Source organism: Triturus cristatus, chromosome 2_1 (genome assembly GCF_964204655.1).
Source record: "Triturus cristatus chromosome 2_1, aTriCri1.1, whole genome shotgun sequence".
NCBI classification, from domain to species: Eukaryota; Metazoa; Chordata; class Amphibia; order Caudata; family Salamandridae; genus Triturus; species Triturus cristatus.
In genome coordinates, this window is record NC_140581.1 from 1,074,419,918 (window position 1) to 1,074,671,801 (window position 251,884).

The following is a 251,884-nucleotide window of genomic DNA, read 5'->3' on the forward strand; positions in this document are numbered from 1 at the left end:
AGAAGGGTTGCATGGCTGTGATGTGGAGTCCTGCGTCGGGGATGTGTTGTGCAGCTGTTTCCAAGTTTATGAGGCGATGCTTTATGCTGCATTGGTTCTGCTATGATGACAGCTGGGTTTGTAGCGCACCGTCAGGCCTACTTCTACAGGTCTGGGTTGGCACCATGTGAGAGGGCAGGGCTCAGATGCTGGCTTCAAGATTGTTTGAGCCTGTTCTGTCCCTGAGGCTCTGATCAGAAGGCCAGCCAACTAGCCCTTCGACTCACCCTGGTGGTCCTAGGTTTAAGATGCAGGTCCAGTCCTCCTCACTTAGACAGGAGAGCAGCAGGGCAGGACAGCAAGATAGCAGACTGCCAGTCATTCTTGCAGCAAAGCAGTGCAGCAGTATTGCTTCAGATGTGTATTGATAAGATAGGTCTAAGGGTCCATTATTTATAAATGGTGCCCACTTTGAAGTAGGAGAAGGTTCTGGAGGTTTCCACCACCCTCAGGTGTCAGGCAGCCTCTTCCTCCCTGCCCTAGCCCCAGCTCATCTGGGAACACAAAAGACTAGTGACAAACCCTTTGTGATTGTGTTTAGGCAGGCCCTTTGTGATGTGCAAGTGTGGTAGGTGATAGTGCTGCCCCCTCATTCAGGGCCTGATTATGACTTTTGTGGTCCAAAGGACTGCAGTCACGTCGGAGTCAAAACTGACGACTCAGCGGTGTGCCCGCCGAATTACGATGTTGTTGGATTTCTAAATGAAAGACCGCCGGAGCACCGCTGCCACTGACAGCCATTCGCAGACCGCCCGAATGTTGGTTGGGGAAAAGCAGCTGTCATAGGGCGGTATGGAAAAGTTCAACGACATCCGTATTATGAGTTAGCTTTCCAACGAACCGGCTGTGGCAAGAAGACTACCTGCTTTGAGTCGGCAAAATTTAAGGATTAGCAGTGCATACTCACCCATTTCCTTTTCTTTCCTTTGCTCTCCCACATGGATACCGTCCTCCTGGTCCCCCCTTCGCAGCAGCCCAGTTGTCCCCAAAGAAAACAACTCTGCTGGTGCTGAAATCCAGGTAAGTACATTTTGTGCTATTTACCCATTGACTGGGCACATATGGACCCAGGACTTTCGAGAAACAGTGGAGATGAATTTACCAACTGTAGGTTAGAAGCAGTACAAATGACACAAAGGTAAAACAAATAGGTGATAGGTAAATGGTGTCTGTATCACTGTAGAAAACAGTGACACCGTGCTTCACGCCAGAAAAGGACTGTAGATCTGCTGAAAAATCCCAAAATGCCACTGTAGAAGTAAAAATGTATGAGTCATACCTGAAATGCAACTGCAAAATATGAATCTACATGTATATCTTCTTAGATAAAGATGAGAAACTGCTGGCGTGACAAACAAATGAAAACAGAGTGTACCTATCCCTGCAAGCATCAGTCCACACTGAATTCTCGTAAAGGTGTGCCTGTCACTGCAAGCACTGAAGCAATGTCAGAAACAAGAACCTTCCAATTATTGGTACTGATGGAGCAAGGACTCGTTGGAAAGAGACTTGTTTGGAAACAATCCTCTCATATAACTCATAACCTTGTATTAATCATGTCTTGTGAAAAATTAATACGCACCACACACAATATAAGAGAAAAGAAGAAGCTTGCCTATGTGTCTTACTAATAAGTAACCCGAATGAAAGCTAAAATGGCTGCTAACGCGGGAAGCTGTATTGTGCATGCGTCAACTGCATCTACATAGTATGACGAGCTAACGCTTGGAGGAAAATTTCCTGCACCTGCGCAGTTGCTCTTAAAATGGCCGCTTGAAAGCTCACATGCTAAGCATCTGCTTTGCCGAAACGAAAACAAGTTATTTACTAACTGCTAATGCAGGGAGAGCATTTATAAGTAACTGGGATAAGAATAGAGATAGGTGGTATACAGTGAAATAATTTTATTTTAAAATTAATATACTTCTTTTTGACTTTCCTATTAGTTCGTGTTCGGGCCTTTTGTAAGAAACTGAAGTCTATATTTCACGTGACCTCCACACATGCGCAGTCTAAGTGAGACAGAAGCCGCGATGTAATCTGTGAACGCCATCCAAGGACAAGAACAGCAACATACCATGGGAACCAGAATGATGTCCTGTAAAATAGAAGAAAATTATATGAAGTGTATACTTTGTGTTTGATAAAGATGTGAATGCGGTGGGTATAAAGATTTATGAATAAAAATTAAGAGGCGGGATCTATTAACAAAGAATTGAAAACATATATTTAAAATTTGGTATGGTGTGATGATCATCCCCCGTTGCCTGTCCAATCTGAGTTAGAAGCTTCATAATATTGAAACATTAATGGGTGGTACATGAGCATAGAAAGGTATAATTTAGGTAGCTTTAATTAGTTAGAAGAAAAAACCTGAGACCAAAATGCTGTCCGAGAGCACAAGAGACGGAGATGCTGCAGAGCTCGGAATGCTGTCGGAGTGATGAGCAAATGCTGAAGAAGAATCGAACTGCAGAATTATTAATCTAACCCAAATAATTAGAAGAAGATCGAGGAAGAATCTCAAGGAGGAAGAGAGTGTCAGAGAGGGGTGCAACGCCAGCGTCAGTGCTAGAGAGGTCATCTAACCTGTCCTGAATTCTGTCCTGAAGTCTTTGTCGCCTGATCCGGGGGACCCTTCCCAGCTCTTTGGCCAGGGGTTGGTTTTCACTCCATACCAGGTAAATATAATTTCATGAATCTTCTTTCCTTTGAATGACGGAGACTGTACTGTACTTTGAATTGTGTCACATGAATTTAATTTAGATAAAACCTTAAAAACTTTCCCGAGTCTGTGGTTATTCTCATTACAAAGAAAATTGATATATGTCATTTTACCATCAACTAGTTCATCTAATGGTCCATTGACCAGAGGAAAGAACTTTTTTTTTTTTTTTTTTTTTTTGTGTGAAACCGTTTATTACAGAATCCAAAAGATATACAAAGATGGGCCTACAACCTTCAGGCCGGCCGCTAGCAAACAGAAGGAGCACATAATACAGACAGTAGAACGCACGCTGCGGCAGAAGGGAAATCACAGGAGTTGAAAGAGGCGTTGGCAGCCACACCATCCGGACCCCACACAACGGTTTCATTTTTATATAAATAACAACAAAAAACAAGTCCACAAGGCAACCCACAATCGGAAACAACAGCATGTGCTCCCCTAGGGGGGGGACCCCACCGATCCATAGGAATATCGAGGGGGGGAATAGGTCAGGACGGGGACTAAGTAGATTCATTGCCCAGAACCGGGAAGACAAACAGGCTAAGGAGACGGGGCCGGTGACGGATCAGGCAGTAGCGGCGGGGTACAGATTCCCCCACGGTAGGCGTTCCAGGGGCCCCATACTTTCACCCATGTCCCAGGCTTACCTCTCGCAACATACACCACCTTTTCCCGAAACATACACCAATCCATGTTGTCCTTCCACGCCGAGACAGTCGGCGACCTCTGGGAACCCCACAGTTGCGCAATGTCACGTTTGGCCACCATATATCCCAGAGTCGCCCACCACGTCTGTGGCACTGAGTAGCGGGAAGAACTTTTTGATCAGTGAAAGATTGGTTATGTATGACAGGTAACTAATCTTGCAATAAGAAACATCATAAAAATTGACCCCCAGCGGTTTAACTAGCCAGTGTGAGTATGTGTGTTTATGGGCCCAGGTGAGTATATGGTGTTGGATTATCTGTGGCTGGATCACCGCTGGATCAGTTGTTATGAGTATAGGTACAGCTAACCATTGAGAGTGTGAAGTCTGACGAACACACACAACTGTAACTTCAATGGGTACACAGTCATGTCCGGACTGGGAACCAAAACCGGCCCTTGCAAAAGTTACTATCCACCATCCTAATCCGCAGGCCCTTGTGGTCTAGGACCACAATCAAGGTATAATGATTACCCCTGTTGTTGTGAGCTCTATGAAAGATTTTCACTTGAATTCGCTGGAAGCAATTATGGATTGCTTCCTCCATTGGGTGCATGAGTGCCACTTCATAATCTGTGCCTTCCAAATCTCCTAGGACCCACTTTTCTCTGAGTGTCCCCCAAACAGGCATATTACTAGTGATTGTGCTATAGATTAGAGATGTTGCCTTAACTGGTTCTTCACAAATGTACTCTTAACTCCAGTGGGGTTGATTTAGATGCTAATCTCTACAATGCAAGCCACAACAACTCGGACCTGCAGTTGAAGGTGGGCTTCCTTGTTCATTTAATATTTGCTCTGTAGTTGGGCAGACAATGTAATGGCATCCTCCCTGCAATGCCACTAAACCTAGAGATACTAATGAAGTCCTAATGACAGAAACTCTGGAGTTGTACTATTTCACCTAGCACTCTCCCAGCTATAGGTGTCTGGTCAGTCTGCCTTTCCACCTAACACTGCCATGGCATTGTTCCAAGCTTTAATGTGACCGTGGCCTGTATCATCCATGAAGTCATTGCACACAGTTGCACAAGCAGGATGGCTATTATAGACCCTCATACAGGTGTTGTGCTACAGTCGCGACAAGTTGCATTCACCTCCCACGGGTCTGCCTTTGGAGTTTTCAGTGACCAGCAACCCTTCTTCAACGCTCGACTGGTGGCCCCCAGAGGAGACATACAACTTCAGTTTCCCTAGTTAGTGAGTCTTCGTGAGAGAATAGACCCTTAGCCAATCACACATGAGGTATAGAAGAGAAGTCATCGAGTACTAGGAACAGTCTGACCAAAAAACAAGTATTAACAAAGCAGTTAGGTTCGGCTCGTGCATCACTGTGACAAACATCTTATAGGGATACATATCTGCAATATGCTGAACAAGAAGCTGTACACACAGAATAGCTTACAAACAGACACCCAGAGGCACAGACACCTAGATATACAAAAATGTATGGCCAATAAAGCAACACACGTACTTGTGCCTATATAAACAGACAACACATGAAGGCGCACATAAACACAGATGAACCCACATATTCTCTGACAGCACACATTCAGGCATACATACACATATAGGTCAGCAGAGTGTTGAATGTGGGTGGATACATTGATTAATAGCTGGATTTGTCTGTTTACATAGATTGATTAGATGGATGTATGGCAGGATGGATCAATGGATGTAACTTATAACACGTGGTTGGCATTTAATATTATGACAATTTGACTTGTTTTGGTTGTGTGTTTCTTGCTTTCAAGATATTTAAAACAGTTGCTATGCTGCCACATGTGCAGTACATGGGAAGCTTTGTTCTCTGAGAACTATTATAGAAGAAATGGAAGTGGTGAGAAACAACCAAGACAGTCTGGATTTAAATCACTTGAAAAGAGTGTGATTTGATAATGAAATGTGTGCTCTTGTCAAGGAACTGCAAGATTTTAAGGGGCAGATTTACAAGGAACTGTCGCATCTACATAGATGCGTCAGTTTCCTTGCGTCAGCGCCGAATGTCCTTGCGCCACTATGGATGCGCTGTGTTTACAATACAGTGCTCCATGGCGCAAGGATTAACAGATGCGTCAGAATTTCTGACGCATCTGTTGGCCCAAAAGTGACGCATTGCTGGAGTTGATCATGAAAGTGACGCAACTCCAGCAATGCACCACAATAGATGGGTGAGTCCCATTCAAAAAGCCCTGCGTCATTCCTTACGCCTGGTCTGAGCAGGTATAGCGATTTTGATGCAGTGAAGGCATAGAGTGACACAGTGAAATCATTAATTTTTGCGTGGGAATGCCCACCCTGCATACATTATACCTGACGCAGGTATAATGTGACGCATGGCTTTACAACGTGACACATCTTCATAGATGCGTCACATTGTAAATAGGCCCCGACATGTATGCCGTGGTTGCGTCAGGTGACGTAACGGCGGCACAAAAATCACGCAAGGAGCTTGTAAATCTGTCCCTAAATTTCTGCAAACCTTAAATTCCAGTGTCTCTTTATGGTTTGTTGAATCTTTAGAGATGGCGACAAAAATAGACTCATTGAATGCTCTAAGTACGTTATTTTACGACGCTTTTATCCTGTTTTCTAGAATTACCTTGAGACATCAAACCAGCCAATATATGTCTGTCACTGCCAAGGATGATAAATGCCACTGAAGTAACCCTAAACGTGAATGCTGAAGGGTGCAAGGACAATGCACAGGGGTTTACAGCCTGCTAAAAACATGGCGGCTCTCCATATTTGGCATCATCTACCTATCACATAGTAACTGTAGAGCTAATGCTAGAACCATTTTGGTGGGGTTTGGGAATCACTGTGAAGGCTCTAGTTTCTGTCTATGACTGGTGGAATCGGATCATCATTTCTGGCTAAATATATCAAAAGAGAGGTGGGGAATTAGTGTATTAGTTTCTTTGGTGTTCTGGTGTGCTTTGTCCCTTGCTGTGTTATCACACCAGCAACTATGTAATGCAGTGTAGCTATCTTTAGTGTAGCAGGTGCAGTGTCACAGGGTGTGATTAACCCACTGCATCACGATTATAAATGTATTTTATCTACTAAGGTAAACGAGAGGCTGTTTTCCTTGCTTGAAATCCGGCCTATAGCACGCCTGCTTCTCCAATGCTTCTTGGCATGGCTTGGCAGTTCGGGCTGGACTGTTCCCATGAGGCACAGGGTCAGACTGATTTGCATATGGCCATGTCCGAACTGGGGTGGCAGAGTGGGCTAAAGAACGGTGATGGATCAAACCCAGATCTGTTGACTGGGTGTGAGTGTTTGATTGGTTCTGATGCTCCGTCCATCACCAAACCCTTTTGTACCGCTTTGTTCGCCATAAATTGGCAGGATATGCTCAGACGTTGAGTCCCTTGCTCACTTTGCAACTGGATTCAAGCAAGCCTGGCTGAAGACAGCTGAAATGCCAGAAACCGGTCCTAGGAAGCTTGTTTCCGGTCCAGGGAAGGCATGGCTTGGCAGTTCGGGCTGGAATGTTCCCATGAGGCACAGGGTCAGACTGATTTGCATATGGCCATGTCTGAACTGGGGTGGCAGAGTGGGCTAAAGAACGGTGATGGATCAAACCCAGATCTGTTGACTGGGTGTGAGTGTTTGATTGGTTCTGATGCTCCGTCCATCACCACCCCCTTTTGTACCGCTTTGTTCGCCATAAGTTGGCAGGGTATGCTCAGACGTTGAGTCCCTTGCTCACTTTGCCACTGGATTTGAGCAAGCCTGGCTGAAGACGGCTGAAATGCCAGAAGCCGGTCCTAGGAAGCTTGTTTCCGGTCCAGGGAAGGCATGGCTTGGCAGTTCGGGCTGGACTGTTCCCATGAGGCACAGGGTCAGACTGATTTGCATATGGCCATGTCTGAACTCGGGTGGCAGAGTGGGCTAAAGAATGGTGATGGATCAAACCCAGATCTGTTGACTGGGTGTGAGTGTTTGATTGGTTCTGATGCTCCGTCCATCACCACCCCCTTTTGTACCGCTTTGTTCGCCATAAGTTGGCAGGGTATGCTCAGACGTTGAGTCCCTTGCTCACTTTGCCACTGGATTCAAGCAAGCCTGGCTGAAGACGGCTGAAGTACCAGAAACCGGTCCTAGGAAGCTTGTTTCCGGTCCAGGGAAGGCATGGCTTGGCAGTTCGGGCTGGACTGTTCCCATGAGGCACAGGGTCAGACTGATTTGCATATGGCCATGTCTGAACTGGGGTGGCAGAGTGGGCTAAAGAACGGTGATGGATCAAACCCAGATCTGTTGACTGGGTGTGAGTGTTTGATTGGTTCTGATGCTCCGTCCATCACCACCCCCTTTTGTACCGCTTTGTTCGCCATAAGTTGGCAGGGTATGCTCAGACGTTGCGTCCCTTGCTCACTTTGCCACTGGATTCAAGCAAGCCTGGCTGAAGACGGCTGAAATGCCAGAAACCGGTCCTAGGAAGCTTGTTTCCGGTCCAGGGAAGGCATGGCTTGGCAGTTCGGGCTGGACTGTTCCCATGAGGCACAGGGTCAGACTGATTTGCATATGGCCATGTCTGAACTGGGGTGGCAGAGTGGGCTAAAGAACGGTGATGGATCAAACCCAGATCTGTTGACTGGGTGTGAGTGTTTGATTGGTTCTGATGCTCTGTCCATCACCACCCCCTTTTGTACCGCTTTGCTCCCAGGGGGGCCGGCCGAGCAATTTGCCAGGGCAGGTTTCTGTTCCCAGTCCGGCCCTGCATATAACACACTTTGTTACCAAAGTCACTTCCCTAGACTCCTACATCCTCAGAAAGGCCTGCGGTGAACCTCTTCCTGAATCTACCAACACGACTATAAGATACTAGTTAATTCCAGACAAGCTCTCTAAGGAGCAGCAGCCGATAGACGTCCACCCCACACTCGGACAGGATCAGTTAGAGTATCTGGGAGCTATGGCAGAATAAGACTAGCCCATGGGATGGACCCCTAGAATAAAATAAGCATTGGTAAATGCAATACATTTCGCCTATGTGATTATTAATAATTATTTTGTTGTACGTTTTAGCTTGGTGAGCAGGTGTGAAACTGATATGGTAAACTAATATTTGAACGGGGGTACCTGAAAGCCAGGCACTATGTTACAAGGTGAGAGAAAGGGATAAATAAAGACAAAATCAATAAAGGGACGCACGACAGAAGGAGGGACTGAAGAACGAAGCAAGAAGATAAGTAAGGATATAAGACAAAAGAAAGAGAGGGTCAGTGAGCAAGTAATAAATCAAAGAGAAAAGAAATTAGTGAAATCTGATATTGAAAAAGAAAGAACAGAAATGTGCAGTTTTGCATGAATCCAATTAAGGGTTAGGATGTTCTGGCCAAAGCACCTACTCTCTGGGCAGGATAGCTGCAGCTAAGAAGAGTCACTTGTTAGCGCAGCTACAAACACGTAACAGCGAAACTGGGCCATGGGAGAAAGTTAACAATAAAAAGCGAAAAGCTGGGGTGGGGAGAAGGGAGAAACAAGCAACTTGTGAGGTAAGGCCAGACATCGAATGGGAAAGCAGCACATGCGGGAGAGAGGAAGTGGATTGTGGGGGAGTAACACAAAGGAGGCTAGGTTTCCTTTGTGCTGCACATCACACTAGAAGTTTTCTAGTTTTGTAACTAGTCATCTTATTAGTCTCAAACCTAACAACACCCTACACTGACAAGCCCTAAAATGGTGAAATACATTTGTGATTTTTAAAGCTAATTGAGCACCATCCCTCTTTGGATGACAACGTCATGTTTAACGTTGACTGACCTGCTGACAAATGCATTATTCTGAGTGTTTTTACATGTACATTTTTACTGGGGCGACTGCTCTGAGAAAGGATTGTGCGAGCTGCGTAACATGAAGGGAACAAACAGTTTTTACACTTTGTAAATGTTTCACCCACCTCTGAGTTTGTTAGTCTCTTAGTAATCGAAGGTGATTGATCATTTCTAATATTCTTTGATAACTATGTGGAGTGGTATGAATGTAAAACCGAAATACAGAAATGGTGCTGACATTCTCTTAGCTGCATTTTACAAATTTTTACATGCAGGAGAAGTTAAGGGTACGATTTGCTAAAGAGAAAAAACGTACACCCTGTCTTAACAACTGAAGATCACTGATGCATTAAATTGCGTTGTGTGCAAAGTTAGCCACACCCAGAATGGCGCATCCTCCGTAGAGAATACAAAGCGAGCCATCCTGGGTGAGCCAGGTTAACGCCCCTGCTCCAGTCTGCACATCATAAGGCTGGATAAAATGTGATCAAACCATCTTACCCAATTGTTGCCTGATTTCAAATTTTAGAGTCTACAAGTATTGGAAGCAATGCACTACAGCTCTGAATGTTAGCAATGCCCCAACAAACAGCTATATGTTTGCTTTTTCTATTTATGAGATGTTTTCTATTTCTAGAGGTGTCTTATGTTGAGTTAATTTACTGGATCAAACTTTTCTGTACCAGCAGTAAGAGACAGTTCAGTCCTGAACTCAGCGCCTGTGGGTTGATCTTTCCTGTCACAGAATTGGACATAGATAATGTGCCCAGCAGGTGACGATGCTGTGCCTTATTCCATCACCGGAGACTGCAGGTGCAGTAAAGCACTAAGGCACGGAGCGTACTGTCATCCTGGATGCTCCGTAAGACCACCTTCTTCATGTGTTGTCATAATGCACCTCACGCACACAGTGAATCCTTTGCTAACAATTCATACCAAATGCTTGTGCCTTAAACATTAATATGGTGGAGTTCTTGGAAGGAATAAGTCTAGCATGGGAGTCTGTGTTCCCATAAACTATCCGGCCAACCTTCTTTTATGGATGTAAGGGGGCAGGGAATTGAGCGTTATTTACGCCCTCCTGCATTGTGCATCAGAAAGCTCCTTGAAGGAGCAGCTCGATGGTGTAGCTCCTCAAAGGAGCTACATCATGCATGGTGATCAGAAAGGCTTCAGGTGGCATGCCATCAGCTGATTCTGTCATCGCAGGCAGTGGTAGAGGGGGGATTGACTTTGCTTTGTGAGGGCATCTGCCGAAGGAAAGAGATGAGGTGCGCATGATGCACACTGCGCCTCTCCGGCTGCACCAGGAGCTCTCCATGACATAAACAGTCACTGTGGACAGCATTCACTCAGTTATTTGCCTTTACAAAAAAAAAGCTCGCAACTTCATCTGATTTTATGTGAAGTGCTGATTAAGCATGCGTTAGGTGAGTCTCAACCAGCAATAGTGCACTCGTTGAAAGCCCTTAAAAAATTATGTCAGGAAAAGTACGTGAAGAAATGTGTGCAGCCAGGGAAAGTTAAATAAAGGCCCAATTAAATAATAAAAATGTCGGAAAAAAAAGAAATGTAGCCATGCTTGCTGCCACCAAAAGATTTATTCCTTCAAATGCACTGGAGAAAGTACTCACACATTGGTTAAAAGGAGTAGGATCCCAGCCTTAACCTAATAAAAGAAGTTACAGCCATAAAAGCGGATAAAACGGATGAGAATGAGTAATTGGGCCATGGGATACTGATAAGAGAAGCATGGCTATAAAAACAGGGAATACAGTGCTACAACCAATAAAACGAAGGAAAAGTAAAGTCATAAACACACGGACAAATAATAAGTGAAGGCGGGATGTAAGCCCCTTTTATGATATATTCAATACAATAGATTTCACAAGTACGGCGCAAGCTCTGTGCAGGTGAAACCTAAAAAGGATGCCTGTGAAGGCAACTTGGGGAGCACAGCAGGGCACATAGCTGAGACAACACAAAAGGTGGAAGATGTCAAATCCGGAACTTCAAGGCAAAATCCTCCAGGAATACCATTAACCTACGTTGGAAGCTAATCTATAGTTAATAGCTTTGTTAAATAAGGTTAGAATTTGCAGGACAGGAAATCAACAGTTGCAATTGACAAGAGAAAGTGCCAGAACAGAAAAATAGAGTTTCCTATTTATGGGTAGATGAAAAACAGGGCTGTTTTCAGTGTCCAACAGGACAACCAGTCAGTGCCCCAGCACAAGTCCTTCATTAGGCCCCGCACCAAGCCTCCTCGTGCATTATGGTACAAGTAAGCCTCATTATTCTCAGTGAAAAGGTTACTAACGCAACTGGGAGAGTATGTGGGGTCTTCATACCGGACAGTTATTTAGCTTCACCGTGTTATGAGTAATTTGTGCAGTCCCCATACTGCTCAGTTAATCAGTATTAATAATGGAAATTCGACTAAGTGCATTTTATGCTCATTAACAATCTTTTAACAACAATCAGCCTCATGCATCAACCCAAAATCCAGTCGGTAAAATACCGATTCGCTAATAGCTCCCGGTATTAAGTTAAAAATACCCAATCCCAATGCATCAACCCAAAAGCAAAAATCGCTATTTAAGGAATCCTTAAATAGCGATTCTTTAAATAGGGACTCCTTAAATACCGATTCCTTAAATAGCGATTGCATTTAAGGAATCCCAAAGTGAGATTCCTTAAATGCAATGCATCAAAGTTAAAAAAATAGCGATTTCGCTAATAGGGGGAGCAAATTACCATGAAGATGAACTGCATGGTAATTTGCAAAAACTTTGAAAAATGCACTTTTGTGCATTTTTCAAAGTTTCATGTTGCGCACACACATGCCCTTAGAGCATGTGTGTGTGCAACATATGTGCACATATCATTTTCAGGGGTGCTATAGGGTGTCATTTTGACACCCTTGCACTCTTGAAATTGCATGAGCAATTTGCGAGAACCTACTGGTACTCGCTATTTGCTCATGCAATCTACGATTCATTCCTATGGGCCTGGAGGCCCATAGGAATGATTGGGACGGCATTCCTTAATTGCTACTCGCTATTTGCTAGTAGCAATTAAGGAAAGTTAAGGAATCGCTATTTGAATAGCGATTCCTACATGCATAGCCTTTTGCTATTCCTTATTAGCGAATCCTTATTTTTCGCTAATAAGGAATCGCAAATGCTAATGTTGATGCATATGCCCCATTATTCAGAGTAAAGGTGCAAATGTGCCTTTCCTCAAATCAGTTTTGGTAAAATTCCATCTAGGAAATTTGATACACATTCAAAAAAGCTCAGAGAGTTCGGGCTTTGATTCTTTACAGTTTCCACAACACACTCCTTTTACAACCCTAATAATGCTAAGTCAGTGCTGTAACTGATTTTTTAATAATTAAAATTCTGTGACAAACATTTCATGGTTATTTACAATCTCGAGCTAGGAATATACCAAACCATTTTAGGGTAGGCTACTGAGATGGTGTTCCTAAAATCAATTTCAGTGAAATACCATCCAGTTAAAAACATAGAAGAGGTCTGTTAACACAGAGAGATGGTATTTCTCCAAAATAGACTAGAAGATCAGTCACTGGGAATACTCAGGACTGTGAGAGTGCCGGATTCTCTTGTGACTAGCTGAGGGAATAATGGAGCCCTTTGAACTTTGTGTGGGGTGCATTGCCAAGATGGTAGTTGACTTCTGTCAGGCTGCCCAGTGTCTATTTAGGACCCATGATCCTGCATGAAGACAATCTCTTGTTCCCCGCCCCAATGCCATTTGTATCTGTGGGTTAGCCCATCATCCCATTTAATCTAGCCACAGTTTTCCTTGCCAGGGAAAAACTACTCGCCCTTTTTCTGCCAAGATCTGCATTCCTAACATTTCTTTTGTTCTTTGTGAGCCCAATATTGATTTTATCTTCTAAATCCAGCACAGGAGCAGCTGCACTGCTTTATGCATTCAGCATAAAGTGATCATGGTGAACAATGCACCTGCAATGTTTGGGGAGTCCCCAGAATTTGAAAGCTGCGGCAGCCTTGATTAGCCAGGTGTTGCTTCCTAAGAAGGAAAAGGAATGGGCCATACGCCCACTGCTTTGTTCAACATTTTCCCTTCAACTGAGGTTGGTCTGCACCTACTAGTGCAAATGACAAGACATCAGATCCAGGAGTGGAACTACTTCTGGTTGCCATTCCTCCACTCTCGACTAGGGCTAACTACAGAAACCCTTGGAATGGTGCTATTGCCGAGCTGTGTTGAGGAAGAATTTTGTTTCTAGCCCAAGCCGTTCCAGAGAAATCATCCTTTGAACCACTGAACGGTACCCTTGTGCCAACATAGTCACCAGCCACCAGTGCCTGCTGTGGGTGTACCCCCTGACTGTAGATGGCCAAGATGATGCCATGCCCCACTCTGGACTAAGATTATATCCAGAAAGCCTTGGAATAGTCCTATTGCTATGCAAGGAAGAGGATAGATGTCCTGCCTGTGTGCGTCACTGGGCTGCATCTGCAAAGATGAGTATCGGACACTAATTGAGGAACGCTGCCCAGCTGCATAGAAAAACTTTAGCAGGATAGCCCACTTGAATGTATCTACTCAAGAGTCACAAGGTCAATAGAAGCTAGCTGACTAGGACCATTGAACAATCTGCTCAATGACATCTGGTACCACGGGAAGCTCATTGTCTTCAGCAGTAATTGCGTTTGTGTCAGTTTCTTCCCTGACCCTCACTGTGCTGTAAGTAGCCTGGATTGTTACTACTAGTGCGCTCTGAGGTCTTGAGGTATTTATGACTTACCTCATTGGCCAATAAATCTGTTGTGGTAGCAAGAATCGGATGCTGTGCCCCTGGAATGGTTGGAAATTTGTTTCTAGCCCAGGCAGTTCCAGAAAAATAATTGTTTGAACCCCTGGTCAGGACAAAGAGTCTTCAGCCACCGTTAGCTGTGGTGGATGCACCCCTTGTCTTGCGGATGCACCCTCACCATAAAATCTTGATCTCAATACTGGATTGCAAGAGACAGTTCGCTAGACTGAACTTCAACATAAAAGGTTATTCAGGTTTGACTGAACGCTGATCAGCTATTGCCCTACTGGGTAGTCCAGTGGATACTGGGCTATTGAACTCCATTTGAATGTGCCAACACACCCAGCACAGGACACCGGTCACAATTCCAGACTCCACTAAAGTCACCCAAAGAAGATCATTTTGTCTTCCGTACTTGAGGTACACAGTTTGTTAATTGTGAAGTGATGCGAATGGTTGTCTGGATGGTCTAATTCTTGTGGAAGTAAACAAAGAAACTGTTGCCTGTCTTTGAAATGTAGCATAGGGAACTGTTGCAGGACTGACATTTGGTTACTGCATTGTGGCATATGATCCTTATACAAGGATTGATACTTTGGCACCATTGCACCGCACAGTCTTGAAGTGGTCTTTGAAAATACCTTCTATTGAACAAGATTGTCCAAAGACCTCCAAGTTAGCTTATTTATATTTCTTAGTGGCAAGGAACTTGGCTAAGACTGAGGAAAATCGAAAGGTAAGGCTTATGATAACAAGTTCAAAAGAACAAGAAGGACCAGGTCAACCTCAAACAAGCCCAAGATGGTTGGTGAAACAGGTCCATCAGAACTAAGCCATGAGAAAGCAAAGTATCAAGACCAAGAAGATCATGATCAACAAACATATAATCTTGAGCAGGACAAGGGCAATGAAAGACAAGAATAGCATGACCATGGTCAGGCATGCCAGGGAGGTGAGTCGCAGAACACAGGCTATTAGAGACAGAAAGAACAGTGCTAAGATAGCCAGGAAACAAAGGACTAGGAGCACCAGGACGATCAGGGCAAAGAGGATCAGAAGCTTCAGTCTGAGGACCAGGAGGACTATGGTGAAGAGGAAAAGGAAGATCCGGACCAGGGAGATCAGGAACATGATGACCACAATTGGAGGTCCATGCAACAGGTATAGGAACCAGATGGCTAGGAAGATGAGGAGCAGGATGGCCAGTGCCAGGACAACCAGAGCAAGGAAGACTATGATCAGTTGGTGTAGAAGCATAAGGACAAAGAGTAGGAGGATCAGGAGAAGATGCTGGAAGACTAGAAAGATCAGGGGCATGAGCATTATGGCTAATAGGCCAGAATAATTAAGGATGATGAAGGGGTCAGTAACAATGATACCAAAAGGACCAGAACCACGAGGACCAGAGCAAAGAAGAGTAGATGGACCACCATGAAGAGGACCAGGAACAGGCCCAGGAGTTCCAGGTGGACCATGACCATAGCACCAGAGCCCCGAGTACCACGTAGAGCAGAAAGACCAGGGCCTGGGGGTAGTAGGACCAAAGGGAGGAACATCAGAACAGTCAGGAGGGCCATGGGTAATAGACATGCATGTCCATGAGGACCAGAACCAAAATGATGATACTCTGAAGGACACACACAAAGAGAACCAGGATCATTGGGCCCGGTGCCAGAAGTGCAATGAGGACAAGCAACAGATCGAGGAGGACCAGGAAGATCTAAACCAGGAACACTGCGTCTAAGAGTGCAAGGCCTAAGAGGACCAGGACACAAGAGGCCAGGTGGACAAAGGTGACCAGCAGGACCAGGTACTGATTACTAGGAATCAGATGAGCAGGGTGAGAAGGATCAGAATATCCAGGTCAAGGGGATGAGGGTCAAGAGGAACAGGAAGGAAGAGGAAGAGTAGGAGAAGTGAGCCTGAAAGGACAAGGATGATTCAGAAGCGCCAGAACCAAGATGATTAGGCATACACAAAACTCCAAACAGGGAGAACCAATAATAACAGGATCAAGCCTAGTGGGCACAGAACCAAGAAGAGAACACAAACTGTGTGGACCCAGAACAGAAAGATCAGTGCTAGGCAAGCCAGACTGAGAGTGAGGAAGACTAGGAGAACAGGACCTGTAGAATCAGAAGGAGATAGGAAGGCAGCTAGAGCCAGCAGGACAAGAGCTAAGAGGACCAGGGCAAGGAGGACCAGTGAAACCGCAACCAAGAGGAAAATGTAAGATGAAATCACAGAGTCTGAGGAGTCTCACGACCTGGCATACCAGGACAAGGAGAGCCATGATTACCAAGCCAGGTGCAAGAACAGGATGACCTGAACAAGAAGGAGAACCAGGGCCAAGAGTATCATGCCAAGTTTGAGGAGTACCAGGAGAACTAGTCAGGGCAGGAGCAGGTGGACTAAGGCCATAAAGTGGATGGGACCGATGGAAAGGACTAGGTGGACTAGAAGGATCAGAATAAGCAGGACCAGGAACAGAGTTAGAGTGGACCAGAGTGATCACAACCAGAGGGACCAGTACCTGAAGTACCAAGCGGAGCAGGAGTGCCATGAACTAGGGTATTAGGACTCGACTAGTGAGGATCGGGGGCAAGTACAACCAGAGACACAAGGATCAATAGGACTAGACTAGGACCAAAATGAACAGACCTAGCCAAAATAGGCCCTAATAAGGAGGACCAGGAGCCATGTATGCCATACCAGATGAACCACAAAGACAGGGACCAGGGAAAGGAGACTCAGGATGACCCAAACCAGGAAGACTAGGAGTGCCAGATCTAGTAGAACCAGTAAAACAGGGTTAGGTGGAGAAGGCCCCAGCAGACCAGTGGATCAAGATGAGGATCAGTGAGGATCAGTAGTGCCAGGATCAGGAGGCCCCAGAAGGGTTAATACAAGAAAGGGACAGGAGCAGGTGCTAGGAAGCCGAGAGTCAGGAAGAACTAAGACCAGGCGCACCAGATTTAGGAAACCAGCATTAGGGTGACAGAACTAGTTGGACCATGACCAGAATGAGGACCAGGAGGAACAAAACAACCCAGGAAAAGAGGACTTGGACCAGGGGCAGGACCAACACCAGAAGGCATAGAAGGACGTAAAGGAGAAGGAAGACCGGGAGCTTGAGGGCACCTATGTGATTCTACGCCACATGTTTTAGGATATCCCTTTTATAAATGGTTCTTATTTATTCTTATGCTGTCAAACCAACAAAAGCTCTACCTTTTTTAGTCCAAGTATAGAACTGGTAAGTATTTCCTAAACAAATCAGAGCCTGCAAATTAAAAAAAAAGTCTGGATTGTTACACTCTAAAGGTGGATGGTTAAAGGAATGTGGTATGTGAAGAAGGGTAGAAAGGGGTTGAGAAACTCAGATTGCTGAAGTCAGAATTATTTTTTTGTGGCTATCAACGGGGGTCAAAGGGCTATGGCAATCAGCAAAGGGGAGCTCAGGATAGGCTCAAAAGAAGGCTCAGATGAGCAGAAGAGGGGGTAAAGGAGGCTCCAGATAGATCATCACAGATGGCATAAAGAAGGATTCTTAGTAACAATGTGCTCCGATTGCCAGCTGTGATAGCATTGGAAACCAAGGCCAGCAGTAATAGCTTCAGCATCAGACTAGTGGTCTGTGAAACACTAAGGGCTAGAGGAAGAGTGGTGGAGATACATGTGTGATGGGAGTGTTTAGAAGGCAAGCCTAGCCGCAATGAATGTAAAGACTGGTAGAATAGTCTGTGGGCCTCCCAGACCTTTGAGTTGCCATTCCATGTGCGTGTATGTGCAGTGGATATGCAGCAAGTGAGTAGTAGTAAGACACAGTGTGTGGTGAAAGGCTATATACATAGACCAGTGAGATGCACTTTCCATGATGTGATGAAGAGTAGCTATAGCTTCCCTAGACAGTGGAAGTGTGGTGGAGGGTGGAGACCCAGACACTGAAGTGAGGAAGGCTTTACTAAAGGCTACCCAGGGAAATACAGTGAGATCCATTTAGCAAAGGGCTGCTGATTAGTTCTTTCTGAGTAATGACATAGGGTAGCTGAAAGGAGTGAGGGGCAGGTCAGAGGTTTCTCTTGTTGAAGGTGAAACTGTACTGAAGATAGCCACCTGCTGAGATCTCATACGGTCTGCTTTTTAGCAAGCCTCCAGGTGAATACAGAAGTTACTTTTCTATTTAGAAAGAAAATAGTAATGCCTCTTTGTTTGAATGCTGGACAAATAGTACATAACCTCCGCTAATTAGCCAGTGGGCAGGTAAATAATGAAGTGTCCTTGGTATTTGCATGGCTGCTGGCCAAACACTGCACAATCACTGCTATTTAGCCAGTGTCTGGGTAAATAGTGACATTTTTCTACAACTTGCATGTTCGATGGCTAAACAGTGCAGAATCTTTATTATTTAGCAAATGGCTGGGTAAATAGAAAATGTCCTTGCAATTTTCAAGGCCGTAGGCCAAACAGTTAACAATTTCTAGTACTCAGCGAGCAGACAAGTAAATAGCAGAGAAATTTCACTTTTTACCTGGCAAAATAGCTGCTTCCGAATGTTTCACATAAACGGTGACACTGCAAAGCTCAGTTGAACAATCTATGAAAAATGAAAGGTTAAAGCAGGTTTTTTGGCCATCAGTTGGCCTGCAGTGATAGTAATATCGATTGTCACTTACACATCTTCACCACAAAGACTGGGTGTGTATATTTATAAGAGCCCTGCATCATTTTTGCACCACGTAAATTGGTACATGCGTGGCGCAGGGCTCCCATAAAGATTTATGAAGTCATGCAAAGCCACCCTGTGTGGCTTTGCGTGGCCTCATGAATCATGAGTAAGGCAATGCAGTGCAAATTGCTGCTTCACCTTACCCTGCACATTGGAGGTGTTCCATGGGGGTTACAGTGGGTTTCCCTCGCAACACCCATGGAATTTGACCCTGCCTCAGATTTACAAAGTGATGTAAACTTGGAGAAGCACCAAATCTGCATGCCTCCCGATGTGAGATGTAACGAGGAGAAATATGTTCATTTCTCCTTGTTTTTTCCTCTTTCCAGGTGTGCTGCATTGTGCAGCACACATAGAAAGAGGAAACCACCTCGTAGGATTGTTTTTGTGCAGGAAGGTGCCCCTTGCTGCACAAAAACAATCCTGCCTACAATGGAGGCACCCTTGCACCATGGTGCAAGGGTGACTATGTTGGCAATAGGTTGCCAACACAGTGCCAGCGCAGACAGAAAGGACAGGAATGCACCGTATTGCTTAAATACAGTGCATTCCTGCCCTTTTACTTTGGCGTAGGCCAGTGGAGTAAGGTGCCTTGCTGCGCTGCCCTGCGCCAAAATTCCATGAATGAGGCCAGGGAGTCTATATTTGAGGTAGGGGAGGAGGTCCAGTCTGGAAAAATCACAAAACTGAAAGGGGTCAGAGTTTTCCTCTGCTTGCGAAAAAAAGGAATCATATGCAAAGACTGACAGGGACAACCTGAGATGTTAAGGAGCGAGAAGGAGTCCAAAACTACAGACACATTACAGTGAACAAACACTGAGAAAATCATTGGGCACAGACTGTATAGGAGTGCAGGTGAAACAGAAACAAAAGACTGTTATAGAAAGATTGAGACATCACAAAGATGTTCAGGGATGGCCAGAGGCAGGTGGGAGCAGAGGCGGACAAAAACCTGCAGAGGAAGAGCAGAGACTCAAACAGGACCAAAGGGCACAAGGCTGCCAGTTATGCGAGTCATGCCTGATAATGTTAATGTCTCTGCGTGACTTCCACAACATCTACTACCGCAGTCAACAAGTGCACCTAATCCACAGTGAAAGTTCAGTCGTTATCGAGCAACAGATTTACTAGATCTAAATGCCTGCTATTTTTTCTGTGCCTGCATAAATTGTAAGGTTTCTTCACCAAATGGTACTTGATCTGTGCTATTTTGTCGGTTGGTTATCAGGTAAATGGTGAAGCCTCTTTGCTATTTGAATGGCTGCAGGCCAAATAGTCCATGATCTTTGCCATTTAGTCAGTGGCCAGGAAAATAGTTAATTTTATTTGCCTATCGGCATGACTACAAGCTAAATAGTACAAAACTCCTGCTGTCTAGTTGGTGGCTGGCTAAATAGAGAAGTTTCTTTGCTGTTTGCATAGCTGTTGGCCAAATAGTACATGATGATCTCTGCTATTTAGTTGATGGTCAGGTAAACAGTGAATGAAACGTCTTTCTTGTTTGCACGGCTGCTGGCCAAATAGTACATAAGCCCTGCCTCTAGTTGGCGGCTGTGGGAAAATAGTGAATTTTCTTTGGTATTTGCACAGCCATTGGCAAAATTGTCCATTATCTCTGCTAATCAGTCAGCAAATGCGTAAACAAATTTCTTTGCTATTTGCACAGCTGTGGGCATATAGTACAAAATCTCTGATATTTGTTTGGAGGCCAGGAAAATTGTGAGGTTTCTTAGCTGTTTTTATTGTCCTTGGTGAATTAGTCCACGATCTCTACTATTTTCATCAGCAGCCAGACAAATAGTGAAGTTTCCTTGTTGTTTGCATGGTCGCTGTACATGTTCACTGCTATCTAGTTGGTGATTGGGTGAATAGTAAAGTGTCTTAGCTGTATGTATTGCCACTAGACAAATAGCACACTCTGCCTGCTATTTAGTCAGCGGCTGGGTAAATAATGAAATTTGCTACCTATTTACAAGGCGGAAAGTAAAATAGTGCATAGTCTCTGCTATTTAGCTAGCAGCCATATGAATACCAGCAGAAATTCACTATTTACCTGACTGGCCGGATAAATAGCCGCTACCTTATATTTATGCAAAATACACAAGATGATGGATGGAATGTTGCACATTGGCAAAACATTCACCCCCAGTCACAGATCTGGGTTTAATCCATCGTTATTTTGCTCACCACGCCACCCCAGTTCAGACATGGCCATATGCAAATCAGTCTTGACCCTGTGCCTCATGGGAACAGTCCAGCCCGAACTGCCAAGCCATGTCTTCCCTGGACCGGAATCAAACATCCTAGGACCGGTTTCCGGGTTTCCCCCCTCTTCAGCCAGGATAGCTTGACTCCAGTGGCGTAGTGAGCACGGGACCCACGCCTGGGCATACCCTTCCCACATAGGGCGAACAGCAAAACACACAAGATGATGGATGGAATGTTGCACATTGGCAAAACATTCACCCCCAGTCACAGATCTGGGTTTAATCCATCAATATTTTGCTCACCTCGCCACCCCAGTTCAGACATGGCCATATGCAAATCAGTCTTGACCCTGTGCCTCATGGGAACAGTCCAGCCCGAACTGCCAAGCCATGTCTTCCCTGGACCGGAAACAAGCATCCTAGGACCGGTCAAGACTGATTTGCATATGGCTGGGTCCAAACTGGAATGGCATGGTGAGCAAAAAAAACGATGGATTTAGGCCCAGATCTCTGTACTGGGGTGAATGTATGACATTGTGTTGCGTTCTGTCCATCAATAGTTTTCTTTGTTGCATTTGTCACCCCGAGTGGGACGGGTATGCTCAGACGTGAGTCCAGTGCTCTCCATGCCAATGGAATCAAGCTATCCTGGCTGAAGAGGGGTGAAACCCCGAAACCGTTCCTAGGATGCTTGTTTCCAGTCCAGGGAGAACCTGGCCTGGCAGTTCGGGCTGGACTGTTCCCGTGGGGCACAGGGTCAAGACTGATTTGCATATGGCTGGGTCCAAACTGGAATGGCATGGTGATCAAAAAACCGATGGATTTAGGCCCAGATCTCTGTACTGGGGTGAATGTATGACATTGTTCTGCATTCTGTCCATCAATAGTTTTTTTTGTTGCATTTGTCACACTAAGTGGGACGGGTATGCTCAGACGTGAGTCGCGTGCTCTCCATGCCACTGGAATCAAGCTATCCTGGCTGAAGAGGGGTGAAACCCCGAAACCGGTCCTAGGATGCTTGCTTCCAGTCCAGGGAGGAGCTGGCCTGGCAGTTCGGGCTGGACTGTTCCCGTGGGGCACAGGGTCAAGACTGATTTGCATATGGCTGGGTCCAAACTGAAATGGCACGGTGAGCAAAAAAACGATGGATTTATGCCCAGATCTCTGTACTGGGCTGAATGTATGACATTGTACTGCATTCTGTCCATCAATAGTATTTTTTTCTTGTTACCTTATATTTATGGTCACAGTTTCACTAAACCAATGGCGGTAGAGCACCCAGGTCCTCTAAGATTAATTCACTAGCTACCCATTTGTTGTTGTGCAAAATAAATATAAAGTATGTGAAGTAGGAATGCGAGTAGCCAAGCTGTAGCAATCGTGCACATCTTTATGCTAGACCCCTACCTGTATGCTCTTATTCCATGGATAGTATGGGGTGTAGCAGGGCTTTAAGTGGGATTAGAACATTGGAATGTTGGTAGCTCCATTGAAAACAATGGAGTGCTCCGGGCTTATAATGGCTGCTATAAGCCCGGAGCTCCAACATTCCAATGTGTCTTTGTTCACAGCTGTGGCTGTGAACAAAGACTTCAGGGAGCCTGAGGGGATTTCAATCCCCTCGCGCTCCCTGAGGCTTTGTTTTGTTAGAACATTCTGCCCTCTAGTGGCAGAATGTTCTAATAGCCATATAGCCTTTCGTAGCAGGGCTATACCGGCTTTTTAAGTCCCTCTGCTTTATTAAAGTCCCTCGCCTTCAGCTCGGGCCTTTTTTTTTTTAAGTTTGAAAAGCTTTATTCAAGAAGGAATAAATACATAGGCATCAGCCGCAATATAAGAGAAAGATAAATGGAATAAATTACATTGAACAAGCTAATGTCATTAAAAGATAGAACAAAGCATTTTATAAAGTTTTAAGGAAAAATGGGACGGGAAAAAGGGAAAGGAGGACCAGGAAAATAAAAGGGGGAAAAGGGGAACGGCAAGAACATATTATATAATAAAAGATCCTAAAACCTTGCTATAAGAAAGGAATGAAAGCTGTAGGCAATACAACAATCAAAATGTTACACAGCAAACCCAATAGTGTCATAAACCAATCTGATATTATTAAAGTAGGAGAAGGAGGAGTAACTCCCTCAAGGTGGTTTGAAGTTTTCCGAAGTGATGGCGGGAATCTTCCTCGGGACCATCCGATCTAAGTATGTGGTAAGAGGTAGCCAAAAAAGATCCCTATTATGTGTAGGATTACAGAGGGAAGCAAAGGCAGTGTCTAGTCTGTGAAAGTGACACAAGGAATTCCACCAGTGACGGATGGAAAGGTTAGATAGGGTTTTCCAGTTGGAGGAAATGTGTTGAAAGGCGAGAGCAAGCATGAGGTCAAAAAGACCATGAGAACATAGAGGGAGATTTAAAGAGTCAGATAAGCTGCCTAAAAAGAGAATAGAAGTTGAGTATGGAGAAGGGAGAGTGAAAATACGAGAGATATAGAGCCAGACAGAGTTCCAGAATTGAGAGACAGAGGGACATAAAAACAAGAGGTGAAAAAGATTAGCGTTGGGGGCAGAACAAGTCCAACAACTAGAATCAGAAGAGGAAGAAAAACGGGCTAGAGAGAGTGGAGAGAGATATAGTCTATGGTATAAGTAGAATAAAGATTGAGTAAGAGAGGCCGAACGAGAAATTTTCAAAGATCTAGACCAGAGTTTGTCCCACAAGGCGACGGACCAAGCACAACCCAGGTCTTCCTCCCAAGCAAGTTCTACCTTAGTTTTAAGGCGCTCTGAATTAGGGGATGAAAAGAATTTGTAGATAAGAGACGCCTTGGGTAAGGTTAAGAGAATTTTAAGAAGAGGTGCCTGGGAGAACGAAGAAGGGGAGGGGGGAAGAGAGTAAAAAACATCCAGGATAAGCGTCATTAGGGCAACAAACTTCTGGAAGAAGGAGCGCGGACAGCGAAAGGTCATCTGAAACTGGGGAAAAGAACAAGGGGATGCTCCGTCAAAAAACTGGTTCACCCAAATGATGCCCAGCGATCTCCAAGACTTCCAGAAGATGGGTCTATTTCTTATAAGAATAAGGGAGTTATGCCAGACAGTGGAGTTCAAGAAGGACTCTCGAGTAATAGGTGTAGGGTTGAAGAGTGGCTTTAGAAGAGAAGAAGTATGCTTAAATAAGGGAAGAGCCAAGTGTGGAACCCTAGCAGAGAAGCGAATAACCTCCCCAAAAGAAAAGGGTAGTAATAATATATGCTCGATGGAAAGCCAAAGAGGGGCAAAAGCAGAAGGGACAGAAGCAAGCCATCTAGATGCCTGGCGAAGGGAAAAAGATTTATGATACAGACGGAAATCTGGAAAGTTGACCCCACCATTGGCCTTTGATTTACGGAGTGACGCCAAAGAGATTCTAGATCTTTTCTTGTTCCAAAGGAAGCGAGACAAACAAGAATCTATACGTTTAAAGAAAATTGCGGGGATATGGACAGGTAGCATAGAAAGAACGTAAATTAAAATGGGAGCGATCATCATTTTGATGGAGTCTAATCTCCCCCACCAAGAAAGGAAAAGAGGATTCCAAGAAGAAAGTAAACGTTCAATGCGGGACAAAACCGCTGACATATTAAGAGCAATTGAAGAAGAAACAGAGTTAGAAAACCATACTCCTAAATATTTAATTTTAGAGCCATTCCAAGCAAAGCCCGTGGGGGCAAAGGCATGAGGAGTGCAAAATTTCGTAAGGGGAAGAATTTCAGTTTTATCGGAATTAATTTTATAACCAGAAACCTGTGAGAAAGACTCGAATTCGGACAGCAATGGGGGAATAGATGATTCTGGAGCGGAGATGAAAAGGAGAATATCGTCTGCGTATGCAGAGAGTTTCAGTTGCTTGTCACCATAAGGAAAACCAGCGATGGCATTATTGTTCCGGATAGACGACAGAAAGGGTTCAAGGGCAAGAACAAAAAGCAAGGGAGATAAAGGGCAACCTTGACGAACCCCACGCTGAAGAGGGAAATACGAAGAGACTTGACCATTGACCAGGACTGAAGCCTTAGGGGCAGAATATAACAGAGAAATAAGAGAGATGAAGCGAGGACCAAAGCCATGCCAGCGCAATGAAGCAAATAGGAAAGACCAGTCAACTCTATCAAAGGCTTTCTCTGCGTCAACCGAGATTGCCGCTAAGGGAATAGAAAGAGATGGAACTTTATTTAGTACATTAAGGAAGAGACGAGAATTATCAGATGTCAACCGACCCTTCACAAAGCCACACTGCTCCTTACCAATGAGGTGGGGCATTAAGGGATCTAGGCGTAGAGCCAATACTTTGGCAAACAACTTATAATCAACATTCACTAAAGAAATCGGGCGATAGTTCTTACAGTATTTAGGATCGCGACCGTCTTTAGGGATAAGGCAGATGGTAGCTTCTTGAAACGTACCTTCCGCTCTCCCCGATGAATGAAACGATTGAAAAAGAGACAGGAGTTTAGGAAGTAACAGGTCAGAAAAATGTAAATAAAATTCAACTGAAAAGCCATCAGGACCTGGAGTTTTGCCCTTGGTAAGAATAGCCAACGCCGTGGAGAGCTCATGTAAAGAAAGGTCAACTTCCAGATCCGGGAAATGAAGATGAGACGTCAAGGGCTTAGGAAGTTTATCTAGGTAGGCTTGGACAAGAGAGGGAGAGGGAGAAGACTCAGGTGTATAAAGGGTACGATAAAATAATTGAAATTGTTCAAGAATATCCTGAGGTTTATGCAATAAAGTATTATCAGAGGAGTAGATGGAGTCAATGAATGAACGTTCTTTGCGTGATTTGAGATAATTGGCTAAAAGCTTCCCAGATTTGTTGCGACCACCATAAAACCGGGCAGAACTCCGAAGAAGCATTGACGAGGCATTATCGGTAGTTGATTTGTTAAAATCTAGTTTGGCACGAATAAGTTCCGGAGGTACAGAATTCTTAGAGGAAGAATAGAACTGGCGCTCCAGAGACTTAATATGAGCTAATGTATCTTTCCGCTTCTGAAGAAAGCGTTTCTTTTTTTTGGAAACAAAATCAATGACAAATCCGCGCGCAGTGGCTTTAAAGGAGTCCCAGAGAAGATGAGGGGAAATATTAGAAACGTCATTTAATAGAAAGAAATCAGTAGCAAAAGAGCGGAAGGAAGAGGAGAAAAGGGGATCAGTAAGTAAAGAGTTGTTAAAGCGCCAACGAGAGGATCTGGGAGGAGGGGAGAGAAGGTCAAGATCTGTTACAATAGGAGCATGGTCAGAGATAAGTATAGGCTCAATAGAAGACGACAGCAAATTTTGCGACAAGGAAAGAGAAAGAAAGATATAATCAAGACGAGAGAAAGAGGAGTGAGGAGGAGAGAAAAAGGAATAATCAAGTGTGTCAGGGTGCGAAAGTCTCCAAGAATCAATGAGAGATGTTTGAGAAATGGTGTCGAGAAATTGTTTGTGGGGTTTGTGGGGTATGAAACGAACACTTGACTTACGATCAATAAAGGGGTCCACAATCTGGTTGCAGTCGCCACCTAGAATGAAGAGGTCATCTTTATATTGAAAACATTTGCTAGTAATTAAAGGCCAAAAAAGTAAATCAGGTTGCGTAGGGCCATAAACATTAAACACAGTTAAAGGGATAGAGTTAATTGACAATTTAGCTAGAATCCATCTACCATCAGAGTCCGACTCTTGTGTTAAGACTTTACATACTAATTTTTTATGACATAGAATAACCACTCCATTCTTCTTGTTGGTAGAAGGGGAAAATAGAACCGTACCCACCCACCCACGTTTTAATTTGAGAGACTCAGTCTCCGAAAGATGCGTCTCTTGTAAGAGAACTATGTCAGGATTGTAAGTAGCAAGGTGGGAGAGAATTCTCTGATGTTTGATAGGGTTAATAAAACCTTTCACATTCCAAGAAATTACTCTGAACTTAAACAGTGAATAACATTATCAGAAGCAATAACTACAGCAATGGGGAAAAAGTGAAACATTTGTAAAAGATAGGTATAGAAAAGAATAGATACAAGAAAAGGGAGCTCAAGCAAGGTAAGGGAAACGAAGAATAAAGAAAGTAAGAATAAAGAAGGGAAGAGAGGGGAAAGGTGAAGAGAAGAAGATACAAGAAGAGACAGTACAAATCCATAAAGGACGACTGAAAGTAACATACCTGAAGGGAACACGGAGAGGATATCGGGGCAGTGGATGACGCAACAAAACAAGCATGACCTCCCGAAACCAGGAGGACAATCCGACCGCACCAGGACGAAATGGAAAACACGACTCACATGAGGGAAGAAGGGAATACCTTAGTCGATCTGGGCAAGGAAAACAAACACAAGAATAAATGAATAAAAAGCGCTGATGAGGACAAGGGACACGTAAATAGAAGAATAAACAATGGACAATGGGATGTAGACAGCCCAAAATTGTGGGCAATAATAAAAATGGAAAAAACAAAGGTTGCGCAAAAGAGAGCATATCGGGGCAGTGGATGACGCAACAAAACAAGCATGACCTCCCGAAACCAGGAGGACAATCCGACCGCACCAGGACGAAATGGAAAACACGACTCACATGAGGGAAGAAGGGAATACCTTAGTCGATCTGGGCAAGGAAAACAAACACAAGAATAAATGAATAAAAAGCGCTGATGAGGACAAGGGACACGTAAATAGAAGAATAAACAATGGACAATGGGATGTAGACAGCCCAAAATTGTGGGCAATAATAAAAATGGAAAAAACAAAGGTTGCGCAAAAGAGAGCAACCAGCAGGATTAATCAAAGACAGTGAGAGAACATATCAAAAAGCTCTTAAGAGTAAAACAGAGTGAGAAAAACCAACATCATAACAAGGCATGGCAATGCAGAAACATTATCAGGAACACCCTGTAAGAAAAAAAGGAGAGGAGCGTTCAGCCACTAGTAGAGGCGGAAGTATCCATGCCAACGTTGGACTGTATGTGAATAAAGTTTTTAAGCTCCGCAGGATCTTGAAAAGTCCAAGTCTTATTCTGATGAGTGACTTTGAAGGTACAAGGATGGAAAAGACCAAATCTGGCACCAAGAGCACGTAAGGGTGTACGAAGGCTCAAAAATTCCTTCCTTCTTGCTGCGGTAGCATTGGAAACATCCTGAGCAAGGAAAACTCTCTGGCCCAACCAGGAAACTTGGCGCTTGGCTCTAGCCGCGGAGAGGACAAGGAGCAGGTCAGTGAACTTCAGAAAGAGAATGATAACACCTCGAGGTTTAGTTGCGGATGATAGGCGAGGACCAATCCTGTGCGCCCTCTGAATGGTGAGAGAGGTGGTAGGAGGCATGTCCAGAAGTTTCGGAAGGAAAGTAGAGAAGAACGAGACGGGGTCATCGCTCTCCAAGGATTCTGGCAAACCATAAATGCGTAGGTTGTTCCTCCTATTTCGGTTTTCTAAATCCTCGGTATGCTGCTGCAAAGCAAGAACAGATTTCTCCAATGAGGTGATACGTTGAGAGTGAGATTGAATCTCCGAAGTCTGAAGTTCCACCACCGACACTCTGCTCTCGATAGTTGACCATCTCTCCTCAAAAAGTTGCATCTTGTTGTTGGTTTCCTCAATGAACGGACGTAAAGCCCGTATTTCCTCAAGTATTAACTCCATGGAGATAGGGGGTGACGGTGGATCCGGAGGAGGAGAGTCTTGTTTTAGACGTTTGGTTGACGTAGCAGAAGAAGAGGCCTTACTGGAGGTTGATTGTGTCAAGGAAGGACGACTGGACGACGTTGCCGCCATTGGATCTGCAGGACTGGAAGAAGGATCAACTGATGAGGAGGAGGAAGGATGAGCCGCCGAAGAGCCCTTTGAAGGCACGAAAACAAACTTTGGATTGCGAAGCTTGCCCATAAGTGCGCTCCGAACAAATCCCCACAAGTATCGCACTTCAGGGGAGCGTGCAACGCCGTCAGCAGAGGTTGAAAAGGCACATTAACAGGTCACAACGTTCCACTCAAAGACCCCACAGCCACCTGCACCTGCCACGCAGAAGAACCAAGGCATCCGAAGGAGTTGGCGCAGAAAAAATAAAGTCACTGCGAACAGCGTCTGACCATGATCCTCAAACCGCAGCCAGACCAAGGAGAGAATAAAAACTGTGTATCCATGAAGATAGACCATGAAGGGTTACAAATAAAAATAAAAATAAGGTGTTATACAGTATCTACCTTGGTCATGATCCAAGATTCCATGTTTCGTGTGGAGAAATGTAGCTGCGTAGGAATCATCGCGCCGAAAAACAAAATGGCGGCCGTTATGAGGTGCTCACAAAACGGCTTGAAAACGAATCATTGAGGAGTCCCAGCGCGTTCATTTTAAGTTCACCATGAACAGGACATGTTCCGACTACAGGAACCGGCAGGCAGCGTGTGATAACATTGCGTAAATTAACGCGAGGCGGAAGAAGTCGTCCCGATGCGGCGGAGCCCCGGACTCAGGCGGCCATCTTGAACGGCGTCCAAGCCACGCCCCACAGCTCGGGCCTTTAACGCTGCAGCGGGCCTTTAACAGCCGGTATAGCCCGCTACGGCGGGCTATAAGGCTATATGAAAAAAATGGGGGGGGGGGGTCTCTCAAAGGGTAAATATCTGTGCTTAGCATAGTGTGCCGCCCGTCTTGTATTTTGCTGTTTCTGTCATTGCATCCAGATGTTGTAAGTAACATACCTACAACAAGCCAGGACTATTGGCTTTGTCAATGGTTGTTAGTTGCATAACATTAATAAGCAGCAACTTTGGCTTGTATATAATATTGAAAGAGCTGCCATTTAAAGCCCTGGGGAAACAATAACGATGTTGCTGCTCCTGAGTTTCAAAAAGAGAAGGGAAATCCAGATAGAAAATGACTCTCTTTAAAGGATTTCCCATCCCCTACAACGCTCACCTGGCATGACATCATGGAGTAACTTCTCCACTAGTGAGAAGTGAACAGTGTGAGCACCCGCACATGATGTGCCTGCAGTCACTGAAGTCTGGAAAAAAACAGACCGCCTGTGCCAGGGCACAAAACAGAGCCTGATAGAGACTCGGTTTGAGGCCCCCTTTAAAGAACTGCTGGCGCTCAGCACCGGTGAGACCCGGCTCACTTAAAGCTCTGGGGTGTAGTGAATTTTTGGAAGAGCGAAAGCTAGAACAAATGCAAATATTCTGACCACCATCTACAGGGGTGTAGCTTCAGGGGTGGGGGAGGTGTTTGGGGCGGTAAACCCCCTAATAAATGTATTTTATAGTAAATACTTGGGTACAGGTGCTTCAAGTCGTGAACTGTGAGGTGCTTATCACATTTCACTTGGAAATTTTACATGTACACATTGAGATAACACACACATGTCTCTGTTTTAAAGGTCTTAAAAATTGTTTCTTTTTACAAAATATCGAGTTGTATGTACCCCTAACATTCCTCTCTCCTCTCCCTTTCTAATGCTCCTCAAGCCCCCCCCCGCCCCCCCTTATACCATGCTTCTCATATAATGTATTTAACCATCGTAAATTGGTGGAAAATCTGAAGCTCCCCTTCCCCCACTCTTACTGCCCAAGCTTCGCAACAATGGAACAACCCTCTGACCTTTGTGCTTCCTTACGTCAAAATACTTATGCCAAACATATTTCATTTAGGCTGCATCAACCAATGACGAGCTACAAACCAGCAGTTAACAAAACAAACTGAGTCAGTCAGAAGGGCCAGGATGAGAAAGACGATTCTTAGACAAGATGTTGAATTCGAAAAATAAAGAGTTCCCTAATAGTTATTTGGTTTCTGTCCGCCATCTAGTGGTACATTTGAAAATTCACATCGAAAGGAGTGCATAGTAAAGGAGTACATGGTGTATAGGATCTTCTTTAGAGGTACATTTATTTATTTATTTAATGCGATTTTATATAGCTCGAACTTCACCCGAAGGTGTCAGAGCGCTTTACAAATGGACCGGTTACATTACATAAGGACTTTGGAGTACATGAGTTACATAAAAGTTACAAACAGAAAAACTCAAAATTCACATAAGAATGGTATTAAGTATATAAGTCTACTACAGATACTAGTGGTTAGAGTTACATATATACACAATGCAAATTCACTCAAGATTTCATTTTAAGAAGCGATCAGGGTTGGACCATTATATATCACATATTTACGGAGCATGAACTTCTTGCTGTGGTTCAGCTTTTAAAAGTAAATACCGCAATAATGGCCATCATGTGTCTGTTGGGTTCTTAAAACGTGAGTTGTTAGCTCATGCAGAGGGGAAGGAATGCCGGAATCCAATGCGCAAAACATATTTTGCCAGCAGCTTTCTCATAAGGCTATTTAGTAAATTGAGATACGTTTTCAATTGAATTCACACCACATAATTTTCAATTACAGGGAACAGTCAGAAATTGACAGATTTCTGTGTTACATCTCAGCATTGTAATTACTCACACATACAATACACACACACACACAATACACACACACACCCCCCACCCCCAGGGGCCGTGTTATGTCCAACTCTGGTTGTCGGTGCAGTGCAAAAGGGGCTAACCAGTGTAAATAAATTAAAAAAAAACAGTTCTCCTTTCCCAGTCTTAAATTTCTAACAATTACCAGCAATAGCCTTTCTAGATTGTTTGTATCTTTGAGATCAGCTGGTATTTCGAGATTACTGTGGCATCGTTCACCGAATGGCACTTTCAACTGTGTGCTCCAGGGGTAGGCCGACTGTAAAAGTTTGACCTAATACAGTGAATACTCAGGGGCAGATTTACCCTTGCGCCACCTTTGCGTCACTTTTCTCATGTTAAAAGTGACAGAAAAGTAGCGCAAGGGGCTTTTAAATCTGCCCCTCTGTTTAGAGTGCAGGTGCAAACTCTTGCCTGCACGGCATTTCTGAAATGCCACAGGCTGCCCTCCTTTAATGCAGGTACAGACCCGATCTCAGCTTGAAAGTGGGGCTTGGATCCCCTACAAACTAATGCAATAAGTGACTGCACCTGCCTGCAGAAGAATGTCTGAAAGAAGGGCCCCTGAGACTCACTTTCCCTTCTGCAGGGTGTCCCTTGGGTGGCGCACAATTAGTGTGCCTCTTGACAGCCTCTTTCTTTGCCATTGTGCCCGCCCGCATCTGTAATAGTTTAATGTTCTCAATTGCAAGACATTCCCTCTCCCAACCATGGTCTGTACATTATTTAAAACTAGTTAGTAATACAAAAATAAAAAGATAGGTTTGAGTGCAGGTTTGCATTGTGAAAGTTCAGTCCTATGAATATCAGCCCTCTTGTGCACTGATGTGAGTTATTATTTATTAAAAAATAACCTCCCAAGTTCTGGGCCTAAAATCCTTCTGAGTAGGGCACCGTCTGCCCACGGCACCAGCACCACAGACTTCACCTGGTAGAATCCCAAAATAAAACCAGCCATGCTTGAATTGTTCTCCCAAACATGACCTCCAACTAATGGAAGGCATTCAAGTGTCTCCATTTCTCTGCCACAATTTTGATATCTCTCTCTCTCTCCCCCCCCTACCCCCCCCCCCCGCCTCTGCACTGAAAAACAAGGCTCCCCTTTACAAAATGACTAAGTGCTGAGTCAGGGAATTACCTCAGGGCTACTAGAAAGGCAAATGCAAAGCGAGAACCACTGCCACTGCACTTAGTCACCCCCACACATTGATGACTCCCCCCCACTAGTAGAGCAACAATCAGGGACCTCCACATTACCTCCTTACCTGTCTTCCTCATCACAGTCCTTACTGGGTGAGATGGAATCTCAAGGGTAGAAATGGTTTCTATTAAGGCAATAACATTACAAAAAATACAAACATGGTGGACGTCCCCTTCCTGTTACTAGTATACACAGAGAAAGTTATCATCCAACGCATCCTATTTTTTTGTTTCTCAGGATGTGAATGGTTTCTTCTAGGAAAGTGTTACTTTCTTGAACACCCAGTAATCCATTGTCGACTTCCAGCATAGGTTCTTCTGAGGTGCAAAGTGCCTTGCAGGTTTCTCCCTTTGAGCCTTTAGGATCAGTAGATCTCACATTTCTCTCCTTTAGGGTTCTTTTTCTGGTTGTTATCTGTTCAGGTCAGAGCTCTGGAGAACTTGGAGAATTGCTTTGTTTTGACCCTTTTCTTCGTTTCTTTACAGACACGATTATCTTGCGACCGAAACCTTCTCTTGTGCCCAATGTTCCATCGGACTTCCATGCACCTCAAGATCTGGTTCTTTTAGTCTATTTCCACAATCCCTCCACTCCAGAGGAGGAGAAGTTACACGTGCTAGGTTTGCCCAGAGCATTATCTGTTTATGTTTTAACAACAGCATCTTTTAGAAAGTCGCAGTCTTTATTTATAAAATGTGGTTTGTCTGGCTAGAGGTTACAGCCTTTTTCTGCTACATTGATTAGATGGCTGCAGCAGGCTATAATTAAGGCATATGAGCAGTCATATATGTCTTTGCCCCTTCCAGTACAGGGAAGTTTGTCAAGAGGTATGTCTGCTCTTGGGCTATGTTAAAGGAAGCTTGCATGAAAAATATTTGCATGGCAGCCACTTGGCCTTCACCTCACAACTTTATGAACCGTTATCATCTACAAGTGGGAGGTGGGGTTTCATCTACTTTTGGTGAGAAAGTTTGGAATGCTGTCAATCACGATGCTTAACTATGTTTATTTTCAAGTTTGATTCATTGTAATATATGTTGCCTCTTAATTTTGCTTGGCTATTATTTAATTGATTAAGGACTGTAACAAGGAAGAAAGATGAGGGGTTAATGACAATGGGGCATATTATCAAGTAAATGCGATAATTATCGCAATTCGCGCTTAGCGCGATTATCATTATCGCCGTCTATCGCTGGATTGCTGCGCCGGGTTAGCGGCGTATTATCAACGCTTTTCACCTAGACAATGTGAAATCCAGTGATAGAGGGTGAGAATATGCTTTAACTGCATAAAAGCAGCGATAATTTACCAGCGATACAGAAAACCTCGGTAATAGGCAGGTTTAGACTCAGCCATGCAATCCACCTACCGTTTTACAGATGGCTAAGTCATATTTTTAGCAAGAGTTAAAATCCTGCGATAATGGGGCCTTAGCGCAACTTCTAATATCACTTCGTGGGTCTGGGGCAACCTTGTAAATACCGTTGAAGCTGTTGTAGCAAAGTTTCCCTATGATGTTATCTGAGGAACGCCTACTTTGCATGTCATTAGCGATATTGATCGCTGACATGCAAAGTAGGAAGGAAACATGCGCTAACGCTTGTTAGCATGTTCTTGTAAATCGCGCGATAAAAAAATTTGCCGCTTTTTCGGCGCTATGTGCCGAAAAAGCGGCAAAATATCCCTTGATAATATGCCCCTTGGTTACTTATAGGTAATCTTCATTACTCCAAGTTTAGGTCTTTCACGTTACAGTCCTGCATTGTCGGGTGAAGGGGAATGATCATTTTTTTGTTTTTACATTTGTTTTTTATAGCTTGGCAGAAATTATTTCTATCCTCAAGATTCCATCCACTCAGTAAAGACTACGACGAGGAAAACCTGAACTCGGGGTAATGAAGATTATTGGTAAGTAACTGAGGCAAGAGTGCTGATCCTTCTTGGCCTGGTAACCTTTATCACTGTTGGTTTGTCAGTCTGCAGACCAGCATGGCTGTGCTGGTGCCAACTGTTCTCTGTCTGTGTCGGATGCGGGGGTAAAATACAACTGGGCTATGCATGGTTTGAAAGTATTGGTGGTGGCAGTGTTTGCGGAGGGGAGGTTTTAATGCAGAGGCGATAATATTTATTATTTATTTATGTATTCAACTTATAAGGCGCAACAGCTACCCAACAAGGGTTTCCCGGCGCCTGGACACATAAACTGGAAAAGAGAAAATTATTGATTAAAGAGCCAAGTCTTCAGTGAACGACGAAACTGGGGATACAAAGTTTCCCAACGAATGGCAAGAGGAATTGAGTTCCAGAGAGAAGGACCCAGAACGGAAAAAGATCTACCTCCCACTCTGGAAAGTCTAAACATAGGAACATAAAATTTTTCAAGTGAAGCAGAGCGAAGATGACGGGTCGGAACATAGGGACAGACAAGAGTTTGTAAATAGTCCGGTGCTAGACCTCATTTGATTTTAAACATAAAGGTCAGAGCTTTGAACTCGATCCGCTTTTCAATTCGAAGCCAATGAAGCTCATGAAGATGTTCAGAGATAGACGAACATCTGGGAACCCCACAAAGGAGTCTGGCAGCTGAGTTTTGTACGAGTTGTAGCCTGCGGGATACAGCCTTATTTGCACCTAGGAACAAAACATTTCCGTAGTCCAGCCTTGATGTAATAAGAGCATGGACAACGGTTTTTTGCGTATCTCTCGGCAGCATCCAGAGAATTTTATGCAACCATTTCAAGATGGTAAAACAGGTACCCGCAACTTTGACTGCTTGATGATGCATAGTCAAGGAGTCATCAATATAAAAACCCAAGTTGCGGACATGATCAACAGGCCGAGGAAGAGTACCTAACTCATTCGGCCAATGACAGGAGCCCCAAAGATCTTTCTGCTTGCCCAAAATAAGTACCTCAGTCTTATGGAATGAAAACCAGAGCACCCACCCTTAGTCACTGCATAGAGTCAAATTGCTCCATGTAGCCAAAAATCTTTATTCATTGTCCTCCATTCTTAAAATAATCCATCCACCCACCCCTTACCCATCCTTCATTCCACATGTATTGTAGAACGCACCATATTTGCAATTTTTTCAAAAAATATCCTAACGCCTCTTGCAGTGGTCAGGCTTGCTCGCTATGTGCAGTATGAGGTCTGGTTTGACAAAAATATCCAGGGCCGCATTTGGTTCCCAATACGGCCCTGGAACAGCAGGGACAAGTTGCCTCGCAACTGCATAGTTCTACGGCTCCTGTGCCTTCAGAATTGTATGATTCCTGAACCTTTGCTTTGTTTTCCCTGCCTTTCTTGTGTTTTTCTCTACTCATCAGTGCTTACCTTAAGGTGGCTCTTGAGTCAGGGTCAGATAGTCTGCAGTATAATGCTACCCGAAGTCGCTCTTCCTACTCTTGCGGCACCTGGTGCTCCCAAGCTCGACAAAGGCTTACTTCCTGTCCTCGTTACCAGCATTTCCAAGTGGAGTATCAGGTGTGCTCCAAAGATTATTGTAAGCACTCTCAGGGAAAAGGATGTGGTCTCAAGGCTAGACTGCCGACTTTGGAGCTGAAAAACCAAGGTTCCAGCCCCGGGGTCAACTCCAAATCCTGTGATTCTGGGCAAATTACTTAGGGGCCGATTTACAAGCCACCTGCGCCACCGTTATGTCACTTTCCGTGACGTACTGGTGGCGCAGGGGGCTCCTCCATATTTACAAGAAGAGGAAAAGCCACACTGCGTGACTTTTCCTCTCCGTGTAAATTCGGCCCCTTCACACGCAGCACTTTGCGTTGAAGGGGCGTTCCACCGGTGCTGCTGTGGGTGTTCCCACGCATCACCCATGGAAGAAGACACATCTCTAGATTTACGAGAAATCGTAAATCTGGAGACAGAAGGAAAAGAGAAAAGAAATACTATTAATGGTCGAACAACCAAGTTTTTAATTCCTTGCGGAATTGATTATGATCTATAATGGAGAGTAGATGGGGTGAAAGTTTATTCCAAAATGTAGGTGCCAGATATGAGAAAGATCTCCTGCCATTTCTGGCGGTACAAACTCTGCATGGAGTGAGGAGAAATTTGGTACTTGACCTTAACGTCCTAATCGGCTAGTACCAGCAGATTTTTTTGCAAAATAGCCAGGCCTGCTTACGCGCATGCTCTTATGCACTAAACAAAGAACCTTGAACTAGATACGCTTCTTTATAGGTAACCAGTGAAGGTGCTTAAGACTGGGTCTTAATGGGGATCTAGAAGGAAGGTTCAGTACCAGTCTGGCGGCTGTATTCTGCAGAACCTGGAGCCTGGAAAAGAGTTCTTTATTGATCGAGGCCAGCAGGGCATTTCCGTAATCAATACGGCTGATGATCAATCCCTGAACAAGTCGCTTCCTCGATTAAATTGGGATCCATTGAAAGATTTGTTTTAGACTAAGCATAATTCCATAACAGGTGCCAATTACCTGGATGACCTGATTTTTCATTGATAGCTGGTTGTCGATCATTACTCCAAGGTTCCGCACCACTGGTTTTGGGGAAGGGCAAGGACCTAGATTTCGGGGCCACCAGTCGTTAGACCAAACTTCATGTGCCCTACCGAAAAGAATAACCTCCGTCTTGCTTCTATTTAGCTGGAGATGGTTCGCACTCATCCAGCAATCGATGTGAGTCATGCAGTTTTTAAAACAGGTCTTTGTGTCAAGGGGATCAGGTCCTAGGGTGATCACTAGCTGGGTGTCATCAGCATATGACACCACGTCAAAGCCGTAGGACCTGATCACTCTAGCCAGAGGTGACATATAAAGATTAAATAGCATAGGGCTCAAAATAGAGCCCTGGGAACACCCATCTTTACTGGCCGGCTACTGGAAACCAAGTTGTCAATATGTACCGTAGTGGTACGATTGGTTAAATAGCTTTTAAGCCAGTCCAGGGCCTTACCTCTGACACCCATCTCTCAGAGCCGTGTTCTAAAATGCTGTGGGAGATGGTGTCAAAGGCAGCCGACAGGTCCAACAGGACGAGCATAGCCAATCGTCTGTTGTCCTGGGCTAATCTGATGTTGTCAATAACTTCCACCAGCGCTGTTTTTGTGCTGTGGACCACCCTGAAACCGGACTGTGACAGGTCCAGTAGTCTGTGGCTCCCCAAATGAGCAGTAAGCTGCCCATTGATCAAAGACTCTAGGACCTTTCCAAAATAAGAAAGCAAGGAAATAGGACGGTAATTGCTTGTAGTTTTAGGATCGGCAGTAGATTTTTTTAGGATAGGTCTAACCATCGCAGCTTTCCATATAATTGGGACTTCTGATTGCAAAAGTGACATATTGAAAATATCAGTAAGATTTCTGAGAAGCAGAGGGGCGACGGTTGAAAAAGAGCGTGGAGGTATCGGGTCGGCCGGGGAACCAGATTTGATCTTGGCCAAGGCAGTTGCCACTTCATCTGGGTTAAACATGGTGAACTCCTCTAACAGAGGAAAAGTGCTCTCTGAGTCATTTACCACGTTTTTTGCTATTTTAATATCATGTTTTGGAAAGGAATTATGAATGGCAACAATCTTATCCTCAAAAAACAAGGAAAGGGTATCCATCCAGTCTTGAGAGGGAAGATTACCTGGCTTGGTAGGGGAAGCTGTAAATTCTTCCAAAATTTTAAAAAGCTCCTTATTGGAGTTAGCAGCCTTTTCGATCCTATTCACTAGGTATAATTTTTTTGCTGACCTAATGTTGACCAGGTAGCTTCGATGGATAAGTTTATACTTTTTCAATCAATCAATCAATCATAGCATTTGTAAAGCGCTCTACATACCCGTGAGGGTCTCAAGGCGCTAAGGGGGGAGAGCTGCTACTGTTGGAAGAGCCAGGTCTTGAGTAGTCTTGTAAAGGTCATTATAGCTTTGGGTTTGCCGTAGGTGGATGGGGAGGGTGTTCCATGTCTTGGCAGCAAGGTGGGAGAATGATCTGCTGCCGGCGGTCACTCTTCGGATGTGGGGGACAGCGGCGAGGGCGCGGTCTGCAGAGTGGAGCTGGCGGGTGGAGGAGTAGAAGCTGGTCGGCTGTTGAGGTATGCTGGTCCGGTGTTGTGGAGTGCCTTGTGTGCGTGGGTGAGGAGCTTGAAAGTTATCCTCTTGTTGACAGGGAGCCAGTGCAGGTCTCTCAGGTGGGGTGTGATGTGGTTGCGGCAATGGATGTCGAGGATCAGGCGAGCGGAGGTGCTCTAGATGCGTTGGAGTCGCTTCAGGAGTTTGGGCGAGGCTCCTGCGTAGAGGGCATTTCCGTAGTCCAGTCTGCTGTTGACGAGGGCCTGGGTGACTGTCCTTCTCGTTTCGGTGGGGATCCATTTGTAGATCCTGCGGAGCATGCGGAGGGTGTTGAAGCAAGAGGAGGAGAAGGCGTTGACTTGCTTCGTCACGGAGAGGGTTGAGTCGAGGATGACCCCTAGATTGCGTGCGTGGTCGGTGGGTATCGGAGCTGTTCCTAGAGCAGTTGGCCACCAGGAGTCGTCCCAGGCCGAGGGAGTGGATCCGAGGATGAGGATCTCCATCTTGTCCGAGTTCAGCTTCGGGCAGCTGTTCTTCATCCAATCGGCGACGGCCTTCATTCCTTCGTGGAGGTTGGTCTTGGCAGTGTGGGGGTCCTTGGTGAGTGAGAGAATCAGCTGAGTGTCATCGGCGTAGGAGATGATGTTGAGGTCATGCAGTCGGGCGACGTGGGCGAGCGGTGCCATGTAGATGTTGAACAGCGTTGGGCTGAGGGATGAGCCCTGGGGTACGCCGCAGATTATCTTGGTTGCTTCGAAGCGGAAGGGGGTGAGGCGGACGCTCTGTGTTTTGCCGGAGAGGAAGGAGGTGGTCCAGTCGAGAGCCTTCTCTTGGATTCCGGCGCCGTGGAGGTGTGTTCGTAGTGTACGGCGGCAGACCGTGTCAAAGGTGGCTTACAGGTCCAGGAGGATGAGGGCCGCGCTTTCTCCGTTGTCTAGCAGGGCCCTGATGTCAATGGTGGCGGCGATAAGGGCAGTTTCGGTGCTGTGGTTGCTGCGGACCTCGGACTGGGACGGGTCTAAGATGCTGTTCTCTTCGAGGAAGCTGGTCCGATCTTTGGTACTTTTACTCTTTCTCCATCTCTGTTTGGCTGTCCTACTAGAGTTTTTCAATTTTTAATTGTTCCGTAAACCAGGGTGATGTTCTAGTCCTAACTTTAACCCTTGAGAAGGGGGCCACGATATTCAGGGTAGATGTAATTTCTGACTCGAAAGAGGTAGCTATGTGGTCGATACTCACCGTATGAGATAGCAGAGGGGGACTAAAATGAGCTGAAAAGGCTGCAGTGGTAACTTTCCGCCAAGGCCTTCTCCATGTGAGTTCGCTGCTGCAATCCTTGTTTGTAGTGATTATTGGTATGGCAAATTTCAGTCAGATCATAGGAGAGGGAGTAGGGGCTCTACTCTGATAATAGTTATATTAGTGAATATAAGATCAAGAGTATGTCCCGCTGAATGGGTAGGTCCCTCCACCATTTGAACCAATCCCAATGTGTCTAGATTGGTGATTAGTTGATTTGTATCAGGATCTGATGATAGTTCCGCATGATAATTAAAATCCCCTATCAAAAGAAAATTATCAGCTGCTAATACATGGGGAGCAATGGCTTCTAGTAAATTATGAATAAAATTAGTTTTTGTACCCGGCGGCCTATACACTATTGCTCCTCTCCAGATTCCCTTAGATTGTCTTTCAATTCTGAATATATATAGTTCTAGTAGGTCTGATGTGATAGATTCTAATACAGAATGTAGGAAGGTGGATATCTGACTATGGTTACCCCCAACTTTTTGCCTAGTGTCTAGCTGGTTTTTCGACTTAGTTGGCCTGAGATCCTGCCATTCAGGGTCTCAGGCTGTCTGCTCTCTCTTTAAAATGGACTCCATGTACCCTAGGTACATAACCAATTGGTAAGGATCACCTTATTGGACCCTGTACAGTGTACCCTAGGTACCCAGGGCATAGGTGTACCCTAGGCCTCCCAGGGGCTGCAGCATGTATTATGCCACCCCTGGTCTGGCCTTCCAATCAGACACAACTGGCTGATCACTCAGCTGGGGCAAGGTCGTGTAATCACCCCTTGCTTAGATATAGTATGCCTATAACTACCCTTATATATAGACACATGTGTACCTGTCAGTCACTCCTATGGCAGGCCTTAACAATCCTGGAGGCAGAGTGCTTGGTAACATGTGAGATGGTGCTCTAGCATGAGCTGAGCCTGTCTGCAGCTTTCGGAACCATGTCCTTATAGCTGTTCTATGATATAGCCTACCATATACTCTTAAAGTTCCTTATAATCTTAAACGGTTATGGTAACAATGGTTTGGCTTTATCAAAACATGTCGTGTAAGGTGTCTAACACTTTGGAATAATACCCCCATACCATTTCTGGTGATGAGGATATTATTCCTCCCTTCTAGAGGGAGAGACATGTTAAAATCCTACTTTACTGTTTAACTCTAACCAAAGCCTCAGCATCACAAAATGGATGCTGCTGCCACAGACACAAGTCTGACCTCCTGCTGCTGGGAGTGATCCCGGCAAGGGAGGCTTGGACAATAGGTTTCCTGCTTGGGGAGGTGCTAGCACCTCCCCAGACAGACTTTAGTGTATTGGGGCAGGGAGGGCTGAAAGGAATGAGACATGCCTGGGGCACACAAGGTGTCCCACGCATAGTCCAGTTCAAACCGGTGCTGGGGCACTCCAGCCCCAGTCCTGGCGCGAAACTGGACAAAGGGAAGGGGGTGTAACCACCCCCCTCTCAGGTCACACCATAAGGCGTGACCTAGCAGGTAACCCAGCCCCCCAGATTAGTATAAGAGTGGTAGCTGGGCCCCAGGAGATTAGATTATCCTGAACCTGCAACTTGAACAGGACCTTCGACATTCGACGAAAGAAGAAGACTGAAGAATCTCCCTTGTGGCCAAGGAGTGGCTACCCTGTGCAAACAGGCACCATCAAGAGACTACCCTTTGCTTTGCAGAAGTTCTACGAGGGACCGACTGCAGAGCCCGACCAGAGCCTTGACTTCCAGACTTCTCCGACCCTGATCCACATCCACAGCCGAGCTGAGATCCGTGGAGGCGACGAGAGACGTGGGACCGGCTACCTGGGAAAAGTGGCAAGTATCGTCCAGCGCAGCTTCTGAGGCACCCTCGAAGTTGTGCACCGGGGATTGAGAAGCCCCAACCCCAAGCACCATCTGCACCGAAGATCAGCCCCCCACACTCCACGAGTCCTGCGTGGGGCCCTTCTGCATTTTCCTGCTTGCCGCGTCTGTCCGGTTGCTTGCCCGTTGGCGAGTGGCCTTTGTGACGACGCACCCTGAAATCTTCACTGCTGGTTTGGCTCCTCCAGACTGGCTCCCGCTTCCTTGCAAAAGAGAAGCACCCCAGACCTTCCTGGTCTGCACCAGAAGCAAGTCCTCCGTTCTTCGTGGGTTCCGCTTGCCAAGGCTTGGTGAGTCCTAGTTCGACTTCGACGCCGCCGACAGCAAGAGCCTTCGTGGGACAGCTCGCCTCCTGGTCCTGGTCGTCCTCGACGCCTCCTGGTACCCGTGGCTGCAGCGACAAGCTTCACCTTTCACCTGCAATCTTCACGACATCGCCTGGTTCCTTCCTGGTTCCACGTGGTCACTGGCTAGTGACCTTGACTTTGTCCCTTCTGCTTGCAGGTATCCTCTCTTCTTGATCCCAGCCTTGGGATCCACCGGACACTCTTCACTGACTGCCTGTCAGCAACTTTCCTTCAGGCATCCATAGAAGTCCACGACGAAACCCGACGCAAGTTCACACCTATGCACCCGCAGCCCGTGGGCTAGGTAACTTGGGTACTTCGGTGCTCACAAGGATAGTGACTATCCTAGGGTCTAGTTTCCGAGTCTCGACTCGCTAGCTGCTTCAGAAGTGTCCTTAAACTGTTAATTTCTACTTGCTAGTAATTCTATCGACTTTTACGCATTACGCGTGAGTGTTTCCACTCTGCACCTGAATCCCGTGGGCCTCCCACTTCCTAACTGTTGCTAGTGTAGTGTAGCCCCAGCGATTCCCTAGGCCTAGGCCTATCCTATTTCCGTGACAGTGGTCCTTATACCACTTCTTTAGTATATGGTTTGTGTGGCCCCTAGGGCCTAACTGTATTACTTACCTGTGTGACTTAATGTATGCATAAATAAGACTGTGTTGTACTTACCTCTAATCTCATAAAGGGTGCTGAGGGTTTGTCTAGAATAAATACACTTTATTTTATATATATATCTGTTGTGGTGTCCTTTCATTTGGTATTCAAGGGATTATATATGGTATCACAGCTGGCTTCACATGCCATTCAGAGTTTAGCCTAAGACTGCTCTTGTCCATGCTACCACTAGGATAGCTGGTCTATAAGGTTGACTTTACAACCAATCACCATAAGGGTTCTTTGGACTGATATAAGGTGTACACTAGAACTAGTGACATCATACATCAGGCCAACTTCTCACATTGGTGAGCAGCGGTTGGGATCTGAGCTTGCTGTTGTAATACCATTGTAATCTTGAGATACTAAATTGAAAGATCACACAGATATTGTTTAGGTACATATAACATAGATTATAATACTTAAGTCCTACTGGACTTAGTGGTTGTAGGTTGAAGGGAGTAACACACCCTGACTACAACTACCAGAGAGGTTTAGTAGAAACAACTAGTGTAGGTAGGTGCACACACCACACCCTCACTAGATCATGTCTCTGGGAGGAGATCAAGTAGATGCTCTCTCAGGAGGGGCAGATCTGAAGAAGACCCCCTCTAGATATGATACCCTAACTTTTCAGGAGATGAGACAATTGTGTACCTCCAGAAAGTTAAAACAGGGTGCAAACCCTACCCTCCTACAGCTAGTACAACTCCTAGAGGAGTATGATACTTTTAGGGCCTCACAGGCCAGTACCCTAGGTACAAAGGAGGGTCTACCCACCGCAGATGAGTCAGATGGGACTTCAGATGAAGAGGTAGACAGCCAGGGCCAAGTAGGAAGACTTAGCCAGGCTAACCTAAGCTTACATGGGAGTTTGCATGGGGTCCCCCCATACAGACCCCCAAGTGGGCTTAACCAGAGAAGCAGGAGAGACAGATCCCCTTCAAGGGAATCCATCCACTCCCATGTCTCTAGCATCTCTAATGCTTCCTCTCACAGGGGAATGACTTCCCCTGAGAGAAAGGAGCATGAAGCCAGAATGAGGGAAGCTAATCTGAGGATTCAGAGGGAAGAACTTGCCCTTGCCAAAGAGAAGCTTGCTCTGGCTAGAGAGCAAAAATTGTGTGGGTCAGAACCCACTGGTGGCAGCAACATTCCTAGAGATAGGGATAGGTCTTATGACCATAGAAACCTAAGCAAGATAGTCCCCCCATATCAGAATGGGGATGACATCCACAAGTGGATGACTGCTTTGGAGAGGGCCTGCAAAGTACAGCAGGTACCCCAGAGTCAGTGGGCAGCTATCTTGTGGCTCTCCTTTTCTGACAAAGGTAGAGACAAGCTCCTCACAGTCAGTGATGAGGATGCTAACAATTACAAAGTCCTGAAGAGTGCTCTGAGAGATGGGTTTGGCTTAACCACTGAGCAATATAGGTTGTTGTTCAGAGACACCCAGAAGACACAGACACAGGACTGGTCTGATTTTGTGGATTGTGCCACTAAGGCTTTGGAAGGTTGGTTAACTGGCAGCAAGGTGCAGGACTATACAGGATTGTACAACTTGATTATGAGGGAGCAGATCCTTAGTAATTGTCAGAACCAGCTTCTCCATCAACACCTGGTAGACTCAGATTTGACCTCTCCCCAAGAATTGGGAAAGAGGGCAGATAAATGGGTCAGGACCAGGATTAGGCCTACAAATCAGGGTGGTGACCAAAAGAAAGATACCACCAAGCCTCAAGAGAAGGGTGTGGACAAAACAAAAGAGAAATCTTCCTCGGGGCCCCAAAACTCCACACAGGGTGGTGGGTCCCAAGCTCCCTCCTCTACCACAGTTAAAAAGCCTTACTGCCATGAGTGTAAAACCCCTGGGCATTGGAAAACTGACAGCAGTTGCCCAAAGGCTAAAAACAAAACTGTTCCTCCAACTACTCCTGTCACACCACCTATTACTGTCAGCAGTAATCCCCCAGGTGGTGGGAGTGCCCCCAAAAATGTGGTTGGGTTTTCTTGGGGAACACAGGGGGACCCTGGCTTAGCCAATTCCCCTACAGCAGCTACTCTTGTCTGTGATGGTGGCATGGGGTTTGCCAACTTCACTGCCTGTCCCAACACTTTGGGTAGGTACAGACAGGAGCCCTACATCAATGGTAGAAAAGCTGAGGCCTACAAAGACACTGGAGCCAGCATCACTATGGTGGCCCATAGGCTAGTTCCCTCTGAGCAGCTTTTGCCTGGTTTCTCATACCAGGTAACTAACATTGATGGCAAACAGAACAGTCATCCCATGGCAGAGGTATGTCTCAGCTGGGGAGGTGTCACTGGCCCTAAAAGGGTGGCAGTGTCTCCAACCTTGCCTGTGGACTGCTTACTGGGGAATGACTTAGAACTCTCAGCTTGGGCTGGAGTTGAACAAGACACCCATTCTAAAATGGTAGGCCTTTCACAAAAGGGTAGTGGGGTTGTGCCAGCCACAACCCCTGTCCAAGTAGATTTCCTCCCTGAAAAGGTTGGAAGGGCAGTGGTAGCCACAGCCCAGGCAAAGACAGACTTCCCTGTAGAGATTGGCAGAGCTGTGACAGTCACAGCTCAAACCCAAACTGAGTGCCTCCCTGAAAAGGTTGGCAAGGCTGTAATGGTCTCAGCCCATACTCAGACTGACATAGGTGTAGTGGAGCCTGAAACTATGGATCACTCCACACAAACAGAGAGTAGTGGGGAAGAAGAAAAGTCTCCCTCTCCCCAGACATTAGGAAAAGGTCAGCCTCCTCAGGGATCTGACCTCACCCCTTGTGAAGGAACTGCCCCAGAGGTAGCCAGGCCTGGCCTGGCAGAGCCTCTGATGTCAGTGGCCCCTTCCAAGGTGGGACCCAGTCTGGTGCAGGTAGCCTGCCTCTCTGTACCCTGCCTCAGTCAGCCCAGGGCTGCAGAGGTCAGGGAGGTCAGTGGACCCCAAGAGGGCCCCTGTCCACAAGAACCCACCCATCAAAAGAATGAGGATTGCCTGGCTAGTAGCCCTAGCCAGGTGATGGTTAAAAACATTCCTGAGGGATCCCCTTTACAGGTAGTTAGGGACCTCCCCCAGAGGGATTCTGCTGGGCACAGGCAAACATGGGACCTTAGGGCCCCAAACCTGACCTGTCCCTCCAGTAAGCCCACAAAAGGGACCCAGCATCCAGCGTTAGGTAGCCAGAGGCTGACCCTGAGAGCACAGTGCAACTCAGTGAAAGAAAGAAAGGCATCCATGGTGGAGGATGATTGGAGGAAGCTGAGGCCTCACTTTGAGGACACTCACTTCAGTACTCCATCTCAACACCAGCCTTTTACTTTGCAAAGACACACCAAAGGTAGAGATTCCCTATGGTGGAGACCCTATGATACCTTTAGGGTGAGGGATTGCTTAGTGGACCATGAGACAGGGGGTAACCATGCCAGTGCTGGTTCTTCCTTATATGGCCACTTAGGCAATAGAGGCTTACCTTGTCAAGGACAGCCTTATCTCCTTTCGTTTGGGGGGGGGGGGGGTTGTGTAGGAAGGTGGATATCTGACTATGGTTACCCCCAACTTTTTGCCTAGTGTCTAGCTGGTTTTTCGACTTAGTTGGCCTGAGATTCTGCCATTCAGGGTCTCAGGCTGTCTGCTCTCTCTTTAAAATGGACTCTATGTACCCTAGGTACATAACCAATTGGTAAGGATCACCTTATTGGACCCTGTACAGTGTACCCTAGGTACCCAGGGCATAGGTGTACCCTAGGCCTCCCAGGGGCTGCAGCATGTATTATGCCACCCCTGGTCTGGCCTTCCAATCAGACACAACTGGCTGATCACTCAGCTGGGGCAAGGTCGTGTAATCACCCCTTGCTTAGATATAGTATGCCTATAACTACCCTTATATATAGACACATGTGTACCTGTCAGTCACTCCTATGGCAGGCCTTAACAATCCTGGAGGCAGAGTGCTTGGTAACATGTGAGATGGTGCTCTAGCATGAGCTGAGCCTATCTGCAGCTTTCGGAACCATGTCCTTATAGCTGTTCTATGATATAGCCTACCATATACTCTTAAAGTGCCTTATAATCTTAAACGGTTATGGTAACAATGGTTTGGCTTTATCAAATCATGTCGTGTAAGGTGTCTAACACTTTGGAATAATACCCCCATACCATTTCTGGTGATGAGGATATTATTCCTCCCTTCTAGAGGGAGAGACATGTTAAAATCCTACTTTACTGTTTAACTCTAACCAAAGCCTCAGCATCACAAAATGGATGCTGCTGCCACAGACACGAGTCTGACCTCCTGCTGCTGGGAGTGATCCCGGCAAGGGAGGCTTGGACAATAGGTTTCCTGCTTGGGGAGGTGCTAGCACCTCCCCAGACAGACTTTAGAGTATTGGGGCAGGGAGGGCTGAAAGGAATGAGACATGCCTGGGTCACACAGGGTGTCCCACGCATAGTCCAGTTCAAACCGGTGCTGGGGCACTCCAGCCCCAGTCCTGGCGCGAAACTGGACAAAGGGAAGGGGGTGTAACCACCCCCCTCCCAGGTCACACCCATAAGGCGTGACCTAGCAGGTAACCCAGCCCCCCAGATTAGTATAAGAGTGGTAGCTGGGCCCCAGGAGATTAGATTATCCTGAACCTGCAACTTGAACAGAAACTCTGGACCTTCGATATTCGACGAAAGAAGAAGACTGAAGAATCTCCCTTGTGGCTAAGGAGTGGCTACCCTGTGCAAACAGGCACCATCAAGAGACTACCCTTTGCTTTGCAGAAGTTCTACGAGGGACCGACTGCAGAGCCCGACCAGAGCCTTGACTTCCAGACTTTTCCGACCCTGATCCACATCCACAGCCGAGCTGAGATCCGTGGAGGCGACGAGAAACGTGGGACCGGCTACCTGGGAAAAGTGGCGAGTATCGTCCAGTGCAGCTTCTGAGGCACCCTCGAAGTTGTGCACCGGGGATTGAGAAGCCCCAACCCCAAGCACCATCTGCACCGAAGATCAGCCCCCCACACTCCACGAGTCCTGCGTGGGGCCCTTCTGCATTTTCCTGCTTGCCGCGTCTGTCCGGTTGCTTGCCCGTTGGCGAGTGGCCTTTGTGACGACGCACCCTGAAATCTTCACTGCTGGTTTGGCTCCTCCAGACTGGCTCCCGCTTCCTTGCAAAAGAGAAGCACCCCAGACCTTCCTGGTCTGCACCAGAAGCAAGTCCTCCGTTCTTCGTGGGTTCCGCTTGCCAAGGCTTGGTGAGTCCTAGTTCGACTTCGACGCCGCCAACAGCAAGAGCCTTCGTGGGACAGCTCGCCTCCTGGTCCTGGTCATCCTCGACGCCTCCTGGTACCCGTGGCTGCAGCGACAAGCTTCACCTTTCACCTGCAATCTTCACGACATCGCCTGGTTCCTTCCTGGTTCCACGTGGTCACTGGCTAGTGACCTTGACTCTGTCCCTTCTGCTTGCAGGTATCCTCTCTTCTTGATCCCAGCCTTGGGATCCACCGGACACTCTTCACTGACTGCCTGTCAGCAACTTTCCTTCAGGCATCCATAGAAGTCCACGACGAAACCCGACGCAAGTTCACACCTATGCACCCGCAGCCCGTGGGCTAGGTAACTTGGGTACTTCGGTGCTCACAAGGGTAGTGACTATCCTAGGGTCTAGTTTCCGAGTCTCGACTCTCTAGCTGCTTCAGAAGTGTCCTTAAACTGTTAATTTCTACTTGCTAGTAATTCTATCGACTTTTACGCATTACGCGTGAGTGTTTCCACTCTGCACCTGAATCCTGTGGGCCTCCCACTTCCTAACTGTTGCTAGTGTAGTGTAGCCCCAGCGATTCCCTAGGCCTAGGCCTATCCTATTTCCGTGACAGTGGTCCTTATACCACTTCTTTAGTATATGGTTTGCGTGGCCCCTAGGGCCTAACTGCATTACTTACCTGTGTGACTTAATGTATGCATAAATAAGACTGTGTTGTACTTACCTCTAATCTCATAAAGAGTGCTGAGGGTTTGTCTAGAATAAATACACTTTATTTTATATATATATCTGTTGTGGTGTCCTTTCATTTAGTATTCAAGGGATTATATATGGTATCACAGCTGGCTTCACATGCCATTCAGAGTTTAGCCTAAGACTGCTCTTGTCCATGCTACCACTAGGATAGCTGGTCTATAAGGTTGACTTTACAACCAATCACCATAAGGGTTGTTTGGACTGATATAAGGTGTACACTAGAACTAGTGACATCATACATCAGGCCAACTTCTCACATTGGTGAGCAGCGGTTGGGATCTGAGCTTGCTGTTGTAATACCATTGTAATCTTGAGATACTAAATTTAAAGATCACACAGATATTGTTTAGGTACATATAACATAGATTATAATACTTAAGTCCTACTGGACTTAGTGGTTGTAGGTTGAAGGGAGTAACACACCCTGACTACAACTACCGTAGAGGTTTAGTAGAAACATGCGATCAGGCCACTATCCAAATGAGGTTACACCCTTACCGGACACTGCTACATGGGCATCAGCACTATCAGTATTACAGAAGAGGGTGCCTAAGAGGCTGCAGCCCTTTTTGTAATACTACAGAGCCCTGGGGCTTAGAAACGGGCACACAAGCATGTTGCACAGCTGGGGTACTGAAAGTAATCCAGCCCCAGGACTACAAGTTGCAGAATGCAATGAATAAACCTGGACAATATGAGCTACTCGCACATGGACATGGGAAACTTGATAGCTCTGCTTTCCATAACACCCAGAGAAGGAGGTCTGTATGATTTTGTCTGAGCTGTGCCAGTTTCATGTCCACATTACAGAGACAGCCAACGTTTGAAGATCAGCTATGCCTGCTGGCAAAAGCAGGCTCACACATCTTACCTGCTGCATCCTTTTATTTTACAGTCATTTTTAAACCATCCACATGTGCCTCTAGTGGTGTGCACGCTGAATATCAAACCCACAGTATCAGTGAGACAGAACATCGAGGACAAAATACCCTCCAAACGTTTTTGACAGATAAGTGTCTAGATTTTCTATACCTAACTTCACATATATGTAGTACAGAAGGTACGTCTATGTGGAGTAATTCAATACTTCCCATATACCCCTACCTTTCGATATTTCATCCCGCGATATTATTATATATCAATATTGTTGGTGTTGATATTCAGTAGTACAACTGTCTCTAGTTGACTTCTTCTGCTGAACTCAGAAGAAGTAAAAACCGCATACCTCTGTAGCAGCTGATCAAACTTACCTTTGTGATGTCTGCTCCCAGGCTCTTCCTCACATGATTTCGCCCAGCCACCTGTTCATCTAAGACAGTGAACTCCTGGTACTGCTCTGCCAGCCTCTTTACAACCAGTGCTACTCTGCCTGTTATCCATCTTCCCATGCCATGAGCTGCTCCTCTGCCCTGCTTGAATCCAGAACATCCATTACAGTATGTTCACGATGCTCAATCTCCTGCCCATCTAAGGTCATGTAATGCGATTGGAAAGTGGTCTCATGTCACTTTTGTTTAGAAATAGCAATTGTGAATAGCAATTTGTTATAGCTTTATTTAGCCCTAGCACCATGTATCCATCCTGGCTTATAGTTATAAGTCCTTTTTGTTGAAGCAAAGCAAGTTAGGACTGAAACATGCAGAATGTCTTCTTTGTTTTAATGAAATCTTAGGACCTGACCCATATTAGTCAACAAACAAGAATCTATCTGGCATCTATGTTTGTGACTCCTCGAGCAAGCCACTGCATGTTAGCCCACAACACATAAGGTGCTGATCCTGGAAGGCCAAGTGTGGCAATAGAAAACAGATACTGCAAGATCTAGAGTGCAAGGTGGCGCTGGCTGACTCATGTTACGGAGGGCAAAAGGATCACTTGGCATACGCTTGCGGCATTCTGTGTCTGAGGCATGGTTTAGTCGATAATAGAGAATGACATACTGGCCTTAAAATCATTATAAAGGTGCTCATTATACAAATATTGGGGCATATGTAGAAAGAAATGTCGGAGCGCAGAGCTGCGTCAAAATTGGCAGCGCCACGCTCTGACATTTCCAGAACACAGGGATGCGCCGTATCTACAACAATACAGTGCACCCCTGTGTTTTCCTTAGCGCTGATGCTAAAATTAGCTGCTAGCGCCAACGCAGGCACCCTTGCACCATAGGTCACGGGTGCCTGCGTTGCAGGGAATGATTATGTGCAGAAAGGTGTCACCTTCCTGCACATAAACAATCATTCATGGCGTTTTGCTCTTTCTATTTATGCTGCAGAATGCAACACACACAGAAAAAGCAAAAACGAGGAGCAATTAAAGTATTTCTCCTAGTTTCACCATTCTAACTCCTGTTATTGCATGGCATTTGTTTTTGGCACTGCCTCAGATTTACAGATCCTTGTCGATCTGGGGCAGCATGAAAAAGCAATGGGTGTTGCAGTGGAATGCCCACAGCAACACTCATTGCACGCCCCTTTCATGCTAAGTGATGCGTGTAAAGGGGTTGTATTTACAAGACGGCGTTAAGCCACAAAAAGTAAATATGGAGACGGCACCACCAGAAAGTCACTAAAAGTGATATTCTGATGACACCATCCCCTTGTAAATATACCCCACTGTTTCTTTATTTTGCTCTATGTCTGGGGCGTGTTCTTTACATGCAAAGGTGTTGAGAGTCAGTGCTTTCACACCATGTGTATACTAAAGGGGACCACACTGCCTTTGTTTTTCTTCTGGGTAGTCTGTGTTTCTTTTACTCCATGGTGTTATCATGTGCAGTACATCCCACTCTCCCCCAGTGCTGGATGAATGCTGCATGTTGAATGGCGTAGACGGTCCTGCTTCATTTTCTTGATTTATTTTGTATAGAATGAGATTGTCTACATATGTAACAAGCGTATGCAATGCAATCGGTCTCGCCTTTGGGACCTTATATGTATTTAGCTATGCAGCACATTACCCTGGGTGCTGAAACATCTACTGTTCTTTAACATGGAGGGAAAGTAAGCACCAAACTGTGTGACATGCCTGGTATGGGAACACAAGGAGATAAATATTGCCTTTCAGCTGGAAATTGTATAGTCCAAAGCTCTGTTTTTCATATAAAATCAGGGCCTTCGGTGGTCATATCACTGAAAATACAAGATTTGAAAAAAATATTATTGTCTATGGGTGCTCGTGGAAGACTATTTCTATGGACTGGAATCTAGAGAATGCTAAAGTGATTCCGGTATTTTACTGACCTCTGCTGGTCGTTTTCTACCAAAAAAGTGAAACAGAGGCAGTTGCCAGGAAAACAAAAAAAAGAAAGTACCTCAGCAGAAAGCACTTCTGGTATTCTACTAACCTCTACTGGTCGTTTTCTATCAAGACAGTTAAATTGAGGCAGTTGAACCAGTAGAAAGCAATTCTAGTATTTTACTGACCTCTACTGGTTGTTTTCTATCAAGACAGAAAAATAGAGGCAGTTGGACAGAAAAAAAAGCCCCAAAAACAATTTGATCGAAAATGTATCACAATTTTTTTGCCTTTGTGTTAAGTGTTGTTGTGTTGTCTTCAGTGTATGTTTAACTCACATCTTATGTGTAAAGTTGATATCTCTAAAAATAAATGTCTTTTCAATATAAAAAATAATAAATAAGATATGGCTTAAAGATTTTAGATAAAGGAAAATAAAACATTCTAATTTTCTCCATCCAGAGTGTTTTGGTCGTCTGGTTGTTGGTTTAAATGTTAAATATGAGTGAGCATCAGTATTGGCAGCTTTTCTGTTGGTTAATTGTATAGTGGTCTGGCCTTACTGATTAGGGGCCAAACCCTTTCTTGTTGTTACATAAAATGCAAAACAAAGCATTTCAGTGCAGTGATGCGGAGCACCACACTCAAATGTGTTAGTCTAACGCCTGATGCATGGTACTTGGCAGGACTGGATATATGCCACAGGTACCAAAGGAAAAGCAAATGCAGCAGCTGCTACTCCTGGCTAGCACTGAATGACAATCGTGTATGAATCAATGCTTTACATATAATGCATTGGTTTCTTTTATAAATGTACATGAAACGTGGCCTTTCTCTGGATATTTACTTTTTTAATGCATTTTTACTCTAGCCCTTTCACGAAGACTAAACATACCTTCGAAGTATTGTTTTCTCTTTGAATGATGGAGTGTTTATTTCTTAAACATTTTACCATCTCGTAGAACACAGTCATTTATATTAAGATCTCATCATATACAAAAACATGTTACTGCATAAGGAGAACAATACATATTTCCAGTGTTTGAAGAAGTGCATCACAATACATCAGCAATCCACATGTTGTCTCCTTAATAGATCCAGCGAGTTGATTTCGTATCTGCATTTATAGTCAATGGCAGAACTCATGACTTCTTTGTTTTCCTAGCTCTATATGAATATTAATAATATTTAATATATTTCTACACATATACGTCATTGAGACGAAGGTTAAGGAAAAAAAATCACAATAGGCGAAATTCAGTGAGTTCTAATAGTGTGGAGGCATTTATCAGGAGTGCAATCTACTGAGTTTGCATAGAGCGGGAGACAACAGGAGATTTCGTAGCCGGAGCCTCGCTTGCACCCAATTCCTTGGCCTCCAGATCCTCCACGGAGGGTTTTCCGGTTGATGTTGATGAGTTGGCGAAGCGTAGATGGGACTTTCCGTTTACTGCTGCGATGGGTTTCCGCTTCTGCTCAATAATCTTTGGCCTGCTGGGAGTAGTCACGTTGTTGCTGCTATCTAGACCTGGGGCTGTGTGTTGCCACAATGGCACGTGCTGCTTTACATCTTTGCCGTTTTCTAAGGATAAATAACAGCTGGATTAAAGCCACTGTACTACTATTTTGCATCGGATTTTTATTCATTTGCTCTAGATCAGATGTCTTCAAATGGGGGCGGGCCTGCTGGGAGTGCTCAACTGATCTCAGGTTTTGGGAAAAAGGATTAGTTACTTACCTGTAATCCTAGTTCTCATCCAGGGGTATACTCATCAAAGTCATAATCTATGAATAATCCCCGCCCATGTGCGGCATCCCGGAGCATATAGAAAATATATATATATACATATATATACATATGTGAAAACATATAACTGCAGCCTAACGATGTTCAAAACCTGGCAATGCTGTAAATTACATATATTTGCATAGTAGTGCACCCCTATCCCATAAGGAAAAAAGGAAGCATAGACAAATCATAACACAGCACTGCTTTATTGCCATAAAGCAACATGTAATTGTAGGCATTCGCCAGTAGGCTGCAGCAGAGTATCAAGAAACCAAGAAAACTGACACCCTGCCTTTAAGGCATTAGAGTAGGGGGACCGTGCCTTTAAGGCCTGCCTGAGACCCCCTGCTCCCATGATGCATTACAGGTGGCAGTTGGGCTAGTTTTTTTTGGGCGGTGCCTCCGCACCTGAGTAGATCTGCCTTTCATACATCACTTATTTAAAGAGAAAACAATGCTCGTCCGGGGAGGTGGGTGGGTCGCTTATGACTTTGATGAGTATACCCCTGGATGAGAACTAGGATTACAGGTAAGTAACTAATCCTTCTCATCCAGGGGATACTCATCAATAGTCATAATCTATGAATAGAGTAGCAAGCCCATACCCAAAGTCTCGCGGACGAGCAACAAAGCAGTTAAAATATACATTAAAAGACACATCTTGCATTACAGTTATGCAAATAGGTTCCTCAAAGAGGCCTGCCCCACCTGGGCGTCGGCCTGCGCGTCTGAATCTAGGCAATAATGGCGCGTGAAAGTATGGACTGAGCGCCACGTAGCCGCTTTACAGATCTCAGACATGGGAACATTGCGAAGGAGTGCTACAGTAGAAGCTTTCCCTCGAGTAGAGTGTGCTCTAGGTTTACCCTGCAGAACTTTGTGGGACAGTTGGTAAGCCAAAGCTATACAAGAGACAATCCATCTAGAGATAGACCTCTTGGCCGCAGCCAGCCCGGTATTAGTGGGCCCATAGTTAACAAAGAGCCTGTCTGACTTTCTAAGAGTAAGGGTCTTAGCTAGATAGAATTTCAAAACCCTCCGGAGGTCAAGAGAGTGTAGATCTCTCTCCGGGGGAGTGGTCGGCTGAGGAAAGAAGGTGGACAACGTGATCACCTGATTAATATGGAAGTCCGAAACCACCTTGGGCAGGAAGCTCGGATGAGTACAGAGCACCACCCTATTAGCATGAAACACAGTGTAAGGTTCCTTGCAGCAGAGGGCCTGAATTTCACTAACCCTACGGGCCGAAGTGATGGCTACTAAGAAGGCAGCCTTCCAGGTCAGATGTTGCAAGGAGGCCTTATGAATCGGCTCAAAAGGAGCTCCCATCAGCTTAGAGAGAACGATGTTAAGTTCCCAGGAAGGGGAAGGAGACCTCACTGGTGGATAAACTTTCTTAAGCCCTTCCAAGAAATCCTTTACCACTGGCATCTGGAAGAAAGAGGTCTGGGTAGGAGACTTCCTATAGGCTGTAACAGCAGCTAAGTGTACTCTGATGGAAGAATATTTTAACCCAGACTTCGCCAAGTACAGTAAGTAGGGGAGAATAACCTGTTCTTGACCCCGGATCGGATCAAGGGCGTTATCTCTACACCAGAAGCAGAATCTTTTCCATTTAAAGCCGTACGACTTCCTCGTGGAGGGCCTCTTTGCCTCCCGAAGAATGTTCATACAGTCCGGAGGCAGATCCAGATGTCCGTATTGGATGAATTCAGGAGCCATGCCATCAAACGGAGGGAGGGAAGATTGGGATGGAACACCCTCCCCTTGTCCTTGGTCAGCAAGTTCGGTAGGCACGGCAACCTCCTGTGTGGTACTTCCGACAGCTGGAGTAGATCCGGGTACCACCACTGACGGGGCCACTCCGGGGCTATTAGGATCATCCGAGTTCTGGCTCTGTAGAACTTCTGTATCACAGCCGGGATGAGAGGGAGAGGAGGAAAAGCGTAAAGCAATGTCCTTGACCAGCTGAACAAAAGCGCGTTCCCCTGCGACCCCCGTTGAGGGAACCTGGAGGCGAAGACGGGGCATTTTTTGTTGTCCGCGTCTGCGAACAGATCGATGTCCGGTGTGCCCCACAAGCGGAAGATGTCTTGAGCGACGTCTTCGTTGAGCACCCAGTCGTGCGCTTCGACGAAGTCTCTGCTGAGGCCGTCTGCCTGCACGTTCAGGGTCCCTGGCAGGTGAACCGCGACGATCGTCAGGTTTCTCGCCAGAAGCCATCTCCAGATTGACGGGGCCTCCAGAGACAGGACCCGTGATTTGGTCCCTCCTTACTTGTTCAGATAGAACATAGTTGTGGTGTTGTCTGTCTGAACCAGAATATAATTGATTTGCAGGGATGGATACAGGGACTTGAGAGCCAGGTGGACTGCTCGTAGCTCCAAAAAGTTGATGTGATAGCTCTGCTCGGTAGCAGACCAGAGACCTTGTAATTGAAGCCGGCCCATATGAGCACCCCAGCCCTGCATGGAGGCATCGGTGACCACTGTCTGTGTCGGGGGCGCCTGATGGAATGGGACGCCGTGAAGCAGATGGGAGCGCTTCATCCACCACCGGATGGAATCTTTGGCGGCTTGATGAAGGGTAATGCGATCCTCCCAGCGGCCGGACCTCTGCGACCACTGATCCTCTAGATCTTGTTGCAGAGGACGCATGTGCAGACGTGCATTGGGCACAATGTAAATGCACGAAGCCATCGACCCCAGAAGAGACGACACTTGTCTGGCCGTGGGGCAGTCCGTGCTGAGAAGAGTGCGGCCTTTCTGAAGCATGGAGGATAACCTCTCCTCCGAAGGACACACGCTTGCGCTTGAGGAGTCTAGAGAGGCGCCCAGGAAGTGGATCCGCTGAGTGGGATTGAGGACAGACTTCCTGTAGTTGACCTGAAGGCCCAGCGAGTGTAGAAGGTTGAGGCAAAACGAGAGATGACTCTGGAGTCGAGCCGGAGTTGAGCTTTTCAAGAGCCAGTCGTCTAGATAGGGGTAGACGAATATCTTCCGTTTGCGGAGAAAAGCAGCCACCACCGCCATGCACTTTGAGAATGTTCGTGGCGCGGACTTGAGGCTGAATGGCAGGACCTTGTATTGATAATGCTGGCGAAATATCTGAAATCTGAGAAACTTTCGATGTTTCGCTGAGACAGGAATGTGGAAGTATGCATCCTGTAAGTCGATGGCACACATCCAGTCCCCCTGGTGAAGATGTGGGAAGATCTGGTGCAGTGCCAGCATCCTGAACTTTTCTCTTTTGACAAATCCGTTGAGTAGGCGGAGATCGAGGATGGGTCTGTACTCTCTGACCGCTCCTCTTTTCTGAACAAGAAAATACCGGGAGTACACTCCTTGATTTCTATGCCTGGTCGGAACTTCCTCTATGGCGTTTTTGGAGAGGAGAGTGGTAACTTCGTCCTTTAAAAGTTTGTTTTGGATGTGAGGGAGCGACTGTCTCCGTGGGGGTACCTGCGGAGGGGGAGATTTGAACCCCAGCAAGTAGCCACGCTCTACAATACTCAGCACCCATCTGTCGCTTGTAATGGCTTTCCACTCTTCCAGGTGAACAGTGATACTTCCTCCCACCGGAGTGGCGAACGAGAGCGGAGGAAGTAAGGTTTCACTGTTTGGAGGGCTGCTTGTTAGAGGACTGCTGCTGTTTTGTACTTCCTCTTCCTCTGCCCGACCCCTTTGCTGAAACTGGGACCTCTGTTGGTTCTGAGAGGACCACTGGGGTGTTTGAACACGCTGGTGAAAGGCACGTTTGTCGCCCTGGCGAAAGCGCTTCCGGAATTCTTTGCGCTTTTCCAGCCCCACAGCCTTCACGGTGTCCAACTCCGCCTTCATCTTGCTCATCTGGTCATCAGCATGAGCCCCAAACAGTGATGATCCATTAAAAGGCAGATTGAGAATTCTTTTCTGCGCGTCCGGCTTGAGGCCCGTTAGCCTGAGCCAGGCCGAACGCCGGGAGCAGACGCCATGGGAGTAGCCATGCGCGGCTAGGTCCGAGGCATCCGCCGCTGCGCTGATGATTTGGTTGGCCACCAGGCCGCCTTCTTGTAGGATCTCCGTGAAGTCCTGCCTGTCGTCTCTAGGCAGTCTGTCCACGAATCTGGTGAGGGAGTCCCAGAGGGAGCGATCATACCTCCCCAGCAGGGCTGAAGCGCTAGCCACCTTCATGTGCGAGGCTGAAGTGTTGCACATTTTCCTGCCGTAGGAGTCCATCAGTTTACTGTCCTTCTCAGGGGGGACAGAAGAAGATACTGAGGCCGAGTGGGATTTCATAGCCGCCGCCACGATTACTGAGTCTGCTGGCGGGTCCGCCCTCAAGAATAAAGGATCCTCGGTAGGAGCCTTATATTTCTTTGCTATCCTCGACGGCACAGAGCCCGCTGTAGCCGGAGTGAGGAACGTGGCCATTGCTGGTTCCAACAGTCCTGGCACCAAAGGAAGCAGAGGTCTGGGAGCCGACCGATGATGCAACGTGTCAAAGATCACAGAAGTGGGCGCCTGAGGAGTGTGCAGCGCGATGTTCAACTTCTGCGCCCCTCTACCCAGAACGTCCGAGAAAGTTGCGATGTCATCCACAGGGGACACTCGCGATGGAGGTGTTGAGGAAAAGGTAGGAGAGTAGTCCCAGACTGAGGACCTTGTCGATGAAGTCCCAGTGGACGACCTGGTGCGTCGCCTCTTGTGGGAACGTTCACTATGGTGAGCCCTTGACCTTGATTTGCGCTTGGACGGAGATCTTTGACGTCTTGGCGCGGAGCGACGGTCTCTGGAACGAGACCGGCGTGGTGAAATTGGCCTTGGCTCCCTCGGAGGAGACTTACTCCTGCGCGGTGGGGAATACATGCGGGAGTAGTCCGATCCCGGACTCCGACATGCGCCAGTGTTCCCATCTCGTAACCAGCGCGGTGACAGTCCGAATCGCTCTGGTGTCTTGGGTGATCCTTCAGGAGATACTTGCACGATGTGCAGTCCCAGCGATGATGACTGTTCTCCTGGGGACCTCTCCGTGGTCGCTCCAGTTTTCGCCCTCGACGCCGAACCCCTTGACGTCGACGACGTCTGCGTCACCATCGGCAAGTGTGGGGTGTGGCGTTCTGGTCTCGACGGCGGTCTCGATGCCGATCGCGGAGACCTCGACGTCGACCTCCTCTCCTCTGGCACCTGACGTCGGCCAGATGACCTCGACGTCGGCAGTGACTTCGACGGCGACCTCCCTCGACGTCGACTGGGCGACTTCGACCTCTCTCGGCGCCGACTGGGCCTCGACGTCGATGGGCAGCTTCGACGTCGACCTCTCTCGCCGTCGACTGGGTGACTTCGACGTCGACCTCTCACGGCGTCGAGGTGGCGATCTTGACGTCGATCTTCCTCTCGACGTCGACCTTCTATGTCACTGAGTGGGGGTAACCTTCGACGGCGACCGGTCCACTCGTGGCGGAATGTACGTCGCTGCATCTCTTGACGCCGACCCCCTCGAGGGTGGCGGAGAGTGTCTCGACGTCGACGGAAGCCTCAACGTCGACGGAGACAGTCCAGACGTCACTGTACCAGCAACCTGCGAGCCAGCAGGGCTGCGCCTCGACGCCGACTTACTTTTGCGCGGCGGAGAATCTTGATGGTGGGAGAAATCCCTCGACGGCGAACTTCTTGGACTGCTGTTCTTTCTGGAGCCAGGGAGCTGGTGTGTCGCCGTTTTTGTACTTGCGCAGCTGAAGAAGGAGGTCTTGATGAAGAATGCTCGCCTTCACGACGGCTTTGTTCCCTCTCCAGTCCTGCATGTAATTTAATGCGCTCTCTGTCCCTCAGAGTGCGCTTAGAGAACTTCTGGCAGTGGAGACACTGGTCAGGATCGTGTTTAGATGGTAAACACACGATACACACAGAGTGTGGATCCGCCAGTGCCATCTTGTTGCCACAAGAAGGACATTTCCTAAATAAAGGAGACATTCTGACTGGAAAAAAATCGAAAATTAACTGGACACCAGCAGAATTATCCCTTAGAAGTCAGAAAACGTCGAAAAAAGCTTGAAAAAGCTGTATTTCAAAATTTCAGTCAAAAACTGAAGAGCTCAAGCTCCAGGATCCTCACAGAAGGAGCCGGAAAAAAGAACTGGCCCAACTGCCACCTGTAATGCATCATGGGAGCAGGGGGTCTCAGGCAGGCCTTAAAGGCACGGTCCCCCTACTCTAATGCCTTAAAGGCAGGATGTCAGTTTTCTTGGTTTCTTGATACTCTGCTGCAGCCTACTTGCGAATGCTTACAATTACATGTTGCTTTATGGCAATAAAGCAGTGCTGTGTTATGATTTGTCTATGCTTCCTTTTTTCCTTATGGGATAGGGGTGCACTACTATGCAAATATATGTAATTTACAGCATTGCCAGGTTTTGAACATTGTTAGGCTGCAGTTATATGTTTTCACATATGTATATATATGTATATATATATATTTTCTATATGCTCCGGGATCCCGCACATGGGCGGGGATTATTCATAGATTATGACTATTGATGAGTATCCCCTGGATGAGAAGGAGTATTTACATTCAGGATGGGTGTGTGTGTGTGTGTGTGCGTGTGACTGTAGGGGTGTGAGTGAGAGTGTATGTGTGCGTGGGTGACACCCCGCCCCCTCCGCGGTAAATTTACCGGCCATCACTGGCTTTCGTTTTTTTTTGGAACCAACAACTAAATGTAAATACCTGTAAATTAAATTTATGCATTCAGCTGTTAGGAAAACAAAAGGGAACACATTTTTTAGTAATATTGAAGGATCTGGAAACAGATTTTTTAAAACAAATCAAGACACTTTACTTGGTGATGCACAAATGATAAACAGTCACAGAAACCTGATTTCCACACATTATCATTTGTGTGCTGTATAGTTTCATCAGTAAATGTTCATGGGCCCAATTACGACTACTGCGGTTCCTAGACTGCCGTACCTGCAGTGGCGGTACGACTGCCCAATTACGAGGTTGGCGGTCAAACTGCCATAAGCCTGATGCTAGACCGCCACCACCACCAGGATCCTAGATCCAGACGGGGCAGCGGTGGGGAAAGCGGTGATCAATGGCGGCGGTGCCAATACTGGCACTGCTGTGCTGACCACAACCTGCCTTTCCGTCGCCCTGTTCATGGTGGGTACCTTGCCACGAAAAGGTAGATGGAAAGGCAGGGAAGGGGACCCAAACAGGACACCTGGGCAAATTTGCCCATGGGGGTTGTGCCCCCCTATGCGTGCACTGTGTACCATGCACAACATGGTGCATGGTACACAGTGCACTGACATGCAAGCGGCGCTGCCAGAGTGCTGGCATATGCTTCAGGCTCTTTCTATGATCCAAAGCACGACACCGCCGTGGCACTGCCGACACAACACTGCCAGCCTGGCGATGTTATCATAATATGGTGGTTGGAATGCCGCTGGCTTAGGGGCGCTCTCCCCAACATCGCAACGACGGTCCAGCGGTCAAACCACTGATATTGTAAGAAGACCCCATGTCTGTGCAAAGTTAGTGGCCATTTCAACGGAAAATGCGCTGTCCGTAAATGGCAATGCGCTACCACATGCTGTTTTAGTAACACTGAAAAATCATCCCCCTCATGTCCATTAAACGTAGGTGTGTCGAGAATGTTTGTCATTCTGAAAAGTGAGTTGTGGGAACCACTGCTCTAAATAATGTTACTAAAACATGCTAATTGTTTTCTCTAACAGACGGTAGATGTTAATTGTTCTAGATGTTTTTTTTAACACCCGAAAAAACCTATTTAGGCACTGTCACCCCTATTGGCCGAACATGTGAGATATGGAAAAACAAAAACTGAAATTCTACAGCAAAATAGGTCATGATGGTGTTTTTCTTTGTGAGGTTTGGCTGAGAACAGCTTTATCTCTCATTGCTATCAAGAGGTAGGCACAACAATGGAGTCTCTGTGTGAATTCACTTACAAACACATGGCGGGGACTGTGGTTGTTTTCTGCCTCTGATTGCTATTCCTTTAAGTCTAGCTGTAGAGAGCTTGACTCTCATGCCAGCATTATTTATGGATAATAACCATACTAAGGGCAAAAACCGTCACCATAAACCCTTGTAACAGTGATCTGTTATACAACCTGTTCGGGAAATAACATATTACACTGACTTGTATTCTACAGGCATTAACCCACCACAATTCATTGTTTCCTCGGAACAGTAACTGAGCACACTACATTGAATTCAAGAAGCAGCAAGCGAGCACACTGCAACGCACTACAGCAAAGCTGACCAACTACATTAGAACATAGGAACATTAATCCTCCATGATGCAATGCACCAGGGGTACAGTAACCCAACCCAATGCACTGAAGCATAGCGTGACATTAACACCGCCCACCATACTACTAGAACAATAACAGACTACATCGAAGTGCATAATGCTGCGTTTAACACGCCAAACTGCACTACATTCTAGGTTCATTAACCCATCACACTACAATGCACCTTAGGGTCACTATATCACTAAACTGCACAAATAGACACAAACTCACCAACCTTCACAACATCCTATTGACATTGCATTACAACACTAAAGCCTTGGCATTCTAGGGAGAAATACCCTCCAGACTAGCCCTGTCACACAACAACATTGTATTGAACCCTAGCAAAAGTGATCCATCTTATTTAAGGATATCCTTGTTACATTCCTAGGCCCTGGACCCATTACAATGACCTGCCTCCTAGGGGCATTAACCCACTAAACTGCATTCTATTCTAGCCCTACTGAACTGCTACGCTGCTTTGTAGCACAGGTTCATTAGCATAGCATAATGAAGTGTATCCTAAAACCACTGACAAACTGTTGCCATATAGGGACACTAACCCGCTGTGTTGTAATGCACCCTAGGGACAGTAACCCACTCCTTTGCACTGTGGCCTTCGAGCACTGACCACACTTGACCACAAATACACCAACAGACCAAACAAAACTGCACTCTAATGCCACTTATCCACCATCCTGCATAGTTCCCTAGAGACAATAACACACCACGCTGCACGGAATTCCAAGGACAATAAACCATCACAATGCATTGTATCCTAGTGGCACTAATTCACCAACATAGATCTTATGGCAAGTTAAAGACATTGTCACAGCACTGCAATCTAGAGTTGCTACCATCCCAAACGGCACTGCGTCCTGTATACAGTAATCCATCTCAAAATATCGCATATCACAAGTGTTGCCAACAAATAATGGAACTGTGAAATATGTGCAGTGTTATCTTTTCATTTCCAAGCAACAGGTAAAAAGTATACTTGGGCAAATAGCTTACCAACAGGTAAAAAGTTTACCTGGGTAAATAGGTTACCAACAGGTAACAAGTATGCTTGGGAAAATAGCTTACCAGCAGGTAAAAAGTATACTTGGGCAAATAGCTTACTAATAGGTAAAACTTATGCTTGGGCAAATAGCTTACCAACAGGTAAAAAGTATGCTTGGGCAAATAGCTTACCAACAGGTAAAAAGTATGCTTGGGCAAATAGCTTACCAACATAAAAGAACGAAAAGCTGGTAAACAATTTCTAAACAAGGAAACTCATAAGAATTGGAAACATGGTCCTCTGGCGAACTGAGTAACAGAGTGAGGAAAACAACTGAAAGGCTATGTTTGTCACAAGGGCTACACCATCATAACCAATGATTATAATCCTTTTTTGTCGCATCTTTCCATGTTTTAGTATTCATAGCCAACACCAATTTAAAAAACAAAGGGGCATATCGACAAGGCGGCGATAAAAAATTATCGCTGCTTTTGCGGCCGTTTTCGGCCGAAAAGCGGCGATAATTTTATCGCTATATCAGCAAGGTCATGCTATCGCGTGAATCCTTGCCTTAGCGCCTGTTTTCTGAACGCCCAGCTTTGCATCTCTAATGAGATGCAAAGTGGGCATTCCTTCCTGAAATAACTGGAGAAATGTCGCTAACCGACATTTCTCCAATTATCAAGGGAATCGCTAACAAGCATAGCGATAAGAAAAGTAGCGCTAACCATGGTTATCGCTACTTTCCTTACGACTGCTTTTCAACTGACTTAGCCATGATATCCTATGGAAGGTGGATATCATGGCTAAGTCTGCCTTGCCCTATCAGCAAGCTATCGCCAAACGTTGTGCGATTATCGCTGGATTTCCAGCGATAATCGCGTTGAATTTTATCGCTATGAAGATAAGCGTTGCTGATAACACGCTATCTCCGCGATAAAATTCAGCGTTGGACAGCGATAATTATCCTCCCGCTAAGAGCGCTGAGCGATAATTATCGCCTGGCCTTGATGATATGCCCCAAAGGCTTGTTAGGAGCGAGTGCCGCCACTCTCTCCTGGCTTCCCTGAAATAGTGTTTCAATCTATCAGCAAATTTAAAAAGGTGAAATGCATAAAATTACAACAGATCATGGGTTGGGCGAATAGGTAATCCTTCCCAATTTTATTGAACTCAATCTTTCTGAACTTGATTAAGGAGTTCTCAGGGCTGATGTGTGGCCATAATGACATGAAGAAAATTATGACTGCGAGTCTCTTAAGTTTGGACATAATTGCTGTGAGAGCAGTGAAGGAATCACATGAGGAACATCTCAAACTCGAAACATAAGAGCACAGTGGAATTGCTCACTAGGACTTACACAACTGTTGGTAAAATGTTGTCTTACATTTAGGTACTGATTCAATATTTCTATATCTCCTTAAGATATTTCCATAGAGATACACTGCTTTATTCCCCATGTAAATTTGAAGGGATGCTGTTATTACTAGGTTCCAACTTTTGTATGTAAACGTAAACCATCCTTCATTTTCTTGCGCCCATCTCTTCATTGCTTTGATCATCTGTTGGCCTCATGTTAATGTTTATGAGATAATACTCCAAGGTAAACATAACAAGGACTCTTTGGGTGCTTATTTCCATTTACGAAAAAAAGTGATTTGTTTTCCCTTTCTGCCAGATACACATACACATTTCACTACATTAGTAACTAATAAATACTGAAGAGTTGTTAATGAGATTTTGAAGAACCCTAGAATTAAGTGCTTATTCCACTAATAGTCTGTAAAGAGAGGAGGTAAGCCTTTTTACAGAGGAATCTGTGACAACAAAACAAGCTTCTTCAGGACGACTTGTTTAAAAATGGAAAAAAACTCACTGGTGAACTCTGTAAGATATCATAAATGAGTCCATTACAGCCAGAAAGTTATACTAAAAGCTACTGAGTTACGATCACCTTTGCAGCTTTAGAATTAAGGCATGAGCGTAATAGAGGTTTCGACTGTTCTGATGACACTGTGAAAATCCATGAAGCTTAGGGCAAATACTGGACCAAGACACCATACCCCCTGAAACAATGCCAGTTTGAGCTCCCTCACAAACTCTGCGTTTATTCTCAAAACCTGCTACACTGCTGCAAGTGTTTTCCAAGGCTTTATAGACTCTGTTATCTCTTGGGACAAAGTTCTCACTGGTTCTTGAAGTTTTTAGTGCATGGTCCCTGAGCTTTAGTCAGTCAATGCCCTCAGCAATCCATCAAGGATCAAAACTTCAAATCTGTTCTCACAATGAGTTTCAATTTCTGTTTGTGACAGAGAGGCCCAGAGATTGGAAAAGAGACAGACATCTCTGAGTATGGGCGTTTGCGACTGTGAAAGAATTCGCCTTGATAAGGCAATCGTCTAAATAAGGAAAGATTTGAATTCCCTCCAGTCGAAGGTGAGCTGCCACCGGTGCTAAGACTTTGGTAAAGACACAGGGGCGCGGAACGTAGTCCGAAAGGAAGGACCTTGAACTGGAAGTCCCTGCCAGCCACTCTGAACCTCAAGAACTTTCTGTGTCTGGGGAGAATAGGTACATGAAAATAAGCGTCTTGGAAGTCGAGGGTGGTCATGTAATCCCCTGCTGTGAGGAGTTGAAGAATTTCTTGAAGAGTCAGCATCCGGAAGGATAACTTTTTTAGATATTTGTTGAGGGAGCGAAGATCTAAAATGGGACGCCATTCTCCCGATTTTTTTCTTATTAGAAAAAATCTGGAATAGAAACCAGTTCCTCTTTGCAACTGAGGAACTACCTCGATCACTCCCTTTCGTAACATCAAATTTATTTGGGAAAAAAGCTCTGAGGTGAGCTGGATGTGGTCCTTTGGGAGGAGTATTCGGAGGAAGTTTTGCAGATTCTAGAACATGACCTCTGGCCACAATGTCCAAGACCCATTTGTCTGTTGTCATAGATGACCAGTTTGAGTAAAAACGGGAGATTCTTCCTCCAACTTTTAAAGGGGTAAGTGGTAGAGCGGGTGGCAGGTGGCAGTTATCACTGCTTTTTAGACGTATCACGTCTACGGTAGGAAGACTTTCTTCTGTTTTGCGAATACGAGATAGTTGGTTGTTGCCTGAAGGATTGTTGATGCTGAGATGAGTAATGTTGGTTACTCTGTTAGGACTGATATTGTCTTTGCTGATTATAGCCTCCTCGACCAGAAAAGGATCCACGGCCTCTAGCACCACGAAAAGGCGGTTACCGAAACTGAAGAGTACAGAGAGATCTTGCTGTCTCGGTATCCTTTTTAATGGGCTGGAGGGCCTCGTCCACATGCTGACCAAAAAGAAACTTGCAGTCAAAAGGAATATCAAGTATTTTAGCCTGAACCTCCTGGCGAAATGATGTAGCTTTTAGCCAGCCCTGTCGCCGCAGGACTGTGGCACCTGCCAGTTGTCGAAAACCTGTAGACGCAACATCCACAGCCGAATCAATAATCTCAGCCGAGATTCGTTCACCCTCCTGATGGATTTTTGAGCGCCTCAGACTTAGATGGCTCAGGCAACATGTCGATGTAGGGAGAAATGTCCGACCACATCTGTCTATCATATCGACCTAAGATGGCCAGTGAATTAGCTGCACGGACGGTTGCTGCTGCCATGGTCAAAACTTTCTTTCCAATAGCGTCCAGACGCCTCCCATCCCGATCAGGAGGAGTTGACAGTGTAGAAGAGGGATTCCGCGCTCGACGTTGAGCTGCTTGGGCAATAACGGAATCTGCCTTTGGCTGACCTATCAGACATGCTGGCGAATTGTCTGGTGCCTTGTATTTCTTCTCGAGGTGGGGCAAGACCGCAGGAATAGAAGCAGGAGCTTTCATAACCTTTAGTCCTTCATGCCAAATAAAGTCAATAATAGGAATCGATAGTATCTGCTTCCTCGGCTGATCTTTAAAATCGTAAAGGAAACAATCATCCTTATTTGTTTCCCTAGGAAGGAGGAACCGTTGTGTTGCCTTCTCCATGAGAAGATGAAAACCTCCGATGTCAACTGGAGGAGAGTCAACCGGAGCAGGAGCAGATGGAGACGGAGTTTGAATTTGGTAGTCGCCCCACTCTTTCATGAGTGATCTGTCATTCAATTCACCTTCCTCCCTATCGTCATCCGTGGTGTGAGCGTCCTGAGAGTGATGCGAAAGTACCGGAGAATGTGGTATGGGCAACCTCAATGCTGATGAAGATTGAGGAACAGGTGTAGGTGGTATAGAAGAAGCTCATTCAGATGGAGGGAAACGGCGATAATAATCGTCCAACATGTATTGCAGATTATTTAGAAGAGCCAAAGGCATTTGGGCCGTAGGAATTGGATCTGAAGCTGAAGGAACAGTCTCCTGGCAGAAATTCTCTTCTTGATCCACATCCTGATATTTAATGAAGAGCTTGGAAAGGCTCCTGGCAGTACGAAACCGATCACCCTCATCCGATTCTTCATCATCCTCTTCATAATCCAGCAACTGTGCAGGTAACACAAGAGGAACCTTAGAGGGGGAGGTGGGAATTGGAGAGAGAACCTCCAAGGAAACCCCACGTCTTTGTAGTAAAGAAGGCGTTGCTGTCGACGGAGGCAACTGTGTAGACAGTGCCGTAGACGATGTTGTTGGCGTAGACGAAGACCAAACCTGAAGAGCCGTGCATGAAGACAGTTGTAGCATCGACGAGGTAGCCGTCGACAAGCCAATCGTCGACAACACGGACGACGATGAAGTGATCGTCGACGAGACAAACCTCGACGACGAGGCGGCTGTCTACGAGGCGGCCGTCGACGAGGCAGCCGTCGATGAGCAGCCGTCGACGAGATTCTTTTCATTTTCGTCGTCGGAGGAATGTCGACGGTAGATCTCACCTCCTTCGTCGACGAGACTGGCTTCACGGAGCCGGATACCAGCGTTGACGAAGATGATGCAGACGACATTATCATCTGCAGCTCCGGCGACAAGAAGGTAGCAGTCGACGTTGTCGTCGCACCGACGGTAGGCTTCGTCGACGAAGACATCGTCATCGAGCTCATCGACGAGGGACCCCGTTTCTGAGGTAAATCTCTGTCAGAAACTTGTTTTGAAGTCTGAGACTTCACACTTTTTCTCGGGGGCGTAGAAGGAAGAGTTTTACTCTTAGAAGGTGGAGGAGCCTTTTTTGAAGTAGAAGGCAGCTCAGCACTCTTAGAAGTTGGCTGTTTTTTCGACACCTTAGCCCCAGGAGAAGATAAATCCGTGTCAGCCGTCCTCTTCCTAGAGGAAGTAGTCTGGACAGAGGCAATACTCCCAACTTCAGATAAAGGATTGTCCTTATCTTTAATCTTCTGTAGCCACAGAAGTAGCCACCCTTCTCTGTCCCTCAGAGTCTTTTGTGGGAAAGTTCTGCAGATCTTGCAGTCTCTCACCTTGTGGTCAGGATACAAGCAGTAAATGCACTTCTTGTGGGGATCTTCTGAAAACAGTCTGAGCTTCCCACAAGATTCACAAGGTCGAAAGAGAGATTTATTTGAAGAAATCCTCAAATGAAGAATTCCTGAAGAAACCAGAGAAATACTGAGCAGAGCTCAGGGAGACTCCCTTCACACGACGTGCGGTAGAAAATCTGAGAGCCTGAGCCTCTGAGGAGAACATTCTGGGTGGTGCTGTCGCCTCCTTGACTGTAGTTTGGACTATATATAATGACTTGGACGAGTCATGAAAGTGGAGGAATTTTTCCTTTTGATTTCTGGCTACTTTACTTCCTGGTTCTAGGTTACCTATGATATGGTTTCTATATGCAAATATATTGCTATTTTTATGTACCGTGGGACTCCCACTCCGACGACGGGGAATGATTCAGGCATGTGAATCTATGAAAGATACCCCAATACTGGAGAAATTATTTTTGTAGTCGATGTTTTGGTACTTTACATTAGAAGTATGCAAAGTATGTGTTTTTGATGTAGATATGTTGACATGGATATTTTTGCACTGCACTGCTTTTATGCTGGATATTCTGTCATACAATTTAAAAGACGCTCCATGATTCATTAGAACAGTGTCCAGGTACCTTTATAATTGATTATTTTTAAAGACTCCTATTTCATGGCTGGCAATACAAGATCAGATTAAATGCCAGGCCCAAACTACGAATTCAAACACTCTACATTTTATCTGACATACTGAAAACAAAATGCAGTAATGATACAATGCCTTAACCTTCAATGTTACAGTTAAAGGCCCATACATCTCATTTTAATACATTATAGCTCCCAGTAGTCTTGAGAGATTGTGACCCTCTACTGTGCGTCAAGTGGCACCGACGGGTCACCCACACTCCACAGATGTAGCTTGGCATTGTTAATGGTTTGCTGCTATAGTCGTTAGTGACAATAGATGATTAATGTGTTATGGAAATTATTCAGTGTCTGATCCAATGGCAACAATTAGATCTCACCAAGATAGTGGTAACTGATGAAAACAAAGTGTTCAAAATGTCAGGAAACAGAACAGTCATACATAGCTCTATGCCTCAGTGAAGCACAGGAAAGCCAGGAGTGGGCGAAGGGGAAGCACTGGGCAATGAACAGCAGAGGAGCACAGGTGATGTGGAAAAAGTAAGAACAGAGTGATAAGCATAAGGGATGCACAGGGTTATGGGCCTCAGTGGTGCACAGAGAAATGTGCATCAGGTTAGCAGGATTTGATTTGCATAGAGGAATCACTGGACGATTTGCATTTAGGAAACAATGAGAGCTGCGCATCTATTTGGAGAGCACAAGTGCTGTGCATCACACAAACATGGAGTCATGGAAATCAGGAATTTGGGGAAGTACGATAGGGGCACAAGGTGATGTCAGAGAGGTTTTTATGTCCGAGAAGTCAGACTGGCTGAGAACCCTGATGTCCCTAAATCCCTATGCAGAGGTATTTGGAGGCTGATGTGCTTTTTACATAAATTGTAGGAAAACAGGAAAGAAGGGGATGAGATAAAAACAGGACTGGTCTCGCCCTCTAGGTGCATTTGTTTCACTTTGTGTCACAGCCTTCTAAGGCCATTTACAAGGCAATCTTGACGACATGGAGATATGGACCAGTTTAGTGACAGTAGAAAACAAGGTGTACGAGTATGGAATGAGATAGAAGGCCAAAATGATTAGACAGATGTATGGGATTACCTACCGTTACAGCAGAATGTGCTGTTAAGGAGCTCCCATCAGCTCCATATCAGGTGGGAGCCAAAAGATGGTAGGAAATAGTCAGTTTGCAAACTGAGGATCACAACAGTAAGCAGGAAAACACAAAAGGAGCCAAATTCATGGACTGATAGATCATGAAGTGCACTATAGGGAAACTGTAACAAAAGGGAGCTGCAAGGGAAGAAAACAACAGTGCACGGAGGCTAAAATGGGGGAATAATCATGCAAAGTGGAGAACCACCGCAACAACGCAACACGTTGCTAGGTATCTTCTTCATCACGAAGAGGCGGTAAATACTGACTCCCCACTAACACCCTATTATTGAACAAGCTAGGAAGTGAAGATGTCATGTGAAACAATGTTGTGTGTTGCAGTGTTTGTGTGAGCCCAACTTCAATCGCTGTGCCTTCCAAACTTTCTAGCACTCCGAGTGACTCTGTTATCTGTGACCTTTCTGAATCCTGGGTTGCCATGTACCAGGCAGGCGAAGATCATCTCGTTATGCTTTTTTTTTTGTTCTTTGCATTTTGTAACTTGGAGAAACCAAAAATTGAATGCTACCCAGAGAGATTACCAGTGTTAGCTTATTAACAGACATTCCTCCCATCACCTTTTATGTTTTTGATGTAATGACGACAAAACATATGGGAAATGCAAATGCCATGTCGTATTCGTGTCAAAATTTCATTAAAAGGTTTCTCATAACAATTCCATCCACTTACCCTGTCTGCCATTGATTTTCGCTTCAGCAATTCGACTTGCGGGCCTGAAAATGAGAACAGGAGACCTGTCAGAAACATTGTGCAATACAAAGAGCAATAGTACATTTATTATGAAGGGCACAAAGTTTAAGGCAAATTTCGGGTGCATTACATGCAACAAGCAAGAGATTACTCTCCTCAGTCACTCAACTCTTTTTAACTTTCCCAACAACTATCTATGTCATGGGATGATCTTCCATTTCAGTGCAATTCGTTTTAGAGAATGCTTCCATGGCACCTGACAGTAAGTTAGAATGTTCACAGAAGAGGGTCCCAACCAATAAGGCTTCTTCCAAACCACACAACGGGAAATGGCCACTACAACGTGGCCGTTTCCACGCATGACAATAACCACGCATGCATTACAATGCATGCGTAGTTACAATGAATAGCCTTTACCACGCATACCTTTACAACGAGATACGTAGTAAAGGCAAGTGTGATAAAGGTGTAAAAAAAAAAAAGGGGGTTCTCCCCCCACAAAAAATATAAAGCGTGGGTTTAAAAAAACGCACCTCTTTCCGTCGTTTTAAGTTAATGAAGAGAAACGACGTGGAGGCAATCGGCGTCGTTAGAGGAAACGGAAAGACACTTCCGCTTCCTCTTAATGACGTAAAATGCAAATCAGAAGTGATTGGAGTGGAGAGGTAAGGGGGAATGGGTGTCGCGCAGGGGTAAATTTTAAGGGTACATTAGGGTTAATTTCTAGGGATAGGAGATATACTTTAACATTAAAATGCCATTAACATGCATAGTTTAACAACGAAAAACGTTGTAAAAATATGCGTGTTAAAGGCATTTTCGTGATAAAAGATATGCGTGGTGATGGCATTCCCGTTGTAACGCATGCGTGGTAAAGGCATGCGTTGCAACGGAATGCGTTGTAACGTCATACAACCCCACACAACAGTACCTAGCTCCTAAAGCCTCATTCATGGCTTTGGGCATTGAATTAACTGTTGCCAACATGGTGAGGGTTTTTTATTTCTTCCTCAAAATGCAGAAAACTATTTTCCACTGTTTTCGTTTTAAAAACAATTAAGCTCATTTCTTTTACTTGTTTTGTGTGGCGCTGAAATGTCTCCTTGTGGCACTTTCCGGGGCTTTAACGCTGAGCTCAGTACAAGAATTTTAGTCAGTAGCTGCCTGTGTTTTGGATGAGTGGGTTTATGGGGGGCATATGGATCGCGAAGGAAGGGGGGAAAATAATAAATAATAATTAAAAAAAATAAAACTTACTTGCAACCGTCCAAGTCCCGCGTCGCGCTCCTCTGCTTCAGGCACAGGCTCCCAGAATGACTGGAGCCAATCCTGAAGCTGCTCTCACATTAGAGCAGCTTCAGGATTATTTTTGTTGTTGCATATTTATATAGCGTGTACTCGACCCGAAGGTATTGGAGCACTTTACACAAGCACCTTATTTACAATACACATTCAGGTATGGGGAGATTAAGTGATTTGCCCAGAATCACAGGATGTGGACACGACCCTGAGGCTCGACCCTGGTTTCTAGCACCAAAGTCGGCAGTCTAGCTGACGGACAACATCCCCTCCCCTTGGCCTGAGCGCCCTCAATCTGCACTCCCGGACAGACTGAGAGTCTGTGCCTGCTCTCTCCAACCCCAGCAATGCACATGATGGTTTAGACGGCCAGCCAAACCATCATGCACATTGAAGGGAGTGCATTACCACTCCTCTCAGTGCCGTCATCCCCCAGGCCCGCCCCCAAGAATTGTCAGGAAAAGGAGAAATAAAATGAGTGCTGTTTTTCCTCTTGTTTCCTGCCATTTTTTGGGGGGGGGGTGACACTTCTCCGCCATAGGAGCCGCTACTCCCTTTAATCAAAGGAAACAGATGCTCAGTTATGTCTAGGAGATCTGCCATGTGGGACGAGTGGACAAACGTTTATAGTGTCCTTGTTAGTGGAGTCTGGTATCTTCTTGCTGGAGAGGTGGATCCTGGACCTTACAGTGTAAAAAGTGAATTCCTCTTTGAAAGACTTGACATGAGGGCTTTCTTGCAGGACAGCAGGTTCATAAAGCTCTGCAAGTGTGTCCAGATTTCTTGGTCCACTATGCTGATAGTTCTGCTCCCAGTACTGACTATCCTGTGTGCCTAAATGTCAGAGGCTAAATATCGAGGATAAAAGTATTGTGGAGTTAAGTATATATATGTAAGTATAGGTTTATACTTAACTCCGCTTATATGTCCCTTGGCAATTTCTATATCTTTAAGGTAGGTAGACGTGGGTTTACGACTAGTAAACTTAATCTTGCCTACATATACTTTTCTTCTTCATGCTTTGGCCCTCCTAATGTCGAGAAAGGCACATTCAGTGCTCCTCAGTGGTGTGAACCCACATTTCTTCTAATTTGAGCCCAAATACTTTGGAGCATGAGCCTAATCTCGCTCTCCATGATGTTGACTGGGAAAGGGAAGATGGAAATGTGACACCATAGTTGGTTCTTACAATAGGTATTAGTGCCCTATTTATTTTATTTATTTGCTGGTTTATATAGCGCTGGAATTGACTCCGGTTGGAGTATCTCTGTGGAGCCGGTAAAACAGAGGAATAAAAGAAGGAGCTAGATCTTATTTCTGAACAGTACGGTTTTCAGGAGCATCCTGAAAGTGAAGTGTTCTTTACACTGTCTCAGAGATAGGGGAAGTTTATTCCACAGTGTAGGACCTGTAATTGATAGTGCTTTGCTCCCATGTCTAGGTTTTTTAGCACGGGGAATCACTAAAAGAAAATTGTTGCTGGACCTGAGCGATCGAATTGGAATATAGGGAACAAATTTATTTTGAAGATAGACGGGCCCTTGTCCATTTAGACATTTATGGATCAGGCAGCATATCTTGAATTTTGTTCTCTGGCGGATTGAAAGCCAGTGTAACTGCTCCAGGAGAGGTTTGGAAGCAGTTCTCGGAGGGGCGTATTCTGAATGACCTGAAGCTTAGCCAGTACGCCTTCGTTGGCAGAGAGCAACAGGCCATTACAATAGTCAATCCGACTTAAAACCAAAGTCTGAACCAAAGTTCTCCTAAAGGAGTCAGGTAGTAAAGGGAAAACTTTACGTAGCAGGCTAATGGTATGGAAGCATATTCCTGAAATATAGTTAACATGCTGTCTGAATAATAGATCTTGGTCCAAACGGATCCCTAAAATCTTCACGACCTGTTTAGGTTTGGGAACCATTTCCAGGTCGAGTGGCCACCAGTCAGGGGTCCATAATATTTTAGCTTCTCCAAACAACATTACTTCAGTTTTGCTGACATTACACTGAAGGTAATTGGAGGACATCCAATGTGCCACCGCCTTCATGCCTGCATAGAAAGAGCTTTTTACTTCAGCGGAGAGAGTCTTAAAAGGGAAGAGGAGCTGAGTATCATCAGCATATGATACTGGGATGAAACCATACCTACGCATCACTCTTGCCAGGGGTGCCACATAGATGTTAAAAAGGGTTGGGCTTAGACAAGAGCCCTGTGGCACCTCTTTAACCAGTCAATGGCTTTATCCTTGATGCCAGCGTTCGACAACCGGTCAATAAGGATGGTATGTGACACGGTGATAGATCTAAAAGAACCAGGATCACTGAGAAGCCCTTGTCCTGGTACATATGTAGATCATCTGTAACAGACAGAAGGGTGGACTCCGTGCTGTGTTTCGGCCTGAACCCTGACTGAGAGTAGTCCAGGCCGCCAGCAAGTTCAATGTAATTGGACAGATGGTGGTTTACATGCTTTTCAATCAGTTTCCCTAGAAATGGTAATAGGGATATGGGCCTAAGATTGGCTAGTTCGGTCCATGGAATAGTGGTATTTTTCCTAATAGGTCTAACAAGGGCTCGTTTCCAATCTCTTGGGACAGTGCCTGAGCTAAGTGAGAGATTCACCAAACTTTCGATCGTGGGACAGAGCTGTTCAGTCAGGACAGGCATAATCCTAGCTGGGATAATATCATCTGGACTGCCACTTTTTATTTGTGATACTAGTGAAGATGGTTCTTGTAAAGAAATGAGTGGGAAAGTGTTTAACATATGTTTGTCCTGCTTGGGTTCAGAATCCATCTCCAAGAGAGCCGTATCTATAGAAATACTTCTGTTGGCACAAACTATTTTATCATGGATTATATCTATTTTGTTAGTGAAGAAACATGAAATTTCATCACATAGCTGTTGAGAGGCTAATTCAGAGGATTCACATGCTGCCGGCTTAGTAAAGGTTTGTAAAATTTGATATAGGACCCTTGAAGAGTTACCTGCAGCTGTGATTTGTGCTGCAATATAATTTTTACGAGCAATGCGAATAGCTTTATGGTAGATGGATAGTGAATCCCAGTATTTGTTTTTATCCTCTACCAAATGAGAGGTTCTCCACCTCTTTTCTAATTTCCTGGCATTTAGTTTTAGTGTCCTTAAGTGATCAGAAAACCAAATTTCTTGTTTATTGACAGGTCTGGGTTTGAATTGTTTCAGAGGGGCAATCTTATCTATAGCTTCCTTGGTCGCTCTTTCAAAATGATCTGATAGGCGCCCCCTGCTGGTGCTTGCGTGTATGCGTGAATTATAGCGAAACGCATAAAAGAACCGAGAGGCGGGAATCCAGCCAAGGGGAGAGAATCCTGATGAGCAGAAGAGCGGAGGCTCGAGAAGGATATAAAGTGCGAGACGACAACCAGCGAGGAGTGAGGGAAACAAGGAACTAGGGGCTGAGAAAAGACTGAAGGAGCAGAGGGAGAGAAAAGGCTGCCTGATAGAGCAGTAGAGAGAACTGACGGAGAGAGACAGACAGACTGAAAGACGGCGAGTTGAGTCCGAGACATGTTAGGAGAACAGAGAAGATTAGAAGGATCAGGTAGACGGGATGATCACGGCGAGGAGAGCGAGACAGACCATGAGAGCAGAGGGCTAGAGAGAAGAGACTGTCACGTGCGAGGACTTGGGTGGAATGAAGAGAAGGATCAGAAAATAGAGACAGATAAAGGAGAGAGAGAGAGGCCAGGGGACAGAGGACTAGAGAGAAGGGAGAGACAGGCAGAGTCCAAGAACAGAGAGACAGAAGAGACGTACAGAAACTATAGAAGAACATAGAACGGGGAGACGAGACAGACGGACTGGGAGAACACAGATGGGTCCACTTTTTCCAGCGTGATCGATCTAATGTGACAAGATAAGAACAGCCTTGTTTACAATGGCGCTCTCGGAAGCGCGCGCGCTTGGTGGGGGCGGGGGAGCGGACCCTTTGAAGTGCTCCCAAAAGGTGGATTGCATGGCGGCACGATGCGCGTGATTGTGCGCGTGCTAGCCATGCAATCCGCTTTTTTAGAGCACTTTTCGAACCCGCTTTCTATAGTCTCGCTTTGCGATCGCTTACGCGATAGCAAGGTCGAGACCTAAAAAGCAGTTCAGCTAAGCCGGGCAAACCTGGGGCAGACTTCAACCCCTTTTCACACCTCTTGCTTTGTGAATGTTCAAAAGCCAACAGCCATGGTGCTGCGCACAGATGTTAATTGTAGAACATTCACAGCAACATCTTGGGGATTTCAACCTCCTCGGGCTTCCGGAGGCCTTTGTTTTACTAATTAGAACATTCTACCCTGATGTGGCGAAATTTTGTTATAGCTTTATTGCCCACCATAGCTGGACTAAATCGACTATCAAAGGCCCACTCCATTGTTAAGAGACCTCACAGTCGGCTCGGGCCTTTAATGCTTGAAATGTCCTTTAATGGCTGGTAAAGCCTGCTACAGTGGGATATAAAGCTATAGTCAATATATATTTAGCTGTAGGGAATCACAAAGCTTCAACCCTCTACTGACAGTCGGAAGTACAGAGATTCCAGCCAGCTACACCATATGTCAAATTAGAGTTCGTGAATTGTAACTTTTGTTAATATATGTTTAATTAAGTTTCTTCACAAAGACTCAACAGTTAATTTAACAATTTGTAAGTGCCTTAAAGCACTGATTCAATACGGATGAGTCATCAAAGTTACCACAATACACAGCTATGCCTAATCAGTTGTTGAACAGCAATTACATACATCACAACAGGCACTAAGTTCCAAAGACTTTCTCATTATCTGGGGCCTAACCATACATTTCTGGATAGGGCCTCCAAAGCATCCAGGCCGTCCTGTCATTTGTCATATCGCCTATTCAGCACACTCTCCCAATCCACATGAAACCCAGCAACCATAGGCACTAAAAACTCAGATCCAGCTTAAGACCCTCTGAAATCTGGGTAACATCCAACACATTTCCTTAGTGCTGGGCCTACTGACACTTCATATCCCACTGCAGAACCTGCATATACCACCTAATGAAATGGTCAAGCAGGATGCATGAGGCCAGGAAGCCAAGAAACTTCAGAGCTACTCTCACCAAGATCCATGTCTGAGACTGAAACGTCACGGTCATAGCCCATTTGTCCTGGACTAGTCGTGAGGGAGGAAAGGCCTGGAATCACTCTGTGCTCAGAAGAGCTCTCATATAAGAAAGCCTCTGTGAAGGAGTTAGGTGTGACATGGACTCGCTGATAGAGAACCCCAAAGATGTCAGTAGATTTGCCATCATCTGGAGGTAGTCTACAACTGACTGTGGTCACCTACCTTCAACAGACCGTCATCTAGGTAGGGGAAAACTTTTATCCCCAACCTTCGAAGATGGGCGGTGACCTCCAGTGTCTCTTTTGTGAAAAACCATGGGGCTCTAGTAAGGCTGATAGGGAGCAAGGCAAACTGAAAATGCCTCTGACATTGAACCACCAGTAATGTCTGTGGGACTGCAGGACAAGCACACAAAAGTATGCGTCTTGCACATCAAAGGCAACCATTCAGTCACCCGGATCCAGGACAGACAGAACTTGGGCCATTGTGAGCATTTTGACTTTGTCCTTTCATAGGAAGGTAGTCAGAGGGTGAAGTTCCCAACAGGATAATGCTCTCTATCCTTGTTCGGCACAAGAAAATAGTGGGAGTGAGATTCCATTGCCTTTCCAAGGCCTACACCCTCTTGAAGGCCCTCTGGCTAGTACCTCTTGTAGAAAGATGGGGAGTTCCTCCTCTGAGAATGGATCTGATGTGAGAGAAAGGTGTAGTGGCTCAGAGAGAAATGGAAGGACATACCCAGCTGGAAGACCTGGAGGACCTATCTGTTAGATGTGATGGACTGCCACCCTAGGAGAAAATGTTTGATTCTGTCTCCTATAACATGGTTGTGTGGAGTTTGGAGGCTAATGCTGTTGGGATGTGAGACTAAGATTAGGGTGGTCCTTGGTGCTCTGCACAATGTCTGCTTGACTCCATCCCTGGCCCTGAAAGAGCTGGGGTGGCTGTATTAGAGTGTTCAAGGACAGAGTTAGTCTTCTTACCATATAGGTGGGACCCATCGAAAGACATCCCATACGGGATGCCTGAACATCTCTAGAAAAGCCAGTGGATAGCATCCACACACGTTGGCAAAGCACCATAATAGTGCTCACTGTTGTCCCCCCAAGCAATCAGTAATATCAAGTTCAGCCCTAATTGCATATTTGGTGTCATCCTGGCTGTCCTGAAAGGTTTTTTTTATCAAAAAAGGCCTAAAGCTCCTCTGGTATTGTTGACCGACATCAATGCCAAGCTGGCCAAAGAGAATATTACCTTCTCAAATGCCTCAATCATTTTGACTTCCTGTCTAGAGAAGTTGTGTGGAACAAATTCAGTTTTACTTTGCTGGTGGAAGCCTGGACAACCAAACTCACAGCAATACGATGCTATGTAAGAAAATCAGGGTTGTCAGGTGATGGTCTGTGTGACACCTGGCCACCTGCCTGTTCACTGGTGGGCAAGAGCAAAGCTTATCTCAAGTTCCCATAAGGGTATGAGGGACGGCTTCATTAAAAGAGCTTAAACGAGGTTGGTCCAGGGTACAGTGCAAAATCTCAATGAGTAAATTTGGCATGACTTCAACAGAATGCAGGTGTACATCTAGGACCCCAGCCGCATGTCAAATTACTAAGGCAAATTGAGCACTGTCCTTAGCTAGTGGTCCAGTGGTTGAAATCAACCCGGTATCAGGAGATGTATCAAGCACACTAGCCTCTTGTAAATCCATGTCTACACTGATGTCATGATGTAGGGGTAAATCGTCCCCATCATCATTGTCAGTTGGTGGCAAACACTGGTCAGAATCCATGACAAAATGATAATGGAGACTTTCTTGGTAGAGGAAGTGCTTTATCTGAGGCTGAACGTACATGAATGGGGTGCATTGGAGTGGAGTCATAGCGCAACCTAAGTTTCGGTTTACATGGATTTGGTTTACGGTCGGACACTGGAGTAGGCATAAGCTATACCTCAGGCACAAGGACTGCTGTCAATGAAGAAGGAACCAACACAGGTACTGGAGCACGAGTGGAAGTCAGTGTGGAATCTGACATGATGTCGAGGGGCTCAGACCGCGGTGCGAGTAAACTTCTGAGCTGTAACCCAACTGGAAGCCCCTGTAGACTCTTGGGGCCTGAAGGTGTGCCAGATGGAGCCAGAAGAATGCCAAAAATATGCAGCATGGCCTCCATAAAGGATTTGACCTGCTGCAGTATCATTGATTTCCCAAGAAATTTGGCGCACAGGGGGACCAGTTATGGCATTGACTCCTTGTTCGGAGATCAGGAGCAAGATCAATTGCCAGCTTCCGACCTCATTTCTTGGTCCACTATGCTGATAGTTCTGCTCCCAGTACTGACTATCCTGTGTGCCTAAATGTCAGAGGCTAAATATCGAGGATAAAAGTATTGTGGAGTTAAGTATATATATGTAAGTATAGGTTTATACTTAACTCCGCTTATATGTCCCTTGGCAATTTCTATATCTTTAAGGTAGGTAGACGTGGGTTTACGACTAGTAAACTTAATCTTGCCTACATATACTTTTCTTCTTCATGCTTTGGCCCTCCTAATGTCGAGAAAGGCACATTCAGTGCTCCTCAGTGGTGTGAACCCACATTTCTTCTAATTTGAGCCCAAATACTTTGGAGCATGAGCCTAATCTCGCTCTCCATGATGTTGACTGGGAAAGGGAAGATGGAAATGTGACACCATAGTTGGTTCTTACAATAGGTATTAGTGCCCTATTTATTTTATTTATTTGCTGGTTTATATAGCGCTGGAATTGACTCCGGTTGGAGTATCTCTGCGTTTTGTGGAGCCGGTAAAACAGAGGAATAAAAGAAGGAGCTAGATCTTATTTCTGAACAGTACGGTTTTCAGGAGTTTCCTGAAAGTGAAGTGTTCTTTACACTGTCTCAGAGATAGGGGAAGTTTATTCCACAGTGTAGGACCTGTAATTGATAGTGCTTTGCTCCCATGTCTAGCTTTTTTAGCACGGGGAATCACTAAAAGAAGATTGTTGCTGGACCTGAGCGATCGAATTGGAATATAGGGAACAAATTTATTTTGAAGATAGACGGGCCCTTGTCCATTTAGACATTTATGGATCAGGCAGCATATCTTGAATTTTGTTCTCTGGCGGATTGAAAGCCAGTGTAATTGCTCCAGTAGAGGTTTGGAAGCAGTTCTCGGAGGGGCGTTAAGGACAAGGCGAGCTGCCGTATTCTGAATGACCTGAAGCTTAGCCAGTACGCCTTCGTTGGCAGAGAGCAACAGGCCATTACAATAGTCAATCCGACTTAAAACCAAAGTCTGAACCAAAGTTCTCCTAAAGGAGTCAGGTAGTAAAGGGAAAACTTTACGTAGCAGGCTAATGGTATGGAAGCATATTCCTGAAATATAGATAACATGCTGTCTGAATAATAGATCTTGGTCCAAACGGATCCCTAAATTCTTCACGACCTGTTTAGGTTTGGGAACCATTCCCAGGACGAGTGGCCACCAGTCAGGGGTCCATAATATTTTAGCTTCTCCAAACAACATTACTTCAGTTTTGCTGACATTACACTGAAGGTAATTGGAGGACATCCAATGTGCCACCGCCTTCATGCCTGCAGAGAAAGAGCTTTTTACTTCAGCGGAGAGAGTCTTAAAAGGGAAGAGGAGCTGAGTATCATCAGCATATGATACTGGGATGAAACCATACCTACGCATCACTCTTGCCAGGGGTGCCACATAGATGTTAAAAAGGGTTGGGCTTAGACAAGAGCCCTGTGGCACCCCTTTAGAGATCTCAACCTCCGCTGAGCGGTACGTGTCCATGATGACTCTCTGGGAACGATCGGATAGAAAGCTCTTTAACCAGTCAATGGCTTTATCCTTGATGCCAGCGTTCGACAACCGGTCAATAAGGATGGTATGTGACACGGTGATAGATCTAAAAGAACCAGGATCACTGAGAAGCCCTTGTCCTGGTACATATGTAGATCATCTGTAACAGACAGAAGGGTGGACTCCGTGCTGTGTTTCGGCCTGAACCCTGACTGAGAGTAGTCCAGGCCGCCAGCAAGTTCAATGTAATTGGACAGATGGTGGTTTACATGCTTTTCAATCAGTTTCCCTAGAAATGGTAATAGGGATATGGGCCTAAGATTGGCTAGTTCGGTCCATGGAATAGTGGTATTTTTCCTAATAGGTCTAACAAGGGCTCGTTTCCAATCTCTTGGGACAGTGCCTGAGCTAAGTGAGAGATTCACCAAACTTTCGATCGTGGGACAGAGCTGTTCAGTCAGGACAGGCATAATCCTAGCTGGGATAATATCATCTGGACTGCCACTTTTTATTTGTGATATTAGTGAAGATGTTTCTTGTAAAGAAATGAGTGGGAAAGTGTTTAACATGTGTTTGTCCTGCTTGGGTTCAGAATTCATCTCCAAGAGAGCCGTATCTATAGAAATACTTCTATTGGCACAAGGTATTTTATCATGGATTATATCTATTTTGTTAGTGAAGAAACATGAAATTTCATCACATAGCTGTTGAGAGGCTAATTCAGAGGATTCACATGCTGCCGGCTTAGTAAAGGTTTGTAAAATTTGATATAGGACCCTTGAAGAGTTCCCTGCAGCTGTGATTTGTGCTGCAATATAATTTTTACGAACAATGCGAATAGCTTTATGGTAGATGGATAGTGAATCCCAGTATTTGTTTTTATCCTCTACCAAATGAGAGGTTCTCCACCTCTTTTCTAATTTCCTGGCATTTAGTTTTAGTGTCCTTAAGTGATCAGAAAACCAAATTTCTTGTTTATTGGCAGGTCTGGGTTTGAATTGTTTCAGAGGGGCAATCTTATCTATAGCTTCCTTGGTCGCTCTTTCAAAATTTTTAATAGCAGATTAAATACTTTCTTGAGGAGAAATAAAGGGAAAATCAACATTTTTTTTAAAAATGGTGTCGGTAATTTTGTGCCATTGTCTACGTATACTCGGTAGTAAAATTGGACATGAGGAAATGTGCTTGGAATAAGGGGTAAATTCAACAATATAATGATCAGTCCAATTAACCTGTCTTGCAGGTGGACAATAGACCGACGAGAAATTGGATAAGATCAGGTCCAGGGTGTGACCTGCCTGATGTGTGGGCCCACAGTTACGTTTTATTAGTCCTAGTGAGGACAAGTCAAGTAATAAAGATTGCGCCTCGCTGTAATCAAACTTATCACTATGTACATTAAAATCTCCTACTAAAATAAAATCGTTGTCATTGTCGACATGTGGGGCAAGTAGCTCCATCAGCAAACTGGAAAAATTATTACATGGTCCAGGAGGTCGATATACTAGGGCACCCTTTTGATTTTCTTTGGGGGACAGTATTATTTTAAAAATTAATAGTTCAACTTCTGGAGTGCTTAGTTCTTCTAAAACCGATATACTGATATCTTGTTTGTGCACAATAGCGATCCCACCAACTATTTTAGTAGGGCGGTCCTGTCTAACTATTTTATAGTTACTTGGGACTCCCAAGGTTATAGCAGGAGTGGAATGTGGTTTTAACCACGTTTCTGTAAGGTAACACAGATCGGGTTGTTTAGAAGAAATTAGGTCCCAAACTTCCACACTGTGTTTGGAAAGTGACCTAATATTACACAGGATGTTCTTCCTCCCCAAAGGGGTATGATTGCTTCCAGAAACCATATTGACAACAGGATTGATTGGTTTGGGGCACTCAATGCTGTTCGTGTCCCGTGTATATATAGTACACTGAGTGTGGCAATAAAGGCATGAAAATGGCCCTTCTACCTCAGGGTATTCACCACCCCTGCAGCCCTTTAATGGTTCTGGGTTACATCCCCGCAGTACCTGAGAATTGTAGGTGAGCCTCCTATAAGGCGGTCTTTGCGATTCAGTTGTAGCAGTCCCCATGGCCCCTGGCCCCGTCCTGTCGCGGACGGGCGCAGACGGGCAGGTCTTTGGCTTGTCTTCGGCGCCGTCAATGGCGCCCCTCTGCGCGCAACCGCTGCGCGCTTTGGCCGACGAGAGGCTAAATAGCCCAGTGAGGAGTGCTGCTAGAGCGCTAACCGCTCGACTGTCCCGGGGTTACTGGGCGTGTCTTGCTCTTGTCTACCCCGCCCTCCGCTCAACGGTATTGGATACCGATTCGGACCAGGGCGGGTAGGCTGGAACACCGAACAAGACAGATACTGGCCCCTAAAGCCCCTTACAGTTCGGTGAAGATCGTCAGTGCACTATCAGTAATTGTATAACAAATAGACAGTCAATTCTAATACAATGCAACACACCGTGAAGATGGTTGAAATTGGGTGGCCAAATTAAAAAAACGCCGCAAGTGACTTTAAAATCATTGAATCAAATCCACAATGACACAATTCATACGCTAGCTGTTCAGAGTGCTCCGCTCTGAAAAATGTTACCTGGCACCAAGCGGGGTCTGGAGACACTGCCACTGTCCTCCCCTTACCACCTAGGAACTATGGGTCAGATATTCTATTTATTTCTTGCAAAATATTGGTCGGATTCTGCGACTAGTATTTTTGAAACCAGTGAATAATTTTCCGAACCACCCTATCTATAAATAGTGTGGTGGGACACTTGGCATCTGCTATGTGCGCACAATGCCAAAACATGAATAGAGTCAGCACAGACCACATTTCCAGGGAGCAACAGAACTCTCACGAGACTTTCAAAGACTATTGCATTAAGGGACGTAGTCTGGAATAGCGCTGTGTTCCAGGGTTTAGAATTGATATTTTGAACATTGATTTTATGCGAGTTATCAACTTCTAAGAGATGAATTGTAACCTGCACATTTTTGCTCAACCAGAGGAGCAAAAAGAATCCTCATTTGTACAGATTTGTTTATGTTCTCTCTAGCCACAATATGATATTAAGGCATATAACATTAAGGCACTGACACTTTTCTGGAAGGGATTGCTTGCTGTTTCAAAGAAAGGTTAATTTACTAATGTGTGTTTCTTATATTACAGCTAATGAACTTGTTATAAGAATGATCTCAACCACGGATTTACTTTACAAATCATTTTAGATAGTTATTGACTTAGAAACCATATTTTAATAGAGTTTAGAACATGGGAATGTTGAGAGCTCCATGGAAGACAATGCAGCAGCGGCCTACCTGAACTGGTATAGGTTCGCTGCACTCAACGTTACAAAGTTTTAATAAACAGCCTCTGCCTTTCTCTTTCTCTTCCTCTCCAAAATACATGGAGTGGGCAGAGAAAAACGAAAAGTGGAGGATATGCTTCAGGGATTACGCCTCCCTCCCCCCTAGCTCACAGACACTTTGGAAAGGAGGGAGGGGGATGCTCCTCAGCTCCTGGGTCTCCCTGGCTTGGCTGAACTATAACAAGCATTTGCAATGCATTAGGTCTCGCATTTACGCGAGTTTGAGCTATTGACATTGCAAATAACAATGCCTATTGGCATTGTCATTTACAGTGCCAATAGCTTTAACTCGTGTAACTGCGAGACCTATTGCATTGCAAATGCAGAAGCTAAGAAGGCACAGAAGCCGGCACAACAACTGGTGAAAGAGGAGATGCAGAAGTGCGAAAAAGCAAACGAAAGGCAAGAGTGAAAAAAGTGAAAAGAGGCTCAGAGGGGATAGAAAAACGTAGAAAAGGAGTAGATGAGAGGCAAGCGCTCCAATACCTTCAGTTCGCATTGGCGCTTAGTAAAATGGCTTTAAAAAAAAAAGAATGAACAGCATGAGTGGGAGGAGATAGGAAGCACAAGCAGAGGGAAGGGTAAAGCAGCACGAAGGAGCCAGAGGGCATGGAGAGTGTAAGCCCAAAAAAACAAGCAGGAAGTGGGATAAGGGAGGGGCTGGCAAATGGTGATCACTTTCGTGGGCGCTTTGATGTTCTCAGTGTACTATAAACAACGTTCACAAGGAACTGATTTGAAAATAATTATCTGTAACATACAACATAAATGGTTGTTTTTGAGTTAATCTCACACATATAAGTCAAGAACAATAAAAAGTAAAAATTAAATACGACCAAATCAATAATAAACACAGTAAGCCTACACACGACCTTTTTACTTGTTGAAATCTACCAAGCCTCAGCCGAGGTCTTTATTTAATATACACTTTTTTAAATCACGTATAAAAACATTTTGTATATACACAAAACCTCTCTTTCTTACATTCGCAGTGCAAAGTGAGCCCCAGTGAAAAGAACCATAACCTTTTATAATATGAACAAACAAGAAAAAAACAGGAGTGTAAAAGGTTATTGGAAAAATTATAAGGACAGTTTATATACAATATACAATAATTCAGTCAAGGCTGTCTCTTATTTTGTTGTCGACGGCGTTTCGACCCACTTTTAAATACCGGGTCTCATCAGGACTGTATTTCTGGGGAACATTCTTGGCTTACCAGTGTAAAACATACAGTCGTCCGTATAGGATCCAGTATGCATAAAGATGTGAAGGATGAAAAATAACATCCAAACTTGGGCTTTTTATTCCTCCACGAATAAGGGTCAAATAGTACACCCAATATTTAGGGAGATTCAGACTCTCCAAGATATTCTTAATTCCTGTTTCAACACTTATATTCTAATTTCAGAAGAGAAGAGCAAATCTCCTTCTATCAATGATGACACTGCTGAATACGAATACAGCGGCGCTCACCCATTCGTGGCCACTAGTCCAATACGTATTTACTCCGTGTGTTGTTCGTAGCGGAATGACTGAATTATTGTATATTGTATATAAACTGTCCTTATAATTTTTCCAATAACCTTTTACACTCCTGTTTTTTTCTTGTTTGGTCATATTATAAAAGGTTATGGTTCTTTTCACTGGGGCTCACTTTGCACTGCGAATGTAAGAAAGAGAGGTTTTGTGTATATACAAAATGTTTTTATACGTGATTTAAAAAAGTGTATATTAAATAAAGACCTCGGCTGAGGCTTGGTAGATTTCAACAAGTAAAAAGGTCGTGTGTAGGCTTACTGTGTTTATTATTGATTTGGTCGTATTTAATTTTTACTTTTTATTGTTCTTGACTTATATGTGTGAGATTAACTCAAAAACAACCATTTATGTTGTATGTTACAGATGATTATTTTCAAATCAGTTCCTTGTGAACGTTGTTTATAGTACATCGTACTTACCCGGTTCACAGGGACATAAGGGCCGCTCTTGTAATTTAGAATATTGATGTTCTCAGTGGCCGCGCGGCTCACTGAGAACATTAAAGCGGCCTCGAAAGTGATCAGCAGGCTGCCAGGTGGCTTCCTGGGCAGTCGAGTGGCCCGCAAACCAGGCCGGAGCCGTAATCCGAGACATAAATGCATTGAAATTGTAATATATCCACTTTCGTGGTACTGGTGTTTTAGAACCGGTGAAACCGCTCAGCAGGTTGATCGCTTACTATACAGATCTGTATATTACTCCGAGGCCGCGGGTGCCAAACCTAGTAAAATAGATCCTGGGGAAATGTACCTTCTGCAGGGTCTTACTGGCAGGTTGCAAAGACCAGACCCGGTACGGATGCTCGATTGTTAATTTCCCCTGTTGCGGAGATGTGTGTGCTAATTACTTGCACGTGACAAGTTCACATCAATTTTCAGTAAGACAGCTCAGCGGGTGAATACACCCGTGCAGAGATGCGCTGCTTACTGTTCGTAGGTGTGGATTCATGTGGAAATGTAGCCTACTAGGTTAATGGAGTAACGAGAATGTGCCCCAGATCACTCTGTTGGCGCTCTTGATACAGATCTTGGAGGCGGCCGTTCCGTGTTAGTGCATATGTGATTGCGACAGATCTGTCTGTGAAAGGAGGCCCCGTTTGTGCGTCTCTGTATGCCAGAGGCCTCTGCTGGTGTCATGGGCATGCCACAGATTAGAGAGATAGCATCTGCGGCTGTAAATTGGGGTGCAACAAAATTTAGAATCACCCTTTGCTGATTGGTGCGGGCGAATGTGGCCCTGATCCCAGAGGCCTTCTCTGCTGGTGTGCATGGATGCGCACGGGTATCAAAAACGGCCCCTACCGGTGTGCAAGGATGTGCATGTGCGTGAGGTGTCTGAGAGGTGGCGTATGCGGGTGCACGTGCGGCCCACAGATGACAAGGTGTAAGATTCTGTCCTTGCTGCTGCGCGAGGGTGTTCCATAGCTGTGAGTGGCGGGCCCAGCTGATATTTGTGTGTGGAAGGTGTTCCATGCCGGTGGTCTCAAGTGTGCCACGGATCTCGGAGGCGCCCCCTGCTGGTGCTTGCGTTTATGCCACAGGTAGTCAGTCCTTGCTGGTAATCATGGGCGCCGCGTGCAATCAGATCTGATAGGCGCCCCCAGCTGGTGCTTGGGTGTATGCCACAGGGTAGTCCTTACTGGTAATCGTGAGTCTGCTACAGATCTGATAGGCGCCCCCTGCTGGTGCTTGCGTGTATGCCACAGGTGCGATAGGTACTCGTTGCCGGTAATCATGGGTGTGCCACCAATCTTGGGAGGCGGCACCCGCGGGTGCTCGGGGGGGTGTCCAGTGTCTGTGAGAGATGCGTTACGGGGAGGTTTATTCCCGTCCTGCATCCGTTGCCATGGCGACGCTCCGTGACATCCCATGGATTTGATTTCTCTCTGCCTGTCTCTTTCCTTCGGAGCGAATGATAGCGAAAGAAATGAGTGGGAAAGTGTTTAACATATGTTTGGCCTGCTTGGGTTCAGAATCCATCTCCAAGAGAGCCGTATCTATAGAAATACTTCTATTGGCACAAACTATTTTATCATGGATTATATCTATTTTGTTAGTGAAGAAACATGAAATTTCATCACATAGCTGTTGAGAGGCTAATTCAGAGGATTCACATGCTGCCGGCTTAGTAAAGGTTTGTAAAATTTGATATAGGACCCTTGAAGAGTTCCCTGCAGCTGTGATTTGTGCTGCAATATAATTTTTACGAGCAATGCGAATAGCTTTATGGTAGATGGATTGTGAATCCCAGTATTTGTTTTTATTCTCTACCAAATGAGAGGTTCTCCAACTCTTTTCTAATTTCCTGGCATTTAGTTTTAGTGTCCTTAAGTGATCAGAAAACCAAATTTCTTGTTTATTGGCAGGTCTGGGTTTGAATTGTTTCAGAGGGGCAATCTTATCTATAGCTTCCTTGGTCGCTCTTTCAAAATGATCTGATAGGCGCCCCCTGCTGGTGCTTGCATGTATGCGTGAATTATAGCGAAACGCATAAAAGAACCGAGAGGCGGGAATCCAGCCAAGGGGAGAGAATCCTGATGAGGAGAAGAGCGGAGGCTCTAGAAGGACATAAAGTGCGAGACGACAACCAGCGAGGAGTGAGGGAAACAAGGAACTAGGGGCTGAGAAAAGACTGAAGGAGCAGAGGGAGAGAAAAGGCTGCCTGATAGAGCAGTAGAGAGAACTGACGGAGAGAGACAGACAGACTGGAAGACGGCGAGTTGAGTCCGAGACATGTTAGGAGAAAAGAGAAGATTAGAAGGATCAGGTAGATGGGATGATCACGGCGAGGAGAGCGAGACAGACCATGAGAGCAGAGGGCTAGAGAGAAGAGACAGTCACGTGCGAGGACTTGGGTGGAATGAAGAGAAGGATCAGAAATTAGAGATAGATAAAGGAGAGACAGAGAGGCCTGGGAACGGAGGACGAGAGAGAAGGGAGAGACAGGCAGAGTCCAAGAACAGAGAGACAGAAGAGACGTACAGAAACTATAGAAGAACATAGAAAGGGGAGACGAGACAGACGGACTGGGAGAACACAGATGGGTCCACTTTTTCCAGCGTGATCGATCTAATGTGACAAGATAAGAACAGCCTTGTTTACAATGGCGCTCTCGGAAGCGCGTGCGCTTGGCGGGGGCGGGGGAGCGGACCCTTTGAAGTGCTCCCAAAAGGCGGATTGCATGGCGGCACGATGCGCGTGATTGTGCGCGTGCTAGCCATGCAATCCGCTTTTTTAGAGCACTTTTTGAACCCGCTTTCTATAGTCTCTCTTTGCAATCGCTTACGCGATAGCAAGGTCGAGACCTAAAAAGCAGTTCAGCTAAGCCGGGCAAAACCTGGGACAGACTTCAGCCCCTTTTCACACCTCTTGCTTTGTGAATGTTCAAAAGCCAACAGCCATGGTGCTGCGCACAGATGTTAATTGTAGAACATTCACAGCAACATCTTGGGGATTTCAACCTCCTCGGGCTTCCGGAGGCCTTTGTTTTACTAATTAGAACATTCTACCCTGATGTCGCGAAATTTTGTTATAGCTTTATTGCCCACCCTAGCTGGACTAAACCGACTATCAAAGGCCCACTCCATTGTTAAGAGACCTCACTGTCGGCTCGGGCCTTTAATGCTTGAAATGTCCTTTAATGGCTGGTAAAGCCTGCTACAGTGGGATATAAAGCTATAGTCAATATATATTTAGCTGTAGGGAATCACAAAGCTTCAACCCTCTGCTGACAGTCGGAAGTACAGAGATTCCAGCCAGCTACACCATATGTCAAATTAGAGTTCTTGAATTGTAACTTTTGTTAATATATGTTTAATTAAGTTTCTTCACAAAGACTCAACAGTTAATTTAACAATTTGTAAGTGCCTTAAAGCACTGATTCAATATGGATGAGTCATCAAAGTTACCACAATACACAGCTATGCCTAATCAGTTGTTGAACAGCAATTACATACATCACAACAGGCACTAAGTTCCAAAGACTTTCTCATTATCTGGGGCCTAACCATACATTTCTGGATAGGGCCTCCAAAGCATCCAGGCCGTCCTGTCATTTGTCATATCGCCTATTCAGCACACTCTCCCAATCCACATGAAACCCAGCAACCATAGGCACTAAAAACTCAGATCCAGCTTAAGACCCTCTGAAATCTGGGTAACATCCAACACATTTCCTTAGTGCTGGGCCTACTGACACTTCATATCCCACTGCAGAACCTGCATATACCACCTGATGAAATGGTCAAGCAGGATGCATGAGGCCAGGAAGCCAAGAAACTTCAGAGCTACTCTCACCAAGATCCATGTCTGAGACTGAAACGTCACGGTCATAGCCCATTTGTCCTGGACTAGTCATGAGGGAGGAAAGGCCTGGAATTACTCTGTGCTCAGAAGAGCTCTCATATAAGAAAGCCTCTGTGAAGGAGTTAGGTGTGACATGGACTCGCTGATAGAGAACCCCAAAGATGTCAGTAGATTTGCCATCATCTGGAGGTAGTCTACAACTGACTGTGGTCACCTACCTTCAACAGACCGTCATCTAGGTAGGGGAAAACTTTTATCCCCAACCTTCGAAGATGGGCGGTGACCTCCAGTGTCTCTTTTGTGAAAAACCATGGGGCTCTAGTAAGGCTGATAGGGAGCAAGGCAAACTGAAAATGCCTCTGACATTGAACCACCAGTAATGTCTGTGGGACTGCAGGACAAGCACACAAAAGTATGCGTCTTGCATGTCAAAGGCAACCATTCAGTCACCCGGATTCAGGACAGACAGAACTTGGGCCATTGTGAGCATTTTGACTTTGTCCTGTCATAGGAAGGTAGTCAGAGGGTGAAGTTCCCAACAGGATAATGCTCTCTATCCTTGTTCGGCACAAGAAAATAGTGGGAGTGAGATTCCATTGCCTTTCCAAGGCCAACACCCTCTTGAAGGCCCCTCTGGCTAGTACCTCTTGTAGAAAGATGGGGAGTTCCTCCTCTGAGAATGGATCTGATGTGAGAGAAAGTTGTAGTGGCTCAGAGAGAAATGGAAGGACATACCCAGCTGGAAGACCTGGAGGACCTATCTGTTAGATGTGATGGACTGCCACCCTAGGAGAAAATGTTTGATTCTGTCTCCTATAACATGGTTGTGTGGAGTTTGGAGGCTAATGCTGTTGGGATGTGAGACTAAGATTAGGGTGGTCCTTGGTGCTCTGCACAATGTCTGCTTGACTCCATCCCTGGCCCTGAAAGAGCTGGGGTGGCTGTATTAGAGTGTTCAAGGACAGAGTTAGTCTTCTTACCATATAGGTGGGACCCATCGAAAGACATCCCATACGGGATGCCTGCACATCTCTAGAAAAGCCAGTGGATAGCATCCACACACGTTGGCAAACCACCATAATAGTGCTCACCGTTGTCCCCCCAAGCAATCAGTAATATCAAGTTCAGCCCTAATTGCATATTTGGTGTCATCCTGGCTGTCCTGAAAGGTTTTTTTTTATCAAAAAAGGCCTAAAGCTCCTCTGGTATTGTTGACCGACATCAATGCCAAGCTGGCCAAAGAGAATATTACCTTCTCAAATGCCTCAATCATTTTGACTTCCTGTCTAGAGAAGTTGTGTGGAACAAATTCAGTTTTACTTTGCTGGTGGAAGCCTGGACAACCAAACTCACAGCAATACGATGCTATGTAAGAAAATCAGGGTTGTCAGGTGATGGTCTGTGTGACACCTGGCCACCTGCCTGTTCACTGGTGGGCAAGAGCAAAGCTTATCTCAAGTTCCCATAAGGGTATGAGGGAGGGCTTCATTAAAAGAGCTTAAACGAGGTTGGTCCAGGGTACAGTGCAAAATCTCAATGAGTAAATTTGGCATGACTTCAACAGAATGCAGGTGTACATCTAGGACTCCAGCCGCATGTCAAATTACTAAGGCAAATTGAGCACTGTCCTTAGCTAGTGGTCCAGTGGTTGAAATCAACCCGGTATCAGGAAATGTATCAAGCACACTATCCTCTTGTAAATCCATGTGTACATGATGTAGGGGTAAATCGTCCCCATCATCATTGTCAGTTGGTGGCAAACACTGGTCAGAATCCATGACAAAATGATAATGGAGACTTTAACTAAACAATGGATAATGGAGACTTTCTTGGTAGAGGAAGTGCTTTATCTGAGGCTGAACGTACATGAATGGGGTGCATTGGAGTGGAGTCATAGCGCAACCTCAGTTTCGGTTTACATGGATTTGGTTTAGGGTCGGACACTGGAGTAGGCATAAGCTATACCTCGGGCACAAGGACTGCTGTCAATGAAGAAGGAACCAACACAGGTACTGGAGCACGAGTGGAAGTCAGTGTGGAATCTGACATGATGTCGAGGGGCTCAGACCGCGGTGCGAGTAAACTTCTGAGCTGTAACCCAACTGGAAGCCCCTGTAGACTCTTGGGGCCTGAAGGTGTGCCAGATGGAGCCAGAAGAATGCCAAAAATATGCAGCATGGCCTCCATAAAGGATTTGACCTTCTGCAGTATCATTGATTTCCCAAGAAATTTGGCGCACAGGGGGACCAGTTATGGCATTGACTCCTTGTTCGGAGATCAGGAGCAAGATCAATTGCCAGCTTCCGACCTCAGCGGATAAACGTCTGGGTGGAACAAAGTTAACTTGGCAGCATGCTGGAGCACTGTTATCACAATTTCTGGATTCAGTTGTAATATTTCAGGGTTAGTCCCATGTAGTGAAACAACTTATTTCTTACATTGTCCTCACAAATAACTTTTCCAAGACCTTTTGCATACTTCTGCAAGCACAACAATGTTGGATTAGTTTCTCTATAACTAATCTTGTTTTTCATCCAACTTCGCACAACATTATCATAACACCCTGAACATCATGTACAAGGTCTTGTTCCTTACTACGTCCAAATATCATCCCTATCTTCATCCACGGGGCAACAGGGCTATCTTCATATTCGCAACATTAATAATCTATGTTTACATCGCAGGGCTCATAAAAGATGAGCATCCTGATAGATTGGCAGAGGAACTTCTGCTGACAATGAGGAACTGGGCCTGTTGAGAGGTCACCATGCAGCGGACTGACATCTCGTGAGGGGTGTCCAGATCGTCACCAAGACAGGGTCCTTCATTCTTTCCCATCAGGTAATGGGGTTTGATTGTCCCTTGGGGGTATTCTTCTATCTACACCTACATACACTCTAGGTACACTTAGAGTAGGGTTTGCATAGTAGGAGGACACCCGATTACTGCCTTGTTTATATACCTGCATATATATACATTGTTTTAGCACTTTGGTAGAACTCTACCTACTATTTATGCTTTTGGTACTTGTAATCACATGTATTTGCTTCTGTCTCCTAATAATTCCAGCACACGTATTTTATGCAAGAATAATGTTGGTTCCATAAATATTATTGAAAACGTTCCACCTTATAGTCTCTGTATATTTCTCTGAGAATAAGTAAGCATGAGTAACTGAGCGAATGGTTCTGTACTTTTTCCACGATCCCTGAGGGGCCAGGGTTGTCATGTTCAGTAGCTGCCAGAAACCATTTACTCCCTGGTAGGTTAGGGGGGATTACGGCGGTACTGTGTGCAAGCTGGTCTATAGGTCAACATATCCTGCGCGGGTGTCCAGAATCAGTCTTGACACCAAGGCCTTAGTTTATGCTGTCCAAACAATGTGCAGGTCCTACTGATTGGTAGGAATGACATGACTTGGGAATATTCTGAATCTGAAAATCTGCGGCTAGACCTAAGTCCATATAGCAGTGTGCATGGAAGGAGAAAAGCAAGCAAAGCCATTCTTCAAGAACTGCAGCATCAGATCACATTCCTATGGAGTAACCTCCTTCTCATCATACCACTTATTAAAGGAAACCCAATGATTAGATGCTTTACAAGTGTATGGCCTACTAGAAGCATGGACTGGGAATGTTGTGGCCACAAATAAAGACAGTTCCAAGCGCTCCACCTCTAGGAGTTGAACAGTGTACTGACAGGCACATATTCAAGACTAGCGGGAAGACAAACTGTAGAAAGGATCTGCCCCAGAGACTCAATCTGATAGAGCACAGCAAACCAAAACCTTTTGAGGCCAAAATGATTTTCTCAAACTACTCTTCCCCTCATCCACAAGAGGTGTGCCAAGAACCTGGGAAGGCAAGAAAGATGGAAAAAGCAACCAGAATGCTCTCTCACCAGGGGCAGGTCAAATTATTCAATCCTCAGGTTCACTCTTAGTGGAACCGAGAGCAGAACAAGGATAGTAAGGCACTCGCTGTGCACATAAATAGGTCAATCAGTGAAGTGTTGAACCTGCTGCACACCCCCATACAAACATCCTAGGACTTACGGTAATTCTTGGATCCAGTGTCAAAGTGAGCAAGAGACTCAAGTATGGGCATACCCTGACAATTTAGGGCAAACAAAGCAAACACAGGATGACTTGGCTTGGCAGTTTGGGCTGGATTGTTCCCATGAGGCACAGGGTCAAGAATGATTTGCATATAGCTGGGTCTGACCTTGGGTGGCAAAGTGAGCTAAAGAAAGAATAATGGATTCAACCCAGATCTGTGACTGGGGGTGAGTGTCGGAAGAGTTTCAGCGCTCCGTCCATCATCTCCATGTGTTTGCTTTGTTTGCCCTAAGTTGGCTGGGTATGCCCAGACGTGGGTACCTTGCTCACTTTGCCACTGGATTCAAGCTAGCCTGGTTGATTAGAGGTGTTACCCCAAAACTGGTCCCAGGATGCTTGTTTCCGGTCCAGGGAAGACCTGGCTTGGCAGTTCGGGCTGGGCTGTTGCCATGAGGCACAGGGTCAAGACTGATTTGCATATAGCTGGGTCCGAACTGGGGTGGCAAAGTGAGCTAAAAAAGGATGATGGATTCAACCCAGATCTGTGAGTGGGGGTGAGTGTCTGAAAAGTTTCAGCGCTCCGTCCATCATCTCCTTGTGTTTCCACTTGTGTAAGTGGGAACCCTTCACTAATCCAGACAACTCTTATGGTGATTTTTGTGGTCTTAGACAACCTTAGTAAGCTCTCTAAGTGGTAGCTGTGGAGAGCAGCCTACAGGCTTAGTCCAGAAGGAGTGTATAGCAGCTTGTTTTACCAGAGCCTAATCTTTTTGGTATAGACTTGGTGAAAAAGAACCATACAGGATACTTATAAAAATAGGTATTTATTAGATGACACTCACTAACACATATAGAGATCTCCTTCTCGGAGACATACTCAATGCACACAATACTTTGCAATAAAAACAGGTAAGTAGCACAAATATGTTATGTTATGTTATGTTATGTTAAAACTTTATTTCTATAGCGCACGGCTACTCCAGAGGAGTGTCCCGGCGCTTTATCGGGGCAGCTCGATAAGACATAACATCATAAAACAGACAACGAACACAAGAAAAGAAACATCCTAAAGGTTAAAAAGCCAAGTCTTAAGGCTCTTCCTAAACAGAAGGAGAGTAGAAGAGGACCGTAGGTCCAAAGGCAAGGAGTTCCACAACTGAGGGGCCCTCAAACTAAAAGAGCGTCCCCCAGTGCGAGCCTTCCTCACTCGGGGAACCACAGCCAGGAACAAAGATTCCGACCACAGAGATCTAGCTGGGCGGTAGAAAGCCAGTCTCCGTTGTAGGTACTTTGCTCCGGCGCCAAACAGCGCTTTATGCGCCAAGGTCAGTGCTTTAAACATACTCCGCTTCCGGATGGGCAACCAATGAAGCGATCGCACCAAACCCGAAGCTCTTGCTCGCCTATGGAGAACAAAAATAGCACGGGCCGCGGAGTTCTGCACAACCTGCAGCCGCTGAACAAGATACTCCGGAAGACCTACATAGAGGACGTTCGCATAGTCCAGTCTAGAGCCTATTAAGGCTTGCACAGTGATCTTTCTATGCTCTTCTGTAAGCAGAGGCAGGAACTTCTGGAGCATCTTGAGTATGCCAAAGCAGGTGCCCACCAGGCCAAGAATATGTGATCTCAGCGACAGATTATTGTCAACCTTCACTCCCAGATTTTTTGCCACAAGCGATGCCTGGGCAGGGGGACACATACCTAATGGCCACCAGGCCTGCCAATCGGGGTGCAGAGAGCAGCCGAAGAACAGCACCTCCGATTTATTGGAGTTTGCTTTAAGGCTGTTACGCTGGAACCAGCTAAAGACCATCTCCAGGCAACCCCGGATGTTCTCTCCATCAAAATCCTGATCTTTCCCACACGTGAAGAGCAGTTGAGTATCATCCGCGTAGGATACGATCTGGGCCCCAAAGGACTCCACCAGTGCCGCCAGAGGAGTCATAAAGATGTTGAACAGAGTCGGGCTCAACACAGAACCCTGTGGAACACCGACTCCCAATGGCGGCATCTCGGCGGAGCTCGGAGAGGCCCAGACCGTTTGTCGGCGGCCCTCGAGAAAAGATGTAAACCAATTGAACACCGACCCCCTCAGACCGATGTCGTAGAGTCTGGAGAGGAGCACCTCATGGGGGACGGTGTCAAAGGCCGCCGACAGATCCAGCATGACAAGCATGGCCCTTCCTCCAGAATCCAGTGTCTCCCTGATGATCTCGGACACTTCCAGAAGTGCCGTCTCCGTGCTTAAGTTAGGGCGAAAGCCGGACTGCGATGGATGAAACAAGTCATTGGATTCGAGAAAGTTAGAGAGAATGCCATGTACATGCTACTCCGTGATCTTGGCCAAGGCCGGCAGAAGGGAAATCGGCCTATAGTTGGCCAAAACCTCAGAGTCCAACCCAGGCTTTTTGAGGAGGGGGATCACCATAGCCCTTTTCCAGGGCAACGGGACCCTCCCCTCCCACAAGGACAGATTCACCAAAGAATTGACCAATGGGTTAACCACGGACGCCATCTTGGCCAAAAATTTGGCTGGACAAGAATCCAATGGCGAGCCCGATTTAAGATTAGCCAGAAGAGCTAGGGAAACATCGGCAGAGACAGATGGAAACTCAGCAAGAACCGCACCCTGCATGGACGGGGAAGATAATCCGGCCTTCGGACTAGAACTCACTTTCGCAGACCTCACTGGAAAAGAGTCCTGGATAGACTTTATCTTATCCGTGAAAAATTTAGCAAGATCACAAACCCAAAGCTCCGATGGAACACTGTGAGACACGTTGGATCTGGGCGCCGTGAACTCCCTCACCATAGTAAAGATCAATCCTCCTAGCCAGATATTCCTTTTTCTCCCGGAGAATATCCTGATGATAGGATTTGATCATTGTCCTATAAGCCAATCTGGCCTCCGGATCATAGTGGAGGCGCCATGCCCTCTCAGCCACCTTACACTGGGCACGGGTGGCACACAATGCCTCAGTGAACCACGGAGCTGAAACCCTCTTAGCCCTTTCCCGAGGGGCCATTACGGGGGCCAGATCATTCAACCTCTCCAACAGCCACCCCTGCAAGGACTCCACATCCTGCTCTAAATCCCCTGAAAGAGGGCAAGGATGGTCCATAGCAGCCTGGGCTAGCAACTCAGGCGTGACTCTATGCAGAGCCCTTCGCACAGCGCCATGCTGTCTAGGGGCACTGTTGGGTAACTTTTCACTACCCAATACACAGAATCTGACCAGCCTGTGGTCAGTCCAAAGCACCGGAAGGAGCTCAACGTCGACGAGAGGAACCGAGGAAAAAACCTGATCTAAGGTATGTCCCTTGTCGTGTGTGGAACCAACCAAAAAAGGGACAAGACCAAGAGGGGCCGTAACGTCAAGCAGTTTTTTCACATCCGGATCATCGCCGGCATCCATATGAAAATTAAAATCTCCCGCCAGAAGACAGTGCTGCGCACTCAAAGCCATGCCAGATATGGCCCCCTGAAGATCGTCAAAAAATGCGCCCACTGGTCCGGGAGATCTATATACCAACAGCCCTATCAAGGCTTGATGCGGGGTCAATCTGATAGTGAAGGCAAGGGATTCGGCTCCTGCAATGGTATCCCAAGAAGAAATAGAGCAGGTAGCTGACTTTTTCACTACTACCGCCACCCCTCTTCCCCTGCCTTTCACTCTATCTTGACGAAAGATTTTATAATCTGAAGGAAATGCCGCCATGATGTCCGGATTAGACGTCTCCCCCAGCCAAGTTTCTGTCAGCAGGAGACAAAGTGGATTTTCTCTGACAAGGAGATCAAATATCTCCAAGGCGTGCTTACCTACCGATCTCGTGTTAAGCATCAAGCAGAGGTGTTTAGCACAAACCTCGTCTCTCCGAAATGGAGCGGCAGGGGCATAACCAGGCGACCAACCGCAGCCAGGGCACAACCGTTTACCCCTGTAACGGCCCGGGAACACGGAGCGGCAAGCACAAGAAGTGCTTTGCAAAGCACGTAGTTCCCTAGCAGTGTAGCAAACCATTTTACCCAAAGAGAAGAATTACAGAATTACAGCCAGGCACTGTCGCCGCTCTGCCGCCTCCGAGACGCTGACGGACGCAGACGGGCAGGACTCTGGCAAGACTCAGGCAAAAGCGAAGGCAACCCCGCTGCGCGATCCCGCTGCGCTAAGAGGAGCGGTTTAAATAGGTCCTACAGATGAGGTCCTACCTGCCCCACAAGGACGCTAAAGATGGCGCTGCCAGAGCGCCACTGCCCAACCCAAAATGGCGCCCAAAGTCGGAGCGCTACTATGCCAAACCACCCGGGAGCCCGGACCCGCTAGAAGAGCGGTGATTCACCAGTTTTATATGGAGTAAGGGGGAACTCCTGTCTAACAGCAGAGATAGAGAGACATCGAAAAACACACTTAATAAAAACAGTACACAGTGGTCTCCAGGGGAAGACCAAATCATATACTAAAATAGAGGTATGCAAACCACGACTTAAGTCAAGACTATACCCAGAAGATGTAGAAGTACAGAGGACCCAAGAAACCACCCGAGGTAGGTAACCAGGGACCCCACTGAGGCCCTGTGCAGAGGGGGAATACGACCGCTGGTTCAAAACAAGTCAATAGGTAAGTCGCGGTTGCAATTTTATAGAAGAAGTACCCTTCCAAGTGGAACCCGTGGAAGACAGAAGGCTGGAGAGCCACCTCACCTGTGGATACCCTAGGAACCAGGATACCTACACCAGTTGTGTCAGAAACTGCCTTCAAACTCAATGGAGGATTTCAGGAAGATGCCGCTGCTGGAGAAGGTGAAAGTGTCCGGTGGAACCCAAAGGTGTATTCAAGATTGGAAGTACCTGCGAGCAGAGGGGACAGAGTCTATGCACTCAGGAGTCCAGGAGGCAATGAAGACGAATGCCCACCGATGTTGAGGGTGACAGGCTAGCTGGCAATGATCTTGGAGCTGTGCGGACCAGGCCATGCTGTGGAAGACCAGGATCCGTTCATGAGCTGTCACATGTTGGATGTCGAGAGTTGAGGGGTCGTGTCCGTCGGGGACACCAACAAGCCTTGGCAACTGCAAACAACGTGGAAAGCGAAGAAGGTGCAGTGTCGGGACCAGCAAGGTCCAGGTTCCTCACCACAAGCAGAGGAGTCAGAGCAAGCCTGAGCAATCAGGGCAACCCGCTGAAATCAAAGAAGACCCTCAAGAGAACCCACAGACCATAGGTACTGGAGTCGCAAGAGGACCTCGAGCAGCTCACCAAAGATGCAGGCCCATGATGCAAATGATGTGGTGAGGACTGAGAACTTAGTCACAGGAAATGCTTAAGGTTGGGGCTACCTGGAGCCCGAAGATCTTGGAGGAAGGAATCTAACAAGCCTTTGCAACAGCAAGTCAACGCGGTGCAAAGGGGTTCGGTTCCTGCGGCTCTGACGAGTGATAATGGCCTCAAACTTGGTGAGAGGGCAGGGCAAGCCTCGAGGGATGTGAAGAACTACAACCTGTGTTGCTGAGCCTTTCCGAATCGGGGGAACAAGACCAGGAGCAGCAGGAGTCTTCCAAGTTGCAGTCTTGATGCCCAGAGCAAAGTCCAGAGTGCCCAGACGGTCAAAGAAGAAGTGGTGTCTTGATATGAATCTTGTCCCACGACGGTTCTAGGGACCCACCTTCAGGTAAGCTCTTAAGTACCCTAAGGAAAAGGTTGTGCCGATTCAGAGTTCCCTCCCAGGGTAGGGGTCGGAAAGTGGGGAGGATTTCCAATGTCCTTTGTCCAATTTTACGCCAGAGCGGGAGCCAACAGCTCCCTGAGCTGATTTGAACTGGACTATGGGAGGAGGGCATCATATGTGCCCCTCAAGCAGACTGAGTGGTGCTGGCAAGCATTCCCACCCGGCCCAAATACACTAAACCCTGTCTGGGAGGTGGTCACACCTCCCTGTGACAGGATACCTATTGTTCTGCCTTCCCCTGCTGGAGCTTGGCTCAGCAGCAGTAGGGCAGAATCATGTCTCTGGTCGGCAGCAGCCATGTGGTGCTGTTCGGGTCTAGAAGACTGGTCCACACTGTTTATGGCGTGGGGGTATAATTCCAACATGTTTAATACCAAACATGACAGAGTTCGTTACAGCCAGTTTAGAGATGATCATCGCGTAATGATGCATGGCCACTCTATGTATCACAATGGCTGATGCACTTACAACCCGGAGGTTGTGGGGGTGCCCTGCTCATGCAGGGCCCCTGCACACGTAGAACTGATCTTTCTTAAGTGGTGCAAGCACCAGCTTACACAGGCTGCAATGGCAGGCCTGTAGTAACAGTTTGAGTGATCTCTTATGGGTGGCATAATACATTCTTCAGCCCATGTGAGACCCCTGGTGCCCTGGGTACCTCAGCACCATATACTAGGGACTTATAAGGGTACACCAGTATCCATTTTAGTAACCAATTTAGGGGAGAAAGCACACATACTGGAGTCCTGATTAGCAGGATCCCAGTCAGACTAGCCAGAAACAGCATAGCACCAGGCAAAAAGTGGGGATAACCATGAAAGCAGATCCTACTTTCCTACAATGGTCCTTGGAACATGTGTTAAGCATTTTATAGTGCCAATATGGTTCATAAGTAATTGACACGACTCAATAGAAATACGACACCAATTTATAAAATTAGACTGTATTTTTATGTAAGTGTAGACACCAAAATGAACTAAATATTATACATATACACAGAGTTATGAATTTTAAAAGCAATAACAAATAAATGACTTAAATACAGCAGAGATTTAACATTAAAGTCAATGGAAAAAATTACTAGTGACAATCGGTCACTTAGGGGTCGAGTTGCATGGTGCCCTTGCAGGATACAGGTGATGCAGGTCCCAGAGCCAGGCCACAACAGTCAGTTTAATTTTACCTAGCTTGTGCAGCCCGGGTGCAGTATTGTCCTGGCTGTCCCTGGTTCTAAACGGGACCCGTGGTAAAGCTGCTTTTTCCACTGAGACGGTACTGCTGAAAAGTAGATTAAAAAACATGAGAGGGGTCATTGCTGACATAGGTCGCAGGTGTTGTGGAATGCTCTCTTAAGCAGCGTCGAGTTAAGGAGTTGGTTACCAGACTGGAGACCAACAAGCCTTGGTAGTGGTAAAAATAGCTAAAAGTAACTTTGACATCTGGAGGTCCGGGGAGTGCAGTACCAGCTTGAAACTTCAGTGAAGGCCGGGCTATAACTTCCACAATGCACTACACCATTTGGATTTGGTAGATCTCTTGAAGTGCCAGATGAACAGAGATACTTTGGTTCCTGGGCATCGTTTTACCTGCAGTTTGCAGAGGACTGGTCCCACCATCAGGGGCGACTGAAGGAGCTTCTGGCTTCTAAAAGGGCCCCTCTGCCAAGCAGTGCTGAGTTTTAACCAAGGACGAGGGTCTTTCACTCAGTTTTAAGTCAGTTTCGTTAGGGACACAGTATCCCTCTTTTGCGCTGGCACAGTTGGCAAAGTCCTGTTGCCGGCAACACAGGTCTTTCTTAAAGTAACTTGTTTATATAGGAGGTTCTGGTGTCGGGGGAGGGGGGGGGGTCCCTTAAATCCTAGAGTTAGGAGATTTATGGGGTGTGGGAGCTAGTAGCCAATGGGCAGCTAATCCGCCCCTGAGATGACCACATCTGGTGGTGTAGGTCACCTTTTCGACCAAGAACCCACTATTTCTGCCCTTCTAAAGATGGCAGAAATCATTTTTAGGTGTAAAGATCAGGCTGTTCACCCTAGAGGTGTGGCCAGCTTTCCTGGAGGCGTACTCCTCCTGCATACCTAATTTCCCACCTTACCCGAGTGCAAGTGCGCCTGGGGCAATGGGAGGGCTAGGTCTTTCTCAGGGAGACAGCCCAAGTGCATATCAGAGGCGGTGCAGTCTTTGAAGCTCACTAACCTGATGTGTCACTTCACTAGGCTGCTGGGGAGGAGGGAGGTGTGACCAGCCTTTGTTCCTGACGTCTGGGAGTGATCACAGTGCATGGAAGGAGGTCAGAATCCTGTTTTTGCTGCAACAGGTGCAGAAAACCTGGGCTTGCCACTCACAGCACAGAGCGGCTGGGGTAACCAGGAGGGCAAACATTTGGTAGGCACCTGAGTGCATGCCAGCCTTCCCTTGACACCAGAGTTGTGGCAGGGAGAAGGCATGTTGTTTGACACCAAACTCAACATATATAGGTGTTCTCATAAGGGAGCTAGCAAGCTGGGTCTGCCTGTGTGCAAGTCCCATGTTATCCAATAGGCCGCCCTTCACTCACTGTGTACTTTAATGGTACAGACACTATACAGACAGATAAGCTTGCACTTAGATGTTTACACTCTTATTTTATGTAAGCTTTTATTAAGCAAAGCTCATCATACAATGCAGTATGAAAAAATACACTGGAATCAAGAGAATCTGGTACAGTACTGAGACTGGCACATGGTACAGGTAACAAGCACTGGACATTGAATAGTGAGTCTTCCTCCGGTGCTTTTACAGCCTTGCAGTATGGCGAACGACCTTTACAAAGCAGTGGTTACACCGGGATGCATTTGCATTGCGGTCATTACAACGCAACTTGTTACAATGACTTGCACTGGATGGCGCTCTACACTAAGGAATAGTATGATTAACTATTCCAACACCTTCCCTACTGTTACACACACTGGAGTTGGAAAAGTAAATCATACTATTCCTATGTCCAGCGCCTCTAGCGCAAGTCGCCTTGCGTTGTAATAACTGTGATGTAACGTACCGCAATCTAAATGATCGCGTTGTAACTTCACATATTCTTGCAGTATATCAGGTCTCGCCCCCTTCATAATCTATCAGTCTCCCAACCTGGCTCCATTGCCTTAATGTGCCACCATGTCAGTGCCCCAGTACCCTTGACAGGCTCCCTACACTTCTTCCCACGTTCTGGGGCATCCCCTGCCTTGGTAGACAACCTCCTCTGCCTTCTGACACCAATCTAGAGCTGCCTCCCACTCTGCAACACTCGGAGTAAGACTCATTCCCCATCATCTTGTGACATTTTGTTTTGCCACTCTGGCCGCCATTGTCAGCCAAATCTTTGTGTAACAAGGCCAAGACTCCTCCCCTGCACCACCTATAAAAGCCACTTGGCATCAAGAGGCCCCCGCACCGACACGACCCAGCACATCACATCCGTCACCCTCCGCCAGAAGCCCCGGATCACAGGGCACTCCCATAAAATATGAAAAAGGGTGCCCTCTTGGGTGCAACCTCTGATGCACTGCGATGTATCAGTCGCCCCAATCCAATGTAAAAGAGTGCGTGAGAAGTATGACCTGTGAAGAATTTTGAGCTGTATTTGTCTGAACGTGGCTCAGATAGCTATTCTCGTGGGTCATATAGAACCCTGGCCCAGCCTTGTCGTCTATAACCCCTAAGTCGCCCGTCCAAGGGGCATATTATCAAGCGGCAGCGATAATTATAGCTGGCCGCTCTTAGAGAGAACATATTTATCGCTGGCTATCGCTGGCAATTATCGCCATGCTATCGCTGTATTAACAACGCATAGCGCAATGGCGGTAATTTTCCAGTGACAGCGGTGTTTTCCATGGAACATCGCTGGTTTTCCAGCGATGTTCCATGGAAAACGGCGATAACCTTGCTGATACAACCCTGTGTGGGCTTCCTTGTAAATATCGCGATGTACATTTAGCGATATTTTACAAGGTAGCCCGTCAGGGGCACGCCCAGTGACTCCCACTTTGCATCTCATTAGAGATGCAAAGTGAGGCGTTGGGAAAACGGGTGCTAACATGCGCTAATGCATGCTAGCACCACCTTGTAAATAGGGCGATAAAAATATCGCCGCTTTAGCGGCAAAAAGTGCAGCTAAAGCGGCGATACTGCCCTTGTTAATATGCCCCCAAGTATTTACATGTCTACACTCTTAAAATACTGCACCCTGCATCCTGGGAACAACAGACCTTCCCTAAGGGGGCCGGACATATACTTAAAAGCTGTGCTGTGACTTTGTCACACATGGTAAGGACAGTGTCAAAATGGAGCCGTAAACACTGTTCCTGGAGTTTGCAATGACGGGTCTACTGTCATTAGTTTACCTAGCTCACTCAGGGCAGCACATACAGTGCTGCAAGTCCTGAGTACCCCTTTACCAACTATGCCCTGGGTACCACATGTTCCACTTACCAAGGATTTATAAGGGAGGTATGATCCTTGTCAACTGGGGAAGCCAATTACACACATCACTTTTGGGGAAGGAGCACTGGCACTGCAGCCAGGTTGGCAAGCTTCAGTACACTATCAGAGTCGAAAACCACCATCTAGAAATCAAAATGGGGCAAAAAGTAGGGGCACATCTGCAAAGAGCCCTGTTTTCTTACAATAGTTTTATATTTGTGCAATAATCTGCTGCTCAATATCTCAATATTGTAATGTTAGTGCTTAATTTGTGTTTTTAGATGTAGATGGTGACCCCTGGCAGTATAATACAAGAATATTGTAATCAAGACATTTCCAACAAAAACATCAAGTCTTAAATGTAATTTACAAACGTATTGCCCCATTGGGGTTAATATCAGAAAAAGCACACCCGACGGAACATTTTTGGAACCGATATTTAGGAAATGTTATTTATGTCAGGTAATATTTTGCAAAAGATATTCTAACATTCAACAAGCAATAAAAAGACAGGTTAGGGTGGTGGAAGAAAGAAGACTGAGGTGGAATCAATTCAGCCTTGGTACTAAGCCTCTCCAGCATTGGGCAGCACTGATGGTGGATTCCAAGTAAAACTTTGGATCCTAGCACTAAAAACTAAGCACTGGATAAGTGCAATAAGGAGAAAAGTAGAAATTAACAGAAAGTAAAAGTTTGTATCACAGCACAATTGAAATGCAACACAACCAATTCTCAAGGTTGCTATGATGTGGGTGAATACCACGGGCCATGTTATCAAGGAACGGCGATAACATTATCACCGCTTTAGTGGCAGGAAACTGCCGCTAAAGCGGCGATAATGGGCTTAATAATATGCCCTTGTGAATTCCCATAGAAGCCCAGGTTCTGGTGTGAACCTGGGCTTCTATGGGAATTCACAAGGGCACCTGAACCTGGGCTTCTATGGGAATTCACAAGGGCATATTATCAAGCCCATTATCGCCGCTTTAGTGGCAGTTTCCTGCCGCTAAAGTGGCGATAATGTCATCGCCGTTCCTTGATCAAGTTCATTCTTTTGACTTTCTACAAACCACTACAGGATGAGGTAATAAGTTACCTGGTGTGCGTGGCTCTCTCTGCTATCTCGGGTTCCACGGTGGGCATGCCGTTCATCCTGCTCTGGAGCTCCAGATTTTCCTTGGCATACTTGCCTTCAACATCTTGTTGGTAAGATGACTCCATGCCCATGATCGAGCGAATCATTTCAGCCACTTCCTCCTTTTCTGAAATCACAGCAAACACTACAGGTTAGCCGGGATACGGTTGACAACATCAAAACAAGCTTATGGTGTGAGCTAGGCCTGATTTGGAGTTGGGGTGGAATAGAAAACTCTCCAATGTCTGGTCAAAGTCCTAAATCTACAGGAGAATCAACCCTCAGAATTTATTTCAACCCAGGATTAGTACGGTGCACTAAAACTCCATTGGATTCAGTACTTACTGCAAAATAATTGAATGTATTCATTATCAAACAGCTCTAAACTAGGCCTCAAACTCTCCTGATGTGTGGTACTTTAAATGTTGTTAGCCACAACACTGATGTGCTGTGACTCACCACTGCAACCCGAAAGGGACAAATCTATGAACATTTACAAAAAGGGGTGGAAATGAGGTATGTGGACCTCCCCCAATTAGATATAAAAACTATAATACAGAAGAATTAAGTTGACTGCACGGAAAAGTAAAATAAACGTAACAAAACGAATTAAAAAATAATGCTATATGCTTCCAATATTAATCACCACATAATCAGTAAAGTGAAATTAACCTCAGAGTGAATAATGAATCTTATGAACCACGTACAATCCCTCATGTAGCCCATACATTGTGGTGAACTTATTTTTTTTTCTTCGTTATTATTGTGTAAGAAAACAGTGTCAATAAATTACCAATGAACAGACACATCGATAAAGGACGACCACGATGAGGCTGGAGGGTGATGACTCCGAACTTGACTCTCACAAAAAAGTTGTTTCCACCTGGAAATCCCTATCAATGAGTTTGCCTGTAAAGCAGGGTCGCATTGTGTCGGATTGGGAAGGCGGGCATTGGGCGATGGGCTGGTGCCTCAGGGTCATCCGTGGGCCGGTTTTTTAGGGCCTCTGTAAACTGGCCCACAGAAACTTAATGTCTTCCCCAGACCCCACCAGACCTCTGTTAAGTGCCACCAGTCCCATGGGCACTTCCCTGCCCTGCTATCAAACTGAGGCTGGGGACCAGGTGTTGTTCTGGTCCTTAGGGCATTCTCACCTTGGCCTCCTGCCTCGTATGACCGGTCCGGCGCAGAAGCAGTGTCCTTCCCCCATTGGGCCATCACTTTCAGGCCATGGCAGGTGCGGGGAGTGTGGAAGGATGCTGGGGCCTCGCAGGCGGGCCTTCTCACCGAAGCCCCCTGGAGTAGCAGCATCAGCCTTGTGCTTTTCTTGACCCCCCTCCCATGTCAGGTCATACCGTGAGGCTATAATGGGATGGGGAAAAGGTTAGTAAGAAAAGTGGGCTTGTTAGGGGCCATGTGTTGTCAACTCGGTCCCAATGTCTTTCAGGCCTTGAGGGAGGGGTGGGGGAGTGTTTGCATAGTCCTCTCTGGGAGGTCACCTTTTCCAGAGGAAAATACTGAGGGCCTCATTTATGAGACTCCTTGCACCTCCGGAACGTCTCTTGTTGTGATGTTCCTTGGCGCAGAAGCCTGCGTGATATTTATCAGGCAGCGCTAAGCCACTTTTTTGGGCTTAATGCTGCCTGGTAAATATCAGGCCCTTTAACGCAGTGTTCTGGGTTAAAGGGGCGAGCAATGAGTGTTGCTGGGGGCGTTCCCAGCAACATCCATGGCCTTTGGACACTGCCCCAGATTTACGAGAAATCGGAAATCTGAGGCAGCGCCAAAAGGTTACGCCTCGGGGGCACAACAAGGAGAAATATCTTTATTTCTCCTCGTTTTTCCTTTTTCTATGCAGCACACATGGAAAGAGGAAAAACCTCTTGTGATTATTTTTGTACAGAAAGATTTCCCTTCCTGTACAAAAATAATCATCCCCGCAATGCAGGCACTCTTGCACCATGGTGTAAAGGTGCCTGCGTTGGCGCACGGCAGCCCATTCTGCGCTGGCGCAGGAGAAAAGGACAGGAATGCTCCGTATCTTATCGATACGGCGCATTCCTGCCCTTTTCTTTTGCGGTAGGGCAGCGCTGCAGGAAGGCCTGCGCGTTGCCCTACGGCAAAACCTCATAAATTAGGCCCAGAGTATGTGGTTTCAGAGCAGCTGAAGTTGGAGATGGGGAAGTACTTCGAATTCAGGCAACAGCTCAACATCCAGTGTTTCTGAGCAAGTCTCTTAATCTCCCTACCTAAAATAAACATGAATTTAATTTTGGGCAATGTATCTGTGTTCATGGTAATTGCTCCAATGCCTTATAGGTCACGCTATTATATAAAGCTACACAAAAATACTAACCATTTAGGAATGTGGGCACTGTTTTGGGGAGTGCCCGGGACAAATTGTGATCCCAATCCGACCCTGTCGTAGAGCCATATTTTCTGCATTAGCGCAATGATCTTTTCCAGACCTTTTACATCACCTCTTGAGGCCGTTCAATTCAGACACCCAATAAAAGTGGAAAATCCTCTGAATTTTGTACATCATGTGACTTACCTGGCAGCTCAGCAAATTGACACAATACTAAAAGAGATAACGCACCAGGACTGAGGTCTGGTATTTTAGTTAACTGCAGCATAATGAGTGTGTAGTCCATTGCGTAGGCGAAGCAACAAGTGGGACAAGCAGACATGATTGAGATTCGGGTAAAACATTTACACAAAAACCCACTCAAACGAGTACTCCTGATGTTTACAAGCCCAGATACATAGTCCATCATTTTGTTTGTCTATTCCCCTAACAAGGTTTTCTGAAACTTTTTTCCTAGCCTCTCTGTTAAACTGTCCTTTTATTCTCACTTCAGTGGCCTCTGCCGGCCACTCACTTTCCTCTAGTTATACCATCTGTCCTGTTTCAGAATAATTCAAGTTTGACTCAGGTATTGGGATATCGTTAGTAATTTAAACTGTTTCTTGAACAATGCTCTGCATTAATTGTATAAACGTACAGTACTCTGATACCACTGGTCTAGTGCACTGTAAAATAATGCTAAAATAAATCTTGTCCTCATTTTGCAGGACAGCATTGTACATGTTGACCCCCTCATAGAACATGGGAGGGCGATCTACCAGCAGCCAAAGGGGCATAGAGGGCAGAGTTCAGTCTTTTGAGGCATTCAGCAGACATGAAGTCTGCAGCCTTAACCCAAAAGGTGGGCTTTCAGTCTGTCTGGAACTCCCTTGAGCAGGCTTCCCTAACAAGTAGCTCATAAGCTATGGGTAGCTCTCCAGCTACTTTTAAGTAGCTCTTCACTGTTCAGGCTGGCCCACTAAATTAGAAGCTTTTGCTTCGTTGAATTGGTATATTTATACTAAAATTAGAAAGCCTGTATTTGAGGCAAAAATGTGTGTGTTTTCATAACTCAGGAGCTGATGTTGGCCGAAAAATGGTTGAATTTCCAAAATATTTAAAGCTGGTATTTGAATAATAGATCATATAGCCTTTGAAAGACTTATTACTAGTATTATTACCTTGGTGCCAAGGGGTTTGAAGCTGCGGTTGTTATGTATTCCTCACATATAGGCATTCAAAATACACATGGCGTTTTTTACATTACTAATGGCAAACCAGCACCAAGGTGATCACTGCTGGTAATCTTGCATATCGTGGCCTCTCATGTAATGATGTCTGATATGGTTGCTATTAAGACACTAATAATATTAGTAACGCATGATGGTTTTTAATTGAACGTAAGTAATTCTTGCCACAGAAAGGTTGGAGACCTCTGGCCTAGAGCCTGCCACATGATGGAGAGGAAGGAGCAATGAGTTCTCTAGTAGGGGGCCTTGGCACAAAGGGACCCATCATAAATTGGCTGTAAATCACTGGGTGGATTGTGAGCCTGTATGGGGCTAATCAAAATACCTGAATTCCAGCATCTTTTGCAGTGTATGATGCAACGTAAACCCTAGTTGTGAGGAGATAAAAACCTACATTTGCAAGTTATGTGAACATCTAGGTGGTCAAGTTTGTAAATCTACACAATATAAATAATTTCACTTGCTTGGTCGCTCACTCACCAATAGATACTGCAGAGGCAGCACTGAGAGAAATGTTGCCTAATCCCAGGATGAATTCAGAAATGGTCTTACATAGACATTCAGCATCAATGCAAGCTACTACCAACGAGATAAGAAAGGCTTTTTTTTTTACACAAGTCATTGACAGTGAGATCACACTGGGAGCCAGAACCGGAGTGGTGTTCTCTTGCATTGGAGCACTCTTGAACTGAGATTGCCTTTGACCAGTGGCACTTTTTCACACTTCAAAGGTGTGATAAATGTTCAACCGAGTATTTTGATAAAACAAACACCATCTGGCCATCTATACATGGACAATTCAACTCATAAACTGTACATAGATTTCAAAGCTAATATTTTCTTTACCTTTGGGGCTGGCTGTTTGGATCCAGTGCCGAGCATCTGCAAGAGAATCAGTCTGCAAGATGTGACAGAGTTTTGAAAGAACCTGTTGATCAACCAAGAAAGGAAACAAATAAAATCCAGTATACAAGGTACACACGCAGGATCCATCTTCTATTGCAACTGGTGTGAGAAGTTGGCCTGGTATATGCTGTCCACTAGTTAAAGTGGGCACCGTGTACCAGTCCAAACAACCCCTTATTGATGATAGGTTAAAGACAACCTTATTTGAAAGCTATCCTAGTGGTAGCTATGGAGAGCAACCTTCAGGCTAAGTCTTGAAGGAATGTAAAGCAGCTTGTTTTACCAGTCTATAATCTCTTGAATGGCTAAATGAAAGAGAACCACACCAGGTATATATATATAAAATATATGTATTTATTTCTGAACACACCTTACTAGTCTCTTTATGAGGCTAGAGGTCAAAGCACATATGTTACACTTCAAATATCACAGTAAATTAGCCCAATATATGATAGGCCCTAGGTGCGAACCAAACCATATATTAAGAAAGTGGTATAAGAACCACAACTTGACTAGACACAAGACCTAGAGCCTGTAGAATCGCTGGAACCCCAAGGAACCACCCAAGGTAGTAACACAGTTGACCCACAGGGGCTGTGTGCAGAGTGAGAACACAGCCACGAGCTCCCGTTAGCTTCTATGTGGAAAGTCGCGGTTAGATTTTTCAAGTTTAAGGACACTTAGGAGTGGACTAGGAACAAACCCTTTTGGACTTAGATGGTTCTAGGGCCAACACCCACGGGAGCTTCAGAGTACTCGTGTTACCTTACCCAGGGAAGCCGGGTGCATAGGTGTTAAACGGTGTTGAGTTGCGTCGTCGTTTTCAATGGCAGGAGACTGAAAAGTGCTGATGCCGGGAAGAGAAGAAGTGTCCGAAGAGATGCAAGCCTGGATCGAAGATTTGAAGAACCTGAAAGCAGAGGGGACAGAGTCTGGGTCACTTGCCAGTGACCAGGGGCACGATAGACAAATGCCCACCGATGTCGGGTGCTTCAGGTGCGAAGAGGGGAAGCTTGACTCTTCAGCCACGAGGACCAGGAGGCGTCGAGGATGACCAGGAACTGGATTCGAGCTGTCCCACAAAGGATGTCGAGTGCTGCAATGTCGGTGCCCGGATTGGACACAACAAGCTTTGGCAACAGCAACCCACGCAAGAAGAGGAAAGATGCTTCGGTGCGGACCAGCAATGTCCTGGGGACTCCCCAAGCAATGGAGAGTCAGGGCACGTATGAAGCAACCAGGGAAGCCCAATTGAAGTAAGAGTTGCCTTCACAGGGACCCATCAGTCAACGGACCAGGGATTGCGAAGGTACCTCGAGCAAAAACACAAAGGGCCGGCTCACGGAACACTCGTAGAGTGTAGGCCAGCAATCTTCAGTGCAAAAGGTGCTCGGGGTCTGGGCTACAAGTAACCCAATGCACAGCCTCAAAGGCCGTTGAGAAGCTGATGCACTTGCAAATGTGCATGGTGTACATGGGGTTCCGATTCCACTGTACCCCTGAGGGCTATGGGTCTCAGCTTTGCTGGGGACTCAGGTCAGCCTCAGGGAAGTCTGGAAACCCACCTCCTGTGTTGCAAATACTTCGGAGTCCGGCGGGAGATTCGGAGATGCAAACCGGGCAGATGCGTCTTTGGTGCCTGCCAAGCAGAGGAGTAACTCCTTTACTCCAAGGGAGATTCTTCAGTCATCTAGTCATGTAGATCATCGAAGTTCTGGGATTTCTGTATCAGAGTTTTGTCCAGGTGTAATCTAAAGTCCTGAAGTCAGGGGTTCCTTTCTTATACCCAAGGAAGGGGTTGGACATACTCTGTGGACCCACCTATGGGAGGGTCAGGAAAGAGGGGTGGCTACACCCATTTCCTTTGTCCAGTTTCACACCAGAGCAGGGCTGGTAGCCCCTGCAGCTGGTTTGAACTCACTATGCACAGGGACACCAAATGTGCCCCCAGTGCTGAACTTCAAACCACTCCTGCGGTGCACCCACCCAGTCCTAATCCACTAAGGCCTGTCTGGAAGGTGGTAACACCTCCCTGTGACAGGAAACCTATTGTCCAGGCCTCCCCTGCCGGAGTTTCAGTCAGCATCAGGAGGCCAGACTCGTGTCTGTGGCTGGCAGCATCCATTTTGTGATGCCAGGGCTCTGTTAGCTGGTACCGGCTATACCGGTGCTGTCATGTCTCTCCCTCTAGAAGGGTGGGATCATACTCCCACACTAGCTACTGGTGTGGGGGTATGATTCCAAGGTGTTTGACACCAAACACAACATGTTTCCGTGCAGCCATCCCAAAGTTAGCATTTACCGCAAGGTTATAATGCACTTAAGAGTATATGGTCAGGCTGCATCACAGACATCCCCGGAGAATAGATTCCGAAGGCTGCAGAGGGGCTCTGGTCATGCATGGGCACTCTCTCACATAAAAGCAAGCACCCTGATAAGGCCTGCCATAGGGGTGACTGATAGGTTTATATGTGCAGTGATAGGGTGAGATATAGTGAACCTATATCTCAGTAAGGGGTGCATGCACCACCTTACCCAGGCTGCAGTAGCAGACCAGTGGTGTTATTCTGGAGGGCTTCCCGGGGGTGGCATAATACATGCTGCAGCCCCTGGTAGGCCTCTGGGGTACCTATGCCCTGGGTACATAGTATACCATATACTAGGGACTTATAAGGGCACCCCAGAATCCAATCTGTGGTGTACCTAAGGTACATGGAATCAATTTAGAGCGGAAGCTGCTAGGCTGGGGTCCTGAATAGCAGGGCCCCAGCCAGACTAAAGTCGAAAAACAGTGAAACATCAGCAAAAAGTGGGGGTAACCATAAGAAGCAGATCCTACTCTCCTACAACTGGCCTAAAATTGGCTAAGAACAGTAGCACAACAAAACATTCCTATATATCACAGGACTGTTAGAATTCCAGGGAATTAAAACAGGATTTCAGGCTTGGTTTCAGCGTATGTTTGTAAGCCATCATAAATTAACCAGAGTCATCTTGTCAGATATGCAATGAATTTATTCGTGCTCCAGGAAGTTTTTCAGTCAGGCTTGACAGTTCAGATAGCAGCAAGACATATTGTTACCAAATTGTCAAAACAGAGTGGGGCCTTGGCCTCATCCAGAGGAAGTTTTCTATCTCAACGCGTGCTATTGGCTGTCGAGCGTATCAGTCCACTTTCTGCAAAATGCTTGCATTGCAATGCATGAGGAACTATATTACATCTAACAAGCATTTGCAATGCCAATAGGTCTAGCTTATGAATGAAGTGCCTCTTCTGCCGCTGAGGCATCCAAAAGGCCATCATAAATGTACTCTGTCACTTATCTCTACACTCATACATCCAATCATCCATCCACTGACTCATTCTTGCATTCATCCTCTGACCCAATTGCGATAAAACCCATACAAATTCAACAACATATGGAATGGTATACATTCCGCATTACTGCCCCCCAATCTGTGCTGTAAACAGAAATCATTTTTTTGTTGTTTTTTTCACAGCCACAGTCCTTTTAAATGTTTTAGTCAGGGTTGAAAGTGCAAGCAATACCTATTTGCTTTGCAATGCTTGCTACTCTTCTTTTTCAGTGACACACTTTTTCTGTCACTCTCCCTATTTGGATTATTGAGTGTCCGTGACACCTACTCATGGGGTCTGTAACTTCTTAGAAAATGTAATATTATTAACAGATTAATACATACACATGAAAATACAAAAGAAACGCGTTACTTACCTGTAACAGCAGTTATCCAGTATTGGTGTCTTTCATAGATTCACATGCCTGAATCATTCCCCGTCGTCGAGACGGGAGCCTCCGGTACATAAAAAAGTAATGTCCTATAGACATACATAGAGAAAAATAGGCCCAAGGGCCTCCCCTTAGTGGCCTATCCTAGTCCTTATGTAAAAAGGACCAAACTCTTAGAGCCAGCCAATCAGCTGTCGCCTCCCTCTAGAACCTTCCTGGCAGGAGCCTCAGTCCCTCAGATTTTCGTACACACCAAGCTAGGTAGGCGTAATATAGTTAGAGAGAGACGTGAGTCCTTCCAGGGGAGGCGGGAGGGTTGCATGTGAATCTATGAAAGACACCAATACTGGATAACTGCTGTTACAGGTAAGTAACGCGTTTCTTATCCAGTATTAGGGGTGTCTTTCATAGATTCACATGCCTGAATCAGAGTAGTCAGCAATACATTATGCACATTTCTGATGTGACATGCCATATAGTTATTTTAGATAATACACATATTATCATATCAGTTTGAAACATTGGCATATGTCAAAACAGTATATCAGCAAAAGATGTGCATACCAGGATGGCGGGATGTTGGAAGGCTCACCTCACTGGAATAGATGGCGAAGCACCGCCTGGCCCACTGCCGCATCCTTCGTAAGTTCGGCATCCAGGCAGTAGTGTCTGGAGAAGGTGTGCGGTGACTTCCACTTCGCCGCTCTACAGATGTCCAAAATCGGCACTCCAGCGAACAGCGCTGCTGATGTGGACATCGCTCTGGTGGAGTGCGCTTCCACCCTGTCTCTTAAAGGCCGTCCGGCCCCGTCATGGCAGAATGCTATCGCTGAGGAGATCCACCGTGAGATGCTCTGTTTTGTTAGAGGCATACCCAACCTTGGCCTACTGTAGGCCACAAATAGCTGTGATGACTTCCTGAAGCTCTTTGTTTTGTCTATGTAAAACTTAAGACACCTTTTGAGGTCCAGAGAGTGGAGCGTCCTTTCTGCTGCCGTGGTAGGGTTTGCAAAGAAGGAACGTAGAACCACCGGCTCGTTGAGGTGAAAGTCTGAAGGCACTTTCGGTATGAACTTGGGATTTGTCCTCAGCACCACCCTGTCCTGTTTGAACTGCATGAAGGGTTCCTCAATGGAGAGAGCTTGGAGCTCGCTGACTCTCCTGGCCGATGTTAGAGCGAGCAGCAGAGTCGTTTTCCATGAGATGTACTTGATGGAAGCTCGATGAATGGGATCAAAAGGGTGCTTCATGAGTTGGTTAAGGACCAAGTTGAGGTGCCACGTCGGTGGGACCCGTCTAGGTCTTGGGAAGGACCTATATAGTCCCTTGAGGAACTGTTTAATAAGCCTACTGTACCAGAGAGACGTGCCTTTGTAAGTCCTGGTAAAACGTGAAATGGCTGCCAGATGCACCTTTATGGATGCATGCGCCAAACCTGACTGTGCCAAGTGTAGTAGATATGGCAATATCTGTTCAGGTGTGATATGGAGTGGTCTCAGGCCTTTCTCTAAACACCATACGCAGAAGCGTTTCCATTTGAGAGAGTAGGTTTTGTTGGTACTATCCGCCCTCGCTTTTGCCAACACGTCCCTGCAGTCCTGCGGGATGTTTAAATGACAGAACTCTCTGTGCTCAGGAGCCAGGCCGATAACCTGAGCGATGGCAGGTTCGGGAATTGCCCCTGTCCGTTGGACATTGTCAGCAGGTTCGGGGGCTGTTTCAGACGAATCGGTGACCTGATGGAGAGGCGATGAAGGTCCGAGAACCAGTGCTGCCTCGGCCAGAACGGGGCAATTAGGATCAGGGTACAAGGCTCCGCCTTCATCTTCCTGAGGACCCTGGAAATCATCGGGAACGGCGGAAAAGCGTACGCAAATACGCTGAACCAGCCTATGGAAAAGGCATTTCCGAGTGACCTTGGTTGGGGATGCCAGCTTGCGTAGTTTGGGCATTTGGCGTTCTCCTTGGTGGCAAACAGGTCGATTCCTGGGACTCCCCATTCTGAGAATATGTGCGTTAGCGTATTCTCGTCAAGCTCCCATTCGTGGGAGAGGGATTTCTGTCTGCTTAGGGCGTCTGCGATGGTGTTGTCCTTGCCCGGGGCATAGTCCGCTCTGAGAGGGATCCCATGGAGAACAAGCCAGTTCCAGATCTTTTGCGATTCGCGTGATAGAGTGAGCGAACGCGTTCCTCCCTGTTTGTTGAGATAGTGCATCGTCGTGGTGTTGTCCGTTCTGACGAGCACCTGGGAGTTCTGGATGCGTGGTAAAAAGGCTTGTAGCGCTAGATACACAGCCCTCAACTCCAGAAGATTGATATGGAGATGCTGCTCCTGATCTGACCATTTGCCGCTTACTCGGAGGTCCTGAAGGACAGCTCCCCAGCCCGCCAGAGATGCATCGGTGGTGATCACCAGCGGCGCTGCTGGAAGCAGGAATGGCAGTCCCATAGACAGATTCCTGTAATCCTTCCACCATTCGAGGCTCTTGGATATTCGCGGTGTTATCCTCACAATGTCTTCGAACGAACCCGTACTCTGAGTCCATTGGTTCGTGAGGGCTTCTTGCAATGGACGCATCCGAAGTCTGCAGTGAGGGATGAGGAGTATACAAGAAGACATCATTCCTAGGAGTGATTTGAAGGTGCAAACCCTTAGGGACTTCCTTGATGCCACCGCCGTGGCCAGAGATATTATCTTGTTTTTTCTTTCTTCTGAAGGAAATGCCCTCGCGCATTCCGTATTCAGGGTCGCCCCGAGGAAGGTGATGCTTCTTGTTGGGGACATATAGGATTTCTGAAGATTGAGAGTCAATCCTAGATGTTGGAAAAGATTGGCACAGGCGTTGGAGGATTTGGTTGCGCCTGCAGCTGTCGGTGCCTTTACCAGCCAGTCGTCGAGGTAGGGGAAGACTTGGTGACCCATTTGACGCAGGAAAGCTGCCACAGGTGAAAGGCACTTCGTGAAAATCCGCGGAGCGGATTTGAGGCCAAACGGCAGGACCTTGAATTGGTAGTGCTGTCCTGCCACCTCGAAACGTAGAAACTTTCTGTGCCCCCTGAGTATCGGGATGTGATAGTAGGCATCCTGAAGATCCAAGGATGTCATGAAATCTCCTTTTTCTAGAATGCCTAGTATTTCTTGGAGCGTCACCATCCTGAACGACTGACTCTTCAGGAAAGAGTTGAGTGCCCTGAGATCTAGAATGGGCCTCCACTTCTTTTCCTTCTTGCGTATAAGAAAGAAGCGGGAATAGAATCCTTTCTCCCTCTGAGCGGATGGAACCCGCTCGATTGCTCCTTTCTTCAACATCTCCGATATTTCTCGGAGTAGCAGTCGCAGATGTTTGTGTGGGGAACCTGCGGGGAGGGGTTGCAGGTGGGATGGTGGTAAATTCTAGGGAATGGCCAAATCTTAGGAGTTGGTGTACCCATCGATCCGTGGTGATGAGGCGCCAATTTTCCAGGAAATGGGTCACTTTTCCTCCAATCTTTGATGAGGGAGATAGTAGCTGGACTGGCTGGAGTAACTGGTCACTGGCGTCCGCCGGTGCCCCTCTTCTGGTTCTTACCCCTGAAGTTAGATCTTCCATAAGAAGACTGCCGACCTTGTTGATGCTTCTGCTGGTACTGGGTCTTATTCTGGAAGGAATACGAGGACCTATTCTGGTAGGATCCTCTGTAGGAGGACTGGCCTCTAGATTTGTTGCCCCGAAAGGACTGATTCCTTGCCTGCAAGGTTCCCAGCGCTCTAGCCGTATCAGTGTCCTTCTTGATAGCTTGGAGCGCCTCGTCAATTTTATCTCCGAAAAGATGTTGTCCGTCGAAGGGCATGTCCAGCACCTTCGTCTGCACTTCCTGCCTGAACGATGTTGCCTTCAGCCATCCCTGACGGCGCAGGACTGCAGCCCCAGCCAGTTGACGAAACCTGTCATGGCCATATCTATGGCACAATCAATGATCTCGGCCGCCGAGGTTTGGCCCTCAGAAAGTAGTGCCTTGACCTCCTCCTGAACTGCGCTTGGCAGCTCCGCTAAATATGGGGCTATATCCTCCCAAAGTTGGCGGTTATAACGCCCTAACAGGGCTATGGAGTTGGCCACCTTGATGGTCATTGCCGAAGTGGTCGAAAACCTTTTGCCAATTGTGTATAACTTTCTGCCCTCCTTGTCTGGTGGGGCTGACAGAGGAGAGGAAGGGTTACGAGAATTCTTCTGGGCCGCCTGGGTCACGACCGAATCCGGTTTCGGGTGTCCAATAAGGCAAGCTGGCGCCGTGGATGGAGCCTTGTACTTTTTATCCAGGCGTGGAACAACCGCAGGTACGGAGGCCGGCGTCAGCATTAGCTTCTTTCCCTGGTCCCAGAGAAAGTCAATAATTGGGATTGACTTCGTCGTCTTCTTCGTCTGCTCCTTAAAGTCATGCAAGAAGCACTCAGTCTCCGTCGATTCCATGACCATATGAAACCGCGTCGCTGCACGTTCAACTATCTTATGAAAACCGCCAATATCCACTGGCGGTGAATCAGCTTGGCGCGGTTGTGGGGAAGCTGGGGAGGATGCCACATACTCCTCCTCCTCATCCTGGTCCGTCTGGTCTTCCTGGACCTCCCCCTCTTCCATCTCCTCAGCCTCCTCATCCGATGACTCTATCACCTGAGGTGGCAGTTTCTCGTGGCAGACCTGAGTAGCTGGTCGTGTTTGCTTTGGGGCTGTCGTTGGTGGATTTGTAGTAGGCACCGGGCCCCCTGTGTCCAGTGCTGGTGATTCCGGGAAACGTTGCTTGTAGTCCCGGATAAGGTATTTGAGGTCATTAACAATTGACAAGGGAAGGCATACCATCGGGGTGACCTCCGTGCGAACCTGTTCCCGGACGGGGCGTTCCTGGCCGCTCATCTCCTCCTGTTCTTCGTCCGTGCTCTGACATTTGACGTGCAGTTCAGAAGGGGAAGTAGCCTGATCAAAAAGTTCTTCTTCCGACTCCTCACTCTGAAGAATCTCCATAGGCAAATTGGTTTGCACCTTACTTGGAGACGTTTTTCCGGTGTAATCTGTGTTCTGGTCAGTTTGCCAGATCCGGAACCCTGTACAGGATCCCCTGCAGTCTTCCGTGCTGTTGGTAACGGTGGAAGGGCCATAGACGCCATTCCTACTAGTTCGGATTTCTTCCATGGCTCAGAAATACCCATGGACGACGACGACGTTCCCGTCGACGATACCGTCGTCGACGGCATGGCCTTCGTCGACGGTGTCCCCGTCGACGATGTTTTCCTCGTCGACGACAAATGAATCGTCGACGAGCGCATCGTCGACGATTCATTTGTCGTCGACGCCTTCGTCGTCGACGCCTTCGTCGTCGATGCCTTCGATGTCGACATCTTCTTCGTCGATGCCTTCGTCGTCGATGCCTTCGTCGTCGACGCCTTCGTCGTCGACGCCCTCGTCGTCGATTCTTCCGTCGACGGGGGGCTCCTCATCGACGATGTCGTCGTCGACGGGACAATCTTCGTCGTCGACGATGTCTTAGACGTCGACGACGGTTTTAGCAGTAGAACAGACGAGATAGGTGTACCTGCTGACGACGATGAAGGGGTGGTGGTCGTCGACGAGAAGACTGACGACGCTGTCGTTGTTGACACAGTTGTCGTCGCTGTGGAGACATGGCCTGGTGCCCTTTTTTGCGCTGAGGAAGGTGTCGCAATCTTGCTGGCCGACAGGGTAGGCTTCTTAAAAGTCAGAGAGTCCTTGTCAGACACTGAAGATTTTGAAGATCTTGCCTCTGAAGACTTCTTGTGTGTCTTCATAGGAGGAGCGTCTGAGGGGCCAGGAGACGTCACTCTCGGCCTCTTCAGGGAGACTTCAGAGGTTCTGGAAAAGCTTCCCTCTGAGGATACCACACTCTCCCTGTCCTTAAGCCTGTCCAGCCAGATAAGCAGACGACCCTCTCTGTCTCTCAAGGTCTTGTGAGGGAAAGACCTACATATTTTACAGTCCTTAGGCACGTGGTCAGGATAAAGGCAATATAGGCAGAGGTCATGCTTGTCGTCCACATGTAGCCTCTTCTTCCCACATGAAGAGCAGGCCCTGAAAAGGGCTTTCTTCTGGGATTCAGACATGGCAGGAGTTTTAGAAGAAATAAACACTCACTGTAGTAATAAGTGGCCTGAAGTGGTCTGCGTTCAAGTCCTTGAAGAAGTAAGTCACTTAAAAAGTGAACAATCTGGTTTGAAGGAAATCCTGAGGAGAACTCAGGCTGGAGACTCCCTAGCACAACGTGCGGTAGAAAATCTGAGGGACTGAGGCTCCTGCCAGGAAGGTTCTAGAGGGAGGCGACAGCTGATTGGCTGGCTCTAAGAGTTTGGTCCTTATTACATAAGGACTAGGATAGGCCACTAAGGGGAGGCCCTTGGGCCTATTTTTCTCTATGTATGTCTATAGGACATTACTTTTTTATGTACCGGAGGCTCCCGTCTCGACGACGGGGAATGATTCAGGCATGTGAATCTATGAAAGACACCCCTAATACTGGATAACTGATAGTTTTAAAATGCTCTGTAATGTGAAGGAATATGAAAAACTTAAGCAGCTGATTATGATGTTGGTGGGTCTGACACCTATGGCACGGCAGTGCCGGACCCAACAACATCTGCCCCTAAAGTCCTCCTGCTGCATTACGATGTGGCAGGCAGAGGCATCAGGCAGAGGGACCGTCCGCGGCACTTCCAATGGGCTCAAGGTGCCTATCGGTAAAACGCACAAGCTGCCATAATAAAATGGATGTTTCTGACCGCACTATGGGCGGTCGCATCCACATTGCGAAGTTGGAACTGCCAACCTATAGTTGGGCGGTTCCAGACTGATATGGCTTCCTCCCGACATCGTAATCAGACCCTCTAGTATAGACAACCCTTGACACTAATTGAAGCAGCACTGGATTCCTCTCACAAATAGAGAGCATGCATTAGGCGCAAAAAAGACACAGTGATATGCTAGAATTTAGTATATTGCTTGGTCTTTTTGAAATGAAACAACATTTTGAAAAGCCTCAACCTTCCTATTAAAATGCAAATTTCCATTTTTATATTTTTTTGTTTATGAATTAAATACAATATTTCATTATTTGTTTGATGGGTAGTCGTTTCTGTATTTTTGTGTATTATTTTGAGGTTAAAATAGTAGAGCTTTCTTTGGTAGGTGTCCCTAGCTCCCAGTACTGATTCAGTAGGGGTCCACAGAAGTCAAAAGGTTAAGGATGAATGTATGACATTACTACACATACATTCACAATGCATGGCTTTACAATGCTGTCGTTACAACGACCGCGTTGTTACCATGCGTGTCATTACATCGTAAGTCGTAACAACAACTTGCTGTAGGGGGCGCGCTGGCCTTAGGAATAGTATTAATTACTATTCCTACAACAGTTTGTGCAACAGCAGGGAAGGTGTTGGATTTTAAATCCAACACATTCCCTGGTGATGCACGCCCCCTACAGCAAGTCGTTGTAACGACCTTGTTGTAAGGCCATGCGTTGTGGAAACAGCGTTATAAACTCCGTTTCCCGTTAAGAATGGCTGGTGTAGAAATTGTACTGTTCGAAATTGCTGCTGACTTCAGCAACTGGGCCAAGTAGATAGCAGTCAGTGTGAAAGGGTTAGATCTTAGACTCATGGATGAAGTGTAGTAACTATTCATATACATGGATTACTGTTCTGTAAGCTCAGCTCAAGGCCGTATTTAGGGCGGTGCGACTGGTGCAGCCGCACCTGGCACTGAGTTGGGTGGTGTTAGGAGATAGCTAATTGGTTTAAAAGCGCCTGATGCAGAGTTCCTTGTGTCCACCAGGTTTCAGGCAACAACAAAAATATCAAGATAATGCTGGTGATTAATGATCCAGCTGACACTAGATTGGAGTTTTGTCTAGTAGCAGGTTACATTCATGATAAAGTAGCTTAGAGAGTTAATATGCCTTGTGCAAAGAACGTTTACCATTGCAGAGCACAGAACTGTTTTTGTGTGGGTAGCTTAATGGGTTACTGTTTAGACAGGGGGAATTGCACCAGGTACCATCAGCGCTAAAGCCGGCCCTGGTTCAGCTCTGGCCACCTTGTGGTTCTGCCCCCTCTCTGGACTACGTTTTGATAAGCAGGTTTAACGTGTAATTGTTGAAGTTTGGCAGATAGAATAAATGTATGTGACAATCGTACTCTGCTCTTCATTTTTGTTTAAGTATTGGTGGCATATCCCTGTGTATCTGCTTGCAAGCTACTTCAATAAGACAACCCCAATTGGTTTTAAAACGTTATATAAAAAGCCATAGGGGAAATGGAATACTGCATTCTGATCAGACCAGACTAGAAACCAGGAATCCTTGTGTTTTGCCTTGTTATCAGCTAGCACTGGAGACATTTCTTGTACTAAATTAGAGGCCCCATCTACAAGAATATAGCGCAGCGCCTAAAGCCATTTAGTTGCCCAGTGCTACGTCATTTTCAAAGCACACGTATGTGTCATATTAACAACGATATGGCGCATCCCAGTGCTTTCTCCTGCGCTGGGGCACAATTGGCTGCCATGCGCCAACGCAGGCACCCTTGCGTCATTTTGCAAGGGTGCCAGCGCTGCAGTATGATTGTTTTTGTGAAGGAAGGGACACAATTCCTGCACAAAAACAATCATTAATGCCATTTTCCTCTCTCTATATGTGCTGCAGAATGTGGCACACATAGAAAGAGGAAAAAACGAGGAGAAATAAAAGTAAAAAGGAAATCTTTCATACTTACAGCAGTCAGCAAAAATGTATATAAATTGTTTTTAAAAGAGATAGCAATAAACTTTCACCCAAGATGGCGGCAATTGCCAGGTGAACTGCATCTGCTTCGCTCCTCGACTGCAGGCGGAAACGGAGAGATGACTTAGTGAGTCTCTCCCCCAGTCCGTCGCCTGATCATAGCGAAGGACCAGTGGAGGGTGAGCACCATCCCGAACGGAGTGAAGGAATCGTGGGGGAGCCCTGGCCCACTTGTGTACAGGGTAACTGCCAACCCGAGACAAAGACCCCATAAGCTGGGACTTCGGGTGCCACTGCCCTGTGAGGCAGATGATCCCTTATGCAGGGCATCCAGTAGGCTAGATCTAGACCAAGAGAACCGTATCCAGTCAAGATGGCACCAAGTGGGCCAACATGTAGGAAGGCGAAGGCAGAAAAAATTAGATCATTTAGAAAAGGTAGGTACAGTGCTGATACCACAACACAGCCAAGAACTTTAAGCACTATAAGGCATGGAAAGCAGATATGCAGTGAAAGACACAGCACTCGCCTATTTGTATCAAAAGCATAGTGTGACTGCGACAGAAGCATGCCGAGAGGGAAAATCAAGACCGTGTGAAGAGCTGGATCCTAGATGGGTGTATCAATACTAGGAGCCCCAGCCAGGTTCTGAAGTGTACCCCTTATTTATACAGAGCTGAAACTTTATGCTACATTATGCATCTTCAGTCAGCAGGAATGCTGTGATCCGTATGTATTACCTAACAATAGGGTGAAGGGCTGAAGAAGCAAGGGTGAAACAATTTCATGACTGTGTCTATATGAGCTACCTGCTGATCAAAGCACCATGGGCTGACCGTAAAGGAGATACCGGGCTCAGGTGGAGGAATAGCAAAAGGCTCCATTGGGGGTTCGGGAATAGACATAGAAGAGCAGCAGAAGGCTCAGTGAATAGAGGGCTCTTGCCAATGCACAGACAGATGCATGGCGGGGAGGAATCCTATGCCCCAGGTGCACCGGGAGCCAGAGCAGAGAACAATCAACATGTACATTCTACCCCTTGTACAATGCACGCTCCTTCGCCTAATCCTCAAGGCAGGTGGGCAGTGATGAGCAACATGACAGCTAAAACAGCAGGACCCTTTATGAAGGAGGATCTGAAAGCATGTCTATCAGATATGAAACTAGACCTTGAGAAATCATGGCCAGACAGCCTAGAGAAAGTAAGGGCGGATATTACAAACATTAAAGTTGATATGCAGGGCATGGATCAGAGGCATGAGGAAGCAGAAAGCCAGCTCTTCTCTTTCAACAAGTCAGACTAGCTTGTCACTACTTCTATTTGTCACCAGGAATCACATAACAAATGGCTGATATGTAAATGCAAATATCTTGAGAATAGGTCCAGATGAAAAAAATAAAAATTTGGAAATGTTGGAATTTGAAGGAGGAGACAGTATGGTGACCTGTGTGGCAAAGCCTCTGCGGTATTCTGAAGAATCTCTGCAGCTTAAAATATGGTTAGATCGATCTTAGCAAGTGGGCAAAAGACTGGTAAGAAATAGCAAACACGTGAGAGATATTCTTGCCAAGCTTCCCAGTCATGGTGCACATTTTAAAGCAGGTCAAACGACAAAGGTTGAGCCAGTTCTGTAACAGCGATCGGTAACCAGATCTATCAGCATCCAATCTACAGGGAAAAAAAGGTTTTAGGACAGTGCTGCAGAAGCTCCGTAAGTGAAAAAAGCGCTCTGGGTGGATAACATCAGAGGGAACACAATTCGGATGGAAGGGAATGGAAACCACAATCTCCAGACCAGACAAGGTGAGAACCCTACTCAACATAAAGGTTGAGGCAGAAGTTACAACCAAACTGGATTATCCTCGAGCTCACTAGGTTGCAACGTCTGCCATGGACTCAAAGAGACAGATCGACAGACAGATCGACAAAGAGGAAATGAAGAACTACTATGGCAAAACAGGTCAACATGTCAATAAGTACTAAAGACATTGTGGAATGGAAGAAAGGTTGAACATATAGATGTCACGGTATATAGCCACCACAACAGGTAATGGAGAAGACATGCAGTGGTGAGAATCAAAGGGGTAAGATTAGGAGATGGGAAATTGAACAAGGTGTTTCAACCTGTATTTGTAGAGAATAGACTAGTTACATGATGAACTACTCAGGAAAGGACAAAAGAGGGAATGGAGTATAATTATACTTAGGATGCTCACTCAGCCATCCAAAGGTGCTCACCGTAGTAGTAGTCATGGATCAATCCATGATGAACTGGAACATTTATAGTTACTGAGATCTTGGTGAGTGGGGCATCACTTCTACCATTGCCTGGCACAGCCCACCTGATTGGCAAAATATGAAGTGGTGAAAAAAAACAGAGATACTAAGATCTAGCGTAACCATTTAAACTTGTCTCTTTGAATGTATTTCTCCAATAAAAGAAATTGAGTATGAAGGTATCTGTGGAAATAGGTCCCAGATATTGTATTCCTTCAGAAGACACTTTGCAAAGGGTGGATCAGCTAGGAATGAAACATAGGTAACCTCCACCTGAGGAGAAAATCTATTCACTTTGGGTGTCAAGTTTACAGGACACGTACAAGTATTGATTAACTTTTTGCTTCCAAGAGACTACTGGGAAGGTTACAGGGAGCGCACTGAAATTTCCATTTACCCGTAAGCTTAATCACTCTTTCACAATTTAATGCGCATTTTGCAACTATCTGATCTTGACATGCCGAGATTCAGATAATCGCAATATTCCCGACTGCACCTTATAATGGAATTGAGCAATTTTTTATATATAGTACACAGAAGATAATGATGAACTTTTCATGAAAATATGTTTCTTTGAAAAAAACATGAGAAAAGTATATTCTGTAATCAAAGGCTGATAAAATTGTGAAAGAAGGATTAAGCCTACAGGCCAATGCTAATTTCAGTGTGCATTGGGACTGATATGCAGGTTGATGTTATCAGCAAGCTCAAGTAATTATTACTGTGTTCATGAGACAGAGGATGCACCAAGACAGCACGCCTTGGTTTACTTCTTGGAGTTACAGTTTAAATAGAATGTGTGCACATTCTTGACACTAAATTGTTGTAAGATTACGGAGAGCCCAGATGGTTGTAGGGTCCATATCAGCCCCCCTCAACCCAGAAAGGGGGGTTGCAGGCCAAACCATTCAAGGAGTTGAATGGCTCCACATAGGCATGCTTAGAGATCCAAACAATGTGGTGAAAATAAGTAAGGGGATTCAAAACTAGTTTGAGAAAAATGACCCGCTGGAGACTTCTCTCAATAACAAAAGGGATGCATTTAAAGCAACATTTAGGGGGGACTGCCATAGCCCTCGCATCTAGAGTGTGGAGAGAAGCTACTAAAGGGACCAGACAAGGCTGAGAAGAAAAACATAGCCATACCTACCAGGAAACTGGCAAGGAATCTTGCAATGTCTTGGGGCCAGTTACAATCCCGTTAGATAAACAGAGCAGAGCATACTTTACTATGTCTAAAACAACTATTTTATGTACTTTATGTAAAAGGCAAAAAAGCTGATAAACGTCTAGCACTGTGGGTTCGAGCATAGAGATCTAGAGCTTTCATTGTCCAATTAAAAGCCCCAAATTGAAGCCCAATAGTGGATGAAAGGGAGAAGAGGGACCGGTTTCTCTTTCCTTCTATAAGCAACCGTACATTGACGAGGCTATCAAATAAGGAAGAGTTATTGTGATATTTGGAGCGGGAGGGGGGGGGGAGGGTTGACAGCCTCACTCTCACCTCAATGGAGAGAGGTGCTAGATAAGTCTATAAAAGTAGAGGAAATACTGCTTACAATAAAGAATTGTGCCCTAACTAAGCCCTTGGCCCATACAGAGTCACTGCTGCTTTTTACAAGTAATGTGTTAATCGCCTAATTAACCGCTTAGCCAACCTATTTAATTATATCTCCGAAAAAACGGGGGTCATCCTCGCCATGAGAGAAGCCGAGATCATGCAAGTACCCAAACTAGGAAAGGACCTTGCAGAATGTAAATCCAATAGACCCTCAACAAGGTACTCACAAAGAGATTTGACAAAGTTTTACCTGCCTTATCAATCAATTAAAGAGGATTTATAAAGCGCTGCTATTCACCCACGAGAGTATCCCTGCACTGAGAGCCAAGCTAAATGGGAGGAAACAGTTGAACAGCCAGGTCTTGAGTCTCCCTCTGAATTCCTGACGAGAGGGTGAGGTCTGGAGGTGGAGGGGGCTGTTCAAGGAATTTGCGGTGATGTAGGAAAAGGACAGTCCTTTGGATGTGAGGGGTGTGAGCTAGGGAGAGCGATGTGGAGCACTGGTGTCTGGAGGGTTGGTGGAAGCTTAGGCGGTGGTTGATGTAAGCTGGTCTTTGATTGTGCAGGGCTTTGTAGGTGTGGGGCAGCATGTTTAAGTGGCATCTCTTGTGGATGGGGAGCAGTGGAGTATCTTCAGGTGTGGCATGATGTGGGTCCGTTTGGGGAGGTGGGGCATGACCTGGATGCTGAGTTCTGTATGGTCTGCAGTCTTTTCAAGAGGTGTGTTGTAATTCCTACATAGAGTGTGTTGCTGTAGTCCAAGCGACTAGTGATGAGGATGTGACTGATGGTGCATCTGGTGGTGACTGGGAGCCATTTGAAGATCTTTCGGTGTATGAGTTGAGTGGGAAAGCAGGTGGAGGAGACTGTGTTAATCTCATTTTTCATGGTGAGTTTGCTGTCCGGAATGATGCTGAGGTTCCAGGTGTGGTCTGTAGGAGTGGGTGAGGTTCCCAGTTCAGCAGGACACCAGGTGCTATTCCACAAGGAGGTGTTGTTCCAGAAGATCACTACTTCTGTTTTGTCTGTGTTGAGTTTGAGGCACTTGTTTTGCATTCCACGGAGACGCTGGTTATGTACAAGTGGAACCTAGCCCTTGCGGTGCAAGGGTCTTCGGATAGAGAGAGGATGAGCTGAGTGTCGTTTGCATAGATGATGTTCAGTGCATGGTTTCTGACGATGTTGGCCAGCGGGGTCATGTTGGTGTTGAACTGATTAGGGCTGAGGGATGAACCTTGAGGGATGCTGCAGATGATGTTCTTGGGTTCTGAGGTGAAGGGTGGAAGGAGGACTCTCTGGGTTCTTCTGGTGAGAAAGATCCCTTTATAGTTGTCCTCTTGGATTCTGATCTGATGAAGTCACCTTGATCAGGGTCTGGTGGGACAAGGTGTCGAAGGCTGGCTAGAGGTTGAGGAGGATCAGGGTGGCAGTTTCTCCCCGGTCTAGGAGGGTTCTGATGTCATTGGTGGCTGCAATTAGGGCAGTTTTGGTGCTGTGGTTCATGCGGATTACAGATTGGGGTGAATCCAGAAGGTCGTTGTTCTCCAGGTATTTCATAAGTTGGCGGTCGATGGCCTTTTCAAGGCCTTTGGCGGGAAAGGGGAGCAGGGAGATGGGCCAGTATTTCTTGAGTTAAACTAAATCAGGTGGTTTAGTGAGGTGCACGCACGGTCAAGATGACGGGCCTGATTCAGAAACTGCATTTTGTATTACACAAAGTAGTACTACAGTAATACAATTTACTGCAAAATGCAATTCAAAACCTATGGGTGTAGATCTCCACTTTCAACTCTCTTATCTTTTTTATGGGGCGAGCCTCACAAATGTATATTTACTACTTAGTAGTGGAAGGGACCACGGGATGTGGATGACAAACAGGAAAAACATAGGGGCATATTTACAAGCCCCTATCGCCACCACAATGTCACCTTTCTCGACGTTGTTGTGACGATTGGGGCTTCACCTTATTCTAAAGGCGGCATTAAGCCTTAACGCTGCCTTGTCAATAAGGCACCCTTTCACACTATACTTTGTGTGAAAGGGGCGGGCAATGGGTGTTGTGGTGGGTGTTCCACCACACCACCAATTGATTTTGACGCTGCCCTATATTTACAATATGGGGCAACGCCAAAATTAAGACAGTGGAAAACCTGGTCTTACCCTGGCGCAACAAGAAGAAATGTTTAACCTGTTCGTTGCTTCTGTCGGCCAACGACCATCGCGAGCACTACCTGGCAAGTGCTGCGAATGTCCGTTGGCCGGCGCGGCCCCGCCTATTCTTTAAAACCGCAGCACCGCTGTGGATTTTGCGCCGCGGTAAATGGGTTAATTTCTCCTTGTTTTTGCTGCTTTCGTATGTAATGAGTTGTGCAGGACTCATAGAAACAGCAAAACGCCATTCATTGTTTATGTGCAGGCCAGCACATAAACAATCATTGAAAAAAATGACTTTTTGCAACTTCTATGTGTGCTGCATTAGGCAGCACACATAGAAGTTTGAAAACGCCATTTCAGATTGTTTATGTGCAAGAAAGGACACCTTCCTGCACATGAACAGTCATTCCCCTCAACACAGTCACTCTTGCACTATGGTGCAAGGGTGCCTGCGTTGGCCCTAGGCAGCTAAATTAGCGCCAACGCAGGGGGAAATGCAAGACTGCACCTGTTCTTCTAAATACGCTCCGCCACTTCCTTGTAATATGCCCCTTAGTACTAAATGTAAGGAGAGTTTATGAAAGAGTAAGGAGGGTGTTAGAAAAGGCTAAGGGAAAGGGTCTTATGGAGAGATGGACACCCACCCACAAAAGACTAAGTTATCTGCTATACACAGACTGCATTTCTAAATTTACTACAGCCAAAAAGACTCACTGTATTGAATGTACTCCAGCTCAGACCTGGAGTCCAGCACCACACATGCCAACCACTGGGACTGCAACATGCAGATATAGACAATAATGGAGGCAAGGACTTAAAATATATTCCATAGTAAATAATGGTAGAAGATTTTCTTTTTTACATTTAAAAAAATATATATATATGTATATATATTATTTAATTTTAAAATGTTATATATAAATGGATAATTATTATTTTATTATTACATTTCTGAATAACGTTTTACATGTAAAAAAATAAATGGAAATTTTAAAAAATAATTAATTTATTTAAATGTGTTCTTTACATAAATGTCTGTAATATTTAATACATGATAAACAAATACAAACATGTTACTTTAAGTGGGATTTTTTTATACCAACACTTTAAAAAATACTTGTGATTTAATTTAATGTTTTTACATGAATTACATATTTCATTCAAAATTAAGTTAATAGCATTGTAGCTTTTTTCATTTGATCTACATTTAAAATAAAAATACAAAACAAATTTATATTAGTAATTCATGCACAAAAAGAGAGAGAGAGAGAGAGAGAGAGTTGGAAATGGCCCTTTTTGCAGGGTCATCCCTAAGCTTTTTGCCTTCCTCCTGGATTTGTTCTAACCTGTTTTTGTTGGCTTTATGACTCTGGGCACTTTACCACTGCTGATCAGTGCTAAAGTGCATTTGCTCTCCCTGTGTAAATATGACATGTGAATTGGTATATCCATGATTGGCTTCTTTGGTTTACCTGTTAGTCCCTAGTAGCGTGGCCTGTGTATGCCCAGGGCTGGTAACCCAAATGCTGCTGGTGGGCCTGCAGTGCTGGTTTGCGCCATACACAGAAGCAGCTTGTAAAGTGTACCTCAGACCTGCCACTGCAGTGTCTGTGTGCAGTCCAGAACTGCCATCTTGGCCGTGAAGTGCCCACACTTCCCAGCCCCTGAACCTTCCCTTGGCATCATGTGAGTCACACCTATGGTAGGGTGCATTGAATGTATAAGGTAGGACATGCCCTGATGTGTGTAGCATGTCCTGGTAGTGAATTACACCCAATTTCGTTTTTCACTACTGTAAGGCTATCTGTTCTCCATAGGCCAGAATTGGCAGTTTGACTATTACATTCTATAGTCCTAACTGACCCAAAGAACATGGTAGAAAAACAAATTTAGTATGCCTGAGCTCAGAATATTAAAATACATCTTTTAGTGAAGTTTATTTTTATATTCTGTGTTTGAAAATACCACTTTTAGAAAGTAGGTATTTTCTTGCCTAAGCCCTCCAGTGTGCTCTGCTGTTATGTGTATTGGCTGTCTGTTTCTGGAGTGACAGGGCTGGAGAATTCCAGGAGACAGGGCGAGGTGTCCCAGTGGTGAATAGAGAGATCTGCATCTAGATGCGTGGGAGGAGTTGCACCTGGGACCTTAATAGGACTGTGCCTTCCCTCCACAATGCTGGCTCCACCTCCTGTGGTGCATCTGATGTCTCTGCCCTGCACTCTGTAAGGAAAGAAGCAGCCTGGCAAACAAAGTGCTCCGGGACTGAGCAGAACTGGTTCGGGCTGGGTTCAGTGACTTGTGACTCTTTAGAACAAAGACTTTTGGGGTATAAATATCTGTGCTGAAACCCCTACAATTTGTATTGCTCCTGGACAACAAGAAGAACCTCTGTCCGTGTAACTGAAGGAATCTGCAGGAGGTGCCTGTCCTTGTGCTTGTGTGCTGTTTCTTGGATTGGCCTGCAGTAGTTTTCACTGGACTCGGAAAAAGAGGAAAAGGACTTTGAAGAGCACTTTTATTTCAACCTGCTAAAGCAATCACCAAAGGGCTAGAAGAGACCTAGCCTCCTGCTGGAGTCTCAGGCACATCAGACTCCACCACCAGCGTCCTGTTTCCTCCCAGCAAGGATTTCTATCTGCAGGTGAGGTTCCTGTGAATTCCAGGGCCTCTAGTTCTACTACAGAGAAGAGAGTGCTGAAAATCACCAATAACGCCCGTTTGCGAGCCGCCGCAGCTGAAAGCACACAGAAAATCATCACGCTGCTGTCGCTGAGGGCTCGCTACTGGAAATCATCGCATCGCACGTTTGCGGGCTGCCAAAAGCTCGCTAACTCGAAGGTCATCGCATCGCACGGTTGTGGGCTGTCAAGTGCTTGCTAAACAAAGATCATCGCATCGAGTTCATTGCTTCATGACATCGCAGCGCGGATGCCGGGCGTCCGCCATTTTTATCGCATCACACCCAAATCGTCGATCCCTCGCGGAGTGCCATTTCTTCTCATCGCAACAGGGTCGCACACGCAACAGGCTCGGCGCATCATCCTCCCTTGCGGCAAGGATTTCAACGCATCGCCGGCTTAGAGTGGAGAAGTTTGTCGCTTTGTCCCACATGCTTCTGCAGAGCAGCGCATCAACCTCCCTTGCGACAAGGATTCTACACACCGCTGGCCTCGCGTGAGGAAAATCATCGCTATAGCTCTTTTGTGACATTTTGGTTGTTTTGCTACAGAATCCAGGTACTTTGTAAGTAAAAGGGTCGCAGAGACCACTGCTTTGAACCGAACTTCTCTTTGCACACTTTGAACTATTTTTGCAGCCTTTCAAGAGTAACCCTATTTTTCTAGTATTGTGGCTTTTTACTGTTATTGGTCTTGTGTTAGGTGTACATATAAAGATAACTATTTTTGATAACTACCTGTGTTGTGTCCCTTTGTAGTATTCCTCACTTTATTACTGTGTATGGTCATAGAAGCTTAACACACTGCCTCTGAGATTAACCTAACTGCTCGTGCTACGTTACCACAGGGTGGAGCAGGGGTTGTCAAAGGGGTGCAGCCCTTCACTCTGACTTAGAAAGAAGGGTCCCTGCTTGGACAGTGGCCATCCACTGCCAACCAGAGACCCCCATTTCTAACAGAGAGAAAGAGTAAGAAAATTGCTTCATATGGAGTGAAATATCCTTTCTGAGATAACCCCTTCCGCAGATAAGAGTCAAGCCCAGAATCTTCTACATCTCAGAAAAAAACGAAAATCTTCTTAGTTATATGGGACAGAAATGCCTTTAAAGAGGACTTTACTACCTTTCCCTCCCCGTAGACACCCCCATTCATTTCAATCCACAACTAACACTAACAATTGATCCAGAGCTCTTTGTGAGATGGAGACAGGATATCTTACATTGCGGCACAGGTATGTTAGTGGCCTGGTGAAATCATTTATAAAATAGAATAGACCCATTCAAGGTCACAGAGCACGACAGACTCCATGTATTCCCAAACCAGGCACCAGGGCATGCAACAATTAATAAAGAGGCAGCCACTAGAGAGCTCACCTTCACGTAAAAGTATATGGGAGCAGAGGAGACGACCAAGAGACTGATCTCACAATTATATTAATTTTAAATGAAGGACAGATGAGGATACAAAACACAATGGGCTAACAAAAGAGGGAGAGAGATTACAGAGAGGGCAGAAGAGCAAATTTGGATAACCAAAGTGCTGCCAATAATGTCCATAATATATCAGGAATTAATGGTATTTTGTCAGAGACAGACAAAATGTTGCCAAGAATGCCCCTAATCCATCAAAGGCTAGTCACTTATTGTGCCAGTGGTAGCTAAAAGTCTATCAAGTATGCGCATGTTAAGTCAAGACTGGGATACTATAATGTCAGATGTTGACAATCTGCTGTGAAGAATGCCATTAATTCATGAAACATTAGCTACTTTTAAGCCATGGGTGGCCAAAATGTTGTGAAGAATGCCCCCCAGTATATCAACGACGGACCACTAAATGCTGAGTAGAAATCTCACAGTATGCCAAAGATTGGCAACTATTATGAAATGGATTGTCAAAGCATTGTCAAGAATGTCCCACTGCATCAAGGATATGACTGCATCGTGCCAGGCATAGCCAAGATTCTGTTGTGATTACTCTGAATATAACAATGATGGGACACAATTATGGCAGGTATCAAGAATGCGCCATTATTATGCTTGGAAAAGCCAAAACACTGTAGAGAATGCTCTTAATATATCAAGGATGGATCACAATTATCTCTTAGTGTTTGTGTGAAGACTACTCTGCTTTACGTCTGCTGCCAGAATCAGGAGTAGGAGAGGAACAGACCAGTCTGACAATCTCCTCCTTCTCAATGTTTCTTGATCTGGGAAGACTCTTACCCAAACACTCCTTTGGGTGGGTATCCTCTGCCAGAAAACAGTACATGTCACTACTGCAACTTGTCTGACCCCTCCTTGTTCTGGGCTGGCAGCTCTGAGGTGTGCCCATGTGGACATTTTAAGAAAGGAATGTTCTTAATTACTTCTTTCAGTGTTAGCTCTGTCGCACTGTTTTTATTTTTTTTCAACTCTAAGCGGGTTATCTGAGAACAAGTCAGAATGGGACTCACCGGCCTCAAGTCAATTAGGTCATTAGCCAACATGTAGTCCAAGTGGTGGTTGCCTCTAACACCCTCCTCAACTTCATTCTACCAAGGCCATCACCGGGAGGGTTTGGGGAGTAGAGAGGGCATTATGTCCCAGGCTCCATGCTTTTGTAAGGGCCACACTCCTGCCATCAAATCTACTGATAAGTTTAGATTGGAAGCCTGCCATTTTTACGTCTCGTCTACAGCTTTGTCTACAGCTTTGTCAAATACCTATTGTGTACAACACAATACACTGAGTAGGCTCTGGGTCAGCACTTTGCTCATGATTCAATGCCTTTCTTGTCTATCTCACTTCCCGACTCCTTATTTGATAGGATTCCTTTCTCTTCTTGTGTGTGCTCCTCCCCTACAGCATAACTCCTTTATGATGTTACTGATGAGATAATTTGTATCCTTGCCTTCAGGAAATTACTTTTTTTGCAGCTCTATGAGGAAAGTGTCTTACTCTCATTCTCACACTTTCCATGTACCTCTTACATTCTCATCATGCTCTCCATGTTGCTGCCTCAGATCATCCGTTGTATACCCTGCGCCTCTCTGTTGTGTTTTTTTTCCAATCCTCACTACAGTTTTCCATTGCTACCCTCACCCCTCCCTGTTCGCTGTTGCTGTCTATTTCTCGCGGCATTAAATTGCTGCCCCCGGAGGGTCCCCCAACCTCTAAATCCCTGAGCTTCCTGCTTTTCATTTTCATTATTTGCTTTTTATTTAGAGGGCCGGATACCTGCAATTTGCTACCACATTGCTTCTTTCTCTTTAATGCACTTTCACGAATATTTGTTAATTTATCACTCCATGTCTTGCATCCACCATCTTGGAATGGTAAAAAATGGGCGCAGCATTGTAATGACATATACTTGGTGATGAATCTGCGCAAATATGACATCATTGTCAGGCTGAACATTTTGTCTTTTTTATGTCTGTCAATGCTGTTAGGTATCAGAAAACAAGGATGTTTTTTCTCTTTCTTTGTAGAATCAGCAACAAGGTTGGCAAAGCAAAGATGTCAACTAAAACCTTTCAAAAGTGATACACACCGTGCTGGCTTTGCAAATGTATCGCTTTCTTTTGGCTTTGGTGCACATGACAATCACACGTGTATGCTTAGAAAAACTGAGTTATTTACTGCAATACCAACTGAGCCTTTGCAGTTAGGAGGGCCACTCCATGCTTGCCCTCTGTAGTGACCGTGACTACAGTCAGCTCAAACCAATTGACCTAGACGGACAGTGGAGGGAACCTGTTAATGTATAATTGCATAACAGAGCTTTCCTGTTCCCTGTATGGGGCTGTCGGCGTATGAGTGTCTCCTGTGAAATGCTTTGTCTAACTGTTTGCAATCCAGTCCCTTAAAACACCCAGTGAGCATGGTCAGATGCATAAGTGCTATATGTGTGAAGTAGGATGAATCAAGAATGGTTGTGTGATGGATGATTGTGGACACACTGGGATCCATTTTGGACCTCAACTGTCAGCAAGGTGTACAAAAGGGCAGTAACCTGCCAGCCTAACGATGTTTGTTGCTGGTATTCCTGAAGCTAGATCGAATCCCCAGATTAGAGGTTGTGGGGTTGACTGGAAAGCAAGGTATCTTTAGAAGTTCAGAGTTAGTTAATCTGGGGCCCTGAACTGTACCTTTGTTTTCTTGCTTCTGCTCTCAAAAGGTTGATGAGAGTGAAGGCTTATCCCTCTATTTTCCCCATGAACCCTACCTCCTGCTATTGCTAAACCTCCTAGCTGCATTTGGCACAGTCCACCATCTCAGCCTTATGCACCATGAATCTTTAAATAGGATTCACCAGCAGTGCCCTTCACTCGTTCTACTCCTACCTTTCCATACAGTTTGTTCATATGGGCACCTCCTGGTTCCGAAAGATCCCTATCACCTGCGGAGCCCTCATGGTTCCATACTGTCCCCTGTCAACTTTAACTTCGAAGTGGAACTGCTTTGTGCTCTTCTTGTAATAATGGAATCAGGATTCACCAATATGCAGATGTTGTACAATTCTACTTGAAAGTCTCTTCTTCTTCAGACATCCAATGCCTCTAACACTGTCTGCGCCAGGGGCAGCTCTTCCGCAATGGCGGAGGAGCATCGCCCCACTGGCTCAGAGTCAGCAGCAAAAAAAGAAAATTATATTTTATTAGTTTTATTTTTAAGCAGCTAGCTCAGCGAGCATGTGCAGGGAGGGGTGGGGCATGGGAGGGGGAGGAGGACTGCTAAATGCACTCTCTAAGGGGCTAATTACGATGGGGCGGACCTGAGTCCGCCCGCCATCGTTGCGGTGTTTGGGACCGCCCGCCAGTCATGCGGCGGTCCCACCACACATATTACGATGCACCCGCCACTATGGTGGGCATATCCCAGGCCTTTAACATTTCAGACGGTACTGCTGGCTGCAGCACCGTTCGCAATGTTAACATGGCATGCACTGCATTTCCCTGCACTACGTGGCAGGCACCACACGGTGCCTGCCACTTAGTGCTGTAAAAGAACAATTGTTACTTACCTGTAAACAGGTGGTTCTCCAGTATTGGTGTCTTTGATAGATTCACATGCTTGAATATTCCCCGACGTCGGAGTGGGAGTCCTACGGTAAATAATATAGCAATATATACAGCCATAATATATATATATATATACATATACATAAGTAATCATATAAAAACAGAGATATAAGTAAGTAATAACATCAAGAATGTCCCTATATGAAATTTCCATAGAGATACATGGAAAGAGAAAAAAGACATTCGTAGTCTATCTCTGTCATTATGTTAGTCCAAACTACGGCCAATCAGGCGCCAGCTCCTCTCTAGAACCTTCTCCTCAGAGCTTCTCACCTCAGATTTTCGTAGCACCAAAGTGACCTTAGAGTGTATGAGGAGAAGAGAGCCTCTGAAGGGAGGAGGGAGGGTCGCATGTGAATCTATGAAAGACACCAATACTGGAGAACCACCTGTTTACAGGTAAGTAACAATTGTTCTTCTCCAGTATTGGGGTGTCTTTCATAGATTCACATGCTTGAATATAGAATAGCTAGCAGTAACAATCATCATTGTTTCCATGATCACAGAGCCTTGAAATTATAATGACAATCAATCTTCTCATGCATATGACAGTACTGAATAACTGTAATTGTATAAATGCATCATATGTCAATTATAAATGGAAACAATATGGAGGCGGGAGGAAGAGGCTCACCTTATTTAAAAAGATTGCGTAGCACTGCCTGTCCTACTGCAGCGTCCTCTTCGCTTAAAGTTGCCAAGCAGTAGTGCTTAGTAAACGTGTGTCTGGTCGACCACGTAGCTGCTCTGCAGATGTGTTGCAAAGGTACTCCAGCAAATAAGGCAGTAGATGATGATACTGCCCTAGTGGAGTGCGCTCTCACTGAAGACTGTAGGGGTTTGTTTGCCTTTTGGTGGCAGAAAGCAATAGCTGCCGAAATCCATCGTGCAATGGTCGGCTTAGTAACCTGACGTCCTTTATGACAACGTCCATATGCTATAAAAAGTTGATCGGATTTTCGAAACGAACTTGTCCTACTGATGTAGAATTTTAGGCATCGCTTCACGTCCAAAGAGTGCAATCTTTGCTCTGCTGGTTTCTGAGGGTTGGCAAAGAAGGTCTTTAATATTACTGGTTCATTAATATGAAAATCAGTAGGCACCTTGGGTAGGAATGATGGATTGGTGCGTAACACTACAGCATCCGGTTTGAACTGCAGGAACGGAGGTTTGATGGTAAAAGCATGAATGTCACTGACACGACGTGAAGACGTTAGTGCCAGAAGTAGTGCGACCTTCCAAGTTAGATACTTTAAGTCGGCCTTGTGAATGGGCTCGAATGGAGGTCTCATCAATTGCGCCAACACAACGTTAAGATGCCACAACGGAGGAGGGCGCCGAATTGGAACTTCCGAAACAAACCTTTAAAAAATTGGCGGATTATTCTTGAGGAACAAAGGGAATTTGATCCATCCTGCCGAAAACGGGAAATTGCTGCCAAGAAAACCCGTAGGGTTGCATGAGACAAACCAGAATTAGCTAGGTGCAAGAAGAAAGGTAGTAATTGGTGCGCCGTGGAGTGTATCGGGTGGACTCCGTTAGCAGCACACCAGTGGCAGAATCTTTTCCATTTGAACTTGTACGTCCTGATTGTAGAGGGTGCTCTTGCTTGGGCCAAAATATCCCTACAATCCTGCGGGATGTCTAGATGGGCGAACTCATGGTGTTCAGGTTCCAGGCCGATAAGCTCAGTGAGGAGGGATTTGGATGACAAATTCTCCCTTCGCTCATCGTGAGCAGATCTGTCCGATGTTGCAGGAGGATTGGTTGACATTGGGACATCAGAAGCAGTTCTGAGAACCACGGTTGTCGGGGACAGCGTGGGGCTATTAGAATCAGGTGGCAAGGTTGTCTCTTCATTTTCCAAAGGACCCGAGGTATGAGGGGAATTGGAGGAAAGGCGTACGCAAATAGATTGCACCAGTTTATCAAAAGGGCATTCCCCTGCGAGCCTTGTGGGGATGCCAGCTTGCATAATTCCGGCATTTCCGGTTCTCCGGCGTAGCAAAAAGATCCAGTTGCGGACGACCCATATTTGGAATATCCTCTCTAGAGTGGGTTGGTGTAATTCCCACTCGTGGGTCGACGAGGAGGACCTGCTTAGGGAATCCGCTAGGATATTGGCTACTCCTGGTAGATGTACTGCTGTAATCATGATTTGATGACTGAGAGACCAGTCCCAAATTCTTTGAGCTAACCTGCACAGACTTGGGGATTTTGTTCCGTCTTGTTTGTTTACATAGTGCATACAGGTTGTGTTGTCTGTTTGTATTAGCACTGATTCTCCCTGGATCAAGGGCAGAAATGACTTTAGAGCAAGATAAATTGCCATCAACTCCAACCTGTTGATGTGCCAAGTTCTTTGATGTGCTGACCATCTTCCTTTTACGGAGAAATCTTCCAAATGTGCACCCCATCCCTCTAATGAGGCGTCTGTCGTGATTGTCCTGTCCGGCGGCACCGACAGAAAAGACATGCCTTCTGTGAGGTTGGCTGGATTTGTCCACCATGCGAGCGCTGACCTCATTTGATCTGTGACACGTACCATGTCGTGGAAAGAACCCATGACTTGACGCCACTGAACATCCAGTGCTTCCTGAATAGGACGTGTTCTCAGCCTGCAATGAGGAACTAAGGCAATGGAGGATGACGCCATCCCCAGAAACGATTTTAACAATCTCACAGAAACTGACTCTTTTGACCTGATCAACACCACCAGCCGTAGTATCTTTTGCAGACGCTCTTGGGAAAGAAACGCTCTTGCTGATACCGTTTCCAGAGTTGCTCCCAGAAAATCCCTTTGTTGAGCAGGATGAGGTTGGGATTTTGCTGCATTTATGGACAGACCGAATGAGCGAAACACGTTCTGGCACAGAAGTATGTGTTGTTCTAGGTGAGTGCTTGACTGGGATTTTAGGAGAAAATCGTCCAGATATGGAAAAATCTGCACTCCCTGAAGTCGCAGAAACGCTATCACTGGAGCTAGTACCTTCGTGAACACACGAGGGGCCGAGCGCAGACCAAACGGTAACACCTTGAATTGGTAATCGTGTTGACCCACTCGAAAACGCAGGAACTTTCGATGCCTTTGTAATATCGGAATATGAAAATAGGCATCCTGGAGATCTATAGTTGCCATGAAATCTTCCTGCGAGAGTAGACACAAGATGTCTACTAGCGTCATCATACGAAAGGATTGGCTCTTTAGGTATTTGTTTAGTGCCCTTAAATCGAGGATGGGCCTCCACTCCCCGTTCTTCTTTGTGATTAGAAAGAATCGGCAATAAAAACCCTTTCCCCTTTGCGATACTGGCACCACTTCTACAGCTCCCTTCTGCTGTAGAAGTCGAACTTGATATAAAAGTTCTTTTATGTGAGCAGGTGGTGGTCCGGAGGGTGGTGTGGAAGGAGGGAATTTGGTGAATTCTAAGGCGTGTCCTTTCTTCACAATGTCCAAAACCCAACGGTCCCTTGTGATGGAGGACCATTGAGAAAAGAACAGAGAGATTCGACCTCCAACCATGCATGTTCGGAAAGAGTCACTGTCTCTTAGATGCGTTTCCTCTGTATGAGGACTTCCCTCTATACGACTTGGAGGCCTGCTGTCGTGAAGATTGCTGTTGCTGGGTATTGGAATATCGGTTGGATCCTTGATTATAGGGTCTGTATTGATTATTACCCCTTCGAAAGTTGGAGGAGGTGCCGCGTCCGCGTGCACCACGAAAATACTGCCTTTGAAATTGAAGATTTCCTAAAGATCTAGCTGTCTCAGTGTCCTACTTTATGGATTGAAGTGCCTCATCAACGTGAGTTCCAAATAACGCTTCGCCGTCATAAGCCATGTTAAGAATCATGGACTGTACTTCCTGACGAAAGGATGTCGATCTTAACCATCCTTGCCTGCGCAGAACAGCCACTCCGGCAAGCTGACGGAATCCCGTGCAGGCGATGTCTACTGCACAATCAATTATCTCCGTCGATGCTGCTTCTCTTTCTTGAAGCAACTTCATTGCTTCCACCTTAGATGGCTCCGGTAACTCTTGCAGCACATCTGAAATGTCAGCCCACACCTGTCGGTCATAGCGACCCAATATGGCCAAGGCATTAGCTGCTCTTACCACAGTAGAGGCCATTGAAGAGAACTTAGGCCCTATGGCATCCATTCGACGTCCGTCACGGTCCGGTGGTGCTGTGACAGTGGACGTCGGATTCTTTGCCTTACGTTGCGCTGCCTGCGTAACGACTGACTCAGGTTTAGCCTGTCCTGTGAGGCATGCTGGGGTTCCTATTGGTGCCTTATATTTCTTCTCTAATCGAGGCACCTGTGCCGGCAAGGTATTCGGTGTTTGCATCAACTTCTTGCCTTCCTCCCAAATAAATTCCACAATAGGAATAGCATGAGTCTGTTTAAACGGCTGACTTTTGAAATCATAAAGGAAACAATCTTCCTCTCTGCGCTCAGTTGTTAGTTTAAAACGTTGCGCCGCCCTCTCCATTAGTTGATGAAAATTCGCTATGTCCACTGGAGGTGAATCCCCTGTGACTACCTGAGAGGGGGATGGTGTCTGTACTTGGTAATTGTCCCACTCCGCCATATCATCGTCATGGTTATCCACATCCCCATTATCATCTGGGGTTTCACCCTCTTCTGTTTCTTCCTGCGGAGGCTGATATTGAGGCAACAACCTCTCTGGGACCTGCCTTGGTGGTGCAGACGGCAGCAGAGGTAAAGGATTCTCTATTGGTATCGGTGGTATAGTTGGAACCACAGGAGTTGACGGAACCTCAGAACCTTGTGGAGGTAGCGGAAAGCGTTGATTATAGTCATCCAACATGCGTTGGAGATTAGTTATAAGCGACAAAGGAAGAGTCGCCGTTGGTTGTTTCGCAGGCACCTGCTGCATGTACACTGGATCTTCATCCTCACTGCTGTCCTGGCATTTAATTATCAAGTCGGATGGGCTTTGCGCCGTTCCAAAGGACTCCGGCAGACCCTCGGACTCCTGATCAGAATCCGTAGCAAATAAAGGTGATGGAGACTGCGCCTCTGATGAAAGCGACGCTGAAGATGCGTGAGGTAGCTGTTCTCTCCTTGACCCTTGGGCAGACGATACTTTGTTCAACTTTATCCTTATGAAAGAACCTGCCGTCGACTGCTGTATGGTAGGCACTGTGGATGTCTTCGGAGAAGGCCTCGTCGACGGAGCTGTCGAAAATGGAACGATTGTCGACGGAATAGGCGTCGGTGAACCTTGTGCCTTGGAAATCGACGTCGACGGAGCCGCCGTCGACGGAATCGTCGTCGACGGAGCCGCCGTCGGCGGAGTCATCGTCGTCGACGGAGCCGCCGTCGACGGAGTTGTCGTCGACGAGGTCTTGGTCGACGAAGCCACCGTCGACGATCCCGTCGACGGGATCTTTTTCTTCTTTGTCGACGGAGTGGGCGTCGACGAGTTCGACGACGTCTTCGTCGACGACACGGGTAGCGTCGACGGTGCCTTTACCTTCTTCGTCGTCGACGATGTAATGGGCAAAATTGAAGTCACCGCCCTTGTACTACTGATGGTCCCCGTCGACGAGGATAACGTCGACAGAACGCTCGTCGACGACGAAGCAGCTGATGTCGTCGTCATAGTCACCGTCGACGAGCCTGATATCGCAGATCTCGTCGTCGGCAGCATCGTCGACGAGGCGGACAGTCTTTTTCCTGAGGACTGTGAAGTAGACGCCTCTTCAGCCTGAGAACTGTGTCCCTTAGGCGACAAAACAGTAGGTGATACAGCAGAAGTGGTAGCTGTCAGAGTCAAAGAAAGCTTCTTTTTCTTGAGGAAAGGAGATGGTAACTCCTGCACACTACTGCGCTTAGAGGCTGGTTGAGAACGGCCAGAATACAGACTTTCCACATCAGAAACTGGGTTATCCTTATCCTTCAGTCTCTGTAGCCATATTAACAGACGGCCTTCTCTATCCTTTAAAGTCTTTGTAGAAAAGGTTCTACAAAATTTACATTTTGCCACCTCATGATCTGGGTACAAACAGTAAATACACTTACTGTGTGGGTCCTCAGAATATAGACGCAGCTTTCCACATGAAGAACACGGTCTAAACAAAGATTTCTTACTGGAAGACATTCTGACTGACAAAAAACTGAGCAGAGCTCAGGGAGACTCCCTGTCACACGACGTGCGGTAGAAAATCTGAGGTGAGAAGCTCTGAGGAGAAGGTTCTAGAGAGGAGCTGGCGCCTGATTGGCCGTAGTTTGGACTAACATAATGACAGAGATAGACTACGAATGTCTTTTTTCTCTTTCCATGTATCTCTATGGAAATTTCATATAGGGACATTCTTGATGTTATTACTTACTTATATCTCTGTTTTTATATGATTACTTATGTATATGTATATATATATATATATTATGGCTGTATATATTGCTATATTATTTACCGTGGGACTCCCACTCCGACGACGGGGAATATTCAAGCATGTGAATCTATGAAAGACACCCCAATACTGGAGAACGGCAGGTACCACGGGTATTCCCTAGTGCACCCCCCCAAACACAGAGGGGGCCCGCAACGGGCCACCAAATCAAACCACCGCCAGCCTTTCTATGGCAGTAGCCAGCATTGTAATCTGGCGGACGGTGCCTGCTAGGCACCGCCACCATTTACAATGTCCTTTCCGCTCCGCCAGGCAATCTTAACGATTGCCTGTGGCAGAAGCATGGCAGATGGTCATTGCGCCCGCCACGCTTCCGGAACGATTATACCCGCCATCGTAATGTGGCGGGGGACACTGTCAGTTGGATGGCAGAGGGTCCACCACCGCACGGCTGGCGGGGGCGGGCCTTCCGCCATTCTTATCGGCCCCTAAGTGCGGGTGTGTGTCTGGTCGGACATCTCAGGCCGACCAAAACACACATGCACACTTAGGTTTCTCTAACCCGGCTGTATTGAACAGCCGGAGAGAAACCCCACAGACTCCCTGACCTGAGCAGAGCATCTTTTCAGCCCGCTCAGGCCAATCCTGCTCCGCAGTGGAGCATTGGACTGGGAGTCTCTGACGTAGTCCCAGTCTCTGCTGGGACACGGAAGACCCAGCACCGAGGTGCGACACGGGAGGTGGCTGGTAGTAGGTAAGTTTAACTTTTTTTAAACATTTCTATTAGTATTAAAGTCCCTCGTCCCCTCTTCCCCCGTACCCACTCCAGAGCTCCCCCGTGCACCTCCTCCTCCCTGCCGCACCACTTTTTGTATGTGGAGGCCGCCACTGGTGACACATTATCCAGACCGGGGTTTCCTGCGCCGGCATTAAGCTCATCCCATTCAAGACAGAATTCCTATTATTTGCAATCAACAACAAACAAGAAACAGTACAAACATGGTTCAATGACATGAACTTTGACTGTTTCAAACCCCAACGTTCACTGAACAACAATCTCACCCTCAATATTACACTGCCAAAGAAACAAGGACAGCCTGGTATCAGCTCTTTCGTGAAAGAAAGGAAAAACAATTCTCTTAGGAAGTGACTTCGGAAGTGCTCTTCAAGCCCTCACACGCTCACATTTGGATGTTGGTAAAGCCCTGCTACATTGCCTCTCAGACTCCACACTAGCACCACTTAAAGGAAACTTATACACCACAGTACATCTCATCCAGAGACTGAAGAAACATAAGCACGTCACCCCATCCGATGAAACTCCATTGGCTTCTCTTGCCGGCCCGCACCATCTTCAAAACCAGCTGCATCATTTACAAAGCCTTCACGACCAGCAGCCTTGATTATGCTGCAGACATGGTCACCATCTCTGATGGTTCTCGATGCACCCACAGCTAGGACACCCTCCCACTATAGACTAAGAAGTGTATACAATAAAAAACAATCTATTCACCCAGGATTTGGAACAATATACTTGTATCTATCAGGGTTGCTTCAACACTGCTCCAATTTAGGGAAGAGTTGAACACACACCTATTTAAAGAAAACTACATCACAATACATTAACAGACCAAAATACATCTACATCTCATACCGTTTGTTGACTTTATGCTTGTCTTTGACCCAGTACAGGGCAACAGTGCTTTCTGGCTAGGTTCACACTGTATCACATACATACATAACCTCTTTGGGTCACTCTTACTAATAGCTTCCTAGTGTTAGCCGTCCTTCCTGCTGGGAGTTATTTTGTGAGTGCCTGGGTTTCTAGTTCCTGACAGTCTTGTGTTTTAAGACCCTATTAAAACAGCCCCAGGATATCAGAGGCAAATACATTCAATCACCATGATAACGGTCCAGGAACCCCTGGCTGCCATTTGTCTCCCACTTGGTAAGGGTTTATCTGACAAAATCAAATCATGTCTTAGTTGTACATTATGCAATATAAACATACCTTGATATTTACATTTTGAAAAAATGCCTTGATTACTTCAAAGTCACAGGACAAAAGATAAACTCTTTATTAAAACTTATGTGGACTATGGATCACGGCACCACATATATATCTTACTTTTTCAAATTTACCTGTCAAAGCCAACCCTATGAAATAGAAAGAACCTAAAACTAGCAGTTTTATATCAGTTGCAGCCTTCATGCACAAAAATATTTATGATATATTACACCTTTATATAGTGTCACTGTTTTAGGGGACTTTTAGGTTTCGCCTGACCCAGCGCATGCGCTGGTCTGGCGAGACTTATTGAGAGGGCTCCAAAAAGTGCTACCAGGCCAGCCTAAAGCTACAGTGCATGTGTGCGGGCGCACGCGCCCCGCTTTACCACGATTACTTTCGGTTTCGCGGCCGCATGGCCGCTTTGCATAGCCAATAGGTCTCGCTTTTGGGTCCTTATAAGTATTTAATTATGCAACTGTTGCATGGCTAAACACTTATAAGGTCCCAAAGGCGAGACCTATTGTCTATGCCAATGCTTGTTTGTGACTCCTGCCGCGTGTACTGTTTTGCCACTCCGTTTTATGCGACTCCCTGCAGCGTGTACTGTTTTGTGACTCCATTTTATGTGACTCCCTGCAGTGTGTACTGTTTGCAGCTTTGAGAGACGCCTTTAGGCGGTGTTCTCGGTCACGAGTGCGCACAAGAGGCCTGCTGTCTCTCACACACACACTGGCTGCTTGACCGTCTTCTGTAAGTCCTATTTGTGGTGTGGCCAGCAGCAGAGCGTGACCACCCTTAAGGGGCTACCGTGTGTACACACGGGGCAGGCATCCGAGTCTGTTGTTCGACACGCCTTGGGCAGGATGCTGCTTCCAGGTGGATTAAGCCTTCTCACACGAGAAGTACCAGCATCGCGGCAAAGTTCAAAGCCAGCCACAGGCCTGTTTACTTTAGTTTGGAGTGCTCTGCCTGCTGGCCCCTTTCAGCGCACGCACCCCTCTTCTGTTTTCATACCCAGTGTTGCCATGCTGCTGTGTTCACCCGCACCCATTTGTTATCTGCTTGAGGCAAAATGATGGCCTAAAGAATGTGATGAGGCCCCCCTCGAGACTCATATATCTCACAGGTCTGCATTGGCCTTGGGCAGAATTCCCCCCTCGCCCCCCTCCCCAAAGATTTGTGTCCCCCTGCGCCCTATAGACTGCAGGGTGCTGCTGCGCGTCACTAAGTTTGCATGCCACTTTCCAACGCTGGCGAGAGCCCTGGGAAAAGTGATAGCAAGGGCAGTGCATAGGTTTCTGGAAAAGTGAGGTCCGACCTCCATGCTCGCTTCATTTATACTGAAATTAGCATCTTGCCAGTGGTAAAACAATTATGTATATCTATCCATGTATTAGGAGGTTTATTACAAGACCAGTATTCACCCTCTGAAAATCTTTATTTTTGTGAATATCCCTCGCTCTCACTCGATATATAGATATATATGTATCTCTTAAAATGGAGACTGCTCAGCTGCTTCTATTTGCAAACATTTTATTGGGAGGAACACCAATGCTTCTACAAACGTCTTAGTTGAATTCCAATTTATTCATGAAAATAAGACCTTCATATCTACATTATAGAGCTCAACTGAATTCCCTTAGTGTCCCACTCCCCACAATCTCTGTTCAGAATTGCGTCACTAAATGCCTCAAAATACATCATGACTTTCTTAAAACACTAGACTGCGACTCTATACTTTTCTCATGAAAACAATAAACAAGCATTGGCATAGCCAATAGGTCTCGCTTTTGGGACCTTATAAGTATTTAATTATGCAACTGTTGCATGGCTAAACACTTATAAGATCCCAAAAGCGAGACCTATTGGCTATGCCAATGCTTGTTTTTCCTTTTTAATTCGGACAAAATATCAGTTCCTCCCCAAGGACTGAAATAGTTACCATACAGCGAAGCTTCCAGTTTCTGAACACTCCCTGTTTGTCTGCATTCACTACTCACATTAAATTCATAGTCCAGGTCCTTGGAGTCATCAGGGTGGTTCCTGGGGGATCTGCTCCAGCGTTGTGAAGGGTGTCTTGTTGGAGGACGGGAGGCAGGGCTTCCCGGAGCTGGAGGACTGCCCTTTCTTAAAGATTCTTCCTAAGTTAACAAAGAAAATACTTTAATGGGACACATCCTGATACACCCAACCATACATGTACCTATCAAATCATGGAACGCACGTCGAGATAGTTGTAACATGAGGATATGGCATTTAAATTTGTTGAACAACCACATCAATATTTGCCGCACCTTTTTTCTGCAATAATAATGGATAATAAAAGGTGCATTATGTGGGAGACGATATAGTTGCACTCTTCCAATGAAGATCTTTTTCGTTTTGTTCTCATTACTGTTTTATTAGACTGTTGTACACACTTCTGCAGAAGAGTATCTCTGAATATATAGAGCAATACATTGCCAGAGGCTAAATTAATTCACAGAATTATGAATAGCATCTGATTTTTAAATGTACTTGTTTATCACTATACTAGGATTTCCAAAAATAGTGCATAAACAATGAAAGGGAACGGACTTCCTAGAGATTATTAGTTAAGCTTTACAGATTCCCCTCTAGTGGATTGCAGTAGGAAATTTTGAATCCGAAATGTACGTGTCACAATTTTGGACCACAATAGTGAGAGACAAATTATTGTACAGGTAAGTGCACAGAAGGAGGATGAGATTTCGTGTTCTTAACTCCACATGTACATATATATTAGCAAGGTATGCATATCTGGAGTTAAGTATAAAAAATATATACAAACTTACCTTTCAGTATTTTGTCCCTCGATATTGTGGTCACAATACTGTGACCCGTCGATATTTCGGATTTGATATTCTCAGCCTCTATTGATGAACAATATGCCAAGGGACAACCCATATAATCCTAGGAACCAGGGATTTTGCTCGGAGAAAATGAAAACAATAGTTCCTTCAGATTTGCTAGAGAAACTTTCAGAATTTTGAGGACTGAGAAAAATCCTTCCACCACTAGAGTGAAACAAGCATCAATTTCAGCAGTATAAGATACTCATTTTTAGTTGGCAAAAGATATTTAAAGAAACATAATTTTATTGGAGAGATGGCAGTGCTCCTGGTGACCATGCAGAGAAGGTGATAAAGTGTTGTATGGTGAAGTAAAGTGCACACATAGAGAATGCAATGGTCAAAACAGTATGACCCCAATCACCAAATCATTAGGTACAGTACAAAGAAACATATCTACAATTGAAAAGTGGCTACGCATAAAGAATTGTCGTTGTTTCTAACCTGCAGGCTATTTGGAACGGGTCTTCTACAAGACAGGACGACCAGGTAGAAACTGCTACAAATCGTATGATTGTCTGTGTTAGACCTGGCATCATTGGAGCGGGTTTCCCCTGTATTTTAGCAGAGGCCGCCCCCGAAGGGGGCTCAAGGGCCGGCGCCATATTGGCAGCCAGAGCCCGACAAGGAACGAACTGGTTCACGCCAGAGGGAAGCGCCGCAGGGCGAAACGCCCTGAGGCCCCCGCCCCCCCTTCCAAGAACAATAGGAGAAGAGGAAGGGGAGATATAAGGCGACGCTCCCCCTGTAGCAGCCCACCTGCATATCATGGGAGCTGGGGGAGCGGCGCCAACGATTTTCGAATCCCACCCACCCACACCTAGGGAGCAGCAGCGTCGCAGTGCTGACGAAAACCAAAGGAACTACGGCTACAAGGGTTGGATATGGAGACACACCGACGGACGGTGTGTGTGATTAGGGCCACTCACTTTGGGATGCCGCACGGCAGGGTGAGTTGGCCAAAAAACGGGGGCAGGTAACGGAGACGGCGCTCGCAGCCCAGCCCCGCCAGTCGGCAGGGCACAAAACAGTCTGAACAAGGTAGCGAGTTGAGGCCGAACTCCCGGTGGAAACTGCCCCCGCGCAACGAAAGCGCACAGAGAGTGCAAATCTAACGGCGGAAACAACGAGTGTATTGGTTCTGTATGGGAGCACACCGACAGGGCGGTGTGGAGAAGGAGGGCCACTCACTTTGGGATGCCGCACGGCAGGGTGAGTGCGCCTGACAAAATCGGGGTAGCAAACGGAGACAGCGCTCGCAGCCCAGCCCCCGCCAGAAGGTGGGGCACAAAAGAGATTAACAAGGTAGCGAGTTGGGGCCTAACTCCAGGGAAAAGGCTACCCCCACACGCAAAGGGGCGTGGTAAACAACAAAGAACAATCTACGAGCTGTCAGGGTGATTTACGGCCCTAGGAGTTGCAAATGAGCAAAAAGACAAACCAGTGATTTATGGCCAGCCGATGATTTATGGCTGATGATTTATGATGCTCATGCAGAATGATTTATGACAGCGGAATGAGGACAGATTGTGACAGAATGATTTATGACATACCAATTATGTATGACCCATGATTTATGGCTGATGATTTATGATGCTCATGCAGAATGATTTATGACCACGAAATTCTGATGGCTTGTGACAGAATGACTTATGGCCTACCGATGATTTATGACCCATGATTTATGGCTGCTGATTTATGGTGATCAGGCAGAGTGATTTATGGCAACAAAGGAATGGCCAACAGAATGATTTATGATGGATAATGATTTATGGCCCATGATTTATGATGTCCAGCTGACAATGCGCGACATCGCATTTGTAATAATGTGTGACAACGATTTATGACCCCGGCCTCCAAGGGGATGTCCGGGGGAGTTGTACAAGTGTGACTATGTAATAAGTAATAAAAGCTGCGGCCAACAATTACCACCACATACGACGATTATTGGCTGTGTTTAGTAATGCAGATGCACAAGTATGGTACGGTTCCTGGAATTGGCGCAGTGCGGCCGTTATTGCCTTTACCTCCTGTTAAGTTGCTGTGTGTTGGACTTCGTTTTTGATGGTCTAGATGCTTTGAGCACCTTGCCACTGCTGTTCAGTGCCAAAGTGCAAGTGCTCCCTGTAAATTGTTGTTATGTATTGGTGATTCAATTATGGCATATTTGATTTACTAGTCAGTCCCTAGTACAGTGCACTAGGGGTGCCCAGGGCCTGTAAATCAAATGCTGCTAGAGGGCCTGCAGCACTGATTGCGCCACCCTCATAAGCAGCCGGTAAATGTAACTCAGCCCTGCCACTGCAGTGTCTGTGCGCAGTTTGGTACTGCCATGTGAACCTGGCAAGCGCATCCACCTGCCAGGCCCTAACCTTCCCTTGTCTTACATGTTAGTCAACCCTAAGGTAGACCCAAGGTACCCCCGTGGGCAAGGTGCAGTGTATGTGAAAGGTAGGACATGCCCTGATGTGTGTGGCATGTCCTGATAGTGAAATACTGCCAATTAAGTTTTTCACTATTGAAAGGCTATCTCTCTCATAGGACAGACTGGGAGTACTTTTTATAATCATAACTGCCCATGGGAACAAGATAGGAAAACACAGTTTGATATGCCTGAACTCAGTATGTTAAGATGCATCTTTTAGTGAAGGTGATTTTTACATTCTGGGTTTGAAAATACCACTTTTATGAAAGTAGGTATTTTTTTGCCTCACCATTCAGTGTGCCTCTGCTAGGTTGTGTATTGACTGCCTGGCTTTGGAATGACAGGGGCTGGAAATGTGCATTCTCCACCGGACAGCCACTTGGGGGGGTTAGGTGTGTCCTGCCTTTCCAGGGTGAGTCAGGGCTGGGCTGAATAGACCTGGGCTGCATCCAGAGTAGGGGGAGGAGATTTCTTTCACACCTGAGTGGCCCTGGTCTGCCTAAGACAATGCTGTCTCCACCTCCTGCCAGGAAGTTGCACCAGAGAGGACAGAACTGGTTTTGGCTGGGCAAAGAGCTTCTCTGCCTGAGAACAAATGATTTTGTATTATAAAAAGAGGGGCCCAGATCCCAGACTTTTAGATCAATTCTGGGACTCAAGAGGAACCTTTGCCAAGGAGAAGAGCTGGAGAAACTTAGGAAGAATGCTGCTCATGTACTGTTTGCTGTCTGGGGTTGGCCTGCAATGGCTACTTTCTACCAGGACTTTGCTGTGTACTGTGTCCCCTGCTTTAAGAAGATCTACAAGGGCTTGAAATAGAGCTTGCCTCCTGTTCTGAAGTCTCAGTGACACAAAGACTTCACCCCCAGCCCCCTGAACTCCTTTGCTGGGGGTTCTGACCTGCTGAGAGATGTCTGCCAGTGTTCTGGACCTCTGGAGGTTATGTTGGTTCTGGAAACTGCAATAAATGTGAAAATCTACACATCACCTGTTTATGACACATCGCAGCAGTGCAAGAAGAATTTTCCGACTTATCACCGCCGCCGAAGAATCGACGCAGCGCCTGCTCACGGCGGAAGTGTAAGCCGTGCGACGAACCTTGTGCACCGATCTCTGACGTCCGAGATCACCGATTCTGACGCTGGCCCTGTTTTGGTAAATCTGACACATCGAGAGGACATGGCTGAAATCATCGCAGCGCATCCTGGGTCTTCACGCATCGCATCGTACAGGATCGTCACGCATCGCATCAAAGCGTCAAGTCTGTCGCATCGTTGCAGGATGCAGTAAGAAACCGACGCATCACCTCCCCCCGGAGCAAGCCCCTGGAGCAAGGAACAGACGCATCACCTTCCCTGAGTGTAAGGAACTGACGCATCACCTTCCCTAGGACGCTTTTTGCTTGCATTTTCGACGCATCCAAGGTACTTTGTGTAAAAGTATCGCAACACACATTTTCTTGGACAAGAACTGTTTCTACTGTTTAAGAATCATATTTTTAGTACTGTATTGTGGATTATTGTCGTTTTGATCTTGTTTTGGTTTAGATAAATATTACTTATTTTTCTAAACTGGTGTGGTGTCCATTTGTAGTGTTTTCACTGTGTTACTGTATGTGTTCACAAATGCTTTACAAACTGCCTCTGAGATAAGCCTGTCTGCTCGTTCCAAGCTCCCAAGGGGGTGAGCAAGGGTTATTTTTTAAGTGTATCCCTCTTACCCTGATTAGGAAGAAGGGTCCCTACTTGGACAAAGGTGCAAACCCTTGACAAATAGAGACCCCGATTTCTAACAGTATGTAACTAGTCTCTCAATCTGTAGTGCCAATAGATGAACACAAATTTATTATACACGTTGAGGTGTAAGCTGCATTTGTAACTTCATTGCCTTATCCAAAACTGAAGATTCCTCTAGCATAGGAAACACAGCGTGTTCTTCTCTTGCTCTGGAACGGGTTACCCCTCGACATATATAAAAAGATTGTGTTCATCCATTGACACTGCAGATTGAGAGACAAGTTATTTACAGTTATACAGTTGTAGAGGTTGCTACCTTTACCAACACTTAGCGTTGGGTTTGTGTTACTTTTTTTAATGCTAACCCGATGCTAAGTATACTCCGGGATTTACAATCCAATGCAAATTCAGATTCGCGTTTGAGTGTAACCCCAAATAATGCAACGCACACCAATACACTGCCTTGCGTTACTTTGTGTCAAGGGAGCATTCCATTGGTAGTGCATGCAACCACCCATGAGTTTTGACACAAATCCCTATCTACAAATGTAGGAGAGTGGAATCTGACTAATGGTTGCCCCCAACTTTTTGCCTGGTATTTGAGTGGTTTTTGACTAGTCTGGCTGGGATCCTGCTATCCAGGACCCCAGCCTATCTGCTTTCTCCCTAAAACTGTTGTGAGTACTCTAGGTACAAACATAATTGGATGCTGGGCATGCCCTACCAGTCCCTTGTAGATGGTACCCTAGGTACCAGGGCATGGGTCCCCCAGTAGGCCTACCAGGGCTGCAGCACTTATTGTGCCACCCTGGGACAGCCACCCAAACTGACACCACCAGACCACTACTGTAGTCTGGGTAAGGTGGTGCTAGCACCCCTTACAGGGATGTAGGTACCCTATATCCCATACCATTACAACACATATACTCTCATAGGTCACCCCTATGGCAGGCCCTGGTAATTCTACAGGGCTGGGTGCTGAGGTATGTGTGAGGGGGGACCCCTACGTGAGTAGGACCTCTCTGCAACCTTCGTAAAACCGTTACTGGGTTGTTTGTAGTGTAGCCATACCATATACTCTTAACCGCATTATAAGTGAATCGCGTCATCGCTGTAACTTGAGAATGGCTACACAGAACCATATCGTGTTTGGTGTCAAACATGAAGGAATCATACCCCCAGTCCAGCCATGGGCATGAGGGTACGATTCCCCCTTGCTAGGAGGGTGATATGGGAAAAGCGGTAGAATTTAGACACCAATTTAAAAGTGCACATGTACCACAAAATGGCTACTGTCTGCCACCTACACGACTCTGGCTGGCTGTTGCTGGGGAAAACCCCAGCCTCGCCATCTGGACAATAGGGCTCCTGTGGCAGGGAGGTGCCAGCACCTCCCCAGACAGGATATGTGGATTGGAACAGGGTGGGTGCACCAAAAGTCCTTTCAGAGTTGCACGTAGGCAGCTGCAGAGCCCCAATTCTGCATACACCGCCTGGAACCGGTTCAGGAGCATCCTGCCCCTCGCCCAGGTGGGAAACACACAAAGGGGAGTGGGTGTAGCCACCCTTTCCCGCCTCTACTCTGATTGGTAGGCTCTATTTGGGGCCATCCCCTGATCTTGGGGATATATGTGAATAACTTTGCCCCAGAGCCTCAGATTCGTCCAGAACTTCACAGAACTGACCTTCGACGAGCTGCTGCCCAGCTGACTGAAGAAATCTCCCTTGGGATAAAGGAGTTATCCCCCTGCTTGGCAGGCACCTAAAAGACTGCAAGATACCCGGTTGGAACTTCGCTGCTCTCATGAACTTCGACACCTTCCATCAACCTTGAGGTGGGTCTCCAGTGCATCCCAGAGTCCTGTGAGCGTGCCCAGCAAGCCTGAGCACCGTGGACCACGTGGGTGCCGAGATCCCTGCATACCCCGAGACCCCGGCCACCTCTTGCATAGCACACGACCCCGACCAGTGGGGAAGTTGTGCTTTGGCCCATTTCTGAGCCAACCCTCAAGTAGCATCCATGCCAAAGCTCAGCTCCCTAGTCCGCTCCGGTGGCCCGTGGGAGCCCTTTTACGCACTCCATTTTGCTGCCCTCTGCGGTCCCTTGTCTCTCAACTTGTGGGCCCTGACGGAGGAAAACCTATCTTTCCAAGAGTTCCCCTGGTTGCTCCAGGCCTGCTCTGTGCTCCCTGCAAAGGTGAGCACCCTCAGACCTCGTGGGTCTGCACCAGCAGCTGCTTTGTTCATCTTGCATGGGTTGCGGTTGCCAATGCTTAGTGGATCCAATCGGGACACTAACACCGCAGCAACCCTCAGCCAACGTGGGACAGTCGCCCTCCAGAAGCTGGCCTTCCTTGAAGCCTCCCGGAGCCCGTGACTGCAGAGCCCAGCTGTACCTTCTACACCTGAAGCACCCGACATCCACGAGCTCCTTCCTGTGAGCTCCCTGGTCACTTTGCTGTGACCCAGACTCTGTCCCCTCTGCTTTCAGGTTCATCTTTATCTTCTCTTCAAATTCAATCTTCACGACTTCAACGACGCTTTCAGCTAGCAGCAGTTGGGACTACTTTTCCATAGAAAATCAGCCCGCGACCCGACACCAGAATCGACCTATGCACCCGGATTCCCTGGGGCAGGTAACAGTGGTACTTCGGTACTCCAGTGGTGGTGGGCTCTCCAAAGCCTTAAGTCTCAAGCCTTAACTTTGTACTGTTGCTAGAAGTGTCCTTAAACTTTAAATATTCAACCGCGACATTCTCCATAGGCTAACATTGCGATCCGATAACAGCTCTTTGCACTGCACGCGTCTCCCGTGGGTCCCCTTCCTCTTAACTGTGGGTGGATTCTGAAGGGGCAAGCGATCCTGAATGCCCTAGGCATTGCCTGTAGAATTGTCGTGGTTCTTATACCACTATTTTAGTATATGGTTTGGTCCCCCCCTGGGGCCCATTGATTTCTGTGCTATTTATTGTGTTTAGAAATGCTTGTTTGAATTGTAACTTTGCCACTAGCCACATAAAGTGACTGTGGGATTCTGTCTAGAATAAATACATATATTTTATATATATACCTGTGTGGGCTACTCTTTCATTTGGTTATTCAAGAGGTTATTATGGTAAAACAATAAGCTTAACACTCCTTCAAGACTTAGCCTGAAGGCTGCTCTCCACAGCTACCACTAGGATAGCTTTCTTTAAAGGTTGTCTTAAACCTATCATCTATAAGAGTCGAATTGGACTGGTGCAAGGTGTCCCTATAACTAGGAACAGCATATGCCAGGCCAACTTCTCACAACAAAGAATTGTAGAGAGGGATTTGTGCCAAAAACCTGCGCCTCACTGAGGCAAGTGTAACAAAGAGAAATGTTTTCTTTTCTCCTATTGTTTTATCTATGTATGTTGTTCTACAGCAAACATACAAAGTTGGAAATGCCTTAAAGTATAGTTTTTGCACTATGTTGCAGCTAAAAGTGCACCAGCGCAGGGAGAGAGCAGAACAGCCCCACATCTTGATTGATATCGCACCGTTCTGCTCTCTCCCATTCATGCAACACAGCACAGCAACTTTACTTGCTGCACTGCTTTGCGGGATTTCTGTGGCCCTAGATGTTGAATAGAGAGACATACACCGGAAAGAGATACATCATCTGAGCATTCTCTTCAAAGTCAAGCACGTCTTGTCCAGTTTCACCTCTGAGTGACTTTTTGAAGTTGGAAGGACAATCAGTGATTATTCGTTATTCTTACCTGGAATTTGCATACTGGGCACCGGACGCCTTGAGGGTGTTTATTTTCTGGCAGGCCTCTTCTCTGCATGGAGGAAGCGCTCAAAGCCCGCGGGGGCGTCGACCCAGGAGTGTGGGTGTGACCATTCTTTGATGGCTCCTCCTATGGAAAAAATAAAGCATGCAGGAGCAGTTTCTGTTAAATCCGAAGGGTGCAGCTGCAGAAGGTATAATTTATTATGCCATATTTCACTGTCTTACTAAATTTATCACAAAACATATTATGTCCAATATGTCAGAAATGTTGTCTGAAAAGTCAGTTCATCAGAAAGGTACAAGGGAATCTAGCTTTCCACTACAGCAGATAGTTAAATAATTTCTACTGGGTCCAGTTGCAGCACATGGGTTTTTGGACAGTAGATTCTAATGTCCAGCAGAAAAAAATAAGCAAGCATTTACTGTTAAATAAACATACCATTTTGAATTAATTGACACCAATAAAAAAGATAAAAGCTATTAGGAGCCGGTTTCAAGCTGCAAATGGACTTATTGTCTAAATAGCTGTGCATAAGATGTGCAAAACCCACAATTCAGGAACTAGAACCAGTGGTCAAAGGAAATTCCCACCAGGGTCAGCATTTTGATCCAGATATGGGGTCAAATGAATGTAGATGCATTTTAGGACCACTGTACTTTTAGTGTAGACATTTAGGGCCTTATTTCGATTTGGCTGACATTATACGCTATCAAAACATGATATCCTGTCTGCCGTATTACAAGTGCAATAGGCTATAATGCACTGGTAATATCGCACAGAGGACATCCGCCATGCTAAATCAGGCACTTTGTCTGTATTTGAAACGACTGCTGGAGCAAGTTATTCTTTCTGCCGTCTTCGTTTCAAACATATGGCCAAATGCTAAACTTCATATGGGTAGTTGATCATGTTTTGTGTTGGACCTCGCCCTTTTGGAAGGTTCACCCCTAAACTTTTTGCAATGATCCTGGCCTTTTTCCCTATGTAGTGTTAGTAGTTTTAGGCCTCTAGGCACTTTAGCACTGTGTCCCAGTGTAAAGTGCGTGCGCTCTGTGTTACATGTAGTGAGACTGGCCTGCCCTCCCATATGAATGCATGGGGGATATGTGTGTCCATGGTAGTTCCTGATGTGAGAGGAGTGCAGGGGCGAGTTTGGTATGTGCGAACTCGTGAGAATAAATGCTACGCAATGATATGCACGGATTTATTATAACTATAGGAGAAGTGCCACTTCTAGAGGTTGGCATGTCTGTGTGCTGTATGATGTGAATTGCCTGTCTGGAGTTTGAGTGACAGGGCTGGGGAATTCCAGTAGCCAGGGTGAGTCTGCCCGGTGGGGAATGGAGAGATCTGCATGTAGATGGGAGGGAGGAGTTGCACCTGGGACCTGAATATGGCTGGGCCTTCCCTCCACAATGCTGGCTCCCCCCCCTGTGGTGCGTCTAATGTCCCTGGCCAGTCCTGTGAATAGAAGAGAGGGGCTGAGCAAAACAAAGTGCTCAAGTGCTCCTGAACCAGTTGTATCTGGTTCCCCCCTTACCTGTGCTGTGTCACAAAGGGAAATGTGTGTATAAAAGAAGGGGCTGTGACCCCAAGAAAGGGTTCTTGTTCTTGACTTGAAACTACCAGGGGCGTGCTGCTGCTGGGGCCCAGGGGAAGGCTTGCCTCCCTGGGCCCTGCCCAGCCCCTGGATGCCTGGAGGACTTCTTCCTGGGACCCTTCTGCCTTGCTTTTAGGACCCTACAGAGACTTTGGCGGCCCTTTTGCGCCCTGGAAGTGCTGGACTGTCTTTCTTTTGTTTTCCCCCAGAGAAGCGTGTTGGCTGCACAGCAAAGTGCTGCAGCCCTTTTGGAGGGAATCCCCAGCGTAGGGATTCCCCCTCCGGGTGAGCGCGGGTGCCCACCCCGCTTATTTTTCATTTGATTACGCAGGTGCCCACCCTGTGTCTGCACTGTCCATTTTTACTGGCTCGCGGTGTCCCACCCCGCTCTTGTTCCGCTGTTTTTTTATCATTAATGCGCGGGTGCCCACCCCGCGACTTGGCCATTATTTATGTGCGCGGGTGCCCACCCGCGACTTTGCTGCCGCCAAAATTGCCGCTGTGGTCCCGCCGCGGCCGCCCCGGAAGTCAGGCAAGTCCGCCTGTGATGGGGGCGGGGCCGCAGCAGGACCGGAAGGAGGAAACGGCAGCCTAGAGCCTCGCTGTGCTCCACTCTGGAAGTCCCGGGTCCCGAGATGGGGGACCGGGTGAAGGATAGCGCAGGAAGAAGGCGGGCTCCCGTGAGGAGAGAGAGCCCCGCCAGCGCCGCAGCCTGATTCCGGCGGAAGGGGCATGAGGCACATTGCCGGTGCCTGGCCCCCCGCCACACCTACTGTGAAGAGATCGCCAGCAACGGAGCGGAGTCCCCCGAGAGCAGCCCGGTGAGTTAAGAAGGGCTGGGGGGGGGGGGGCTCCGTGGGGGCGAAGGTAGGTGCCTGAGGAAGGCACGGTGCCAGTTTTATGATCGCATTCAGAGCTGCCCTGGATGGCAGCGGGCCGCTCCAACCTCGTGGGCATGTGTCCATTAAAGCGCCAGTGCGCTCCAGTGGGGCCCAGCTGTTTCCCAAACCTACGTGGCCCCGACGAAGTGGGCATCCTTGGTCTTAGTGCCCCGGTGGCTCCACCGCTCGGCATAATTATTCCAGGGGCCAGTGCGCCCCCTGAGGGCATAGTAATTTCTAGAGCCTGAGTGGCTCCTACGCTTCACCTTATGTACAGAGCCCCACGTGGCTCCTACAAACTGGACACCTTATTGTTTACAGGGCCAGAGGGGCCCGTGTTAACTCCACCATATCCGCAGATGTTTACAGTGCCAGTGCGCTCCACATTTTGGTGGCAAGTTCTTTTTCTTGATTATGGCCTAATTATTTCAGGAGCCAGTGTGCTCCATGGGACATGTTTATTTTCAGAGCCTGATGGCTCCAACGGTTGGCACATTTATTTCAAGGGCCAGTGAGAGCCCATGCCACATTTTGACTTTCACAGCTGCCCAGCAAGTAGTGGGCAGCTGCACCGTTTAGGTCTTTCTTTTGCTTTGGGGGACATGCCTGAGTTAGGAGTGAGATGCACTCCTTTACCCCTGACATTCACAGCTGCGCAGCACTTAGTGCCAGCTGCAACGTTTAGGTTTTGTGCAGTGGCGCACCCTTGACCTTCGCTGCCTAAGCAGCAGCCCTGACTCTTGGGACATAGGGCATTTGAGCCCCTGTTTGAGATGGCCAGTTGGCCAGGGGGGGGGTTGTAAGAGGTGTAGGGCGCCAGGCCCTAATGTGATGTATGTTCATATGATTATGCCTACTGTGAGTTATGATTAGGATGTTAGTGTCTAATGCGTTAGACTTCTAATGTGACTTTTGCGCTAAATATGATGTGGTGCTAGGAAATGTAATGTATGTAGTACGATAACGCACCCTGTGTTGATACCTCTAAATGTGCGTTATGATTATGAGGTTGGTTTGCATATAATGGTTTATGCTAGTGAGAGTTATCCCCTAAGATGAGTTATGCTTAGGAGGTTGGAGTTTAATGTGTTTAGACTTGTGAGAGAATTGTATAATGTGGTTATGCTGATGAGGTTGGCGTACAATGCGTTTGGCGCCTAATGTAAGACTGAGCCTAATGTAGTTGATGTTACAGGCTGATGCTAAGTGCAGTGATTACCAGTAGTACTGGTTGTGTTCTATGTTTATGCTAAATTCTACATTTACTAAGTTCACTTTGTGATGGTTCTGACAGTGGTCCATGTGGCCCTGTCATGTGTACATAATCCCTTGTAAATATTGCCCAGTGCCAGTTGGCACAGTGTATATTGTGTGATTACCATTCTAATGTGTTATGATAATACAAAGGCTATTTTTATATATAACCTTGTGTGGAGTTTCTTTTGTGGTGGGCCTGGGATGTTGTTGCTGTGTGCGTGCGCAAATGCTTTACACATTGCCTCCGGAATAAGCCTGACTGCTCTTGCCAAGCTACCAAGGGGGTGAGCAGGGGTTATCTTTGGCGTGTAACTTCCTTGCCCTGACTAGAGTGGTGGTTTCTGCCTGGCTTAGGCGCACGCCTTAGCCAGCCAGAAATCCCATTTCTAAAATTTTGTATAACAATTTGTTTAAAAGTGTGCCTTAATTTTTATATATTATGTTATTTTAATGGCATGTATACCGCACGCGGCTAATCCGAGAACTGTCCCGGGGCGAGCCTAAGAAGTAGACTGACAGCTTCTGCCAAGAATTATCTGAAGAGGAATGCGTTCAGTTTCTTCCTGAAAATACTCGAGGAGCAGACTGCACAAAGCTCCGACCGAAGCTGATTCCAGGCCCTACATGGACCAGAGAGCTGCCACCGGATCTCCGTTTGCGGGCCCTCTGGATAGTAACCAGAAGTTTGTTAGAAGAGTGAAGCTGCCTGGCAGGGGAATAGGAACCGAATCTGGATTGACGGTAGGCCGGGCCATGGCCATATAATGCAGAGTGCACCGTCCCAAGGGCCTTGAACTTCACCCTCATAAGCACTGGAAGCCAGTGCAGATCGTGAAGATGCGAACTGACATTTGCTTGCTTGGGAAGGTTGAGCAAAAGTCTGGCTGCAGCATTCTGGATCACCTGTGGTTTGTTAAGAAGGTGAGCGTGCAAACCGACATAGAGAGCATTGGCATAATCTATGCGGAGGTTATCAAAGCTTGGATAACCATTTTTCTAGCATAGATGGGGAGCATTGGGAGAAACTTTTTGAGAGATGTCAGAATGCTGAAACAGGAGCCCGATAATCTGCGGACCAAAAGAAAGTTTATCCTCAAACCAACTGCCCAGGGTTTTTTACCGGACCATCATGGGGGGGGGTAGAGGGAACTCATCTGGTCAGAAGGAGTGCCAGAGCTGCCAGGAGCAGTTCCAAAAGAGGAGAATCTCTGTTTTGTCCACGTTGCATTTAAGTTGTGCTTCAGCCAACCAATGAAAAACAGCAGGTTTTAGCCTGGGGGCCGTTGGACCCACTGTACTTGTCCCAGGAAAACAGCAGCTGAGTATCGTCAGCATACAAGATCACTTTAGCCCTAAGATCTTCTGCTAACTGAATAAGTGGAGTCATGTAGATGTTAAATAAAAGAGGGCTAAATATAGAGCCCTAAGGAGCCCCAGTATTTAAAGCTTGGGGAGAGGCTGCAAAAGGAGGGGCCTAGACTTGCTGGGCTCTAACTGCCAAATATGATTCACACCACCTTCAGGCTAGACCATCTACTCCGAGAGTCCGAAGATGGGCCAGTATTAGAGCATGGGGGACCATATTGTATGCCGCAGAGAGGTCCAACAACACCAGGGCAGCCCTACAACCTGCATCAAGGGACTCCCGAATAGCTTCTGATATTTCGACCAGTGCTGACTCCGTGCTATGCTGGGTTCGGAAGCCAGGTTGAGCAGGGTGGAGAAGTTTAAATCTCTCAACAAGGCCAGACACTTGAGTATTGACCTGTTTTACAGGAATTTTGGACACTGACGGAAGAAGCGAGATAAGACAGTAGTTGGAGGGTATAGAGGGGTCTAAAGACTATTTCTTGAGAAGATGAATGATCATAGCCTGCTTCCAGGCCACAGGAACCTTGCCGGAGGATAAGGACAAATTAAGAAGTGTATTAAAGGCCGGGTTGATGATCCCAGCTGCCTCAGCAAGCAGCTCGGGCAGGCAAGGATCCCTAGGAGAGCCTGATTTAAGAGACTTAAGTGCCACTTGAGAGTCCTGTAAAGAAATGTCCTCAAGGGTCTCAAATTCATATCGCGGGACCGGGTTCTTAGAGCTAGAGAGCGCAGTTGCTTCCTTCTGAAGGTTAGTGGTGTTGAAGTTAGCTTGGATAAGTCTGATCTTATCCGTGAAGTGGTCAGCCAATACCTCGCACCAATCTTGCGAGGCCGATATGGCTCGACTCTCGGCCTTGGGGGAGTTGAAGTGTTTAACAATGGAAAACATTTCAGTGGATTTGTTGGGCGACGGGTGATACACTCCTCATAGTATCCACTTTTTTCTTTAGAGATCACAGGGTTAATCCTATTACCAGCTCCCTGAGAGCTAAAGGTCTGACTGCCATAAGATGGATTATGCAGGATACACCATGAGAATTTAATGAGAAAATGGTCTGATTAAATCACATGAAAAGGGGAGGTTCAATCGAAATCAGCAGATTGGATCAAACCAGATCCAGTATATGCCCACCTTGGTGGGTAGGATGAGCAACCCATTGCTTAAGGTATACTTGGTCTAAGGAGTCGAGAAGTTCCAAAGCCTCAGGGGTCACTATTGTCAACATGAATGTTAAAATCACCAAGAATTAAAAATTGGGAGTATTGTAGCACCAATGGGGTAGTTGCAGTATCCAGGGCTGCAAGGAACGAGCCAGCCGGGCCCTGAGATCGACAGAATAGGACTCTACCCACAAAATAATGGGGGGAGGCTTTGATATAGAAGCCAAGAGCCTCTGCATCCGCAAACTGATTAAGAACATTCCATTGACAATCCCAATCATTCGTTATCGCAATAGCTAAACCCCCACCCCGACCTCCCTTGTGATCGAGTCTAATGATTATAAATCCATCGGGGAGCGCAATCTCAATCTCCGGACTGGAGTCACTTGATAACTAGGTTTCGGTGATAAATAGGAGGTCAAGAGGTTCATCGGTGAGTAGGTCAAAGATATTCTGCCTATGCCTATAAGCCTGATAGATGTCATCCAGAAGGTGGTTGGCAGGGTAATCCTCCATAGGATTCAGGACTGGATTGATGATGGTAGCATTATCTCCCAGTATCAGGCGGGATTTAGAAGGAACACTGGGACTATTGATCACATTTTTAGGCTGCTCCTCCTGTATTGGAAAGTGGTAGTGATTGGTAGGGGCAGTCTCTATCTTGCCTTTATCGACCTCAAGACCGCGTTTGACTTGGTTCCTAGGGGGAAACTGTGGTCAGTCTTAGCAGAAATGGGCATTCCAGCACAAACTTTAAATCTGCTGATTAGTCTACACGGGGATAATTATGCTTGTGTAAGGTGGGGTTCACAGGGCCTAGTTACCGATAGGATCACAGTTAGTAGGGGGGTCCGGCAGGGTTGCGTCCTGGCTCCCACCCTATTCTCACTGTACGTGAATGGGGTGGTCGATTTTTTGGGAGGAGATCCTGCCGACGCACCCACTCTGGCTGGGGACAAAATCGTGACCCTCCTCTTTGCCGATGACACACTTCTCATTTCCAAAACTCCAGCTGGTTTACAGAAGTTGTTAGACAGATTCCATCTCTTCTGTACAAATCGTGGTCTTATGATAAACACTGCAAAAACTAAGTTTATGGCCTTTAACCCCCACAAAAAGTTTAGACCCACTCTTATTCTCGACAGAACCCAGTTAGAGAGAGTCAAAACCTTTGATCATTTGGGGGTTAGACTCTCTGACAAGATGAATTGGAGATCTCATCTGGATAAAATGTTATTAAACCACAAGCGAGTAGCCATCAGGAAAGCACAAAGTTCATCATCGAGCAAACCGATCGCTCCTGCTCTCGCGGTTTACGAGAGCAAAGCAGTGAGCTCGGCCCTTTATGGAGCCGAGCTCTGGGGGTTTGATAACACTGATGACATCTCCAAGTCGGAACATACATTTCTCAGAGAGTTAGTTTCGCTCCCCATTAGCACCCCCTTGAGACCACTTCTATGTGACATGGGCAGGCGCCCCTTTAGTGACATTGCCAGGTCTCGTCCTTTATTCTTCTGGGCACGCCTACGGCGGACGCAGGAGCTCTCTGGCTATGCAGCAGCATTCTCAGAGGTCCTTGCACTCGACCTAAGCAACAAAGTCAAATGGCTGGCTAACCTCAAGAAATTACGGAACTTGGGCTATCCGGGGCATGGGCAAGTCAGATCCCTCCGGCAAAAGAGGAGCTTAAACTACTTTACTGGAACTGGGTAGGCGACCGGGAGCTAAGGAATCCTCATATGGGAAAACTAACTGAGGAGTTCTTCTTGCACAAACAATACAGCTGTCTCGAATCATTTATGGACTTTATTCAGGTCCCAAGAGATAGAACCCTCTATATCCAACTTAGGTTAGGGTCACTACCCCTCAATTCATTTACAGCTAAATGGAATTCTTCGATGTTTTTAGCAAAATCATGCCCAGGTTGCCCTGCCCCGGAGGAAAGCACAGCTCATTTTCTTTTTGCTTGCCCTGCTTACAAACTGGCAAGGGCCAGATGGCTAAAACCAATCTGCCGAAACCTTGGCACAACCAAACATTCTGTTGCCCTTCGAATTCTAAGAACAGATGGCACTCCTTCTTTGATCTGTGGGGTGGCAAAGTTCTTAGGCTGCGCATGGAATAAGCGGAATAAAACAATAAAGGAAAGTCTTCTGGAGTGACAAGTTATGCTGCTAGCCTGGAATTATCAGGTTATTTTCTTCTATTGCTTTATTCCTATGAATTTTTATCTATTTTGCGATATAATGTTTTAAAAGGTCAAATTTATCCAATAATTTCATATTTATAATACATTTTTTTTTGTTTTTTTTTTTAAATGTTGTAGATTTTTGTGCTTTGTATGTATAGATGTATAATGCTCTTAGGGTCTTGTTTCATGAAAAAGCAATCCCAATTAACTAATATCAACGGCAATAAGCCGAAGAAAGATTCACTCATATTTGGAAGCATCATTACAAGAGAAGCCATAAGAGTGTTTCCAGTTATTTCATGTATTGTCTATTGGGACATATGACAGCACAAAGCACTTTATGTACCACAATGCACCTTTTGTATCTATATGATACAGGTCATCTTGTTTACTCTGCACTGTCCCTCATATCAGGATATATTATAGCACTTTCTGTATATAATTGACATAGGTCACCCAGCACCCTGCTTATTTGCACTACATATTATGTAAATGTGTATTGTACTTTGTTGTATTGATTGAGTATGATGTCTTTTTGTTTTTAACTTAATTGTACATTTTTACCCTTTTTATATTGTAACCTATACTCCTGATTAGAATGCTTTTATGGTGGTACATTTTGCACCGAATAAAGCTTGTTTTGAAGTTTGAAGTTTGCAAAGGTGCAGAGCGGGCGTTAAGCAAAGCCGCTCTCAGTGTGTAGGTATGCAGATTGCCTTGAGTCTGTCCTCTAGGAGACAGTGATGAAACGTAACTCGGGGCCAACCTGGAAGAACATAAGCTGCAGCTCCTGGTGTCTACCTCTGCAAGATCCCAGTGATCGTCACATTAGCTCTTATTGGAGGCAATTGGTAAGCTTGATGAGTCAATATTTTAACACAAATAACAAAATTCCAATTTTAACTACGCAGTTTCACAGAATTTGGCTTGGAGGCACTGTGCTTGTTTCCCTGCTATCTGTTACAAATTTCACAAATCTCTACCAATGCTGGCTGTTGGACCCGGCCTCGTGGCGTGGTCCGCACCCCCGTGGATTGTGCCCGTTCCCCGCCCCGGCCTGCACGGGCCACCCTTCTGAACTGCACCGAGACCCCTCATCCGGAGCTGCACGCGGTCGCGTACCCCTCGTGGCTCCGCCATCTTGTTGGCCTCCACGTGACACTGCGCACCAGCCAGTGCAACCCCGCTCAACCCGGCCTCGACCCCAGCAAAGCCCCGACATCGAGGCACCACGAACTGGCCAGGGGGTGCTGCAGGAACCATTCATAGCCCCCGGCGGAGGACAGTATCGATGGGACCCCCAACTGTCCTCCCCTCTCCAGGTGTGATCGCCTTGCAACTCTCGTGGGCCTGGCGCCTCTCCTGCTGGGCGTCTGGCCACCTCCACCCGGCCTCTCCGCCCCCACCGGGCGCCTGGGTCCGGACATCAAAGGGCTCCAGACCTATATCTGGGGCGACCCCGCCACAGACCAGCAGTTGTATCCCGGAGTCGAGAGCCCTGCTGATTGAATCGCGGCCGACCCTACGGAGAAGAACTCTTGTTTGGACTATCACGAGCCCTGCAGACTGCGTCGCGGCTCCTTCTTGTGAACACTGTGAAGCCACCCGGAACATCGGAGCCCTGCTGACGCTGTCGCGGCCCAACCTCGCTGAAACCTCCCTCGGAGCCCGTCTGACGACGTCGCGGCTCGAGCTGAGCAGAAACCATCTTGAGAGCCCTGCTGATTTGATCGCGGCTCTCCACGAACTGATCGCCAGAGCCCTGCTGACGCCGTCGCGGCTCGACCCCTCCGAGATCCGGAGGCCCCCCAGCTTGAGGATAAGAACTGGGCCCCAGGTACCCTCGTACCGCACCCCTGCTAAAGACTGTCCCGCTACCCCTACCCTTCCAAAGAGACACTGAGACTTTTGGTGGATCCCTCGATCCCCTCGTGTAAATATTGACCTCGTAACCTTTTTATTGCTGATAAAGAATTGCTTGTCTTGAGACAACCTCCTTGAGTCCTGTGTGGTGGTGTTACTGTGCTAGTACGTGATAGGAGAAGGATCTCTCAGGAGACTTCTCGGCAGCGCTCGGCTACTTCGTACCGTGTGAGGGCCCCCCCCCCCTTGGTGGTCTCGCCGACTCCTCGGGGTCCGCCTTCCAACATTTGGTGGCCAGCGACGGGATCCGAGCCGAACGCAGTACGTACCAGCCAGTACCCACTAGCTACCCATCCAAACGAACAGTAATCATGAGCAGCCAGGAAAACAACGCGACAATGGAGTTCCAGCCCGAACGGCTGGAAGAATATACGCACAAAGAGTTAAAACAGTTCTGCAAAGCCAAAGGCATTACAACCACCGGCCTAGGTACCAAAGAGGAGATGCAGAAAGCTCTGAGGACATGGCTGGAGGCCGGGGCGGGCCCCTCCCAGGAAGAGGGTCCCTTGCCCCTGACTGAGACCACATCAACTGCACTAACCCCGGCAACCGGAGGAAGAAAGAGCCTAGAAACCGGCCTCTCCGAAGAAGAAATACGAGAGCGGGAGAAGGTCCGGAACCACGAGCTAGAGCTCGCACGACTGCGGCTGGACGGCGAACTCCAGCTGGCAGAAAAGAAACTGGCCCTAGAGCAGCTACGGCTACAAGAGGAGATAGAAGAGAAGAGACGGCACCGAGAGTTGGAGGAAAAAAGACTGACCCTTGAACACGAGCGAAGACTCAAAGAGCTCGAAATCAAGGCAAAGAACGGGGGGACCGACACCCCCGGTAATAGAGACACCCTACCGCCTGCCGAGGCCAAGGTACATATCCCGAAAGATGTCGCGAAGGAGTACTATAAGAATGACGACATCCAACAATGGTTCAAGGCATACGAGGTGGTCATGACCTCCCATCGGGTGCCCCGAAAGGACTGGGGCGCCGGCCTGTGGGGTCGGTTCCTGAGTGAAGGTCGAGACACACTGCTCCAGCTGCCAGAGGAGGTGATGACCTCCTACGACCACATGAAGGAGGCCCTGCTCACCCGCTACGGGCTAACCGCGGAAATGTACCGCCAGCGGTTCAGAGACTGCAAGAAGATCCCGGGTACGACCTGGGTGGAATATGTGGACTTTTTCAGCCGGGCCCTAGAAGGATGGATCAAGGGTAGCAAAGTCACCACCTACGGGCAGCTGGTCGACCTCATTGTTTGGGAACATCTCTCCAATAATTGCTTCGTGGAGCTAAGGCAACACCTCCTCGACAGCAAGATGACCGACCCACGAAAACTCGCCGTCGAGGCCGATCGATGGGTCAACACCCGAGTCCCCCGGAACTCGATGGGGGAGTACCAGAGGAACCCCACCGGACCTCCCCGCCAACGCGGTGGAGGGGGAGGGCCGAACAGGAACCGGGACCCCCCCGCCGGGGCTCCCAGGAGCCCACCTCGAGGGCCACCGCAGCCAGGACCGGACCACGGCCCCCAGTAACATGCTACGGCTGCCAACAAACCGGACACTATGCCAGCGATCCGGTATGCCCCCTGAACCGAAGAAGCGAGGCCGGCGGGCCCCCGCCCCGACAGCTGGCGGCCGCCGCCCTGGGAGAAGGAGAAGAGGAAGAGGAGACCCTCGACCGAGGGACCACTGAATGGGAGCCGGCAGCCATGTCCCTGGTCTGCCTGGGTAGCCAAGAAATGGTACCCTGCACCCCCATCCCAAGCAACACCCAGAAGTACCGGCAGCAGGTCACTGTCAATGGACAACGGGCCGAAGCCCTTCGTGACACCGGCGCCAGTGTCACCGCTGTCCGCTGCCACCTGGTGACCCCCGAACAGATCTTACCGAATGTGCTGTGCCCCGTCCGGACGGCCGACAACAGCGAGAGCCTGTGCCAGATGGCCCTGGTCCCCTTCGAATGGGGAGGGGTAACGGGCCTGCTGAAGGTGACGGTACGCGACGACGCCCCCGTCGACTGCCTCCTGGGGAACGACTTGGAGAGTTCCCCCTGGGCTCAAGTAGAGCGGCGAGAGCACCTCCGAATGCTGGGACTAACCGACTGGGCCTGCGCCATCAGCCGGTCCATGACCGCCCGGGCCCCCCGCTCCTCCTCGGCCTCCGGGGCCGCCCAGCCCGAGGGGCTCGCACCCCCTCCCGCCATCAGCGAGGGGGAGGCGGACACCGACCCTGGACCTAGTGAATCCTCCCCCGAGGAGATGGCTTCCCCGTGCGCCCTACCAGAGCTGACACAATGGCGACACGAAGGGGGCCCCACCCGGGAGCAGTTCCAACAAGAGCAGCAGTCCTGCCCCACTCTCGAAGGGGTCCGCCAACAAGCGTCCGCCCAAGCCAACGGGGACCAGACCGGCACCCACTGGGTCTACTGGGCCGAGGGCCTGCTATACAGTGAGCAAAAAGTGGCAGAACTCGGGGCCAGCCGAGTGTTGGTGGTCCCCCTCCGCTTCCGGGAGTTCCTGCTCAACCTGGCACATGATGTGCCCCTCGCCGGACACTTGGGGCAAGACAAAACGTACAGCCGTCTGGTGAACCACTTCTACTGGCCCCGGATGCGGAGAGACGTGGACAACCACTGCCGGTCCTGCCAGACCTGCCAAGCCAGCGGGAAGACGGGGGGTCGGGTCAAGGCCCCCCTCCAGCCCTTTCCAGCCGTCAGCACCCCGTTCGAACGGGTCGGAATCGATATCGTGGGGCCCCTGGACCCCCAGACCGCCCTGGGCCACCGCTTCATCCTGGTCCTCGTGGACCACGCCACCAGGTACCCGGAGGCGGTCCCGCTGAGAACTATAACGGCCCCCGTGGTAGGCCGGGCCTTAATGGGGATCTTCTCCCGAGTGGGATTTCCCCGCGAAGTGGTGAGCGACAGAGGCACAAACTTTATTTCCAGATACATGCGGTCCCTGTGGCAGCAGTGCGGGGTCACGTACAAGTTCACGACCCCCTATCACCCTCAGGGGAACGGACTGGTTGAGCGGTTCAACAGAACATTAAAGGGAATGATCCAGGGCCTGGAAGAGCCCCTCAGGCGGAGATGGGATGTTCTGCTGCCGTGCCTCCTGTTTGCCTATCGGGAGGTCCCGCAGAAGTCCCTGGGGTTCAGCCCGTTTGAACTATTGTACGGACACCCGGTCCGCGGACCGCTCAGCCTGGTCAAGGAGGGCTGGGAGACGAAGCCCCAAGGCGCCCCTCCTGACGTCTACCGATACCTCCTGACCCTCCGAAACCAGACCCGCAAGTTCCGAGCCATGGCCGAAGCCAACCTCGAGGCCAGCCAGGAGGACATGAAGCGGTGGTACGATCGGAACTCCTCCACCATAGAATTCGAGCCAGGTCAAAAAGTATGGGTCATGGCCCCGGTTGAACCCGGCGCCCTCCAGGACAAGTGGACGGGGCCCTTCAAGGTGGTGGAGAAGAAAAGTCCCGTCACCTACCTGGTCGACCTGGAGTCCCCCCTGAACCCCCTACGGGTCCTACATGCTAACAGGCTGAAACCCCATTTTGCCCGGACCGAACTGACTGCTGGCGACCGACGAGGGGGGCGAGGACGAATCCGAGCCCCTGCCCGACCTCTTGCAGTCCAACGTCCATGATGGATCGATCCAAGGTGTCCAACTCGCCTCTTCCCTGACTCCGGAACAGCGCAACGACTGCCAGCAACTGCTGCAGGACTACGCAGCCCTCTTCTCCCTCACCCCGGGGGTGACCCACTGGTGCGTCCACGACATCGACACCGGGGAGAACCCTCCCGTGCGACACAGAGCCTACCGGGTACCCGACCGAGTGCGGGCATGCATCCAGGCCGAAGTAGCAAAGATGCTGGCCCTGGGGGTCATCGAACCCTCCGACAGCCCGTGGGCCAGCCCTGTCGTCCTGGTGCCAAAGGCCGCAGCTCCCGGCCACCCCCCGGAGTTACGATTCTGCGTGGACTACCGAGCCCTGAATGCAGTGACCAAGACGGACGCCCACCCTATACCCCGGGCCGACGAGCTCATCGACCAATTAGGGGCCGCTCGCTACCTGAGCACACTGGACCTCACCGCCGGGTACTGGCAGATCCAGCTCACCCCCGGCGCCCAAGAAAGATCCGCCTTTTCTACCCCGGATGGGCATTACCACTTTCGGGTGATGCCCTTCGGAATGAAGAACGCCCCGGCCACTTTCCAAAGACTAGTGAACAAGGTTTTGGCCGGGCTTGAGGCCTTCAGCGCGGCCTACCTAGATGACATTGCCGTGTACAGCAACCACTGGGCAGAGCACCTCCTTCACCTCAAAGCCGTCCTGGCCGCCCTCCAGCGGGCCGGGCTCACGATCAAGGCCAGCAAATGCCAGATCGGCCACGGATCCGTGACCTACCTGGGCCATCAAGTGGGGAGCGGGCAGGTGGCCCCTCTCCAACCAAAAATAGATGCCATCCAGGCCTGGGAACCCCCCACTACCCAGACCGCTGTCCAGGCCTTCCTGGGTCTCACCGGATACTACCGGCGGTTTATCCGGGACTATGGGAGCATTGTTGGCCCCCTCACCGAACTAACGTCCAAAAAGCAGCCCAAGAAGGTGCACTGGACACCCCGCTGCCAAGCAGCCTTCGACACCCTAAAGACAGCAATGTGTACTGCTCCGGTGCTGCAGGCCCCTGACTACAATAAGGAGTTCGTGGTACAGACGGACGCCTCCGAGTATGGGATCGGGGCCGTCCTGTCCCAGGCCGATGAAAAGGGGCTCGACCGACCAGTGGCCTTCATCAGCCGACGGCCACTGCCCCGGGAGCAACGATGGAGCACCATCGAGCGTGAGGCCTTCGCTGTAGTGTGGGCCCTCAAGAAGCTCCGGCCCTACCTCTTCGGTACCCACTTCCGGGTCCAGACCGACCACCGGCCCCTGCGGTGGTTAATGCAAATGCGGGGCGAGAACCCCAAACTGCTGCGGTGGTCAGGGATGGACTTTGACGTTGAACACCGGCCCGGCAATGACCACGCCAACGCCGACGGCCTGTCCCGCTTCTTCCGCCTTGACGAGGAGAATCCCCAAGGAGATGGGTGACTCTCCATGCCTTCGGCTGGGGGGGACGCCTGTCGGACCCGGCCTCGTGGCGTGGTCCGCACCCCCGTGGATTGTGCCCGTTCCCCGCCCCGGCCTGCACGGGCCACCCTTCTGAACTGCACCGAGACCCCTCATCCGGAGCTGCACGCGGTCGCGTACCCCTCGCGGCTCCGCCATCTTGTTGGCCTCCACGTGACACTGCGCACCAGCCAGTGCAACCCCGCTCAACCCGGCCTCGACCCCAGCGAAGCCCCGACATCGAGGCACCACGAACTGGCCAGGGGGTGCTGCAGGAACCATTCATCGCCCCCGGCGGAGGACAGTATCGATGGGACCCCCAACTGTCCTCCCCTCTCCAGGTGTGATCGCCTTGCAACTCTCGTGGGCCTGGCGCCTCTCCTGCTGGGCGTCTGGCCACCTCCACCCGGCCTCTCCGCCCCCACCGGGCGCCTGGGTCCGGACATCAAAGGGCTCCAGACCTATATCTGGGGCGACCCCGCCACAGACCAGCAGTTGTATCCCGGAGTCGAGAGCCCTGCTGATTGAATCGCGGCCGACCCTACGGAGAAGAACTCTTGTTTGGACTATCACGAGCCCTGAAGACTGCGTCGCGGCTCCTTCTTGTGAACACTTTGAAGCCACCCGGAACATCGGAGCCCTGCTGACGCTGTCGCGGCCCAACCTCGCTGAAACCTCCCTCGGAGCCCGGCTGACGACGTCGCGGCTCGAGCTGAGCAGAAACCATCTTGAGAGCCCTGCTGATTTGATCGCGGCTCTCCACGAACTGATCGCCAGAGCCCTGCTGACGCCGTCGCGGCTCGACCCCTCCGAGATCCGGAGGCCCCCCAGCTTGAGGATAAGAACTGGGCCCCAGGTACCCTCGTACCGCACCCCTGCTAAAGACTGTCCCGCTACCCCTACCCTTCCAAAGAGACACTGAGACTTTTGGTGGATCCCTCGATCCCCTCGTGTAAATATTGACCTCGTAACCTTTTTATTGCTGATAAAGAATTGCTTGTCTTGAGACAACCTCCTTGAGTCCTGTGTGGTGGTGTTACTGTGCTAGTACGTGATAGGAGAAGGATCTCTCAGGAGACTTCTCGGCAGCGCTCGGCTACTTCGTACCGTGTGAGGGCCCCCCCCCCCTTGGTGGTCTCGCCGACTCCTCGGGGTCCGCCTTCCAACACTGGCTGACCAATATTTTGAAAATTAAAATCCCTGACAGGGTTTGGTTTAACACGCGTTACCTCAATGGTATGGGCCAGTGCGCGAGCCACTGATGTTTAAAAATACTGAAATTTACCAGGTTGGTGCAAACCATTTTCTTTTAAAATAATATATATTGCACACAGTTGCGACTAAGTTGTGGCTCTGCTCAATACAATATTATTCTTGGGAAATGCAACATTTTTTTTAATGAATTAATGTCCCTTTGGCTCATGGCAAACTTGCGTGCACTGAAGATGACAGAGTCTTCAAAAGGACCTGGAATGTCTGGCGCTATTTTAAGGATCATGCATTCAATGCCTGCTTTTAAAAGGCCACAACATAGAAAGAACTAAGGGGTTATTTAACGCTTAGCAGCTTAGAGATATCTGCCACAAATGGTCGGGTATCCCCTCCTCCCTTTATATTTAAATAGGACAGATAGGACACCTGTCATTTTTTGCGTAGGTCCTGCACCTGCCAAGCTCTGAATAAAGCCCCCTCTGCTCTCTAGATTCCTTGTTGGCTGTCACCACTACTCCAAGCCATATTCTTCCGCTCCACAGGTCTTGTGAATGAGGTTGGTCCCAGTCCAGAGACAGGATACTCCAGTTTAGATGTAATCCAATGCAGGCCCACCCACCCTAACTGCGCACTCAGCATCCTTCGTACCATTCTGAAGCCTTCACCGGACCAAATGTCAAACTGAAAGAATGAGGAGTCAGAATAGGTGAAATTATTTTGATATTAGCCATTTTGTTTCTCCTTCTTACTGATGGGATGTACCAAAACAGGTATCAGGAGAGCAAAAGAAAAAATGTGTGTTGGTGATCTTAGTCTTATATTCCTATCAAAGGAAATAGACATTAAGGTGAATCGTGATGTTTTTCTTTCCGAACCCCTAATGGAGGTATTTCTCTAGAAAGGACGGTTTCCCTTATCCACTTTCAGTGGTATAATTCATCTTTGGTACCTTCTAGCCACTACCAGTGATTTAGGTGACCAGTGGGCTGTCTAGGGAGGACTTAGCGGGTAGAGATTTATTTATATTTGTCTTTTGTGAAGAAACGTGCAATGCCACACCCACGGTTTAATGGTATGCACTACTGGTGAGTGTTATGGTTGAGAAAAAGCCACAAAAGTAATAATGATGGCTTCAAATGGTAGACATCTAAAAATGCATTGAAGGAGGTCATTTATTAGATTCGTTTTTTTGCTAGGATTGTTTTTATTTGCTAGGTTAAAGCAATATTTCTAAGAGGTGACCCCTTATGTGGCCTTCGATGTTGGGGATCTCAGCTGATGCATAAGTTCTTGGTGCATTATCACCTTAATAGCATACAGCGCATTCTCTGCCAAATACTCTCTCTATTGCCTAGCCGCTGCCACTGCACCCTGAAATTTACCCTGAAGGCAGAGGAGGGGGACAGCAAGGGGGCAGGTAATGACACCAGAGAGCAGCAATGGCCTTGCTTGTAATGATCCTTGAAACCTGGACAGGAAAAACCAGAGGGTGCTGAGTATAGGCAGTGATACTCAAAGTACGGCCCGGGGGGCGCTTGCGGCCCTCCTGACCTTTACATGCAGCCCCCCCCCCCCCCGTGAACAGCAGCACAAGCCGCTGTTTAGCTGTTGAGTACTAATGTTGCACAAAAAATGTTAAATAAAGGAGCAAGCAGCTTCTCTTTTGAACTCTAGAGGCCGCAGCAGCCCCTCCCCGACCTCACTCAGTCTGTGGACAGGCCCATTGTCGTTCAGACTGTTCATGATTATCACATAAAGACTAACAATGCGCCAAAGGCCTAGTGAAGCGCCCGCTATGTCTGCTTAAGTGGGGCTGACACAGGGTCAGATACAAGTGTTTCTTGGCCTTTTCTGACTTTGATCTGTGGCTCTCAGGCCAGCATAAAACAGAATAACAAATAAACACAGCAGAATAATCCCCGTGATGCAGCTGCGCGGAGGGGGCGCAAGGGTGCCAAAGTAGCCAAAAGCGGCGACAGAAAGTGAAGTGCACAATTGTATCAACCTCATATAAATGTATTTTGACGTGTACTTATGTTGGTTGTCTATTTACTTACTTATGAACTATTGTGCGACCTCCTCTGATGTCTGTGTAACACGTACAGTTTGTCCCGAATTTTTGTCCTGAATGTTGACCCTTTGCCCTGAATTTTTACACTCACTGTCCTGAATTTGTACCTATGCCAGTTGGTCACCCTAGCTGAGTATACTAGCTAAGTTGTAGCGCCAACTATGGGTGGATGGGTTGAATTGCAGCATACCCAATACCCGGTTTCCTTTCTTGGAGGCGAGACCTGTATCATGCCATGGATTGGGACGAGGGAGATGTATATAGGGGTTAATAAGTATATACATTAATTTATAACAGGTTAACACACTGAACCAGGGGAATGAAGAATTTGAAGGATACTCTATGTAATAGTTTTTCCTCAATGCTCGTTTGTGGAAGGAAATAAGGCTTTGAATCTTAATATAGAAAGGCAAGTGCTCCAAACCTCTGATTTGTCACCAAGTTTCGCCCCGTCAAGCACTTGCCGTCGTTCATGTTTCAAAGGCTCAAGCTCTAGAAGGATACAAAAAACGATTCAAATTAAATTGCAAAGGGAGACAGCGCACATTCTCAGCGGTTGAAGTACGAGGTAAAGGAATGCAGAGCAGTCACACAGAAGACACATTCCTGGAAGAGGGTGGAGAGGCTACTGAACCCTAACGCCCTTCCAGTCAAGCCCTACTGACTGGCGCCAAATGCTCCAGCACTCACGGGAACCGGGCCGCGGCAGGACTCTCCCTCCGTCCTGCAGTCTAGGGGTCCCCAGAATTTTATGCAGCGGGTTTAGGATGCCTTCCTGCCCCCGGCCTCTGGAGGGGGGCTGCAGGTATCGCAGTAGTAGCTCTCTTTCTCGCGGCGTGAGCTTGGAGACACTACATGGTTTTCCGGTATACAAGCCATCGTCTTGCACGCTGCAAATCGGAGCATTGTTCAGTCCTGCGTAAGACAGAAAGAGGCATTGAACTGATGAGTACAACCATTTTACTGCAGTGATAAGCGAATACAATTGAATGCATTATTTACTGTAGAGTGAAGCAGAAATGATGCATTTATTGCCCATTGTGCTATATTAAAATTACATGTATTTATCGTGGGGCAGATTTACAAGCCTCTTGCGCCACCGTGCGTCACTGTTTGTGACGCACTGGCAGCGCATTTTACTGCTCCATATTTACAAGGACAGAAAAAACCACCCTGCGTGAGTTTTCCTGTCCTTACAAATCTGGCCCCTTTGCAAGCAGCACTTTGCGTGAAAGTGGTGTTCCATGGGTTTTGCTGTGGGTGTTCCCATGCAACACCCATGGAACCTGACAAATTTCCTGATTTACGAGGAATCGTAAATCTGGAAATGCATGTGAATGCTACACCTTCCCAGGGGAGGCGTAGGGAGGCACAACAAGGAGAAATGTATTCATTCCTCCTTGTTTTTCCCCTCTTTCTATGCGTGCTGCATTCGCAACACACATAAAAAGAGGAAATCACCTCTAATGATTGTTTATGTACAGCATGGGTACTCACAAACTTTCTCTCGGGGGCCAAATTTACAGTGTGGTTTGTGGCCGAGGGCTGCACCAGTGGGGGCGGGGTCAGAGGGGGAGGGGCGGGGCTAAAGCAAAAAACAATTGTGACCATGAGGTTGAACACAGGTCCCTGCAGGAGACGCCTTCGTCCACTGAGCCACCAGACCCGGCATACACACATCTCTCTCTCTCTCCCTCTCCCCCTCCCTCCCCTTCTCCCTCCCTCTCCCTCTGTCTCCCTCCCTCCCCCTTCCGTGTCCATCTCCGTCTCCCTCTGTCTCCCTCCCTGTCTCCCTCCGTCTCCCTCCCTCCGTCTCTCTCTCTGTCTCCCTCCCTCTATCTCTCTCTGTCTATCTCCCTGGCTCTCTCCCTCCCTCTGTCTCCCTCCCTCTCCCTGTCTCTCTCCCTGTCTACCTCCCTGTCTCCCTCTCCCTCCCTACCTCCATCTCCCTCCCTCTGTCTCCCTCCCTCCCCCTCCCTCCGTCTCCTTCTGTCTCCCTCCCTGTCTCCCTCCATCTCCCTCCCTCCCTCCCTCTGTCTCCCTCCCTCTCCTTCTGTCTCTCTCCCTCCGTCTCCCTCCCTCTCCCTCTGTCTCTCTCCCTCCGTCTCCCTCCCTCTCCCTCTGTCTCTCTCCCTCCGTCTCCCTCCTTCTCCCTCCATCTCCCTCCCTCCGTTTCCCTCCCTCCCTGTCTCCGTCTCCCTCCCTCTGTCTCCCTCCCTGTCTCTCTCCCTCTGTCTCCCTCCCTGTCTCTCTCCCTCCCTCTGTCTACCTCCCTCTCCCTCTGTCTCTCTCCCTGTCTCTCTCCCTGTCTCCCTCTCTGTCTCCCTCCCTCTGTCTCCCTCCCTCTGTCTCCCTCCCTCTGTCTCTCTCCCTCTTTCTCTCCCTCTGTCTCCCTCCATCTCCTCCCTGTCTCCCTCTGTCTCCCTCCCTCTGTCTCCCTCTGTCTCCCTCCCTCCCTCTGTCTCCCTCCATCTCCCTCCATCCGTCTCCCTCCCTCCGTCTCCCTCCCTCTGTCTCCCTCCCTCCGTGTCTCTCTCTGTCTCCCTCCCTCTATCTCTCCCTGTCTATCTCCCTGTCTCTCTCCCTCCCTCTGTCTCCCTCCCTCTGTCTCCCTCCCTCCATCTCCCTCCCTCCGTCTCCCTCCCTCCCTCCCTCCCTCTGTCTCCCTCCGTCTCCCTCCCTCCGTCTCCCTCCCTCTGTCTCTCTCTCTGTTTCCCTCCCTCTATCTCTCCCTGTCTATCTCCCTGTCTCTCTCCCTCCCTCTGTCTCCCTCCCTCTCCCTCTGTCTCTCTCCCTGTCTCCCTCCCTGTCTCCCTCTCCCTCCCTCCCTCTGTCACCCTCCGTCTTCCTCCCTGTCTCCCTCCCTCTCCCTCTGTCTCTCTCCTTCCGTCTCCCTCCGTCTCCCTCCCTCTGTCTCCCTCTCTCTGTTTCCCTCTCTCTGTCTCCCTCCCTCCATCTCCCTCCGTCTCCCTCCCTCCGTCTCCCTCCCTCTGTCTCCCTCCCTCTGTCTCCCTCCGTCTCCCTCCCTCTGTCTCCCTCCATCTGTCTCCCTCCGTCTCCCTCCCTCTGTCTCCCTGCCTCCGGCTCCCTCCCTCCGTCTCTCTCTGTCTCCCTCCCTCTATCTCTCCCTGTCTCTCTCCCTGTGTCTCTCCCTCCCTCTCCCTCTGTCTCCCTCTCTCTCCCTATGTCACTCTCCCTCTGTCTCTCTCCCTCTGTCTCCCTCCCCCTCCTTCCCTCCCTCTGTCTCCCTCCCTCTGTCTCCCTCCCTCTCCCTCTGTCTCCCTCCCTCTGTCTCTCTCCCTCCCTCTCTGCCTCCCTCTCTCTGTCTCTCTCTGTCTTCCTTCCTCTGTCTCCCTCCCTCTCCCTCTGTCTGCCTCCTTCCGTCACCCTCTGTCATCTCACCCCGTGTGTGTGTCAGCCCTCAGCCCGGGCTGAGACAGCTTCCCAGCGCGCACACACAGCCGCACTGAGACAGCTTCCCAGCGCGCGCACACACAGCCGCACCCGAGTACTTCACAGGTCTTTAAAAGACCATTTACATGTTAATAAAGCTTTGTTGTATTTCATGTCTTAGGCCTCTGCATCTCCACTTTGACAATCACTGGAATCTCCCAGCCCCCACAGAGCAGAGTCTCAGAGTCCGGGCTGCTGCAACCGGCAGTGTTTGCTAACACAATTTCATTTTTTTTTTAAAAACACAGGTAGGATGTCTGCAAGGTCCACGGGCCGCCAAGGGAGGCTTGCCGGGCCGCTGGCGGCCCGCGGGCCATACTATGAGTAACCGTGATGTACAGGAAGGTGTCCCTTCCTGCACATAGACAATCATTGAAACAATGACGTTTTTCAACTTCCATGTGTGCTAATGCAGCACACATCGAAGCTGAAAAACAGCATTTCAGATTGTTTTTGTGCCGGAGGGGATCCCTTCCTGAACAAAAACAATCTCCCCACGAGGCAGGCATCCTTGCACCATGGTGCAAGGGTGCCTGCATGGGCGCAGTTTGTGCGCCAGCGCAGGGGGAAGCACAGGGATGCGACATATTGTAAATATGTTGCATCCCTGTGCTTTGAAAGTGACTCAGTGCGGCGCAGCCAAATGGCTTGCAGCACACACTGAGTCACTTTCTTGTAAATCTGCCCCGTTTATATATAGCTCTTACTACCTACCCCTGGTGAGGCATAAACATCCACTGCATTCACCCCTCTGCTGTCTCCCATCTCTACTGCCAATAAAAGCTCGCCAGGAGGGCGATAGGAATGAGAGTAAGATGGAGAAGACTGAACAGTGCTTAATTTGTACAGGTGTTTGGAGGTAGTGCACACAGCACACATTTTTGAGTCACACAATTTATTTTTCATTCTTAGACTTTCTTTGCCCAAGGGAAACGGAAAGAAAGCGAGAAAGAAGAGGAAGAAAAGGACAGGAAAACAGGGACAAAGAGAGAAAGCAGAGATGAACTTGCAGGAGTGAGCTAAAGAGACAGGAAGTGTTTGGTGGTGGAAGATAGAGCCAAGATGTGGAAACAAGACTGTGCAGACTTGGGGGCATATTTACAAGGGCTTTGTCTCCGCTTTTTTAGCTTACAAAGCCAAAAAAGCGGAGATAAAACCAGCGCCCTATTTACAAGATGGTGCTAACATGCATAATCGCATGTGAGCACCCTTTTTCCCAACGCCTCACTTTGCATCTCCAATGAGATGCAAAGTAGGCGTTACTGGGAGTACCCAAGATGGACTACCTTGCAAATATCACTGATGTTTACATCGCGATATTTACAAGGCTGCCCGCATGATTTTAGCACACACTAGATTTTGGTGAAAACTGCCGTTTTCGCCAAAACCTAACGTCTGCTAAAATCCTGACTTAGCCATCCCTAACATAGGGGGTGGATTATGCTGATACGCCCTGTGGGTCGTTCAGCAAGGTTATCGCCATTTTCCAGGGAACATCGCAGGAAAACCAGCGATGTTCCCTGCAAAAGGGCGATAACCTCGCTATCTCTGGAATTTTTATCACCCTGGAGTAACGCGTTGTTAATAACGCGCTACCAGGGCGATAAATACCAGAGATAGCCTGTGATAGTATAATTATCGCTAAGCACGGCCAGCGATAATTATCGCTGGCCGTTGTTAATATGCCCATTGGTGTTCTGCAACAACGCCATTTGTCAGTTTGCTGCTTTGAACACTTCTGGACACCTGCACTTTTTTTCGCACATTAAGCACTGAGAAGCGTACTTGCTTGACGAGCACTGGGTCAATCTGCTTCTTTGTACTGCAGTTATGAAAGCAGCAGACAAGTTCGTGCCCAGTCTTGTTTTAATTATGAACAAAAAAAGCGGGAAGGACTGCTGGTGTGTGCAACTCTAGGGCAATTGGAGGTCACATCCGAGGATGCTTGTAGTTGATTTGCAAATTATCCACTATCTCATAAAATGTGTTTTGTCACTGCTGATGCATATTATGGAAAAAAGGAAACAAAAGGACGCGCATTGAAAAAGGCTTGAGTAGTAACAGTGGAGCACTTATTGTGAGAATACAAGGATAATACTGTAGACAAATATACCGTTTTGACAGCTATCTCTTATTTCCACTAGGTTTCTTTTTCCATTTAGAGGTGCTCGCTGTGCGATATGGCTCTTGGTCAACCATTGTGGAGAACCTACAATTCCAAGATACTAAGAAATGGGCTACTTCATCTCTCAAACTCAAGAAACAAGCTCATGTGGAACGGCATGCGTTTGGTTTGCGTAGGACGGCACGTCACTGATTTACAGTCTCGTGAATCTATTCAACCGCACAGTCAGCTGCATGTGGTTGTCATGGTCTAATGTAATGAATTCCAAGCTCTGTGAAGACATTAAGCGGAGCAACGTGAGTTTAAATATTACTTCTCTTCACTTGCCTTGCGTTGCTTTATTCAGAAAATACAAGCAGGCTTTGTCCTTGGACCTGTTAGTAGCATAATGAGGCCTACCTCAAACCCCTATTTCATGTCACTTCTAAGCAGATTATGGAGATAAACTCGCCTCCAATTAATAACTGTGGTCCTTCCATTTTATTCACGTGTTTTACATGTTGCTATATCGTGGACTGGGCCTAAAGGGTATAGACGCAGCGGGAGGAAAAATGTAGGGGTGGGGACGGGGCTCTAAATAGGTTTGGCCAAGGAAATGTAACTGCAAACTCTTTCTAAGAGGTGTGTTCTATATAATTTAGGCAGTGGAATAAACCATGAACTAAAAACCTTTGCTTCACACAGTATACCACATCATCCGTATTTAGGTGCCTTTTTGTGAAATTGCTATTACTGCACCCATGAATAGCACACAACAATACAAATATGCCTAAAACAAGCCAGACACACTGTTTTTGCAAATGCTTGTTAGTAGTATCAGCTCAATTAGTGACAACAATTGTATTGTAACTAATTAGAATGAAAACATCTTTACTTTCAGAAAATATGAGACTATAAATTAAACATTACCAAGGTCCGTGAAAGAGGAGTGGTCTTCAGAGTGTCTCAGTCACTCACGTTTTCCACTTCACATCACTTTCCTCTGCAATTTCTCTGCTAAACATGTGTACCCTCTGCTTGTCCCCAAATCTTTCTGAAATCCTCCAACTGCATATTAAACGTTACCTTTTCCCCTCTATATCACTGTCTTTTCACTCTCTCATGTCTCATTCTACATGTACTTCCTTTCGTCACCTCCTCTTCACCCTGCATTCTCTCTCACTCACTCACTCACTCACTCACTCACTCACTCACTCACTCACTCACTCACTCACTCACTCACTCACTCACGCAACATTTTCTCACCTTTAAATACAGCTTTTTCTTTTCCTATGTACAGTCAAAATGTAAAAAACGGTGTATACTTCCTTCACACACTTTCACATGAAATGGTAATTACAATTGGCACATATGAGACCACTGCTGTGAGCGTTCTGCAGAGAGGCCAAGAAATGGGCAACCTGAACACCTTTATTGCCCACTGACAGGCACTGAGAGAAACTCACTCTGAGAAACTTCAGCCTGAACTCTCTGAACACCCACCACCCACACAACCTGAACTTACCCAGACATTGAGTTGACTCAGCTCACAGTATTCACTATGCAAGAGTCCTATCCTCCATGAAAATAAATTACAGAACCATAACATCTATGAAAAGCATACACTCCTACAGTATGCAAGATGAAGTAAAAGGGGAAATGTAAACAGAGACTACAGAGACTGCATAGCCGACATGCCTTACCTGAAAGATTTTTACAGTCATTGAAGAAAAATCATCAGTGCTTTACCTCTTAGGTAAAGGACGTGAATGCAGGACCCTGTAGGGACCAGTTTCAAAGTCCGTTTTTAATTTCTGTTGGGTATGAGGCATGGCTGAACCAGACCACTTAAAGCCCTGTGCTGCAGCACTGAGCAGAAAAAAGAACACAATTGCAATACATGGGACAAAGGTGCAGTGAGAAAATATCTTTAAAGATATATGTGCTTATTATGTATAATGTTACAAGTACAACCGATAAAACAGAATCGGCAAAATAAGGATCAGAAACACTGAATGAATAGGGAGAAAGGTCTTTCCAAGAGCAGAGGATTGAAATCCATACCCATGAAAAATATATAATACATTTAAGATGTTAACAGCATATTGACTTGAGAGAGGACTGCTTAACAAAAGATAAGTTTTTATGTGCGCAGAGAATTCTAAGGAATTACCACGAAAATATATCACAGTTATGCGTACAAAAATATTTATGTCAGAATTAGCCAAAATGAAATAGTACAATATTTACAAATGGTAGAGGTGGTCTTATTGGTAGCACATCACTCTTTGTAAGCATTCCAAATGTACATTACAGTATTGGTGCCCCTCAAGGTTAATGACCTACACCCCACTACCTAAGGTGTCAAACCACTGTGGTCCTAAAAGAACCCGGTGTAAATGTTCAACATAAGAGTAAACCTCGGCACTCTAATCGGTTCAGATTAATTCATAGATATTTCTCTTATTGGTGCATGAGTCAAATTCAATGAACGAAAAACTGTTTTTGACTTGTTGTTCAATTTAATAAAGATATGGAACATACAAGTTTGACAATGTGTTTGAAAGCAAATAATTTCAATAGCACTATATTTCATAGCTGGAGGGTACAATTCAGTAATCCTCCTGTAGAACGTTGGACCGGCAGCCGACACGTGTTTCGTTACAGAGTAACTTTTTCAAGGCTTAGATGAGTATTGAATCAAACTCAGAAATAATCCGTAGACGTTCAAAGTCTTCCAGTTAAAAGTTGACCAGTTATCTATTTGTTTATTTTGTATCCCTAGCCCGGAACGGTAGTGGCACCACACACTTTCAGTGGATCCAATATTTATCTTTAGGAGCTAGAATAACTTGCGTCTTATCGCATCGTATAACAACCAAAATTCCTGTGCAATAATATGAAAAGACGAAGTCGTAGGGCTATGATATGCCCCTGTCTATGCAATTCCGCCGTATGTAGCGGCCGTCCCGAGTCGGTCATCGAGGACCCACTCGGGACGGCCGCTACGTACGGCAGAATTCGCATGGACAGGGGCATATCATAGCCCTACGACTTCGCCTTTTCATATTATTGCACAGGAATTTTGGTTGTTATACGATGCGATAAGACGCAAGTTATTCTAGCTCCTAAAGATAAATTTTGGTTGGAACTTTTAACTGGAAGACTTTGAACATTCCGAGATTTTCTCAGTATGTGCGATTTTCAGAATCTGAAAACATATATATCTAGATGGCCGGACACAGCCAAGAGTTAAATATTTACAAAAATACAGGGGATCATGGTTGCTCGGAGCTCACTCCCAGACGAGGCCTGTTGTGTCCTGTTGTGCCTTCTACATCAGAGGGCGCTACGACCCTACAATGGCAGTGAGGCCCAGAACCTGCTATGGATCCTTACAGGGTGGTTCTCCATCATCACCGCTCCTGCACCCACCAACTCAGTGGACGTGCCCGCCATCACTCAGCACAGCGGATAAATCAGGCAGGTGCCAGTAAGACTAAAGGCTACCTCACCTGCTAGCAGAAGACGTGATGTGTTACCGCCACAGCAGGTGCATCAGCCACAGGGAGGGTGAGACTCTGAAATAAATGTGGAGGCACGTTCTTATGTGGCTTACTACCACCTCAATGCCTGATCACCATTGCAAAGAGATCAGAAGTGCTTAAAAGACAGTGAGCTGCCCGAAGCAAGGATACAAAACTATCAAGGCATACTGCTGCCACGCGCCCTCCCCAACATATTATAGACCATGAAGACCAGCTGCAGTAAACATAATTCAAGCACATAGCACTCAGGCATGGCTGATGATCCTAAAGCCATACCAGTGTAGCAACAAGCGCTGCTATGCAAGGCTCCCCCATAGGTAGGACTTGGCACACATGCCTCAATGCAGTCTTCTGTTGGAAAACATGGGTCAGCCATCTAAAAAACACACATTTGAGCAATGAGAGAGACCGTGAAGAGGTCCCTTTTGCTGCACTTCGCAGCAGAAGAGGTAGACAAGTTGTTTAAGACTCACCCAGGGAAAGGGCTGAACATATGACGATGGAACAAAAATAGCCACTCTGAATACCCATTTTGATCCGATGCTCAAGCATGACTAGGAGCGATTCAAACTGTGAAAGGCCTGGCAGAGGAAGTAGAAACAATCAATGGATTTTATTGTCTGACTAAGGGAACTAGCCAGCACCTGCACTGAGAGAAGTCAGAGCCTGGATCATCCAGGGGCGAAGCTCATCAAAACTGCAATGCCCAATACTGAACCAGGCAGGGATATGGTTGGAGGACATACACCTTGTGAGATTCCACAAACTTTCCAACAGGGAGGCGGTAGAGAAGGGAGTAGCCGTGACAAGAGGATCAGCATACCCAAGCAACCCAAGACTGGTATGTGTCAAAGAAGAGGCAGTGGATGTCATAAGGGAGAGAGCCCCGCTACGACTGGGACACAATGACTCACAATGAGACACAAAGTAAAAACTGCAGGCTGGACATCCATATGCCAAAGAAGTGCCATAACCAAGGGAAGGTGTGTTCTAAATGCAGCAAAGCCAACTATTTTGTCCAGGCACACGAAGGGGGAGAATGAATGCAAAAACCCCTAGGGCAGCATGGCACCACAAAGGCCCTGCGAAAATGGACACTGAAAGATGACTACCAATCAACCGCAGTCTGGCCACGATGCCAGAGAAACACAGTAAGTGATGATGACAAATAGGAGGTCTCCTTGAAATTATAGAGAAGACATGGCAAAACAGATGGAGACTCCAACCCATCTGTATTGTGACCATCACAGGTATGTCAGTAAAGGCGTTGACTGACACTGGCCCATCAGTCAATGTCATGGATCTAAAGCAGTACCAAACCCTAAAGCCACTACCACCGCTAACCCAGATGTCAATGGGGTGCAATGGTTTTCGATATTGTACCTCAATGTTGGTTATCACCAGGTACAGCTTGACCCAGCCAGCAGATATATCACAACTTTCTCAACTCACTAAGCTGATGCAAACATCTCAACTTTGGAATCTCCTTGGCAGCTGGAGCATTCCCAAACATAATTTGCGAGACTCTGTCAGGACTAGAGGGTGTCTTAAACATCAGTGACAACATACTAATCAGCCCTGACTGAACATCACCTCGGCCGACGGGTAATACTTAGAAGATTTACGGAACAGGGTCTGATGCTGCACATAGACAAATGTTCATTTTTTGAAACCGAGATTTAATTTTGTGGATATGTTTTCTCAAAAGATAGCCCTGAAGATAGACCCCCAAAAATTAAAGGAATTCAAATGATCCCACCTTCCCTGAGGGCCATGGCAAGGAGCAGTTGTCTCAGCATGGCCACTTATTGTAACCAGCTTGTGACAAACCTAACCACCCTATCTGAGCTCCTGAGAGAACTGGCTATACCCTGTGTGACTGGTGTACACAGGCGGACAAAGCGTTCAACAGTATTAAGAGGGTACTCCTCTATGATATCACAATGTTGTACTTCGAGCCCCTGAAAGACACAAAGCTCAGTCAAATGCAAGCCTAGCAGGACTGGGCCCAGTCCTTGCGCAAAAGCTCAGAGTGGAGCAAAGACTGTAATCATGTTTGCAAGCAGACCATGGTAGACACTAAAATTAGGTGTGCCCAAATTGAAAGTAAATCCTTAGATATCAAGTGAAGATGTCATCACTTCCACGTTTACCTGTATGGGTGAGAGTTACGAGTCATAGCAGGCCACAAGCTTCTTGTTCACCTGTTTGCTGGCACATTTCAACAATGTGAGAAGTTGGCCTGGCATATGCTGGTCACTAGTTATAGTGGCCACCTTGCACCAGTCCAATTCGACTCTTATGGTAGATAGGTTTAAAACCTTTTAAAGAAAGCTATCCTAGTGGTAGCTGTGGAGAGCAGCCTTCAGGCTAAGTCTCTGAGGAATGTAAAGCAGCTTGTGTTACCTTATAATCTCTTGAATTACCAAATGAAAGGACACCACACAGGTATATATATCAAATATATATGTATTTATTTCTAGACACACTCTACTAATCTCTTTATGAGATTAGAAGCCAGGAACACATTCAAATATCAACGTTTCAAAATAAGTTAAGCACAAATATGGCAGGGGCCCTAGGGGCGTACCAGACCATATACTAAAAAAGAGGTTTAGGAAAGTCGACTTGCAAGGGGACAAGGCCTAGGGATTGTAGAATAGCTGGGGCTTCACTAATGCGGCAGAAGCAGGTAAGTAAAAGACCCAGAGGAGACGCGTGCAGTGTGAGAACACAGCCGCGGGTTACCTATTGATTTCAATGGAGCAAGTCGCGGTTGGGTTTTTAAAGTTTTAGGGTACTTCGAGGACGTCTACAAGCAAGACACTTACAAGGTAAGTAATTCGAGGGCCAACACACACTAGGGCACTGGAGTGCACGAGTTACCTCACCCAGGGAAGCCGGGTGCACAGGTGTCTTTTGGTGTCGGGTTGCGTCGTCGTTTCTATGGAAGCCGAAGAAGATTTGCTGCTTGCGAAGACTGAAGAAGTGTCCAGTGGAATCCAAGGCTGGATTCAAGATGAAGATGACCTGAAAGCAGAAGGGACAGTGTTCACAGTCACTTGCCAGTGACCCGGGGCCAGGAAGATGGATGCCCACAGAAATCGGGTGATTTCAGGTGATCAAGGGTGTTTTGACTCTTCACTCACGAGGTCCAGGAGAGATCGACGATGACCAGCAGCTGGATTCGGAGAGTCCCATGACGTCTGCAACTTACTGAGGTGTTGGCAACCGGATTGGAGCCAACAAGCCTTGGCAACAGCAAGTCTTGTGGAAAGTGAAGAAAGTCAGCGGTGCAGACCAGCAAGGTCTGAGTGACTCACCCAGCAAAGGTGAGTGAGGGCAGGCCTGGAGCAACCAGGGGAGCCCTTTGGTTTGATAAGAAAGTCTTTGGGGGACCCACAAGCCAATGGGCAAGGGATCGCAAAGACGCCTCATGAGGAAATGCTTTACAGAAGCCCACGGTCACTTGGGATAGGGTAGGCCTCTGATTTTCTCTGCAAAACTTGCTGGAGGCTTGGTCCACAAATGGTCTAATGCACAAGTTCGTAGAGCGTCGTGAAGGGGTTGCACTTGACAATAGTGCATGGTACCTGGGTATTGCTGTCCCTTGTCACTCGTGGGGTCCACTTGCCTCAGCTTTGCTGGGGACTCACAATGGCCGTTGAGAAGTCAGGAAATCTACTTTTGGGGCTGCAGAGACTTCGGACTCCGGCAGGAGCGGGAAAGTTTGCGACCATTGATTAGAGGTTTTGGTGCCTGCCAAGCATTGGAGTCACTCCTTGACTCCAAGGGAGATCCTTCTGTCTTCCAAAGGTAGTGGAACGTCGAAGGGCCAGGATTCTTCTTGTAGAGCGTCGTCCAGGGATATCTGATTTGCAATGGCAAGGTTTCCCTATCTTATACTGAAGGTAGGGGAGGGACTAGCTCTATGACCACTCCTCTGGGAGGGTCAGGGTAGGGGGTGGTTACACCCACTTCCTTTTATCCAGTTTCACGCCAGAGCAGGGACAGGTAGCCCCTGAACCGGTTTGAGCTGGCATATGCACAGAGTAGCCTACTGCTCCCCCAGGGCAGGACTTCAAAGCACTCAGGAGTGCACCCACCCAGCCCCAATACACTAAATCCTGTCTGGAAGGTGGTGACACCTCCCTGTGACCAGATGCCTATTGTTGGGCCTCCTGCACTGCGAGTTTAAGTCAGCAGCAGGAGGGCAGCCCAGTGTCTGTGCTGGTGGCATCCATTTTGTGATGCCAGGGCTCTTTCAGATTTCTACCGTGTTACCACAGTAGGTACATGTCTGCCCCTCTAGAAGGGTGGGATCATGCTCCCACATCATGGAATGGTGTGGGGGTATGATTCCAAGTTGTTTGACACCAAACACAACATGTTTTGATGCAGTCATTCCAAAGTTAGCATTCACCGGTAGGTTTTAATGCACTTAAGAGTATATGGTTTAACCGCATTCACAAACAGCCACAGAGGATAGACTCTGCCAGCGGCAGAGGGGTCCTGCTTATGCAGAGGCACCCCCTCACATTGTAAACCAAGCACCCTGCCCTCAGGATTGATAGGGCCTGTCTTAGGGGTGACTGATAGGTTTATAGGTGTGTGTATGGTGAGATATAGGAACCTATACCTCAGTGAGGAGTGCTAACACTACCTCACCCAGGCTGCAGTAGCAGGCCTGTGGTGTCAGATTTAGTCTGCTTCCCAGGGGTGACATAATACATGCTTCAGCCCCTGGTAGGCCTGTTAAGTACCTATGCCCTTGGTACCTAGGGTACCATATACTAGGGGCTCATAAGGCACCACAGCATCCAATCACTAGTGCATCTAATATGCACTCCGAGTCGTTTGGAGAGAACAGAGAGACTGGGGCCCTAATTAGCCGGGACCCAGCCAGACTATAGCCAGAAACCAGTGTATACATCAGAAAAAAAGTGGTGGTAACATAAGTGCAGATCCTACTCTCCTACAAACACCCTCTGTTAAGGTTTGACAGATGCGTGGTTCAGCTGCAATGGTAGAATTTCACAGTAGCGTACAAGCCAGTAGTCAGACACACTGCACATTACTTGTCAAGACACCCTCAAGAATGCAAATGAGGAAGGACCATGACAGGCGATAAAACAGAGGAGTACATCCACTTGATCATGCAAGGAGCCTGCTCCAAGATTGCAATAGCTTGTAGAATAACAAATGCATGCAGCAATCAGTCAAGGCAATGCGGCTACACAAGTCGAAGGACTGCCTGTGGGACTTTCAAAGGTGAGAACGAATTGGCAGACTAACGTTCATGCAGCTGCGGAAAGTTAGAGAGGAACTAAAAACCCTAGGATGGAGTCTTTTCCTGAAGGGGGACACATTGAAGTGGGCCACTCTCTCTGGAAAATGGTCAATGATGTGGTGCCCCACGGACACCGAGGAGTCACGAAAACAAGGTCACGACTGAGGGAAAACCTGTGGTTTCAAAGACTGGGTGAGGCAGAAGAGGAAATCGTAATACCAGGCCATGCCTGTCATCTGACTAGGTACCCCAGGTGGGAAACCTTGCTGACATCATAATGAAAGAACCATGCAGAACCCATGGACAAAAGTTAGAATGGACGTTGGCAGTTTTTCAGATTGCTGACTGATAATGGCATTGGTTGAAGGACCTTTCAAGTTCCCCGTGATCGAACTGATAATGCGATCATCCTTTGTCATCTCACCTTAATCTTGTGCACAGTGGCAGGCTGGTAGGCCCCAGGAATCGATGAGGGATTTCACAGGTCCCTACTTACTCTGGCAGAATGATACACACAATAAATGTACCATACAGACTACATACAAAAACATGCACAACATTCACTTGGGATGTTAGCGCCAGAATCTGGGTTTGTACAAAGAAGAAGAACTTTACCCAAGTGGGCCAGTAGGCCATCACTTCCGTAACATAGGCATAAGGGTTTGGTCACAACTATGAAGTCACAAAACAGGAACAGTAGTTCACTATCAATTAAATCAGGGCATACTGGACCTTACTTGTGTCAAGCGACAGTCCTGGCCTTTTGTGCATACCCTAAGTTAGCATGAAGATAGGGCCAAAATCAAAAACCAGGAAACCAGATACTCGCAGTTGAACACTCAGGGTCTGGGGACAACGACTGTACACAATGCAGGGTACATTCCCATCCCAACTGGCTCGCCTGACTTGCAGAATTGCCTGATTCTACACATTTTTATGGCAGGAGTAATGTAAATATCAAGCACTCCGGCCTCAACAAGTGAGAATCCTAAGATCGCAACACTGCACTGCCAGCAATATAATAATAAAAAGTGTTCAGTCCTTTTTGGTCCAGTGTAAAATTCATGTAAAAGGTTTTGGGATTTCCAATACTCTTGTCATGTCATTGTTCCTTCCCTGATGACATATACCTTCCTGCAAAATAAAGGCAAAGCTAGGTTCTAATCTTCATCCCAAAGTGTATGCTACAGAATGCTATAAGCATGGACATCGAGTACGCAGGATCTAATCCATGCTCCCATTTGCTCCTCCACTCCATCCCTTGATGTCACCACGGGGGACATTTCTGAAACACAGAGACATTTTGAAGTGCCTGTCCAGAATGCAAAAAACTATTATAGAAAATTGTGTATGTATTTCTTGACCGTATTATAATGTAAATGCAAGTTTGTTAAACACTTTGGGCATCATTAGGATGGCGGGCGGAAAGTCCGCCCGCCATCCCGACGTAAAAAGGGACTGCCCGCCATAAGTGCGGCGGTCCCGTTGGGGAGATTAGGATGCGCCCGCCACACTGGCGGGCTCATCCTGTATATTTGACATTGCGGCAGGCGGTACCTCCAGCACCACCCGCCGCAATGCCAAAAATGCATGTTGTGCATTTGCATGTACAACGTGGCAGGCACCGCGCGGTGTCTGCCATGTTGTTCATGCAAATGCAGGGGGGTACCATAAGTAACCCCCATGTGCACATTCCACCCCCCAGAATTCTTGGGGCCCCGCTACGGGCCCCCAATGGGAAGGACTGCATGTCACGGAAAGGCAAATCCCCGCATGTATCGTAATATGGATGGCGGTGTCTAACAGACACCACCACCATATTAAAACCTTTTCTGCCCGGTCGACTCACGACCGGGCGGAAAACTGTGGGGTCTCCCCCGCTATAGTAATATGGTGGGGGGGGAAATGGCATGCGGGCGGGAGAGAATGTCGGGCGGATTGCCACCGCCATGAGGGCAATGGCGATCCGCCCGACATTCTAATTGACCCCTTTGTGTCTAATTACCACACTAAGCAGAAATAAAAATCCTGTCTGAAGTAATGCAATCCACTGAAGATTTGAACATGAAACTAGTTACAGGTGACTGTCCACCAGTAACAGACCTCTTTTTAAGTCTGTTCTAAAGACAGACTTATTTGTCTTGTCAGCCTCATGTTTTCCCAAAAATATCATACAAAAATACATAGATATATAGCAGCTCCGAATCAACACTCTTTCACCATTTGTCTGTTGACATGACATTAAAATGATGTTCATTCAATCCACAGCACAATGTATAGCTCAACAAACCAGCCCACTCCAGCCATTGGACGTTTTCACTTTGAGTGACTGCATTTTGCCCTTACACATGTGTACCAACCTTTAAGAAACAGTGCTGCAAAAATAGAACGCTTTAGACACTAATACTTCCCAGTGACTGGTCCCTATGCATTGGAGGGTTTCATCAACTATGTACATAACTCTTAAAACATCCTATGAAAAACAAGCACAACTAATAGAAATAACAAAAGTGTGTATGCAAATATATATGTTAGAGCCACACACCCTCAGCTTCGTTAAGGCTATGTGGAGCAACTGCATCTGACTTGAATGGTTTGTGGAACTGCAGCTTCATGAAAGAATGTCAGTGTTTCTAATTTGACTTGAGAGGGACTTTGAAAAACTTAAAGAGGGGTTGCATGCTACCCTCCTGTTAAAAAAGATATCTGCCCAGGGAATAAGCTCCACGCAGTCCCCACCACCCCAAATAAAAATAATATATAAAGAAAAAACCACAATGGTGAAATTAGTGGAATAGTCAATCATTTCACATTCACAAAGGTTTTTTTTAAAGACTTGTGGTACCCCAGGAAAGTGCAGGGGCACACTTAGCGTTTAAATGCTGTGGGGGTCTGCAGGGAGAGCCACAGCCCCTCAGGGAAATTTAAAAAAAAGTTGCAGTGAGTCTCCTGTGTCATTGAACTCAAGACTCCTAGAGAGATTACCATGCTTTTTAAAGAACTCTGAGCTGGAGCTGTTTGCTCTTCAACTATAGGGTGGGGAGCCCTTGTGGTTAGTTATATAGAATTTTGTGGCTTGAAGAATGTTAATGAAAGACTCAACACATGTTTGTGGTTGTTTTGTAGAAAAATGCTAAGTTAAAATGTGTATGTGGCAGGGATTATTATTAATTATTGCATGTATATACAAGGAAATATACTGGATTAGTGTTGAACCCTTGATAAAGTCAATAGACCTGCTTACTATATTTTCGTGGTCTGACCCTTTGACAAAGCCCGTAGGTCTGCCTTACTCAAAATGACACACATTATAATGTTACAGGACATAGGGCCAGATGTACGACGATTGCTTTTTGCGACTCGCAAATTGCGTCGCTTTGCAACTCGCAATTTGCAAATCGCAACATGCAATGTTCAACAGCGTCTCAGACACTGTTTGTGATTCCCAATGGGGTCGCAAATTGCATGCCTCATCAATATTCATGAGTCAAGCGCAATTTGCGAACCCATTGGGAATGGCTAGCACTCACAGGAATGGTGGCCTGCTGGGGTCAGCAGACCACCATGTCTGCAACTGCTTTTTCAATAAAGCAGTTTTTTTTTTAAATGCAGCCCTTTTCCTTTAAGGAAAACGGAATTCATTTAAAAAATAAAAATTAAACTTTTCAGTTTCATTTTTTAAGGGCGGGCAGTGGTCCCTGGGACCACTGCCTGCTCAAAAAATATTTTCGCATCCATTCACAAAGGGGAAAGCGTCCCCTGGGGACACCTTCCCATTTGCGAATGATTTATCACCTACTTGAAGTAGGTGGTAAACTGCGAGTGTTTTGCGACCGCTAATGCGTTCGCAAAACAATGTTACATACCATTTGGACTCGTTATTAGGAAGGGACGCCCTTGGCATGCCCCTTCCTAATAGCGAGTCGTAAATGCTATTTTGCGAGTCTGTTACTCACAAAATAGAATTGGTACATACCACCACCGTTTTTGCGGTTGCAAAAGGGTTGAATACCCTTTTGCAACTGCAAAAAACGATCAAACCTCTGGCCCATATTCTGTGCATAGGGATTGGGTGCAGGGCCTGGCCGCGGGGTTTGGGACACCCTAATGCCATGCATTGTCTTAGGCAGTGCGCGGTGAGGATTGGCAGTCCAAGGAGGATTAGGGGCAAACCACATGCTTTGCATGACTCTGGACATCTTTTTTAAGTTGAAAAAAACCCCATTGAAATTCAATGGAACAAACAAAGGTTAAAGTGAAATTATAGTTAGGAATTTTACTACTATCTTACTTACCTTTAAAAAAAACGTAGAAATTCGCTGAAAAACCAAAGAGTGAATAGACTTTATAGTAAGGTGAAAATGTCAGTTAAAACATAACGTTTTAAACTAACTAAACCGATAACATTCATAATTATAGTTATCTCAAATAACTACAACTCCTCCCCTTAATTAATTTTATGACTCGTGTCCCGCCATGCACAACTTATGACCTCACATATTCCATCACTCATGACACATTGTATCACATCATTCATAACGTCCCTGATGACATCTATAATGAAATATTTGATAACAGCATGGCTAGGGTGTGAGTAATAGTTACTTTAGGGCACGAACACTAGTTTACGTTGAAGCCACACCCGGTCAAGTTTGTGAAGGAATTTTGAAGCAATTAAATCTAACTCAAGAGGGACATTTAGCAATACTTGAATTATTGTAGCTTTGTGACAGACTTATTAAGCAGTTGCTTCTGATTTGAGAGAGACTTCTATTAAGGTTTTGAAGGGCTGAAGCCTTGTTAAAGACTTCAAGCTCTCGTTTCTGACTCGAGAAGGACATTTAGTAATTACTTGAGGTACTGTTGATGTGTGAATGGCCAGACTGACTGGCTTTGCCAATGCTTACTTCTTACTCTGGTGTAATGAAAAATCAGACATTTGTCCTTATGATGCAACAAATAAGGCCTGATTTAGAGTTTGCAGATGGGTTACTCCGTCACCAACATGATGCATATCTCATCTGCCTTATTAAAAGTGTCATAGAATATAATGAACTTGTAACAAGGAAGATCGGATATCCGCCACATTTGTGATGGAGTAACATTTTACACATTTCAGGCAAAGCTGAAATATGATAGGTTGTTCACTCCTTAATCTGCCATGTCTAATGTATTACATCATCATCATCAAAGATGCTATTTTCTATCACTAGGATCATACAAATACATCACAATACATCACATAAAACATTTAAAAACTTGGACAAATAAATATTTTAAAAAACCAAAAAAATGTAAATGTACAATATCATTCAGGCAGAATTAAAACAGTGCTGGTTACACAAAGCAGCCCATGATCAATGGATGTACAAAAATGGGAACTAACACCAAATACATGATAATAGGGGCAAGGAAAGCATGGGTACAAACAATAGAGAAATTAGTGACTTAGTAGGACTCAAAGAGCCATAGCAATGAGTAAACATCCTACAACAAGTGCATCAGCGCAGGAGTAATAAAGTGACCAGTAGATTGAAGAAGCTGTTGCCCTGATTTTTGTGCTTCTGTTTGAGACATAGTGTGGAGGGACTCATTGTCCCAGAAGGCATAGCATAGTGAGGAGGCGGACCCTGATAAGCGCAGTTGTCCTCTTGCAGGACGCGCGAGAGCTGCGCCCGTGCGAATCCTGACATAGACCGGAGGAGGCTGGGCTGGGCCTACCCTCTTGGTTCTATTTTATTTTTCTCAACATCTCTCCACAAAAGCTTATTCGGCGCATCACGAGGTGGAGGTTTGCAGTGGATGCTACAACTGGCCCATTATTTAATCTCTGGTGTAGAGGTCAGGGGAGCAGGTAGGGAGGGCAGCGTTTCCTCGTACTACATTAATAGCATTTTTAAACTTCTACTTACCGTTGGCTGTAGGGTCACAGCATCCAGGTGACCTATGGACTTTGTAAACTTTGTGATTTGGTTTCAAGTTATGTGAGGTCTCCATTCTATGTGATCGTGCTAGCAGCCCCCTGTGGGATTTTTGCACACCAATCAGGAGTACGAGCTTTGTTACATTTTTGTCCACGGTTGAAGAGCACTGAGTGCATGTTGGCTTGGATCTGCCATGTGGAGACGTGAGGTGACTACAGATTCTGGGAGGGCTGCGACAGGCACAGTAGTGACTATGGATTCTTCCCTACAGAGGGCTGCAGGAGCACTTGACAAAGAGATAGAGCTGGTAGTCCGGCGTCTCTCACGGTTCCCTGTTAATTGCCCCTTCTTAATCCAGCCAGGACACACACAATCCCGGATAACACTGATGGTCCATTAAATAGACCCTGAGAGCAAGACTCAGAGGGCCTGGCCAGCTGTATGGTGGGTCAGCATTTACCTCTTCCACCCTCTATTGTGGTCAACAATCCCAGGGGTGATGAAGTATCCCGAACCCAGAAGCGTGTGGCCGGAAGCCCTGTTAAGCAATTAATAACTTCTAGATTTGCCACTCATGGGAGAACAGGAGGAGTAGAGACGGCCAGTCAAGGATCAGGCACGAAAAGAAAGGGCCAAATGTCTGGGGGAAAGGCCAAAAGGCTGAGAGTTGAGGGGACATGCCAGAAGTTACCAATTGATCAAGTAATCACAAAGGCAGACATGGCAAGTGTACTAGAATTCTTTCAGGCCTCACTAAAGGTCATATTGGATTAAAAACTGGTTTCACTATTTCAACATCTGACCACAATAGAAAAGGGACTTTCTGACCTCAAATGTTGTATCCCTTCCAGGGAGGAGACCTTTAATATGGAACCAAGGATCCCAATGGGTCATTTGGAGACCAAAGGATCTAATCTGGCAGCTTTATATTTAAACACCAGGAAGCATTCATCTCCGCTTTCAAAGCGACCCATGGGTTTTGCCATCAATTGCCCACAGAACCCACGGACCCCGTCTTCCTCACAGAACCATACAATCTTAAGTTCTGGTTTAAGTATAGGACCTGCAGAAAGGGCGCCTACATTGGATCAAACCATCCCTGAGGGCAATAGAGCAGGAGAGTCACCTCAGGGGAGGGAGGGGTCTCGATCGGAATCTTGTTTATAGACATCTGCCACCAGGCTCAACGCTGTGTGTTGTGATCCTGGGGAACGTGCCACCTCTCTCCCAGGGTGTTAAGGAAGACTATTTTCAATTGAAGAACAAAGTCCTACATTGGCTGCCTTGTAATACTGCCTTAGGTACAAGGGTGGATAAAAACATTAACATGGTGCGAAGGGTCAATTGGGTAGGTAGCTCCTCTAAGTCCTGCAAGGGACATTGCGTGATTATCAATTTTAATAGACTTCACATTGCAGAAAGGATTCTGGCTACAGCCTCAATTAATGCCCCTTTTGGTCCCCAGACGTCTATTATGGTCCTTCCTCTTGGATTCTACTATAAACCTGAGTCATTTGGTTGGAATAATATGTCTCATAACAATAGGGCGCCGTTTGACAGGCAAAAGTCCTCCTACCCTCCCTCTAGGCCCACAAATCTAAATTTGAACCATACTCATTGGACATCACAAGGCGGGCAGCAGCTTATGGAGTTATCAAATCGTTTTGCACCCTTGGGCGCTTTGGATACTTGTGATTGACTTAGTGGGGCAGTTTCTGAAGAACCGGGGCCCCAAATATTCAGCAGGCCAAATCTCGGCAAAGCAATGGGACCTTGGGTGGAATAGACTGCAACTTTATATCATGGAATGTCGCTGGCTTAGCTAATAAGCTTCTTGACCCCTCATGAATTTTATTTATAAAACAGTTCAGTTTGATCTGCTTGCAAGAAACGTGGGTGAGCGGGAATAGTTTTCCCTTGGAGGGCTATAAGTCTTTATTTGTTCCGGCTACTCACTCCTCCTCAGGAAGATCGAGAGGTGGTCTTGTAACTTATGTTTCCTTGGCAACAGAGTGTAAGATATCCATGTTGCCGACTGAGAGCTCATGTATACAGTCTTTGCTGTTGTGTAAGGGGTCCTGCAAACTGGGTCTCTTGAAATTTTGTAACGCAATGTCTTGTGCTAAGGGTGTGTGTAACATTTCTATGTTGGGCTTCTTTTTAAGGAAACATCTTAATGTAGTTTTTGAAAATCTTGTGATTGCCGGGGATTTTAATACTCACTTATGTGGAGATACAATGACCAAAAGTCTGATCGATTTGGGCTGCCCTTGTTTGAGGGGGATTCATTTTGAACACACTGCACAAGGCGATTTACTTAAAGTTTTTTTTACATGTATTTGATTTATCTTCGCCTATGTGCAGAATAGGTCCCTGCAGCAAGGCCCTTACACCGTCTTTTGATGGGTGGGGAGGTGGTTCATTTATTGATTTTATCTTGGTATCAACGCCTCTTCTTGAATTAACCACAGGATTTACCATCTTGGCTAGTATACATAGTGATCATAAACCTTTGTGTGTTTATCTTAGTGGGCCCTTATTGGCTCAGAGAGGGGGGCTGAGCAGAACAGGGTAGTCAGACCAACGGGTGGTGGAAGAAGGTTAAAATGGGCCAAGATACCCTCAGATGCATTTCATGAATCACTAATGTGCTAACGAGTTAGCTTTGTGTATAATACCACTAACGGCCCCGGGACAGGTCATCAAAGCTTTTAGGATTATTTCTGCTAAAATAAGTGATTTCCTCAGTGCTCCTGATCAGCGATCCTCTAATCAGGTTCCTAGATGGTTTGATTCTCATTGTTCCCGGGCAGCCAGAAGTTGAAGGAAGCACTAAGTAAGAGCCCAAGAGACTTCACACTAGTTAGAACCTGTCGAAGGGAGTATAAGACAGAATTGGCCAGACGTAGGTCAATGCTAAAGAAGGAAGTCTGGAGGGAGTTAATTGAGGTTAGCACTTTGAGGAATAGTTCTAGGTTTTGGAGTATAATAAATAGCCCCTGTCTGAACGAAGAGGTAGGAAATGCGGTGGGTGCCCACATTACAGAGGAGGATTGGGTGCTTCATTTGAAAGCTATGTTGCACAGTCCCCCTGATTTAAATAGTTCCTCTGGTCGTGAGGCAGGGATTTCTGGACTGGTTTTTAAGGTAGAAGAGGTTGAGAAAGGTATTGTTAGCTTGTCAAGCAATGAAGCCCCGGGTCCTGATGGTATTCTGTCGGATCTTTATAAATCTGACCCAAATGTTTGGGCACCCGTTCTCACAGCAGTTACGAACGCAACAGCAAAAACTTGTCCCCCTGAATCAGCGGCCACTTCCACCATTGTGCCAGTTTTCAAAAAGGGCAACCGAGATAGCACTCATTGCTATAGACCAATATCATTGCTGGATTCTGTGGTGAAGGTGGTGGGCCGAGTTCTTTTAGATAGGCCGACTAGCGGGGCAGAGGACCACGATATTTTAACGAACCTCCAGTACGGGTTCCGTCCCGGGCAGTCTCCCGTAGCCCAGTGCCTTAACCTAGTCATGATTCTCAATAAATACACAGTTGCCTGACGCGGTACCATCTATCTGGCCTTCATTAATCTGTCATCCACGTTTGATCGCGTGAATAGAGCTAAACTTTCTAGACCTCCACAAAGCAACAAAGGCTCAGGTCAGATTTTTTCAAGACCTTAGGGTTTCCCGCCATTTTCAATAAATAAAGGAGTACGCCAAGGGTGTTTATTAGCCCCTTTTCTGTTTAATTTGTATATTAATAATCAGAAAAGTTTTATTGGAGTCCAGGGTAGATTATCCCCAGGTGGGTCGGCCTGGCCTGACAGTTTTTTTATATGCGGATGATGCTGTTCTTATCCCTAGGACCGCAAGAGGGTTGCAATTATTGCTCAATTCCTTTTCCACTTTTATGGTGGACTTGGAGCTGTCAATAAATGATTCCAAATACAACATGATGCAGGTGGGACCTCGCCCTAGGAAGCTTTATCGATTTATGGTTGGAACTGCTCAGGTTACCCGCACAGACGCCTTTTCGTATCTGTTGGTCCTAAAAGATGACAAGATGAAATGGAGACCACTAACCACTAAAACAAAGAAAGAGGGGAGACTTAGTGCGCGCAAATATGGCTGTTATTAATTTTGCCTCCAGATTAGGTAGGAGACCGATTGCGGCAATCTTGCAGCTATATCAGGCTAAATGTGTTACTAAAGCTTCCTATGGTAGCGAATTATGGGTCATGTTGATATGGATGAGTTATAAGTGGCTGAGAATCCTTCTTGAAACGCCTTTTAGGTGTGCCCCTTGGGAATGTCTACTATGGTGGTACATGAAGAACTGGGGGTGTCCTATCTTTCTGACCTGTTGGCTCTTCGTCCTTTAATATTTTGGTGGAAGACCAGGCTGAACAAAGGATCATCCTTAAGAAAATTGATCTTGAAGGAGTGTATGGCTCTGGATTATGCTCATCACATTCCATGGCTTAACTATATAAAGAGTAGTTTTGAAATATTGGGAATACTTGAATCATTCACAAACCCAGAATTAGTGACCAAGAGAGACCTGGGCTGAGTGCAGGAGTCTTTTTGTAGTCAGAGGAGACTAGAGAGGGAAGAGCATGAATTGAGGAAACCTAGTGTCGTAAATTCATAATTCTGAAAACCATGCAATCGATGGAGCCATATCTCCTAGGGCCTTTTAGCACTTATGAACATTTTTTACTGATCAGGTTTCGTTTTGATCTCTAACACCTCCAGTTGGCACAGCCACAGGGGTGTAGCAGAGGCCAAATCCTAGAGTCCTGTGGCTGTTATGGTGAGTCTCCACAGGACATGCTTAAACTTTTAGTATTTTTTAAGTATTATGTGACTCCTCTGAAATCTTTTATTCTCCCTATTTTAAAGAGGTTGGAGTTTAAGCAGATGCCACCAGCTTTTATTTATTTACAATTGCTGTCTGGTGACACTATTCTATTTGTTCTTAACTTTCTGACATCAGCAGTGAACCTCAGAGCCTGTTGCGATTAATTGATAGTGGCTTTTAAATGATGGCACAGTCCTCTATTAGGTATCCCGGTGACACACATTGTCTAGTTAGTGACCTTGGGTTAATTTCCCTTTCTGCTCTTTACTTCCACTGATTTACTGTATTTGCACTTTATAGTATGTTTTTAAGCATTGCATGAGATTTTTAGGTAAGATTTGTTATTTATGTGATTCTTGTACAAATACATTGTATCAGTTCACTTTTTAAATTATATATGGTTTTTAGAATACTTTTATGGTTTAATGCAGAAACCAAATAAAGTGTGTGTGTTTGATTGATTGATTGAAGTGACCAGTGCATAGGTACATCGGAAAATCAGAATAGCAATGTGTAGTAATGGGAAAACCATGTCGACCACAGATAATGCAGTACTAAAATATTATTACCAGTTTAAAAACCCGCGCTATTATGAGCCTACATGACACGAGGAACTAAATACTAGTGTTCCCTTGTGTAATGGCAGAGCAGTTGTTTCCATTTACATATTTTTTGCAGCTTACCCACAGGGCAAAGAGATATTTAGCTACACCGATGACCACTACTCTGCTCGTATCAGTTTTCATTAGTCTAAATGCTTCGATGTATTTTCTGGTGCCCAGATTCTTACATAATGGCACAATCCACTTCTTCTGAAGCTGACAATAAGATGGACAAAAGAAAAGTATATGGGTAAGTGACTCCAAACCTCCTTGGCAAGCAGGACAAAGATCATCGATTACTCCTTTTGCATGCCATTTATTACTAAAAGCTTTGATTGTAATGAACAGTACCTGAATTGCAGGTACAGCTTCCTAGCTGGGGAAAGGAGGGGGGGGGGGGACAATTTTATCAATTGTGTGATCATACTGCGCACTGGGTTTACAATCAATGAAGGTTAACGATAGGGACCCTTTGCAGTTCAACACATTTTTAACTGCAACAACCTCCCAATAGTATGCTTGTATACTGACTTTAGATATTGTACATTACTTCTACGGAGAAAACCAGAATTGGTCCAGGCCGGATTTTTGGAGTAGATCCTTAACATAGAGGAACCAGAGGATTATCACCATACCCTGGGAAGCCATTAGGTCTATGAGCCCCACCCTCTAGGACGCTAGTGCTGGGGAGGTCCAAATTTAGTGCCAAAAAGTAAGCACTCTGCACTCAATGTTTTGCAAAATGACCAAGTCTAGAAAAAGAGGGGTCAATGGGCTACTTACAAGAAGATTTAATAAGGATCTTGGGAACCTGTGATCCACTAGGATAAGGCTTTGAGTAATCGTACAGCCCCAGATCTCAAACCCATACGTTAGCGACCCCATGGCCAAGGCCATGTTGCAGGGCCACCCTGCTGCAGATAGTTTTCCTATGTATCTTTACAATACTAGCAGTGTGCTGAATTAGGGACCACAGTGCCTTTTCTAACTGCGGTGCCCAACTCAGGATTGTGGTGAGTCTTATGCCTAAGCAATCAAATTCAGCTACTTCATCTATCAGGGTATCACCCACCAACTGGTTTCTCTTGCAGTGGGTCCCACTCATCACAGAACGTCTGAAAGGACTTTATTAGTTGCAGTCTGTGGTGACTTAGAAATCAACAGGCTATTGTCTGCAAAGAGAAGGGCACAGACCCTCCTCCCACCTGTTTTGGGAGCCTCAACACCAATCCTTGTTTACATATTCTATCACTCAGTTGATGAATTGGGAGAACAGGGTAGGGGCCAAAACACATCCTTGCCAGACCCCTCCGGCTACTCGAATTGGATTGGTAGGTGTCCCTTCCTCCCCCCATCTGACGTGAGCAAGATTGTCAACATGTAACCTGATTAGGGTGTTCAATATGGTGGGGGGGGGGGGGGGGCATACTCTTTTTTTCCAGCACCCTCCACAACCTTCCCCTAGGTAAGAGGTCAAAAGCGGACAGGAGACCAACAAAGGCAACATAGAGTTTACCTTTGCTGATTATCACCTATTTCCAATGCAAACAGATGAAACAGAACACCTGCTCCACAGTACTCACATTGGCTCTAAAGCCTGCCTGCCAATCTGATAGGACACTTTCTTGATTTATCTAGTTTTGCAGATGTACCAAAACCTGCTTGCAACAGCCGCGGTCCGTGCAGGTAACAGCGGTGGGACGGTGGGGTTAGGTAAGGGGGGTTTTTGTAGGGACGATGCTGAGGGAAAATGTATTATTTATTTAATTTTCCCTCAGCATCATACCTCGAAATCCCCACTTACATGGCCCCACTGCTGTTACCTGCACGGACCGCAGCTGGCTTGCAATATATTTTCTGGAGGAAATCAATGAGCCTAATCCGCCTATAGCACCCCGGGTTTGACTACTCCCCCTTCTTATATAAAGTTATGATGTCGGCTAGCTTCCAGGAGACAGGGATGTCCATACCAGAGAGGACCAAGTTAAAAAGCGTATTTCTGTAGGGCCCCCAGATTTGCCCTATAAAGTTAGTTTGGCATCCTATCCGATCCTGGGGTACGACCTGGGATGGAAGAATTCTTAGCATCTATGGTTTCGTTAAGCGAAAACATAAGGGTGTTAACATAATAGGAATCGCTATTACCTAAGGACTCCCTGGCTTCATTGATTGTGTTGCCCGTAGTAGTATATAATTTGTTAAAATGTGCCACCCACTCCTGGGGTTAGACACAGAAATCTAGTGCTGCTTTTTGGTCATTTAGACAAACTGGAGCTGTCTTCCAAAAATCCTTATTGTTTTTGGTGGTCAAGGCTACATGTAGAGACATCCACATAGAACTTTCTCAATCCCTTTTCGCTTACGCCAGTGTTTGTCGACAGCGTGACCTGAATCTGGCAATCTCAGGTTACGACTTTCATTTAAATGCTACTAGGAGCTCCATTTTGGCTAGCCTACAAGCTCTATTGTACCAGGCATTGGGATTGGGCACTGGCTTTCCCTTGCATCTGCTTGTCCTAGCACCTCCCTAATCTGGTTAAATAATGAATCGTGGCTAGTGTATTCCTACACACCGGTCTGTAATTCATTTCAATTGTGATGTGCTACTGTATGATGTACTTCTTTACTATTTAGGCCTGGCAGATAGACAGCTTTATTTGCACTGCCAGTCTCATGTAATCAAAGAAATTCATAAGCAAAAATACATATAAATATGAGCTTTCGGTCAGACCTCTTTATCCATTGGTCACTGCAACTGCCATTCACATTTTGCTTCCATCACAGTATACATATTGAGGCAATGGTCAACACACTTCAGCTACTGGCCCACTTGCAATGTGTGTGACAGCATTTTTCATGATCATAAATGCACATTTGCATAAAAAGAAGGGAACATCAGTACCAGGACTGGTGGACCAATACTTTGCAATGGATTTTTCTTCCCATTCTTTATAATTTTACATTTTTTTTATCATTAGTGTTGTCTCAAATTATGTCTTGAGGTTAAGGTAATTCAAAGCCAATAGTATCTTTTGTTTGCATAAATAAAAATTGTGTTTTCTGACGTATATTGAAACTAAAAAGACTTATTCTCCTAAGTTCGCCTGGCTGCTAGGAAGTACAACTGATCTATTAAATCTATATTTTTCAATCAGGTTTGGATGGTATTTGATACAGTCCTGGTTCAAGTATTAACATCTTGCGTACCAAGATAACTCACCGTTAATGTGTCGTACAACCTTTGAGTGTGGGACATGCCTAGGTTGTGCATAGAACTGCAGCGGCTGCACTGGTGGTTTATAGGGTGGAGGCTTCCTCAGTTCCGATATGTAGCTGATGCTCATCTTGAGTTGTTTTAGAGGACTACGGTTTAATGGGGTCACTCTGTTCTCAGCTGGAAGTCACATGCAATTAGGAGTAAAGCCTGCAATGGAAAAAAAACAAATTAACTCATGCTCAAAGCTAAACATGAGTCTCCCTGTTTACATCCCGTTGAATGGTCTATGCTATATTTATATGCAACCATACATAAAAAAAAATATTCGATTTCCACTTTAATGTCAAATGTCACTCGTAACACTTTTGGCAATTTGAATACAATTACTTCCATTGAGCTTGAAGCATTTAAATGGGTAAAAGTATAACAAGGTGCATGTTGAAAGAAAGAAAATAAATCCAGAGCCTGGTGTTTCTTGTGTTTCGTTCTAGAGGGGACCTGTCGAGGCAGCTCGGCATGCAGTATTCAAACTGGAGCAGTACCAAGTTTTATTAGCATATGCTTGGTTCTGTCTGGAGCTCAGGATCTGCCCGTGGGGGAGGGCCCACCAGGCCTGGCAGAAGTGCGTCTTCTAGAAATTAGTCCCCAGCGGAGTTGGAGGACAGACAGAGGGCCAGGGATCATAAGTTGGAGCTTGCCAGGCAAAAATGATGGGCTGGAATGTGGCCTGAGTAATTACCAGTGCCCAAGAATAATTCAAGCATTCCAGCCATCACTTTTTGTCCTCTGTGGAAAGCTCTAAGTGAGACTGGTATGCCCAGATGTCAGTTCTTGCTCAATCTTCCACAGGACTGAAGCTGCACCTCATTGATGAGACCTACCATGGCTGAAACTAGTCTGAGGTTGCTTGTATTTTTTCTTGAGAAGACCTGACTTGGCAGTTCGGGTGGACTGCTCATAGTGGAGCAGGAGGACGTTTTGATTTGTATATGGTTGGTCTCTGTCCAGAGTGTAGTGCATAAAAAAGAATGGACTGGAATGCTGTCCTAGCAATTATGAGTGGCTGAGATTAAACTCAAGAATCCCACCTGCCATTTACTTGTTTTTGTCACACAGCCTAAGTACGATGGTATGCCTAGACCCTTCCTCCCTGTGCTGTAGGACTCAATGCAACTCACTTCACGCCACTGAGGAGGAACTGAAAGGTCGAAACAGGTATGAGGTTGATTGTGTTCCAATCCAGAGGGTACCTGGCCTGTCACTTTAGGCTGCACTGAAGAATGACTAAGCTGACTTGTTTATGGCTAGTCTCTGTGAGGAGTTGTACAGTGGTCAGAAAAATAATTGAGGGACTGGAATGCGGCCTAATTACTTACCAGTGGCAGAGATTAATACAAGCATTCTACCTATCCATTTTTTGTGTTTCTAAGCAAATATGGATAGCATGTTGGTGAAACTGGATCTTATTTAATCCCGCATTTACTCTCTTTTGAGGTGGATGACGGAGGGCGAATGCCGGATTTGCTGTGCCGAAGGTACCTTCATGATCTTTGAGGGTCAAGTTTTTGAGTTATTAGTGGTACTGAAAACTGTTAGAATTTGGCTGAAGGATCAGGATGGATAGACACACTAATTGAAAATCCACATTCTGGAAAAACCCATGGGTCAAAATGCAAACCTGTTGGGTACTATGTTGAAACGCAGCTGCTACCTGAGGTATCACTTTCTAACCTATTCACCACAGATCAAGCACAATGTTCTCTGTCCCTGAGCCTGACCCCTTGCCTGATTGTTGCCAAGCTTTTAAATTACAGGGATCAGAAATAATCATACATGGTATGGCGGCTATACCAAACATCCTGATGGACAATCACCACATAAGATTGAATCTGATCACGTGCTTGCATTACAGAAGCCCAAGAAAACATTAATCGGGATGTAATAGGCACTACTTAATAAGGGAGTAAAGTGCATCATTTTACACCTAGTTTTGTGGAAGACAAGTTTAATTTTTTCACTGACCCTGTTAGTGCCCTAATGTTTTGTGGAACTGTTTCCAAGATCTCCTGGTGCCTACACTGCACAAAGGGCTACAGCTTGTAGTCACTGATCACCAGCATGGGATGGCCCTGGGCACACAAGCAGCTGCTTCTTTTGACCTAACTAGCATGAATTTATGCAAGTAGAATATATTATCTGTGATTTACCTGGTGTCATCTCTGTCTCTTGTGGGCTTGCTCTCCTTTGAGTGAACATGTCATGCTGCCTATGGCTGCTATTACTGATAGGGGCGCTCACCTTTAAGCTTTTATTTATTTAGTTTTTTTTCATCATTGTCACACTGTGTGCACAAAACATTCATTCTACACAGTCTGTGTGTTAGACCTAGCCCTTTTTGCTGGTTTATCCCCAAACCTTTTACCTCCTATTTCTCTGACCTGTTTTTGCTGGCGTTGGGACTCTGAGCACTTTACCACTTCTGATCAGTGCAAAAAGGGTATATGCTCTCTGTGTAAATTGTGATTATGATTGGTTAGCCACGATTGGCCTATTTGATTTACTGATAAGTCCCTAGTAAAGTGAACTGTGTATGCCCAGGACCTGTAAATCAAACGCTACTAGTGGGCCTGCAGCACTGGCTGTGCCACCCACGCAAGTAGCCTTTCAAATCTTTCTCAGAACTGCCACTGCAGTGTCTGCGCGCACAGTTTTTAATTGCCATGTCGACCTGGCAAGTGCACCCACTTGCCAGGCCCTAACCTTCCCTTTTCTTACACTTAAGTCACCCCTAAGGTATTCCCATGGACAGGGTGCAGTGTATGTTAAAGGTAGGGCATTAACTGGGGGTTTTACATGTCCTGATAGTGAAATACTGTCCATTTCATTTTTCACTAGTGTAAGGACTAGCTCTCCCATAGGCTATCACTGGAGCTGCACTGTAACATTTTACATATGCAACTTTCAATTGGGGGCAGCTAAAAATTGGAGTTTAGTATCTCTGAAATCAGAATTTAATAACACATCATTTGGTAAAGGTGGTTTTTAAATTGTGTGTTGTAAAATGCCACTTTTAGAAAGTAGGCATTTTCTTGTTTAACCATCCTGTTAACCTCTGCATGTTTGTGTATTCACTGTCTGGTTTTGGAATGAAAGGAGCTAGAGATGTGCATTCACTTTAGACAGTCACAAGGGGGGATATTGGTGTGTGCCCTGCCCTTTTCTGCCATAGCCAGGCTGCATAGACATTTCTGCATTAAGAGTGGTGAGAGGAATTTTCAATAGCACCTGAATAGGTTGTATCTGCTCAGCACAATGCTGTCTCTACCACCTGTAATGAAGCTGGACCAGGGAGGACAGCACTGGTTTTACTGAGCTCAGAGAGTCTGGAAACAAAGACTACAAACAGAAAATGGGGTATAAGTAGTAGACCTTAAAGACCAGAACTTTAGATTACTTGTGGAATGAGAGGGCCCTTCCAAGACGAAGAGCTGAAGAGCTGTCAGGAGAAGTACTGCCCCTTTGCTGTGTGTTACTTTGCTAGGTTGGCCTGCATTTGCTGCTTCTGTCTGTGGGCAGTGGGAAGGACTAGATCTTTGCCTTGCTGTGGTATCCTGCTTATGAAGATTCTCCAAGAGCTTGAAGTAGAGCTTGCCTCCTGTTCTCAAGTCTCAGGGACACAAAGACTTCACCTGCAACTTGATAACAGCACCCGAACTCCTCTGCTGGACTCCTGATTGCCAAAGGGTGCCAATTCCAGTCCCTGGGCCCTTGGAATTGTTTGGTTGGTGCTGCAACCCAAGGAAAACAACATCAACACCATCAGTGACGCTATGGGTGACACCGCAACTTGCACCAAGGCCGTGGGCATTGCTCATGAAGTGCACAACGCACCACCCCGCCTGCACTGGAACTCTGATGCTCACCGATGTCTGCAAGATATCGACGTGGGTGACTTCCTGAACTCATTGACACTGCACTGCTGAACGGAACCGACACCTCACCGCCGACGCATCCTCACCTCCCTTGCCAGCCGGACCTGACGCCTCGTCTACTCGCGGACTCAAAGCCTCGCCTCCCCTGTGGCAGTAAGGAGCAGGCCTTGCCTTGGCCTTGACGCCTCACCTCTGTGATGCCATGCACCGTCTGTTGACTTTGTTTCCAAGGGCTGGTACTTGCGGGTCCGTGTTACTTCGTGGTTGGCTCACGCACCTCACAGTCGGCTCCGTACTTTGGATTTATGCCTGTCACGATTTCGTAATAGCCCCAGTTGGAGCTGTTTCTAAGAGCTGTAGTTTTGCAATAATTGTTCTTAAAGTGATATCTTGATCTATGTATTGGGGATTGTTTTTCATTTTGATCTTGTTTGGTTTAGATAAAGATACTTCATTTTTCAACTCTGTGGTGTCCATTTGTAGTGCTTTCACTGTGTTACTGGGTGGTTATGTAAAATGCTTTGCACATTGCCTCTGAGATAAGCCAGTTTGCTCGTGCCAAGCTACCAGGGTTGAGCAAGGGTTATCTAAGTGTGTGATCCCCCTTACCGTGACTAGAAGGAAGGGTCCCTACTTCGACAAGGTGCATACCTCTGCCAACTAAAGATCCCCATTTCTAACGCTGTGTCTTCAACACAAGTGGATGAGCCCATTTTCTGCTTCTCCTACTTGATAGTGGGCTTTGCTGTCACCTTCTCTATTTAAACTCAGCAGTTTTCTAATCTCTCCTTCTCTGGTGCTTGCTGGGTTTGATCCTCTGCTATGTACTTCATCATTGACATCTTCGTTGTCCTCCTCTTAGAACTTCATTCAGGGGATCATGAGTCTCTCCACATTCTCATAGTCAGGATTCGCTCCAGTAAGCCACGAAGTGGTTAACAGGTCTATCCTGTTCCATGTTGCAACTTTTCTAATGTTACTGTGGGGTGCTATTGTCAATTTCAGTATTGGATGATGTCCCTACTATAGGGCCTTCTGTTGAAACCACAAGGGGACTGGTGACCTTACCAGTGGGCTTAGCAAGATCTTAAGTGTGAATAACAGTAATTTGCTGTTCACTGCTCCCTTTGTTTGTTTTGTGGGTGTGATAGGATGCACTCTCTGGCTATGAGGGTGCCATGTGAGGGTAGGAGGGCAGAGGGATACCCTCATGGTTTAGCTCATGTATGGAACGTTAGATGCTTCCACACTCCCATTAACGAAGAAGTTACTTACCTTTGGTAATGCATTATCCGGTGGAGACTCTATCTAGCTGCAGTTTCCTTACCCTTGGGCTTTTCCCAAGGCATCAGACAGGATCTGGAAATTTTTGAGCAATACTCCTGTTCACCGGTAGGTGGCATCATTCGGCTCCATGTTTTTGACATAGTCCAAACTGGAAGTGTTGTGCACGATGCCTATATGGGTGCCACCCCAGAGCGCTGACGTCAGTTTCTTTTCTCTAACTTGCAATGCCAGAAGCACAGAGCCACAAAGGATGCCCTTTGATGTCCTTGTGTGCCACACTTAGGGCCTCCAAAGGGTGACCCTATGGAGAAATCTGTTCTAAGGGTGGCGAGGATGGGGGGGTCGGTAAGGAACCCGCGGCTAGGTAGAGTCTCCACCAGATAAGGCATTACTGAAGGTAATTAAACTGTTCTTCTGATAGAGACTTCTAGCTGCAAATTCCTTACCTTAGAATAGATACCCAAGAAATGCCTGGAGGTAGGTCTGTGAACAGATTAGACCAAAAAGTCCTGTAGGGCCAAATAGGCTCAGTGCCCATCTCAACAGACCTGAAAGTTCAGGCAGTAATTCTCAGTGAACATGTGCACCGATGCCCACGTCGCTACTTGACTTATGTCCAGGACAGGGACTCCGTGAGCTAACACAGTGGTTACAGCCTTGTTTCTAGTAGAATGAACGTGCAAGCCCTTAGGGGTTTGCTTTGTGGAAAAGTGTAGCAGATGTTTATGCAGAGAACTATTCATCATAAGATGGTGCTTTTCTGCACATCATTTCTTTTCTTCGCCTAGTCATACCAAACAAAGAGTTGATTGTCCACCCAGAACTCTTTACTAAGATCAATGTAGAATGACAACACTCTTTTTGGGTGCAGGCAGTGGAGTGCCTTCTCTTCTTTCAAAGGGGCAGGAGGAGCAAAAGAAGGCAGGCAAGGTGATATTTTGACCTACATGAACAGGCATCACTAAATTCGGGAGAAAGAAGGTACAAGTTTTCAGAAACAGTTTGTCTGGGTAGACTGTTGTATAGAGAGGGGGCACACACAGTGCTGGCAGTTCGGGAACCTCCTGGCTGATGTTAATGCTACAAGAAAAGCTATTTTGATGGTGAATAAATGGAATGGGCGGTTGCGTAGAGGCTCAAACGGTGCACACATTAGAAAGTTTAAGACCATACTGAGGTTCCATTAGGTCATAATGAATGGTCTTGGATAGAATAGGTGTTGGAGCCCCTTTAGAAAGCAAGCTTCAACAAATGACTTGAACACAGAAGGTTGGTCAGGCTACCACAAGAAAGCTGAAATGGCTGAAGGTTACCCTTTGACAGTGCCTGAAGCAATGCCCTGCTCGCCCAGAGAAAGAATAAACAACAAAACTTGGGATAAGGGTGCGGAAAGAGGGTCAACATTCTTGGAGATACACCATGTCACAGGTCTGTACCAACGGCCGGAGTATACCGTCTTGGTGGAAGGACGGCTAGCTACCAGAATAACATTACTGACTTCAGGTGGAATCTTGAAAGCTGTCATCTGCTGACACTCAATCTCCAAGCATGAAGTTGGAGCGTGCGCAGGTTCAGGTGCAGTACCCAACCCTGGTGCTGCAACAGAAGACCTTCCCAAAGGGGGAGCCTGATCGAAGAACCGATGCTCATACTCAGGAGTTCAGGACACCAAACTCTCTGTGCCCAATCCGGAGGGAGATACATGAATGATATAAGTCCATTAATTTCTTATTGTCTCGAGAAATCTGGCCAGGAGTGATATTGGTGGAATGTCGTACAAGAGCCCTGAGCTCCACTCGAAACAAAAATCGTCTCCAAGCTAGAGCTGCCTTGGAAACACCAGCACGCAGAACTGCTGACATTTCGAGTTCTCAGCGGTGACAAACAGATCTAGCCAAGGTTCTCCCCAGTCTCAAAGAGACCTTGCACCGCCTCTGGGTGGAGACGCCATAAGTGATGTGTTAGGCTTTGACAGCTGAGTTTGTCCACTTTGGCATTCAGAGAGACCACCAGGGAAATGCCCTGACATTGACACAGGGCTGCTTAACACAATATCCACAACCATACCCCACCCTATGTGCTGCAGTACCACACGGCGGCAGTGTTGTTCGTGAACTCCTGCACCAGCCTTCCCTTGCTAGAAAGAAGAAAGTCTTTTAAAAAATATTGTTTTACCGGGTTTACAATATAATAAACAACATCAGCATGTGACAACCGTTGACGAATGGTAATGACAGCAAATAAAGTCTGATCTTGCCAGGGTGCATATCAAACAGCATCAGTGTGAGGCACATAGATGAGGCCATGAGGCCCAACAGTCTCAGAGTCAGTCTCACTGAAATCCAAGTAAGGCTGAAACATTGGGATCATAGCCCAAATATTCTGGACCCACCATTCAGGTGGATATACCTGAGACTGTGCGGTGTCCAGAACAGCTCCAATGAAAAGGAACATCTGAGAGGAAGTCAACTGTGACTTCTGCATGTTTATAGTGAGCACCAGCAAATGCAGTAGGTTTTCTGTAGTCTGGAGGTGGGAGACGACCGCCTGGGGCAAGGCTGCCATCAACAGCCGATCATCAAGGTAGGGGAAAGACTGGAACACCTTCACAGGTGTGCTGCAACCACCAGCATCACCTTGGTGAACACCCGAGGGGCACTGGTTAGGCCAAAGGAGAGCAATGGTGAATTGACACTGCTCGTGGTCCACTGTAAACCACAGGTAACATCTGTGGGCAGGCAGGCCGCGAATGTGGAAGTAGGCTTCCTTCAAGTCCAGCGCTACCTTACAGTCTCCGTGGTCTAGGGCAGATAGGACCTGAGGCAATGCAAGCATCTTGAACTTCTTCTTCAAGAAAAATTGAGAGGGTGCAAGTCTAGAATAGGGTGGAGCCTCTGTCTTTTTTAGGCACCAATAAGTAGCGGCAATAGTAACCACGACCTACTTCTGCTGCCTGCTCCCTTTTTTAAGACTCCTTTGGCCAAGAGAACCAGAACTTATTGATGGAGCAAGGAGGAATGGTCCTCCATCAGCCAGTTGTGAGAAGGTGGGATGGGTGGCAGAGTTTCCAGAAAGGGGATGGGGTAACCCTGCTAGACGATTTGGAGTATCCACTTTATTGTGGAAGGTGATGGGAAATCCTACCTCCCACTGTGTGCACGTGCTGGTACGAGGGCAAACTTTGGAGGTTGCGGCAGCTGAGGGAGGGGGGAGAGTGCTGGCACATGCCTTGTATAGTAGTCCTATGTGATCTTTGGGAACCACGTCTGCGGCCACAAAAAGGCTGAGGAGACCTGTCTGTTACCTTGGTTGCGGTGCAGGAATAAACATCATGGTTAGTAGCATCTACTGTAGTTATGGAAGGGCCAAAAGGCAGACTGGGGTGGGCTGGGTACCATGGACAGTCCCAAGACCTGACTGTAGCCCGGACGTCTTCAAAGCTCTAAGTTGGCCTTTTTGCCAAAAAAAGCTAAATCTATCAAAGAGCACTTCCATGAGGGAAATCTGGACATCCCTTGAGTGGTTCTCAATTAAGCGTGGCCTCTCACTGCCACCAATGATGCAATCGACCTGCCTAGCGTGTCAGTTGTGTCCAGTCCACATCGAATGGTGAACTTTGCTGAATATCGCCAGTAGCGTAACAAAACTTGAGGGGGCCCCCCGGCAAAGTGCATGGAGGGGGCCCCCTAAGCTCTGGACCCAGTCAGGAGCTCTTGGGCCTGCCCGTGCACAGTACCAGAGGGAGCTCCCTGGAGTTCAGGGCCCCCCTCACAACTAGAGCTATTTTTAAGCCACTGAATCTCGTCCATCAGCAATAACTTAGGTGAGTGTAGCTCCGGCCTCCTCCATGACCATGGGCAACACCTGTGCAACCAAATCTCACACAGTGTGGGTGTATATGCCCAAAAGACATGCAATGTTCACAGACCACAGTACTAGACTGGCGGAAGATAACATTCTCTTGCCATAGGTATTTTTCGGCCTGTAATAGGCACTACAGGTTTGAAACCAGCTGTTTTTTATGGGACATCCCTAACACACCAGGAGATAAGTCTAAAAAATATCTTCAACAAAACTTTTAAAAAAAAGGTAAGTCAAAAAATGACTGGGGGTAGCCCTCTCTGGATCCCCATTAACTGGCATTGAAAGAAAAGAACTGATGTCACCATGCCGAGACGTCCAGCACGGACTAACGCCGAGCCAAACAACGCCACCTTCCAGCATGCAGGGTACTGCTTATAAATGTCCACATCCAGTCTGACGCCTGGGGACAATTCTAAGGTTAGGAATCTGCGGCTAGAAGTCTCTGACAAATGGATGCAAATCTTTTCATACCTTCGTAAACTCAAGGTGGATGTGCTTTTTGTGCAGGAGACCAATATCCTGGAATAAGTAATGAGTGGTACCCAAGTGAACAAAAATAAAATATTTTTAATCCTGCACTAGAGGATCCAAATGCATCCTAATGAGCTTCACTGACTTTCACTCACTTTCAATGACAGTGTTAGTGATTTAGGTGGGTGGCATTGTGTGGTATGTGGGTTGTTAGAATCTTCACCAATAGTTTTCTGCTTTATCTAAGGACCCAATTTCTATCCATAATTCTTTGCTACACAGTTACACCTGTATTGTGCAGGTGATCTGTATAGGATTCTAACAGGTGGGGCTTTTATATAACCTTAAGTATGATTATGATTCATCACTGAGCCTTAGTCCTCCCCTCAAATCAGCACACTTGTTGACTGTTGGACACTCCACTGTTTAATGCTGCAGTTGAAATGGACCAGTGTAAATGATGCTTGACTGGGGGACTGGAAGGAGGTTACCTTCCTGGAAATTTAAATTCAACGCTTTGACTGAAGTGTTTCTTGGCCTTCCTTGGCAGATCACATTTGATAATATCAGCACCAATGCCTCTCCCAAGACTACCATCGCCACCTTCTGGAAGGCTTGTGAGGCATATTTTAGGGGAACATGCATCTTACTAGATGGTGGGATTTCTAAAGCAGTAGGAATCTGGAGAGGACTGAAAACACCCTTCATCTGAGTATAATTATTCTGGGAAGGACAGCCTCACACTTAACGTTCAAGCTCAAAAGTATGTGCTCATTGTGGCGGTGGGGGGGGGGTGGGTCAAGTTTCTATTTTCTTCGCTCGTGTGAATATATGCCCTGATTGCACTCTAGCTCACCTCATTTGCAATCAAATTGGCCATCTTCTGGCATCCCACCTGCTAGCCTCTGGAGGGACATTTTTGATAACAAACTAATTTGTTACCACTTTGCTTGGTGCTATGCAGAAATATACACTTAGGAATCACTCGCAGATCTCTTAGCAGTGCATGGGTTCTTTGACCATCTGTCTCTTGGGGACCAAGTGCAATTCTCTAGAGACCAGGTATGGAGAACGGCTAGCTATCCACTCACTCATTTCTGGCTAGGCCCTCAGCCAATTACTGAGCTTGCTCTCACACTGCAAATTTTCAAGGTGCTTTAAAGTAGGGTCACTACCTCCAACTATGCGTAAGGCTCACATTACTGTGCTACCCAAACCTGATACACAGCTTCTCCTATGCAAATCATACACACACTTCTTAACACCCAAAATATCATATTGGGTATGGTTCTTACATATTATTTAAACAGGAACGTACATCTCCAGAAAAGACTCTACTTCAGGTCAGATAAGGAACCTCTGATAGAATACTCTTGATGAACGGCCATCTTTAAAAGGGTAGCTCATACAGCTTGCTCACACCCCTTCATGAAACTCATGGTGTTGAAATAGACATTGGTTTAAACCCATGATAAGAAATTGGGCAGGTAACAACACATGATAAACAAGTAAAAGAATGTATTTAAAACCAGTACAGCAGATTGATAAAAACTGGAAACTCAAACCATATCAATGGTTTAATGTGACGCCAAGAAATATTTTAAAAGAAGGAGAAGAATAATGAGTAAAGACACAAAAGTGGGTAGAAAGTGGCCTGGACAGTATGATCCACAGTGTTTGTGATCTTCCGTCACAAGCCACACAGTGATGTATTCTTTGTGATACTTTGAGTGCATATTATGGCACATTACAGGATGGAAAGAAGAGGTACAGAGCAGGGGGAGGGGAGAGATGGAACAGATACTTATGTCATAGGAAGGGGAGGGGGGCTTGACCTTCTCTAAGAAGAAATATGTGAAAAGTCAATAACAGAACATTTGGATACTTGATGAGGCTCCTGCTAAGTCCATGTTTCTCTGGCAGATTTCATGAGCCACATTCTATAATGATGCAATCTCCTGTTGGACTCCATTCATCTATGCAAACCCTTCTTGCCACCACAATTCTGAAAGTCGAAACAATCATGTTCCCTCTCAACCAAGTTGTAAATTTGTTCCTTGTTACCTCCAAAGTTGGCGGCATTTAAAAAATTATATTTAGACAATCTTCTACTAGAAAGCTAAGCTTCCCAATCTTAACTGGTGGTATGTTACTATACATGTGTACAGTTTTCCTGTAATTCAAACTTTGATTTAGGTGAAACTCTATAGCCATTGAATTCCAGCCCTTTGGATCTGGGGAGGATCTGGACAGGCTTTTCTGTCTGAAGTGTTGCAAGTTATTACTGCTGGCAGATGAGGAAATTTGGCCAAACATACTGATTCTCTAATCCAGGTCTATGCATTCAACAAGGATAAAAGATGAAGCAGATAAACAAATTGGTAGCACAATGGCCTCTTCTTGAAACGTTTTTCATTTCTCAAAATGTTTAAAAGTCACCTGTGTGGTATGGTTCACAGAAAAAAGGCCTTTTCTTTCAAAGCAGAGGGGGTGCCTAGAGGAATGCTGATTCACATTAAGCTTTTCATGCAACTTAGTCAACTTGCCCAGATTCTTCTTGAAGTCCACTTGTTTCCTTTGCCTGAAATTGGACCTTGAAGGCCAAATCATCACAGGGTGAATGGTTAGCACAAAGTGCAGTCAGGTCCCCTCCAGAACATGTTTAGTCATGAAAGTCACCATCAATCTGAACTCTACTCTTTGGAGGACAAAATCTAATAGGCCAAAGTGAGTCTTCATTATAACGGTAGAGACCAATATCACTAGTTCTTCTGCTGGCTGTGTATCTTTGGTTGTCTCACCTTCATACTACAGCATAATGGGGTTTAAGACTTGAATCTGGACTTGACACATCATCCAAGAATGTGTAGGAAAATGAACATTTGCTAGGTTATATAAACACACATCATGATCCTCATCAGTGCCTCATTTGCTTGTTTCTTGCTTAGTGTTGCGTCTCCCCCTTTTCCTGATTCTCTCTAAAGTGGGCTGAATAGATTTTAGAGGCTGAGGAAGAAAGGGATCATATAAAAGAAGCTCATTATGTGCCAAAGAGATGCCCCTCATCTTCCTTGGTACAATAGCACACTTTCACAGGACTTATTGTTCCAAAAGGTGTTGTAGGTTTTCAGAGCATCCCCGGTGGGCCTTTGGGAAAATACCCTTGCAGGTAAAATTCTTTTTGAATATCTCAGAAAGGGGACATTTCTAAGATGCTCTTCTGTGCTCTAGTGATGGTGCACCTTGGGAAAGATGTGGTGTGGACTTTGCTTTGGATTGCCTTAACTGGCTGAGAAGGCAGCATTATTATGCTCATTTGCCCCTCACACTACTCGAAAGCTGTTTAAAGAAATAGATAGTATACTCCTGTCAGTGATCAGGAATAATGAAATACATCAGGTATCCCCTGCTAAACCTGGATCAACCTCGGAAGGAAGACTGATAGTACCCACCTTTGAGTATTATTACATGCAGGCACAATTGTCATGAGCAGCCCGATGGTTATTGGGAACACACACACAGCAAGATAATTATGTATGAGGAAGACTCCTAGGAAAAAAAGGGTCACGCAATTATTCATTAGACCTAAGTCACCACACAAACAGTTAAACTTTCTAAACTGAACAGCATAATGATATTGGATGTGGTGGTTCCAGACAACAATCTCTGAAGCATTATATGCCTCAAACATACTAATTCAAGGACTAACTGGGTTTAGTGAAAAGGAGTGGACATGTGTACTACAAATATGGATAGAGACAGAATTTACTACAGTGACTAAATTATGGAAAAATAGTATCCTCAAGTGATTCCAGGACTTGACACTAGAGTATAACATTCCTGAGGACCAGTTCTGTAACTATGGAAGGCTGAGGTTCACCTACATGCCATCCTATCCTATTTCTCTATCTAAAGCTCTCTCCTCCTCTGCCTACTTCTATCTCTGACCCTGTTTCTCTACCTTGCATCATTATGAGGATTTTTGGAGTCCTGAGCAAAATATATTTCAACTTTTTTTGTTTGACCGTGTTACAGTTTAACATATAATTTAGTATTGTTTGCCATCATGCTGGCGTTAATTAGCAGGAAATGGGTAATACAATATAAATCTTGATCAGGACAGGGGCTCCCAAATATGTCTTTCCCCAAGACCCCCCAAATCCTTAAAATGACACTGAGTAGATTACATACTGAAACAAATATAGTGCTACAAAAAAGAACTAGAGGTGGGAAATAGCAGGTAAGAGAAAGCAACAAGAAATGGGAAATTTTAACTTTTAAAGCATAATGTGTTACACTGAACATATATAATTTCCTCGCGGATTAGCAGGATTTTCCCAGGAGTGTCTAATGCACCTCCGCCGAGATGCGGAGAAAGGAAAGCAGGATTTTGCCACATAACGGGGATATGCTCTATTACAAAAGGTTATTAGGGAACGATATTGAAAATCATTCAGGAAGTGACAGATAGTGAATGGTCAATGTAACCCCAAACATGTTTATTAGGTCATAGACCTACTCTTGGGTCTAAGACCTAAAAAGTAAAATGTATGCATTAAAGTAATCGATTTAGGATTAATATTGGCCAAACGCTGTGAGAGTCGGTCTATTGGGCCGAGTTGAAAAGCCTAGCAATACATAAGGAACATGACAAAGAAACAAGAGGAAGATTAAACACCAAGGGCCTCGGTACATTTATAGAAGCCTTGAAACTGAAGGATAATAATGATTAACCTGGATAAATAGAATGATGACACAGAAGCGACAGCTGGTAATAAACATGGTACACCTTATGCAGCACAGGAAAATACATGAACAGATACATAGGCAAAGCACTAGGCCCATCTAGATATTACATGACTACGGTAAGGGCCAATATAGAACTTGGTAGTGACTGCTGTGACTCTAGGGCTAATGAGATGATATTTATGTTGAGTATTTATAACCCAGAATTGCTGGAAATGCCATTAGAAGTTAATAACACGCCGTATCTAGACCCGTTATTGAATATGGTTTATTTTCATATCACTAACAATTCACACTGAGGGGTCTAATTTAGAGCTTGGCTGTTGGGTACTACGTCACAAGTGTGACTGATACCCTGTCCACTTAATTACGATTGTATTATATCCTAATGCACTTGTAATAAGGTGGACAGATTTACATCACGTTTTTGACTGAGTACCTGTTCGCCAAATTCTATATCAGGCCCTAACTGTTTAGCAGGAAAGAGTGACTAGTTGGGTAATAGCCTCGGTATTAGGACTGTGAGTTAAAAACTATAACAGGACCCAACACACTTTACAAAAGGATCTACAAAATGAAAGGGAATAATAACAAAATGCTTATATTAGAAGTTGCATATAATTGTGAAACAACAAAATGTGTAACGAAAAATAAATAAAAAATAATACAAAAAAAAAAGTGAGAAAGCAGCTTCAATTATTTCGTATGGGGGTGCCCCCCCCTGTAAACCAGCTGCTTCTAATTAGCCAATAATAAACAAGTTGTAGTACACGAAAAACTATGGAAAGATAAGTTTGAATTAAACAGGACCAAGTGAAAGAGTAAGTTATTCTCACAGTGCGGACAATAAATTATATACTAATGCCTGACTTTGTCCCTGTCATATCAAAATGTATTCCTTTCTGTGCTTTGGCGCATTTTCCTTATTGAAATTCTAGCAACTTGGCTATGATTGGCTGGCTCGGCAAAACCAGTAAAAAACAATAACAGAAGTGAAAAGACACTAGGAGCTATGAATGTGCCCCCAGGATGCTGAGCAGAATATGCAATCAGAAAATAATGAACAAGCCACTGCTCTGTGTGTTGTAGGAACCAGGGGTGCAAAAATGCAGGGAGCATGTAGAGTCACTGCAACCACAACAGCTGTATTGACAAGAGGGTGCATGATCGTAGGTATGGTACCAGGGGCATAACACAGGCCCCTGTGGCGCAGTGGGGGTGGGCCCTAATTGAGCCTAAGTTCTATGGATTTCTATGAAACTCGGGGTTAACACCACACATTCTTTATGGGAGCCCCATTAGTTTTCGTTAAGCCACTGTATGGTACCCTATGCCTCATGAAACATTGCCATCGACATTTACTGACTCCACTTACAGCCCTCTGCTCCCAAACCTCCTCAACATGTTGGGGTCTCAATCTCACCTTGTGGTCCTTCCGCTCCTCTCCGGAGACACACCGCTGAACGCGACAGAGGTTGCATCAGTCAGCTGCCTCGCTATGCCTAGCAGATTATGTTTGCATGGCCTGGTGTTGGGTCAGGCCGCCTGCCCCCGCCCCCCCGGCATTTAAAGTAGTGTCATCTTGGATGTCAAACTTATATTCTTGGACTTAGTGGGGCACAGGCTTCAGTGTCTCTAGAAATGATGGCTCAGGATGCTGCCTGGCGAGGTGGGCCATACCTTTTTAAATTCTGACCTATACCTAAGACTGTAATTGCATTGTAACATGTTCGAAGTTTTCAGTTCACTCACAACTTACTGACACAGAGAGGCCCTTGTTGTCTTTGAATGTAAGGCAAGATAAAGTACTGAATAACAACTTAACAGGAGCCTGAATCCACATTTTCACTTGTAGCCAGCCTAATGAATTTATAAAGACGCTCCATTGTTATCAATGAAAACCCAATCTCTTGATGATAGCTAGTGTTGTCTGAGCTCACGAGGCTCACATATCGGTCATGTTTTCACTTGGGAAAACAGTGTAAAAACCTTATCAACTGAACACTGAAAAAAAGTGTTTTCGTTTTGCACAATATTAAACCTAATATGTTTGATAAACAGTCCAAACTCTAAATTGGGAAAACTTTCGAAAAAAGATAGTGGGGATATGTATACAGTCATTGAATTTTGGAATTTCTTCTGTCCTTCAGGAATGGCTGACTTAGATGGGGCATGTTGATTCACAATTCTCTGACTTTCATGCAAGTGTTGAGCACATAGTACAAAAGGATATAATTGACTGTCTACTTCAAAACGACTGCCATGACCATGGGTGCCTGGTGAGAATATAAATCTAAGATATTGAATATTTTCGAATGCCATCAATTTAATTGAGTAAAGCAACACGGTCAGGCTAGTGAGGGTCAATTTGGAATCAAATCTCTTTTTTATTTACGAAGAAAGCAGAGAAACAATTACACAGCATGCCGTCTACAACCCCAACTGGGCCGGCCACGAAGTCTGTCTCAGTGCATCATGTACAGGTGATATTATTCACCATATACTGCAGGTGCAGTCATGTTAAAGTGTGTAAAACAAAGGAATATTAAAAGACAACTACAGAGTAAATTGGAATAAACACCCAACCCGTCTCTCCCTCCCTCCACCATACCTCCTTCCGAATGATTCACCTATTGTCAGAGAAGAGGTACGGGCTCTCGGAATATGTTATAAGTCCGGATCACGCCGCAAATTCTGCCAGCGTCTTGTCCCCGTCAGAAGTATCTGGAAGTAACCGCAAGATAATTAGGACATGTCAACTCCCTGAACTCAGCGGAGAGTATAGTGATAAAGGGGGCCCCGATTTTAGTATAAGCGGAGGGGTCTGCTTCGGTCACCATCGACAGCCATTCCAAACCCAGCAATGACCAGAGTTTATGAAGCCACTGTCTATGATCAGGAGTTTTATCTGTAACCCAGATAGCCAGCAACACTCTATGGGCAGCATATAGTGCCAGGGCCATCTGCCTTCCTCTAACGGAAAGATGTGAAAATGTAAGTGTGTTGGGGAGCCCCAGAAGCGTGTGGGCAGGGAATCTGGATCGTGGTGTCAAACGCACTGTCTATGTCATTCAGGACTTAGTCCCAGAATCTCTGCAGCTTCGGGCAAAGCAATAAAAGATGGATCAGCGTCCCAGTATTCCCACAGCCCTGCCAGCACAGGCCATCGCTCTCCTCATTCCATTTTTGTATGCGAGAAGAGGTGTAGTACCAGTGAGAAGTGATCTTATAGGCTGCTTCGGTGTGCCCTGAATGTGTGCCGTGTGGTGAGTTCTATAGAAAATATCTTCCCACTCTTTATATGATAGTGCATCGCCTAACTCCGTTTCCCAAAGGATCTGTCCTGAGGACTTGCATTTTTGTGCCTTATTCGAGAGGTGTAGGTAGATCTCTGAGATAAGCTTCCATCGTCTGTCTTGAGGATCTGCCACTTCTCAAATGCTGTCATCGGTCTCCCCACTCTTGGACATGTGGCGGAGCCGGGCAACCAATGTGTCATTTAAGTGTGAGTGAATCTGTCCAGTTCCTGCAGGGCATAGTCCTTTTTAGGTCTCGCCTGGCGTAGGCTGCGCACATGCACAGTCTCGCTGGCGAGATTTAATGACATTGGTTATTTTCTGTAAAGGGCATTAAGCCCCGCCCCTCCTTTCCATTGGCCGGCATCACCGTTTATGCTAAACGGTGGCCAGCCATTGGAAAAGAGGTGTTTGTGACGTTTTTGCTCAGCTTTCTGAGCCGTCCCATTTGGACGGGCTCGTCTGCCTTCCTTCTGCCGTGAACGCTTTCTTATCTTTATGGGGCCATGTGTTTCAAAACATATGGCCACATAAAGACAAGAAAGCTTTCACGACGATGAACGAAAGCGAAAGCGGACCGTGCTTGTTTATACAAGCAGCGGTGCTGTCAAAGAGGAAAGATTCATCATTCATCCTGTGAGAAGGAGTAATTTTACCCATTGTAATACAGTTCTTCATTTCCTGTTTTCTGAAGCCTTTTTTCTGAATCAACGTAATAACTTTTTCGTGCACATTAACGCAGCAGGCATATTTCTGAAGTACTTTGTATGGTGCCGTGAGCTCCGGTATGATCATGCGTGTTCCGTCATTTGTTTTTATTACGCCACATATCTCACCTTTAACTAAAACACAACAAAGCAAACGTGTGGTTTCATTCTGAAATCTGAAAGCTGCGTGTTAGGCATCTTGATGTGACCTGTGACAGAAGTGTCAGGGTAATTATGCGTGATATGAACGAGACAAAATGCTCTTGAGTGTACAACAAATCCAGCACGTATTGTTGGAGGTGTTACTAGTGGAGTGTAGGCCTTCTTGCACTGTGATAACATGAGTGGCTTTCTGTGTGCAGCTGGTGCTGGGAGGCGGATTCGTGGTGCCGAGACGCAGTTGCGGTTACAGGAAGTGTGAGGTAAGGCTCATTGGTGAGAAGGGTTGGGCAGGAGTGTTGGACTTTGTTCACTTCGGATGCAAGGAGCGTGCAATTGTGTTCATCCGGTTCCATGTCAACCGGGCTCCTGCACTGGTTTCTGTCTGTTGCTCCATCCTCTGTAGCTACACAGTGGCGTATGCCGGAGGGAGCCAGGCCCGGCTGAGGCACGCACATCGAGGCTTCATTCTAACTTTGGTGGAGAGGCGTGTTGATCCTGAGCCCCCGGGCGAAGCCTGCCCTGCTGCTGCCCCCTCAAGCTGCACGAGACACACAGGCGGCGCGCGGCTTCGGGTAGGTCACGTTATTGCTTTTACTGCTCCTCCTGAGACCAAAATTCAACTGGTAGTACATAGGTAATGACAATGGAAGAAATTGTCTTTGTTTTACAGTTTGTCCGGTTCAGTTTTTATCCTTAGTGGTATCGTGTCCGCTTGGGAGACGGATAACCCACACCCTTTAAACATCCTACCAACACCAATTTGGAATCACAATTGTGGAATAAAGTCTGCAAAATGTGTTAAGAGGTCAAATACCCAGAAACACACCCTTACATAGCAAAAGGTCAATTTATAAACAGTGGGACAAGACATTTCTCCACAAGGATATACAATGCTACCAGACCACCAGTGTTTCACTGAGAGACACCATTTAAAGCACCATGAACACTTTTTGGTGTATGTGCGCTTTAGAAATATGCTGGAACATAACCTAACAAAATTGCCTAAGTAACAGTTGTCTTTCGAAACTGTGAATACCAGGCCAAGAGATGTGGTGCGGGAATGGTTTCTACTCTCCTTCAGGGGTATGAGTTGGGGAATCTGTCTGCTTCTCAGCCCCCAGACACCACCTCCGCACATTTTCCATCGCTCACACTTCCCTTTCATCCTGCAGATGCTTACTTTCAGAGGTACCTTTCCTGTACTTCTAGCACGCTGCAGCCCTGCTGTTCAGATAACATTAGGACCACACCTTTGTGTTGCAGGCTACAGCTATTCACCTAATGATTCAAATATCTATGTGGAAAATTATTTTCCTAGGCCACACAGTCCTCTGACAGTCCCCACAACTGGCTGCTGTTTAAGAGTTCAGAACTTGAAAAAGGCCAGGCTGATAACTTTCCGCCTTGGCAGTGCAAGAGGGTTTGGTTTTAATCGCACAAAACACTTAGATGTGTGTGATAAGGTGCCACCAGGCATAGTTAGACTGCCTAGTTGAATTTCACCCAAAGTACTCATCCTTATAACATCCAAGAATGAATCTAATTATTTTGCAAGTTGACATCCGGGTTAATGACAGCAATGATTTCATAAAGTTGGAGTACAGCTACTGTTACCTACCCTAAAGGGAGAGATGTACAGTCCCAGCACTGGGCGCTTGTCTGCTATATCATAACCTATAGGAGAGAGTTTCATAAGCCAGGGGATGTAGCTCAGTGGTAGAGTGCATCCTTTGCCTGTATGATGCCTCGGGTTCAATCCCCGGCATCTCCAGTTGCTCATTTTTTTTATTCATTAATTCGGAGCTCAGAATAAATATACATATATTTTTAATTTTACCCACCGGATAATGTGACATCATGTTTCAGTGTTTGTGAGAGAAGTGCAAGCAGTGACGTCCTATAACAGCCCTCGAATGCTTTGGATATTTCTGTTCTGTGATGATTTATAGCGAAAGGAAGCGGACCTGACTAGATTAGAAACACTGCTCACGTTTGGTACGAGATTAAGGTACGCACATGATTTGTAAAGCGCCAAAATACTGCTGTGTGTTGTAGGCGCTTCACAAGTGGCATGCTTTATCTTTAACTTGCAGCTTCAACACTGCATCTCACTGTGGGGTGCCTTCCCTCCCACCACCAGTTGCGATGCTTGGTAGTAGCGGGACAGATTGGGTACAGAGAGACCGCCTACTTAGTTTGAATGCTGTAGGAGTTGTTTCTGCAGCCTAGGTTTCATCTTCCCCCAGATAAAGCGCTCAATCTCTCTTTAAAGGGTGCTGATTGTGCCAATTGAAGGGGCCAAGGGAAGGGTCTGAAATATGTAGCGGGCTCGGGGAAGGACATTCATTTTTACAGCTGCAATTCTGAGTGGAAGTTGTTGCCTCTGTGTCAAATCTTTAATGATCAGGGAGAGGAGTTTTGAGTAATTGTCTCAGCAGCTGGGCATACTCCGGCTTATGGACAATCCTAGATATGGGAGATCATCCGTGACCCATTGAAAGTCAAACTGGGTATGCAGGGCCAATTCAGAGTTAGGGGTGGTGTTGAGTTTCAGGATTCGCGATTTCTGCATGTTTACGCGGAACCCAGCGGCTGCACCAAATTCCTGGAATTCGGCGACAATAGTCGGGAGAGAGGTCAAAGGCTGCGTCAAAGAAAAGATAACGCCGTCCGCGTAAAGGCTGTTTAGGTATCAATCAGCAACAAATCGGATACCCTTGGCTTTAGGATTATCTCTAAGTCTCTGTCCTAAAGTCTCCATGTACAGAGCAAAAAGAAGTCGCGAGAGCGGGCAGCCTTGTCACGTGCCCCGCTCAATAGTAAAGCTGTGGGAGCTCACACCATTCACTCGGAACGCCACACAGGGGAAGCTATAAATGCTACTGATCCAACTCCTGCAACGCGAGCCCATGCCAAAGTGCTCAAGGGTTCCGAAGAGATAGGGCCAGTGCACTTTATCTAAGCATCCACCACCAGCTAAAAGGTTTCTTCCTGGGAATGATGCACCTTGTCAATCAAATGGCAAATGCGTTTAGTGTTGTCCCCACACTAACGACCAGGAATGAATCCTGCCTGGTCAGGGTCCATGAGGCCAGGCATCAGGTGGCTAAGGCGTGGGCTAGCACACTGGCGAACAATTTAGCATCGATGTTCAGGAGCGAAACAGGACGGTATAACTGCGCAACTTTTAGCAGGGGTTGTTTATACTTTATGTACAACGATGTGAACACAATTTGTTGACCCTGAGTCCCCTCTTTTTTAGAGAGCCCCCAAACCACTTCTGCGCTTCACCTTGTGTGGCATACAGGTGGAGAGTGGCCCACTTGGTGAGCTATGCTTTATCCAACTTCCTTCCTAAAGGAGTATTTACAAACAATGGATTTAATGTTTTTGTTCTTTGGTTGGCCCAGAGAGGGCAATTTGCGGACCATTAATACATTTGTTCTGAATAATTCTAATGAACTTGCACTTGATATTGAACTGCAGTCATATAATCATCTTTTCCAGGATGTGTATATGTATGGCATAAAAACAGCCTGAGCATCTGTCAGTTTATTTAATGAATAAATATCACGTACAAGACATTTTTTTTTTACTTGTATTTATTGGTATTTGCAATATTAACAGTACAGCTACAGCCTTGGGAAGGGGGAAGGAAAGCAGGGAATAGGGGAAGGCCTAGTACGGGGAACACAGGAGGGGGAGCAATCAGCGAACATGCCAGGGTTGTATAATCTTAATCAAAAAGGCATATGCAATAAGCTGCTCATAATGTCAAAAAAACACAGCATTACACATGGCACAACCCCGGATGGAGGAGCCTCAGAATAGGTAAAACATGGACACAATGAATGCTGGGTTCTAGGACCGCAGGGAAGGACCTTGGCAGCAAGTCATTAACAGGCATCATAGGCGAAGGGAAAGTGGTGAGATCTGCTGCAATTGCTACCCTGTCCCACGTTTGGAGTTTCGGGTGTGCTACTGGGGAGGAATAAAACCCCCACGCTCTATGGGGCAGAGTCAGCCAAACTTCCCTCCATATATGTGATCTCGCAACTGTTTGGTCCATGAAGACCCGGTGCTTCTCCGTCAGTGGGCGATTCCATTTCACCAAATAGCGCAGTTACACGGCTTGGTAGTAACGGGACAGACTGGGACAGGAGCCCGAAGCAACATGGCCGATGCCCGGTTGAGCTGCCTGGACAGCTATAGAGGAGATCGGCTCTGATTCTCCCCCCCGTCCGTCACCTACCCAGCCGGACATCGGGCACAGTTCTCCCTATCTCTCCGCTGTATCTCCTTCCGCCCCCGCTTTTCCGTCACAACCACCGAAGATTTGCTGACAACGGAGCCTATTTTCATCATCGCCAATGCCTGGTAACGAGATCTGGATGGCTTTGGTGGGGATGGGTTGGGTCCACCCCTCCAAGACGTTCTTCTGCCATCGGGATCAAACGCAGCTGCTTAATCCTCCTGCATCGCCTCCTGAATGATGACTTGAACAAATCTTGTCTCCCCACGGCGAGGGTGTAGCAGTGGTGAGTATCGCGGTCTTGTGCCCCCGATCTTGCTCTTACTTTTCTTTTTCGAGCCTGGGGAGTCGCGCCCTCCCAGTCCCCGCTGCAACTTCCCTTCTCCATGGCTGCTACCTTGGCGCCTCGAGCTGACTTTCCCCTGACTTTTGTGGCATACCTAACAATGACACGTCTGCATCAAAACCTGTGCACATCGATGACTCGATCCTGAACGGCGATCTCCTAGCCCTCCATTCTCTCTAACTGGTTGACTGCCTCCCCATCTTGCCTTGCACTGTGGAGCCAGCTCCCCTGTTATTTCTCTTGATTGGATTTTTGGTCTCCCGCCATTTTGTAGATACTGCTATCGGCACCCGTTGTTTGGGGCCCTCCATCTTAGTAGCTTCGACCTTATCCTCTTTGAAGCTGGACTGCCCCCTATCCACCAGCTTGACTTTCCCCCTTAAGTCTCCTACACCCCTCGCTTCTTGTAGTGTCTCCCATTCACTGGATGTTGAGCTTACCTTTGCCCAGCCGGTCTGCCTATCTTTCACTTTGTTCTGCTTTGTCCCCCTGAAGTACTGTCCCCCTTATTGGTCTGCCTGTTCCGATCTACATTCCTTACCCCTTTTTCTCTCCCCTCTCTCCTTCTATGCCCCTTAGGACATGTGTCCTTGTAATTCTATACTCCAGTAACTTATGAAACATCTTTGTTTTACTTTGCTCTAGTAACCCATGTCTTACTGTGTATCACTGTTTGTTTTTCCTATGTTTCTCTATGTTCTAGTAACTGTCGTCATTTTTGTAACTTGTAACACGCTGATCCTCATGTAAAGCACTCTGATACCTCTGGGTCTAGCCAGCACTATATAAAACACTGCAAATAAATAAATAAATAAAGGTGACCCATAGCACATTGCAATGTAACAAACTATACATTGAGGCATATGTCAATCACACATCTCCATTTGGCTGTATTCCATCTGTGGCCGTAACCTCCACAGAGGAACTGGAGTCTCTGGTGCGAAGAAAAGCGGCAAATGGCTCCTATATGTCCCGGGATTGAGAGTGCAGTGGCATGCGCTGCCAGAATGTAGACAATTGTTCTTGGCAATATGCCACTTCATTCAGCCACACTTTGGAAGAGGAATTCGGGCTTCTTGCCACAGTGTATAGTGACCCTGAGCTTGGCCAGCAAAAGAAGCATAGCAGTGAGGTGGCGACAAAAGCTAGTTGTGTCTGTGTTATAACCCAAGAGGCCTACCAAAGGAGTGAAGGAAGGCGAGTGTCCAGTGATCGTGTCGATTGTGGCAAAGAACTCTATCCAGAAAGATGCTATCCCCGGGCACTGCCTGGCAAGTTCGATAAAGGAAGTAGTGGGAAAGGTGCACAGCAGACAGCATGGAACGGGAGCATACCCCATTTTAAAAAGCTGCAGTGTGGTGCGACATAAACAGTGTAATTTAAAATGGATGAGGCAGAGTCTATAGTTGGGGGTGAGCAGCTCCAGCTGAACACAGCAGAATGCTCACTGTGCATCCAATAGATCCGGAGAGATGTCCTCCTCCCAAGCCACTCGTGTCCTCCGGGATAAAAATGGACAGGAGTATTGCATAGTATTGTAAAGGTGAGTAATCAGTTTGTGGGGAGACGGTGAAGTGAGGACGTGCTCGAGAGCCGAATGGGTTGGTGGCGGGGAAGGGAAGGTATCATGCATGGCGCTACAGGTGGCTTGCAGTCATCAAACAAAGGGATGAACTGGTCTTCAGGGTAGAGACCTGAGAATAGTCTGATGCCCCGTTTTGTTTGCACGAGCTATAGCGCCCTTGTCTGAGAGTCGGGGGAGCATGGGGTTGTTGGCCAGGGGGATGGTGGGTGCATAAAGATGTGCCATCCATACTGTCTTCCGCAGGCCCTCCCAAGCCCAGCACACACATTCAACGGTATTGATTTCAGCCTTAGAAGCTTTGCATGGTAGAAACAATGCAGTTTGTAGGGGCCATGGAGCTACTCGATCCATTTCAACTGCCGTATAGGGCAGAAATTGGGTACGATAAAGCCAATAGCGAAGGAACTGAGGCCGGGCCAATCAAGCATTTAGTGTCATGTCTGGCAATCCCCTGAGCGAGCGGTAGGGTGAGGAGCTCCCAGGAGACCTGCAGCTATCTAACCACCCATGTCAGAGTCACCAAATTGGATCGTAAGTGCTTAGGGAAATGAGAAGCAAGATGGAGGGGGACACATAGAACTAGGTTAAGGAATTTAGAAAGGATGAATATCTTTGCAATTGCGATACAGCCAGCTAGTGAAAGCAGTAACTTGGACCATGTGGGCATTCTGTTCTCCAGCCAAGACATAGCGCAATCATAGTTTACGCGCTATAGATCTTCTGGGTCCCGACTCAGCCATATACCCAGGTATCACACCAGTTTGTTTGCCCACTTCAGGGGTACTCAGTGGGGAAGGGGTGTGTGAGAGAAAAAAGTATGGATTTGGCCCATTTCACTTGGATACCAGAATAGTCACCAAACCGCACTACCTCATGTGTCAATGGGGCCAGATTGTAGCTGGATTTTCAAGCCTATAGGTGAAGTCATCCCTGTACATTGAGACCACCAGGCCTCTGATAGTAAAGCCAATACCCCTCTTTGAGTGAAACTGCTGAAGCCTCGCCATCAGAGGTTCCATAGAAATGGCAAAGAGTAATGGTGATAGTGAGCACCCGTGACTTGTATGACCGAGAAGGGGTCTGATGGGAGCCCATTAAAGCGCACACGTGTAGTGGGAAGTGTGTATAGGAGGCATATAAATATGATAAAAAGAGGACTCAAGCCAAGCTGCACCACCAGAGGAAAGAGATATCCCCAGAGATATCCCCACTCCAGTGAGTCGAAAGCTTTGGTGGCATCAACTAGTATGGCCACAGCGGATACCTGGAGATCAAGGTGGTGCATAACTGCAAAAATGGTATGGAGGTTATGCAACTTGGAAAAGGCCGGAATGAAGCCCAATTGATTTGACCGATTGATCATGGGTAAGAGGGGCAACAGTCGATTGGCCAGCACCTTACTGAATATTTTGTCAGCATTGATAAGGGAAAGAGGTCTGTACGGATCACAACGGTCAACAGGTTTGTCTGGTTTGAGGAATGTGATGACTGCTTCCTGCAGCGAGGGTGGCAGCGAGCCCATATTCAGTCAGTCTTGGAACATTTCTAGCAAGTGAGGGACCAGCAGGGGAGTGAACTGCTTGTAAAAGGTGGTGGTAAGTCCCTCAAGACCTAGGGCCTTAACTCCGGGAAGGGCACCGACAACCTGTTCTATCTCCTACTTAGTGATGGGGGAGTCAAGATAAGCATGATAGGTGCGGTCCAGCCAAAGCAGTAGTATAGTATTGAAGTACTCATGTAGCTCGGTCGAGGTGAGAATTTTGGGTGGCAGTATAAAGTTGGGCATAAAAGGAGGACATCACTTGCAATAGCGCCGTTGTGGAGGACACAGGTTTAGACTCAGAGTCAAGGAGTTGTACCATAAATTTAATTCATTGGACTCATTTGAGATGGGCTGTGTCGCTTGATTGGGACCATAATGTCGTGCCTCGTGTTCTTTCTAAATTGCCCGCCATTTGCCTCATGAGACATGTTTCTGGACCCCTGGGTAGAGAGCCTTCACTCTCTGGATCCAGAAACAAAGCCCATCCTGGGCAGAGGTGTCATTCCCCCAGGATGGGCTGGGTCCATGAAGGGGAAGCTTCTAAGGCCTGTTGCCTTTGGAAGCTCTCTCTGCCTTTTGCTGCCCCCAGCAATTGGCTCCCACCAGTTCTGCCCCCTACTTTGGGTAGGAGAATCGGCAGGGAAACCGAACTAGGAGGAGAGGTAAGCCCACCTTTGCAAACCCCTCAGGTGGGGGAGGCGAAGTGAAGCACACATCTCAGTCCCCTCCGTCTTGAAGATGAGGGGGCCCAGCCAATTAGGGAGAGGCTCATGCCCCTTCCCACTGGAGGGTGGCAGAACAGGGGGTGAACCCACACCAAGGAAGGGACCTCTTGGTCCCAAACCACACTACCCTTTTAATGCCCCTAAATCTAGTATTTAGGGGCCACCCTGAACCTTGCCTCTTCATATTCGAGGAAGAAAGAAGGTACGAAGAGCCGTGCTGACCCAGGAAGAAGAGGTCACTAACTCCTTTGGACCCAGCCCTACTGGCCTGTCCCATCTACGACCTGCCTAAAGCAAGAACCCAGGCGAGTCCAGCAGTCAGCAACCCCCAGAGCCCAGAGGAGTTGCCCTGCAACCATCTTACAGACTCTGTCTCTCGTGAGTACTGTATTTGCTCAAACCAAGACTCACCCACAGATTCCAGAGTCTGGGGACTCCGTAATTCTGCACTACTCTGCACCAGACGCCCACAGCCCGGGGTTGAGTGGCCCAACACCGCAAGGAGGTCTCCCCAGTGATCCTGACCTGGGATCTGGTGATCCCCGATCTCCCTCATGCTTCGAGCCGATGCCTGTAGCCTCAACCTGATGGATCCCCTGACCAGAGCTGGTAAGAAGACCTGACGCCAAAAGACACCCCTGAACACGGTGCCCCACGGCCTTGGGTGGCCCAACCGACGGTGTCCATGCATCCCTCAAGAATCCAACTTACCTCTCCAGCCGGTGGTCGCCTTCAGGAAGTTTCCCTGCCTGAGCCTACAGCAACTTTGCTGAACCGAAGGTCTCCATAGGAAACCAGGGGGTCCCCGACGTCTTCTTGGCACACTGCACCCAGCCACCACTGTGCCGCTGGTGGTGCCGCTCCTGTGCTAATTGTTGGCCGCTGCAGTGCTGACCTTAACTCCAGGAGCTTTGCTCCCACAGCCGAGTGGCCTGCTCATAAGCACTCCCTAACTGAAGGCCAGGTTAGCCCCATTGGCTAACATTGGGCGCCTGCACTCTGTACTCAGCTGCCTCAGTGCCTATGTGTAACGCTCAGGGAGAACTTGATTCAAAGGTTGTTGTCTATAGGGGGACAAAAAGATGTATAAATTCCCTCGAGGCACACCCAGCTGTTAGTCTCATGAAGGACACCCATTTGAAAGTAACGAGATCCTACGGGAGTCAGAGTGTTCAAAATAAATCAGGCACCAGACACAAAAAGAAAGAATAAGAAGGGAGAATTGGAGAAAAATTGTGTAACAAGGAAACAGTCCCTTCAGTAGCAGAAATTAATTCACCAAGACCACCAAGTCCGAGTCCTGAGGACAATCTTCAAGCAGTATAGGGTTTGAAACGCGTTGGCTTGTGCTCAAGGGACTAACAGCTGGGAGTGACGCGAGGGAGTTTATACATCTTTTTGTCTCCCTATAGACAACACCCTTTGAATCAAGTTCTCCCTGAGCGTTACACATAGGCAGGACAAAATGCAGGAGCCTTTGGGCCTATATTTGAGTGTCCGCCAGGTGTATTTGTAAAATTACAGACTGGGTATCTGTTTTTATTGTTTATCTAATGTTATATGTATTGTACTGTGATTTCTATTATGCATTTTGTGGTGTTACAATACTATATATTGTTTTGAATGTGTAAATATGTTTGTGAAACATTTGTCTGGCCGGACAAAAGACATGAGAATAATAGTTTAATTTTGTTTGAAAAAAGTATAAAAAGAAGTGAAATAAAAAACACACAGGTTTTAGAACAAAGAACTAAAGTCTCGTATGAGTAATTAAAAAACAACCTATCTGGACACTGTGTTTGTTAGTAAAATTTAAGAGTGGTCTAGTCCAGATAGTGCACAGACCCAGCCTTCTGCGTTCACTAAGAATCATATAGTGAGGCGCCTGTGCCTCCACTCTCAATCCTTTCCCAAGCATTATAGTCCCTCCCCCTCCATACTTCATGTTCCTTTTTTGTGCTAATTCCAATTTATGGGCATGTGCGGTATGTGTGCTCCAGCGTTTTCATGTGGGTCTCTTTCTGGCTTCACGTGACAGTATGGTGAGGAGCTTGTGTGGTCCGTTTGATCCTGCTCCTTCTGTTTCAGCTTGCTGTGGGGGCCAGCCCTTCAGGTGAGGGTGCGGGGCACCTGTTGGTCTGCCTTGCTGCTGGTCGGTGCTCTTCCCTGTCACCATTTCTGAGTTGGGGATCGGCTGCTGTGCGGGGGTCTGGCTGCTTGCGGTGCAGCGGCTGGTTCTTGCCCCCACTTTCGGTGCATTCTGGGGTCAGGCTGTCTGCTGTGCGGCAGGTGGTGATCTTGCCGGATTCTCTTGTTGCGCCCGGCCGGGGAAAGAAGGTGCTTTAGAACAGCCGGCTGCCGCTGGGGGCATGTGTTTGTTACCTGGGAGTTGGGGCTCCTGGGTTTGCTGGTTCCTGGTAGGCCTGCCCCGCGTTTCCAGCTTGTTTGTGCTGGTGGTGCATCCTGTTTCTGGTGGCTCTTGCTTTTACGCCCTGTGCATCTGGCTTCTTTGTGCCCTGTGTTCCCGCTGTCCTGCCGGTATATGCATTATTTTGTTTCTTACAGGCGTGTTTGGCCAGTTATGTGCCTGGTCAGTTGTTATGGATTCCCACCCGGGCTTTGTGGCCATTTGCATCCTCTTTGGTGGCCTGTGTTCGTCCTCAGTGTCGCGGGTTCGGTTCCTGGAGGGTCCGGTCAGCCTTTCGTCATTCTGGGGTCGATGAGTGTGTTCCCTTGCAATTGGAGTTGCTTTGGCCATCTGTGTTGCTGCATCCTGATGCCATTGGGTGTATGTGCGCTTGCTTGTGCCCCTGGTGTGTCCTGGTGAGGTTGGCTGTGAGGCCTCGGATTTTCCCGGCTTGGGGTGTGAGGCTGGGCTGCTGCTGTTCTGATTGCCTGTCAGCCTGTACGGTGAGTGTTGGGGATGTCTTTTGGCCTGCGGTTTGGCACGCTGGTGACTTCTCTACCTGACTTGCTTCTGCCTGATTGGAGGCCTGTGGTGCTTCACTAGCGGCCAGTTTCTTGGCTTGTCTTGGTTTCCTGGGTCTCCTGTTTCCGGTGGGGTTTGCAGCAGTACTGCAGGCTTTTGGGTGCTGGTTGACCTTTGGGTTTGTCCGGTGTTGCCGGGCTCTGGGGCTCAGACGCAGGGTCTTGTGCTTTGCTCTCCCTGGCGGCTGTTTTGCCGGATGTTTGCCTCCTTCCTGGTGGGGCCTGGGCTCCGTGGGGTGCCGGGGGCTTTTGCTTCTGCTCCTTTCCCCGGTGACCCTGTTGTGTTGGAGCCTCAATGCGGCGCTGGGGGTCGCCAGTGGCTGTGTTCCACTGGGCTTCTTAGCTGGGGGTCTGTGGTGCTTTCCTCCAGGCATGGTTGGTGTGCTGTTGGGGTTGGGCTGCCTGCTCGGCTTCTTGCTATGCTTGCTCCCTGCTGGGGTTGGTGTGGCTCTGTGCAGTGGGTTGCCCAGCAGTTGGTTTGCGGTGCATTCTTTCCGGACATGGTTTGCTGCATTTTTCTTTGGCTGCTGCTGGCTGCGTGCTGGTTGAATGCATGGTCGCCTGTTTGCTGTGCAACGGTTGTGAGCTTGGCCCTCTGCTGTGGGGAGTTTGTTCCCTTTTCTGCCTCTTCCTTGAGTTCCTGACTCTCTGGATGTTGTCTCTCGGGGGCCTGGTTGGTCTACTGGGCCCTGTCCCTGGCTGATCACCCTTGTGGCCCCTGTGTGTGGGGGGTCTGTATGATGGGCGGCATGACGTGTTTCTAGTGCAGCTTCCTCTTGGCTGTGCCATGGGCTTATGCTTTTGATTTTCTCCTCATGTCTCCTCGTCCCGGTTTGGGGGTGCGGTGCCTTCCTCCAGCTGGTTGGGGTGTGTCTGGTTGCAGGGGGGGGCTAATTTGGCGGCTGCTCTGCTGCTGCCTTTGGATTCTGCTTCTCCTTAGTTCTCGGCCTTTTGGGTGCTATTGTGCCCTCTGCCACCTATCCTGCCTGTGCCGATTTGGCCTCCTGCCGCCCTTTTTCGTACTGGTGGGTTAGGTGCTGCCTGGCACTTTTTGGGCTGGTGTGCTCTGTCTGTGCCATTTGGTGCCTTCGGGCTCCCTTGTTCTTTGTGCCCCTTCTTCTGGTTGGGCCCAGTCCTGGCCTTTTCTTCTGCTGGATCTCTTCCTGCCCACTTGGTCTGTTTCGGGCCTTCGGGGGGTTTGGTTGCACCTTGTGTCACGGTTGTCTGTGTTGTCTCTGTATGTTCCTCGGCTGTTTGGTCGCTACCCTGCTAGCCTTGCGGCTCTATCCAATTATATTCTCTGAGGTTTTCCTTGGGTGTTTCTGGTGGCCTGCTGTGCTGTTCACCCTTCCTGTTTTTGTGCCTTACTCCCCACCCTCCGTTGTGGAGTTTCCGGGGTATGTTCTGCTTGGTCCGTTTCCTCTCATGCCCTGTGTCGTCCTGACTGGTGGCCATGCTGTTTGTGCATGAATCTTGCCTGTCTTTCCTGGTGCTGTGGCTGCCTGTTGTGCGGTTGGTGCTTCTTCCTCTGCGTTCCAGGCCTGTATGCTGTGGCTGTGTTCCCGGGCCTGGTATGGTGGTGCTTCTCTTTCCTGCTCGCTGTGTGGCAGGATGTTGGCGGCTCGTTTTCGGTGTCCCTGGGGTACGGGGCTGCTGTGGTGGCTGCGGGGCAGGGTGTCATGCCTGCCCTTCACCTGCTTTTCTGCGCTTCTGCTGTTTTCGGCTTACCAGGGGCTGTTGCATTGGGTGTCCCCAGGGGCTGCTGTGTTCCCACCAGGGTCCCTTTTTGATGCCTTGGTGTCTGTAAGGGCTGTTGCACAAGCTTTTGGCTGCTCCTTGTTATTCCTGAGCCTTTTTGCCTTCAGTTCCCGGTGGCTCACCTGGGGGTTGTGACCTGTCGGTCTGTTTTCAGGCCTCTGTTTTTTATGCCCGGTCTGCCTCTTATGGGGTGTTGCCAGCTTCCTTCTTGGGGGCACGGTTTTTGCCTCTGGCTGTGCCGTCTGTCCCTCTAACTTCTCTGGGGCCCAGACTGCCTCTTTGAGGCCATCCCTGCTCATTCCTGGGCGGGCTTGGCCTGTCCGGTGGGGCACTTGTCTCTGGTCTGGCCTGGCATCCCATTCGGCCTGGGCGTTTCCTGTTCCCTGTAGGGTCCTGTGTTGTTGGTTCCTGGTCCGTCCATTTAGTTTGTGTCCTGGTCAGAATGAGTGCTGGTGGACACCACCACCACCTGCAACCACCAGCTCAAATTAAGCACTGAATGTGCCCTTATATGACTGAAGATGTCCCTGTAAATAAATCACATTTCCTTGTAAGTTAGTTAGGTTTTTTAATAGCTGTGCTGTACAAGCCCCACCTTCAGCTGTAAGGTGTGTGGTGGCAGTGGGCTGCCTAAAAAGTGGAGCATGCCACCTATAAAGTCTCGTACTGCCTGCTTTGAATTAAAAGGTTTAATTTCTGAAAACTTCTCCCACCCTTGTAATCATGTCTATTATGTTTTACTTTTAACCTGAATATACAGTGATAAATATCCACAATGAATCCAGATTCACACACTATCACCGTGCTGGAAGATGTAGCAGAGAAACAGCATGGAAGAAGAAACACTGCATAAAAGTCCTTGGAAGTAGAAACCTTCCATAAAAACCTTCCTCCTTGGTTAAAGCACACTCTCTTCAATCTCTTCTGGGTGCTACATTTTATCATCCTGACAAAAAGCTCTCCACCTTTACCTTTTATGATGAACTGCACTTCCCTCCATCAAAATCGTTTTCTTGACCCACACGGGTTGACATTTGTTTAGAGTATGACTTTACACAGGATCGGATTGGTACAGAAAATATACCTTTGCACTAAGATAAAATGCCCTCCATTAGCTTATCAGATATCTAAAAAAACGTGGCCTACGTTTGCAAATTGTGGCAGTTTTTAATTTTTATTTGTAGTAAAGATAGTACAAAATGGATGTGAAATAAGTCTTTTTATTGTATTCCTAATCCAAACAGCTAACAACTCATTGTCTCCTTCAAACTGTACAGCTAGCAGGTAACTACATAAGAACATAATGCTTGTGATGTCAAGATTTGACATCACAATCTTCAGTACCAACACTACAGTATAGAAATTAGTATAGGGGTTTTGCAAGGTATGTGAAACTGCATGCATTTGTGCTTGCTGCATGCAATGTTTAGGCGAAATCAGAGTCAGCAACAGTAAAACTTGGCCCACAAACAGCCACAACAAGCATTAGCATAGCAAATAGGTCTCGCCATTGGAACCGAATGGTTTTACCAATAGTTTTAGCCATACAGCACAGCAGTCCTAATGCTGTGCCACACCTCTAAAGAATTAAAAATAAAACTTTTGATGTGGCTTTTCGCCGTAAAAGAAAATTCAAAAAGCATTATTTTGTGTTTTTTGAAAGCAGGTGGGAGGAACCAACATGCTGGTTGCGGGCATTAGCAGCACAGAGGACGAGGGGCAGAAGAAACATGGGGCATGGGTGTGGAAAGCAACACGGGGACATGGGTGGTTAGAACAAATGTGTGAGAGAACAACATGGAGCTGCTGGGGAGAAAGCACATGGGAAAAAAGGCTATGTGGGGGGTTTGGGGGAGAGGCACACGGGCAAGAGAGAGAAACACGGAGTTTGACAGAAGAGGAAGAGAAGCACACAAGGAAGACATTTGTAAAACATATGCACACTTGTAGTGTGCTTAAACAAAAAGAATAAAGTAGCACCTGAAAAAAAGAGCAGTAGAAGCACATAGTAAAGTGCTGCACTCCAGGTGAGGGACAAACACAAGAAGAGGGAGGAAAGCCCACATAGCTAATTAATAAGAAGCAAGCAAATGAGAGAGACAATGAGGCCAACCAATGGTAATCAATGGGCGGGCTTTTAGCCCACGCAAGATAGCAATATCTCTCGCAAAAGACAGAGCATGCATTGCCTTAGGCGAGACCTAAAATCGGCCAACACACTGACACATCAGACCAGCCCTTCTGCCACTGCTTTGTTGCTACACAGGCCTGTCCGACCATGAATGTACACGGGGCACATTAAGTGAAGCAGCAGTTCTGAATTCGTTGCCTAATAACGAATATTGAGCATTTAATAATCCTCACCCAGCCACCACTTACTCAATGACATTGCAGGTTTCTTCGTTTGTGGTGGGTGTTTAGATCTGCGTGAATGACATCTGCAGCAAACATCTTTTAATTTAATGCACTTTTACTAGTAACATGTAATACTTTGTGTTTCTTAGTTCACTCGGGCCTTAGATATATTTGAGCAGAGAAAGACTGTGTTCCCAGAACACCTCAAGTATTCCTCACCTTCAAAGAGTTTTAAACTGATGTCTTAAATGGAAAGGCAAAATTAGACCTCGCCTCTGATGTGTCTTCATATCTGTTAGTACAACTAGCAAGAGAGACCATGGGGTTTTTCCAGGCCTTCCCTTGCGGCTACCTCCCCAGAAATCAAGCTAACAAGAATCATTTTTCATTTGCATGATAATGCATTGACCATAGCCCAAAAACACCACAGATTTTTGAGTGAAAATAACTGTTCGAGACCGGTAAAATCACAGATAACGTATGCAAGGTCATGTGCCACGGAGTTAATGTGTTCACTGCATCTGCACCTGAAAGTTTGAATCGTATTCTGTGCCACCAGCCTGCCATACCACCAAGCCTCATAAAATGTATTTAGTTGATTTTGGAAATTATAACATCAGCTGTCAAGGTGGCAACGTGTCTTTAACCCAAATATTACTACTATCCACGGAGGATTTAAAGTGCTATTTCCTCTGAACACGCATCCATCTCTTTGTACATCCTCCCTTGCTCACTTCGACTGTTCTTGTTTAAACAAAGACGTCAAAACAACCGTTACACAATGATAAAACACAAAGAAGTTTTGAATGTACCTGAAATGCCTCTTCAACGGCAGAACCTGATATAATTTTGAAAAAACGATGGTCCTTTTCGCTGAAGCTTCTCGCACTTCGACGTTTGACTCAGGCGAGACCCCCACCACTTGCGAGAAGCAGAGGCAGCGAGGCAGCGTGCGCTGCCTCTTTATACGGCCGCTCCGTGTGGCCGCATCGCCTACCCCTCCCTCCCTACACTAACTCCCTCTTCACAGACCAACGCCTCGCCCTTGCCTCCTCGGTGGCCCACCCGCTGTCAAGGCACGGCGCTCATCACCTTGGCAGCCAGGGGTCCTCTGTGAGGAGAGCGCTGCCACGTTCTGCCTGCTTCTAGAACTTTCAGCCTCTGATGCGTTTAGTTCTGTTGTATGACATCAGGCGCCGTATCACAAACCGTTTTTTATGGCGGTGGTACTGGTATCACAGCTACATGGTGGTAAGTAAATAACTCCTGGCCCCCAACATGAGTGTCAGTGCCCACACCTACAAACACCTGCACAATTTACTTTGCGCTGAAAATGACAATACTTGCGTATGACAAAAATGTCCATATGTAAGCTGAAGTCGGTTGATTTAGAATAACAGCACAACGTATTACAATAAAACAACACAACCAAAGCAGAGAAGTGGCTCAATACAGTAAAAACATAGCCCCACAGTTAAACCAAAACACATCAATAAATACTCAACACATTACAATACAACACACCAACTAATTACAACGCAGCAGCACATTGACAAAACAATAACCCAATATACCACAACCCACAAAACAACAACGTGCCAACACAACAAACTATCACAACATCCCACAAAGCAACACGCCTGCACAGCAACAAAAAACGTCATCCTAACATAACCCAAAAGCCGAACAAAATCACACTACTCAGAAACAACATACCTTCACACCAAAATACAACAATAGTGTACCATCACAAAAATAGCACAATGCAACACCAAAGATGACAAGGAAACAGCATATAAGCCCCTTTGTGTGGTTTTGGTTTTTTGGTTTTGCTGTTGTTTTCTGTTGCTACTGTGTTATATTGTGGCTGTATTTTAGTTGTGCCTTGTTGCAGTGTCGTGGTGAGTTATTGTGAAGTGTGATTTTTACTATTTTTTTGTATTTTGTTGTGGTGTCATGTGCTTCAATTATGCATGGTGTTGTTTTGTATTGCTGCCTCATATTGTTTGATTTTTGGGTTCTGTTGTGTGTTGCTGTGCAGTTGTATTTTTTAATGTGGTCTTGTTTCATTGTTGATTTGCTCTGACGTGTTTTTGTTTAGTGTTCTTCTGTTATGTTGTTTAGATTATTTGCGTTGTGCTGTGGTTGTGTTGCATTTTGTATTGTTTTCTGCACTATTGGCTGGCTTTTGAATTGCACTAATGGGTTGTATTGTTATGGTGTTTTGTTGTGTGGTTACAGCATTGTGGTTGAGCTATCACTGTGCTTTTTGAATATCCCTGACATGGACTTTGAACAGATGGGCGTTAATATGTGCTTATTTGATGAAGGAGTAGTCAATTAACAGGAAGGAGTGCAAGTTACCCCTGAAGATGTTGAGAAATTTGAAGCTTGGTTGTTATCAACATATAGATGGGTAATTGTGAATAACAGGGATGTTTTTCATCTAGGGGTTCTGACCAACATCAGATAAGCAATGAGAGATGTTATTCATTGGTCCGCCATCTATACTTTAAAAAATATTTTTGTACATAGTCTCCCGGTTCATATTCTTCTGTTTCCAATATATACTCAAGGGTAAAGGTAGAAATGGGCGACCATACATAACATGGCCTGCCTTCCAAATGACAAATAAAACCTGGTCTCCTGCCACCCACCTCCACCACTCTAAGCATATAACCACGCGAGGTGATGAAATAACAGGAATTGAGTGCTACCTCTGCACACGGCACAGCTGTGGGCAATGATAACGCGGAAAGAGTCCAAATTTACTTACCCTCCAGTACAAGTTTAACCTCCTTACTTACAGAAACAAACTTCAACTGCATGCTATAATTTCTTCTTCTTTAAAGTGACAGATATTTGCCACTGTGTATGAATGGAAACAAACTCAAATCAAGTGACTCATTGGCATACTTTACATTTAAGTTCAGTCAATGATGAAAGTTTTGGGAAAGTTTTCATAACTCTTTTTCTCATTAAGAAATGAGTAAGTTATTTGTATTCATATTTTTATTCAATTTGCAAATCAAATATTCTGATCACAGAAATCAGCAAGAAAAATATGGTTAGGGTCATCAATATAATAAAATAATACAGTGTTCCATTAAGGAATTAGTCCCTACTATATCTAAAAGTACCCTAGCCCGACAGCACCCATAAAGAGTCCTTGGAAAAGAGCAAGATCAAAGGAGCATCACCATTGAAGTCTAACATAAGTCGAACTCCCTATAAAGTGCAATTCTTGAAACTCAGCCGAATCTCATCTCTCCAAACACATTAGTATACAGCCACAGTAGCAACTGATCAAATAAATCTCAATCAGGTAAAATCGAAAAACAGACAAGCAGTAGTTGCACCCGTCAGGGCAAAAGGAAAGAAATTGTCACCTACAAACTGTCAGGCAACAGCAATCACCGTCAGCATTAGCTCACAGCAAAAAGACGAGGGCCAATGCAAAGAAGAATGGTGTGAATGGGAATGGGACTAATAGCGCTTGCTAGCTAGAAACACACACTATTATAAAAGACATAAGAACATGTATTGCAAAGTTGCAACTCCAAACGTTCCCATCCGATGAGAAGGCATCTTTCGACTATAGACAACTTCTTTTCTCCTTTCTCACGGTAAACATGTGAAGCTCACGGTCTATTATCAGTAAAGTATCCTACCATGTTAGTGTTTGCACACCTTGGACAAGATAACCTTGGTTCCCAGAGAAGAACATTACAGTGTTCAGCTTATCATTTATGAGAGGTTTCACTGAGGAACAATTAACTATGCTCAAAACAGAAAAATGTACTTGCGGATCTCCTATTAGGTAAAGACAGTCCATCGTCTTATAAACATACGTTTATTGGAACAAAATCCTCTATTCAATATTATATGAACTAATGACAAAGAAGAAAGTTCAATTGTAGTTAACGAGAATATGTAGCTGAAAAAAGTAATACATTTTATAAACTCAGCACATTTTATACTTATGACAGTATCTAAGCACGCCATTTTAAGGTCAAACGATTGAATACTTGTGCATTGTTCAGCATTATCCTAATAGCATCTATTTTTAAAAAGTAAAGGCCTGGCTGAGGCGTGGCAAAAGGAATGAAAGAGTGGGGCATTCTGCACAATTTTTCTGCGTGACATTTTTAAATGCATGCTCGTGGTAAAACCTAAGGCAAATTAACATAAAGTCCAAATATATAAAAACATTAAAAACCATAAAAGAAAGAATACCAATTAAACACATACCTTAATAAAAACTCCAATATCATAAAATAATACTCATGAAGAACAAGTGCCATATTACAAGCCATTGTCATAAGATCCTTGTGGGAACTCCTTCAAAATCATAAAACAAACATAACTTAGGCAGAAATATTAAAGAAGTACTCCGCTATGGCTTTAAAGAAGCCAACCCATCTGACAATCACATGTACAATCACAGCAAAGCTCTAAAACGTTATTTTCTGACTCTAAGTGCCCCCACCAAAAAACTTGCAAGCTAAAAGTATCCAAGGGAGACTGAAACATTTGCAGGTATATCATCGCTGGTTTAGCTTCCTAGAAGCCCATTCCTTTTAACAGTGGCAAAATAAAACACTTGCTTGACGACAAATAGAAATAACATAAAAATATAAAGTGCACGGTATCCTTTACAGACAATTTATCAAAGGGTAAAGGGGTTATGTCTCAATTTGAAGAAATCCTGTAGTGACAGCCAAGAACCAAACAAAATCATATTAAATTTAAACCTCGTCAATAAACACCTATGGTGTGGGTTATTAACTGTCACCAAATACGGCTCTATTGCATGGCCCATTACCAACATAATGCATGCTTTCACTGAGGGTTTGGTAAGCTCCCTCCTCTCTCTTTCCACAGCCATGAGAAAGAGATAGGCTCTTCATTTCCAGCAAATTCCTTTTTATCAAGGTTGTTGGATTGTCTAACAGGTTTGGCCGACCCACCTTCTCTAACCAGCCTTTGACATATTCAAACCAGGGGAAATGAAGCCCACCTTCCAGAAGTAAACAGTAATTAAACACAAACCGATTTCAAACGAGAGCAGGGTTTGTCCAAATTCAAAGCCATTGCAAAACCTGCGCTATGGGGATCAAATCCGGTATATACCCTGTGTTCAGTTCTTCGTGTAACATGAAAGACAGTGTGCACGCAGGGACAAACAAAATATTTCTCAGAAATGTATCTTCTATCCTTTGCATCTCCCTACAATTTTTATAACACAGACATCGCACCAATAGCTAGCCATTGGGATAGCTTTTTCTTGGCACACCTTGATCAAAGCCTGTACTGATTTAGCTCCTTATCTCCTAGCGAATTCAAATGTCGCCGCCACTGCTCTTAACAAAGGTTTTTTTTCCTTTATTTTTTGAGCACTCCACGATACCCGCTTATCAAAAGGTACGCCAAATATGGGAAGGTAGCAACCTTTGAAAGTTAGACCCAGTTACCAAGAAAGTCCAGAGAATCCATAAAACCAAGGAAGGCATCCAATAGCCTTTGCAAACACAGTGGTGTCCTCAATATCAAAATCACATCATCTGCGTAGATTAATGCAGGTCTGAGTTTTTGTCCGGCCTAAGGAATATCCCTGTAGGCAGCGGTAGGTGCGGGTTCTAATTGGTTTATGTAGAGTGTAAATAACAGAAGTGCAATAATGCATCCTTGTCTTAGCTCCCTTTGGAGTGACCTCCCGTGAAGCGGGTAGGCTACCATCACCATTATGCCTAATTGAGGCCGTAAGATTGGCATAGAGGCTATGTAAGAATGCCACTAGATCATAATCCACGTCCAGCTTAATAAGGAAAGACCATCATTTAGTTCTGTTAATCCGATCAAAGGCACCAGTTAGGTCCATAAAGGCCAAATATAAATTCCCTCTTTTGGCAATGGCGTACTTGCCAATGATCATCTGTATATTAACAAACTGGTCCAACGTCCCTCTCCCTTCTCTGAAATCATATTGGAGGTCAGAAATTATGTTATTTTCAAGAAGCCAGGCTGTCAATCTGGCCAGCACAACCCTCCCCATGATTTTAACTGCTGACGACAGAAGGGAGATAGGACGATAACATTAGGGATTGTCCCCTGACCCCTTTTTAAATATAGGGCCGATGATTGATTCTGACCAGGAAGCGGGAACATAATTTCTGCATAATGCATTAAAAAGATGGGGCAAAACGTTTGCCTATGTCAGTGAATCAGCCTTATAAAGATCCGCAGGGACCCCATCTTTCCCTGGGGCTTCACCCCCGCTGTGGCTAATATGGCCTCAAGCACCTCCCCTTCACCAACAATGGGAAACTGGTTATATCAAGCTCCCAGGGAGCCTCATGCATGTCCGCCCTCACCCTACCATGCATCATCTGGAAATGTGTAACCAAATTATCTGGGGAGATGTTACACTCCAGACCAGTATTCCCATAACCGGAGAAAAAACAGGTCTGCTCACTATTTCCCAGAATGTAGAGCTATCCTGAAGAACTCTCAGCGGCAGAAGCTCATACCAGGCTTGCTCCTTGATTTCCTGCTTGCATCTAAGGATAGCTCTATTATATATTTTCCTGCAAGCTCGTATTTTGTTCCTCTCCTGTGGAGTTTGCTTCAGGACTGCCAACAGATTTTTATGTTCTGTGGAACAGATACCATATAGCAAACATTGGGTGACCCTGGGTCCCTCAGAACCTGGGTATGTATATAGTAGGCTACAATGGTTCTGTCGGGGATCCCCGACAGAACCATTGTAACCTACTATACGTGGAACAGATACCATCAAACCATCTGGCCTCCTCTTACTTATCCTTTCGTCTTCTAATTGTAAGATTAGGTGAGATTTTCCAACATAACTTGGTAAAGGACAACAAAACTTCCTCCTCTTGCCTATCTTTATTTAGACATACGGTCATATCAGCAGCATTGGCCATGTAGAAGTGCAAAAGGAATATTTCCGGGATCATCCTACCCAAAGTTAATCTCCTTGCCTGATCTTTTGGGGTTATGTTAGGATTTGAAAGGCCTATTCCCCAGTTTCCTACTGTGTCTACCCTCCGAGCGAGATCTAAAGCCAGTGGATTATGATTGTTAAAATTACTCCAATCAGCCTGCAGACCATTAACCTGTGGGCACAAAGGGGCAGATAGCATTATAAAATCTATTATGGAATTACATCCCCTACCAGAAAATGATGGAATATGAACTCCCTCCTTTGCCTGGTCAAGACAAAACAGGTTGCTATTTGCCATAATTTCTTCCAACAGATCCCATTGTTTAGGATGTTCAAAATGCACACATTGGACCCCCCTCCAAAAAGCCCGTCATCCCATCAACTACAACAAATTTACAACAAAACCACATTTATAGCAGTGAATACTTAAAATCCCCTAAAACTAAAAAGAAGAGTGAAGCCTGTTTTTCCACATAACCTTCCAGAAACCGCTTTAAGCTATTTCAGTGTTCAATGGTTTCTTCCCTTACAAAAGAATTATACAAATTCACCACCACAAGAGATGGGGCATTCTGGAACCGTAACTCTACTGCCAACACACTGTGGGAATCGTGTTTACCAAGGTGATGGTACACGGCACTTTAAGCACAGCAAGCATGAGTAAACTGCCCCTTGTTCTTGCCACAGATGAAGGTAACGCAGCCTTCAAAAAGAAAGAAAACTCCTCCATGAAAAAGGATTTTCTGTGTCCCACATTCCTTGCATGGCCACAGTATTATTCCCTGCAAGAATGTTCCGCCATCTAACATCCTCCCTTTTAGCTCCCAACCCCGCGATATTCCAACTCATAATGTTTAAACAACTGTATTGCTCCGCAAGGGGCTCAGTCATGTACATCTTCTCAAATGCCCTCCCTGACTTCTTGGGAGGGGGAGACGTGGGGCAACACCACCAACTTGGGGGGGACTCAGTCAATCATCATTATCATCTAACCCAAATTTGTGTAAACCTGTTTTCTAAGATCATTTCCCTATTCTGAGCAGTGCACCCTACTCTCAAGGGCTGATTTACGAATGGTGCCCGATTCTCATGAGCGTTGGAGGAAGGGGGAGGGTAGAAATAAATTAAGACAAAAACCGTTATTGCTGACGTTAGATTTTGAGCTGTGTGTCTGCCATAAACTCCTTGGCAGACCTAGGGTGCCTCAGATTTACCACCAAGCAATCTCCTTCCATGGATTTCCCTCTACGCCCCACCCAGCCAACTCTTCTTATCATAAGTTTGTGGGGAGATAGTAAGTGCCCATCCACTATCGTAGTCTCACACGAGTATTTCAAATTGTGCATAAGGTCAGCTGTCAATTTCCTGCCTAATGGGAGGCACACCAGTTAAAACCCCCACTAATGGTGTCACCTCCGGGGGAAGATGTAACTTCATAGTGCCACCCTCCCGGGAACCCAGCACATTACTAGAATTTAATAAAGGTTGCTCCCTGCACCTGGTTGTAAGTTTCCCCTTTGCTGGGGTCAAGTTTTATCATGTAGAGCACCAGAGTTCTTCACCCTTCTCTCCTGAACACAAATAACCCCATGCTGGATTTAGAATTGTGTCTACTTTTCAGAAATGTATAGCTTTCCGGAATCCATAGTTGGTTTCGCACCCATTTCTAGCCGTAACTGGAAGAAAGTTGAAATCACAAAATATAGGAAAAATAGGCTATGTCCCAGTAAAATGCTAAAACTGTGTAAAAAATGTTGGTTCTCTGAGAAAAGTCTGCCTGTTCCTGAATGCTGGAAAGATGGTGATTTTAGCATCGCAAACCCTTTGCTGAAACCATTTGCAGGGAAAAAAAAACGCTTTCTTCTGCAGCACTTTTTTTCCCATCCCCCCCCAAAAAAGATGTAGCTGTATTTTGACTAATTTATCTTCCCCCACCAGGGGAATCCACGAACCGTGGGTACCTTTACAATCTCCAGGATGTTGGAAGGAAAGGACGCAAATTTGGCGTGGATGCCTTGCGTGGATGCCTTATGTGGACAAAAAGTTGGGGGCCTAAGCGCAATCTATGCCAAATTTCCAATAAAAAAGTTTAGCACGTGGGTGGGGAGGAGGACTAGCAGCTAAGGGGTTAACAGGCAGTATTTCAGCATTGTGCCAGATCGGAGCCTCTGAGTGAAAAAAAACATTGTGTTTAAAAGCTTTGTGCTGCAGTTATCATGGCTGGGTCGAAGTTTGTGATAATGGGTTTTCAGGATCTTTGGACCCATTGCATTGTTTGTAGAGGACCTGTTGGCCTTATGCATCATTTTGTAGAAATTGTTCTATAAATGAGCCCATCCGGGGTGTCCTCTTGGAAGTGGGATGTCAGTTATAATAACTTGTGTGCCATATAACAATGTTTTATTTTAGGAAGTATTAAGCATACTAAAGTAGGACGTGCATACAGTTTAGACATGGACGATCTGGTTTTCATCCCATATGTATGTTTTGATTTGGTTATCTATGGACTTTAAGAGTTCCGAGTTTAGTGTTTGCATGCCATAGTAAAATCGAGGGGCTATTGTCTTTTTAATCATCTAGATTCTTCCCCATAGTAAAAGTTGAAGACCTTTCCATTTATTAAAGTCTATTTGCATTTGAGATATCAGCATTAAGGGACTTTATCATGGACCATACCTCTGGTATTACTGCCAAACGGTATCCCTAAGTATTTAAGCTTGAAGGGTATCCACTTAAATGTGAGTCCAAATAATTAGCCTGCTTTGATGGCCGTGGTCATTAGTATAACTTTGCTTTTTGTCCAATTGATTTTATATCCTGAAAAGGATAAAAACCTTGTAGTGGAGGACATTAGTGCAGGCAAGGGTGTCGCTGGCAACAAGACTATCAGCAAAATGTTGCCTGCATAAAGCATAATCTTGAAGTCATGTGACAGTGATAGAACTCCTTTCATAGCAGGACCTTTCTGGCGCAATTGCCAAATGTTCCAGCTCGATCAGGAACAGGAGGGAGGATAAAGGGCCAAATGTTCCAGCGTGATCAGAAACAGGAGGGGGGATAAAGGACATTAATGTCTAGTTATTCTCCTAATGTGTATTGTTTCAGAGGAAAATACATTGCAGTTGACTTGGTCTGTTGGGTTTATGTGAAATGGTCGATCATTTAGATAGATTTGGTACCTAAACAGATTCAGGTTATCACCAGGAACAGGTAGCCCTACTCCACTCAATCAAATGATTTCTCCACATCGAGGAAGAGGGTCACTCTTTCAACAGTGTCATTGCGTACACTTCCTCGTAAACAAGCCCAAGCTGCCCACACCCGCTCCGCATCCTCCGTAAAGAAACTGGAGCAGAGTCACAAGGAGCAGCTCAACTCCACCACGAAACCCCTGCCGCCACGACCGACGCCAACCTCGCAGCCAAGGAACTTCACACTTGGATCTCCAGCTGCGCAGACAAGCTCGCCCGCTACGCAACCCCAACAGACAGCGCCACACCAAAAACCACCTGGTTCACGGCCGACCTCCAAGAAGCCAGACGCGCCTGCAGACGCCTCGAGAAGAACTGGAGACACAACAAGATGCCCGAAAACCACACCACCTACAAAATAGCCTTGCAGACTACCACTAACACATCAGAACCACCAAAAGAACCTTCATCCACAACAGAATCCTCGCTAACGCCAGCATCTCCAAGGAGCTCTTCAGTGTCATCCAGGAATTCACCAAGCCCCCCAGCGAAACAATGGACATCACCCCCTCCCAGGACCTCTGCGACAAGTTTGGATCGTACTTTCATCTGAAAATCTAGAACCTCTATGACACCGTAACGAACACACACCTGACTCCACAACTACCGCACCCCCCAGCAACACCAGCCAGCCCACCATCACCTCCTGGTCACCGGTCACGACCGAAGAGACCACCTCGACCATGAAAGGCATCCACTCGGGGGCCCCTGAGAGACCAAACTTTTTATAGTCCGGCAGCGCTAGGGAACAACGCTCTAAGCTCTCGGGTTCTCCTGCCTGGATTACCAATATAACAGAAACACGGGATTCTTCTAGATGGCATCAAAGATCGGTTTATTGGCTGCAGCCAGTAGCAGAGGTCCAACAAGTACCACACAAGTAGGTTGCGAGGAGACTGCTCAATAATACAAAGCAGGTCGCTCCTTTTTATACCCAAAATCATGCTTCAGGCAAACATTCTTTAAAGTGCAGTTGGTCGCACCCCATGTACCCAAAACAATACTTTATTATTGATGACAATCCCATGTGTCCGGCCTCTGGCTAAAACGTACGTTCTTCTGGGGTTGAAACCGGACCAGCCTAACATCCTCCTTTGAAGAGACCGTCCACTCATAACAAACAAATGGTCACCTCCCCACCATAAACAGGTCATAAAGGAAGGAACAGAAACGGAGGAAAGAGATAGAAAGTAAGGTTGGGCAGGTGGGTGCGGGTCATATAAGTTTATACAACACTGGCCTTTGATCAAAACCTCGCTTAACTCGAGGGCAGGTACTGGTTTGGCAAGTTTTCGCCTCAGGCAATAGCGTCAGCTTTCGCCAGGTCATGAGTCAGCGCAAGGCCAAACTGGGGGGGGGTGGACGTGTCCTACAGAGTCAGGCTGCCTACAGTGAGGGCGATGCAAACAAAATGGATGCCGTGCACAAGATGGAACCCGTGTGTTCATTGACGAGGTTTACTAATATGCAGCAAATTCATCGGGGAAGCGTGATGAAAACACTCGTACATACCAAACTCGCTATTTACGATATGCAGATACCAAAATTGTAACGGAACCATGATATAAACACACGGGTTCAGAATTTACGGAACCACAGACCCTCCTTTTGCCCTCACTTAGGCAATAACCCATTCTGAATCTGAGTCAATATCAATCTTCATCAGATCATCAGTATGTTGCTGAAGCATCATCCTACCTCTCTGTTCCTCCCGTGAAACAGGCGGACTGCGCACGCATACCGTAGCGCAAAGGCTACACAAGGCAGGACCACACTGCACACAGAGGCAACAAGTGAAAAGGATTGCTAGAGCCATACCACTGATCGTCAGAATTCTCCATCCCCACGTGGACAACAGTCCCCAGAACCAATCAGTTAACGACCAATCTCCTTCGGCCATATGTATAGACTCGGAGATCTTATGTAACCTGGAAATGGCCTTGTACACTGTTGGAGCATTGTCGGGTATGAAGACACAGCAGCTCGATTGGATCACTTTACATACTCCCCCTCGGTCAGCAAGTAGAACATCTAAAACCATACGGTTTTGTAATGTCATGAGGCGATCCGCTTGAAGCTCAGCTGTCAAATTACTAAGGGCACCAGCAGTTTCGTTCACGGTGGACTCAACCACTCGGGTTAGTTGTCTCAAATGCCTACTATTTACCATGGGTCCCCAGTACGGCAGGAATCCCTTAAAGAAATCCCCTGCTTCTTGACCCGCGGTGTCCTCCTTATTGAAGACACCTCTCACAACTCTCGTCTTGTGATAGTCAGCGGAAGCGGTATACGTAGGGGGCAACAGATAGGCAACAAAGCAAATGCCCGAAAAATCTGGGGGCAGCCATGTATAAGCCTGATTATGGCATACAAAGTACGTACCCTTAGCGGCCAAAAATGATGGGGAAGACTGCGACGGAAAAATGTACGTCTGAGTGCAAACACTCTTCCCTAGCTGAGCCCTCGGATTCGTACCATTTCCTTGCAGACAAAAATGACCTCGGTGGGGTACGACCCAAATCGGAGACGATCTCTTACGCTGTTTCCCACCCAGACTAATGCGGTATCCAGTTGCGTTCCACCCAGTGTAAGCTGATAACTCGTCCCTGGGAATAGACATATAGGCATTCACATCTCTGCTCATGTTCGCAATTCCCTTCACCAAGGCTAGATTCGAGTTATGTTTCACCGAACGCGGGGGACGCGGGGGATAGACTTCCAAAGCAAAAAGGAACATCGTCTGAAAAGCCCATGATGACCCGTTCTGACTAAAAGGTAGGACTAAGTAGGGGATACCCTTTCCCATTGTATGTGGCATCAACCCACACACCCAACAATTAGTGGTGTTGACTATTAATTGGTGTTGGTGAAGCAATTGGATGAACGAGTTGTTTGTGAATTCCAGTCTTCTAGTTTGTTCATGTTCAGGCAAGGGGTGAAAAGAGTGTATAGAAACAGTGGAAAACAAAGGAGTAGACGTAGGTTGTGGGGTAGGTGTGGATAGGAGCTGAAAAAGGAGGACAATCCCACCCACCAAAATTATCGAAATACTGAGTGTCAATAGGTTACTTTTAACTAGAAAACTCTTACTAAAAAACATTTTATCAGCTAATCCCATCAAACCAAGAAACTCCACCCTCTAACGAGCCGTCCGCGGCGGTTGGGTCTTCTGTGCTCAGGACTACGCCTACTAGCTCAAGGAACGCCCTTAAGACCAATAGAACCCCTGACCTTGTGTCAAGGAGCCTGTACTCCTGAGTCTTTGCACCGCGACCCTCCGGCTGAACCCGGGTGGCGGTTCGGAAAAAGGGAAAACAAAAAACAAGCAAGTTTCTTGGTTGGGAGAAATGTACACAAAAATCATTAAAAAAAATCAGTTCATGAGAGTTCGGGGACGTAGGTTATATCTGCTTCTTCCAGGTCGAGTATGGTCCGGAAAAAGTTCAGTAGCAGGAGTGTTCGGGTCTGTGAGTATTGGCAATGTTCCAGAGTCCGTAGGTGACGGCAATGTTCCAGATTGTTCAGTAGTGTCTGAAATGGTCACAGATTCATGTCCTTCAAATTGGGCATCAGAAAAAGGAATAAACTGAGGGATGGTTTCGGATTCGGAATTCCCCACACCCTCTCGAACCCAGGAATCAAAAGGTAAAGGGAGTGGTACTCGCTTTGTATGGGCAGCGTGTACCCAGTTTTTTTTCTCCTTGAGCCGGACTGCAGTGCGGGTGGACAAAAGGACCATATACGGGCCAAGCCAGCGAGGTTGTAGATTTTCGGTCCTCTGAAAATTTTTGACCAAGACTAGGTCGCCTGGCTGCAACTTGTGGCCGGGATCTTCGGATGCCTTAGGTAAGCTCTCAACAACCTGCTGATGAATGATTCGCAATTTAGTAGTCAAATCAAATAAATAGTCAA

The 251,884-nt window shown here is 46.4% G+C and overlaps 1 protein-coding gene across 1 annotated transcript; it reads right to left on the reverse strand.

Moving 5' to 3' along the window:
* Positions 1 to 53,148: 53,148 nt before the first annotated feature.
* LOC146866377 (uncharacterized) lies at positions 53,149 to 238,674 on the reverse strand. The gene is made up of 10 exons (XM_085640851.1): positions 238,567 to 238,674; positions 203,741 to 203,944; positions 175,432 to 175,656; positions 175,166 to 175,233; positions 155,946 to 156,086; positions 147,169 to 147,309; positions 110,448 to 110,529; positions 105,966 to 106,131; positions 71,168 to 71,211; positions 53,149 to 53,740 (listed from the first exon to the last, which is right to left on the reverse strand). The coding sequence occupies exons 2-10, from the start codon at positions 203,862 to 203,864 to the stop codon at positions 53,460 to 53,462; spliced, it is 1,272 nt and encodes a 423-aa protein (XP_085496977.1). The 5' UTR covers positions 203,865 to 203,944; positions 238,567 to 238,674; the 3' UTR covers positions 53,149 to 53,459.
* Positions 238,675 to 251,884: the final 13,210 nt, after the last annotated feature.

Coding starts and splice junctions, on each gene's coding strand:
- LOC146866377 (XM_085640851.1), bottom strand. CDS start 203,864: ATGAGCATCAGCTACATATCGGAACTGAGGAAGCCTCCACCCTATAAA. Junction 175,657..203,740: donor GGTTGTACGACACATTAACG/GTGAGTTATCTT, acceptor TGTCTTACGCAG/GACTGAACAATGCTCCGATT. Junction 156,087..175,165: donor AACTTGGTGACAAATCAGAG/GTTTGGAGCACT, acceptor TTTTTTCCATAG/GAGGAGCCATCAAAGAATGG.